Here is a 288,358-nt window from a genome sequence, read left to right on the forward strand (position 1 = left end):
CCATTACATCTCTCTGTTTTGTGGCTACCTTCTCCTGTCTGTGGTACTCAGGCCTTCTCTTAGCCCAGGTGATTTATGAAGGACCCTTAACTGGAGCTAATTGCTATGATATTTTTCCCCTCATGTTGAACACACATCCTATTAGTAGAGAAATTGGTAATTAATTTTTAATTTTTTTTTACTTTAAATGTCTGCTGTGTGTGTGTGTGTTTGTGAGAGAGAGAGAGAGAGAGAGAGAGACTGATTTTATCCTTTCTGTCCAAAGTGTATTTCCCCTGGAAGAAATACTTTTGTAACAAATGTGACTAGGAACACAGGACTGAAAATATGGAAATTGCCTGTGGCACCAGCACTCGTGCAGGGATGCAGCTGGTCTGGTGGGACAACGGCGTATGCAGTGAGCAGAGGTGAGGGAGGGGAAAGTGAGGACAGACCGAGAGGAGGCATGTGGACAGGAGGGCTCCACCATGGACGTGTGGAGAGAAAGCACTGCCGGTGAGATATGAGTGGGGAACTGGAAATCCTAGACAAAAACAAAGTAGCTGTGGTCAAGAACAAAGAAAGATGGGGAAGAAAGGAGGAGAAAGGCCTTGGTACCTGGAACCCCAAGAATGTTTGGTGGCGTCCTGCATTTCTGCAGAGAGAATTTCCGCTTAACAGACATATATCCCACCACTGCAAGGCTAAGAAAAGGACACAGGATTGAAGGCTTGGGTGGGAGGTCACTAGATGAGGCTGTAGGAGGAAACGATTCTTTTGAAATATACTTTCTATCTTGTCTTTTTCCAGTGCATGTTAGCGTGTGTTTTGTAATGCACCTGACAGGTGAGCATGGTGGCAGGCTGGCGTGTGATTTAGACCTAATGTATGTAAATGGGGGGGCATGCCCAAACACTTTTTACTGATGTGTTGCCGGATCCAAAAAGTTTTGCTTCCGTTCCCATAAAGATGGAGATCTGTTGGGAGGCCAGGAGAGAGACGATGAGGGAGAGCTGCTTCATGAGAGGATGTGGACAAAACCGTGGTTGTAAAGGATGGGTTAGTGCTGGCGCAGGAGGAGGTAGGACCCCTGGGGATGGATGGCAGAGGGCTGAGGAGGCCCAGCTATGCCCCCGCCCGACCCCCGGTGACCACTGGCAGGTTCTGAGCCTTGTCTGTGACCGAGGACAGTGTTTCTCCTCCATCTTGCCTCCTCTTTTATTTTTTTGGTCCCCGACCAGGGATCCAACCGGTGCCCCGTGCAGCAGAAGCGTGGAGTCTTAAACACTGGACCACCAGGGAGGCCCCTTGTGTCCTCCTCTTATAATGGAGGAAGGGAGGCTACCACAGAGAGGAGGGGGCACCCAGACCAATTAAATCCCTTTCTCTGGGGATGGGGCCCCAGCATCAGTAGTTTTAAACTCCCCCGGGGCCATGTGACATGCAGCCAGGGTTGAGAGCCGGTGACCCACCCCTCTGAGTGCTGGAACATTTAAAGGTCCTGCATGGGTCTGCGGTAGACCCGAATATGACTCCTAATAGGTGCTGAGTAGATGCTTGCAAAACTCAGGCGCCTGTGGCGAGGGGGCCCTTGAGAAGAAAGGACAGGGGGAGTGAGTGCAACGACACTGCAGAGGAATTGGCGGCGGGACTCCGGGACTGATGAATTTGGAGGGGCGCAGAGGAAGATGTTGAGGCTCGCTCGGGCTGCCTCGCCTGAGGATGGGGATGGGGCCGGGAGGGAGGGGCAGGCACCGCTTTGAACTTGCGTGGAGCCTCCCTAAACAGAGCTGGGGGTGGGGTAGGAGTCCAGGTGCCGGGCAGGGCTGTTTCCCACCTGCGCGTGCTCAGCGCCGTGGGGGGACCAGGCTCAAGGAAGCGCTCCTGGGAACGCGGTGGAAGTACCCGCCCTGAAAGGCGGGGAGTGGACGGCGCCTTGACCGCCCAGCGATGGCGCAGCGCCCCCCCACCCGCCCCATCGGGTGCACCTGCTGCCGCAGGGGCCACGGCGGGTCCGGAGACTCGGCCACCCTCCGTGCTCGGGGCGGGCGAGGCCAGGTGCGAGCCCCGCGCGGGTCGTGTCCAGAAGTCCCCACGAATTAGTTGGAGTTTATGTTCCTTCTAACTTTTATTATGAAAATTGTTAATCAGGAAAACAGAAAAAATAATTCCAGGAGCACCCACGTGCACACCTCCTAGTTCAAGTGTTTTTCATTTTGCCGTAATTGCTCCCCCCTCCCCTTTCTCTCCTCCCTCCCCGCCCCCCATCCCCTACACAGTGTTTGGTTTGCTGAACCATTTCAAAGTTATAGTCATCATGACTCTTCACCTCTGTATTTTACAATGTAAGGATGACGCCTATGACCACATACCATTATCACACTTAACCCAATTATTAATGATTCCTAATGATTCACATTTCCCCAATTATCCTCAAAATGCCTTCATGGCTAGGATTTTCAAACCAGTTTCCAGTTATTTGATTGTTCTGTCTCATAAGTTTATTTTAATCCAAAACATCCCTCCCCTCCTTCCCCCAACACACACGCACACACACACACACACACACACACACACGCGCACACACACACACTTTTTAAAAGTAACTTGGACTTTGGAGAGTTCAGGCCTGTAGCCTTGTGAATTTGTCTGGTCGCTTCCCCATAGTGTCATTTGGTTTGTTCCTCTATCCCTCGTGTTTCCTGATAGCTGAAAGTTACTTCTAAAGGCTTGTGGAGATTCAGGTTAAACATCTTTGGCCAGAGAACTTTCCAGGGTATGCTGGATACTTCACATTGCATCATCTTATACTGTGCTGTTGTCACACTCTGGAGGAGGTTTTTAACGATCCAGCTTCCTGGACTCCTCCCCTGATAGTCTGATTCAGCAGGGCTGGCTTTGGAGCCCAGCTGTCTGTATTTTTCAAAACCACTGCAAGTGATCTGAGTCCCGTAGTGCCATGGCCGCACCCACGAAGAGCAGCCAGCTGGTGAAATCATGCTCTTGGTCCTCCAGAAGGCGTGGTGTGAGGGAGTGTGGGTGGGATGGTCGAGGCAGGTGAAGTCCTCAGGGCCCCAGCCCTCACCAGGGCAGGTGGTCCTTGCTGTCTGGGTGTGAGGCAGGGTGGGTGGGCACGCCGGCCCCGGTCAGGGAGGAGCACGGGCTACCTGGGGCAGTGCCCAGGCTCAGCTGGGAGCTCATGCAACACCAGGGGTGCCCCAGGCACCACAGGGCCTGACCTACCATGAATATTTGTTGAGTTGAAGACATAGGGCTTTCAGAGGAGCCCTAGGGAGCCACTGTGAGAGTGAACTCCCAGCCAAGCAGCTCTGATTTCCAGGTTCCCTCCTGGGCTTCTTCCTAAGATTCAGATAAAGGATCTCCAGACAGTGGAAGCAGAGGCTGTGTGATAAGGCCCAGAGGACCAGTGCGGCCGTCACCTGCCCTCAGCTTGTCCTGGTGGCAGCCTGTGGGATTTGGGGGAGGTGAGGAGGTTGGGGTAGTCAGGTGGAGCCGCTCAGTGTGGCGGAAGGAGGAGGTGTGCTGGGCCTGTTGGTGAACAAGCACTCTGCCCGCCCAACCTACAAAAACGAAAGAAATGGTTCCTCCTCTCAAAAAACTGTTTTAGTGGAAAAACACAGCGTCAGTGGACGATTCAATGGAAAGTGTCTGAGTTTCCCTCTGAGGTATATATAAGAACTGGGAAATACCCAGAGGGAACAGTTTAAACTGGACACATTAAGAGGGGCTTTTAAAATTGGATCTTGATGGATGAATAGGAGCCCAAAGTAATAAATAAGAGGGCTGATGGGCTTCCCTGGTGGCGCAGTGGTTGAGAATCTGCCTGCTAATGCAGGGGACACGGGTTTGAGCCCTGGTCTGGGATGATCCCACATGCCGCAGAGCAACTAGTCCCGTGTGCCACAACTACTGAGCCCACGCGCCACATCTACTGAAGCCCACGTGCTCTAGAGCCTGTGCTCGGCAACAAGAGAAGCCCGCGCACTGCAACAAAGAGTAGCCCCCTCTTGCCGCAACTAGAGAAAGCCCGCACGCAGCAACGAGGACCCAACGCAGCCAAAAATAATAAATAAATAAAAATAAATAAATTTATCAAAAACAAAAAGAAAGAAGAAGGAACTGCGTGGTGGAAGGGAAGCAGAGTTGTGGCTGGGGGCATCTCAGGCCTGGACTGTGCTCCCTGCACTGTCTCAAGCCTGGAGGTACCCTGGGCAAGTCTGGGCTTCAGCTGGAACTGGACCAGATAGCGGCCAAGGTCCCACCAACCTGGACACTGTGCGGCCTGGTACTGTGATAGAGTAACTAAGGCCTGTGGCCGCTCACAGAAGGCTTTATAAAGCCTCTCTAGGGCATCTCATGTCCCTCCCCCGCCCCGCCTCCTCCATCTAGCAAGAGACGGCAGGGGAACCTTCTCAGGCGGACACTCTCATTCCCCAGGCTTTTATCAAGCATCTACCTTTGTACCCAGTGAGCACCCCAGAGACCTGGTCCCACCGTGGTTTCTAGAACGCTCAGCGCCTCTCAAGTTGCTAAGGCTGGACTCGTTTGAAGAGAAGCCATTTGGCAGAAGTATCCTGAACCCCAAGCCAGTCATTTAACGTCTTCAGGCCCCAGCTGCCTCCGCTGTGAAACAGCATAACCACCTGTGCGGGTCTGGGGGCAGAGACTGGGCCGCAGCTTCCAGCTCTGAAGGGTCAGGACTCAACAAGTGTGACGTGTTTTGTTTTGTTTTAATTATTTTATTTATTTATTTTTGGCTGTGTTGGGTCTTCGTTGCTGCGTGCAGGCTTTCTCTTGTTGCGGCGAGCGGGGGCTACTCTTCGTTGTGGTGCGCAGGCTTCTCATTGTGGTGGCTTCTCTTGTTGTGGAGCACGGGCTCTAGGCGCGCGGGCTCAGTCGTTGTGGCGCACGGGCTTAGGTGCTCCACGGCATGTGGGATCTTCCCGGACCAGGACTTGAACCCGTGTCCCCTGCATGGGCAGGCGGATTCTTTTTTTTTTTTTTTTTTTTGCGGTACGCGGGCCTCTCACTGTTGTGGCCTCTCCCATTGCGGAGCACAGGCTCCAGACGCGCAGGCCCAGCGGCCATAGCTCACAGGCCCAGCTACTCCGCAGCATGTGGGCTCTTCCTGGACCGGGGCACGAACCCGTGTCCCCCGCATCGGCAGGCGGACTCTCAGCCACTGCGCCCCCAGGGAAGCCCGTGACATGGTTTAAAGGGCTCGCCTGTGAGTTCCAAAGTGCTCGAGGAAGCCGGTGCACTTGGGAGTGCGTCCCTCTGTGTCACCTGGAAACATTGTCCGCCAGGGGTCTTGGTGCCCCTCGGGAGACCCTTTGGGGGTCTGAGGAGTGAGGCCCTGGGCCCCCTTTCGCTTCTCTCTGGACACCCACCTGGGCTCAGGCCTAGTCTTCCCAGGCTAATACCTGCCTGAAGGAAGAGGCCGAGAGCTCGTGTGTCCTCTCCGTGCGAGGAGGACACAGCCCTGAGGACCCAAGCTGGAGCTGCTGACTGGCCAGAGAGGCAGGAGCCCCTCCCCCTTCTCCAAGGCCTCTGTCCCCCTGCTTCCTCTCAGTTCTCACCCTCTCTTCCTCCTCCCCAGGTCTGACCATCCCGCCCTGTGCCACCCCCCTCCCCCTGCAATTTGCCTGAAGGGGTCGATCCCTCTCTCTTACCTCCTCCCCTTCTCCACTCTGATCAACTCCACTTTCCTATGAAATTGAGAAGGCAAAAAAAAACCCTAACGCTCACAACACAACAAAAAACAGGTTTCAACATTTTACAGGTTTCAACATTTTTCAGGCCGCCTTGTCACATCTTATCAGATCAGCCAGGAGCCTCAGGCCAGGCACTCTGGGAGCCGCTTTGGAGAACAGAAGCTGTAACATTCCAGCCGAGGCCCTGCCCCACCCTCTGCACCCCTCTCTTCCCTCCCCCCTCCCCATCTTCTCCCCAAAGAAACGTCCCACAGGGCCCGCCCCTCCCTTTTACTGGGAACTCTGCAAGACCTTGGCTTTGAGTGTCCCCCCACTCGCTTCTCTCCCTTCCACGGCTGTGGCCCCTCTGAGCTCTCAGGTGGTCTGAGGTGCCCACTTGGTCCTGAAAGGTGGCTTCTAGAAGTTGGGCAGCAGAGGGGAGTTGTCATAGCCACTCACAGAGTGCACAAGTGGCCACTTGGCCAGTAGGGCCCTGAGTTGTGCTGGAGAGTTTAGGGCACCGTGGCCAGTCCTCAGGGGCTGCTGCCAATGGGAGGGAATGGCTTTTCACTTTGGTTCCATTTGGGGGGGGGGGGATGCGTGGGTTTTGTCACCCATGGCGATGCGGACTGCTGGCCTGGAATACCCCCTTTCCCCCACATTCACACCAGTACAGATCCAGGAAGTGCTGACCGAAGTCCAAAGGGCCAGATTTCAGCCAAAACAACCTGAGGGAGCGACCCAGATCCTGGGTCCCAGGGCGAGCGGGACGAGCTCCCCGGGGTGGAGTGGGGGGCAGGCTGGGAGGTCCCACTGTGAGCACGGAGAGGTACCTCCACCCCACCCCGCAGGAGGACAGGGCTGTGAACTGAAGGCTTAGGATGCATCACCCAGGGAGGAGGGTGGGGACAAAAGTGGAAGAGGGAAGGAGCAGAGGAGAGGAAGGAAGGAAGGGCGTGGTGACTCGCTCTGTCCAAGTCTATTGGCTGCACGTCTCCTGCTCAGGAATACCTGCAAGAAAACAGACCCGGGTGCTTGGTGCCCGTGTTGGCAGAGCCCAGCCCGACCAGCCTGCCTCCTGCCGGGTTTTGAAAAGCCCTCTCCACCTCTTGGCCTGAAGTTCTAGCCCCCCTGGTGTGAGGGCCCTGTCTCCACCCTTGTGCCTCCTCCCTCCCTCCCTTGGCACATGGCATCCACCGCCGCCACCATGAGGCTCCCCGATTGTCTCACCCTTTTTCTGGGTGCCCCCTGGGGGAGACAAGGCCTCGAGTACTATTCAACTGTTAGCTCCGGGACGGATTCCCAGATCTGAACTTCTAGCCTTGCTCTTTCCCTTGGGCTCCAGCTCTGCACCCCCGGTGCTGTCTGGACCTCGGTGCCTGCAGGCCTCACCAGCCCCACAAACTTCCTCTTTTTTCCCCAGACTGCTTTGCCTCTTACGTCCCCTTTCTCGGTTGACGGCATCTCCATCTTTCTGGTCATCCTGGCTCAAAATCTTGGTCATCCTTTCCTCCTTCCTGTTGTTTCCATGTGACCCATCCTTACTCACTGCTTCTGTTTTTTTTTTTTTTTTTAATTTATTTAATTTATTTTTATGGCTGTGTCGGGTCTTAGTTGGGGTGCACGGGCTCTGTAGTGTGTGGCCTGCGAGCTCAGCAGGTGTGGTATGCAGGTCTTAGTTGCCCCGCAGCATGTGGGATCTTAGGTTGGGATCGAACCCACGTCTCTTGCATTGGAAGGCGGATTCTTAACCACTGCACCACCAGGGAAGTCCCTTCCTCTCTGCTTCTAAGGCCACTGTCCTGAGACCCAGAGCCACAGGCCCTGCTAAACTAAATGGGAGGTGCTCGGGCCCCAGGCCAAAGAGGTCACCCCTGACCCCTGAAACCTGTTCCCCTGGGGGACTGTAATACGCAGACAGGCCTGAGACTCTCCTTAGCATAGAGTGTCACCCCGGCCACCTCACCCCCACTCCTCTCCCAGTCTTGGGTCTCTTAGTGCCCACCCGCTGGCCCCATTCTGCAGTTAGACGTTGTCTAGTAGGTTAATATTCCAAAGCCCAGCTCAGGAATCTTCAATGACTGCTCATGTCGCCAGAGTAAAACTTGGCACTCGGGGCCCCCTTCCCCTCCTCTGCTCCTTTGTAAGGTCCCTGGACTCCAGATGGGGTGGGCCCACCGCCGTTCTCTCCCACCTCTTGCCTGGGGGCTCTTCCCGGGCACCCCAGCTCCCCCTGGGGGAGCCCCAGCCATCCTTCGCCAGCTCAGTGCCTGCCAGCGTGCTTCATGGTCACCACTGCCTGGGACTCGCTCGCCCCTCTTCCGGGATGCCCCCACTCTTACCATGTGCTTTCTGGCATGAGGGTTACTCGGGTGCTAAGCTACAGGTGGCTGGGGACCCTTTGTCACTCATGGCACCCAGACCTAGTAGGTGCTGGACAAACGCTTGTTGGTCTGTAACTGACAGATGCCTCCTGGTCTGGGTGCCCCATGGGTGTGGCTCAGTTCATCTCCATGTTTCCAGTGCTTGGCACTCGGCCCCATTCAGTGGTCACTTAAATGTGTGTTGAGTGAATAGGTGGGGAATGAATTTGTTTACCAAGGGAAGGCTTTAACCTACTCTGCTAAGGGCAGGCACCTCTATGCACTCCACATGTTTACTGCTCTTGGGGTCAGGTTCTTGCAGTTGCTTCTTCAGTGACTCCTCTCTGGACCTTGGGTCCCAGCTCAGTGTGTGGATGCTTTCTACCCTCACCCTTCCCTTCCTGTGTATAAACAAGGGTGGCCCTGTAGCTCTTCTTGGGACACATGAGAACCAGAGGACCCATCCATGCCTACTGAGTGAATGGACCAGCTGCTGACGGGAAAGGTCCAGGGAGATGTTGATGAAAGGCACCTGCTGGGGTATCTAGGCCCGCTCTGAGGACTACGGGACCACGTGAGCCCTTTGGACTCAGAAGCAACTCCCTCCCCTTGGCTCGTACTGAGATGGGTTCAGGGTTGGGTTGGGTTGGGAGGGTGTAGAGCTGTGCTTAGCACCCGTGGGGCCCACATGTGCTCCAGGGAGGATAAGCGGATGGGTAGAAAAAAGTGGGAGCTTGTGACCCTTGACCTAAGGCCCTCCTCTTGCTTTGTCACAAGCTCCCTGCCAAAGCACCGGGGTGAGTGGCCCTTGCCATTGTGTTTAAGCTCTTTGGAAGTTCTAGGAGTTGGGTGCATCAGGGCCCACTAGGCCCTGCCCTCCCCTACCGCACTGGGTACATGTGCCCCTGAACTTGTCAGGCTCCCCTCATGATGTCCACCAGCCCTGAGTGGCCTCTTGAGCTAAGTAGAAAGGTAGTAACCTTGAGTTCCAAGGCCAATGCTGGATCTTTACTTTCTGCCCATTTTCAAGATCTTCTTTCCCGTTCTGGAAGTTTCCATCTTGCCCCAGGCCAGGGTTGGGCCCCTCTGGACCCAGGAACAGGAAGGCCATCTGTCCAGTACTGTCCAGGAGCCAGCTGGTAGAGCACCAAGCACTGGGCTATTGTTTCCAGAAACACGGTGGTCACTCTGGAGGAAAGAGACAAAGGACCACAAAGGAGGTGGTTCTGATTCCTCCCTTTTTCCATCTCCTTCCCTTCCTCCTGAACTCATGGCAGTCAGCTTAGGAGGCACCGGTTCTTTGGGTCAGCATCTTCAGGTGGCCTGTCTGGGGCTAGCAGAGATGGTCAGTCCTCGCCGTTGGAAAAGGTGAGGCCGAGAGGACCATGACTCCAAGAAAGGCATGACCAGGGGAGGCTTGGCCACGGAGCTCACGCTGAGACTGGAGAGCAGAGGTGGGGACCCCGGAGCCTTTCCCTGGGCTGCACCCTTGGATCCACCTTCCACAGCCCCGCCCATATGTGACTGTGTGACCTGGGAAAATAACAAACTCTCTCTGGGTCTCAGTCTTCCCATCCAGGGGAGGAAGGGATTAGATAAGACCAGTGGTTCTCAGACTGCATCCTGCAGAGGGGCCACAGGTGAGAGCAAGGGGGAAGGTCAAGGGATAGGTCTCTGGGCCCCTGCCCTTCTTTTTTTTTTTTTCCTTCAATTTAACCATTTTTAAGTGTACAAATCAGTGGCATCAAGTAGGTTTGCAATGTTGTCCAACCATCACCACTGTTTCCAGAACTTTTCATCGTCCCAAACAGAAACTCATACTCATTAAGCTGTGACTTCCCCTCCCAGCCCCCAGCTACCGCTAACCTACTCTTGGTCACTGTGCATTTGCCTGTTCTTGGTACCTCATGTAAGTGGAATCATACTATATCTGTCCTTCTGTGTCTGGCTTGTTTCACTTGGTATAATGTTGTCAGGGTTCATCCATGTTGTAGCCTGTATCAGAGCATCATCCTTTTTTGTGGCTGAATAATATTCCACTGTGTGGATTTACCATGTTTTGTTATCCATTCATCTGCGGATGGACACTCAGGTTGTTTCCACCTTTTGGCTGTTGCGAATAGTGCTGCCATGAACGCTGGTGTACAAGTATCGCTTGGATCCCTGCTTTCAATTCTCCAGGATCTATACCCAGGAGTGGAATTGCTGGGTCATATGATGATTCTATCTTTAGCTTTTTGACGAAGAGTCCCTCTTTTTATCTGTTTTATGTACCAGGGAGGGTGGGGGGAGGATGTATATTAGGAAAAAATGGCTAACAAATAAGAAACACCCTAAACTAGATGACTCCTGAGGCCCCTCCAATCTCTCAAATACTATAATGTTGGAAGAGTCGAAGGTCAAAAATGTAGGAAAGTGTGAGTGCAGGGGAGGGCACCTGGCTGGGTGTAGGGCTCCAACCCACGTGGCTCGTTAAGGGGAGCAGGGCGGGGACAGCACGTGGTCCCTGCCGGCAGGTCATTGCTGGGTGGACGGCAGAGTCTGTGGGTCCACCGCGCCACGGTCACTGAACAGGCTGCGCCGCGCGGGACCCTTGTAGGCCTCTCACTATATGCTGTGTGCCTAGGCTGGCTCAGCACTGAGGTGGCCTGTGCTCACCATGCAGGCCCACCTTCAGCTTCTGGAGGCCGAAGGCGCTGAGCGGGGCGTTGAATGGCTTGATGGGGCTGGGAGGCTGATTAGACCGTGCATGGCATTTAAGCCTGGCCTGTTTGGAGAGGGGGTTTCATCCTCAGAGGTCAACATCGAGGCCTCTGGAGCAGCCTGTCGCTGGCTGGCACCTGCCACCCATCCGCCTGGCTGCCTGTGTCTGTCCTCGGCCCAGCTGGGCAGTGGGTGGTTGGGCGGAGGATGAACTGTCCTTAGGGGAGGGTGGCAGGGCCCTTGGGCTGGGCAGGGCCAGGAGCTGGGTATAAATAGGCCTGGCGGTGCCCTCCCCCCTCCCCCTCACCAGCTGCCAGTGCCAGGCAGGTCCCCACCTCCCTTGGGAGCCCAGCCACTCTCTCGGGTCCTAAACGTAGGAACTTCCTCAGCGGAACTGAGGAATCTTGTCCTGTATGTAGGTGGAACCTCCGGATGCCTGGAAGCCTGGGGAGTTTGGCTGCAAGACTGGGGGTGGATCAGACTGGCCTTTGGGGAAGGAGTCGTTCTTTTATTCCTCCCCTGGAGAATCAGCGAGTACCTGGCATGGGCCTGGCCCTTTGGTCGGCCAAGTGTGCTTGTGTGGGTGCTTGTGTGTATGCGTGTGTGTGTCTGTGTGTCTGGTATGGTGAGAGGTGTTGGTGGGGGATGGGAGGAGATGCAACACAACCTCTATCCTCAGGGAACTCACACTAGCACAGCCAGATGGAATTGGAAACAAGTCAGTTCAGCCCTTTGAGATAAGGTCTGAGTGAAGTAGAGGAGAAACAGAGGGAGGAGAGGTTACTTCTGTCTGGGGGCCCACGAAATCCTTCAGAATGGAGGCGGCCCAGGAACTGGAGGTTGAAGGATGGGTAAGATGTTTGCCGGGGACTTGGGCAGTGGAGAGGCGGATGGCGGGCGCTAGTCAGCCAGCAGGCCACTCCCACTTGGGTGCGAAGAACTGAGGGGCATGAGGCTCACCGTGTGGCCTCCTCCAGGGGAACATGCACTTCGCTGGTGGGGACAAAAGGAGCTGTGAGTCAAGTTAACGCATCTGTGGTGGTGGAATCTCAGACATGCGCATGTGTGGGTAGGAGGCTCACCGGTCGGGTGGCAGGGCGTATTTGGGGGAGGGCAGCTCTCCTGCAGAAATCCATCCCACGGCCACAGCCCCATTGGCCCCAGCACCAGCCCTCAGAGCTAAACCCCCATCCCTAGAGGCCCTTGCTCATCACCGGCAGGACGTCCAGATCTGAGCTGAAACCCTTGAACGGAGCATCCTGGAAAGGTCCCTATGCCCTTGCCCTTTGGGTTAACTTTAACACTCGGCCAGATCACAGATGTCCTTTCAGCCACGCTGGTTAGGACTGAGCTTCCGGGAAAGGGGCCAGCCTTGCATCCGTCCCAGTGATGGATGGGAAGGGGCTCTGAAAATTCCGATGTGTTCTGTCAAGTCAGGGATGGGAGGGCTGAGAAATGAGGTTGATGACGTAGCAGGGGACAAAGTGCTGGGGACAGCCCCTAAACACATGGTAACCACCATGACCACCACGACTTGAGGGCTTCCTATGTGCCAGGGGCTTTCTATCCTTTATCCCTCCCATTATGTCTATTTAACAGGTGAAGAAACTGAGGCACGAGGGGTTAAGTAAACTGCTTGAGATCAGCAGCTCGGAAACAGCAGAGCTGGATTTGAATGCAGGCAGCCTGGTTCCAGGTGCACGATGGACCTGGACAGCAGGAAGGAGACAGGGTTTGGTGGGAGGAGGGAAAAGAACTCATCGTCTCTGAGGCTGGGAGTTATTCTTGGAGGATATCATCCCTGGAGTCAGACAAATCTATGGTTGCCCAACTTCTCTGCCTCAGTTTCCTCATCTGTAAAACCGAGATGACAGTACCCACGTCATAGAGCTCTTGTTGAGGATTAAGCGACATGATATCTGTGAAGCGCCTGGCATACACGTGCTAAATAAGTGGTTGTCGTGATGATCACTAGTGTTGAATGCGACTACAGAGGAAAGGAAATCTGCTTGGTCAGAGGAGAGAGTGCAACTGTCCAGGAGGAAGGATTCACAGTCAAGGGCTTGGTGCCCCGGAGGGGAGCGCAGGGGACCGTGGCATCTCCCTACTGGGAGATGTTTGGGGGATGGCTCTGGCCTTTGCAGCCAACCAAGCCCTGCCGGCCAGTGTGTAGGGCTTGGGCATTTTGCTGGGCTGGGTAGGCCCACCTGGGACCCACTGGGGTGGGGATGCTGGTGAAATGAGGGAGCAGGGAGCCACTTGGAGGGCTGGGATCAGGGGCAGCCTCACGGAGTGGAAATGAAGAGCCAGCCGGGGCTTCCCCCCAGCCCAGGCCCCCCCCCCCCCCCCCCGCAGCGGCACCAGCCGCACCTGGCTCCATGCATCTGGCTGTGTGGCCTTGAGCAAGCTGCTTCTCTCTGTGGGCCTCTGCTTTCTGATCTGTATAATGGGCTTTGTGCTCTCTAAAGGCATCTCTTGTAGGTTCTTATTCTGATCCAGCTTAAGGTGCCCAGGCCTGCAGAAGTGCCAACGGGTGTAGGGCAAAGGCCACTAGAGGGCAGGGAAGGAGGAGAGGGACAGAGGATGTGGAAGGAGTAAAGGAAGGAGCCCTGGGGCCCTGGTGTGGTTGGTAAGCAGACCAGTAAATGGGGGACGACATGGGACAGAGCCCCCTGGTGCCAGAGGTGATTGTGACACAGGCCTGACCAGGTTGGAGTTTGCAGTGGGTCCAGGAGGCCAGGTTGAAGGAGCGCGTGGGCTCCTCAAGGTCAGTCCATCCCTCTAGAGACAGGCATGGATGGAGCTGCCTTTTGGGGGGAGACCGGGGAGGGCTCTGGCCGAAGAGGAGGGACACGGAGGCTGGGCAGTTGGTGCCAGGTCTCCCCATGATGCTCTGGGACACTCAGGGACCAGGCCGGGTATGAGGAGGTGGCAGAGAATCGCCAAATTCCTTTAGAGGGGTCCTCAAGGCCCACACTCAGAACCAAACCCAGGTGAGGCCATGGGGCTACCTGGCAGCGACCTCCATCCGGCCCCAGCTCCCCTCTCCAGCTGTCTGCATATAGGGCTTTGGGGCCTAAACGTCAGAGGAGGGAGTGGGAAAGGCATGGCCTTCTTCCCTTCCTCCCATGATGGCCCAATGCTGAGTCATCTGCACTGAACCCTGGCTCGGTTTCTCTATCCGGTGGTTGCAGTGCCCCTGGGGCAGCTGCAGGGCAGGCCTGGATGTGCTGGTTAAGAGCACGTGGAGAGGCAGCCTGAGCTGGGGCGGGAGGCTCACCTCTGCTGCTGCACAGTCCTGCAGACTTGGGCAGTTTACTAAGCTCCCTGGCCTCAGTTTCCTTGTCTATGAAATGGGATGTTGACGATGATAATGAAGTTCCTACTTCACAGACTTGCTGTGAGGTTTCCATAAGGTAAGACATGAGCACTCAGAACCGGTCCAGCACATAATAAATGCTAGGTGTTTGATTGTCATTATTATCACAGTAACCAGTTTATAACTATAAACAGGGCAGGGGCAGGAGAGGGCAACCTGCAAAGCCCTGTCAGATGCTGTGTGTGTCTTGGTGCGCATCAGGGGGCTCTGGGCTGACCTGCTCTACCACTCAGGTCCAGTCTTAAGGCCCAGGGTGCAGACGGGCCAGGCCTGCAGTCACTCCCACCCCTCAGGACCCAGGCAGGCACCGCAGAAGGCAGGGTGGTCCGTGGTTAGCCCCACCTAGACTGACAGACTACTGACTGAAAAATGAGGGACATTAGAGTGACGTGATTTGATCAAGGTCACTTGCATTGGATGGGGAGAGTACAATCTGAGGTCTTCTCCCTCCTGACCCTGAGCTAGACTTTCATGAAACAAAGCCAAGCTCCAATCTCTGGTCAGAAAAGAGATGGTGCTCCAGAAACTTCTAGGGAGCTGCAAAGATGGTCACAGAGGCCCTGGCGGACAAAGACCTGGGGAGAGACACTGGGAGGCTCTGGGCTGGGCAGGCATCGTCCCAGGGAAGAGGCTGAGAGGCATGGCCACAGGTGGTATGTGTGTGTATGTGTATGTATGAGTGCAAGCTTGCACATGTGCAAGCTCCCTGCTAGGACTGAGGCTTCTCTACTTCCTGCTTTCTCTGAGATGTGATGGGGATCAAGCCAGCTCCTGCCATCTTCATCTCCGTAGATTTTGCTTCCTTCTGATGGATCATTGAAAGTCTCCATGTGGCCCTAGAAACTGAAACTCCCAACCTGACCTCTCCCCATCAGGGAAACTGGCCCAGAGCCTGGGAGGGACTTGACCTGGGCCTCTAATACCATCTTTCCATCCAGGGTTCTTTTCATAGTATTGCATTGCTCCCAGGTGCCCCTGCAAACTGGAAATGCCCATGGCAGAGGGCCGACTCCCTGGATCAGAGCTCTGCTCTTCAAGGGACAGTATACACGCCAGGTCGAAGGTAGTGCGTTCAGATGCCAGGTTTCTCAGGGCCATGGCTTCAGGCTCACAGGCCCTCCATGGCTCCACCTACCCTGAGTACTCACGGAGAAGAAACGATGCCTACAGTGGGCCGCGTGCTTTGTGCCTGCAGTGCCACTGCCTTCCGTCTGCCTGCAGGTCCCTGGCCCTGGGCCAGCAGTACACATCCCTGGGCTCACAGCCCCTGCTCTGCGGCTCCATCCCAGGCCTGGTCCCCAAGCAACTGCGCTTCTGCCGCAATTACATCGAAATCATGCCCAGCGTGGCCGAGGGCGTGAAGCTGGGCATCCAGGAGTGCCAGCACCAGTTCCGGGGCCGCCGCTGGAACTGCACCACCATCGACGACAGCCTGGCCATCTTCGGGCCCGTCCTCGACAAAGGTACCGTCTCTGGGTGGGTAGGAGGTGTGTGGGGAGGTGGGGGGAGGGCATCAGGGCACAGTCACTCTTCCACATCAGGGCGTCTCAGCTCTGAGCCCAGGGTCACCAGGGGAGGGCGATAAAGCTGGTCACGACCGGCGGCCTCCACAGAAATTGGGCCAGGTCCCTCTCTGGCCTGACCCAGGCTGTTGTCGGTGGTTGCCACACCTTCCCAGGTGCTGCTGGGGTCTGGGCAGCCTTGAGATCCCATCCCGAGATCCTAGGGTAGGCTAGGAGGCTGCAGCCTTCCTTTCCTCCTGGCCGGCACAGAGGGTGGCCCCAGGCTTTGATGTGGACTTTCCTGACGTTTTCCCAATGCTGTGTTAAGTGCTATGTAAATCTAGTTTTGGGGTGGGGTGAGAGCATTGTCCCCCTTAGGTCCCTCCCATGTAGAAAATTCTGGAGTCGAGGAAGCTGCCTCGTGCTGGTGGCACTGCATTGCCCCCAGGTGCTTCCGTGGGAAGCTTCAGCTGGTCCCCATGCCCCTGATAGCTGGATATGCCCACGGATTGTGGTGGGGCTAGAGGGTGTGCTGGCTTTTGGGTAACTTGCATCTTGCAACCTGTGAGTCGCATTGGCTGTGTCGCAAATGAATGGGATTCACATTACTCGACTTTGAACATGAAGGCACTGGGAGAGAGGCATGAGAGGCACAACTGCTCCCAAGAAGGGGATTTTGGGGCTGGTGAGTTCTGGGCTGAAGTTGGGCTACTATTTGAGCAATCGCAGTGTCTAGGAATGTAATGACCCAGCTGGCCTCCCGGGAGCTACCATTCCTTTTCCTCAGCAACTTGAACCCTCCTCCGACCACCACCAGGGCTTTGACACCCAAACAGGTGAACCGGGCCCTCCCTCCTTTTAGAAGAGTTGCATTTACAGACAGAAAGGAAAGGGATCTGAGAACCAGCTGGACCTGGGGAAGGGTTGGGGGGGAGTGGCAGGGAATGAGTGGGGCGAAGCCGAACCCCCATTTTAGAGTGGAGTCCCCCTTTACTGTGTCTCAGGTGCACCTCGTAAGTCCGACCTACAGGCTATTGTCATGGGACAGAAGGGCAATTAGCGAATCAATGGATGATGATTCCGCTTACGCTTCTATTACCAAAGCTAATTATTCCTTGTTTACATAAAAGGTTTGGCCTCCAATTGGGGCCAAGTGGCGGTGGTTTGCAGGTTTGCATTTCAAACCTGATCTTGCCGGCGTGTCAGTCTCCTCGCCTTCCGGTGCCCCACCTCGGGCCAGGTAGTGCTTAATCAAACAGCCTGGCGTCTAGACGCGCTCCCCAAAGCAAGACTCACCTTCTGATTGCTCTTCCCCGCGCGGGACGTTAGCCTGTGAAAACCGGGTCTCTGAGCTTATTATCCCTTCACGTCTGTGTTTAACGTTTTAAATCACCGTTGTAGGTTCTAGGACTTGCCTACATCTCGAAATTGCAAGAGGGCAGTTTTGTGTGGGGGGAGGGAGGGAAGGTGTCAGAGACACTGGGAATCTGAGGGAAGCTCTGCGGTCTCCGGGAGGAAGGCCCCCGCATGCACGCGCGCCCCAGCGCCCAGAGCCCGGCGGGAACGGGTTCGAACGCAGCTCTAGGCTCCACGCTCGGGCCCCGCTTCTGGCGAGTCCCGCACCCCTGCCGTGTGGGCCGCCAGGGTAGACCTCTGCCCACGGCTTTGAGACCCAGGGTGGCAGGGAGGCGGTCTGCTCCGGGGCGCGCATCTTCCGCGGACGCCGGGGACCGACTCCCCGGGGATGGCCCGCCCGGAGCGGAGGCCGGGGCGGGGCTGCACCCGGGCGCGGGGGGCGCAGGGGTCAGCGGCCGGAAGGCGAGGCTGCGACGGCGGGGTGCGGGCGGCGGGGGATCGCGGTCCCCGGGCGGGGCGGGCGGCCCGGAGGGGCTTAGGCGGCTTGAAAAGGGGCCCGAGAGCCGCCCCCCACCGCGCGGCCCATCCCCGCGCCCGCTGCGGCCGCCGAGCCATTCACACGCCCTCTGGCCATTCGGCGCGGCGCGGGGGCGGGGGGCGCCGCTTCAATGGGGATTTCGCGGGCCGGCGCCGGGGCCGGGGGCGCGGGCCGGCCGCGGGAGCCGCCCGTTGCTACGCGGTGGCGGCCGGCCCGGCGGCCCGGGCCCGGCGGCCGCATTATGCGGGTAATGCGGTGTGACACCGCGCGAACAAAGGCGGATTGAGCGGCCCAGCGGGCCCCGCCGGACGGGGACCAGCACAGCAGGGCTGTCAGCGCCGCTCCCAGGCTAATCCCCGCCCCGCCCCCGCCGCCCCCGCGTCCCCGGGGCTGGGAACCGAGCGCGGCCCGGGGCCCGGGCGCCGCCGCCGCCGCGAGAGGCCGCGGGCCGGCCGGAAGCGCGGCGCTCGCCCTCGGCGCCCCCGGCCCCCGGGTCGCTGAGGGGTGGGCAGCCGGGGTCGGAGCCGGGGCGCAGCGCCTCAGGCCTCGGCCGCGCCGTGTCGCAGTCGGCGCTGGCTGCGCGGGTCCACTGCCCAGGCGGGGACCGCTCCCACTCCCCGCCGGCCTGCTCGGGAAGGGGGAGGCACCCTCCTCTGCAGGTGGCCCACGAGGGCCCCGGGGCCTCTGAAGAGATGGCAGTGGCCACGAGGGGTTACCAGGCTCCCTCGTACGCCGAGCTGCCCTCAGCGCTCAGGACCAGAGCCACAGCCCAGGAAAGGAGGCATCCAGGCCAGCAGCCCGGCGTTTTGCAACCTGCCTGGCCTTGGGCAGGTCACCTCCCTGCTCTGGGTTCCTCACCAGTAAGGAGAGAGATGGTTGGACTGCAGGTCTTTCAGGCCTTTGCCTCCCTAGTTGTCAATGTCTGTATCTGCTAAATGGGCCTGTAATAAGACTTTCTGCCTCCCAGGGGTGAGAGGATTAAATGGGGTAAAGCACACGAAGGGCAGAATCTGGTGCAAACCCAGCACTCAAAGGTAGTTATCATTATAATGATGTCGGCGGGGTTGGGGAGGCACCCTGAGAATCTCTTCTTTCTCTTTGCTGTACCCTGGGACAGAAGCAGGGAAGTGCCCTGTGTCCCTCCATCCTCCCGGGAGGGGCTTGGCCTTCTCAGTCCAAAACCTTGGCTTTGTCTGGGTGGAGGACAGGAGAATGGAAGGGGGAAGCTGACATGCTGACCACTGCACTCCTGGTCAGGAACTCTGGTGGCAGAGGGAAGTTGTACCCACCTGCCAGAGTTGCCTTTCCACCCCTGTTTCTAACAGGCTCCACTCTGCCAGCTGTTAAAGCCCTGGGTTAATCAGTTAGCAGCTCTGGGCCTCAGTTTGTTCATCTGTAAACTGGGGATACCCACTAGGGGCTAGGCCAACCAAAGAGGAAAAGGCACTTCTTCTCCCTTGGGGCTGCAGAGCCCCCTTTCGCAGCTGGGGAGGTCAGGGCAGGGCAACCGCGTCCCAGGGCCCGGCCTGAGCAGCGCCTCCCAATGCCTTCCCCACAGCCACCCGCGAATCGGCCTTCGTGCACGCCATCGCCTCAGCCGGCGTGGCCTTCGCCGTCACACGCTCCTGTGCCGAGGGCACCTCCACCATCTGTGGCTGCGACTCGCATCATAAAGGGCCGCCTGGAGAAGGCTGGAAGTGGGGAGGCTGCAGCGAGGACGCCGACTTCGGGGTGCTTGTGTCCCGGGAGTTCGCGGACGCACGTGAGAACAGGCCGGACGCGCGCTCGGCCATGAACAAGCACAACAACGAGGCTGGCCGCACGGTGAGCCCTGGCCGCCCTCACCCCAGCCCTGCCCAAGACCCCTTTTCCGGACCTGTCCCTGCCCCTCCCTGTGGCCCTTGTGCATTCCTGGCTCCCTGCTCTCCTCTTTCCCCCTCCTTTCTCCTCGGACTGCTCCGGGTCCCCACCCCCACCCCACCCTGGGGATGCGGCAGCCCGCGAGCGCAGGTACCAGCCAGCCCATCCGGTGCACTTCAGCTGCCTGTGTAGGGCTGTGAGACCCATGGACCTGGCTTTGAATTCAGCCTCCATCCTTTCTTATGGTTGCTTGACCTAGGGCTAGTCACTTAAGCTCCCAGCCAGTTTCCCTATCTGTTACATGGGAATAACAATTCTTATTTTCTAGGGCTTTGAGAAGTGGATGTGATTTCTGCCAGTGCTTGGGGTGTGAAGGGGAGGGAAACAAGGTCATCATCCTTCAGGTCTGAGCCTCAGTCCCCAGTCAGTTCTCACCCTGGCATGGTGTAGGAATAGAGAAGGCTTCAGCGATGGGGGTGGGTGGGTCAGAGTGGGAGGGCCTGGGTGTGCTCCCAGGTGGGGTCAGTCTGGGGACCAGCTGCTACTCGTCCTCTTTCTAGACCATCCTGGACCACATGCACCTCAAGTGCAAGTGCCACGGGCTGTCGGGCAGCTGTGAGGTGAAGACCTGCTGGTGGGCCCAGCCCGACTTCCGCGCCATCGGGGACTTCCTCAAGGACAAGTACGACAGCGCCTCGGAGATGGTGGTGGAGAAGCACCGGGAGTCCCGTGGCTGGGTGGAGACCCTCCGCGCCAAGTACGCGCTCTTCAAGCCGCCCACCGAGAGGGACCTGGTCTACTACGAGAACTCCCCCAACTTTTGCGAGCCCAACCCCGAGACGGGCTCCTTCGGCACCAGGGACCGGACTTGCAATGTCACCTCCCACGGCATCGATGGCTGCGACCTGCTCTGCTGCGGCCGTGGCCACAACACAAGGACGGAGAAGCGGAAGGAGAAATGCCACTGCATCTTCCACTGGTGCTGCTACGTGAGCTGCCAGGAGTGTATCCGCATCTACGATGTGCACACCTGCAAGTAGGGAGCCAGGTAGGGTGGCCTGGTGGGGAGGCTGGGGTGCCTTGATGCAGGGCACTGGGTTTGGCTGTCTCCTCTTCTTGGCAACCCTGTTCTGTTTCTGGGCGGTCCAGGACACGTTTCCAAAGCCAAGGTAGGAAGCCAGGATTTCCCAAGCTTCAGTGGGAACGGTCCTTGGGCAGTGTCTTGGTGGATTACACAAAGCACAGATAATAACCAAGTGTGTACACACGAGGCTGCAATTGATTAAATTTGTGTACAAGTTAGTAAGTAAATTAGGAGCCAGGTCAATTTTTCGCACAGCCACTAGTTATCATTATTTAACATCTGTGGAGCCAGAGGAGGGACTGTGGGGTTGGAGGCTGGGACGCCCGACTTCTGGTCTTGACTGTGCTTCTAACTTCCTGTTCTTTCACTTCTTTGGGCCTCAGGTTTCTTACTGTAAAGTGAGGGGGTTAAAATACTTGAAATAGCAGGCCAAAAAGTCTCTTGTGCCCCTGAGGCAGAGTCGTTTTGCATCCACCTTGAACTTAGAGGGCAGGTTTTTGTGCAAGCGTTAACTCCTACCATCCTCAAGGAGGTGGGCGGGAGGAAGCGGTGTATAAGCCCATATCCCGGCAGATCTGAAGCTTGGGTGGAGCGGGGCACACTCTCACCGTGTTTATGGACGGTGATGGGGAGGAGGAAGGAGTCAAGCTCAGAGTGATGGTGGTGAGTAATCAAGGGATCAAAGGCTGGTGGATTAGGCTCCCACGCTCCCCAGAGGTGGCCTGCGCGGGAGACACTCTTGCCCGGCCCTCGGGTCCATAGGTCCCCAGGACAGGTCAAGATTGGCGTGTGGTGGTCCTAGTCTTGGAGGGTCTCTAAGGCCCAAGGGAGGGTTTCTCCCCTTTCTCTGCCCTGAGAAGGGGCCTGATCTACAGGGGTCCGAGCCCTGGTCCAGCTTCCACCACTAGCCCACCTTGTGACCCAAACAAGACCATCTCCTCATCTGTCATCCTCCCCAGAGGTGCCGTGAGGAACAAAGTGAAGGACACTGGAGACGGTGCTTGAACTGTTGTGAAGGACTCCCCTGCCTGGGTCATCGCTGCCTGGGGCTGTGTCAGCGAGGGCACCCCACTGGGCGATGCGGTCCCACACAGGGCGGGACTGGGGGAGGGGTCGGACTTCTGTGCTGCATGGAGGGACCTCACGTGCTGGGGAGAGCTCTGCTGGAGGGGTGGCTCAGCCAGTCTGGGAAGCCCCTCTGTGTAGCTCAGGTTCCGTCCTGGCAGGGGCAGAGTCTGGGAAGACAGCAGGAGGTACCACTTTCCTTGGTGTCTGAATAAAAGCAGTGTGGGGAGTGGAAAGAGGACAGAGGCGGTTCTACCTCCACCACTTCCCAGCTGGAAGCCCAGTTTCCTCATCTGTACAGCAGTGGTGATGATGTGGGCCTAGCAGAATTTTCCTGCGGTTCAAGCAAGCCAGCAGATGTGAATGCTCGTCTGAATAGGGTGCTAACAGAAAGTGATAAATGCCATGAGAGCCAGGACATGAGGGCAGTCATCGTGCAAGGAAACGGTGTCATCACTTGGGCAGTTTCATCTACTGCTTTTCAAAACGGTGGAAGAGAAGTCAGTGGATAAGAGAGAACGCCCAGGCTCCCTGTGGCTTGTCAGGTGGAAGGAATGTTTGAAACCTGCGGTGCTTCCTTCCTCTGATGTCCACTCTGGCCAGAGGCAACAGTGTCCCCGCTGTCAAGCAGGACACGGCTCTGGCCATTCTGAGAGGAGGCTGGGGGGAAATCGGAATTTCGGAACACTAGCCCTGGAGGGGGCACAGAGGGCCGTTTGTCTAGCCTGCCCATTGCACAGATAAGGACACTGAGCCCAGGGCTCTGCCTCCAGAAAGGCCCCATATGTGGGTCCTGCAGAGGCCGCAGCGGCAGCAGCCCAGGCCCCGGCAGTGGCTCTACGGGGCTCCAGGGTGTCACAGCTCTGTTCCAGCACCTCCCCTCCCCTCCCCTCCCCTCCGTGAGCAGCCGAGAGAAGCCATCTGCCAGGTGGGAAGGAGATGCTGGGTTTGCCCTCAGTGTCCGTAAAAATCCCCCGCCTGCGATCTGATACTGATCGTAAGAAGAGGCAACCCTCTCCATCAGCCTTCTGTTCCCTGTTTCTGAGACAGAATGGCATTGCCCCCAGTCTTATGGAAAGTACTACGTGGATGTGGTTTCAACATGCCACACCCAGGTAGAGGGTGGCCCCCCGGGCCCTCATATATGGACACTCTGGAGTCCTTGCTCTGGGACAAGTGGAGAATCATCCCCCAGTGTGGTGCCTTTCTGACAAACACTCAGTTTGGTGAGTGATTTGGGGCAAGTTGTTTTGCCTCCGAGCCCCAGTTCCCTCACCTGTGGACTAGAGGTCATCCATACAGACAGCCCTGGCACAGGGTCCAAGGAAGCAGCAAAAGATTCCAAGGCTGAGTGGAGCTGACCTCCAAGGGCGACTTTCCCCCAGGCCTGCTGCTGGTCTGGAGCCACAGGCTGAGACCAGTTACCTTTCCTGTCCTTTCATCCACACCGACACTCTGCAGGCAAGATGAGAACTTTGGAGACAGGCTGGCAGGGACTTCAGGGAACAGAGCCTGCAGCCTTCCTCTTGGCTGCACTGTCTCCAGTGCAGGTGGGAGAGAGAAGGGCGCCCCAGAGCAGGATGTGTACCCTCCACACTCTCGGGGAGGAGCCCCAGTCAAGATGCTTTATGCCGCAGGAAGGCCAGAGTCCTGGGCCTTCCTTGTGGGGAAACCTCTTTCCATTGCTTGTAGATTTTGTCCGGTGTCTCAGGCTAACCACTGATTTCCTACCTTACGAGTTCCAGGTTTATTCCTTGTTATTCAGATTCTGTGAGCACAGTAAGCTGGAAAGGGCTCTGCGTGAGAGTCAGGTGGCCTGGCTGACCCCAAGTCCTGGGTCTGTCACTATCTTGCAGCGAGACTTTGGACGTGTCCTTTTAATCTTGCTGAGTCTGTTTCTCTCCATGTAAAAGTCTACTGGCCAAGGAGTTGGGGTTGATTGGGAACACCCGTCAGAGCCCTTTGGGCTTAAATCCTTTGTGACATGTAAATACAAATACAAATGAAGAAAACGTACACATCGGTGCTCCTATGAGAAGGAATTATTCATAATGTAATAGATTATCTTCTGTTTGGACAGCTTGATACAGAAACACAGTGTACAGGAGTTTATGAAGCTGGGAATTGGGCCCTAGATCTGCAAGGTTTCTTCCAGTCTCTATGCAAGACAGGTTCCTATGTCAGTCTCGCTACCTGCTACTGGGCTTCCTGTTGCCCAAGCCCCAGCTAGAGGGTGGAGAGGTAGGATGTGGATCCCAGCGTGTAGACGCTGAAGCTCTACTGCTCTGTAGCTCCCATGCCCTTCCTCAGTGGTAGACCCCAGGTAGCGGAGGGAGCATGGAACAGCCACTGGAGTCTCCTGTTACCTCCAAGTTCAAGAGAAATGCTGAGACACCTGATCAGCAGCCTCTGAGCTTTGCACCCTGTGGGTGGTCTCTCTGGGAAAATAATCATGTTCCTAATTCTTCCTCTTTACTTTCCAAAGGGCACTGGGAACGGGTGAAGCGTGTGGCTGGGCAGATTCACCGAAGTCCTCTGGGAAGCGGGACCCAGAGCCGGGCTCAGCCCTCAGCATCAGACAGCAAGGAATCCGGACTGTTGCCAGATGCACGTGTGGTAAATTACCTGGATCCAACCCGCCCGCTGCCTGGGAGGCCTCCCTCCCTTCTCTCTCATCTTAAGTTTCTCTCCCTACTCTGGATGGTGTGTGGTTTTTAAAGAAGGGGCTTTCTTTTTAGTTCTCTAGGGTCTGATAGGAACAGACCCGAGGCTTATCTTTGCACATATTAAAGAAAATAAAAATGGAAAAAAAAAACCCCACAGAAAACCACTTCTACTCCAACAGAACAGGCTGGGCTCATGTGAGCGCTCTGCCTGGTGGTAAAGACATCAACGTGGGCAAGATTCTGTTTCCCAGCTGCTTCTTCTGGTGACATTCCAAGATGCCTGCAAGGTGAGAGTTAGGAAGTAGGACAAAGCCCTGCAGTCTCCTTTTCTCTGTCTACTCCCATTCAAATCTGATAGACTTTCACATTCTGATAAAAGCCATAGGTTTAGCTGGGATCAAGTGGTAGGGAGGCCCAAGGCAATCGTTAGAGTCAGGTTTTGAGTTTGAAGAACCGGGAGTTCCAGGCGGCCTGGTAAAGCTGTTTGAAGAGCAGCGGTATGTTCTTCTCAGTCCCATTTTCTCTGTAACCCTGTTCTGCACGAGAGGCTCTTGGGAACTGCAGTCAGATCTCAAAAATCTTTTTCTACCATTCTGCAGTTTCCACCATTAACGCAGTACTTTTTTTTTTTTTTTTTTCTGTAGTGAACGTTGTAAATAGGTTATGTGTGTGGGGCAAGCCTCCTCTAGCTCCAATGGCTTCCTGAAGAAAGTGGTATCTTTAAAGGGGCCATTCTGTCCCTCCCAGCCCTGCTCACCTGCAGATTCTCCATAAAAACAAACTCCAGGTTGAGCAGTTGGACTGTAGGTCACCTTAGTATAAATTAGACAAAGGGTCAGAGGGAGAGTAGCAATATATTCCTGAAGTTCCAATGTTGTGGCTAGTAGATGGGGAGGATACCGATGATTCCTTCGTTTCCTCTCCTATAAGGACACGTCGTCCTGCATCCTTGTCTTTCGTTGGCCTGCGTGAGGAAACAGAAATGCAGAGTTCCTTCACACAGGTCTTCCGGCCTCACCTGTATGCTGACAGCATCAATCCGTGCAGACACCAAGGATCAGCATTAGGTGTTCAAAGTGGGGCAAGCCGTCACTTGCTCCCTTGGGTAAAGCATCTCACAGCTGAGTCCTCCTTGATCCACACGGGTCCTCTGGAGTGTCCTAGAGGAAGCGAGCACAGTGGAGGCAAACGGGTCTGATGGTACGAGTCAGTGCAACAGCTCTGCCTTAAGAGTCAGAAAGAAGAGATGCAGCAGGGGCACAGTACAGAACACAGTGATTTCTTCCTCTTCCCCCTTCTCTCTTTGCCTAACACTGACCTAAGGTACCGGGTCAAGCCATCTTCCTATGTGCTCAGGCAGGTTCGCCAAGACGACTGGCTAGAAGCCATGCCTGCACTCTTGAATCTGCTGGCAGTGAGCCCTGCTAAAAAGATACACATCCCATCCCCTCTAGAGAGTCTGAAATGCCCCTCCCCATCTCAGACTGAAGTTTTAAATCATGTCAACCAGATAATGCTTGCTTTATGTGAGAATTCTTTCAGCAGAATGGATACAAATTTTCAAAACAGTCTTTTCATATCTATGTATTCTGTATTAAAAGTGATAAAGTCATGTTTCTGGGGCGTATTCAAGTAGCTGACAAGTAATTATTTAATAATAGTACATTGAGTGCATTGTAATTATTCTCGCCATAGTCAGGTAATAGTATCCAACAGAAATTTCCTACCAACCTGCTGTATCCAAAGTTTTGTAAAAAGTTGTAGAAGTTGTTGATCTTTTTGATTTTATATTCAAAAAGTCTCTTTTTATAAATATTATTTATTATACAATGTATATACCTTTGAGTTAACTAAGATTATATATTATATAAATATATATATATTTGGAGAAAATATATTTCATCATGCAGTTTTTTTCTGTTAAGTCATTAAAGAGAAGGTAAACAAACTTAAAACGGATACATTGTACAGTGTGTGGAGTTTCCAGATTAATGCTTAGGAGGTCAAGAATATGAGATTCTGAATGTGGTTGCCTCCACTTTCACTCTGAAATTAGTGGCCCAAATTAAGGTAATTTCCTTTGTTTTCTAAGCAAGATCATCTGAGACGTCATGGACAGTAAGTCTGATCTACTAAAGGACTTTCTTACAGGCTTACTTTGTTCTAAATCAGCTTCTAACAAAGAAAGAATTTCCAGTTTTAGAAGTCAGCAATTGGGGCAGTAATTCACCTCATACACCCCAGCACTTCCAATGCACAAATTAATGTCACAAACACTGAGATACGGCTCGAGGCCCACAGACCATGGGGTTGGCCACCGACTTAATCCCTTTCTAACCCATGTTTTCAACTCCATTTATTGGGAAAATAGGATTTGCTTTACTGAAAATGAAACTTGAGTGGACATGGCTCTCCCCTGCTAGTTCCACTTGAGAGCTAAGCTTCGGAAAGGGTAGGTTGGCGGGAAAGAAGAAATGGTGTGCCCTGGGCTCTGGAACAGGTGTCGTTTGAAGGTTTAGATCTGTTTGGGCAGAACAGACCCACTAGTGGGCATGCTCTTGGGAAGGCCATTCTCTCCGTGGACTGAGGCTCCTAGAGGACTCACCTGAAGCTAATAGGTAACGCCTTTTCATCAATGAGATGCTGTAGCTCAGTCTTATGACCACAGGCAATCCTTTGGTCTTCAGACCTACCCATAAAATGTCACCTTCGGTTTACTTGGCACAGCAAAAATGTTTTCTCTTCCTTTTTCTTTCTCCTGATTTACCTTTAGTAGGAGTAAGTAAATTCATCTCACGTCACAGAAAAAACAACAGAAAAATAGAGGGGTCTGCCTTGTGCGGTGGAGATGGGCTGCCTGTGCTCTAACCTTAGATTAGGGATGGCTACTAGAAGTTCATGAACTTGCTTTTGCCCGTGACATGTCTTTATTTAGTACCTGAAAAGCTCAAATCACAAAAATGGTGGTTTCGGCTGTGCAATGAATCGGACGTGGAAAGGATACAGATCTCCCCGTCTCATGGAGCTGCTCATCTTTGTATTTCACTTTTACATGAAGCTAATACTCATCTACCCCAGTATTTTGGGCACTTTTTTTTTACCCTATAAAATCGCCAAATATTTAAATGGCCCCTGGTCACACTCACCAAGGCCATTGGTAATCCTTTCTATGATTAATTATATTCTATGATTTAAGAGAATACAGTTTATAGCAGTGCTTGAACATTTAGTTTCTCCATAAGCATGAATACTATTAAACATCTAAAAACAAGAGGAAGATCCGCCCCCCCAAAAAAAATCCAAAAGAAAGAAAAGAATATAATGGGAATCATTGTTATCTTTCAAAGCAGTATTATTTTATGAAGAAAGAAGGGAAGGGAAGTGTGTGAGAGAGTTCAAGGATGAGGGGATGAGGAACAAATAAAGGCAGAAGGAAGAAGCAAGGCTAGGGGAACGATGATGGTGAGATTATTCTAGGTGCGTCAGATGGTGGTGTCCAACGAGCCAACGGTGTATCCACACCGGCCCTGGGGATGTGGAAGTGTGCTAATGTGCGTGGCTCACCTACACGCACACACAAGTGAACTTATTTCAGCAAAATTATGGCTGCTATAGTGTCATCATTTCTCCTAGCTCAACAGAGGACTTTCTAGGAGGCAAAAAATGATCTTACCATTAATCTTATACTCCCCAAATGGAGTGACAGGGTCAGCTGTGTGGAGAAAATTTCAGCTGGGAAAATTTCAAACCTGAATCCCCCTTGCAAACTGTCTCCGCTCCTTGGGATTCTTGCCAATCGCAGGCGCCATCTTCTGCGTCTTAATGTCACGGTGTCCACACAGTACACGCCCTCTGTGGGCCCAGCTCCAAGACCCAGTCTCGGCACTGCTTGCCAGCTGAAGAGAAACTTTGGATCATTTTGCAATAACTTCTGAAATCTACATGCTTTTTCGAACTCTCGTACACACCTTTCCCAGTCACTTCTTTGAAGAGGCTTATGGATCAAGTTGCCAGGCAAGGAAGATGAAATCTTGCTTTTTCCTTCTGTGTTTGGGCTGGGTCGGTTGTTTATAGCTGACTCAGTGCTTCAGCAAGTCTGTTTACCAGGATTTGATTATTATACACACTTAAATCTGCTTCAAGACTTGTTGCTGAAACTTAGGGAGGCTGTTCACTGTAGTTTTTAGGATATGAAAAAGCCTTAAAGTAAAACAAATTTCAGGTTTGACCTTCATTATCCAGGTTTTCTGTGTTACATTAAAAAAAAAAAAGGTGTTTCAGGGAAGTTGTACAACTTTAGAAAGGATAAAAGAACCTCCTTTTCTGAGGTTTTAATTGCATCTTCTGATAAAAAGTAGCCTGCTAACAGTTCATCCACAGAAGAAGAAATCGAAGGCAGCAGGTAGTGGAGTCTCCTTTGCTTCATCACCAGGCCGTGCTGCAATCTCGAGCGCTCTCTGCCCAGCATCGGCTTTGAAGAGTTCCGGGATGGCTTTAAGACGTTCTCAAGGCTACGCAGGGACCAGGTGACCTCAGGGTCCTCCTCCCAGGAGGGTGTGGACAGCTCCTGGGGAGCTGACCCTGCTGTTGGAGGAGCCCTGAGGTTGACCTCTCCCCACAAGCCTTGCCGATTTTCTGGGTGGCTTTTACTCCTAACCCGAGCCACCTCTAAGGATCAGGGTTTAGGCTGAAAGATCTGATAGCTCAGAAACATGCAAATGGATGAAGGATACCAAAACGAACCATGTGAAGAAATCTCACTGAGAGTGTTTGAGTCCCTTGGCTTGTACGTATCATAGGAAGGAGTAATTCTACTTGAGAAACAATTTTCCCTTCCGGTTTATTACTAACCCGCTTATGGCTTTGGTACACTTCAGTTTTCTAGTAAAGGGAAATAAGTAAAAGAGGTATAAAGATTCTTATTGTGCACTAACTTTATAAAATATGCTATCAATCTGTATTTCCTTTATTTATTTATTTTTACATCTTTATTGGAGTATAACTGCTTTACAATGGTGTGTTAGTTTCTGCTTTATAACAAAGTGAATCAGTTATACATATACATATGTCCCCATATCTCTTCCCTCTTGCGTCTCCCTCCCTCCCACCCTCCCTATCCCACCCCTCTAGGTGGTCACAAAGCACGGAGCTGATCTCCCTGTGCTATGCGGCTGTTTCCCACTAGCTATCTATTTTACATTTGGTAGTGTATATATGGCCATGCCACTCTCTCACGTCGTCCCAGCTTGCCCTTCCCCCTCCCCATATCCTCAAGTCCATTCTCTAGTAGGTCTCTGTATTTCCTTTAAATTAACTATATTTTCTGAATGATTAAAATCAGAGATTTTAAAATAAAAATCATCTATCTCCTTACACTAGTTAAAACAAGGAGGGGCTTTTCTGATCCCTTTCTTCATACACTCATATCAGTTATGTATATTGTTTTGTACAAAATATTTGGTCTACAGAATGTTTTCAAGTATATGTACTCTTTATTGCATTCCTTCATTTGCATTAAACAATATTTATATTTTTTCAATATAGTTTTGGACAAAACACAAAGACATTAACCTTATTTAACAAGACACATAAGTTAATACAATGTGTGCTGCTTTCATGGGAAGAGAAAAAAGAGGCAAGATCTAAAACAGATAAGGGAATCCAGGATATTGGCCACCAGCAATCACAGAATTTCACAATACAATCCACCTAAAAAAAACACAACAAAACAGCCACAAAATAAGCTAGGGATGAAAACCCAAAAGAAAGTAGTTGTGACATACAAGTCTACCGAAAATATACAGAGAGCAAGACCTAGAGATAATTTACCTTCTACCATGGGGACAGATGACATAGCTACACCCAAGTACCTGATGCGTGACAAGCCTTACAGGTGGTGTTAGGTACCTTCAGGTGGCTCCTGATTGCTTGTCCTAGAAGTTTAAGCAGCAACGGAGAGAGAGTGGCATGTTCCACAAGTCTCCTCACCAAACATGACGACCTGATCAAATGTCTTCAAACTCGGCTTACACCACCGTCCTCCTTCTCTTTGGAAGAAGTGCATAGTGGGGAAAGGAAACGTCTTCAGTGTATTGGAATGGATGTTAAAAGACTGAGGGGAGAGGACTAGAAAGTGGTTTATTTTTTCTGGAAAATAGTGTTTTATTTATGCTAGGTAGTACAGATAATTTAAAGGAAGGATACATTCTAAGTAAGTCATTAAGCTAAGGAAAAAGGAAAAGTGGTGATACTAGATAAGCCTTTAATATTAAACTAAGGGGTTGACCCATTCAGAGTTGGACACTAATGAGTGCTGAGAGGGTTTTAAGTTACTTTCATGACGCCTTTCTGTTTAGGGGTGTGTGCTTTTTCCATACACATCTCTCACAAGCTGTTAACAACATCTACCAAATGGTAATGATTAGCATATCTCTTGCCACAGAGCAAATTACTTATATTAAGGGGGTGTCACAGCCAACATGGTAATAATCTGACTTTCTGTTAAGAAAGATCTCCTGACTGCAACTTGGAAACATCTCTGAAAATGACCGAGAACAGCATCTTAGAAATTCAAAGCCCTGTTTCTTTAGGCAAAGATAACCAGGCTTCCGGGAGAACCTTTAACCGTATATCCAATTACCTTTAGTGTTAGCACAAGGAAGTTACAAAATAATCCCTTTGAACCCATACCTCTATTCACTGCTCCTGGTTTACATGTAGAAAGTCTTCCTTCTACTCCGTGAACTGCTGTGTTGCAACATCGTTGCGTTTATTGAGAGTTTTTGGCTGACGGTGGTGGTAGGGAGCTTAGAATGTGTAGTGTTCACAAGCACAGTATGTTTCCCACGTTTAAAGACTGAGCAAGAAGGAATCGGCTTGCACGGAAAGGTGAGCACAGCATATTCTAAAGCAAATCTATACCTTCCACGAAACTGGGTATCTCAATAGCACAAGGAAGCGAGTTTCACTGCACTAATCATGCAGAGCGAGCACGTGTTGAAGGTAGGGAACATTTCACTTTGTCCAGCATCTTGAGTAAGTCGAGTGAAGATCCCAGGCCACCTTCACCTTGGTCCCTTTCCTTGGTCACTTTGTATCTGAAAATAGTTCATTTTCAAAGTCGAGGGGGCTACTGAAAAAGACATATCCAAAACACAAAAAACAGATGACGGTCTGCAAAAAGCCGTTCATCACAAAACCACACTAAAAGCTTCTTAGTGGCTTTTCTACATTTTTCACTATGTATTTGCTATTAGATGAGCATTTCACAAAAGAAAGTGGTTATGCTCCATGCAATTTAAAAGCAGGTTCCAATAAATATGTACCACTGAGCTTTTTCCTGCCTTGTGACAAGGAAGTTTTGCAAAGCAGGACAGGGAGAGCAAACCAAAAGTACAACCCATTTCCTTGCTTGGTCTCCTAGACCTACAACACAGCCAAGAATTCTAATAAATGGAAACAAACTTGTCCAAGAGAGGTTGAGAATTCAAATTCACATGCACTGTACAGCAACTCTTAGAATAGGCACATGGGTTTAAAAGAGTGGGAAGTCTGGCTGGCGGTCTTAAGTGTCGCATGTACTTACGCTCCTTCTTCTCTCAAGAGGGCCAAGAATTTTCTCACACGGTATTCAGGATCCATCTAAACACATCAGAAGAAATAAAGACAACGGGTTAGTGGTGCCTTCTAATAACGATGCACTTACTTCATGCCAAGAAAATGATCGGGTTTATACTTCCTTAGCGCTTTGCTGAGTCACAGAAATGTGTTACCTCCTCCTTGACCAGTATTCTGATACACAGCAAAGCAGACTGTGTCACTCAAGGGAAGTGAATGGGATTTCCCAGCATAGAGAATCGCCATGCACGAGGTTGCGAATGACCCAGCTGGTCATCCACAGGCACCTCAGTTGAGCGCTCCCTTAGCTAGCACCGGGTGAGGAGGCAGCACTGAGAGGCACCAAGTGTGAGACCGGGGCTGCCCATTCATGGGGGTGCACACGGCATCCAATCCACAGGGTTCATCGAAGGCATCAAAGTAAGACCAAAACTGAAGAAACCAATTGGTGTTGATTAAGCAACTAGAAAATAGCTTATTAACTCTATATAATGGACACTTGAGCTTTTCTTAGCCTTGGTCTCTCTTGCATAGTTTCTTCTTTGCAATTAATGAAAAAAATTGTGCTGAAACTAAAAAAAAAAAGAACAGTGGGGCTGATTCCTCTGACATGCTCTCTGGATAATCCGGGTCTCTTGTGACTGAGAACCACATTGTGAGTCTAAAAAAAAGATGGGGGAGTTAGTTCTGGCTCAGGTTGTAGGTTCAGGTGGTTATTATTAATTATCCCTACTCATTTTCACTTCATATTCATATTTCTACTAATTTGTTTAATTATATTCTCATTGGTCCACCAGAGATGTGAAGTAATCTAAAAAATGATCATTAGGAACATCTTTAATGGGGCTCCCCTGGTGGCGCAGTGGTTAAGAATCCGCCTGGCCAATGCAGGGGACATGGGTTCGAGCCCTGGTCCGGGAAGATCCCGCATGCTGCGGAGCAACGAAGCCCGTGCGCCACAAATACTGAGCCTGTGCTCTAGAGCCCACGTGCCACAACTACCGAGCCCGCGTGCCACAACCACTGAAGCCTGCGCGCCTAGAGCCTGTGCTCCACAACAAGAGAAGCCACCGCAATGAAAAGCCCGCGCACTGCAACGAAGAGTAGCCCCCACTCGCCACAACTAGAGAAAACCCTGCGTGCAGCAACGAAAACCCAATGCAGCCAAAAATAAACAAATTTATAAAAATTTAATTCCTTAGGATTAATTTTTATTGTAAGAAACACAATAAATTTTTATTGTAAGAAACACACCTAACTTTTAAAAAATGTTCCAGGGCAAGGAGTCTGTTTCCCAAGAGGGAACTCCCTGCCCTCCAGGAATAGCTTTCAAATGCTCAGTGCAGCTGTGGGTAAATGTGCAATTGGACTCCCCCCTCCAACCACTATTTTTTCTTTTTTTAAGATTTCTTCTCTTCTATCCCAGAAAAACATCTGAACAGAAGTTTCAAATGTATCAAAGTTAAGAGGTCAGACTACAAAGGACTAAGAAAAAGTGTGAATATTTAACAAGAGAAACATTTTTCCTCTTTGGGAATAGAATTACATATGAGTCAATTGTCAAGTTCTTTAAAAAAAAATGGAACTGGCTGGAGTTCCGCTGTAGTCAGTACTTGCAGGTCTTTGCCCATTAAATATATTTAATATGTGTGAGCAAGGACTTACTGACTTGCCTGTAGCTATGGAATTAAAAGTCAAGAGAAAGGGAGGAAAAAAGTAATCTAGATAAATGACTTTATTCCCTCAGGTGACATCCAGTCAGAGCAGATCCTCAGCACTGTGCAAGTTTTAACAGAATTGTGTATAGTGAACAGAGAGGTAACATGACTTACATTCTGCTAAACTACATGCCTCTTCACTTAGGCTCGGTCTCTCTAAGGCAGATCTGAAGAGAATTCACTCAGCTGCACCAAATCCATTTGATGTGAAGGGGTTCAAACTCAGAGGCCTATGAAGTGTCAGTCGCTGAAGATTAGGCCTGAGTGCCCCACTCTCACTTTCCACCCCACATACAGAGGAAGCATTAACTTGATCACTGACCGGTGGGCATCAAAGGAAGAGGAAGGGGTAGGGATTGGGGAGAAAAACCCACATAGTTTCTTCTATGCAATTATTGAAAAAAAATTGTGCTGAAACTTAAAAATTGAAGAGTAGAGCTGACTATCTGACAAATTTATCTTTTCCAAGGAAAGAGCCAATGTATATGCACCTTTACCAAGAATAATCCTAAGCAAAGTGGTTTGTCTGTAACTTTAATTTACTGCTCAAAATGAAAAATAAATAAATTGGCTTTAAAAGAGTCCAGCTGAAAGTTCAGTAAATTAAACTTTAGGTTTCTGAAAGCTACAATTTTATTTTAAAATAAGTTTACCGGACTTCCCTGGTGGCGCAGTGGTTAAGAATCCACCTGCCAATGCAGGGGACACGGGTTCGAGCCCTGGTCCAGGAAGATCCCACATGCCATGGAGCAACTAAGCCCGTGTGCCACAAATACTGAGCCTGTGCTCTAGAGCCCACAAGCCACAACTACTGAGCCCGTGTGCCACAGCTCCTGAAGCCCATGTGCCTAGAGCCCGTGTTCCACAGCAAGAGAAGCCACCGCAATGAGAAGCCCACGCACCACAACAAAGAGTAGCCCCTGCTCGCCACAACTAGAGAAAGCCTGCGCACAGCAATGAAGACCCAATGCAGCCAAAATTAAATAAAAATAAAATAAATAAATTTATATAAAAAAAAGAAATTCACCAGCAAAGATTAAAAAGCATTTGCTTCGTGATTCCAATTTGTTATTGGTCCAAGAGCCTATTTCAGAAGTAAGTGAAACTTAAATTTCACCTCATCCACCCACAGCTCGCACTGCTGGAAGAGCAGGACTGAGCATAATACATGACTCTCAGAATGCAGCCAGCCTGTCCACCTAAGACCTGGGAGAGATTCATTCAACGGAAGTTTACTGAGTGCCCAACTATGTGTCCAGTTCTGTTCCAGGGGCTGTGGATTTAGTAGGGAGTGAGAGCCAAGGTCCCTGAACTCACAAAGCTTGGAAGTGATTTATTATCTAACTAGTATGTCAGATAAGGACAAAAAGACACAGGATGTGCACACGGAGGGGTGGAGTTACAAAAAGAAGAAAGGGAAGTTGCCCGTAGACGTGAGAAAGTCCCAAAGAGGTTTCATCTGTTTTTGCCCAGGCAGTAGCCAGGGGCTTAGTTTTCTATGTGATCCTGGAAGCTTCAACCCTACAGTAGTTTGCATAAAATTTCTAGGAGCCCTGCCAGGGGAGAATATACACAGCTTAAGTCTAATCTGTACACTCAATTACCTTGTCCCTTGAAACTGTCTCCCAGGCCCCTTTTGGTGTCTGTGCGTCGCTTCCTGACCTCTGATGGACAACGCCATCCCACCCCCCGACCCCTGTAGATAACTGGCTGTGACCCTGCATAACTCATGGACAAACCGGTGGGACACTCAGGACCCTCACCTCTAAAATGAGGGGGCAGCAGAACAATTGTTCTTTTAAGTCCTTTCTAGTTCGAAGATCTAGTGACTCCCTAAATTAAAACTTAAAGTAACTCTATATTCTTTTCTTCTATTTTTGAATTTTAAGAAGTAGGAAAGAAAAGTACCAATAAGTTATTGTTTGATCTCAGAAGCAGGCTACTAACACCAACCTGATTCTGGAAATAATATAAAAGAATTATAATTTAAAACCTCAGCGAGAGGGAATGATAAAAACTCTTGGGATATATCGTGAAGCTTCTATGTCTGAACCATACGGAGAAGCAAGCATCTTACCTGTAGGGACATCTCGATCAACATTAGTAACTTCTTGATTCCTATCCACACCTTCTTCCCTTTGACTTGCTGTGCAATTGTGGTGCGTTCTTTATCCCTGAAGTTGCCCAACAGCTACAAAAACAACAAAAAAAAACGAAAGCACTTCTGTAAGTGCATCAACAACATTAGTTAATTCCCACATTTACCCTTAAAAGAACAGTGATAAGAACTACCTAACTGGTTCAAGCTGACAGAATTCTCTCATATTTTAAAATCTAACCTGACTTGCCTGAGATCCATTAGCTGCAATCATGAAAATGAAAACTGGTATCCTAAGCTCTGTTTTCTTACGGACCTTGATTATAATTTAGAGATATATTTGCTGGGGGAAAAATAGCTCCAATCCATAATAAATATCAGTTAAAATTTTTAACATTCCTTTCTAGGAATAATCTGTTATGTGTCAAAGCAGACTAAATTTAATTCTCTTACTCAACCCCAGCACAAAAACTGCTCAAACAGGTAAGCTGGAAACATTTATCATATAGATAGTTTCCATTTTGTTGGGAATATGCCCCAATTGTATGGGTCTTGAGGATTTTAAGAAGCCTTCCCGGGCTTCCCTGGTGGCGCAGTGGTTGAGAGTCCGCCTGCCGGTGCAGGGGACACGGGTTCGTGCCCCAGTCCGGGAGGATCCCACATGCCGCGGAGCGGCTGGGCCCGTGAGCCATGGCTGCTGAGCCTGCGCATCTGGAGCCTGTGCTCCGCGACGGGAAAGGCCACAACAGTGAGAGGCCCGCGTACCGCAAAAAAAAAAAAAAAAAAACAAAAAGAAGCCTTCCTGACTCACTGCTGAACAAGTCACTAGATAATATTTTCTAACACCTCATCAAGTCATTTGTGCACATTGATATTAATCAAAAGTTTAATAAAGGATATATATTTTTTAAAATTAAAGACTATGTTATCCTCAAAAAAATATTTCCACATTATGAACTTGTTAATAAAGGGGTTGCTTTTACTTCTATAGCTTTTTTCAAGTTTCTAAGGCTTTAACCATTGCTCCAATTTATTAAATGCAAGTAAATGGGCTGAAAGCAACTATGAATAACTGAATTTTCTATTTCTTGATTACTCTCCTCCCTCGCCCCATTCCAAGTTTCTGGTCCATGTAATCTATATGCATTAGTGATGCTGGGCACAAAGTAATTCACTCCTGGCAGTTTGTATGCTGCTTCCACCAAGGAATGAGGAATTACTTCACTCTCACTTATATTTATCTCTTCTTCCTCTAATTCCTGAAAATGACTGCAGGTGTATCCCAGGTTCCGTGTTCTAGGTTAACACAGAAACTAAACACCAGGTGCGATGTCTGGGGCACCCTTAGCATTAATCCAGCCTCAATTCCTTTCTTTGAACGGTGTGCACTCCACTGGCTCATTCTCACCTCCAAAGCCTCTAGCAGCTGCTCTCCTGTGGCAATGCTGGGCACATGGATGGTGGTGCTAAAGGCGTTAAGCATTTCCATCTCCTGAAGGACATCTTTGCGGCTCGTGGTCCCAATGATAAGAAGCTTGCGGCCCTGATCATAGGGAGAAAATGTGTTAAAACACATGCGAAACGACTGATTAGGAAACTAGAGTAAGCCTGAACAATATCCATTTATTTAATCGCAGAAATGCAAATGATTAGGCAAAAGAGAAGGAAAAAAATTCAGAATTGTCCTCTTGAAAACCCTTCTTTTTGGGGCCGTGCTGCGCGGCATGTGGGATCTTAGTTCCTGCCTGCAGTGGAAGCGCAGAGTCTTAACCACTAGACCGCCAAGGAAGTCCCTTGAAAATCTTAAAAAAATGTATCAACAACATGATTCAGAAAGAGCAACACTTTCTTCAGCATGTGGTTCAGAAAGAGGCAACTGTTCTTTCTCCTTATCCATATCAATAACATCATCGATCAGTAAATCAGGAAGATACACAAACCAAACAGCAAGATACCTGAGTATATGTTTGTAATTCATTTTTCACAGCCAACATAGTATCAATATATGTATGGTTGGGAAAAAAATGAAATGAATGAATGGAAACCCCATGCCACCCACTTAGCAAGGCTTTATTACGGTTTTTAGGAGAGGTAGGATAATAATAATAGCTTACATTTATGCAGCAGTTAACTGTGAAAGGCATGGTGCTAAGTGCTTTACATAATTGTCTCACTTAATATCTTTAATTTCTTTTTAATTTTTAACCCCAAAATATACAAGGCATGTTAAAACTATAGCAGGCCTAGGCCACCATTCCTGATTCCCTCTCTCCAGAAGCAACCATTTTCTACTCTCTTAGTTTTTCTTCTTGTATTTACTTCCTTATCTTTAAATAACAATGGTACACTATTATTTTGATTTTTCTTTTCAGCTCTAAATATTATTTCCTGAATTCCTATTATGGAAGAGGGAGAGTTAATATTAATTTTGCACAGCCCCCCACCCCAATATGTCCTTTTTCTCATCCTTCCAATTATTTCACAGTCTTTAGTTAAATCTATATTCAGTATTTATTATGATTATATAAATATGATTTACAGCTAAGCCATGTAGTGTACTATTAAATTTCCTTTCTTGGGCAACATTTTGTTTTTATTAGAGTTAATAACTGCCATTCCCCCCCCCAACCCCTTTGCTTAGTTTATCAAATACTTACCACAAGTTCATCCCAAACAAATACAGACACGGATATCATACCAATATGTTCACACATGTTAGGGAATTTTAAAGTTTTGGCTGTTTTTTCTCAAAGACATTCCCCTCCTGGAGTCCTCTGTTCTCAAAGTTCAATCTGAACTGACTGTTCTCTAGGCCTGCTGCACAGCTGTAGCCCTAGAACTTTCTTCTCTCCTCTGTTAGATCCCCTGTCTCCTCACCTTCCTTTGTTTTTTCATTTATTCTCTCTTTCCATGGTACATATAATTCAAAAGCTTCCTGAGAAAGGGTGTATGGGAGGTAAAAATTTTAAGACCTGGAAATGCCTTTATTCCACCCTTAATACTGTACACTTTATACTTGATAGTTTGGCTAGGTATAGAGAACAAGGTTAGAAACAATTTTCCCCACAGAATTTTCAAGGCATTGTTCTATTGTCTTTTAATTTTCAGTATTGCTGACTAGAAGACTGATGCCATTCTGATTTTCTGACTCATTGTTTCTAACTTTTAAAAATAAATACAATTTTAAAAGAATCTTTTCTTTATCCGTATGTTCTATAAGTTATGAACCTTGAGATAAGTCACTCTTTCTTGTTTACTGAATGTTTCTTTTTTTAAAAAATTACATCCTGTTATATTTCATGGATACTACCTTATTTTAGATCTCTGTGAATACTACACATTTTAAAAAATGTTTTCTTCTTTTCTCTGCTTTGTCTCCTGTGAGTTCCTTTTTCTTTTCTTTCCTTTTTTTTTTTTTTCTTATTTGTTCATTGGTGGTTTTCTTCAAGTGTCTGGTGATTGTTGGATTACTATTCATACTTAAGAGTTAAACTAGTGACTGGAAGCTCTGAGAGCTTCATGATAGGATGATAAGACTTGGCTGATTACTGGGCGTCTCTCAAAGGTCAGGATGTGTACATTTTCCCCGGAGAATCTTCCAGTCTCCTTCCTGAGGGTTATGGAGACTAGTTCCCAACATACTGCATGGGAGTCGATGGGGGAAGGAGTCTGGGTGCCTCACCACTCAATATGGAGACTTCCATTTACTCCTATTTGCAGTATGGCACCTCTTTAGATCAATCTCTCATTCAGTGTCCATTATAATCCTAAGAATTAAGTATGAGCATTATCTCTATTTTACTGATGAAGCTACTGAGTCTTATAGATTTAATAATTTGTTCACGGTCTAATAACTAATAAATGATGGAGCCAGGAATGGAAACCAGATCCAGAATCCAAAATTGTATACTGCCTTTTTTCACGAAGAAAAACACGTTTTAAAAATGTTTACTCAGAAAATGGAAGAGGAATGGATTTTAAACTATGTCACTAGATTTACGATACACACTCATTCCACAGATAAGCCTTTAATACAATTAAACCTTTCACAGATCTTAGAAGCCAGGGCATTAAAATAAATGAGAAAATTTAAAAATTATGTGAAAATTAAATTAAATGTAGGAAAAGATTTTAAGAAATTGAAGATCAGATGCCAAAACAATTTCAATTGGGGTTTTGTAAATATTAAACCACTATTGCTAATAAGGTGTGCTAGCCTTCCTCAGTCTTACTGATTGCTTTTGTCCATCTGTTGTGCCAAGAATGGATGATGCACCAACATAAACAAAGGCCTACCAAAGAAACAAGGTTGAGGCTTTCTGGTATAATTAGTAATTGGCATACCAAATGCCTGTGCAAAGACTGTGAGAGAGAAGTATACCTCTGAAGTATACACTTAAAGGGTAATCATTGTTATTATTCAAGAAACCCACTAGCTAAAAATCAAACACATTGTCAACAGACCTTTACCAAGCTCCTGGATGAATATGGAACAGACCTTGTATATACAGAGAGACAGATACAAAACAGATCATTATAATACAATACGGAAAGGTAGAGGTATTGCACATAGAATGTCATGGTAGAGGGAAGAAACGTGTGGCAGAGAAACATCTTCTTTTTCTCTGGAGGAGACAATATCTGAACTGAGTCTTAAGGAGTGAGTGGGGTGATTAGGAGACGAAGGGGAAGGACATCCAAGCCAGAAGGAGCAGAAACAGATAAATCCAAAGGCAAAAAAACAAAAACTGGAGTGCTGGGGTAATTACGAACACATAAAGACATATAAGCTTCTACTATGGAACAGAAAAGTGGTGCATTTACACTCGAACTATTTTTCAACTATTTTAAAATTCTGTTTGTAAACTTAGGAACATATCCTTGAAGGCTCATAGATGCCAAAAGCCACATAGGCTGGTATATCTTCATTACAATTAAAGATAACTGTTACTTTGCTTTTTTCCTTAGGTTTTTAATGTTCCAGAGTCCATAATTCAAACCCCCTCATCTTGCCCCTCTCTTACAGAGGACAACACTGGCCCTAGAAGAATGGCTTCTTACCCATTCCCAAAGGTTGGAATTGCCATTTTCCTAGTGAAACTTTGTCTTATGTTACCAGTGACTATGCTCTCCAGAGTGTTAAGACTGGGAAATGTAGAGCAACTTATAATGGAGATGTTAACTTATGTTCTGCTTTTCTTCTTGTTTAACAAGACTGCAAACACTGCAGAGAGGTCATGACCCAGGGAAGTTCAGGCCTTGACTTGTTGGCATCATCTTTAAGAAAACACTGAAAACATTACCAAATAATTAAATTGTGCTGGGTCATTCTGTATATTAATTAGTGGTAATACTCGTGAGGACGCTTTACCATGAAAAACCAGCTCTGAATATATTATCATAAATCACACTGGAGAACATTTTGGAGAAAAAGTTGCCAGCAGCATGAAATGAGAAGGCCAGCTTTAAAAATAAAAGTAGAGCTTAACCCAGAAAGAGAAATCCAACTACTAGTGGCTACTAGTCTGAGTCTATAACGCCAAAACATGCCCCTTGATGGAAAGAAAAAAAGCTGAGCGACAACTTACTTGGAAAAAATTGTTCCCAGCATACTCTTCACTGAGATTTTCTAGTCCTGATGCAATAAAGAAAAGGCCTAAATAAAACGACTATCTGCCAATCGGATTATGATAAACATTGTTCCAAGGTTAAATAAGTATTAGTTAACTAATTCTTAGTACCATAAGAAGCAACTCAGGTGAAAACATTACCATGAAAAAGGCAGGGCTCAGTCAGGTGTTGATCCTTCAGAAAAACCACTTCTTTACATGATGAAGAATGAGCCAAGTACTAAGCAGTATCTAAGCCTTTTGCCACACAAAGGACTAACCAGATAATCCACACCCTTTCATAGGTCCTGCCCATTGATTGGCCCCAATAAACTGATTTGCAACAAAAGTTCATGTGGAAGAAAGCTTTTTTTTCCCTCCCTTAAATAAAAATGCCACCAATATAATACTGCAGTGAAATGGAAGGGCTGATTTTAACCTGCTAACAAAAGTAAAGTCAGTTATGCAGTAAAGAAAGGCCAATTATTTCCATATCATTCAATGCTGAGCAAGGGCAATACACCCTTGCTAAGAAGAATGAACTGTGAACAACTGGAAACCCTGAAATGGATTAAGAAGTGAGTGTGCCGGGGGCCTTAAACTTTATTTTCTCGTTGTTAGAATTTGAGGCTTTTGTAAACAAAAGTGAAATTTTTCAGAATTCAGAATTTATAAGCCAAGTTAAAGATAAAATAGGTTAGTTGATCAGACCATTAACATGAATTGACTTTGTTCAGGTATTTATGGAATTATGAGATTCAGTTTGTGCCTCTAAAGTGAGAACAATCTGGCTGGGGAGACCAAGTAAATATTCAGGGACCACTGCCAAGTAACACACCAGCAAACACCAATGAATAATGGCTGAGGGGACACAGCTTATGGGCACAGCTTCACTGGCATGGGGTCATCCGGGAAGATTCCTACAGTATCATAGAGACACTGATGAAGAGGAGGCCCTGGAGGAGAAGGGACAGGCCTTCCATGCTCCTAATTCCCATGTGGGTGGTGGAGGCAGCTGAGCCAGAGCCCTCAGGGCTGAAAACGAAGTCTTTTTAGAGAGATGGGGAGTAGGCAGCGGACAAAATGAAGACTCAGAATGCCAAACTAGAAAGGAGATTTAGTATAAAAAGCAACAGGAAACTAAAGAAGGTGCTGGAGGAGGAAGAACTGTGATGACGAGAAAGATGATCCCAGCAGCTTCATGCCGGGCAGTCCAGCAGCCTGTGAGGGGGCTGCTGTGGGAAAGACGGCTCTGAGAAAGGGTCTCAGAGTGAGCGCGCCTGGGAAGGGTCGGCGCCTCATCATCAGTGATGCACACACGTGCCTTCCATTTCAACGCAAGCCCAGGGTGGGCAGAAAGCAAGGGAGGAGAGGCAAGTCCCCTGATGGACAGGTGGCTTGGTACCATACAAAAAGTACAGGCTCCACCATTCATAGCTGAGTGATTTGGGCTAGATTACTGAACTTCTCAGCACCTGCTTCATCCTTAACCATAAAAACGGGATTAAAAATCCTACCTACTTGTCAGAGTAGAGCATGAGGTGAGAATGTGTGGGAGAGGGAGGCCTTTGCCATCACTGTCAGAGGAGGCAGGAGTGAAAGGAAGTGAGTGCTTGAACGATGGTCTTGAGAGGAACCTGAAAAACTGTCCTCTGCCTGGGATGTCAGGAATCTATGACATCGGGCTGGGTGGGCGAGCAGTGGGGCACCTGAGAATTCCTCTCTTCCCAACAATGCACAGCACTGGCCGCAAACGATGCCAAGAGAGTGCATTCTCCCAGAAGGCCAAGATTCACTCTGTGTTAGGGGGAGATGAGCGCGCCGATCTTCAGCTTAACGACAGTTAGTCAAGGCCCAGACGAGGCCTGAAGCTAAAGATCAAACGCCCCTCAGAAGCAGCCGTGACAGCAGGTTGAGGGTGAGGGGCCTCGGTGAGAGGCAGGGACTCTGAGGAAGAAATCAGCTCAGGGCAGAGGATGTGAAGCTTTTCTGGTAAGAGGTGCTTCAGTTTGTCACACTAGCTTCATTCTTGAAATGGGAGTAATGTCTGATATTTTAACTTAGTTTGTTATTATTCAGTGCAGATTAAATAAAAAATTCTATCCACCATAGAGCTTATACAACTTTACCACTGCATTTATTTGCAAGTCTGAATCTTGTTTCTAGCTTGTCAGCTCCCTGGGGGCGGGGCCATGTTTTATTCATCACTGTGCTTGCAGGTCTTTAGCACAGCATGCCTGGCACACAGAAGATACTCTGATGTTCCCTCTACCTAGAATGCTCTTCCCTTATACATCCACATGGTTCTCTGCCTCAAAGTCAGGGCTCTGCTCCGGTGTCACCTTTCCCACAAGGCCCACCCCCCCCCCACCCCCGCTTCATCTCCCTTTATCCTGCTCTTTCTCCCCACAGTAGGATCACCTCTTAACATACTATATACTTTACTCATTTACTGTCTTTACTTATGTATTCTATTTATTGCTGGTCTTCCCTCATAAGGACAGGACTTGTGCCTGTTTGGTTTCACTGATGGATCCAGGGCTAGCATAGTGCCTTGAACATAGTGACAGGTTGATACATTTGTGTTGAATGAATGAATGGTGATCTCAGTGTAGGTTTCAAGGGCTGCAGATCACTCCTTCCTTGTTACACGTCTCTTCTGGCCCTGAATAATGCACACTATACCAAATGTTCAACAGGAAAATAACTACCATTTCAGAGTCTATACATCTGAGCCCCAAGATAACAAGTCAACAAGTTTTAAAGAAAACAATCCAGAATGATCAGCATGTATGCTTCATTTACAACATAACTAGATGCAAAGGATGTCATACCGCTTTCTTTTAGCTAATCAATTGATCGTCAATAGTTAAGCTATTCATAACTATTCATAATACAGACTTCTCTGACAGAGAAAAGATAAGACTCATTAGAAGCCATTAATTTAAGCTAGCGAGATAACTATCATTAAGCATCTCCTACAACTCTTGGTTTCCCCAAATCAAGGGAAAAATTTGACTACTATTAAAAACAACCAGAAGTCTGGACAGCGAAAGGAGAGGAATGGGGCCTCTTTGCATATCCTGCATGCATTTGATTTCTCACGCTCAAACGTCTGTAACTTCTTTTTTTGGTAGTTAAATGTTTAAGTTGAATACCAAAGGAAGGATGTTTCAAATAAATCATGTTACAACTAGGCAGACAACTACATTGAAACTCTCCATTAGATTTTACCCTGAAGCAAATTCTTGGCCTACTGTCTTTGTAACCATCCTCCTGGTGCTGTAGGCAGGACAGAGGACAATAAAGAGGGGGAATTCATAATACATATTGAATATGAAATGAGGAACTTCACCCCAAATAATTTTTTAAAATTACTATAGGCAAGAGCAGACCACTCTGAGATATTAAAGAATATTCTAGTACCAGTTTGTGAAAAAGACATGGAATCATCAGATTTTATACTCGGAGCAGCTCTGAAAGCTTGCCTAGTTCTCTCCTCCTCCCTCTCCTCTCCTGGCTATTTTGTAGGTGAGAAACGGGGGTAAGATTTTACATCCAGGGAGGGAGCTGAAACCAGAGTTCAGGCCTCACCGATATTCCCACTATGCTTTGCTGTCCACTCTTTTTTTTTTTTTTTTGCAGTACGCGGGCCTCTCACTGTTGTGGCCTCTCCCATTGCGGAGCACAGGCTCTGGACGCGCAGGCCCAGCGGCCATGGCTCACAGGCCTAGCCGCTCCGCGGCATGTGGGATCCTCCCGGACCAGGGCACGAACCCGTGTCCCCTGCATCAGCAGGCGGACTCTCAACCACTGAGCCACCAGGGAAGCCCTGCTGTCCATTCTTATTTGTGTAATTTTTAACTTATATCAGCAATGGCTGATCTCTTAATTATGAGTTAGATATATCACCTAGAAATTACGACCTCTGAGCTCTTAGGAGAAAAGGTTAAATAAATTAAGAAAATAAAGACGTACTGATGTACGGTATTCTTAGTGCCCAGTTTTGTAGGTGCTCTCTCATTAGAAACGTAACTAAGATGATCACTGACTCATCAGCAAATCCAAACTCTTCCACCTGGCACCCACAGTACACTTTCCCTCCCTCCCTCCGCTTTTAGCTGAGATGCCCAAAAATGACCCCTGTGCTCTGATCAGTTCAATTCTCTTCTTCTTTCTCATTTAACTTCTACCTCTGTGATTTTTATCCATAGCATTCCTCTTTATTAAAATGCTTTCCAGAGTTTTCTACCAGTTCGCAATTATCCCTTATGTTCAAGATATTTCAGAACTTGTCTTCTCTCCACATTCTGCCCTCCTTTAACCCTACACAACCCAGTTTGCTCCTTCAGGCTCCACCCTCTCTGAGCATGGATTCAATGTGCCCAGTAAAAACACCTCATTTATCTGGAGGCCAATTTACTGAACAATTTCAACTATCTAGAACATAGCCAAGAACCAAGATACATGCAAAATTCTCTAACTTCTAGAACTGAAAAAACAATAAATTGAGGTTCAAGTGACTACTCACAGGTAGTACCAACTTATCCACTGGGCACAGCGGGCACAGGGGCAAGGGCCCAAAAAAATATTCTAATTTCTTCTAAAATCAGAAGAAAAATAAAAGAACTTTCAGGTTGAGGAAAATGTTTTAAATTCCAACAGTTGGAAAATAAAAGTTTAACATTTTCTTTATGAAGAAAGGGATCCACGGAATTCACGACATGGCCCTGCTGGCAGGAAGCTCCTCCGCCTCTCATCAGAGTCTAGTTGCTCTCACTTTACAGACAACTCAAGGGTCCTGGAGGTTGCCTTTCTTAGCTCACAGCTAAGAAGCAGCAAATTAGACGAGGGGGAATTGTCAGAGGCAGGCAGACTGACACAACTGACTTGAATTCCTCAAGTAAAAGCTGATAGCAAAACCATTAAAAACAAGAAAAAGTACAACAAACTCAAAAAAACAGGGCACACTAGGTCTACTTAATGACTCCCAGGGCAGAGTCCTCTACATTCCAATAGTTCTTGCATAATCGCCATGTGATTATGGTTTGTAATGAAGATCCTTATTCATTGACGTAGTGTTTATAATACTTCGCTTCAGACACCAAAGATGTATGTAGCATTTCTTTCCTTTTAAAAAAGGCTAAAGTATAACAGCAATTAATATTTAAAGAGGTTCAGCTTCAGTCATTTCGGAAAAATGAAGCCTTTGATTTCTTACTAATTCCTATTCTTCCCTCCAGTGAAACTGAAGATGCCATATGAAGCCTAAGATAAGTAACTGTACACAAAACGTATCCTTAAATTCCCAAGTATCAGTTCGTATGTAAATAATAAAAATGTGCTAGTTCTGGCGCAGGCATATCCTTCACCATCTCTGCCCACTGCTGCAGAGCTGGAATTCCTCAGCACAGCATAATGGTCCTGATCAATCTCCCTTTTACTCATCTTTCAAGACCAGGATCAAGAACTACTGTTTGTGAAATACTTGCAGATTTTCTCGGGTAAAATGGACCATACTTTCCTCCATAGTCCACTGGAACCCACATAAGTTATAAAACTTAACTATTTACATCATCATGTTTACACATCTTTCTCCCTCACTGGATTGTGTCAGGGACACTAGTTGGCCTGCATACAAAGAAGAAAATAAATACCCCTCCTAGGTGGATGAATTAGAAAAAAGCAGTCATCTAGGTATATGTAGCCACCCTTGTCCCCATCTCCTAAAGCCCCAGCACCTTATATGAGTAAAAAGGCACCCCTTTTCCTCTTCCTCAGGCTAGGGTTGCCAGATAAAGCCCTGAGTATAGGTATGTCCCAAACAATGCATGGGATATACTTACACTAAAAGATTATTTGGTGACTTTCTGAAATTCAGATTTAACTTGGCATCCTATATCCTCATCTACTAAATGTGGCAACCCTACTCAGCTGGGCAGTTACAGCCCACGTCAGGGTACACGGCTCACAGGGCGACTGGAGTGTGGGCTGGATGTTAACCCCCACTTGCCAGTTGACCTTGTGCACAGCTTGTGCCCAAACTGCGCAACTGAATAGGTGGTCCTGGATTATGAGCTCTTTGAGGGCAGGTAGCATGTCTTACTCATCTTTGTTATTTCTATAGTACAGAACAAAAGTTTATGAAATGTACATCCTAATAAAAGCATATAGAAAGAAATATTTCAAACTTGCATTTCAAAAGAAATATTTTTGGATAGAAAGAAACTTCTTATCTCCTTTCCATGAAGCTTAGTAGAACTGTCACCATCTATCCTGGTCAACCTTGGTCACATTGGCATTCAACCATCGTTAAGTTCAGCCTGGAAGCACAGCACTGAGCTGTGTCCAAGGACAACCGTGAGAGTCAGGAGGCACTTACATACACACTTTTACTTGCAGGACCACAGAGTATCTTACAGACCAGACCTTAAATTAAATCAGCCTTAAAGAAAAAACAAGGCTAACAAAATATATTGCATACAGACAAGCTTAGATACAAAGGTAGATTCATTTAACGGTTATTGTTAGTCAAGCAGCAACTTAGTTGCAAAGGACTGGAATTTTGAGAGTTATACTGCTGAGTTAAAAATAAAAATGCCTGGGCTTCCTTGGTGGCACAGTGGTTGAGAGTCCGCCTGCCGATGCAGGGAACACGGGTTTGTTCCCCCATCTGGGAGGATCCCACATGCTAGGCCCGTGAGCCATGGCCGCTGAGCCTGCGCGTCCGGAGCCTGTGCTCTGCAACGGGAGAGGCCACAAAAGTGAGAGGCCCGCGTACCACACACAAAAAAATAATAAAAAATAAAAACGACTGTATACACATTAAGTTTTTATTTTTCCTGATTATAAAGTAACAAATGCTTATTGTAGAAAATGTATAAAATGTAAGAAATTATAAAGCAGAAAAACCCACCTACGATCTACCATCTAAGAGCAGTTGTTTTTAAGATGGAGAAATAATAGAACTTCCGTTAACTTTTGTTTTTCTCTTCATTCTTTTCAAAAATTCCTTTTTTGTACATTTTAAAATGAACATCAGCTAATAGAATAATAAATGCATTAAAATATTGGGAGGATGAGCTCAAACTTTATTTTCAAAATTTTGAGGCAATCACAGAAAACAATTTTGGCGTATTTCCTCCAGTCCTTTTTTCTTCATAACTGAAATCACACTTGGAGAATAACTGAGGATTAAGTGGAAGGTGATTTGATCCTTAGGCAGGCAGTTTCTGACATGGGCCCACTTTATATAGATCACTAGCAGGGCGGCCACCAAGCTTTTCATCTCCCTGCTCTGGCTGGTATTTCTCCCTGTCCTCCCTTCCCATTATTACTCCTTACTTGGGGAACTGGCACCCTTCTTCTACCTGCTCCAGGGCTGGCCCCAGCAGTGTCTGTAGGAGCCCGATGGCTGGCAGCTAGAGGGAAAGGAAGCTGTCATTCCTGCTGACATTTCTAGGGCTGGCTTCTTCCGTAGCAGCCACCTGGAGCCTAGCTCCTTTGATATGGGTTGGTTACTTTGTTGGTTTTACATATTTTTTGTGTGAGGAAAGACAGAGTCAGAATTTTCTTTAAAGTGAATAATAAACTAACAATTGAGTTGTGATCTGCAGTTTACAAAGAACTATAATCAACATTTATCTTATTTAATTCTCACGATCTAAATATTAGTTAAATATTACTACTGTTCCCATTTTACTATGAGAAAATTGAGGCTCAGAAATTAAGTGACTGAATTCAAGTTCACGTCTTCTAATTCTAACTCCTGAGCTCTTATTTACGTTGCCAATGCCATTCTACATGTAGACTCACCATCTTCAAGATATCCATTCAACAAATATCATCATCTATGTAGCCTAAATAGGTCTGCAAAGAGAGAGAGAGGGGAAGAGAAGAAGAGAGGAAGAGAGGGAGGAAGGAAGGGAGGAAGGAAGGAAGAGGAGAAAGGGAAGGGAGGGAGGGGGGAGGGAGGGAGGAAGGAAGGGGGGGAGGAAGGAAGGGGGGGAGGAAGGAAGGAAGGAAGGAAGGGGAGGAAGAGAGAAAGAGAAAGAAAGAAGGGAAGGGAGGGTCTAGGCAGATTGTCTGGAGCTTTCCTTGTGAAAAGCACTCTTGACATTTGCCATTCCCCAATGTGAGAGGTAAGCAGGATTGTCAAGATGAAAACGTGGTTACAGACCAAGCTGTGACGTGAAAAGATCAAGGCCTTGTTCCATCTACATTCCAACAACTATCAGGAATACTGACAGATTGTTTTGGACCCTCTGTAAGGTTCCTCTTATTGGTTCTTCTCACCCAATAGTTGTTATGTCATATAGTATAAACCCTTACGGATCTTCAAAGATCTGTGTATTTGTTTTGGGGAAAGGTAGGTAGAAGAGAAGCTGTGAAATGCTATCCTGTTCCACCTTGGATTAGAAAAAGAGGTGAACTTTAGTCACAAGCAACAGGTAGCTACAGGGAAAAAGGAAGGAGGGCCAGTCCCTGGAGGCTAAGGACAAGTGTAATGGGTAGTGTACTTGGGATCCCACAATGGCCACAAGCCCTGGCTCTCTCTCTACTCCTCACGCTGTTGAACTCTGAAATTCCTGTTTCTACTTCATTCTCCCTTTTATAATAGGGATCTCCAATCCCCAGACCAGAGTATTTGTCTTAGGACTCAGGAAGCTTCTAAATTTCAGTGAATGGGCGATGGGGAAGCAGGGTGCCTTTACTTCTTTTTCCAGTATTGCAAATGAGAGAAGTTGAACCTGGGCATTCCAACTTGAAACACTGAACTCACTTTCCATGGAAATTTGCTATATACAGTTACATTCTTTAGTTTTCCTATCTTAAATGCTAAAGAGGTTCTGTGGACTATCTAAAGGCACCTCTTTTCTTAAAACAACAGCTGGGAAATACATTTCTAGTTCTATACAACAGCCTTAATAAAATACTAAACCCCTAAGAACTTTGAAACATTAAGAAAACAGGAAGAAACAGAATCTTAGATGTCAACCCCTAGGCTCCAAGCAATGGGAACATTCAAATCACGCAAGAGAAACATTCATCCTTTTTTAAGGATAGGACTTTATAAACTGATTCTTTACAAATGACATTCTCTGTGGAAACAGCATACTCTTACTTCTCAGTAACTCTATGCTTTTCACAATCAGGCATTAATACCTTATATCTGTGCAGCCCGCAGGTTTACATAGAACTTACATTATGTGAGTTGGCCGTCACTGTGGTAGGTAAGGAGGAATTATCTTCATTTTACAGATGAAGAAATAGACACAAAGGTATTAAGGGACTAGTTCAAGACTAAAATGCCAGGGCTGTGCTAAGACTCAAACTCAGGTTTTCTGACTCCAAGTCCAATACAATGAGTAAGTTGTGCAGAGAGGATACTCATAACTAGATTCATGGCCCCATGGAACATTATGATGGTATAACCAACACTTTTCTAATGCTGATGTCAAGTCACAGTAATATATTTAAGGCAGTGAGAGGATATTTTGTCTCAGCACCATTAGCATTTTTCTATGATTAAAATTTAGATATTTAATTTTGAGCTACCTGAAAATGGTGTATGTGTGTATATATATTTATCTTATAATTTTTTGCATTAATTAATACATATTTTAGATGTGCTCTACTGAAAAAAACAAAAAGCCCTATTTTGAAAACATGGTTTTATTTAGCAGATATCTGCAGCAATGTTTCATGAAAGGACTCACCAAATTTCTTTCACTGTTTTTTCTTTTTTTTTTTTTAACATCTTTATTGGAGTATAATTGCTTTAAAATGGTATGCTAGTTTCTGCTTTATAACAAAGTGAATCAGTTATACATATATATATGTTCCCATATCTCTTCCCTCTTGCGTCTCCCTCCCTCCTACCCTCCCTATCCCACCCCTCTAGGTGGTCACAAACCACTGAGCTGATCTCCCTGTGCTGTGCGGCTGCTTCCCACTAGCTATCTATTTTACATTTGGTAGTGTATATATGTCCATGCCACTCTTTCACTTTGTCACAGCTTACCCTTCCCCCTCCCCATATCCTCAAGTCCATTCTCTAGTAGGTCTGTGTCTTTATTCCTGTCTTACCCTTAAGTGTCCATCAACAGATGAATGGATAAAGAAGATGTGGCACATATATACAATGGAATATTACTCAGCAATAAAAAGAAACGAAATTGAGTTATTTGTAGTGAGGTGGATGGACCTAGAGTCTGTCCTACAGAGTGAGGTAAGTCAGGAAGAGAAAAACAAATACCATATGCTAACACATATATATGGAATCTAAGAAAAAAAAAAAGGTCTTTCACTGTTTTTTGATGAACTTGAAATTGTTCTCTCTCCCTCTCTCTCTCTCTCTCTCTCTCTCTCTCTCTATATATATATATATATATATTCAATTTACATAGAACTTTCTGAGATAACCTAGTAAGTAAAGTACACTTTTAGAGAATTTTTTAAACTATAGTAGCCATCTAACGTCACTGACTTAATAAATGAGAAAACTGGGCTACTAAACAGTCAGTCATCACACAGATTTTTTATAAAGAAGTCCGATGCAGAAGTCACCACATCAGTGATTACAATTAATGTGTCTGGCAAAATTACTAAACCTCTCTCTTAAAGTGGTTATATATCTTCTTGAGTCATACTGTAGTCATTAGCCAGAGTTAATTTTGAACAGATAGACAGAGAGATATTCATGTTTAGGCCTGTGTGATTTGGAATCTCTTCCATTATTTGGTTATTTTGCTAAAGCAACCCAAAGACTGAACAGTTGCTTAATATCACCAAGACTCCTAATAACATATCCGAAGTAAGATTGCACTGAGATGTCATATAAGGATTACAGAAAAAGCAATCTTGTAGAGAGACTGGTGATCTTAAATTAAACCCATGGAGAAACAAATATGTCTGCCTGAGTTCCCATCAGGAATTTACTAACAGTCTTATTGTTAGTTATACCCTTCCCAGCTCTAAGCCCTACTTCTTTCTTATCAGGTAATATTCCTAAGTGCCAGAGCAGTAAGGAAGTAATTTTTTTCAACAACTTTATTTTTCAGCTAAAATTCTAACAACTGTCAGGTCCAAGTTCTACTTCAGTAATATTGCTATTAATTTAGAGTGATCTTCTTTTGTAAAAGTTTACAGTTTCCAAAGAATTTTCCAGCTGGCATGCTGCGAATGAATTATAAGTGTTCTAAGATACCAATTCTCGTCAGCCCTCCTTGGGAAGGCTGGGTGGCACTTGGCGTGGCTGCATCTCTGGCCAGCTGTGAATGGCCTCATCCACTTACCCAAGTACATCATCAGATGTTATCATTTTCTACATGCCATGATATGAAAAAGGCTGGGAAGCACTGAAGTGAAAAAGGAGTGGTTCTCCATTAGTTACAAGGTTATTCTGGTACATATGGATGAAGTCTTCCAAACTGATTTGCAAAAGTGTCAGGTAAACATTAAAGCAGTCAGGTTAATGGGCTTAACTACTCTCACACTTGTTGAGGAAACTGGAAGTCATGTCATTTTACAGCTGAGGAGTTCCTTTTCAGGCACTTTGTCTCCCAAAAAGAAAAAAAAAGAAGGTGCCAGAAGAGACCTATGAGGAAAATCATAAAGCCGCTGGTGCTGCAGTTTCCAGGAAGATTTACCTGGCCTCACTGCATTACTACTGCCTCTTCCTTGACACGAAGACTAAGGCTTTCATCCTCCTGATCCTGAAAGGCACATTCCCTTCGACTTCCATAAATCTGCAAAGCTTGAAAAGAGCCCCAGTGTCATCAAGCAAAAGAGCCGGCTTTAGGAATCTCACTGGAAGGAGGGGTGTCTTCAAGCCTCTCACTGCTAAGCCGGACATTTCCTAACACTGGACAAATTGTACGTCCAGCTCAGGGAGGGTGAACTGCAGTGGTCTTTTACCCTCCAAGCCAATTGTTAGCTTTTCACAAGAATCAGCAGGGAAGCACATGTGAAACCTCTGTGGTGATGGTGAGCACCCCCATGCCTTGTGTGACTCTGCATGTAGATGAAGCAGGCTGGGAGCTTTCTTAGCTACTGCTGCTGAGTTCTCAGAGCAGCCCTTTTCTGCGGCGTGGCTCCCTGCTGGGACAGCCCTTTTCAATTTTTCTATCCCCCCTCGATCTCTTCTCCTGCAGAACACAGGGAAACTTGATTGAAATAAAGACTTAGGGAACATGTTTTATTTTCTCCTGTTCAATCCATTTTAGAAAAGCTTTTAATTGGTTTTAAAAAGATGCTAAACAAAATGTGATGATGTTTTTCAGTCTTCATGAACTACAGATACCACTTTTTATACTTTCAAAGGGCTAATAAATCAATCATGAAATTAACTCTCCAGCTAAATTTAAAGCAAATCCACTGAATACTGGGTTCATTAAAAATCTATGCATTAACTTGGAAAAATTTAAAATTCAAAGAAAATTATCCTAGTAACTGAAATCTGACTTGAATTTTTAGTCCTACACTGAAAATCCAAGACCAAAGCAATCACAAAGGGAAAAAAGGAAGGCTTGTGAACCAGTTTTAATAAGCCAATTTACAATGAGGGAGGGGAGATGGGGGAGGGGAAGAAGTAGAAAAAAAGAATATCTTGATACATAACAACATAGTACCCCTGAAGGGATTCTTTTATTTGAGCATGTGCACACATGCACATACAATTTTTCTATGTGAAAGCTGAATTACAACAAATGCAAAACTAAGGATTCTGTGACTGATATGATTACTGTATTGTATGCATGTACAGTTTCTCTTTTGAAAGAAAAATGCCTACAACTTTTCTGTTTTCTTGACAGTGATAAAATAATAGCTACCAGTCTATGCATCTCTACAACATTCAGATTCATATACATTTAATATTTAATTGAAAACATCTGAAAAACCTACATGATAATGGTTTGGTAAAGTGAATGCTTCTACTTTAGAATGACAAATAGTCTTGACCCTGGATCAGCCTGAAAAATTTTCCCTTATTGTCCTGAGAGAATACAAACTAATTTAAAAAAGCAAGGTGGTACAGAGAAAGCATATTTTTATTTTGTTAAATATATGCCAACTAGAAATATTTTAAATGTTACCTTCTTCTGCCACTGATTCACTTATACAGCAGGTCATCTAGCAGTCCAGGTCAGAGTCACCAAATTCTGATTAAGGACAGGCTGGTATTCTCTTAAAAGAGAATCCCCACCATTTCCAATCACTAAGGCAACTAGATCTATCTTCTACTTCTTACATGCTCCTATATCCTTCCTTTCCAATCCTTAGAGAAATTCATTCCACAGCCCTTTTTTAAGGATTCAACTCCTGTTTCTAAGATTTTTTCCAATCTGGGCCATGTATGCTGTATGCTCACTCCTTACCTCTAGCTCTGCATGGAATCCTCCTTTCACCATTTAAGCTTCTGACACTATCTATCTATGTATCTATCTATCTATGTATCTATCTATTGTAACCATTTTATCAAGATGTAACTCATATAACACACGGTTCACTGACTTAAAGTGTACAATTCAATGGTTTTTAGTAGATTGCACGGATATGTGCAACCATCACTGGAATCAATTTTAGAACGTATTCATCATCCCCCAAAGAAACCCCGCACCCATTATCAGTCACCTCTCATTCTCCCTATCCACCCCTCCAGTCCTAGGCAACCACTGATCTGTTTTCTATCTCTATAGATTTGCCAGTTCTGGACATTTCATATAAATGGATTCATACAATATGTAGTTGTTTGTGACTGGCTTCTTTTGTTTAGCATGTTTTCAAGGTTCATCCATGTTATAGCATGTATTAGTACTTCATTTCTTTTAAATGCCAAATAATACTCCATTGTATGTATATACCATAGTTTATTTTACTTGATGAACATTTGGGTTGTTTCCACTTTTTGGCTATTATGAATAATGTTGCTATGAATATTCATGTACAAGCTTTTGTGTGGATATATATTTTCATTTCTTTGGGGTATATACCTAGAAATAGAATTGCTGGGTCATATGGTAACACTATCTTTAACTTTTTGAGTGCTAGACTGTTTTTCAAAGGCTGCACAATTTACCTATTCCCACCAACAGTGTATAAGGATTCTAATTTCTCCATATGCATATCAATACTTGTTATTATCTGACTTTTTGATTATGGTAATCCTAGCTGATATAAAGTGATATCTCACTGTGGCTTTGATTTGCATTTCCCTGATGGCTAATGATGTTGAGTATCTTTTTGTGTTATTGGCCATTTGAACTTTACTTATTTTTGAATGTTTTCACTTTAGTCATATCTTGCCAAATATAAACTACAGCAATACTAAATACTCAATCCCACCAAAATGAGGGGACACTCAAAAAATATTTAAAAGTTTATATATATATGTGTGTGTGTGTGTGTGTGTGTGTGTGTGTGTATATATATATATATATATTTGAATAAGTTATTCATGAAGCATATCTGTATAAACCTCAGTGCCAGATGCTGTAAGATTTAAAAGCATAAGATAATGTTCCTTTCCTCAAGGGTGTTAACAATTATTTTTATAAAACAAAAAGTTATTCCTAAGTCTTTATTCAAGATTTTGCAAATCATTTGTCAATATGTTCTATTTATTTCTATTAGTATCTATTTTGGATTACAAATAATTCTCAGGGGATGTCTCTGTTTAAATCCATGTGTATAGTATTTAACAATGTAAAGGGATAAGCAGTTTAAAAAGTACCATTGAAAAATTATTCTTTCTTCTCTCAAATGGCTTGTAGCATAAATTATTTTTAGCTAAAAACCTGAATATTATAAGAAGTAAATTTTAATACCTGGGAAAAGTCTCCTAATCTTATAATTTTTTAAATGCTGATTTCATAAAAAGGATTTTTTTTGTGTGTGATATATATATTTTAAAAATTTATTTATTGGGGTTATTTTTATTCTAGAAACTTTAGATATATCTATATACATTAAAAATTTTTTAACATCTTTATTGGAATGTAATTGCTTTACAATGGTGTGTTAGTTTCTGCTTTATAACTATATACATATTTTTTGAAGGAATCAGAAAAGAAAAAAATTCTCACTTCTCTAATTTCAGCTTCAATATAAGCTAAAACTCCAACTCCTGGGAATAACAGTTTACAGAAAAATGATTTGAAAAAATCCTTTCACCGTGCAAATATGTAGTAAATTTTCAAGGTTGTTGTATGTTTCTTTTCACTAGTTTAGGGAAATAAAAAAAAACCCTAGAAAGTCAAGACAAGTCCTTTACCTTTAGGCCTAACACATACACACATATAATTTTAACTGTTAAATTAAATATTAGATTCACCAGCTTAACACTAAATATTTTCCATACAGCTTAGTTTATATCTCTAACTTCAAATATGAGATTCCCATACAGACATTAAGATGTTTTTTTAAGTTAGTGCTTCACCCCTTTGTATCTGCCTTTGATTGGCATTTCTTCAAGGTTACAACATGCAGAATCAACCAAGAGAATTCATGTCTTATGTCATAGCCAAACATGCTCTGGCAGCCTCTACATAATTAACATATTTAACCAACCCTCATAGGTTAGTTTAAATGTGTTAACCTATCAAAATCACCAGTCTCCAACAGCCACATGAGTAAAAACTACAACCACATGAACCAAGGTTCTGGCTATAAACTCACTCTTCAAAACTGCCACATTACACAAGAAAAATAACTCAAGCTCATCCTTAAAAACTAAAAACAAAACAAAACTCCCTACAGAATGTAAATTACCCCAAATACAAATTCTTAGGAAAACTTATGAAACGAAAAACAAAACAAATGGGAACATGTGTTTAATCCCTTCTACATTACTATCATGTATTAATATCTCTCATGGGAAACGGAGGGAAGTAGGGATGTGTAATATGGTGGTGAAGTTATAAAGCAACACAGAATACTAACTGAAACTGGGATTTTGAGATCTTCAGAAAAAGAACAGAAAATTTCTCTGATTAAGAGAAGTGATTAAGAAAATCATTTACCTTAAGGCAGAAGGCCAGACCAGACAACCTTTCAAAATCTCTTCAACAAGAAAATTTTATATGTTTATGATAATCTGCTTATTTAGAGAGTGCACCGTTGTATAATTTACTGGAGAAACTCTGTGAAAATGTTCCTTATATTATTTTTACCTGAGGAGGCGCCTTTTTCAGTAACACAAGAAGAGCCTGTAATACCAGATTAGAAAATCGAGGGCCAATAGGGACATAATCTGGAAGAGAAACATTGCTATGTTTAGGGATTCGATATACATATGCACATATTCCAAACATTCTGATTTTTCTGCATAAAGAGTCCTGGGGGGTGGTGGTGGGATGAACTGGGAGATTGGGATTGACATATATACACCAATATGTATAAAATTGATAATCAATAAGAACCTGCTGTATAAAAATAAGATAAAATAAAATTCCAAAAAAAAGAGTAAACACAGTCCTAAATAACAGTCATGCAACTAACGATAACAAGACAAAATATCTACAGTAACTTAAATGCTTAAAATAGTACGTAAGAACTCTTATCTGTAAATTTTTAAAAAGCATCTAAATATCCATTTTGAGTTCATGTAGACATCTCTGTCTGATATTCAGAGACAGTTTTTTTTTTTTAAAAGAGGAAAAAAAAATCCCCAGGAGTATTTACTAAACATTTCCAAGAAGTTACTGCAAGCCATGGTAATACAGTGAGTACACAGGCAACAAAACATGATACTAGAAAATGGGTAGAGGAGGAAATGGCAAGTAATAAGAATGTAAGTAAGGTACTTCAATACAACTGAAATGATGGTAAAGCCACTGAGATTGGTCCACAGATGGTGAAGAACAGTGAACTTCTCAAATAACTTTCTACCTGTTAAAACTTCTACCCATCCTTCAAGATTTGACACTAATGCCACCCGCTTTGCTTTCTCTGCATGTTGCACATGCACCCTTGCCCTGTGCTTAGAGCTGCCTTCAGGCATCAGCCCTCTGAAGTCAAAAGTGATCCTCCCCTTTCTGAATATCCAGAACACATGGCACATTCTACTTTGTATTAATTTTTGCCAATGTATGTCATAATGACAGCATCTTACTACTTATTTTTCTGAAACCCTAATAATTCTAGCACAGTGGTAAGGGCTCAGCAAATGCTTACTGAATAAATGAACAAATAAGTACGGATAATAACTATTCATACAAGTGAAAATATACTCAGAGGGCACACATTCCTGACATAGTACTGTTGCTATGACCACACATCTCAATTGTGTTTAGATAAAGGACTTTACACAGAGCTATGAGTATGTGCCTAAAAGCTTTTAAAGAAATAATCCCAGAAACTGAGCTGAAGTGTATCAAAAATAGCAGACCCAAAACCCAGGTCACTAGATAAAACTATTGATTTAAGAAGACCTCATAGATATACCTGCTTTGCTTTGTAATAAACATTGCCTTAGGAAACAGGAAAATAAAGAAGTAATAGAGGATGTAACACAAGTCTGAAAATCATGGGAAAAACGTAGTAAGAACAGTTAACGTGAAATCATTACTACACCATTATGGACCCCTTAATGAAGAAGGGGTTAGTTAACCAGGTGTTGGCAGTATTTTCAGATATTTATTAAGTTACCAGGTAGGTTCAATTTCAATCAAGTTTATTATAGCATCCTGAGCCATTGTTACAATGAATTTATTCCAGATTTATCTATTTTTTTGCAATGAAATAAAATGTAAGAGTAATAACACTGTTCTGGCATTTATTTGTAGAATACCTCTTATGAGCTGAGTACAGGGACTGTTTTATTCATCTTTGTATTCTGTAGGAGTGCACTTAAACGTAGGAGATGTTTAATAGGTATTTTAAAAAATTACTGTAGAGCACTTTTAACTTTCAGAATGTTTTCAACTTTCACAATATTATCTCATTTTTGTCTTTACAATTACTCTGTGGGATGAGTAAGGAAGAGAATACAGTCTCTTTTTTATGTGAGCAGAAACTGATGTACAAAGAGATTACAACTTCTGCCCCAAGTGTTACAGCTAACCTGTAGATTTCACTCTAGCCCTAAACCCTTCTTTCCTTAGTTCTGTCAAACTTCACAAATGGAATCCCTAAGCTACAGGCAGCTCAGAAATAGTATACAGCAAATATATCCATCAACGAAAATTACTAATCATTTATTATGGGCAGGGAACTCTGTGGAAGATACAAAATAATATGAGACATGGGCCCTTATAGGAAAGTAGTTTATAATGCAGCTACGGTCATAAGGCATATTTAACATGAATACCATTGTTGACTTCAGATATAAGCGATAGTGTTATATTTCCTTATTAGACAAAGAAAGGTATTTCTATTGCCCTATAGATTATAAACACCTGTATTTTCTCTTGTAATTTGTGAGACATTAGCTGTAATGCGGCAAGGATAGTACGATGGCAAAAGTCATGACTCACCAAGCAGTCTCTCAATGTCATCCACAACCACACAACTGAGCTGGGATTTATATGCATCATCAAAGATCTAGAAGAAAGCAAAACCATTTATTATCTCACTGCCCTCCATAATTATGACAATTTCCAAGAAGATAAAATTTAGCTAATTCCTGACCAATGCTCAAACAAAACACAGTAAAACACCCAATATTTCTGACTACACAAAACTAGAATTTAATAGAGCTTCAGAACTTGAAGAGTTCTTACAATTTTAAAAAATTAATTAATTTATTTATTTTTGGCTGTGTTGGGTCTTCGTTGCTGTGTGTGGGCTTTCTCTAGTTGTGGTGAGCAGGGGCTACTCTTCGTTGAGGTGTGTGGGCTTCTCATTGCGATGACTTTTGTTGCTGTGGAGCACGGGCTCTAGGCACGCAGGCTTCAGTAGTTGTGGCTCGGGGGCTCTAGAGTGCGGTCTCAGTAGTTGTGGCGCACGGGCTTAGTTGCTCTGCGGCATGTGGGATCTTCCCGGATCAGGGATAGAACCTGGGTCCCCTGCACTGGCAGGCGGATTCTTAACCACTGCCCCATCAGGGAAGCCCAAGAGTTCTTACAATTTAAAAGGGAGGAAACTGAGGCCCAAAGCAGTTAAATGACTTGCCCAAGATGTCACAGCTGGATCATGGCTGAGCAAGGGCAGGGTAATGCTGCTTTCAGCTCTAAGAGCTGGATGTGTCACATTGGGGCATGCTGAGGAACAGCTGGAATTAATCAACTGACAAATCCATCAAGTTTATCATAATGGTCTCTCCTATCTATGTCAGAAGCATGACTTCAGTGTTATGACTCAAGAGCTAGATGGAGCCACAGGGATGTGCAGGGTAGAACTGAATATCATTTTATTATCTATAAGAACTGTGGCTTGTCAAACAGGAATAACACAGAAAGCAGAGAATTCTGTCAACTCAAATCAGACCACAGCAACCAAAGTGTTTACAAAAGAATTAAAGCTGGTATAAAGGATCAGATAGATGCATGTTAGAACTAGACAAAAGATAACAGGACATTATCTTAAGATAACCAAAGAAATGCAAATTAAGCAAACAGTGAAGGAAGCTGTTATATGCTGGCAAGGATGTAGCAATTTCAAGCCAGACAGAAGAATTAATTTATGTATAAATTTAATGTAAGTGCTCAAGGCCTTGAGACCAGCCTTTTTGTAAATGTTGGGCATTCCTATTCCAGTGACCATAACTGGGGCTCAGTGATCCCACTGGTGTCATCTGTAAGAATTAATTCCTGTATCCCAGCCTAATCTGATTGATAAGTAACCTCAGTGCACCAAGATGGTAACCACGCCTCTCCCAAATTTGTTTGTAGTAGCACAATATTCCTTACTGGGTATCTTTTAACTATAGAAGATTAAGAATTAGGTATAGAAATAAAGTAAATTAAACCTAAAATATTAATCTTTTTCATATTAAGTTTAAAGACAATCTGTGAATAGTTGGTCTTTAAACTTCTGTAACAATTAACTTACCATGTTAGATTAACAGATTAGCCTTGCTAGTTCAATTTAAAATATGCAGTTGAATAATTAATTTTGATAAACTTTTATGTTGGAAGGTAAAATATAACTTTAATAGCCCTCCAAATGGTAATGGTAATCTGAGATTCACCATAGTTATATTATTAGTTTTAATTTATTACTAAGTAAATGTACTTATAGATTTACTTTGAAATTTAGAATGTTTTGTTTGTTAAACAACTGAAGTACGTCAAAGAGAAAATAAAATATTTTAAATGTGTAAATATTGTTTAAAATATTTAAAGAAATTTGTTATAAAAGTCTCTTTTTGAACTACCTTTTACTAGACTTACAAATAGAATAAAAGAAGTGGACTTAATTTATTTTTATTTATTATGTATTTATTTATTTTAATTATTTGTTTTTATTTTTGGCTGTATTGGGTCTGCGTTGCTGGGCGTGGGCTTTCTCTAGTTGCAGCGAGCAGGGGGGCTACTCTTCATTGTGTTGCGCGGGTTTCTCATTGTTGTGGCTTCTCTTGTTGCACAGCACGGGCTCTAGGCTCGTGGGCTTCAGTAGTTGTGGCGCACAGGCTCTAGAGTGCAGGCTCAGTAGTTGTGGAGCACGGGCTTAGTTGCTCCCCGGCATGTGGGATCTTCCTGGGCCAGGGATCGAACCCGTGTCCCCTGCATTGACAGGCGGATTCTTAACCACTGCACCACCAGGGAAGCCCCAGGGGTGGACCTTTTTAAAGTTTAAGTTTTCTTTTGTGTTGAAATACTGGATTTTAAATTATATAATTTTAATATGTTGAATTTTAATTTTTTAGACCTCAAATTAGCTACACATGGTCTTTTCTATGCTCAAAAGTCGCCCTCAGAGATGCAAAAACAACAAAAACAAAAGCAAAATAATAACTCATGTTGACAATCTAGATGGTAAGTTCCTCCCCAACATACTGTGTATATATATATATATATTTTCTTTTTTTTCTATATTATTTAAGGTAGGAATTGTCTTCCTCAGTATTATGTTTTCAGGATCTGATGCCTCACTGGTGCCTAATAAATGTTTGCTGTATGCATGCATGAAAGAATGCCTCTGTTGCTTTCCTTTGCACCATCCCCCATACCCCTCAGTCACCCTCCCACATTGTATCAAAATCTCACCTAGCCTTTCGTCCTTAGCTACCTGTCTCCTCACTGGACTGTGAGGTGGAAAAAGAACTTTATTCATGTTATCCTCAGTACCCAGCATAGAAGAGTATTTAATAATAATATTTGCTCAGTGGATTCAATGGTTGAAACAACACAAGTTCTAATTCCATCTTGCCGTAAGTCACTTGTTTCTCTTCTCCTTTGGTATAGCATTTTGTATATTGTGTATATATTAACGGATTCATTGTATTCTTCCCTATATTACACTAGATTTTAAGCCCTGTGAAGGCAAGTACTATTGTATTTATCTCTGTATCCACATCACTTCATATAATGCCTTATCAGAAAGTAATCAATAAATATTTACTGAAGGAATAAATTTAAATTTATGCATTAAATTCAAGTAGAAATACCAAGTAAGTAGTTGGAGATGTAAGATTGAAGTCAGGGTATGGACATCACCCTCAGGGCAATGACTGCTGAAACCATGAGAGAGGCATGTGATCTTCAAGGAGAAATGGTAGAACTAGAAGAATAAAGAGCTAAGGACTGAATCTTGGAGTGTTGTTCTATGCATTCATTCAACAAATATTTTTGAATTCCTATTATGTGTCAAGCACTAATGAAGGCAATGGAAAGAGTAATGAGTAAGGTCACATGTAACTATAATAAAGCATGGCATCACGATGTTAGAGGAAATACAAGATGATGTGCTGGTATACAGCACGGGAGCGGTGGTAGTCCTTGGGGATACCCTACACATCCTGGTTCTCTCTCTGGCACATGGTAGGATTGTACTTCCTTACCCCCTCTTAAGTTAGGGATGATTATGGGGTTTGCTTTGGGTAGTAAAATGTGAGTACAGAGTATATCACTTTCTGAAAGGAGCTTTAAGAGCCACTGCTTGATTCATCACACATCCTTTATCCTGCCTTGGCTATCATGGAATCGCATATGAGATGGAGTCTCTATTACCTATTAGCTTGAATCTCTGAGAAACTATGGCAGAGCTTCCCCTCTGAGTCATGACGGACATGTAATGTGGGCAAGAAATAAACTTTGTTGTGTTAAGCCCCTGAGATTTTCAGCGTTGTTCATTATCGCAGCATAACTTAGCCTATTGTTACTGATAAGAGCTTATGGAGTCAACGATGGTCTCCTAAATTTAGCAGGTGACATTTAAGCTGAGACCTGAAGGATGAACAGTGCAGTAAAAAACAGGAAAGAAAGTGTTCTAAGCAGAGTGTACTGATTATTACGAGGCACAGAGATGAGAAAATTTAGGAGCACTGCAGGAACTAACATACAGTCAATAAGAATTAAAATGAAGAGGTGTCAGCGTTGGTGCTGTGTGTATGGGGAGTGGTGGGTGAGAGATGAAGCAGAAGAGAAATGGAAGAGACAATGGAAAAGTTTAGAAGCAGTTCCACTGTGGTTCTTTGCTCTTTTTTGAAAACTGGACCATATAGCAGCCAATGTGGTATCCTGCGAACTCCGGTGATTTTAAGAAGTCACTGAAAAAAATGCTTGGCTCTTTAAAACATTTGTTCAGAATTCTACTAAGGGCTCTGATGCAAGCATATCATTCTGTCTGACAGGCTGTAATATCGTGGATTAAAGCCACAGGGGCCCAAGACATCATGGACTGGCTACTTGCATTAGTTTTACACTTTCCCTGAATCAGCCCTTCTCCCTTCTTAAAGCTTACAGGGCTACAGGAACCTTATTCAGGACTCTGCTGGGGTCTAAACTGATGATAAATTTATATGCAGTCTCACTAACTTATCTCAGATACTGTGATTCACAAAGCATTACAAATCACTTCACAGCTGACCACATGGGTTACCTATAACATTTTAGAAGAAAAATACCTAGAGCAGTCTTTAATTTAGTTTTTTTTACAGACAGCTCTTAATGTACTAATTACTACCACGGGGATAGGAGTACTCACAGCAAACTCTCTTAACAACATACTAACCATGACAAACGCTATGCAATTCCAGTTGTAATCTGACCAGTTTCAGTTAACTCTGCTTTAATTTAAATACACACACACACCTTTCACTTCTTACACACACATTCTTTTCCTTATGTAGTCACGAGTGTAATATAAGGTCATCACTCTTTCCCTGAATCCATGTTTCTGCCTAGTCTCCTCAGCCTCTTCCATTCTTGGCTTCCTGGCCCAATGCTAAATAAGGAGATACTCAGATTCCACTGGCAAATATATGCGTTTAGCTGCCAGACTAAAATCTAAGTGAGATATTTACATACTGAGCTGGGAAGTTCTACCATAACTTTAGGTAGATAAACCCAAAAAGGAGGAGAGGTACAAGAAGGAAAGATGAAAGAAAAGTAAAATTGTACAAACTGCCGCAGCTCGAATTGAAGAACTGAAGTGCCAAACTTGCCGTCAGTAACAGCACACAGCAAATACACAGTGCCTGCTCCAGACCAAACGCCCAAACAACATTTAGCCAGGCGGGCTGAAGCTGGGGCTACTAGTGGTATCTTACAGACTCTTTAAAAAATTAACTTAAATTTTGATCCTTTCATTTAGTAAGATGAAAGTATGATGCTCAAGTCTTTTCTTGCTGAAGAGGTTATCAGAAGGGGATCATAGAAGTTATCATGCAAAGCAGGACACTTGAAAGGTGGGAGTTGTTAATAATCATGCTGGAACAACAGGTAAAAACCATGATTGCACACAGCACATTGGAGTGTACGGCCATCCTAGTTCTATCAGGGAGTTTCCTGTAGAGCAGGTAAAATTAGCAGAATAGACGTATTCTTAGAGTCAGATGAGAAGTCTGAAAGAGAAGGCTAAAGAAACAGAATGGAAGAACGGAAGAAAGGAAAAGTGTGGAAAAGAGTGTCAATAGTCAACAGGGAAAAAATGAGAGGTCTATTCTAGAAGATGAAGAACGTCTCTAGAAAACAGAGTTCCATAGTCTATCTCTAGCTGTGGACATAATGAGGTTGTCATCGTTAAACTCTCTGGTGCCTCCACTGTTGGGTGCAAAGGCAGGTGTAGTGGGTCATGAGAGACAACGTGGAATGTGTGGGGCCTGGGACTGCAGCAAAGGCATGCTGGAGGCCCTGTGAGAGGAGGTGTGGGGCTCCTGCTGCCAAGGGTTTAGGGGCAGGTCTGTTATGGTCCTGAAGGACACAGCAAGCTCTCAAGGCACAGAGCCCACTCCTGGAATCTTCAGACAAGCTGGGAGCCACCTGTGTGCAGGGGAGGGGCAGCAGCTGCAGACGCTGGAGTCTACACGAATACAAATGGGAACACGCCAGCATTAGCTCCATGTTAATCCCAGCCTTTCAGAATCACAAACCACAGCAAAGCGTGTACTAAGTAGATTCTGTCCTCCTTTTTCTATAACCTCTTTAGCGCTCTGAGGTAAGTGAAGCCAAATTTTCAGGTTCTTTGGGGGCTGTAAGAGCTCATCTCAGTTCTGAAGTGGCTAGCATGAAGTACCTAGTTAGTAGAAATCTGATGACAGTAGGAATTTGATGACTTAGAAAATCCCTAATGTAGTAAATCTGTCAGCAATTAGTTGAAAGAATACTCTAATCATATTTGGTAGCACATAAAAACGTAAATGAGCAAATTCAAATTGGTGCTATCAGTAATAATCTCTAGTTTCTAAAAATAACTTGGGAGCAGACCAAGCAAACATTAGTTGTCTTCTAATGAAACTGCCTCAGGAAGTGGACCTAAACTTTTGGCAAAGCACTCAAGCTTCCTGGAATGACCTTAAAATCCCTTATTTGTTCTCCCTGCTTTTCAGGAAAAATTCTTAAATTTTCACAAGACATGAGCGACAGAGTGGGGTATTTTTAATAATATAAAAAGTCACAAGATCTGAAAGTTAAATTCCACTATAGAGCTACATACACCATCTTCCTTTGTGTGCCAAACAGATACAAACGTCAAAAGACAGAGTGTATTAAACAAAAACAACAAGTGCTCGTCCCCCAGCAGTACAGGGACCTGTAGTCACTTCCGGGGTGTCCACTTCTCTCAGTTAATGCATGCACAATCTTCAACAAATCAGCTACATGATATATTAGGATGTTAACCAAAAACATCCAAATTCTGTTGCTTAGTAACTGCTGTCAAAAGATCCAATTTCCAGCTCTGCTCTTTGTATGGACTAAACCATGAAAAGAGGAGGATTAGGCACCATGATTCTGTTCTGTGCAGACTACAATTTGCAGTGGGATTTACAGGAGGATATTCAAAGAAGATTATTTCTTTCTTGCAAAGCTAGTGGAAAGGAAAATTTCTTCCATTAATTTTCAGTCCTTTTAAAAACAAGACTATATTATGCTATTAATGGGTATAGTTTTATAAATCACTAATTTTCTACTTAATTTTGTTCAAACAATGTAGTCACATCGGATTGTTCTATTTCACCTCTGTACTGATTGTATACTCGGAAAGCACCAACATTAGGTAATTAGTTAAAATCAAATTCTACTGCTTTGTTCTTTTGTTCATTTAATGCCATTAATAGAACTAGTAAAATAGGGTTTTTTTTTAAGTATAGATGCAAAAATGGATAAAGGAATGAAAATTTTTAAACAGAATAAAGTTGGGGAAACAAAAATAAAATGGGGGAGAAGAGAAAGATCTGTGAACACTTCAAATATCTTAATGGAACACATAGTATCCCCCCCAGAATGTAAGGATAATACTTCATACAGACTTTGCTAGTATTGAGGAGTTTATCTATGGAGAAAGGATTTATTAAGCAGATTAAGTATAAGGTGAATTTTAAATTAATTGAGAATAAACTACTTTCATATATTTTAGCACCATCTGTATGTGAATAAGAATACCTTAGTTGCAATTAAATCTTAGATACTCATTAAAGCAAGCCTAATGGCCCTCTCTACTAACAAAAACTCATCTCTTGGTTTAAGTAATAAAATGGTATATAAAGATATTCTATGACTTAAGTGTTCAGACCACCTCTCTCTAAGAAAAATTAATGTGTTATAATATTTCTGAGTTTCACAAACTATTGCCATTGCAAAACATTTTGAAAAATCTTTAAAACTGAGGATCTAGTCATTAAAATGTAGGTGAATAAATGATTTTAATGCCAATCTTTTACCTATCAAATTTGCAAAAAATATATATATATTTTTAACATCTTTATTGGAGTATAATTGTTTTACAATGTTATGTTAGTTTCTGCAAAAAATATTTTAACAACATCAAGTTCGGGCAAGAGCCCAAGGAAACTGACATTCTTATATGATGGGGCCGCAAGTGTAAATTAGCACAACTTTCTTAAGAGGTGGGCTTTATAAACATTAGTATTTTTACATAAGTTTTAATAGCAATACTTATAAAAATTTGAAAACCATTAATATTTTTACCTTAGCAATCTCAATTCTGAGAATTTATCTTAAAGAAATGTATGTGCAATAATAATAAGTAAAAACAACCACTATACTTTACTGAGCACATATTATATCCCAAGGCACTATGTGATACCGTACATAAATCACCATCTCATTTAATTCTCATAACAACCCAATGAGGCAGCTATTAATATTATCTTCATTTGGTAGATGAGAAAACAGAGGCTTATATGTTAAGTGACTATAAGAGCTGGTAAGAGCAGTGGAGCTGGGATTCAAATTCAGGTCTATTTGAAACCTAAGTCCAAATTCTCAGCCAGTAAATCAGGATGCTACTCTCAGAAAAATGTAATAAGAAAATGGGGGCAGTGATTGGGAGTTCTACAGAATATTGTTTATAATTGTGAAAAAACCTGGAAACAACATAAATGTTCAACAAAAAAGCAATGTTTAAATGGATATTATACAGCTATTAATTTAACATAATATTGAGATACATTTAATGACAATGAAAAAATTTCATATTAAGTGAAAGAACCAGGTTTAAAACAGTATGTCCAATGTGATCCCCAATATATGTGTGTGTGTATGTGTATCTGAGTAGAGAAGAAAATAGAAGGACAAATATGGGCTTTATTTTCTTCTGTATCCTTTTCTGCATTTTCTAAATTATTTTTGAAATTGGGAAAAGCTACATTTTGGGGGTGGGAGGGAAGCACTTAAAAGGAAAGAAATGTCTTCTCCCTAATGATAAAGAATTATAAATTATTTGTGCTTTGAAAAAAAAAATCTTTCCATCTTCACACTAAAAAAAAAGAAGGGAAGAGAACAATGGTGGGAGGGAGACTAGAACTACTAAAGAATGGCATTAATATTTCATTTTCAAAAGCAAACTGGAAGGCTTAGCACCTTTAGATGGGTTTGAGCCCTCAGGCTTTTGTCAATCTATCATTAGGCAACAATGTGAAAACTATTTGCAGGGAAAGATTTTGCAGTATTTCTAATATATTTCTAAGACACCTATGCTTCATTCTTTTCTCTGTTCTGTTCTTTAGTCACAAGGAATAATATTTTTCCCCAAGGAAAACCCAAAAAGTCTTAATATGAATTTATTATACTGTTGAAGCAGAAATGATTTTTGTAACTTTAAGGGTACAAGGATGATCCAGACAGTGAATCATGAATCCAAACCATTTCAAGTAAGCTTGTATAGACACTTATTTTTATACACCTTAGCCTTCTACTCATCTGAAACCCTACCTTGAAAGGCTTCAACAATTTAAAGATTAAATCATAAGTTATTAAGCCATTAATTTAACCATTTAAGCCTCTAAAATCAGCACATATTACCTTCCCCCCCTCAAGTCAATTTGCAAGAGATTGAAATAATAAAAATGATAATATCTCACACTTGCAAAGCAGCTTTGATGTGCAGGAGCCTAAAATACTTCAAAAAAAAACTTTATAGAAAAAACCAGGACCATCCACCCACATCTCAGAGTACATGTGAGGTAGAAGCTGGCAGCTGGTAGAAAGCAGTGGAGTAATTTACCATATGCACAGAAGACGACTACTTTGAACAAGTATAAGGAATAGATGGAGTTAGGAAAATAGAATCAGCTGTTCAATTAAATGCTAAGTTCAATGGCCACCAATTCCAAAGGCTATTTAAATTTTCAACAAAAGCGGTTTAAAGGTTCCCTTTAAAGGGAAAAAGACCAAAAAATAAAGAAAAGCAACCCCTACCTACATTAGGGAGGTTACCGGTCCTAGTGATTCTGTCCAGATTTTCCTGGGAAGGATAGATACTACAGGTCTCACTTCAGACACAGAATAAACAGACTATGATATTTAAGTTCTTGTATCTACAACATTTCCCTTGCTTTCACACTCAACTTCAAAGACCTTATGCAGAATATTTACCTTGACGTTTTGGTGTGGAATCCTGTTCCAAGCTCCGCCTCCTCTATCCATTTCAAGCAATCTACACAAATGATTTTCTGCTACCTGCACAAACATGAGACTAACTTCTCAAACTTATATTTTTTGGGAGTCTGCTTTTGAAAGAATGTATTTTCCTCTTCAATCTCTTCCCTAAAGAAAAACTAAGGTAATTCTATCCTACATCTTTATAAAGTGAGGGCCTAAGAACAAGGTAAAAGAACATCTGAGCTGTCTTTACTAGGCAGCAAGCCCATTCTCAAGATTCTTTCCCCTCATTCTGATTTTCTCACATCTCTTTAACTTACAGTAAGTTCTTATTTATAAAAGATCAAGCATGAAAAAAAGGATTTAAGTAAAATAAATACTTCAACTAAATATATAAAAAATAATCTTTCTTCACTGTCTGGGAGTACGCAAAATCAGAATATCAATGGAAATTAAGTGAGGTGAAACAGGCATTAAGAGTGTTCAGCATTGATTTTTGTTGTTTTTCTTTTCTGTTTTTAATGAGCAACCACCTACTATCCTAAATGCCTTACATGGTACCTGCTTGAATGTAAGAGCGATGAACCAGACGATCTTAGAGTTCTTTCAGTGCTAGGATTCTATGTTGTTCTAACTTTCACCAGTGGTTCAAAGCAGCTGTATTAAGAAGGTGACAAATGGCACTTGGAGAAAGGCAAAAAGACAAGGACCGCACTAAGTCTGCCAAGCAGACTGATTACTATCTAATATACCACCATCTTTCTGTAGAGGTTTTGAGAATATCTTTCCAATGATACACCTCTGTTCTTTCCCAAACTATACAGTCAATTTAATTGACCCTAGTCTGACTTTATACATTGATGAAAGAACTTAAAAATTCCTAAATGAATTTGCTCCACTCTACTCAAACAATCTTAACTGTGATCTTTCAATCAAGTCAATACAAACTTAAGAAATGAAAATTAATCATAATACACACTAAACAAAGCATAATTTGGAAGATAAGGATACTCTAATAAAAATGCATTACGAAGTTAAATACTATGTCTAAAACAGTTGCTGTTTCCCACCAAATTCTGCTGATAATTTAATTCTACTTGAGAAGAACATAACTGCCATGGCATATATATATACACACACAAGGACAGATATATATGTACATGTGTACGTACACACGCACACGCGCGTGCACACACATCTAAGAGATAGGAAATTAAAATGAAAGTAAAAATCCTGATACCTTCTTCATGGCCTGACACTTGGCTGTCTCAGAAAAGCCAATCATCTTATCAGGAGAACAGATCTTGATGAAGGGGAAGTTGGATTCCTCTGCGATCTTTGCAGCCAAAGCAGTCTTCCCACTGTGAGGAGGACCTGCATAACAATACGAGCAAGTCAGGGGAAAAAAGCCAACCTAAGCAAAGAGGAATAAAACAAGTTTAAACTTTTATCCACAATGTACTGAGGCCTCAACTAGTTGCTCATTAACATTTCCTGACACAATTTCACGGCAGACATGTTTTCTCTTATTTATTAGCAACTAAATTTAATGAACTGATTAGCACTTCTCAAAAGTATACTGAAATATATTCCTTCTTTCTTTCTCACATAACCTTAATCTTTCAAACTTCTGGCTAAATATACAAAATGCAAGCGTTTTGCTTCTTTAAAAAGAAAGAGAATGCATTCGAATGCATATCAGTACCTATGTTACTAGTTCTATCAAATCATTTGTCTGACAAAAAAATACAATCTTCTTAGGAGGTGATATTAGGGGCAGAGAAAAGTGCCTTATTAGAAGCAAACGTGACTTAAAGAGCTAGGAAACTAAAGACTCAGGTCTTCTCATGAAAGCAACCAAAGCTACTTACTTATATTTAGACATCTCCTCCTTCCATTCTGTGTAATAAAAGATGTGCCCCTCTTCCAACCATAAATTGACCAATCATTCTTTCCCATCTTCTCAGGAACCTGACATTATTATTATTTTTTTTAATTTTATTTTTTATACAGCAGGTTCTTATTAGTTATCCATTTTATACATATTAGTGTATACATGTCAATCCCAAGCTCCCAATTTATCACACACACACACACACACACACACACACCACTTTCCCCCTTGGTGTCCATACATTTGTTCTCTACATCTGTGAGGAACCTGACATTATTGACTGTACCCTCTCCCCTATATGTTCCACCCCTCCCTCTTCCCTGGAGCCTTACCAACGGCATTTAAACATGCTCTAGTCTACTGACAGTTTAATAAACAAAACAAAAAAAACCTCTTTCTTGACTTCACTACTCTCAACACTACTCTGCCTTCTCCCTTCGAAATGGAACCTCCCTAAATAATCATTTACACCAGCTGCCTTCACTCTTCACCTTCCATCCATCCTCAAACAAACGCTATGGCTTCCATTGCCATTACATGGGACAGGCTCCCATCAGGGTCACCAATGACCTCCACGTCGCCAAATCCAACACTTTATCTGTTGGCCTCTCAGGAATATTTGATACAACTGATAACTCTCCTCTTTATTTATTTTTCTTTTTTTCATAATCAATTTTTATTGGAGTATAGCTGCTTTACAATGTTGTGTTAGTTTCTACTGTACAGCAAAGTGAATCAGCTATACCTCTCTTCCTTCCTTAAATACTTTTCTTGGTTTCTGTGACAGCACATTCTCTTTTTCCCCCCTCTTACCTCTCTGGTTATTTTTGCTCAATCTCCTTTGTCAACTCTTCCTGCTCTACTTAGTCCTTAAATGTTGACACACCTCAGAGATTAGTCCTAGGCCCCACATTTCTTCTCAACCTACCCTTTCTGTAAGTGACTTCATCCACACCCATGGATTCAACAACAGTCTACATACTGACAACTCATGAATGTATACTGCCAGCGAGACCTCTCTTCTAAGCACTAGACCCACATATCCAGTGGGCTACTCAACATTTCCCATTCAATTATCCTACAGGAACCATGAACTTAATGTGTCCAAAACTGAACTCATGATCTTTCTTTCTGAAATGTACTTCTCCACTAGCGTTCCCAGTCTTAGTAAACAATAGCATTTACCAGCCGTGAATACCAGAAACCTGGGGATCATGTTTGATCTCTCCCCATTTTCAATCTACTTACTATTTCTAAGCTTCAGCTTCCTTATCTACAAAATAGGGATAACAGCAGCATCTGCCCCCACAGGATTGAAGTGGGGTTTAAATGAGAAAGTATATGTAAAGTGCTAGTAGACTGACTGGCAAATAGTTAAGAGTTCAAAGAATGTTAGCTTAATTATGCTTAATAATTAATTAATCATTATTATAATTATCATAAAGTCTCTTTTATTCTCCCTCCTAAATATTTCTCAAAAGGGTCTACATAACTCCATCTCTCCTACCACTACAGTACTTCAAACCATAATCAGCTCTCATTAAAACTAATGCAACTGCTTCTCACCATTGGTCTTTCCTGTGTATTTTCGCCACTCTAATCCTTTCTCTATCACAAAGCAGTCACGACGTTTTGAAAATATAAATCTGATCATGTCACTTCACTGCTTAAAATCCTACAAATGGCTCCCCACTGCCCCCTGGACAGAGTCTAAATCCTTAACATGGTCTACAAGGCTTTGCACGAACTGGCTCCTGTCTAATTCTTCAGTCTCATGTCTTAGCCAATCTCCCTTTCTGGTTCAGTCTCCTTCCAGCCCAGGGCTTTTTCACACGCTGGTCCCTCTGTTTAGAACATCTTCCGCAGTTACTATGCACGCCCAGCTTCTCCTCGTCCTTTAGGTCTTGGCTGAATGTGTTTCTCTCAGGGAGCCCCCACCCCTAGCCCTTTGGAAGGGGCTGGATTCCCCTGTCATGTGGACTCACTGAACTTTTCTGTTGTTCTACTAATTATAACTATAAAAAATAATTGGTAGAATGTCCTTCCTTTTTTGTCTACTTGGTAAAATCCTAACTGATCCTGCAAAACCTAAATTGAACACTTTCTTTGACCACCCCTGGGCAAAATGACTTGCATTCACATACCCTTACACATACATGGTAGTTAGGTATTTGTTTACATGGTTTTTTTCATGACCAGACTCAACTCTGTGAATGTCTTTGTGTCTCCAGCAACCAGTTCAATGCCTAAGACACAGTAAATACTCAGTGAATATTTTTTTAATTGAATTGAATATTATGTGGTATCATAGAGTCTATTAAGTAACATAGAAATTTAGATACAATCTTATAAGAAAACTAGTTGCTATCATTCATTAGTAACATTCTAACCCAAGAAGATTTAAATTCGTGCACAATATCGGAACACAGAATGGATTGCTATTTTCAAATCATGAACAGGTTTAGAACTGAAAATAATTCATTTTTCTGGAATGTGCTAAATGGCTTTGTAAAAGTGCTTCTTTTTCTTTTTTCAGCTTTTGATGCTATCACATCATTTTTTCTCACCTTCCAGAAGGACGCTAACCAATGGTGTGCGGTCACTGTTTTTAGTCTGTTGGACCAGCAGCTCCCCATCTTCTAGAACTCGAGTAACTGGATCACCCCATTTGATGATACCATTCATAATGTAACTTGCATAATCCTCTTGGTTTGTGCCAAATGCCTATGAAGGAAAAGGACAGTTTAAAGCATTTTCAGCATCAGTATTAAAAATTAAATATTTAAAGGTATAAAGGATGAGTAATAATTCCTACATGCTAGGGCTATAGCAATATCCCATATTAATATAAAAAGCCTGAAAAGAAAAAAAAAAACTTTTATAATTTCTCATTTAACTTTTTACCCAATTGGAGCAAAAACTGCTTCACGTGACTTAACAGAATAAAAAATATATTTAGGCTCAGATTCTGTGAGGGCTCAAGCCCTCGCAATCCCTGAGAAAGGGTATGTTCCAACGTGCTTGTTTCTATAAGGAGTACATGGGTTGTGGCCTTCTGTCAAGAGCAAAGAGAAAGAGAGAATATGGATTTAGAAATTAGAAACAGTTGGCTCAGCACACAAAGATACTATCCTAACACTGACTGTAGGTGTCAGATATTAAAATGGAAATATGAAATGGTAATGAGGAGATCTTGTCCACATACGCTTGGTGGTAGGGGGTATAAGTCGAATCGCACCAAAAGGTAAGTGTGTGTGTAAATGTAAGATTTAGAACGAGCTAGAAATGAGCAGAGGTAATGAAGATTGAAGGGTTAGGGAAAGGAAAGAAAAGCAATTGCTATATATAATCATTTCATTTGTACTATATATGGGGGCATAAATCACAACCCTTTTCATTTTCAACTTCTAATCTCAAATTGTAACGCTCATCAAACCAGCTACCAAAAGTAGTTAAAAACTTTAGTACTTATTTACTTAATTGAATAGCACTTCCACAAGGTTAACAGGAGAAAAAATGAGTAGGAAAATATAACCCAATGTAATATAAAGCTCATATAGCTTGACAATTTCTAATTTAAAAAAATTATCACAATCCTAAAGTCAAATTTTCACTCCCCAATGTATGGAATAACTTTAACAGTTCTTTAGAACTTGCACCTAACAGAAAGTCATCTTTTGTAATACTGTTTATAAACAGTATACAGTGGTCTCATCACTCTATTACTTTGCCACCAAATCATTTTTCAGACCACTCTTTGGTCCTTGCATACACTAGTGCTTTGATTCCTGAGTACAGAGTAAAGTTCTTATTCCTGGTCTGAATATGGTAAATGCAGTGGCTGTGTAAAAAGTTATAAAGGAAGAGCCTAATAAATACTGGTTGGAAGGCTGTTGTAGGAAATATGTAGATTGGCTGGCTTTTGTCTAACAGAGCTGAGATACGTGAACCAGAAAACAGTGACCCTCCCAAGCTATATAATATGTATGAGTCATCCTTACTTATCCTGTCATTTCAGTTTTTGTTTTATCCCCCAGACCCCTGGAATAAATAAAAGTTACTGCTTACTTAACTAAGTTATCTTAGTTGCCCCTTTCCTTGTAGCCAAATTACCTGCCTTGAAAAAATTTTAAGATAGATCAGTTAGGCTGGGCTCTAATATTTTTGGTAACTATTACAAATAATAACAGCAAAAGATTAAACCATTTCCACTGCTGAGTAACTTTTGAAAAGTCAGTTAAAAGTCAGAATAGTCATAAAAAAGCAGACAGTGGGCTTCCCTGGTGGCATAGTGGTTAAGAATCCGCCTGCCAATGCAGGGGACACAGGTTTGAGCCCTGGTCTGGGAAGATCCCACATGCCACAGAGCAACTAAGCCTGTGCGCCACAACTACTGAGCCTGCGCTCTAGAGCCTGTGCGCCGCAACTACTGAAGCCAGTGAGCCACAACTACTGAGCCCGCGAGCCACAACTACTGAGCCCGTGAGCCACAACTACTGAAGCCCACGTGCCTAGAGCCCATGCTCTGCAACAAGAGAAGTCACCACAATGAAAAGCCCGCACACCACAACGAAGAGAGTAGCCCCCGCTCGCTACAACTAGAGAAAGCCCACACGCAGCAACAAAGACCCAACGCAGCCAAAAATAAATAAATTAATTAATTAATTAATTTTTTAAAAAAGCAGATGGGCTAAAACAAGTTGATTTTTGTCTTTAAAGGAGATACTTGCAACAAATAATTATTATCAAGGATATATAAAGAACTTATACAGATCAAATAAAAATAAACAATACAACAGAAAAATAGGCAAAACACGTGAATGGCATCTCACAGAAGATACTCATATGGCCAATAAACATATGGAGAAATACTTCACAGGTAATCAGTGAAATGAAAATCAAGACCAAAATGTGATCCCATTTTACATCCAACTGAATGGCAAAAAGTAAGTCTGACAATACCAAGTGTTGTATAGGATGCAGAGAATAGGATCTCTTTTACATTATTGGGGAAGTGTTTATTGCTTCAACCACTGAAAAAAACAGCTTTAAAGTCTTAGTTTGAATTGTACATTCATATACCCAGCAACCCAGCAATTTAATTCCTAAACATATATCTAGGAGAAACTCATTCAAGAATGCTTTAGCAGCAGTTGTTTGTAATAACAAAAAACTGGTAATGTTCCAACTGCCCATTGACAGGAAAACAGACAAATTGTGTTAGTCACACAATGGAAGGCTATCCAGCAATGAAAATAAATGAGGCATAGCACAATCATATAGATGACTTGATAATAAAATACATAATAAAATAGCAAGTCTCAAAAAATCAATACATACCATATTTTATTTTACACGCTGTAGACTAATGACAGTATGTCATGAATTAAAGATTAAGGTTAATCCAATTCTGTGCACCCAAGGTCCATTGAAGAAAGAAAAACAACATACACACCTTTTTAAGGTTCTACAATTTGTTTTTGTATTAATATAGGACTCCAAGTAATGGTTACTCAAACATGAGTGGTTGTTTTATAGAAAAATGGGTTAATGACCTTATAATGTATTCTAAAACTCCAACTATGACTACTGAGTTTTGAGTATATTTTAAGAAAATTGACACCTTTTTAAAAAAGGGCACTGAAAATGGTTAAAAGTTTTAGAAACTATAGCAGTTAGAGGAACTGGAGGTATTGAGCAAGAAAAAGGGATGCCTTGGAGGAGGGTGGGGAAAGGGAGAGTGAAAGGAGATGAGAATTACTTTTAAACATAATAACTAACATATGAAGGATGGATGAATTAGGATGAATTTAGGTTTCCGTAGCTTCAGATTATATAAGAACTAATGAGAAAACTATTTCTAGTTCAAAACAATTTAAGAACTAATAATTAGAAAGTCTCAAAATTGAATGGTCTGCCTTACAAGATGGTGAGCTCCCTATCATGAGAAATATTTCAGTAAGTCTTGGTTAATTACCCAGCCATCAGAGTTACTGAACAGATGTTTCTTATATTGGACAGTTCCAGTACTGAGATTTTATGATTTTTTAAAAACTACACGTGATATAACCTTCCAAAATATTGAGTAAAATGGCACTTATTTTTCCCCTGAATTATTATTATTATTTTTGGCTTATACATCACTCAGTATTCATACTCACTGGTTTGATATCATTCTCCAAAGAAGCAAGGAAGTCTCCTCTTGTCACCTGCAGGCTCTCTGCTTTCTCCATGTCCACTTCCACTTTAGTACTGGCCTGATTAGAAATGAAAACAAAACGTTAAGGACTTCCAAGATTTAAGAATATTTTCAGCCTAAGAATATAACACCTGAGGATATAAAAGGCATATTTCCACAGACAAAAAAAATCTCTCTCAAATTCACAAACATACATACACACACACACACCTACATATACATATATTATGCCTTTTGCCTGAACAACTCCACTTCTAGGTGTTTATCCCATGAATATACTCACAAATGTGCACAAAGTTATATGTACCAGGATATCTACTAGAGTAATTTGTAATAGCCGAAGACTGGAAGCAAATTAAATGTCCATGAAGAGGGTACCAGTCAAGTAAATTATCACATATCTTTACCAAAGGACACTGGATAGAGTTTTTTTTTGTTTTTATTTTTCAAAATGAGGCACGAGGAGGAGAAACTATATAGAGAGGGTCTCTAGAAAGTGGTTTTCATCCTCAGCTGCCTATCAGAATAACGCCTAGAGTCTTTAAAGATATACACACACACACCCCTACATACTTATACAGATGCCCAGCCCCACCCTGCAGGATTTTGATTTAAAAGGTCCAGCAGAGGGTCCATGCATTTACATTTTTATAAAGTGCACAGGTGGTTCTGATGCTCAACCAGGTTTGTGAACCATTATCCTAGGAGACCAAGGACCTACAACTTTGATTTTTACTCATACTCTCTGCTTGAGAATCTATGTGCCAGCTCCAAATATTCTGCTTATTGCACCTGAAGCTACCACTTAGAACAGACATCTGGAGAAGCATCAAGGCCTTTATCAGCACTTGGAGCTGCCTGGACCTGATGAGTGATTGAGATACCAACACACTTTTTTTTTGTTTGTTTGTTTTTTGCGGTACGTGGGCCTCTCACTGCTGTGGCCTCTCCCGTTGCGGAGCACAGGCTCCGGATGCGGAGGCTCAGTGGCCATGGCTCACTGGCCCAGCCGCTCCGCGGCATGTGGGATCTTCCTGGACCGGGGCACGAACCCGTGTCCCCTGCATTGGCAGGCGGACTCTCAACCACTGCGCCACCAGGGAAGCCCCCAACACACTTTTTAACGTGACTGGGCTCACTCCCAATAGCACAAGGCAAGTGAGTCTAATTTTTAAAATGGTACTATGGGCTTTAAAAAAACATATCTTCAAAAAAATCTGACTACAAAACCAAAGCATGTTAAGCAGTATCAACCTTCCAAAGGTTATTATAAAATATGAGTCATGTTCCTTTAGGAATGGACTGCTGAGACAAATAAAATGACAAACATTCTGTAAAACTCAGCCTTATGGGACAAAAAGAACTCTGTCAGAAAACTAGATCAAGATGGCAAACAGAACACTTTTATTTGTCTCCCTTCCTGCCCCAAATCCCATGAAATGACAGAAAGTGAGAGAGAATGGTTAAAAAGCATGGAACATGTATCTGGAAGTTTTAACACTGATCTAAGAGGAGTCTCAGAAGGAAAGAAGAGAAAGAATGATAGAGAAAAAAACAATAAAAGACAGAAGAAAAAAAAAATTTCTCCGGCTGAAGAGAGGTGTATCTTTGCAATTTAAAGGTTTCAATGAGTGATCAGGGTAAATGAAAAGAAACCCACATCTGTCTAGACACAGTGTTGTAAACTATCAGAACACCGAAGGTGAAGAGAAATTTCTAGAACCTTTTTGAGAGACAAAAACAGGTCACCTGTAAAAGGAACCAGAATAAACACTAGAAACTAGAAGACAATGCAACCATGTCTTCAAAAATCCATCTGGCTATCTATCTATCCTAGAAAATGATTCTCGTATGTACACAGGGAGGCACAGGCAAGCATCTTCATAACAGTGTTATGAAATACTATTATGATTTCCTTTTAGAGTGAAACTGAATTCAAATGACAGAAACATATAGCAATATGAAGGGAAAATCTTGTCTATCTTTCAGCATTTGCTGAAAAAATATGACAGATTTCAGGACTGCAGCTGGTATGAACCTTGCATTTTTACTACTAAGAAAGGACTCACCCAATGGATTAAAGTGAATTAAGATGGCTGGGGGACAGTTATTTTAGAACAATTTGTTTTTAGACACTCCAGGAATTTCAGAAGTCACATAATTGTAAGTAATCAATACTACAATGATAAACCTTTCATACCTATTCATTAAAATAAGTTTAAGGACTTCTCTTGGCCAACTTTTACTATTTTACTATTTTACTATTTTGTCAAAATCTCAAAATGTTATTTAAAAAAATCTACAATTCTGAATTTTTATTCATTCAGAAAACCTTTTCTTATTTGTCTGAATTAGTGTGATTTTTTCTGCATTTTATTTATAACAGCTAATCAATATGGAAGAGGCAACATCTTTCAGCTTATACCTGCAGAAACTAATAAACTTGTATTTCAACACTAGCAAATATCCAGTGGTCACACTTAAATTTCATAACCTTTTAAATCTGACCTTTCAAAGTTCTTATCATTCCTCTTAAATTAAGGGTAGAATGACCTTAATCATTCAAAATTCTACAGAAAATAAAAAAGAATTTTATTGAAATTCTGAAAACATAAATCAGCTGATTCAGTTGTAAAGTGTGTGTGTGTGTTTGTGTGTGTGTGTGTGTGTCCTCAATTTATTTCCTTACAACAGATTAGAGCAGAAGAAATTTGTGTTATCTTCTCTACCTGAAGCAGAAATTCCTTTCAAGCTAAAAACAACCAAATGTCACATGAATTTTAGTTGACCACAAACATGGATTCAAGCACAAATGACATGCACATCAGGTGTTCATGACTGGATTTTCCACTTGCTTCAAAAAACCTGAAAGAACAGTTTAACAGGGAAGACTTGTTTAGTTTATTTCACCTGACTTTGTTTAAACCTAATTCTTTTGAAAAGGAAGCAAAATAACACTAATAATGGCTTTCTTCTTGGCCATGCCAGTAGACTTGCGGGATCTCAGTTCCCCGAACAGGGATTGAACCCAGGTCCTGGCAGTGAGAGCACCGAATCCTAACCACTGGACTGCCAGGGAATTCCCAATAATGGCTTTTTATAATACAAACAAAGAACATCATAATAAACAGATGAATGTTGTGTATAAGTTCTACACCAACTGAGGCGCTTCCACAAACAGTATTTGATTTCATTTTTACAAAAACTTGATGAAATAGGTAGTTATTTCCCCTTGACAAATCAGAAACAAAAAAAGTGGGAAGAACTGTAACACATAACCACACCTTCTGACTACAAAACTTGTGATTTTTCCACCGTTTCTCATTGCCTCGTGTGTAAATAAATCCAATACATGCTTAAAGAAAGCACGTTTCTTGACAATGGCTTAGAGACACTTTGGGATAAGATTATTGTGATAAAAATGACAAATGACTAAATAGGATAAAAAATCCAGTGGCTAATGCATATGAAAAATCTGATACCTAATAAACTAGCTATTGTGGATTATAGTATCAGGAAGCACTGATGTGGTCTGAGGTGAAAGATCGGTATGGTGGGAGCAATTTTCACATCATTTATACAATTTTTCTTGAAGTCACCATCACTTTTTCTAAGACATTTCTTACGACAAGGAGAAAGAATGGATGAATGAAATGAATGGGTCCATTCTATAAAGGACCCAATACTATATTTCCACACTATCCAGTCCTTTGGCATTCTCAATTTTTTTTTGTTTTGTTTTAATGCAGTAGTACTAGTATCCTCCTCCCCACTGGGCCTCCGGTATTTTAAAGAGGTTTACCATCTTGTCTAAAGTGGCCTCTTCCATTATGGCATTCTTGAGCTAGAACAAAGTCAGTTCCATTATGTAGGGGTATTATGGCTTATAGATAGAGTTTGATACAGAATACATATTTACTAATTTAAAAAATATTTACTAAACAGCTACCATATTCTCAGTATTAAGACCTATATGAAATACTGTGGGAGATTCAGAAATGAATAAGATGTGGACTTAAAGTCTACAACAGGGGTTGACAAACTTTTTCTGTAAAGGGCCAGATAGTAAATATTTTAGGCTTTGTGGGCCATGCAGTCTCTTTTGCAAATACTCAACTCTGCCATTGTAGCATGAAAGCAGCCACAGACAATACATAAATGAACAAGGGTGGCTGTGTTCCAAAAAAACTTTATTTATAAAAACTGGTGGTTGGCTGGATACGGCCCATGGGCCACAATTTACCGACCCTTGGTTTAAAACCATTGCCAGGGTATACCCGAATAAAACATACTCAACCTGACTGTTCAGGCTTTTACTATTTCCTGTGTGAATTGTTATACAAGTTCCCCTCTCTTGTCTTATGTCACCAACTTCACTCCCCTAAATACTCCACTCGACAAAGCTGCCAGAGTGAGCTTATGTTTTAACACTATGTCACTGCTATTCTTAAAACTCTTCAATGGCTTAGCACTACTCACAGAAAAGAAGTCCATACTTCTTAGCACAGTATAAAAGGCTCTTTGTGCTCCATCCCCTGCTTTAGCCTCCTGACTTATCCCCCACGTCTCTTTCTACCTCCCCTTCCCTACCTTTTATGCTGCAGCAGTACTGAATTACTGTAACACACCATGCTGTTTGTGTGTCTCTGTTCCTTTGCATATTTGTTCTTTCTACCTAAAATGCCTGACTCCATCAGGAAACATATCCACCCAGAAATTCCTCTGTGAAGGCTCCTCTCACCCGACAAGCTGACCACACCTGACACCTTTTCACTTCCTTACCCCGTATGTACTTTCTATTACTGCATGTGGCGGATTAGACTGTGAGCTGCTCAAGGGTAGGCAATTGGAGCATTAACCGCTAGTACAGTGTCTGGCACACACTAGGCTAGATAAATCCACTGATCGAAAGTCAACAGAAGGTATTGTAAATGATGCGCTACTATTTCTTTTTTTTTTTTGGCCACACTGTGTGGCTTGCGGGATCTTAGTTTTCCCCACCAGGGATTGAACCTGGGCCACTGCCGTGAAACCACCAAGTCCTAACTACTGGACCGCGAGGGAATTTCCGATACACTACTAGTTCAAGAAGGAACAGAACATACCATTCTTGAAAGGGAGAATGAGAAAAAGTTTGAAGAAAGTGGTGGTATATGAGCCAGGTATTGAAAAGATAAGTAAACATAGAGGGTAAACGTTCTCAGTGAAGAAAAAAAAAAAAGAGGTAACAGCAGAGAAGTAGAAAAATACATTAATATCTGATGACTGGTAAATATTCAATATTTTAGTTTGGCTAAAGTGTATGGAGGGTTTCCCTGGTGGCGCAGTGGTTGAGAGTCCGCCTGCCAATGCAGGGGACACAGGTTTGAGCCCTGGTCTGGGAAGATCCCACATGCTGCGGAGCGGCTAAGCCCATGAGCCACAACTACTGAAGCCCATGAGCCTAGAGCCCGTGCTCCGCAACAAGAGAGGCCACCATAATGAGAAGCCTGGGCACCAAAACAGAGAGTCCCCGCTCGCTGCAACTAGAGAAAGACCGTGTGCAGCAATGAAGACTCAACGCAGCCAAATATAAAATAAATAAATAAATAAATTTATAAAGTGTATGGAGAATAACTGGGAACACATCAGGAAAGGCCAATTTAGGGTCAGATCTAAGAGGACCTTAAAGACCAGACTAAGACTTCTGTACTTTGTTCTGCAGATCATGGTGAGTCACTGAAAGTTTCTGAAGAATAGAATGGTGTGAAACAGGAAGGTTAATCAAACAGAAGACAGGTGGTGGCAATGAGAACTGAAAGATACTGCCAAGATAGAACTGACAAAATTTGGCAAATAACTTGATATAGGACACAACAGAGTGGTAGAAATCTTGGAGTTTTAAGCTTGGGAAATTGGGATAAACAGGGAAGTAGGAGCAGGAAGGAAAGTAGTAAGAAAAAACAACAACAAAAAAGTGAATTTGGTTTTGGAATATTAAATTTGAGACCTGATAACATATCCAGGTAGAGGTATTTGGTATAAATCTGAAAGTGAGAGAAAGATACTTTCAAGAGATGAGACATAAATTTGGGAGTCATCTAACTACAGGTGATAAGTAAAACCTGAAGAGAAGCGATGGTAAAGGATCAAATGCACTTTATCAAATTTTATTTACCAAAATGAAAGTATCCTTTGTATTTCTACCAAAGTATCAATAACATTATTGTATTAATTTGCAAACATATCCATTTCCCTGACTCTCTACTCCTTGTGGGAAAAGGTCGTGCTTTATTATCTTTGTGTCTCCTGCTTAATACCTTGAAAATAGCAGGTATTCAATACATTTACTTAATGAAGCAGCCCCCGTAATTCTAGCATGTAGAAAATCCAACTTCCTATGTCATGATACAAGTCAACACAGCACAAATTTTTAAAAAATTCTTCAAAATCTTCATCTTCACATGTCTGTATCAAATGGTGGCAACCTAAGGTAAATGGGTCAGTGGTTACCATGGGGCAGATGCTACCATCATCTTTTTTCCAACTACTCGGAAGATTTAGCAGTTGACAATTAATCCCTATACCTTTTACCATGTCTATTCTCCATCAAAAGTCAGTATTACCCTAGTCCTTAGTATGCTTAAAAGGAAAGAGAAAGAATACTGGCATGGTATTTACAGGGCTGCAGACTCCTAATATATGGTAGTTGATTTCACTGACCTTTATGTGTCTGTTCATAGCAGTGGACTGCGCTGCTCGCACCAGACCCTCGAGCTCAGCACCGCTGAAGTTCTTGGTCTCTACGGCCAGTTCTTTTATGTCTACATCAGCAGAGAGCAACTGATGCCCTCTCATCCTTGCTGTGTGGATGTGAAGGATCTGGAGTCGGCCTTTCTCATCTGGTAAGCCTGATAAAATTGAAAATAAAATAGACATTATTATAATCTTAATGTTTTTCTTATAGGTACTCAAGCGTGTAAATACCTGCTTCTGATATACAACTTTTCTAACAAATATTAAGTTATATGACTTTGCTCCTGCTAATGAACTCTAATTACACTCCCCTCCCCCAATCAGTGACAGATCTATTTACCTATCTCCATTTTAACTTCCAGTCTTCCAGGTCGAAGGAGAGCCTCATCTATGAGATCTGGTCTGTTGGTCATTCCTGAGCACAGTTGTTAAAACAACAAACAAATTATCAGAATTCAAAAATAAGATAAAATGCCCCTTCAGTATGTGTAAGAATAGCATTTTCCCTGACAAGCTAAGAGGACATTTTATAAAAGTCAAATAGAAAAGCAATCATTTTCAAAAATATCATTTGTTCTCGACCTAATGAAAATACCTGGGGACTTTGCTTTAGTATTTCACTACTGTACAGGCCAGTGGAATATAAATGTAATGAAATCTTCACATATTTAAAAAGAAAATTTTAGGTTCAGAGAAGGTAAGTAAACTATCAAAGTGAGAGAGGGGCAATGTGAACATGATCTGTCTGACCCCAACATCCCTTTTTTGTAGGCCAATGGTTTTCAACCTTCATAAACGGCAGAATTATTGTTTTGTTTTGTTTTCAAAGTCATCTTAAGAAGAACTTCAGTACATAAAGCAGTTAAAAAGATAAGTTATAATAGGGATGCATGATCTGAAGCTCAAACCCTGGCCGCACAGACCCTGAAGTAGCTCTGAGGACTCCTGGAGGCCTACAGGACCCAGTTTGAAAACCACTGCATTACATCGTGCAGCCTTTTTCACCTGTTAACTATAAGTTTAAAGCCATGAGTTGGGACTTCCCTGGTGGTCCAGTGGTTAAGAATCCGCCTTCCAATGCAGGGGACGTGGGTTCGATCCCTGGTCGGGGAACTAAGATCCCACATGCCACAACTAGAGAGAAGCCCATGTGCTGCAACGAAGAGCCCGCGTGCCGCAACGAAAGATCCCACATGCCACAACTAAGACCCGACGCAGCCAAAAATAATAAAAAATAAATTTAAAAAAAAAGTGAGGAGTTTTATTAAAAGAAAAAAAAAAGCCATGAGTCACTAAAACCCATTTTTCATTTGTCCTATTAAGGCTAGACATTAAAATAGTGAAATTCTTCAATATCACTTGATTCTAATTTGGAAACACTGGCAAAATAGTATAATTACAAGCTACACAAATCTGAATTCAGAACCTAAGTATCTAATGTTTTTGAAATCATAGTACCTTTTTTTTTTAAACCAAGCAAACATACCAATGACTAAGATGTTGTTTAGTTGCTCTACCCCATCAATTTTGGACAGCAACTGGTTGACGACAGTGTCATGAACTCCTGTGCTACCAGCCATGCTCCCTCTCTGTTTGCAGATGGCATCAATTTCATCAAAGATGATGATGTGCAAACCACTGTTAGCACCAAGCTAGTGAAAGAAATAACATTAAAGATCATAATTTGAATATATTATTAAACAAACTAATCAAAAGAGCAAAACAAAGCTTTTGCGCTTTTTGACTAATAAATGTAGCCAGTATAATCATGATTGCTGCCCTCTCAAAGGTGTTGGAACTGCAGTCTCAGAATTCTGCAAAGTGAAAAGGCATTCCAGAACCTCATATTTAATAGACATAAAACGAAAACACACATTATATACTGATGAAAATGAATAGTCCATCATAACTAACTATTCATTCACACACATTTCTTATCTCATTCTTTGAAAGAAGAACTGTCAAGCATTTCTTAGGTCAATGAACGGCAGCTCCCTCCCATTTTCCCTGAGTTTTGGTGAGAGGATAGCCCCCAAAGCAGTAAGTTTAATATTTGTCACACTATATAGCTGAAGAGTAACTCCACACAGAGGTAGACTGGGAATTGGGCAAATGGGAGAAGATACTGAACTTGATTCATATTCAGTTATATCGTATGAAAACAGATTGCTTCTTCTGAACAGTAAAGTGAGAACAGAGACAAAGTTTATAAAAAGAACATGGTCAAGCAGATGCTGTTTCTTCTACATAGTGATTTCTGTTTTACTTTGTCAGATATAGAGTTATCATTAAAAGAAATCAGTTTATATATTTTGAACTTTTAATAGATGCAAATACTTTTAAATGCCAATAGTTCACTAGGTTAAGTTAACATGGACCTTCTAGCAATTTATATTTAAGTAATTAAGCCTCTTGTTAGGAACCAAAGGGGGAAGTGCATTGCAGAGATTTTTTTTTTTTTTTTTAACAAAAACCATTAGGGATTAGCAAAACAAAACAGGTGAAAATGAACATAACCTAAATATGACAACATACGGATGGTATAAATGATGGGCATAATGAGATTCAAGATCAGATATGGTTGGTATTCACTAAAACTCTGGCAAGGATATCATTTTTTTTTTAAATAGACTTAAAAATTTTACTATGAAAGTATTAGATGTTAACTGAGCAAAAGTTATAAAACAAATAGAAATAAGTTAAAAATAAACTATATTATGTTGCTTAAAGATAAATGCTGTTAATGCAGATTTATTTGTTTTAATTTTATTTTAATTAAAAATTGGAAACTCACTGCATCTTGCATTCTCTTGAACATTAACTGTTTTTTAAAAACAATTTAAAATTGTTATTTTGGGTTCTAATTGCAAAATACATGATCACTATAGAAAACTTGGAAAAAATACCAAAAGATGTAAAGAAATCTCAATCATCCAAAATTCAACTAGCTAGAAATAACTGATATTATTAATTTGGTACTACATAAAAAGTTTGTATCTCTTTTTTCCAGCCCAGATATTATCTTAAGCCCTTTCCCATGTCTATAAATACAGCTATACATTATGAGTTTTAATGGCTCCATAATATTTCATCATATGACTGGTTTCACAATTTAATTCCCCTACTCCACATTAATTCTTTACTGTCACATATTTAACAATTTCTAAGTTTTTAGTATCAAGAAGTTGTTGCAATGAACATTTTTTTTTTTTAAAGAAGATATTGGGGGTAGGAGTTTATTAATTTATTTATTTTTGCTGTGTTGGGTCTCGGTTTCTGTGCGAGGGCTTTCTCTAGTTTTGGCAAGTGGGGGCCACTCTTCATCGCGGTGCACGGGCCTCTCATTACCACGGCCTCTCTTGCCGCGGAGCACAGGCTCCAGACACGCAGGCTCAGTAGTTGTGGCTCACGGGCCTAGTTGCTCCGCGGCATGTGGGATCCTCCCAGACCAGGGCTCGAACTCGTGTCCCCTGCGTTAGCAGGCAGATTCTCAACGACTGCGCCACCAGGGAAGCCCACAATGAACATTTTTATACTTAAATCTTTGACAATATGTATGATTACTTCATGAAGGCAAATTGTTATGTTAAAAGGTGTTTTGAGTATTTTAATGCTCTTGAAATAGGCTTTCAAATATTTTTCTAGAAAGGTTTTTATCATTTTGTAACAATCCTACCACCGTATATGACAGTGACTATCTTGGTATATCCTCGAAAGTAATGAATACTAGAAATTTTTTAAAGTAGTTATCAACTTGATGTATGAATAATGGTATTTTTCAATCATTTTAAATTGGCATTTGTCTAATTATTGACGAGGCTAGCACTTTTTAAAATCATTTTTTTTACCACTGATAATTTTTCTCTTATTTCTTCATGTCCTCTGTACATTTTTCTGTTGGGATTTAATAATTTTTATTGATTTATAAAAATTATTTATATATTAAGGGTATTATTATATTTGTTATAAACATTTTATCCCAGTTTGCTATTTGTCTTTTAATTTTATTTATGGTATATTTTTGATAAATGGAAGGGTTTTAAAAAATGTATTTTTACTATTTAAACAGCCAACATTATCAATTTTTATTTTTATGATGTTTTCCATTACTTTTATCCTTAAAATCCTCTCCCATTACAGACACTGGTAGTCACCTACATTTTCTTCTCTTGTAAATTTTTACTTTACATATAATTCTTTAGTCTATCTGGAATTTTATTTTTGTATATGGTACAAGTGAAGTAAGAATACAAGTAATTCTTCAAAGAGTTAACTAACTGATCCAATATTGTTGACTAAATAAACTTTTCTTCATTGACTGAGATGCCATTTCTATCAGGCTTTATATTTTCATATGTGCTAGACTATTTCCAGCCTATACTATGGACCATAGCAGTGGTTTGGGCAAGCTCTTACCCTCCACACGTTCTTCTTCTTTTTTATAACTGTCTTGGCTACTTTCAACCATGTTTACTTCCTGACGATTATTAGAATCATTCTACTAGAGCAAAAACAACTTTCTCCAATGAAAAACAAACAAAAAAAGTAAAAAGTAAACAAAAAAGCCAAGCTTTGATTTGAATTAGATTCAAACTCTAAATCAGTTTAGGAAGTACTAATATCTTTATAGCACATTCAGTTCTTAAGAATATGTCTCCAATTATTCAAGTCTTTTACATCTCCCAATAAAGTTTTGTACTTTTTGTCATACTAATTCATTCATAACATTCCTAACTATTTATGTTTTTTGGTTGCAGTTGTGCATGGGATTTTTACATTATATTTCAAAAACAGTATATATGAAGAAATACTAATTTTTGTATATTTATTTTATATCTGGCTACTTAACTTTCTTCTAACATCTAAGTTTTTTTAGTTGATTCTTTTGAATTTTCTAAGTAGACAATCATATTACCTGCAAATACAACTTTGTGTCCTCCTAAATCACAGGTACACTTGTTTTGGGGTGTGAGAAATTATTCCTGAACAAAGACATGCAGAAGGAGAAAGAGAGGGCCTAACAGATAAGAATTTAGAAGCATGCAGGGCCACTTGAGCAAACGGCTAAGAGGCAATCCAGGCCCTATAAAAGGGATAATAAAATTTACCTAACGTGAGAAACAAAAGTTATAGTACTATCACAACAGGGAGCAGGCCTTTCTATTGAACTCTCTCTCTCTCTCTCTCCCTCTCACACACACACACATACACACACACACACACACACACTTGCAAAAGCAGAATGCTCTTTATGTAAGATGATTTTAATCCTGACTTTAGGATGGAAACGGAGAAATACGTAGTTGGAAGGTCAGTGAGAAACAATGGTATGTAAATGAGGTAAACAGAATCTGTAAGAGAGTTTTGGTGATGGGAGTAGTGATGACTAAAAAGCCAAGTCGTAGGTTTGGTTACTGCCTGCAAGTAGAAGGGGAAGTAACAGCAAAGGTAAGAAATTATCTTGTAGTTATGATAAGAAAGCTGTAGAAGGGAAAAGATGGAAGGGAAAAATTTTTTTTTAAGTTGCTACCATAAGAAGATTAAAGAGTTAACAGGACATCTAATTAGAAATGTCCTCCAGAGAATAAGATATAAACTGAACAAAACAGGTGAGAAAGATAGATCTGAGAGTCATCTACAAATGGTAAAGAAGAGTATAGTAGCAAACTAGATTCTGTAAGAAGATGAATCATATAATTAAGCTGGAGGCATATAAAAGCAAGACAGATTCTGGGCTACAACACCAGAAGATGACTCCAATAAAGGCAACCCAAAGGAAAAAGGATCAAGCAAACATGACAAAGATAAAAGATGGAATGTTACATCAGAAGTAGGAAGAAAAACAGTTCTAAAAATGACCTGAAGGAAATTGGATTGGATCTAAAACACATCTGAATATATATTAAAAAAAATAAAAAACAGATAAAACACTGTATGATCAAGCAATTCCACTCCTTGGTTTATAGCAGCTCTACTCATAACTGCCCCAAACTAGAACCAACCCAAATGCACTCTAGTGGGTGAGTGAATAAACAAACTATGGTACATCCATAAGATGGAATACTACTCAACAGTAAAAAGGGATGTTTGATACATGCGACAACTTGGATGAATCTCAAAGGCAATATGATGAGTGAAAGAAGCCAGTCTGAAAAAGAAGAAACTGGTCATAGTTACATACTATGATCCCATTTATATGACACTGGAAAAGACAAAAGTATAGGGATGGAAAACAGATCAGTAGTTACCAGGAGTTATTAGCAAAGGGACAGCATGAGGGAATTTTGGGGGGTGATGTAAATGTTCTGCATGTAGATTTTGGTGGTGGTTACATGAAACTATACACATGTTAAAATCTATAAAATGGTACACCAGAAAAGTTAGTTCTACTTCATAATAATAAACAAAAAATAGATACAGTATCTTATAATACTTACATTTTATTATTCACTATTTGGAGTACTGTTCATTCTTTAATGCATTCTTATGCAAGATGATACTCATGTGTTCATTAAGGTTCCAAAATTTAACTAAGTTTCATTATACTTTTTCCTGAACATAACTTACAAATTGTTCTCTTTCCACAATTGTTTTAAAACTAAATTAAAACCTGAAAAAATTAACTTTATTTCTCAATTACTGTCATAATTATTGAACAGATGTCTGATAAGTGATAGCTTGTTGCTTAAAAAAATTTCAACACCAAAAACTATTCACCTTTCCATCTGTAGAGAAGACAGAGAATGAAGAATTGGAACTACAACCTTAGCTTTGCCAAACACTTCTATATAGTAGAGCATTAATACTTGCTGTCTTCAAAGAAAAACTAGGACACTCCTGTTTGTGACTAAGAAGCTGTGAGATTCTACATTATTTTTAGAAAACATTTTTATTCAAAGTTGTCTGTCAATACAGCATAAAACAAAAAGCTGTTATAATGTATGAATTTTGCTATCAATGTGCCTTACGTTACCACTGGAATCATGACTTCCTTCTCAGTCGAACCTCAAAAATCATCTATGTGGAAGGGAAGCCAGAGACAATAAGGATACTGTGCTTGATTTAATGATCACAGGAGCAATCTTCCCTAACCATAATTCAGTACAATTCTGACCTTTTCAGAACCTTGCTAATCTTACGACTTGTCATCAGGTCCCTTCCGCCAACCTACTGAGTATGATAACATCAATTTCTACAGGTGTGTTACTTAAATAAAGGCAAGTTCTTACTGCAATAAATTAAGAATCAGGTAAGGAAGATGTCAAGATTAATGTTCACAGATTAATATAGCTGAATTATCAATAAACCCTTTACCAAAGAGTTTAAAGTTCCACAATGCAATTCTCTTCAACTCACTGACTTCTAGCTCTGTTCTTACCATTTGCAAAGTCTTCCCCCATAGAAACAGAGCTGATGCTGTTGAGCCCCTGGCAACAGCCTTGGAAAATGGCTGTTCTATATTTAGCTAGTTTGACCTATATGCAAGTGTTCATCTTTGTCAGCCTGGACTGTCCAGAATCACAGAGGTGATGCTTTTCTTTATTATGTAACACATATATACTCTCCATGGGGTCATTAACCGAATATACCAAGCCTTTCTGGATGTAAGGATTGAGAAAAGTATATCAGAAAAAGCTGCCTATGATTAATATCTACCTAGAAATTCTTTGCCAACTCAGTTTTATTATTAATAGTGTCATACTTAAACTGTCTGCAAGTTTAAAAACAGCACCAAAGATACCTATGCAGCCATGTGCAAACTATCACAACAAATTTTATAAAATGCTTCTCACCTGCACCTAATAATTTAATCCTCAGTATACCATTAGGATCCACTTGAAAAACAATTTCAGTTTTTAATTTTCACTGTTAAGCAGTTTTAACTATTTATAAAGATTGATATCTCATGACTACGTTTTTTCTAGAAGTATTCCACAGGAACAAAATGGAAAATATATTTTTTTAAAAACAGAAAAAAAACCTCACTCTATCTTGCAATTACTGTATGGGTCCACTGGATCTTTTCATAAATCTAAGATATATTATACTATTTCAAAATTCTAGAAATTATGTCATCATTACTAATGTGGGAAGATCCCACATGCTGTGGAGCAAATAAGCCCATGCGCCACAACTACTCAGCCTGCACTCTAGAGCCCGCAAGCCGCAACCACTGAAGCCCATGAGCCTATAGCCCGGGCTTCACAACAAGAGAAGCCACTGCAATGAGAAGCCCACGCACTGCAAGGAAAAGTAGCCCGTGCTCGCCACAACTAGAGAAAGCCCACATGCAGTAACGAAGACCCAATGCAGCCATAAATAAATAAAGTTAAAATGATACTTTAAAAAAATTAGATTGGGGCTTCCCTGGTGGCACAGTGGTTGAGAGTCCGCCTGCAGATGCAGGGGACGCGGGTTCGTGCCCCAGTCCGGGAGGATCCCACATGCCGCGGAGCGGCTGGGCCCGTGGGCCATGGCCGCTGGGCCTGCACGTCTGGAGCCTGTTCTCCGCAACGGGAGAGGCCACAGTGGTGAGAGGCCCGCGTACCGCAAAAAAAAAAAAAAAAAAAAAAAAAAAAATTAGATTGGCCATTCTAAAAGGTGTATACAAATCTAAAAATAAAAATATTTTGCAATTATGGAGTGCCTGGTGTCCATCCCGTCTTCAACAAAATTATAAGCCAAAGATTTTTTTAAAAACTCTTCAAGTATTGTCTTGACGACGCAAGTAGAAGAACAAGAAGTAATGATAAGCTATAATCTATGAGAGATGTATTTGAAATGTAGAATCAGTGTACAACTTCACGCATGACAACTGATGAACAATTAGTTACATACAGAGGCTCCTGCGCATTTTGGGTATATATCTATCGATCAATCAGTAGATATCTTCAAACCCAGGAAAATATGGAATAAAAATTTGGTTTGCTATATTTAAGCTCTATTAAATATTTTAATAGTCTCTGCTTCCCTTTATTTTTGTTTGTAAGTGATCTGTAATCAACTTAAAAACAATTTTTAAAAAGAAGTTCTTTCAACCCAGATAGTAAATGGTAATGACTATTTTTCTTGGTATTCTGAGAGGTAAAAAGATATCTGAAACAAAAAATATTGTAGTATTAGGAACGAATTGTAAAACTGAATTGGTTCTGGGACTGTCTGAAGAGTTGAGATCAGTTATTAGACTTGCAATAATATACCAGGATGCAATGGAGCTGAGATGGCTAGAGATCTGAATATGAACAAGAACTTAATGGGATATAGGGAAGCAGGGGAGAAAACCACCTTGTGTAAAACTGAAATGATTAAGCACCCAACAAGTAGATTTGAAGCAGCAGAAGGGTTGTTATAAAGGCAATGTTTAAAATTTATTTTTACCATCAACAAAAATAAAAAGTAGGAAATGACAGGATAAATTAGATTTAATAAAGCTTACTAGATTAAAAAATATATATTATGTTTCTGGGTGTTATGCATATTGATCCATGTAAGTCTGTTATTTATTTTAATGTCTAAGATGATATTCCATTTCCTACTGAGAAGAATCAAGATGTTTCTAGCTTTCCCCCCATTGCATATAGTGCGGCAATCAACATTCTGGTACATGTCATTTGGTGCACAAGTGCAAGAGTATTTCTCTAGGGTAGAACTTGAACTAGAACTTGAAGTAGGGTTGAAGTAGAACTCATGGGTCATGAGGTTTGTGCATCTTCATTTTTGTAAGATGTCAAATTAATCTGCACAATATTACTATTTTTCTAATTTATACTATGACTAGTAATGTATATGAAGCCCTGTTTCTCCATAACCTCATCAACTTCTGGCATTATTGGTCTTTGTAAATTTTATCAGGTTGTTTATAAGGTGATTTCTCTTTTATTATGCATTTTCCTGAGCATTGTTTCATCTGCTTATCGTCAGTTGGGTTCTTCCTCTGAGAAATTGCCTATTCATATCCTTTGCCAGTTTTTTAAAAAAATTGTGGTGTTTGTCTTTTTCTTACTTATTATACAGGAGTTATTACAGAGAATTTATTATAGAGGAATACCAATTTTTTGTGGATTATATGGGTTGCAAATATCTCTTCTAGTTTGAGACATTTGTATCCAGTGTAATTTGTCAGAGAGAATTTTCTTTATATTAATGTAGCCAAATAAACTTTTTTTTCTTTTATGGATTTAATTTCTATATCTTATTAAGAAATTCTTCCCTAGCCTCAATTCTTAATGCCTTTCCCTAGTTTTCTTCTAAAAATTTTCTCTTAAGTTTTAGTTTTGTTTTTTGCAAATCTATTTTGTAATTCTGTATGAAGTGAGACAGGGACTGCATTTTATCTTTTTCCAAACAGAGAGCCAATGATCTCAGTCCCATCTTGGAACAGTATATCATTTCCCCTCTGATTTGTATTGCCACTTTTCACGTAACAAGTTCTTCCTGTGTTCCTCTATTTCCATGGTCTGTTTTTTCACGAATATATAAAATTGTTTCAATTACTATAGGTTTCCAGTAAGTCTTGCTATCTGAATAAGTAACTTTTCATTATTCTCCAAAATTTTCATGACTCTTCAAGCATCCAAAAAAAAAAAAAGTCAAATTCCAAAAAAGTCCTGTTAGACTTGACTGGAAAAGCACTGAACTTACAGATTAATATGGGCAGAACTGTCATTTTTATGATAATGTCAGGATTCCCATGTGAAAATGTTCTATCTTACCATTTATTAGCTCTTGAAAAAAGATTTTCAAAAATGTTTATAATTTTCTCCTTTAACGTTCCTGTTAGATTTAATCCTAGTTATCTTATCATTCTGAATGCTATTCTAAGTGAAATCTTTTTAAAAGTTACGTTTTCGGTATCTTCACATTTTCTTCGAGTCTTGTTATTCCTTTCTTGCCTTCTAAAGTATTTGAGTTTTCTTTATTCCTTCCCCCACTCCTCCCTCATGCCTTGGAAAAGCTTGAGAACTATAAACAATTTTCACATAAACATTTACTGAAGTTTTATGTTAATTAATATGTCTAACTTCTTCCCAAATAATACAAGGATCTTACATGGATTCAACCCACTTCCCACATGTTTTGTTCCATATTTTAGTTCTATCCTTAAAAAGATATATTGATCATCATTATTATTTTGTACAGTGAATCCTTCTTAAATTTAACCTCTTTTAAACGTTTTTATTGTGGAATATGACATACATAGAGGGAAAGTTCCACAAATGTGAATGTATGTCTGAAGGAACTGTCACAAAATGAACATCCATGTAACCATAACAAGACGCAGAAGAGTGCCAGCATCCTGGCAGTGCCTCCTCACCACCCTTCCCCAACATCCCTCCCCTCCATGCCCCAAAGGCAACCACAATCTGATTTTTAAGGTAATTATTTCTCACTTTCCTTTATAGTTTTACCAACTTAGAAGCATGCATCATTAAACACTGTACTTTAGTTGAGCTGTATCTAAATGGAATCATATAGTATATATGATCCTTTCTTGTGTTTTCTTTTGCTCAACATTTATTTGTTAGATTCACAACTGTGTACAGCCAGTCTATTTTTATTACAATACAGTACTTTATTGTATATTTACATGACAATGTAAATTCTAAGTTGACAGCTATTCTCTTAAAAAATGACATTCAACTGATTTCTGATTTTTGTCATTTCTGTTGAGAAGACAGCTGCCAGCTAATTGCTGTTTATTGGAAGGTAATCCTTTTTTTTCCTCTAGCTGCTTTTAAGATTTCTCTCTCTCTCCTTTTTTTATTTTCAGCCATTTAACAATGATTATAAGTGTAGAATTCTTCAGTATTTCTTTTGCTTGAGGTTTATATCACTGCTAGAATCCATGGACTGATGTTCTTCACCCATTTTAGAAAGTTCTAAACCCTTTTCTCTTCAAATACTGCTTTTGCCCCATCGTCTTTCTCCTGACTTTCTGGAAATTTAAATTGTGCACTAGACTTTCTTGTGGTATTTATCTCTCTTCATTCCTTTCATCCTTTGTCTGTAGTTATTTTTGTCTAACATCTTTTAGTTCACTAATTCTCTCTTTAGATGTGTCTAATCTGTTGTTTAAACTTGAGTTAATTTACTGAATTTCTCATTCCCAGAATTTCCATTTGATTTTTTTTTAACAGTTTCTAGTGCTCTGCCAAAATTTTCAATCTTGTTTCTCTTTGAATGTAATAAGTATACTTATTTTAAAAGTCTGTATCTGAGAATTCCAGTATCTTGAGGCCCAATTTCTATCATCTTTTGTTTCTCTTTCTTCATGTTGTTTATGTCTTTGTGTATCTGATTGCTTTTGATTATAAGCCAGGCACTGCATTTGCAAACTATAGAAATAGTTTATGGCCTTGCATGATACTACCTTCCACCAGGAAGGATCTACAATTCTGCCAAATGTCTGGGGGCACTAGTGGTTTAGGAACCCTCAGCCTAATTTTAGAGAATGACATGACTCAAAGCTGATCTGTAGCCTCTGTAACAGCATGTCTGCTTCTGGTTAACGCTTGCTCCTATGGTGTAGCCCTTCAGAGTCCCAACTCAAAATGAGGCATGTTCATCAGACGTCCCCTCTTTGTGGGCCATAGGCTCTAATCTCTGTCCCCCTTATACCCACTAGCCCGTCAAGAGGGCTGCATAGCTGTTTAGCAGCTCCCTCCAGAAATGGCTAATTTCTCCAGAGGAACAGTGACCCCCATAAACTGGGACCTTTTTTTCTGGGCCTCCATTCTCCCCCTAGATCTTGTAAGCTCTCTGATACCTCCAAGCACATTAAAAAAAAAAAAAAATTAAACATTTTGTTGAGCTTTTCCAGTAGTCTTCAGCGGCAGGCATGATTCAGATTACCTAATCTGCCACAACTAGAAGTAGAAGTTCCAGATTTTATCTACATTTTTACCAATTTCATTGCTCACCATTGTTTCTCGCATCCACTGCTTTCCTTCTGGGTTCAATTTTCTTCATTCTCAAATATATCCTGCTTCACATTCTTCCAACAAGCTTCTGTGACTAGTTAATTCTATTAGACTTTGTCTGAAAAAATATCTTCATTTCATCCTATTCCTGAATGAGAATTAAGCTGGGTATAAAATTTTAAGTTGACAGTTATTTTTACTTAGCTCTGTGAAGATATTCTTCCACTCTTTTCTGGTCTCTCTTGCTGTTGTTAAAAAGTTTACTGTCAACATAATGGATATTCCTTTGGATGTCATCATCATTTCTTTTTTGTTGATACTAAGACATTTCTCTTTTTTTCTTTGGCATTCTCCAGTTTTACTACAATGCATCTAGACATAAATTTCTACTTATCCCATTTGGGCTCATGGTGCTACATGAATCTAAGTATTTATGTTTATTAATTCTAGAACATTCTCAGCCATTCTATCTTTGAATATTGCCTCTACACTATTCTTTCTATTTGGACTTCTCATTTTAACTCTGTTATCTCAATTTCTCTTTCATATTTTCCATCTCTCTATCTCTCTGTGCTACATTCTGGGTGATTTCTTTAGATCTATTCTACTGTTCATCACTTCTCTCCTCAGCTGAAACTACTGCTTATGTTTAACCTAGTTGCTGAGTTTAAAATTCTGATGATGACATTTTCCATTTATTGGAGCTATTTTAGCTTCCCCTGTGAGAATCTCTTGTGGCCTGGCTTTGTTGGAGTATCCCTTGGGGTGTGCTTATATCTAACAACCCTATGTGTTAACATTGGCCCAGGATTCATTTTAAAATTAATTTCTCAATTTTGGGGCCCCAGACTACATAGTGGGGTGTTTGTGTGTGTGTGTGTGTGTGTTTTCAAATCCTAAACATGAGTTAAAGATCCATGGGTTAGAATTCCCATGGCAGATTCCTCATCTCCCACTCTAGAACCCAGGCAAATAGTTAAAAGGTTTTGTTATTTCTCTGTGCTGGTAGGGAAATATTTTCTAGTCATGCTTTTCATTGATGACAGAGCTGCTTTGAAGGTTCCAGTTCCTAGGCCACACCTTAAGTAAGTTCAAGGACTCATTTTATGTCCCCTATTGGATGATAAAACCCAAATGCACACATTACCAGAACCAAAAGCTGCAGCTCATTATCTTTACTACTCTAGTTTTCAGTTTTCTTTTGATTTCTGAAGACTTCCTTTTCTTTCCTGAGAGCTCAATTGTGCATTTGAAATTATTTTAGCTGGATTATATTTTATCCAGCTTTTGAAGATTTTTGAAGAAGGAAGATTTTCAGGTTACCTAGTCTACTGTATTGCCAGAACCAGAAATCCCACAATACTGTTTTTAAACTTTCCTTTAATGAAACAAATATATTAATACTAGTATATTAGTCAAAGTTTTCCAGAGAAACAGAATCAATAGATCTATAGATCTAGTCTATCTATTCTATTGGTACCTGAAAAAAAAAAAGAATATATATATATAAAATCTATCTACCCATCTATCTATCTAGAGATTAAATGTAAGGAGCTGGCTAACATAATTATGTAGGCTGACAAGTCCCAAGTTCTGCAGCTGGCAAACTGGAGACACAGAGAGCTGATGGTGTAGTTCCAGTCCAAAGGCCTACAAGCTTGACAGCCAGGAAGAGGTGTTTCAGTTTGAGTCTGAAGGCAGGAAAAAACTGATATTCCAGGTCAGGCAGTAGGAAATTCCCTCTTACTCAAGGGAAGGTAAGCCTTTTTGTTCTATTCAGGCCTTCAACGGATTGGATGGCATATTAGGGACAGTCTACAGATTCAAATGGTAAACACAACCCACCCAGAATAATGTTTAACCGATGTCCGGGCACCCTGAGGCCCAGGCAAATTAGCACAAAATTAACCATCACAATTAGTAAACTCTGGCTTGATTTTTAGTTAATTTTATTTTTTTCTAAGACCCCAATCAAGTTCTCCTTTGAGACCTAACAACTTATACCTGTCACTACAGCTGAGTTAAGTCAGTGGTAAGTAAACTAGCTTTCTGCACATGAACCTTACACATACTTAATTCTACAAGTCTCTTTATGGATTTAATTTCTCTCTTTTAGGATAAATGAGTTCAAGTCTCTGGAAGTAATGTGGAATAAAAGTGTCACTTAAATACATATTCATGATCTGTTTTGCAAAACCTTTGGCTCATATAATCATCTATCTTTGTATTATGAACATGTGGATATTGACATCTGCTCACAACATGTAAATCTCCCATAATCCCAGTTCAGTGACATAACTCGGTTCAAAATAAATTTTATCTGCAATTTCTTCAAACTATAAATCACAGCAACAAGTCTTCCACCATAACTCTGGGTTTCAATCATCATATAAGTGATAACAAACTTTCACTAAATTGTACTTATGTTAACATTACCCTCCTTTGCTCCTCTTCAGCATCAGCAAAGAGTTTACGAATGTTAGCCTCTGATTCTCCCACATATTTGTTGAGGATTTCCGGCCCATTGACCACTTTAGGCTCTCTTGCATTCAACATCTTGCCAATCTGTCGAGCCAAGAGAGTCTTACCACAACCTGGAGGCCCATATAACAGGATGCCTTTAACATGTTTGCAACCTAAAAAGGAAAAGAAAACAGTCTTACATCAACTAACTAAAATCCAAGTAAGACATCAAAGTTTTCTTTCTTCTTCACATGAATGTCAGGAAGAATACAGCAATAGCATTAACATATATTAATACCTAGGTGCTATGAACAGAACAAGAATGAACTGAAGATCTTTTTAAAATAGAAAATCCACAAACAATTCCTACACCAATACCAAAAGTTGAGGGGGAAAGCTGCCAATTAAAGGTCTTTGGAAAAGTATATTTGAATTATCATTGAGAACGAATACTTTTAACTCTGAAAATGTCTCTTTGACCTAAATACCTAATTAGGAAATATTACTTCTTTTTCATTATCCTTTACTTTAAAGCCAGGGGGAAAAAAGATCTGTTTTTAGGCAAGTTTAACCCAACACAGATCTATTATGATACGACAGGCTACGGAAACTGTATCTTAGTCAAAGAAATTACAGGTCTACCTGTCAATACAAGCACTTGAAGAAAGGGCAGACATGTCTGAGTTGGGTGGGTATAGAGCAATCCATAGGATCCAGATGGATGTTACAGACTTTGTGGATGAAGTCGAATGCCCTATTTCACGTGACTATGCCAAGTGAGAAACGTGTTTTCTCAGAGCCACCAGGATGAAAATGAAACTGAAGCTTTACGAGAATAGTATTCAATTCTTTTCTAGGCAACCATTGCTAAATGCCTTAAAGGTATCATTAACGATAGCAAAATAGCAAGACTAATGATTTAGACTCCCTGGGATTTCTTTAGCCCACTCTACACAAGCATTTACTCCATTTCTTAAGATTAAGATGAAATTTGGTTTCTGTTTACTCACTCTAGGAATTCTCACCTATTTAAGTTTCACACTTAAGATGCATGACTCTTTACTTATGCGTTTTTTTCTTTATACTACACCAAAAAAGCACTCTGTGAAATAATGAATTCTTAGATTTCAAGCGTTACACTCAAAACTACAGGTGAACAAGAAAATTTCTGGAAATGGGATACAGTGTATTTTTATGGAAAATGTCCTCATTTGGAACAAAAGCCTTAAAAAATTATATCTTTAAGAAAAATTACGACAATACATCAAATGACTCAATAAAGGAAACCACAAGATTCAACCAACTCTACTAGAAAGTTTAGATTCTGAGGAGGAAGATATTTTGGGTTGCCAGTACAGCCATTGCTTCTATCTTTGTTTCAAAAAAAGACTCCCTTTTAAATCCTTAAAAGTAGTGAGATCTGTGCTTCTGGTTAGACTTGTAGAGACAGGGGGAACTTAGTGGAAACCCTTAAAGGCTTAGATTCTTAACCCTTCTCATCACAGAGTAAATTCCTGTCCTAAGAACTGTGGCCCAGGGACTTCCCTGGTGGCTCAGTGGTTAAGAATCCGCCTGCCAGTGCAGGGGACACGGGTTCGATCCCTGGGCCAGGAAGATCCCACGTGCTGTGGAGCAACTACGCCCGTGTGCCACAACTACTGAGCTCGTGCTCTAGAGCCCGTGAGCCACAACTACTGAGCCTGTGTGCCACAACTATTGAAGTCCACGTGCCTAGAGCCCGTGCTCTGCAACAAGAGAAGCCACCGCAATGGGAAGCCCGGGCACCACAATGAAGAGTAGCCCGCACTCACTGCAACTAGAGAAGGCCCGAGTGCAGCAACAAAGACCCAATGCAGCCAAAAATAAATAAATTAAATTAAAAAAAAGAACTGTGGCCCATAAAATGTCTTTGCCCTTGTCCCACCCTTGGGGCATGAGGGGTAAGGAGATAAGGGGATAAGCCTTGAGCTTCTCCTAGAGGCCAACACCACCAGGCACTGTCAGCATCCAAGCCACTGGGACACATCTGATGAGGACTTTGGAACCTGGCTCCTAGCCTTCCTCTCCAAACCAACTGCTACTATCTTGATTTGAAACTATTTGTATAAACCATTAAAGAGGCAGGTGGTGGTGGAGGGAGTGAAACAGGCACAAGGAGGGGAGAGCCAGGAAGGATAAAATGAAGACTTGCTAAGTACCTACAAAGTACCAGCCCTTAGCCACATCTCTCCAGTCTCAACCTTCTCCAAGTTTATCAGCTTCCTTCTAACCACACTTCCTTCCATATTAAGCCATGCTTTCTTTCAAAGACTCTCACCTCCTCAGCATTCTTATACTTCTGTTATACCTACCCTATGAACCCTGAACACAATATGGCTTTACTGCACCTAAACATTGGCCAGAGCATGACCAGAGAAAATTACACCACTGTGCTGACTGATATCCTAACAGTCTCATGCTATCTGATTTCAGTTCTACTCTCACTGCTTTCTCAATATTGCATGCCACCCCTTACCTGTTTCTGTTCATCTCCCATATCTCCTTAGTTATTATCCAGACTTCACTGTTCTCTTCTCAAGCACTACCCATGCCATTAATTCTTAGAGATGATCTAGTTTCCTACTTTTCATATTAAAAAAAAAAAAAAAAAAGACTATCAGGTATGAACTCCCTTCAGCTCCCTGCTTCTTTTTTTCTCTTTTTGGCCCCCCTCTTTTTTTAAACACTGCAAATTTATTATTTCACAGTTCTTTAAGTCAGCAGTTTGGGTGGGTTTGGGTGGCTCTGCTCCATTTTTCATAAGACTGAAATCAAGGTGTGGGCCAATGGGGCTCTGGGAAGAATCCACTTCCAAGTTTACGTGGGTTGTTGACAGAATCTATTTTCTTGTGACTGTAAGACTGAGATCCCTCTTTCTTTGCTGGCTGTCAGCTAGGGGTCAGGTTGATCTTTTCTCCTAGAGGCTGCTTACTTTCCTTTTGACACTTTCCATGTGTTCCCCCTCCAGCAAGTGACTGAGTTTCTCTTATGCTTCAGTTCTCTTCAGCTTCTCTTTCTGACACATCTCTCTGCCTCTTCTGCCTTAAACTACCTTATGTGATTATGTTGGGCCCACCCAGATATTTCAGGTTAATCTCCCTATCTTTTGATGAGGTTATTAGTAATCTTAATTACATCTCCAACCCCCCTTCACATCCCTGCTTCTTTATCTACAAATTTATCTGCAGGCATCTCTTTTCTCAACCTCAGCATCAGTTCTCAAAGAAGGAGCTTCCTTCCTCTTCTCCAAAGTTTAAATTGCAAATATTTGTTTATATACTTTCTTTTCTCTTAAGACTATAAACTATTCAAGGGCAGGTACTGTCTCATCAATCCTCAATTGCAGACACCCAGCCTAATGCCTAGTACATAATATGTACTCAATAAATGGCTGAATAAGTAAATTATTGATTCTTTTCCTAAAAAACTCAGAGAAAATGGGGGGATAGAAGATGGTTTTTAAAAATTATTTGAAGCTCTTAAATTATGAACAGTATGTACTTTCATGGCTGAACTAATTTAAATACCTAAAAAACACCTTTGCAATGACTGCGACTTACAAATTTAGCAAGACAAACTACATAATACATAAATACTAGATTTTTAACTCTGTAACTCTGTTTTTGTATGTGGGAAATGCTCAATTTAATGTGTTTTGAATTAAATTGACTCAGATGTCATAAAATAAATAACCCACAAAATATTACCATGAAGCTTGAAAGATAAAATGCATATCCGTGGAACTTATATATAATACAGATCTGTGAAATTACAGAATCTATTCAATATAACATCAATAAGAATGTCATAGAAACTCTAGTCTGCATGAGAACCATAATTCCTTTACGCTGTCAAGAAAGCACATCAAAAATATACAATGGGGCTTCCCTGGTGGCGCAGTGGTTGAGAGTCCGCCTGCCGATGCAGGGGACACGGGTTCGTGCCCTGGTCCGGGAAGATCCCACATGCTGCGGAGCGGCTGGACCCGTGAGCCATGGCCGCTGAGCCTGCGTGTCTGAAGCCTGTGCTCCGCAACCGGAGAGGCCACAACAGTGAGAGGCCCGCGTACCGCAAAAAAAAAAAAAAAAAAAAAAATATATATATATACAATGACGTGAAGATTTTCAAAATCCACTTCCACAAAGGAAGCAGTTACTTGAATAAGCAGTGGAAATGGGACTTTGTTATTCGTATTATTATCATAGCCTTTCTGACTTATTAAATAAGCATTGGTCTCTAATTTAAATGAGTCATAAAAACTCTGCATAAGTAATTCCATTCTACAAAAGTGTATTAAGCTCCTGTTTGGACTAGGCACGAAACTAGGTGTTTGGGATACAAACATGAAAAAGGCAGTCCCTACCTGCAGGGCATTTCTGATTTAGTAGGAAAGACAAATAAAAATAGGTTATCTACAATATAATATGACATTATCAGAGATGTGCATGAAATGTTTTTTGGAACCTAGCCAAGAGAGACTGATTCTGCTAGAGTGATGGCAGAAAATTAGGGATGGACACAGGGGAAGAGGTAACATACAGTCTGGGTCTTGAAGGCCAGTTCGAGGTTCATGGTTGGGCAAGTGAAGGGAAATGGCACCCTAAAGAGAGAGATTAGCATTAGATTAGACATGGCAGTATGGACCTAGAAGCTGTCCTCTCAGAACAACCAGTTATCACCTTCTGTGGCTGGGAGCCTTGGAGGTGAGTGCCTGAGTAAGGGGGATGACAAGTTCCCAACTAAGGAAGGCCTTGACACCAAGCCCGGGAGTTTTTGTTTTGTAAAAACCCAGTGTTTTTTAATCAGGGAGGATACATAATGAGATGTGTGTTTAAAAACTAACCGGCGGTGGAGTAGACGAAGGACTAGAGAACAAAGATCAGAGGGTGGGAGTCTAGTTGGAGGTATGTTCTTAACCTTTTTCTGGGGACACTGCCTCACTGGCTGGCTCTGGATTTTTGCCAATTAAGTTTTCCTTTTCCTATCCCTCCAAGTCCCTCCAAGCACATGAACAACTGGGTCCAGAGGCCTCAGAAGGCTGCCTCCCTACTGATACCCCAGCTTTCCCCTGAGCTTCTCCAGGACATTAAGGCCTAGCTCTGATGCTGGGGAGCCTCTGATCTCTGGCTGCTGGACTGTCTGACTGCGAGCTGTACTGTTCCTTTTTTTTTTTCCCTTTATGTCTTACATGCCCCCTCACTACTCAGAGATCAGTTCCCTGGGTTAGGGAACTACATAGCAAAGGGCAGGCACAGAAGAATGAGAAATCAGTGGAACTGACTTGTTTAAAATGTCATATTCTCTCATTCTATCTCTCATTTTCTTTCCCATGGAATAGTCTAATGGACCTGCCCAGAAAAAATGCCCATGTACAAAAATTTGCATGCAATTTTGAGAAGATTTTTTGATCCTCTGGGGTCCAATCATGAAATTCAAATTAAAATCCCTGAATGTACTACTGAAATAATCCAGACAAGAGACCAGGAATGGAAAGAGGTAATAATCTTAAGAAATAGTAGTAGGAAAAGAATGGAAGAGAGGAGAGATATTCATCAGAACTTAGAGACCAAATGAAAATAAGAAAAAGAGGAAGAGTCAAGGATGACCTTAAGGCATCTAGCCTGGGGGCACATGGGAAAAATGATAGTAATCTCAGAAAACAACCAAGAGGTTAGCAAGAGGAAATCATAACTTTGTTTTTGGCTATAAGGCATTTGAGATTCAGGCAGTAATGTCCATTAAGAAAGACTTGTTGAAAGCTCAGAGAAGATATCAAAACTACTGGTTCGATATTTTTGAATGTCCGCTCTGGGCACATGAAAAGCCTCAAAAAGCTTTAAGCAAAGGAATGTGACAATAGGGACAAATGCTCCAGAGACAAAGGATGAGGCCTGGAAAGAGAACATCAGATTTAAAAATCAGAAAGTTCATGCTGATCTGGGTCAGATCATTTTGGGTTGTGGTAGGAGAAGGAAGCTAAGTAGCATAAGCAAGAACAGACAGAGATCACACTTTCAGGAACTCTGGCAACAAAGAGTAGGGATTTAAGGAGACAACTGCAAGGAAACTTCTTCTGAGACTAGTTAAGTAAAGAGAAGAAGAAGAAGAAGTAAGAAGAAGTAAGCTGTTGGGTTCTGTTTACTATGTGAAGTAGGGGGCTTAGGTCATCTACAAAATGCAGGATGAGGAGATGATATTGGGAAACATGGTAAAGGTTTGGAAAGAACGTGGGGAATTGGGAAAATGTGTGGGGAAATGTGCTTGAGCAGACAGATGCCATTGGGTAAGTGAGCTCAGCATACGAAATTCAGGTTACTGAGGGACTCTCCTCTTTGCTGTAATTATATAAGCAACTTACAGTTAGGTAAGGTAGGTTCTTACTCAATTATATAAATATAAATTTTATCAAAGCTGGCATAAGAATATTGACTTTTTTGGTTTTAAACATCTCTTTTTTTCAAAACTGAATCTTAAGGTTTAGCAACACAAGGTAAAGTATTAATTTAATTTGAAGTTTATTATCTAATTTTAGCTAGAGTCTATTATCTAATTTTTGCTCAAGTCTATTATCTAATTTTCCATCCAAAAAAATCCAAAACTATCACATGGCCTGTTTTCAACATTCTCCCTCCATTCTCCACCAAGTTTGAGGCTTTAGTCTTCATTTCTAAGTCATTCGCACCTTTTCTCCTTCCTCCATAACTCATATAAGTAATAACTAATGTGGGCTAATAGTATAATCACATATAGTGCCAAAGCAGTTCTTCTCTTCATTTCCTGAGTTCAGTTATTTAACTGCTCCTGTTAATCATCTTCCTAAAAATAACTAATTTTTATTTGGATGAGGCAAAACATAACAACTCTTGGTTACAGTAACATAAAGGAAGGTGGTAGTGAAAAGTGTAATTCAAAATGGCCAAAAATGGCTTTATATATTTGGTTTTGGAATTTTAAGTTGCTAATTATATTTGAATATAGGAGTAAATGAAGTTCTGGGATATCATGTTCTTTGATTCATTCAACAAATGCTACATTTGGAGGTGGGAAGATGAAGCAGTTCTCTTCTGATTATTTCTATTTTCTCAGTGAAATAAAGATTCCAGGTCATCAGCTGCTGGTGAGGATGGAAGGATGGAAGAGGTGGTGTTGGATGTTTGAGAAGAATGGAGAGGAACCAGTCATCTCAGAGAGTAGGTGAGGAAACTGATGAGACTAAGGAAATACATCCCTTCTCGGCCTTTTGGCTAAGTTCAAGTGTAGATTAAGTAAATACAGAAGGAATGCAAGGAAATACTGACTCCAAGAAATACTGAGGGCTCGCTTGAGATTTGGTTCTTAAATTTAAAGTGAGGTCTAATACCATGGTTTTGTGTTTTTCTTAAGCCATATTTAAGTCTGGGTACTGATACAGAGTAAGCAGGTAGCTGAGAAACACCTGACATATACAAGATGAGGAGCAAGGCTGTTAAGGGTGTATGTGAGGAGGGTGAAGGTGATAGACCATGGAATCTAAGCTGGGTAAAGACGACAAAAAGGCTGGGAAGTGACAGAGTAAATTAACTGGAAGGTCCCCATGTCAAACTTGCTGGAGTTGGGGTAAGGGCTATGCTAGAAGAAAGCAAGGAAAAAACGGGAGGTGGCTAGAGAGCAAGATGCTTAAAACTGAGATCCCCGAAGTAGTGGTTATTAGTGATGGTGCAGTCTTGGGTATGACCAAAGAGTGAGCAGCTGAGATGGAGTGAAAGAAAAGTTAAATGGAAATGAGAACTCCAAAGAACTGTGAAGACAGACTGTTGAACAAATCACCAACAAGGATACTGAAGTCGCCAATGACACACAGATAAATAAAGCAAACAATGAAGATTACAGTTAGAGCAACAAGTAAGCCAGACAACTTCTTTGTCTGGCTCCCCTGTTCATTCGTCTCTAGCAGGGCTACTCTTGTTCTCTTCCATTTTGTTCTCCATATGTTAGGGACAATGAAAAGTATTAATATCTATTAATATATCATTATGTAATAGCTATTAATAACAGTACAAATAATGTAAAACACCAAAGAAATAAACATAGCAAATGGTAACGCCATTGTTTACTAAGGATTTAAGTGAACATGACACTGGAACCTCACTATAAGACTACATTCTGTAAATAATTTAGTATAAGGCTTGTTTGTATCTCATTCTAGAGCCCTTGTCATAAAGTATTTTTAATGATTTCCTAAAATATGAACCGCAAAGCTGCATTTCAATTATATTTCACAACAGATATTTGTCAAATGGATGAAAGTATGACTTGTGGTCAGGTGCCAGATAGGTGAGGACTGATTGGATTAAGTGCATTAGGAAATAAATCAAGTGAAAAAAATCTCTAGAGAACATTAAAAATTACTAACTAAGAGTCCCATTTTTCTGACCAGTGATTCTCAGACTTAGATTTCCAAAACTAGCTAAACAACTTCTTTTTTAAAAAATATCTGGAGATTAGTGTTGTCATTGGGTTGCTTAGTTTTTAATTTGCAAGGTAAAGATTTCTTAAACAAAAATATCAAACCTGGCATCTTCTATCAGCACCACTTCATATAAGAAAATATACTGTAATATCAAAAGGTAGGGTGGACATAATCTCAGAATAAAGGACAGTTTTTTGTATTAAATAAATTCAAAAGTGGGGGCTCTGGAGTCAGCTTGCCTGGATTCAAGTCCTGGTTCTTCCACTTACTAACTGGAAATAATAGCAACTACCTCAGAAGATTATTATGAAGGTTAAGTATAATGCACATAAGGCACTTAGAATACTTCCTGGCACATAGGAAGATCTCGTAAATATTGGCTTAATAAATATTAACTTATTTTTTATCACCTTGCTATAGAGGAGTGATGAAATGGAACCAGACTCCCAACTGTTAATGTGAGAATTAGATCATTGTTAGGTGACCGTAAAGCTTGAAAATAAGTGACAATCTTGCTTGTGAAATTCTTTCTGAGACTATTGTGACCATCTGGCCCCTTAGGCACTTTATCTAAAACACGAGTGTCACTTGGACACTGCAAATTATAGTACCCATTCCTTTGATGAATCTCAAACTCCAAATTAACACTGTAGTAAATGAGTTGTAACACAGCAGTTTCACAAAGATTTTACTAGTGTTCAGTAGAGCAGGATTCTCTGTAGCTCTAGTCTCTCTTCCAGGTGGATTACTATCAGAGTCAATCCTGCCTGCTTCTCTTATGCCTTAGGCAGAATTCAATTCACACCTATTTCTCAAGCCTTCCAACTTCATTTAGGGTCAAGATGTAGCTCCATCCATAAAAACCAAGCTACCACAACTATCAGTTCCATGTGTACACATCCTTCTATCATCTTTCTCCCCAACCTGTTCTATTGCAATAAATATTTCTTTTCCAAAGTTCCCCTTATCCTCCCAATTGCACCCACTCTCATAGCCCTTAACTACCAGATATTAGAAAGCTGCCTCTCCTCTTTCTTACGGGGGCACACACCTCACTCTGCTAGCACCCACCTGGGATGATTTGGTTCTATTGAGAGGAACTGGGGCTATTTCTGGGTTCTTCACCCAAAAGGTCATTTGCAATGCTAGATTACCACTGCCCATCCTTTGCCTCTTAGTTTGAGGTAGATTAGTATGATATGCACTTCTCACCTTAATTCTAACTACCACTCTCTGCCAGTTGAATTAGCAATTCTCCAACAATGTAAAAATTTGCAGCCCCAGGTATTGATATTCACTGATACTGATATTCAGTGATTATAATCATACAAATTTTGGTGGAGAGAACTTTAGGAGGCCTTAAGTGTGTGCTATGAATAGCTTGAAATGATTTTTGACCTAAAAGTCTAAATATAATAAGAACTTATCCATTATAATAAGGCTTATGTAGCCCCTCTGATGAAAATACATGAAAATATGTATGAGATGTAATATACTAATTGTAATCTCTTTTCTTAAAATAGCTCAATGAAAAATACATAGCCTATTTCTGCAGTAAAATGAATAAATAGTAATGTTTATAATCTTTCAAATATTATCCATAAAAGTGACAAATTTGTATTTGCTAATCTCTTCAATTTTAAAAAGCAGTGAATTTTCTTTGCTTTCCTGAGATTATATCAAAGGCAAGCTGCACTGAGGAAAAATTGTCAGTCAACTTTTAGGTATCCAAAAGAGGAAAACATTACAGCAAACACTAACTTTACACAAGAGTAAGCAGAATAATAATAAATTAGGAGGAATGTCTGTCAAATTAGCATCAGGATAAAGAGTGTTTAATTTATTTTGTGGGAACATGATCTATAAAGAGAGAGAAGTGTGAAGTGGGTTTTGTGATGTTTAAAGGGGAATCCCAAGTAGCTTCCAGTTCAAATGCAGACAGATTTGCCAAGTTTGCCAAAATAGGGAGGCTATCAACAGACTAGCAGCAAGTCAGGACATATTCACAAGTCTTGCAAGCCTCTCTCTGCAGTTGTACAAACCAGATTTGAATGCTTATTTTTAAATCATGCATGCACTTGCAGAAAACACAATCACAAATTAACATCAATATTTAATCTTTTAAAGTTTGCATAATTCTAACTTCTCCTAGAATTATGAGTATTTTCTTAGTTCTATTCAACTTCTCATTTTAGTAGTACAATATGATTATTTACACTAAGAAACAGTTTTCCAACCATGCAATGAGGACCTGGAGAATAGCTTCCATCAACTCATAATATAGGAGGGCTTTTTGTTTGTTTGTTTCAAAGATCGTCAGTCAGCCTCTAAAACGAGTTATCTATATTTGCTTAGCTGGGCACTTAGCAAATCTTTAAGAAAAGGAGATACTTAAGACTAAAAACACAACTTCTGACCCCATTTGAGCAGTCAGGTCTTTGATCGTCTAATCTCTGGGTATCATTTTGTCCAGCAGAGACCTGCTGTTGCCCCATCAACTTTAAAATGCCAAGAGCACCTTGAGTTCCGTTATGATAAAGTGGAAAAGGCCTGTGCCCTAAGCACCAAGCATCTATGCAGGATGCCTACCACCCAACTAGTCTATATCCAAATTAGTCACCTGAGATTCACTATAGATCCTCTCATTAGATAGCCTAGAACTAAAGATGGGGTATGTGTAGTAACTCTCCAAACTAATCTTTGCTGACACCCCCATCCGTTTTTTACTCCCTCAGAGGGTGTGGCCTGGTATTTCACAAATTCTTGATGACAAAGATCATGCTTCTACTATAGCAGGTCCTGCCTTGCTGCCATCTGGCAGCATGTACTCTATTAGTTTCAGAATTTTACAGCTTTTCCTTTCCTCTTTTTTTCCCTCTGTCTCTTAGCTTTAAACCCATTTTACTTGCAGTCCCCAATGGAGCCTCTTAAAATGCAGATTTTCAAGCACTACTCCTAGAAATTTGAATTCATTAAGTCTGGAGTGGAGCTGGGGAAGCTATTTAACAAGCACCTTCCAGGTGACTGTAATGCAGGCCAGAGGACACTTTGAGAAACATCATTCATAGTTATAACTGACACTACATTAAGCTGCCTTCTAAGAGTTCTTAGGTTTTTATTTTATTTAGTGTATATGTTCTATAGCATTAATTAAATCATAAACTAATAAGGATATTTTTTTATTCCTCGACAAGTTGTAGCTGTTGAAGAGCAAAGAGCTATTCTAACAAGATAAAAGTTACCAAGAATAAATGTAAGGGACTTCCTTGGCAGTCCAGTGGTTAAGACTCCATGCTTCCACTGCAGGGGGCACAGGTTCAAACCCTGGTCTGGGAACTAAGATCCCACATGTCACGAGGCGTGGCCAAAAAATTAAAAATTAAAATAAATAAATAAATGCGGGACTTCCCTGGTGGCGCAGTGGTTAAGAATCTGCCTGCCAATGCAGGGGACATGGGTTCGATCCCTGGTCCAGGAAGATCCCACATGCTGCGGAGCAACTAAGCCCGTGCACCACAACTACTGAGCCTGTGCTCTAGAGCCCGTGAGCCACAACTACTGAGACCACGTGCCACAACTACTGAAGCCTGTGTACCTAGAGCCCGTGCTCCGCAACAAGAGAAGTCACTGCAATGAGAAGTCCGCGCACTGTAACAAAGAGTAGCCCCCACTCGCCACAACTAGAGAAAGCCTGCGCACAGCAACGAAGACCCAACGCAGCCAAAAATAAATAATTTTTAAAAAGAATAAATGTAAGATTTCTACACTTGAGTACAATTGGGGGAGATATGGTTTTGTGAGAGATGACTTGGGGGTTTTACTCAACAATAAAGTCGGTATGAGTCAAGATAGAATGTGGATGTCAAAAATGTTAATGCAATTTCATCCTGCATTGAAAGGAGATTGATGTTTTGAACAAAGGATGGATAGTTCTGGTCTACGGCATGCCACGGACTACACTTGCAGTACTCGAAGTACTCCACTGATTTCTGAGTTTCACAACTTAAAGCAAACATAAACAGATGTTAAAGTTCAGAGAAATGAGAATAGAATGGTAGAGGAATAAAAATTAAGTTATAAAAGAGTTTACTAGAAGAACCAATCAAGCTGGGAGTTTTAGCTTAGGGAAAACATGAATCTGAGGAGAGTTTAGTTCTGGACAGAATAGCTTTCTTCACATACCTAAAGGGCTTTCACAGGGAAGCAGGATTATCCTTGTTCTGTATAGTCTTGGGGAAGAACTAGGGTTTGCAGAGAAGCTACAAGGACATGTATTTCATCTTAAGTTAAGGAAGACTCAAATCAACAGCTGTCCAAAAAATGGAACGCAGTGTTCAGAAAGAATGAGTTTCCTGTTATTGAAGGAATTCAAGCTTAGCCTAAAGAACTTGGCAGAAGTTATTCAGCAGAAATGGAGAGAAAATGTAAACAAAAGACAAGTATGTGAATTAAATGACTTTTAAGATCCCTTGCAATGCTGAGATTCTATAATTCCTTTGATATTCTGATAGAAACAGCTAGTTTTGCAAAGATAGGAATATTTAAAATAAATATTCCAGGATGGGAACAAAGGAGACCGAAGGCTAGTAAGACAATAAAGAAGCTATTGCTGTAATTCAAGTGTAATTTACTGAAGCTATGAAAAAGATAAGAGGAATGATCCAAAAAACAAAGCAGAAACAAAATTAGGAGCTGTCAATAATGGATTTGAAAAAAATGCATGCACACATGAATAGAGCCAACTGATCTTTGACAAATAATCAAAGGCAATACAATGGGGCAAAAATAGTCTTTTCAAGAAAGTGGTGCTAGAACAATTGGACATCAACATGCAAAAAAAAAAAAATTGATACAGACTTTATACCCTTCACAAAAATTAATGCAAAATCGCTCAAAGACCTAAATGTAAAACACAAAACTAAATGTAAAATGCAAAAACTACGAAAGTATAAAACTTCTAGAAGATAAAGCATGACCTTGGGTCTAGATGACCTTGGGTATGGCAGTTACTTTTTTTTTTTTTTTTTTTTTTTTGTGGTACGCAGGCCTCTTACTGCTGTGGCCTCTAGTTGCGGAGCACAGGCTCCGGAGGCGCAGGCTCAGCGGCCATGGCTCACGGGCCCAGCCGCTCCGCGGCATGTGGGATCCTCCCAGACCGGGACACAAACCCGTGTCCCCTGCATCGGCAGGCGGACTCTCAACCACTGCGCCACCAGGGAAGCCCCTGGCAGTTCCTTTTTAGATACAACACCAAAGGCAAAATCCATGAAAGAAAGAATTGATAAGCTGGACTTCATTAAAATAAAAAACTTCTGCTCTATTAAGAACAATGTCAAGAGAATGAGAACACAAGCCACAGAATGGGAGAAAATATTTACAAAAGACACAACTGATAAAGCATTATTATCCAAAATACACAAAGAATGGGACTTCCCTGGTGGCACAGTGGTTAAGAATCCGGCTGCCAATGCAGGGGACATGGGTTCGATCCCTAGTCCGGGAAGATCCCACATGCTGCAAAGCAACTCAGCCCATGCGCCACAACTACTGAGCCGCACTCTAGAGCCCGTGAGTCACAACTACTGAAGCCCACATGTCTAGAGCCCATGCTCCTCAATAAGAGAAGCTACCACAATGAGAAGCCCACGCACAGCAACGAAGAGTAGCCCCCACTCACTGCAACTAGAGAAAGCCCGTGCACAGCAACGAAGACCCAACGCAGCCAAAATAAAATGAATTTAACAAAAACAAACAAAAGAACCCAAAATACACAAAGAACTCTTAAAACTCAACAATAAGAAAACAACCCAATTAAAAAGTGGGCCAAAGACCTTACAGACACTTTACCAAATAAGATAAAACAGATGGCAAATAAGCATATGAAAAGATGCTCTACATAATATGTCATCAGAGAAATGCAAATTAAAACAACAGTGAGATATCACTATACCTATTTGAGTGGCCAAAACCCAGAAGACTGACAACACTAAGTGCTGGTAAGGCTATGGAGCACTGGGATTCTCATTCATTGTTGGTGGGAATGCAAAGTAGTACCGGCACTTTGGAAGACAGTTTGGCAGCTTCTTACGATCCTAAACATATTCTTTCCATTTGATCCAGCAATCGCTCTCCTTGGTGTTTACCCAAAGGCGTTGAAAACACATCTAAACTAAAACGTGCACACAGATGTTTACAGGAGCTTTATTCATAACTGCAAAACTTGGAAGCAACCACAATGTCCTTCAGTAGGAGAACGAATAAATAAACTGTGGAACATCCAGACAATGGAATATTATTCAGGACCAAAAAGGAATGAGGTATCAAGCGACAAAAAGACATGAAGAAACCTTAACTGCAAATTACTAATCCAAAAGGGCTACTATATGACATTCTGGGAAAGACAAAACTATGGACACAGTAAAAAGATCAGTGGTTGCCAGGGATGGGTGGGCGTGGCACAGAGTATGTTTAGGGCAGTGAAAATACTCTGTATGATACTATAATGATGGATACACATCATTATATATTTGTTCAGACTCAGAGAATGTACAACACCAAGAGTAAACTGTAAGGTAAACTGTGGACCTGTGTGTGATTATGACATGTCAAAGTAGGTTCATCAGTTGTAACAAAGGTACCACTTTGGTGGAGGATGGTGATAATGGGGGAGGCTGTGCATGTGTGGGAACAGGAAATCTCTGTCCTTTCCCCTCTATTTTCCTGTGAGCCTAAAACTGCTCTAAAAAAAAAAAGTCAATTAAAACATGCATACAAAGCAAAAATGATATGACTGATAAGGGATTAATATCCAACATAAACAAACAGTTCATACAACTCAACATCAAAAAAAAAAGACAAGCCGACTGAAAAATGGGCAGAAGAACTGAATAGACATTTTTCCAAAGAGGAAATGCAGATGGCCAACAAGCACATGAAAAGATGCTCAACATAGCTAATCATCAGGGAAATGCAAATCAGAACCACAAAGAGGTATCACCTCACACCTGTCAGAACGGCTATCATCAAAAAGAACACAAATAACATGTTGGTGAGGATGTGAAGAAAAGGGAACCCTTGTACACTGTTGGTGGCAATGTAAATTGGTGCAGCTACTGTGGAAAACAGTATGGTGGTTTCTCAAAAAACTAAAAATAGAACTACCATATGACCCAGCAACTCCACTCCTGGGTATATATCCAAAAAAAACGAAAACACTAATTTAAAAAGATAAATGCACCCCAACATTCCTAGCAGCATTATTTACAACTGCCAAGATATGGAAGGAACCTAAGTGTCCATCAACAGATGAATGGATAAAGAAGATGTTGTGTGTGTGTGTGTGTGTGTGTGTGTGTGTGTGTGTGTGTATGCACACACATACATACACAATGGAATACTACTCAGCCATAAAAAACAACGAAGTTTTGCCATTTGCAGCAACATGGATGGATTTGCAGGGCATCATGCTAAGTGAAATCAGTCAGACTGAGAAAGGCAAATACTGTATGATATCACTTATATGTGGAATCTAAAAAATACAACTAGTGAATATAACAAAAAAGAAGCAGACTCACAGATATAGAGAACAAACTAGTGGTTACCAGTGGAGAGGGAGGGGAGGAGTAATACAGGGGCAGAGGAGTGGGAGGTACAAACTATTGGGTATAAGATAGGCTCAAAGATGTATTATACGACATGGGGAATACAGCCAATATTTTGTAATAACTGTAAACAGAAAATAACCTTTAAAACTGTAGTAAAAATGTGTAGAAAAATAAAAATAATAAAAAGTTAAAAAAAAAAAGCATGCAAAGCAAAGGAAAAAGGGGAGAAAACATGACTCCAAGGACCTAGAAAATAAAGGTAACTGGGAAGACAGAACTATTTGTGGGATGGGGAAAAAAATGTTTAATAAATGTAACAAAGTTGTGAACATTTCAAGAATTCACTTCAGTAAGAATTCTAATGGGAGATGGTGAAAGCATCTGGAGATACAGTCATACATTACATACATCTAAAAATCACCACTAAATGCTTGGATAACCTTTTATAAGCCTCCGGAAAATAGTGAAGCTTATTCTAGAGAATGGGTAGTGTGGCTTCACATCCAAGTTGTGAAATCTAGAAAGGAAACCTAATAGTAAATCAACTCATTTAAAATGCTGAATCAAGAAGCCTAAAGAGCACCAGACTGGGAGTAAGGCAACCTGCATCCTAGCCCCTACTGTGACTCTAGCTTCAATAAATTGTTTACCCTCCTGGGGCCCCAAAATCCTCATCTATGAAATAAGAATGACATAAGCTTTTAAATAAGCTTTTCTCAAACTGGCGTTCCTTGAAACATTAATAGTTATATCTTTATGTCCGTATGTTTGTTAAGTAAGTTTAAGTAAATTTGGAAAATGTCAGACTAGGTAATTTCTATGGTCTGCTGCTCTAACATGGTGTAATTCTGATCCAAATATATAGTTACCTTAATGAATTTAAATCTAATGTATATACAGATATACTATTTGCTTTTGATTATCTCATAGAGAGGAGTATCAACGAATGTAAAATGGGTGACAATCCTTTTGAGAAAATTTCATACCTCGACAGTGGCGATTGAGAGCAGAAAGCAAAGAGTCTAATAACAAGAGGGACAAAAACTGAGAAAGGACTGGATAATTAACGTAATAAATGTAAATAATGCTTTTCATTCTGTTTGTCTATCCTTCTAAATGATCTTTTCCTTCAAATTCTTAGACAAGGTGCTAAGAACAGAATTACCCAACTACAGGTTCAACCCATTTGATTTTTTAAAAATTCATTTTTAGGCAAAATGGAGAAAAGGATTCAATATTTTGACTGTGGCAATAAACTATCATCTTTATGTTACACACAGTGTCTCACCTGGAGCCATTACTACATATAAGACAAATATGAATTTTGAATGGCTGAGTTCTATATCATTTAGTATGACATACGGTCAGCCTTCTGTAGCCAGATAAAGAAAGATCAGACTACAGAGAATTTTTAACACAATAAAGTGGGTCTTCCTATCTCCCTTTTTCTAAGCTTTCACAGCTACAGTTGGTTGCCTAAATGAAGGGTTATGTTCTGGGCAGTTTTTTGCTAACATTATTGTTAATTCTTTCTTCCACTTCCCTTCCTACAACAACCTATTCTCTATAGTGTCTATCAAGATGGTTGTTGTTTTTCTAAGTCAGTATACCACATACAAGAAGAAACTGATGAGATTTATAGAAGGAAGTGATAGAGCATTTATCAGCTCTCCTCTGATGGAATGTGATAAAAAGTAAATATAAATCAGCCAAAGTATGAGTTCACAAACAAAGAAAACATATTTCTAGGTGTTCCCTTGACTACCTTATCAACAAACACTGTTCAAAATAGGTAATTACAAAATAGCATATGAGGATAATCTAAGGCGTAAACTATTTTGAACAGCAACAAAAGTTTAAGATAAGGATTTGATTAAAGGGAATAGATTAAATATTTTTGTCTTTCATAAAATTACTTTTTGGCAATATAATCATACCAACCACCATCTACATAGTACCTTGCTCACTGTGAACACTATGTTAGAAAATTTATACACATTAATGCTATACTGACGATAAACATACAAAGTAAATAATTTTGCAGGTGAGGGTACCAAGACTCAGAGAGTCTAGGGCCCAGGGCCCTTAAATATTAAGAGGCCCAGGACCATACAAGTGACAAGTGGTAATGGTAGACTCAAAGCGAGCCTTGTTTTGGCATACCCAAGAGCCTTCTTACTGCTGAGGAAGAGATGCTAATTTACCAGTACAGGGCTTATCTGGATACAATTTTGCTAATACTATTTATCTTAAAAAAAAAAAAGTTATCTACCTGTTCTTTCTTGGAAAAAAGCTCATGACACACTATTAAGTAGAGAAAAAAGTTACAGAAAAATGACTAGTATGATCCTATCTAAACAGAAAAATAACCTATACATGAGTACAGACAATCAAAAATACATATGTGTATAAATGCCTAAGCAAAATACTTTCCCCTTCTTATTTCTGTAGTCTAGTTCCATCTGGGGCCAATAAAAGAGGTCTTTCCTAGATTAAGAAGGAATCTCAGGGGATCAATGTAGATTTAGTAACTTTTTAAAGACATGGCTCAAGTCTTTACTCCTTGAGTAAAGTGCATCAGCAGTGCATCTGCTGCTTCCTCATATTGCCTACTTCGTTAATTTGGTTCACAATGTGCCTTATACTTTACACAACACTGCTCTGCGGGACTTCCCTGGTGGTCCAGTGGTAAAGAATCCACCTTACAATGCAGGGGATGCGGGTTCGATCCCTGGTCGGGTAACTAAGATCCCACGTGCCGCAGGGCAACTAAGCCCACGCAACACAATTACTGAGCTCATGGTCCTCAACTAGGGAGCCCGCGTGCAGCAAATTACAGAGCCCGTGCGCTCTGGAGCCTGCACAACACAACTAGAGAGAGAAAACCCACACGCCACAACTAGAGAGAAGCCCGCGCGCCGCAGTGAACGATCCTATATGCCTCAACGAAGATCCCATGTGCCGCAACTAAGACCCATCGCAGCCAAAATAAATAAATAATAAATAAATCTTAAAAAAAAATACTGCTCTGGGATGTGCAAATATAGTGTTAGTCCCAAATACACTGTAAGCATCTTGAGGGCAGGACTTGGGTCTAACCAACTAAAGTGTTCCACAACTGAGATTAATCAAGTTCTCGGCGTTTATTCTTTTCCTGAAAATTTATACTATGAGCCAGGCACCAGCACAGGAGCAGAACATACACTAGTAACCAAATAAACAAGGTCTCTTCCTTACTGAATTTATATTATGCTTGTGGGGGGTAGGGGCATGCAGGGGGCTGGAATATATGTAATAAGCAGTTATGCTACAAGGTAATAATGCATAAAAGAACACATGGAATTACTGGAACACCTAGGAGGACACTAAAGTAAAAGCATTCTGAAAAAAGTGAGATCAAAGCTGAGGCCTAAAGGATAAACAGAAGTTGGATAAAAAGATGGTGAAAAAGTACCCTCGGATATAGAGGTAAGAAACAGTAGCATGGCAAATTAGACGAACTGAAAATAGCACAGGTTGGCTGGAACCCAGAGCATGGGAGAGGGGGCAGAGGCTGAAAGAAAGGGTGGGAAAGTCTGGCAGGGGGCAGACCACATAGGGCTTGTAAGCCATGGATGGAGTTAAGGAGAGCTACTAAAGAGTTTTAACCAGTGGAGTGACAGGATCAGACTTGCCTTTTTATAAAAATCGCTCCAGTTACAGTGTGGAGAATGGATTAGTGTGGAGAAGGGCAAGGCTGAAGGCTTAAGGAGCAATTCAGGCAAGAGATAATGGTGGCCTGAAGGAAGGCAGTGGCGGGGGAGATGGAGAGAACTGGACAGATTTGAGATTCTGAGAAGACTGCAGCACTGACAGGAAATGGGAGGTGAGGGAAAGAGACGAGTTAAAGAGGGTGCCCAGATTCTCAGCTAGAGCATCGCCTGAGCTAGAAAACAGAAGTATGTTTAGGGAGGATGGAGGGGGCAGTTGAATGAGTTTGACTGTGAATTTACTGTATGATCATGAGATAGCTAAGAGGTTATGCTGCTAAGAGCTCTAAGTTAAGACTGTGATGGAATATGCATATTTGAGAGTTAATGGCATAAAGACACTAATTTAACCTGTGGAAATGGATGTGATCAATTTGGGGGAGAACAATTACAGAGTGAGGAAAAGAGTAGCTCTAAGACAGACTCCTGAGGAACTCCACTGTAAAGGACACAAAAGAGACTGAGAAGGGACACCCAGAGAGGTAAAAGGAAGATCAGAAATCCTTGGAGGGAGAAAAATCAAGTAATAAGATTATTTCAAGAAAGAGTGTTCCACAGTGTGTTTCTTAAATGTGTGTAGACTGACTGAAGCTCTCCTTCAGTAAAAGTAAATATCAGCAATTCTTCCTTCTATCCTCAATTCAGCTTCCAGCTTCTTTTTGTGGTGATGAAAATATGTGCAATGATTATTCTCCACTCCCCCCAAATGAGGTCCTCCTGATTTTCTTATTTCTAACATTTCCTCACTGAGACATGAGTCTCACCTCCAATTTTGTCACCACAGTAAATAATGACCAAACTCTGCCAATTTCATCTTTGTAATTGTTTTCACATCTTTTCTTCCCTTTCCATTCCCACTGTCACCGCCCTAATCCAGGTTCTAAGTACCATACAACTGGACAATTATGGTCTACTGGTCTCCCACTTCCTCTCTAGAGCAATGCTTTTCACATAGAATAACCATATTAATTATTTAAAATATTAACTTTAATTGCTTTATGCCACTGCTGAAAATTCCCCAATGATTTCCCATTATAATTGTTCACAAATTTCATTCATTTAGCAAATATTTATGTAGGGTAGTACTTCTCAAACTACCTATGCTAAGGTCCTGTTGTTTTTCTTTTTCTTTGAAGTTTTCAATCCATTGCAGACCAATATTGTAAAATGCAATAAAAAACGTTGTGGTAATGTTAAATTCCTAAAAAAAGTTTCTAAATTCTTGTTTTCAATTTTGGTATTTATCTTATCGTGGACTGGTAACAACAGTTCATGGTCCAGCAGTGATCTGTAGACCATATTCCAAACAGCCCCAGTGTTGATAATACATGGATAAAAAGACATTACAGTTCTGCCTTCAATGCATGCACTCAATGCAGGGCAATTCTGCAATTCAGGGGAGACATTTTTGACTGTCACACAGGAGGAAGGAGGGAACTACTGGCATTGAGTGAATAGAGCCCAGAGATGCTGCTAAACATCCTATAATGAACAGGATATACCCCCTCCAACAAAGAATTATCCAGCCTAAAATGTCAAAAATGTCAAGGTTGAGAAACTCTGCTTTACAAGTGTAATGCAAATGAATAATTAGAAGACATTAAGAACAGAGCTATACACCCGAGAACTTGCAGTGTGTTTCACTGGCATAGTTTCACCCATTGTTGGAGCCCGTTGGGCTGGCCAGCCTCCCGCCTCTCCACCAGTGTGTCACGCATTCCTTCCGCATCTACCTACTTGAAAGCATCCCTCCGTGATGAGGATGGGGTGGTGGTCCACAGAGTCCAGTGCCAAGAGGGAAAACCGTGTGGCTGACAGGGTCTTGGTGCTCTGGCCGGGTGTCAGGCCTGAGCCTCTGAGGTGGGAGAGCCGAGTTCAGGACACTGGACCACCAGAGACCTCCCAGCCCCATGTAATATCAATCAGCGAGAGCTCTCCCAGAGATCTCCATTTCAACTCTAAGACCCAGCTCCACTCAACGACCAGCAAGCTCCAGTGCTGGACACCCCATGCCAAACCATTAGGAGGACAGGAACACAACCCCACCCATTAGCAGAGAGGCTGCCTAAAATCATAATAAGTTCACAGACACCCCAAAATACATCACCAGACGCAGTCCTGCCCACCAGAAAGACAAGATCCAGCCTCATCTACCAGAACACAGGCATCAGTCCCCTCCACCAGGAAGCCTACACAACCCACTGAACCAACCTTACCCACTGGGGGCAGACATCAAATACAACAGGAACTACGAACCTGCAGCCTGTGAAAAGGAGACCCCAAACACAGTACGTTAAGCAAAATGAGAAGACAGAGAAATACACAGCAGATAAAGGAGCAACGTAAAAACCCACTACACCAAACAAATGAAGAGGAAATAGGCAGTCTACCTGAAAAAGAATTCAGGGTAATGATAGTAAAGATGATCCAAAATCTTGGAAACAATGGAGAAAATACAAGAAACGTTTAACAAGGACCTAGAAGAACTAAAGAGCAAACCATGATGAACAACACAATAAATGAAATTATAAGTTCTCTAGAAAGAATCAATAGCAGAATAACTGAGGCAGAAGAACAGATAAGTGACCTGGAAGATAAAATAGTGGAAATAACTACCACAGAGCAGAATAAAGATAAAAGAATGATAAGAATTGAGGACAGTCTCAGAGACCTCTGGGACAACATTAAACTCACCAACATTCGAGTTATAGGGGTCCCAGAAGAAAAAGAGAAAAAGAAAGGGACTGAGAAAAAATTTGAAGAGATTATAGTTGAAAACTTCCCTAACACAGGAAAGGAAATAGTCAATCAAGTCCAGGAAGCACAGAAAGTTCCATACAGGATAAATCCAAGGAGAAACACGCCAACACATATTAATCAAACTATCAAAAATTAAATACAAAGAAAAAATATTAAAAGCAGCAAGGGAAAAGCAACAATGACATACAAGGGAATCCCCATAAGGTTAACAGCTAATCTTTCAGCAGAAACTCTGCAAGCCAGAAGGGAGTGGCAGGACATATTTAAAGTGATGAAAGGGACAAACCTACAACCAAGATTACTCTACCCAGCAAGGATCTCATTCAGATTCAATGGAGAAACTAAAACCTTTACAGACAAGCAAAAGCTAAGAGAATCCAGCACCACCAAACCAGCTTTACAACAAATGCTAAAGGAACTTCTCTAGACAGGAAACAGAAGAGAAAGAAAAGACCTACAATAACAAATGCAAAACAATTAAGAAAATGGTAATAGGAACATACATATCAATAGTTACCTTAAATGTAAATGGATTAAATGCTCCAACCAAAAGACAGAGACTGGCTGAATGGATACAAAAACAAGACCCTTATATATGCTGTCTACAAAAGACCCACGTCAGACCTATGGACACACGCAGACTGAAAGTGAGGGGACAGAAAAAGATATTCCATGAAAATGGAAATCAAAAGAAAGCTGGAGTAGCAATATTCATATAAGATAAAATAGACTTTAAAATAAAGAATGTTACAAGAGACAAGGAAGGACACTAAATAATGATCAAGGGATCAATCCAAGAAGAAGATATAACAATTGTAAATATTTATGCACCCAAAATAGGAACACCTCAATACATAAGGCAACTGCTAACAGCTAAAAAAGAGGAAATCGACAGTAACACAATAACAGTGGGGGACTTTAACATCTCACTTATACCAATGGACAGATCATCCAGACAGAAAATGAATAAGGAAACACAAGCTTTAAATGACACAACAGAGCAGATAGATTTAATTGATATTTATAGCACATTCCACCCAAAAGTGGCGGAATACACTTTCTTATCAAGTGCACATGGAACATTCTCCAGGACAGATCACATCTTGGGTCACAAATCAAGCCTCGGTAAATTTAAGAAAACTGAAATCATATCAGGCATCTCAACACTATAAGATTAGAAATCAATTACAGGGTAAAAGAATGAAAAAAACACAAACACATGGAGGCTAAACAATACGTTACTAAACAACCAAGAGATCACTGAAGAAATCAAAGAGGAAATCAAAAAATACCTAAAGACAAATTACAACGAAAATACGACAATCTAAAACCTATGGTATGCACTAAAAGCAGTTCTAAGAGGGAAGTTTATAGCAATACAAGCCTACCTCAAGAAACAAGAAAAATCTCAAATAAACAATCTAACCTTACACCTAAAGGAACTAGGGAAAGAAGAACAAACAAAACCCAAAGTTAGCAGAACGAAAGAAATCATAAAGATCAGAGCAGAAAGAAATGAAATAGAAACAAAGAAAATGATAGCAAAGATCAATAAAACTAAAAGCTGGTTCTTTGAGAAGATAAACAAAATTGATAGGGCTTCCCTGGTGGCACAGTGGTTGAGAGTCCGCCTGCCGATGCAGGGGACGCGGGTTCGTGCCCTTGTCCGGGAAGATCCCACATACCGCGGAGCAGCTGGGCTCCTGAGCCATGGCCACTGAGCCTGCGCTTCCGGAGCCTGTGCTCCGCAACGGGAGAGGCCACAACAGTGAGAGGCCCGCGTACCACAAAAAAAAAAAAAAAAAAAAAAAATTGATAAACCATTAGCCAGACTCATCAAGAAAAAGAGGGAGGACTCAAATCAATAAAATTAGAAATGAAAAAGGAGAAGTTAGAACGGACACTACAGAAATACAAAGCATCATAAGAGAATACAACAAGCAATTCTATGCCAATAAAATGAACAACCTGGAAGAATGGACAAGTTCTTAGAAAGGTATAACCTTCCAAGACTGAACCAGGAAGAAACAAAAAATATGAATAGACCAATTACAAGTAATGAAGTTGAAACTGTGATTAAAAATCCTCCAACAAACAAAAGTCCAGGACCAGATGGCTTCATAGGTGAATTCTATCAAACATTTAGAGAAGACCTAACACCCATCCTTCTCAAACTCTTCCAAAAAATTGCAGAGGAAGGAACACTCCCAAACTCATTCTATAAGACCACCATCACCCTGATACCAAAACCAGACAAATATACTACAAAAAAAGAAAATTACAGGCCAATATCACTGATGAATATAAAATCCTCAACAAAATACTAGCAAACAGAATCCAACAACACATTAAAAGGATCATGCACCATGATCAAGTGGGATTTATCCCAGGGATGCAAGGAATCTTCAATATACAAAAACCAATCAATGTGATACACCATATTAGCAAATTCAAGGATAAAACCCATATGATCATCTCAATAGATGCAGAAAAAGCTTTTGACAAAATTCAACACCCATTTATGATAAAAACTCTCCAGAAAGTGGGCACAGAGGGAACCTACCTCAACATAATAAAGGCCATATACGACAAACCCACAGCAAACTTCGTTCTCAATGGTGAAAAACTGAATGCATTTCCTCTAAGATCAGGAACAGGACAAGGATGTCCACTATTGCCACTATTACTCAACATAGTTTAGGAAGTCCTAGTGACGGCAATCAGAGAAGAAAAAGAAATAAAAGGAATACAAGTTGGAAAAGAAGAAGTAAAACTGTCACTGTGTGCACATGACATGATACTATACATAGAGAATCCTAAAGATGCCACCAGAAAACTACTAGAGCTAATCAATGAATTTGGTAAAGTTACAGGATACAAAATTAATGCACAGAAATCTCTTGCATTCCCATACACTAACAACAAAAGGTCAGAAAGAGAAATTAAGGAAACAATCCCAGTCACCACTGCAACAAAAAGAATAAAATACCTATGACACAAACAGATGGAGAGATATACCATGTTCTTGAATTGGAAGAATCAATATTGTGAAAATGACTATACTACCCAAAGCAATCTACAGATTCAATGCAATTGCTATAAAATTACCAGTGGCATTTTTTACAGAACTAAAACAGAAAATCTTAAAATTTGTATGGAGACACAAAAGACCCCGAACAGCCAAAGCAGTCTTGAGGGAAAAAAACGGAGCTGGAGGAATCAGACTCCCTGACTTCAGACTATACTACAAAGCTCCAGTAATCAAGACAATATGGTACTGGCACAAAAACAGAAATATAGATCAATGGAACAGGATAGAAAGCCCAGAGATAAACCCACGCACCTATGGTCAACTAATCTATGACAAAGGAGGCAAGGATATACAATGGAGAAAAGACAGTCTCTTCAATAAGCGGTGCTGGGAAAACTGGACAGCTACATGTAAAAGAATGAAATTAGAACACTCCCTAACACCATACACAAAAATAAACTCAAAATGGGTTAGACACCTAAATGTAAGACCGGACACTGTAAAACTCTTAGAGGAAAACATAGGAAGAATGCTCTTTGACATAAATCACAGCAAGATCTTTTTTGATCCACCTCCTAGAGTAATGGAAATAAAAACAAAAATTAACAAATGGGACCAAATGAAACTTAAAAGCTTTTGCACAGCAAAGGAAACTACAAACAAGACGAAAAGACAACACTCAGAATGGGAGAAAATATTTGCAAATGAATCAACGGACAAAGGATTAATCTCCAAAATATATAAACAGCTCATGCAGCTCAACATTAAAAAAACAAACAACCCAATCCAAAAATGGGCAGAAGACCTAAATAGACATTTCTCCAAAGAAGACATACAGATGGCCAAGAAGCACATGAAAAGCTGCTCAACGTCACTAAATATTAGAGAAATTCAAATCAAAACTACAATGAGGTATCACCTCACACCAGTTAGAATGGGCATCATCAGAAAATCTACAAACAAATGCTGGAGAGGGTGTGGAGAAAAGGGAACCCTCTTGCACTGCTGGTGGGAATGTAAATTGATACAGCCACTGTGGAGAGTAGTATGGAGGTTCCTTAAAAAATGAAAAATAGAATTACCATATGACCTAGCAATCCCACTACTGGGCATATACCCAGAGAAAACCATAATTCAAAAAGACACATGCACCCCAATCTTCCTTACAGCACTATTTACAATAGCCAGGTCTAAATGCCCACTGACAGATGAATGGATAAAGAAGAAGTGGTACATATATACAATGGACTATTACTCAGCCATAAAAAGGAACGAAATTGGGTCATGTGTAGAGACGTGGATGGATCTAGAGACTGTCATACAGGGTAAAGTAAGTCAGAAAGAGAAAAACACATATTGTATATTAACGTGTATATCTGTAACCTAGAAAAATGGTCCAGGTGAACTGGTTTGCAGGGCAGAAATAGAGACACAGATGTTGAGAAGAAACATACGGACACCAAGGGGGAAAGCGGGGGCTGGGGTGGTGGTGGTGGGATGAATTGGGAGATTGGGATTGACATGTATACAGTAATGTGTATAAAATAGACAACTAATAAGAACCTGCTGTATAAAAAATAAATTTTTTTTAAAAAAAGGAATCCTAATTGAGACAGTTTGTCCACTCAAATTTTAAAACCCAAACAGAGAGAGATCTTTATGCTTTCAGTCAATACCCTCACTGCCTTGAGAGAAATCTGAGATTTTATAAAATACCTCTACTCTTAAAAAGAAAAAAGGGAAGAAGGAGGGGTTGGGGGGAAGGGGGAGAAGCAGGAGGGGGAAAAAGAAGAGGAGGAGAAGGAGATGAAAAGGAGGACGACAAAGAGGAAGGAGGAGAGGTAGTTTAACTCTTTAGCAGAGGAAGAGAGGCCAGAGAAGTTTAAACAGTTGTCTGATATCTAAATGCAAAGGTCAGATTTCTGTAGTTATTAACTATCTCTATATATACTCAATATGTAGAATTCTACCAGATCACTAAAGTACTGGATAATTTCTGAGTTTGAAGGCTGTCATTTATAAGTGCATATAGGAAATGGTAGGGGGTGAGGCCAGACCTATAGAGCTTCAGTGTTTTAATAATTCCTCCCTTCCTTTTCACCCCCAAACCTATTTTGTCTAAGTTCTCACAACCTTTACATACATGGAAAGCTTTGTAAATTTCCTTGAGAATTAATTCAGGAAGAAAGGCAAACATGGAACATATGTACTCATCATAGGATATTCTCTGACATAAAATTCAAGGCTTTATTGACTACTTGATTCTTAGATCTCTTCAATATCTGGAGAGGCAGTTCAGAATATAGACCCTGGAACCAGACATCCTGATTTCCAAACCCAGTTCTGCCAATTACTAGTTGTACAAACTTAGTGAGTCATTTCCTTTACCTCTTTTTCTCCTGGTTCCTAGACCAGGAGAACCAAGTTCTAGTCCTAGTTCTGCCTGTGACTTGCTTAGTGACCTTGGGGCACAGTTTCTGCATCTGTACAGAGAAGGAGTCAGGGGACTGTAGTAGATCAGTTCTCAACCAAGGGTGATTTTGCCCCCAGGGGATGTTTGACAATGTCTGGAGATACTTCTGGTTGTCACCACTAGGGGTGAGATGGGGAGTGTTACTTGGCATATAGTGGGTAGAGGCCAGTGATGCTGCTAAACATCCTACAATGCAAAGGACAGCCAGCACCCCATGACAATTATCCGGCTCAAAATGTCAGTGGTGTCACAGTTGCAAAACCCTTGGCTCCAGCTCCCTCAAAGACCACCACAGAGGTCCCCAAGAAGTGGGGCTGAGAAAGCCCATTTTAACGGTTTTATGTTATGGGCTTTCATGAGAAAAGAACAATGTAAGAGTTAACAGCATGGGACTTTCCTGGTGGTCCAGTGGCTAAGACTCTGGGCTCCCAACGGAGGGGGCCCAGGTTTGACCCCTGGTCAGGGAACTAGATCCCACATGCCGCATCTAAAGATCCCTCATGCCGAAATGCAGATCCCACATGCCGCAACTAAGACCCGGCACAGCCAAATAAATAAATAGAAAAAAAAAAAGAGTTAACGGCATGGACTCTGAGGCCAGACTGCCTGAGTTCAAATGTGACTCCACCACTTACTAACTATATGTCTTGGACCAATTACTCAACCTTTCTGACACTCAGTTTCCTTCTCCATAAAATGGGGACAATATAGTATCTACCTCATAAGGTTGTTGTGAGGATTAAGTAAGTTAATATATGTAAAGCATTTAGAAGGGTGCTGGCCCTATATAGGTATTAGCTAACATCATCATCACCACCTAAATATGGGGATAAAATGGAAAAAAACACCAACCATTTCACTTTAGGAGTCACATGAGTTAGGTTCCTCAGTGGAAAGGTTTTGAAGGCTGAACAAATTCAAGCACAGTTCCTCACACTGTCAGAAACTCTGCTCTCCCTCCTTCCCATCTCCCACTCTTTCCTCTCTAATGCTTTCGCGGCTGCTTAAGCACTCAGATGCAAATGTTCTCACGGTTTGGAGGCAATACAAACTACTTGTACCCATTCTATAATGCAAAAAGTAATTGGAGGAGGTAGTTTGTTACACACCAAGAAATTGTTTTTATCTTTTAGTAGAAAAGGACAGGCACGTCTGCCTATGCTCTGTAAGGAGCTGCAATTAAAGCCCTCGGGATCCAGGCCTCACCCTCTTCTCCACTGAAACCTCATGAAAGGAGTGGGTCATATCCGTCCCCCTGCTCCTTTGCTGTGCTGTCAGGGGAGCCGCCACAAGACAGAAACAGCCTGTGATAGTACCTTTTTGTTTGTTTTTTAATTACACAAGTAGAAATATAATATCCCAGTTAAACATTCAGAGAAGGGGTACACAGAGTGAAAGAACAAAAATCTCCCTCTATGTCCATCCTAAATTCCCTTTCACAGAAGTAAACAATTTTTTCAATTTAATGAGTCCATATGGACTTCTGTAATGCATCTGCTTCAGATTTTTTAAATTACTAAAACATACCTGTACATTTAGAGCTATACCATTTTAAGATTCGCCTCCCTCTATTTCATAATGAGGATGGGAGGATGCAGCATAGTTTATTTAATCATTTCCTTACTGGTGGACATTTAGGTAAAAACTTAGACTTCAACTTCATAGTGACCCGATTATTGATTTATAAGTAACTCAACTGTAGTTGCCAGCAAATCTAATCCATTGGTGATTCTACAGAGAGCTCTGCCTCCCCAAAAGAAAGAAATCACTCTAAAAGTCTGTTTATAAATAAAAAATGCCAACTGAATTTACATATAATTTGACTCTGAGATATAAGCACAACTACATTATTTCTATTCAAATGTAAGTAAATTTAACCTGAAAAATTAAAACCAATGGAAAAATTAATTCAAGGTTAAATTTTTCAGCTTATTAAAAGGCACCCATAGTATTTTTAGGTTGTCTGCTTTATTTCTATATCCTGCTCTAGAGATTCTGGAAATCACATGATCATAAGGCCATTTTCTTCTTCTAATTAAAAAAAAAAAAAAGATAAATTCCCCAACCTGAGTTAGAATTAGTAAATTATTACATTCTTCATATTCAAGTATCATCTATAAGTACTCTGTGGAAAAGCAGAAAGGGTAAGTTTTGCATCTCTGACTAGTGAGCAATTGCTTTCTTTTCCTTTCTTAATAAATTACAGGCAGACTTGAACAGATGTCAGGTTGGCATTCAAAACCTAAAATATAGCTGAAAAGCAAGTTATGACTAATACAAGGAAAAAAGATGAATGTCAGGAAGCTTCATTTTTTTTTTTTTTTTTTTTTCAAATTTCAGATAAGCTCTTTAGCCTTAGGGTTCCTTTTACAGAGCCCTGGAGTTCGGTAAGATGTCTTAACCACCATGTAAATTGCAATCTCTCCTCATGAGTTGGGGGTGTGAAAATGCATTTTAAGAGTGTCAGTGTTTATGTTAATCTTAGCAAGAACTCCCTCTCTCCCAAATATGGCATGTACAAAACCGTAGTGCCCTTTCTTCCACTGTATTTTATTTGCACTGTTCTTAGCATGTGAAAGATGTCTGCATGTGACTGAAAGGCTCCTTATCTTCTCCGCAGCTCTACTCACAGAGTAACTGCAGTTTCACTTGTGATATCAGAAATGAGTTGCTTTCCTCTAGAATTTCAAAAGAAACCTTAAAAATACAGATTGAAAATGGGCTTAAAGAGGGAGGCACAAAAAGGGGGACCAAAAAGAACAGTGTCAGTTTCAAAGAAAGGGCATACAAAACTCTAACCAGTGGCTTTCCTCCCCACTGGTCAGCCTGCAATATCTACAAGGTACAGGTCCACCCAAAGACAGGACAAGGCTTGAGGCCTTTAAGTCTCTACACTCTTTTCCTTTCAGCTCTAATACAGATAACTTCTGCCAAAGCCCCTTTCCTTGGATACATGTGAACCTAGTCCTAAAATTATATTACAATTCTTTAATTAACAATTATTTCACTGTTCTTTGAAAAAAAATTGTTACTGTTGTTTTGCTCTGACATTTATAGTTTAGAGGTAACTTGCCAGGGATGCCAAAAAATGAAGTTTCTCTGTGGAAACTATCTTTTCCAACAAAAGAGCTACAATGAGAACTGAGGTAATCAATTATTTATCCAGAGCACTATGCACAAAACTGCACACAAGGGAATAAGCGTGGTCAACGTCTGAAGAGGAGTACATGCATATGCCATCGACACCTGGGTGCACCCAAGGACTGCTGAGTTTATTCACCCATACTTCCAGATGCTGGTTTTTGATGCCCACATTTCTATCCTGGGACCCAAAAGGTACTTCTATATTATCCCACAAAGGATTTAAGGTCTTTCCTAACTTAACGGCTATCATTGTAGGCATTAGAGGATATTCTAACTAAATTGCTGAGGGTATCTGCTAAGTGCAAGGTTTAGGTCTAGTTTTCCTTGCTAATGCTTTCATGTGCTTTCAAGGAAGAGCCGCCCCATGTGGGTTTGGGTGAGTCCAACTGCTCCAGACAAAGAAAAAGTTAGTTACACTGATTAAATACTTACACTGATTAAAACAAGAACAACAAAAGTCTAAACTGATATCCCCCCAAAGTAATCCCTTTTCATACTTCTGCATATGACCTTTCTTCCATTCTCTATAGGGTGGCTGTATGTGACTTCTTCTTTTCCCTTTTAAGGCCTTCCTTGACTTTAATTCTATAAAAATGTTACAACAAAAACAGGAAGTACTTGAATGCATTTCAAGAGAGAAACTAACATTTTGGAAACTCTAGGACACTTATTTCATGGGTATTACCTCATCTGATCCCTATATTTTCTGCATAAATGTGTGCCTCTGGTTAGTCCTTTAGTCTCTCTGTATCTCACTGGCAACATTCTGTATTACCTAAGGTATATTTGCAGTTTTCAAAAGCAACATGAAGTTTTTCAAGCAAAAGGAAAGAACTATATTACTTACAATTCTCAGTCTCATAAACACAATGACAGAAGATAATTCTAAATTTATCACTTTGTGAACTTGAAACTTTGATATATAGGCAAAAAGATTCATTTAGTTAAGATTCCTGTTTACAAAGTAGACATAACTCTAGACTCCATGGTAAAAACAATGATTTGGTCTCAAGCCAAAAGTAAAAATGTTCTCTGCTTAAACAAAATAAAATAGTCCCATAACCTATGTTAATTATTCTTTTCTAATCCCTATTTTTTTTCCATTTGAATTGATTTAACCAATCATATCCAGTGTCCAGTGAGATCTCACAACCATATAGGTTGACGATTTAGTTAACAGAGAGAATGAGGAAAAAAATTAGCCAATTTTGTTTCCACCCGGCAGGGTAAAAGAATACAGGATATATATAAAAAAGGACACATGTAATGTCATTTTATTTATTTATTTATTTTTAATTAATTAATTTATTTTTGGCTGTGTTGGGTCTTCGCTGCTGCGCGCAGGCTTTCTCTATTTGCAGCAAGTGGGGGCTACTCTTCGTTGCGGTGCGCGGGCTTCTCACTGCGGTGGCTTCTCTTGCTGCAGAGCACGGGCTCTAGGTGTACGGGATTCAGTAGTTGCGGCGCACGGGCTTAGTTGCTCCGTGGCATGTGGGATCTTCCCGGACCAGGGATCGAACCCGTGTCCCCTGCATTGGCAGGCGGATTCTTAACCACTGCGCCACCAGGGAAGTCCCTGTAATGTCATTTTAAATTAAATGTAGCAATCTGTTCTTTTATATACCTTCATCAAAGCCCAATGAGAACTTTAAAATCACACTGCACTTAGAAGGCAATGAAATATTCTATTATGTAATTCCCCCAAAATTCAAACGAAAAAAGAACATTCTATTGGAAAATAAGGAATGATACGTGCACAGCAAGAGAATTATTTTTCAGCCATTTTACCATAAAATAAAGTAGCATAAGGACACTGAGAATCTTAATTCAGAATAAAGAAAAAAATGTCTTTCAGTTCAGCTCAAAAGCCAATGTACCTTTAGACTTAATGTCTTTTAAATCAAATTGATAACACAAGCTTCTGGATAGCAAAATGCCATAAAGCAAAAAAAATTTACTACATTAAAACAAGAACTCATTTATGCCTAACTAAGTCAGTATAAAAGTATTAGAAAAGTAAATCCATAAAAAAAGGTTCTGGGGATTTCCCTGGTGGTGCAGTGGTTGGGAGTCTGTCTGCCAGTGCAGGGGACACGGGTTCGAGCCCTGGCCTGGGAAGATCCCACATGCCGCAGAGCAGCTGAGCCCATGTGCCACAACTACTGAGCCTGCGCTCTAGAGCCCGTGAGCCACAACTACGGAGCCCACGTGCCACAACTACTGAAGCCCGTGCAGCTGGAGTCTGTGCTCCACAATAAGAGAAGCCAATGCAACAAGTAGCCCACGCACTGCAACTAGAGAAAGCCCAAGCACAGCAACGAAGACCCAATGCAGCTATAAATAAATAAATAAATAAAATATAGTAATTCTTTGTTTGCCTAAAATAAGTTAATGGTTAATGTTCCAATTAAATAAAAGATTTATTTAAAAAAAAGGTTCTGGGTAGTAGTACTCACCAACAAAACTGAAATTCAAGGTCCTTGGTCAAAAAGCACATTAACAACAACAAAAAGCATACTATATAATTCAACTAATTTCAATATGGATTGCAAAAACAGATTAAAGTCACTCAGAAATCCCAAATCTGTTTTTTTTTTTTTTTTTGCGGTACGTGGGCCTCTCACTGTTGTGGCCTCTCCCATCGCGGAGCACAGGCTCCGGACGCACAGGCTCAGTGGCCATGGCTCACGGGCCCGGCCACTCCGCGGCATGTGGGATCTTCCCAGACCGGGGCACGAACCCGTGTCCCCTGCATCGGCAGGCGGACTTTCAACCATGCGCCACCAGGGAAGCCCCCAAACCTGTTTTGATTTAATTTCAAACTCTTCAACAGCTGGCAGAGTCACAAATTGACTGAAATGAGTTTACTCCTTTACGTGTTATCTCCTCAACCTCAGACAGAGGCCCTAATGAGCAGGGTTTGGATAATGCACAAACAGGAACCTAGTATCTGAATAACTGAATCCTCAAAAGTTTCTAAACCGTGAGAAAATACTTATACTATAATTAAAAGATATAACTTATAGAGGCAGTAATTTTTCTACTTGTTGGCTGAAGAGTATACATGCTCAAAGAAACAATCATTAGACTATTTCTATATGGGGCTCAGGCTTGAAAACTAGTAAAAATATTCCACAAGAATAACTTAGAACATTTGGAATTACCCTTTAATCTCTGCTTATACCCCAAGTATACTTAAACAATATTTCCATGTCTTTATTTAAAAGTTTTATGGATTTATTGTGCCTCAAAATACACATTACCAAGATAGTGAACTACCATACTTTTAACTATTTTCCAAATTAAAATTCTGTTTTTTATGGACTTGGCCTTTGTATCTTTCAGATAAAAAAGTATGCTATTGCCATTTCAAGGTGTATAAAACTCAGGTGATGAGGGTCTCTGTCATTTTCGCTTAATCCAAATCCAAACTCGACCTTTAGCCAGTGAACAGGTGTGTGCTGTGCCTGTAATTTATCAGAGTGAGCAACCAGGCAGAAAAGCTACCAACAATAGGAGGTTGATAGAACCAAGCACTTAGTGCCTGGAAAGCAGTTCTTATCCCCACCATGATGAATGTACTTTTATCTCCCAGTAGCAATTTAAAGATAAAGAATGATGGAGGTGAAGGGAGTAATACATTTGTATTCCTTCAGTTTTTTTGGATACTGTTTTTAATACTAATAGTCTTCCAGAAGCTGTTATGTTATAAATTCCTTTCTCAGATATTCTGTTGCTCACATTCCAATCCAACCTATGATATGGATATGAAAACAGTCATGACAGCATTTCCACCAGGGCAAATAAAGCCATTTCACACACACAGATAAATTAAATAAACCTTCAAGAAAAAAGTGATAAATGACTAGTGCATTTCTTTGTATGCAACATGGAAATTCCAATGTCTATCCTGCATCTGTCCTTTTGCACAAATTTAAAACATGTCAAGTATCCATTTACTAGGTATGAAGATGCACCAACTGGGTAATAAAACAGTACAATAAGAAGAAACAACAGCTAATATTAGAACAATGCCCATAGTCTAATCGGTAATGACTATTCAGCAGGGTAAATCTGACCTCTAGTGAATCTTTACAGTCAGATGAAATCTCTAAATATGACCTATTAAAAGATTCATAAATATATAAATAAAATGAAATTTATAAATATGTCCTATAGAAAAACATACTTGAATACATAAAATCAAGCAACCACAAATATTTCTATGATTTCCCCATAAAATTAAAATGTAATTTAAAAAATCCTAATACTTCAAAGTTTTTTTTTTTTAACTTTTTTTTTTAAGTTAAAAATACTTTGTCGGGTCTGAAAAATAATTTCAAAACATTACTGAAAAGAGACTATCACATCCATTTTTTAAAAAAACAATACAAGATTTTATCAAAATTTCCTTTTTAAACTCACCCATCTGCTCCACAATCTCTGGAGGAAATACCCGGGAAGCAAACGCTCGTCGAAAAATATCTGAGAATTCCTTGTCCAGGCCTCCTATTCCCATTTTTTCAAAGTTCCAGTCAGGATTGATAATAGACTGGCGATTTTCCTTGGTTTTAGCTTTGCCTATGTCAAACAAAGATAATCAAATGTGAGACAAGAACTTCATCACTAAATGTAAAAAGATAGAACTCCCTGGGTATCCTCAGTGAATAAAGAAAAGCTACCCTTATACAAAGATGAACAACATGCTCTTAGCTGATTTCTAAGAAGGATGAGTTTTGCTATATTCACTACTTTGTCTGGTCCCCATTTAGGGTCAGTAAAACACTTTCAAAATGACTAGCTAAACTCATGCTGTAGTCAATCCGTGGAGTCTGGTCTTATTAACCTCTAATCCTAACCAAGTTAACTAACTTGGTTGATTAGAAGAAATCAACCATGTGCATGTCTGATGAAGAAAACACTAGTTGCCAGAAATGCAAATGAAATCTAGCAGTCCCTCAAGGCTCCTAGAGCAAGATTTTAAGATACATATATTTATCTAGACTAAGTATATAATTGGGAATATAACCCCTCAGTCTGAAAAGATGCACTAAGTTTGATGCCTTATTTTTGCTTTTTCTTCATTTGCACACAAAAGTCTAAAATCATCCTAAAGTCTTTCATGATTTCAAAATTCATGTTTTCAAATTCTTTCGCAAATGAAAATTATCTAACTTAAATGTCATAGTGCCCCCTAAAGTAACTCAAGAGAACCACATTAACTATCTCAAACACAAAGAATAAAAGTGCCTTAGTACATTCCACTATAAACAAAAGAAAGAAATATTATAGTTTTTTTTAAATTAGGGGATAAAAGGTCACATTAGAAAAAGTTTACCCTAGATGCTATTTGTATGGTTAGTTTTGTGGACTTAAACATTTCCTTTATGAAGCTATCAAAAATATTTTTCTTACACTCTACTGCCCTCTTGTGGTCAAATTTCCTGCATGTTAAATCACTACACAATTTTACTTTCCAATGGAAAAAAAATTATCAATTACACCTTTGCATGAATTACTTAGAAATATCCACATTGTACGAAAGTCATGCGACTCTCTTGGGATAATATACCTTAACGAAATGTGTACAGAATATGATATACAAAGAAATCACTCCAGAAATGTATTGGATCAATAATAGGAGATTATGATATATCCTACATCCATGAAACAATATGTATAGTCATTAAAAATTATATTGTAGAAGTGTATTTATTAAGATGCTTGAAATATGTTAAGCAAAAAAGAACAAATTATAAAACAGTATGAAAATATAATCAACTTTAAAAATTTTAGAGTGTGTTATTTTTGAGTATCCACATTTCATGAGCTAAATATTTTATTTTATAATTAAGAAAAAACAGTAAGGGAGGAATGATAATTTATGGATCAAGAGAAAGGCCACATATTCGAAGTTAAATGACTTTGGATATAATGGTGTGCAACCATTGAAAATCATCTACCTTGTACTGGGTTAGACATCACATAGTTAAGTCAACCAAAAATAAGAATTACTACATAATTAACAGCATCATTATTCTGGTGAGTTACTATTTTTAGAGATCTTCATTATTTTAATATAATAAAAGTAGGGCTAACGTACAAGAGTAGGACTGAACTATGAATCTGTTGGAAAGATGCTCTTTACCTGTACATTCATCATTTAACTCAATCAGTAACGGATGTGATGCTAGTACTACATTTAACACACAACCAGCTGAGGGACATCCTACAAAATAAGTGACCAGCTCTCAAGGTCGTGAAAGACAATGAAAGACTGAGGAACTGTCAGAGACTGGAGAAGACTATGGAAACTAACCCACTAAACGCAATGTGGAATCCCGAGTTAGATCCTGGAACAGAAAAAGAACATAATGAAAAAACTGGTGAAATCCAAATAAAGTCTGTAGTTTGGTTAGTAGCAATGGAACCACGTTAATTTAGTTTTGGTAGCTGTACTATGGTTATTTAAGATCTAACATCAGGGGCTTCCCTGGTGGCACAGTGGTTGAGAATCCGCCTGCCAATGTAGGGGACACGGGTTCGATCCCTGGTCCGGGAAGATCCCACATGCCCCAGAGCAACTAAGCCTGTGTGCCACAACTACTGAGCCTGCACTCTAGAGTCCGTGAGCCACAACTACTGAGCCCACGTGCTGCAGCTACTGAAGCCCATCCGCCTAGAGCTCACGTTCCACAACGAGAGAAGCCACCACAATGAGAAGCCCGCTCACTGCAACGAAGAGTAGCCCCCGCTCGCCGCAACTAGAGAAAGCCTGCGCGCAGCAACGAAGACCCAATGCAGCCAAAATAAAATAAAATAAAATAAAATAAAATAAAAAGATCTAACATCAGAGGAAGCTGGTGAAGGGTATACAGGAACTTTCTGAACTATTTTTTATGGAACCTCTGTAAGCCTGAACTTACCTCAATATTAAAAGTTTAAAAATTAATTTTATCTGTATCTTTTCCCTTATTTTTAATGTAGTTACTAGGAAATTAAAAATGACATACATGGCTCACATTATATTTCTATTGGACAACACTGACCTAGTGAAGGTTTTAAATTCTTTTCTACATCATCACATTTGACAGATATGACACTCCATGATTTTGTGATAAGCCTTCTCAAGGGAGGTGTCCCTATTCTCCTTCCCTGCTTAAAAATCACTGTAGTTGAGTCACATAACAGAGATAGTCCCACTTTACTCAGAATCTTCTAAAAACTGTAAATCTTACCAATAAGATTGAGTGATGAATTTTCTGCTTTTTCAAATGCAACTTGACTGTTTCCAACAACCAGTCCTACTTCAATCTGTATAGAAAGACAGTAATTAGTAGTTAGTCTAATAGCAGACTTCTGGACTTCTCAAAGCAAGGCAGAAAACAAAGGGGAAATGAGGTCTCTCTGAGCAAAGTAAATCTTCCAAACTATCAGCTAAGTTACATTTATTTCTGTCATAACTACCTTCTATTATTCCTATTTTATTTCAACACATATATTTTTGATAACACCTGTCTTATTATTTATTTACAATAAATATCACTTGCATTCAACCAGAATTACAAGTATATATACAAATTTCAAATTACTATTAGATCTGCAAATAAGTATATTTTACACTATATTTTAATAAATATGCTGGCTAGAAAAGCAATTTTTTCCCCTACTATCTTAAAAGAAAGAGCGCATAATATAAAAGAAATCACTGAGGGAGAGAATGGCTAGGAAAATTATATTAACTTGCATAATGCACATCATAAAGATTATTAAAAATAAAACATACCTTTTGTCTTTTACCTGTCGCAGGCTCTCCCTTCAGGATGCTAGGATCCATGGCTTCAATGTCTTTTACCAGTAAGCCAAAAAGCTTTTCATTGAAGCTAAACACAAGCTATGTAGAAAAGAAGGGGAGAAAAATCACTTCACGATTCAATGGCTTGATTCTCACATCATCATCAATGTTTTCCAAATGCAGGCAAGCAGCTTTCTCTTGTATATCACCACGAGCAAACTACCCACATAACCAATGAGAGGTAACCACTCGTTACCATAACCAACTAACATTTATTGAGTATCTGCTGTGTGCCAAACAAACATTACAGGAGGTTGTGTAACTAATACTCACAAAGTCTCTTGCAAACAGAAAGTATTCCTCAGTTTTACTAGGAAGGAAGATGAGATCCAGAGAGGGGCTAAACAATGGGACCTAGAGTCACAGTAAACGACAGTGCCAGGATGTAAGCCTGGGTGTGTGACTCTAAAATAATGCTTTTCTACAACCAATACAAAGTGCCTGCCATTCGAGTGCAGAGACAGCTTCTGAATGGTCGTTCATTCACCAAATATTTATTGAGTACCTTCTACAAGCTAGGCCCTCTTCTAGGTACCGGCATATAACAAAAATATAATAAACAAAGCTGACTGTCAATCCTGCCACTACTAATTACTACGAATGAGAATAAATACTAAGAAAAATGATTTGAAGTAAGATGTTTGCTTCTTCTCTGTATTATGGAGGATTTTGTTTCATGGGTTTATAGACATCTGCATGTTACTGGGTTTTAAATTATTACAAATACCAAAGCATTTTCTATTAAAATACAAAAGCTAAAGGAGAAGGTAAAAACAATGAAGTTTAGTCAGGCAATTTGAGCACAACTATCAGTCAGAAAGTGTAGGAATCCAGAAGGACTACGGAAAAGCCCCCAAAACAATGGACGGGTAAGTCAACAAATTATCAGCTAATCTCTGCCATCCTGGGGAGCCTCCTCAATCCATCTAATCCAAAGTAGCAGCCCAGTGGCTCTCCAGTGCATCATCCCATTTTACTGACAGCAAAGTACTAAACAGTACGTGGCATTTCTTATTTTCTGTCTTTCCCAACTAGAAAGTAAGCTCTATGAGGGTAGGAATTCTGTTTATTTTGTTCACTGCAGATCCACCGGGATACTAAAATAGTATGTATTGAACACATACTGGGTGTTCAATAAGCATTTAATTAATTAATTGATCAACTGACGAATAGGTTCTTGTCTCAGCTACAACCCTGGCTGAGAAGGTCATGGACCTTCGCTGGACCTAAATAAAATTCCTCATTTGCAAAATGAGGTTAGACAAGATAACCTCTGAGATTCATTCCAATTCTAGTACTTTTAAAAACCATAATAAATGCTCTACATCCTTTTCCTGTCTACCAGTAATTGAGTTTACACTTGTAAAAGTTTGATATTATGATGTATGGTGTATGTATGTATGTACTCTCAAATCATTAGAGTCTCATTTCTCCAGCTAATGACACTCCATTCACTCCCACAGGTCTTTCCTTCTACCACTTCTCTCATTCCCCATCTTACAGACCTTCCCACGTGAGAGACGCAGAGACAGTCTACATAACTCGTTACAGATCAGAATTCTATAAGCTGGGATTCTCAAACTTTTTGGTCTCAGGATCCTTTTATATATAAGCCTAAACATTTTTGAGGACCCCCAAAATTTTGTTTATATGGATTATATCTCTTGATAGTCACTGTATTAGAAATTAGAACAAGAAACTTATTTTTCAAAAAACAATTAAGTACATTATGTGTTAATAACATATTTTTGTTAAAAAAAATCCCTCCATTTTCCAAAATAAAAAATATAAATGGGAAGAGTGGCACTGTGACATTTTCGAGAATCTCTTTAATTTCTTGCTTAATGGAAGACTGATGGACACTCATGTCTGCTTCAGCAGTCAGTGTGCTATGCTATACCCATCACACAGTCTACAACACTCCACTGTAGACTTGTGAGAGAATAAGAGGAAAAGGGCACATAATGTCTTGATATTATTATGAAAATAGTTTTGACTTCGCAAACCCCTTGAAAGGGCCTCAGGGACCCCCACAGGTCTCTGGACCACAGTTTGAGAACAGCTGCTACTAAGCTATGGGAGGAGGAAGGAATTAGGAATGATTAAGAAAAGTCATAGAAAACGAGACAAATGTAATGGTGAGGTCAAAAGAGCAATGATTATTTATGTGTACAAAGAGCAATTTATGAACTCATACATTTTTTAACTAAAATTTTAAAAGAACAGAATTTCTTCCTAGGAGGTTAAACAATATGATATTAACTGAAGTCCAAAAAAAGGGAGCAATGTAAATATCATTTTCAAGAAAAGAAAATCTGGGTTTCAAAAGTTCCATGAAAAAAACTAAGTATATATATATATACACATATACATACACACACACACAATTTTCTTAAGATTCTCAAAGAAGTTCATAACCAAAAAAGTTAAGAATTACTTTTCTACAGAAATATATCAGTAAAAGAGAAAGACATCCAGAGACAAATGTCCCACAATAAGAAGAAATTTGAGACATGTGTGTCTATAGTATTTCCAAATTTACAGAAGGAAAAGCTGCTGTAATTATATATGACACTAACCTAAAAGCTACTTTAGAATTTTTCTGAACAGACTGCTAGAGGTTCAGCAAACATATTTCCCTCACTTTTTATCATTCATCTTAGATATAGCTGTTCACATGCAAAGCTCCTCTCAGTTTTTAAAAAACAGAATTAATTTTCCACAACTGCAGAGATTAGAATTTCTAGAAATGAAAGAAAATTTAAAACTACCTGTTGTCCCACTGAGAATGCCTGGTTGTTGAACTGCTGAATAAATTCTGCGGCCATCTTGTCAGTATCATAAGGGTTAGAGTCGATACTTTTTTTCTGCAGGAAATCAATTTCGATGGTCATTGTGCCAATACATTGTTTGGCTTTGTCAAATGTATATAAGAACACTAGAGAAAAAAAGAAGCATTTTTTAAATCACAGAGACACCAAATACTTGCTGTGCTTCAAGTAACTAAAAGTTTCATATAAATGAATTATAACAGAACTTGACCAAAAGGGGATTTTACATGGCCTTCACTGGAGAGACACATAAGCACAGATTTTTTTAAAATAAGAATAACCACTAGAGATGTTCTTCCCTCTGACTTAATTAGAACATACTGAACAGCACTGTCCTATACTTCTACCCCTCACCTGACTCTTCTAGGGAAATCACAGCCCTCCCTACACAGCCTCTGCATCTTCCTCCTTCTCATTAAACAAAGGACAAAATGACAGTGGGAAGTCCCAGTGGAGTTGGCATAACATACTGTTTCCAAACAAGATTTTTGTTTGACACAAGGAAGAGCTAAGGTGAGAGGTGTGTGAGCTCTTTTGCCCTAACAAATTAGAATGTAGGACACACACACACACAAAAACCTTGAGAAAAAAAAAATGTTTACTAGAGGGATTTCCTCCAGAGCAACAGAGTGTAACATTTCTTTTTTTAATACTACAGAAATATTTACTGAGCACCTATGATATGCAGGGAACTACAGTAAGTTCTACATGTATAACAGGACAAAGGCCAGGTTTTTAGCTCTTCTTTGTATTAACAGCACCCAACAGTGCCTGTAGGATGCTTAATATATTCATGAACTGTTTAAATGAAACAACAGCAGCAAAATACCTATCGTCTCCATGCTAATAACAAAGGAGGCAAGACAAAGGGACTTTGGAGTCTGTGTGCTTCAACAAAGTCTGTTAGTAACTAGAAGACTCTTCTGTGCCTTGATTTGTCGGTAAAATAAGACTGCCTAGATAAATCTTTATGGTCCTTTCATACTCAATTTCTGTTCTAAACTTATCTCTTACAGTCTAGCCACTTGAAGAATGTAAAAGGATTTTCTGTAAATCCTCTGAATGAAATTGCTTGAGTAATCATATTTTTATATTTTGGTTTGCCATAATAAAGGAGACACACATATTTTAAAGACAAACATTTCAAAAGCAAAATAACAAAGAAAGCCAGGGTGAGGGTTGGGAAATTCACCGAAGATTGAAGAATAAGTTCAAATCTCAGCTGAAAGTTTCAGAATACTCTCTGACCTCCACTTCTGGGTGTTTTGTTCTTTAACATTTCCTAGAAAGTACAGGTTACATTCTGAGTACCTTTCATAAGCAAGAGAGCTTAGTTATTTCCCAAATAATGAAGATATTTATGGGATGAAATAATGTGAAAAGGAATAAGTTGATTCAGCAATTCCATTTCTGGGTGTCTATCCCAGAAAGACTCTTGAACATTTGTCTAAAAAGAGATTTATAGGGCTTCCCTGGTGGCGCAGTGGTTAAGAGTCCGCCTGCCAATGCAGGGGACATGGGTTCGTGCCCCGGTCCAGGAGGATCCCACATGCCGCGGAGCGGCTGGGCCCATGAGCCACGGCCGCTGAGCCTGCGCGTCCGGAGCCTGTGCTCCGCAACGGGAGAGGCCACAACAGTGAGAGGCCCGCGTACCGCAAAAAAAAAAAAAAAGAGATTTATAGGGAGGTTCACTGCAGCATTATTTCTAATAGTCAAACACTTAAAAAATGCTGATCAGTAGGGAAATGATTAATAAAATGTGGCATATTCATAATGTGGAATAATGTATAGCAATTAAAATTAAAACTTGATGTATATTTAATAAACACAGATGGTCCATTAAAACATAATATTGAGTGAAAAAAGTACACTTCAGAAAGATGTGCACAATATAATACCATTTTGTGCATTAAAGACTCCAAAACAATTCCATAATGTCATAATGCATATATATGTATGCATATATATACATATATGCATTTATACACGTGTATATATACATGTGTACATCATCCTTATATCAAGAACTTTGAATAAGTGTATTAAAATATCATCATCACTGACTATAGTTTTCAAATGCATTTTAATTTAAGGTCAATGTTCCTCAACAGAAAAGACCAAACTGTTATAATTTCAAATGCTAGAACAGTACCATGGACAGTTTCATAGGCAGCACCATGGCCAGCACCATCATCAGCCCCAAAGGGACAGATGCCCTGAAGGTTTCAACCAGAAGCAAAGGGCCAGAAGGTTGAGAATGTTTTCTTATTTTATGATTAATAGCATTTTAATGTCAGACTAATAAAAAATATTTTTATAAACAAAAGAATTATAGCCAATGCTTTGAATAAACAGACATTACAAAGACAGGTAATGGGCAAAAAACATGTGCTAATTGAACATCAGTCTGCAGTACTTAAAATATGGCACTTCCAGATGGAAAGAAGACAATGATTCTTCTAAGAAGATTTAGTCTGAGGACTAAAATCATTGACTTGACTAAAAAAAATGTCTCCTTGCAGACAGAACTCCTGTTCAGAATCTTTGAATTAGCACTTCCCTTCATACCAACTTCCTACCCTTTCTTTGCCTACATCTCTACTTACACTGAACCAGCTTTCTATCTTTATGCTACATCATGACATCACTCAGGGCCCCAAATCCTTCCTTGCCTCATGCTTACTCCACCTTAGTCCCACCTGAACACTTAGTTTTATAATTTTGCCCATTAGGTCTGTTTGAGTTGCCTTTTAAAGAACTGACTTTACAATCAAGATAAGCATTTCTGGTAGCAGGAGAATGCTTTAAACACAATTCAGGCCACAAAACACATTTCTCATTTCATCTTGAATTTTCACTTCTTCACAACAGAATTTATCTGCATTAAAAGTTAAATTTACGCACACTCCACTCTATATTTAGAAAAGTTTAAGGAAATTAGAAACCTAAGCTACTTACACACCCATTTTCTCATTAGATTTAACAAGTGTTCATTTTTATTTCTGCCACTGTCCACAAATAGGGAACCCTGGCTTCAGGAACTGACCTACTTCCCTTTGGCACCAAACTCCTCCACTGTCTCAGCTTCACACTATGCTTCAGGTGAGGCAGTGATAGTTAAGGGAATTACTTATGTCAGTGTTTCCAAAAATGTGGCTGGTAAGAGCTACTTAAGGGTGATTGTTAAAAACACAGATTCATGGGGCTTCCCTGGTGGCGCAGTGGTTGAGAGTCTGCCCGCCGATGCAGGGGACGCGGGTTCGTGCCCCGGTCCAGGAAGATCCCACATGCCGTGGAGCGGCTGGGCCCGTGAGCCATGGCTGCTGAGCCTGCGCGTCCAAAGCCTGTGCTCCGCAACGGGAGAGGCCACAACAGTGAGAGGCCCACGTACCGCAAAAAAAAAAAAAACACAGATTCATGAATCAGACTTCCCAAGGGAGGGGCCTGGGAATCTTTTTCTTTTTTAAAAAACAAATTCCCTAGGTGTTTCTCTGAGGTAAGTTTAGAAAGCACTAATTATGCAACTACCAGCTACCTATATCTAAAGTAATTTCCTTTATTTTCACCCCAAGTCAAAAAATTTTCTCTCTCATCCTACTTCTGCAAAGAAAAGGCCAAATAAAGATATTCCCAATATTTAAGTTCCCTCTAACTCAGAAAAAAAAAAAGTATAAGTTGCCATGTTCCTAAATGAGGAACAAGATATTCTCTCCTTCCACTTTACCAACTTCTCTTCTCAGGCATCTCGACTACAGACAAACCTCGTAATGTGTTCCAAGCAACTGCTTTCAGTATTTGTTTTCTTTCAACCAGTTTAAAGTTAATATATCTTTGAATATCTTCAAAAGCATTGGATCTAGAGGATCTGAATGTGAATCTGAACATTCCCACACATCTTCCTAAAACCCCGTGGAAACAAAAAGGTGAACAAATAATGCTACATACGTCCATACCTTCAGCATTACTTGGAGACAGAGAATACCATGAAACTCAAATTACTTGAAAGTAGAGAAATATGTAACAAAATTAGACAGAGCTCCCATTGAGGAAATAAAGGAGAAGGGAGAGCACTACATAGAGAAAATATAGAGAAAATCACCCCTCGAAAGAGAAAGTCCAACACCAAAAGCCAAAACACTACACACAGGTTTGGGACTTGGTAGTCCATGACTCCAGGTACAGGGAAAGGACCTGAAAGTAAGTAGTACTGGAAGTGGCAGCATCAAAGAACCACTGGAAAGAATCAGATAAATAGAGAAGGGATGGTGTCCTTTGAGATGTGGCAATGAAGGGAAGAAGGCAGTAAGAGAGGAAAATTAAGGATCATGCAGAAACCAAAGAGAAATAAGCTATGCCAACCAACCTCTCTACCTCCCCCTCCACCTCACCATTATTCCTTATTAAAGAAACTGCACTTCTCTGCACTAACAGAAAAGAATGCTCTTGCACTAGTAATTTTGTCTACAAATCATGTGAAACAGAAAAAAATAACTCCACAAAGTTACTGTAAAGAAAATATAATAACAAAATATTGTAGCATTTCAGCTCATGAAGCATCTTCCCTAAAAAGATCAACTATGAAATAGAAAATGTATGTAACATTTTAAACTAAATTAAGTATCCTCAAATAAGTATTCAGACATATAACAAAACACCTAAAATCAGAAGTTTAAAAACTAAGACCAGAAATAGACAAATAAAAGAAATGCAATGACAGCTTATCAAACACAGGAAAGAAATTGAGGAAAAAGACAAACTACTCAGAAGTGAATAATAAATTACAAAGTGCCCATGGGAGAACAGATTCAAATTAATATTTAATAAGAGGCAGTGAATAAAGACAGGAAAATAACCAAGGTAGTAAAAATAAGGCAAAGAAAGAATTTGCAAAGAATAGAGAGAAAGTAGTTGAAATGGAAGACAGGCTGATAAGGCCTAAAATACATTTATAATTGGAGCTCCTGAGAAGAAAATCAAAACAACTGGGCCAGAACTAATACTTAAAACCATAATCTAAGAAAATTCTCTGGAAATAGAGAAAATTTAAATCTACATATTGAAACAAAGCATTGTATACCTGGGTTGTTGATCCTAAATGACCAATTCCAAGAAATATCCTAATTAAGGATATTAGAATTTAAAGACAGAAAAACCCTCAGCGTTCCCAGGCAGAAAAATCAAATTCCTTATAAAGATAAGAAATTTAGACTGGCATCAGCCTTCTCAAGAGTTTCATACAAAGCAAAGCAATGCGATGCACTATTTTCAAGAAATTCAAGGGAAGAAAACAAGCCAAGAATTTTATATCCAGCCAAGCTGTCCTTAAGATATCAAAGGTATAAAAAAAATCAGTTTGAATATTCAAGAACTTAGTAAACACTGTACACATATATACTTCCTGGAGGGATCTACTCAATTTATCCAACTAAGTAGAAACTGGCAAAAGGACTGATCATGATCATTTAAGAGATTTAATTGCAGAGTTAAGGCTAAAACAAGTGTGGGGTCGTACGTGGAAGAATAGCATGAAAATACCATGCTCTTATAGACAGAAATCAACTAGCATGGTCGCTATAATTAGTGATACTGTACTGCATACTTGAATGTTGCTAAAAGAGTAGATCTTACAAGTTCTCAACACAAGAAAAAAAAGCTGTAACTATGTAAGGTGACAGATGTTAACTAGACTTATTGTGGTAAGCATTTCACAATGTATACAAAATATCAAATCATTAGGTTGTATACCTGAACTAATATAATATGTCGATTATATTTCAATTTTTAAAAATTTGCTTCTTCCAGTAGAAAAAAAAAGAGAAGACTTAAAACTTGAAAAAAAAGAAAACAATTAACAAAATGGGAGGAGAAAGGGGAAGGCAGAATATTACAGTTAACTGTTGTATAGGTAATAGATGAGAGTCAAAGGATATCATTTAGAACGGACAGGACAGTTTTTTGAAAAGGTTAAGTAAGGAAAAAAAGAGGAAGTACTAAGGGCACTACGAGAGGTATAAGTGCAGATGTAATCACTAAAACAAAAATGTAAACATTCTTAAATACCAAAATAAATTTTAAAAAATAGCAAAGAGGTTGGTTCAAGATGGCGGAGTAGAAGAACATGCTCTCACTCCCTCTTCCGAGAACACCAGAATCACAACTAACTGCTGAAAAATCATTGACAGGAAGACAGTGGAACTCACCAAAATAGATACCCCACATGCAAAGACAAAGAAGAAGTCACAATGAGACAGTAGGAGGGGTGCTATCACAATAAAATCAAATCCCATAACTGCTGGGTGGGTGACTCAAAAACTGAAGAACACTTATACCACAGAAGTCCAGCCACTGAAGTGATGGTTCTGAGCCACACAACAGGCTTCACAACCTGGGGGTTTGGCAACAGGAGGAGGAATTCCTAGAGAATCAGACTTTGAAGGCTAGTGGGATTTGACTGCAGGACTTCGGCAGGACTAGGGGAAACAGACACTCCACTCTTAGAGGGCACAAACTAGTGTGCACCTCGGGACCCAGGGGAAGGAGCAGTGACCTCATAGGAGAAAGAACCAGACCTCCCTGCTAGTGTTGGAGGGTCTCCTGCAGAGGCAGGGGGCAGCTGTGGCTCACCATGAGGACAAGGACACTGGAAGCAGAAGTTCTGGGAAGTACTCCTTGGCGTGAGCCCTCCCAGAGTCTGCCATTAGCCCCACCAAAGAGCCCGGGTAGGTTCCAGTCTTGGGTCGCCTCAGGCCAAACAACCAACAGGGAGGGAACCCAGCCCCAACCATCAGCAGACAAGCGGATTAAGGTTTTACTGAGCTCTGCCCACCAGAGCAACACCCAGCTCTACTCACCACCAGTCCCTCCCATCAGGAAACTTCCACAAGCCTCTTAGATAGCCTCATCCACCAGAGGGCAGAGAGCAGAAGCAAGAACTACAATCTTGCAGGCGGTGGAACAAAAACCACATTCACAGAAAGATAGACAAGATTAAAAGGCAGAGGGCTATGGACCAGATGAAGGAACAAGATAAAACCCCAGAAAAAGAATTCAGAATAATGATAGTGAAGATGATCCAGAACCTCGGAAAAAGAATGGAGGCAAAGATTGAGAAGATACAAGAAATGTTTAACAAAGACCTAGAAGAATTACAGAACAAACAAACAAAGATGAACAATACAATAACTGAAATGAAAACTACACTAGAAGGAATCAATAGCAGAATAACTGAGGCAGAAGAATGGATAAGTGACCTGGAAGATAGAATGGTGGAATCCATTGCTGCGGAACAGAATAAAGAAAAAAGAATGAAAAGAAATAAAGACAGCCTAAGAGACCTCTGGGACAACATTAAACGCAACAACATTCACATTATAGGGGTCCCAGAAGGAGAAGAGAGAGAGAAAGGACCAGAGAAAATATTTGAAGAGATTATAGTCGAAAACTTCCCTAACATGGGAAAGGAAATAGCCACCCAAGTCCAGGAAGCACAGAAGAGTCCCAGGCAGGAAAAACCCAAAGAGAAACACGCCAAGACACATAGTAATCAAATTGACAAAAATTAAAGACAAAGAAAAATTATTGAAAGCAACAAGGGAAAAACAACAAATAACATACAAGAGAATTCCCATAAAGTTAACAGCAGATTTCTCAGCAGAAACTCTACAAGCCAGAAGGGAGTGGCATGATATATTTAAAGTGATGAAAGGGAAGAACCTACAACCAAGATTATTCTACCTGGCAAGGATCTCATTCAGCTTTGACAGAGAAATCAAAAGCTTTACAGACAAGCAAATGCTAAGAGAATTCAGCACCACCAAACCAACTCTACAACAAATGCTAAAGGAACTTCTCTAAGTGGGAAACACAAGAGAAGAAAAGGACCTACAAAAACAAACCCGTAACAAATAAAAAAAATGTTAATAGGAACATACATATTGATAATTACCTTAAACGTGAATGGATTAAATGCTCCAACCAAAAGACACAGGCTCGCTGGATGGATACAAAAACAAGACCCATATATATGCTGTCTACAAGAGATCCACTTCAGACCTAGGGACACATACAGACTGAAAGTGAGGGGATGGAAAAAGATATTCCATGCAAATGGAAATCAAAAGAAAGCTGGCGTAGCAATATTCATATCAGATAAAATAGACTTTAAAATAGAGAATGTTACAAGAGACAAGGAAGGACACTACGTAATGATCAAGGGATCAATCCAAGAAGAAGATATAACGATCATAAATATATATGCACCCAACATAGGAGAACCTCAATACATAAGGCAACTGCTGACAGATCTAAAAGAGGAAATCGACATTAACACAATAACAGTGGGGGACTTTAAAACCTCACTTACACCAATGGACAGATCATCGAAACAGAAAATTAATAAGGAAACACAAGCTTTAAATGACACAATAGACCAGATAGATTTACTTAATATTTATAGGACATTCCATCCAAAAACAGTAGATTATACTTTCTTCTCAAGTGCGCATGGAACATTCTCCAGGATAGATCACAACTTTGGTCACAAATCAAGCCTCAGTAAATTTAAGAAAACTGAAATCATATCAAGCATCTTTTCTGACCACAATGCTATGAGATTAGAAATCAATTACAGGGAATAAAACGTAAAAAACACAAACACATGGTGGCTAAACAATATGTTACTAAATAACCAAGAGAACACTGAAGAAATCAAAAAATACCTAGAGACAAATGACAATGAAAACACGATGATCCAAAACCTATGGAATGCAGCAAAAGCAGTTCTAAGGGAAGTTTATAGCTATACAAGCCTACCTCAAGAAACAAGAAAAATCTCAAATAAACAATCTAACCTTACACGTAAAGGAACTATAGAAAGAACAAACAAAACCAAAAGTTAGCAGAATGAAAGAAATCACAAAGATCAGAGCAGAAATAAATGAAATAGAAACAAAGAAAACAATAGCAAAGATCAATAAAACTAAAAGCTGGTTCTTTAAGATAAACAAAACTGATAAACCATTTGCCAGACTCATCAAGAAAAAGAGGGAGAGGACTCAATTCAATAAAATTAGAAATGAAAATGGAGAAGTTACAACAGACACCGCAGAAATACAAAGCATCCTAAGAGATTACTACAAGCAACTTTATGCCAATAAAATGGACAGCCTGGAAGAAATGGACAAATTCTTAGAAAGGTATAACCTTCCAAGACTGAACCAGGAAAAAATAGAAAATATGAACAGACCAATCACAAGTAATGAAATTGAAACTGTGATTAAAAATCTTCCAACAAACAAAAATCCAGGACCAGATGGCTTCACAAGTGAATTCTATCAAACATGTAGAGAATAGCTAACACCAATCCTTCTCAAACTCTTCCAAAACATTGCAGAGGAAGGAAAACTCCCAAACTCATTCTACGAGGCCACCATCACCTTTATACCAAAACCAGACAAAGATACTACAAAAAAAGAAAATTACAGACCAATATCACTGATGAATATAGATGCTAAAATTCTCAAAATACTAGCAAACAGCATCCAACAACACATTAAAAGCATCATACACCATGATCAAGTGGATTTATCCCAGGGATGCAAGGAATCTTCAATATACACAAACCAATCAATGCGATACGCCATATTAACAAATTCAAGGATAAAAACCATATCTCAATAGATGCAGAAAAAGCTTTTGACAAAATTCAACACCCATTTATAATAAAAACTCTCCAGAAAGTGGGCATAGAGGGAACCTACCTCAACATCATAAAGGCCATATACAACAAACCCGCAGCAAACATCATTCTCAATGGTGAAAAACTGAAGGCATTTCCTCTAAGATCAGGAACAAGACAAGGATGTCCACTATCACCACTATTATTCAACATAGTTTTGGAAGTCTTAGACACAGCAATCAGAGAAGAAAAATAAATAAAAGGAATACAAATTGGATAAGAGTAAAACGGTCACTGTGTGCAGATGACATGATACTATACATAGAGAATCCTAAAGATGCCACCAGAGAACTACTAGAGCTAATCAATGAATTTGGTAAGGTTGCAGGATACAAAATTAATGCACAGAAATCTCTTGCATTCCTATACACTAATGATGAAAAATCTGAAAGAGAAATTAAGGAAACAGTTCCATTTACCAATGCAATAAAAAGAATAAAATACCTAGGAATAAACCTACCTAAGGAGACAAAAGACTTGTAATGCAGAAAATTATAAGACACTGATGAAAGAAACTGAAGGTGATATCAACAGATGGAGAGATATACCATGTTCTTGGATTGGAAGAATCAATACTGTGAAAATGACCATACTACCCAAAGCAATCTACAGATTCAATGCAATCCCTATCAAATTACCAGTGGCATCTTTTACAGAACTAGAATAAAAAATCTTAAAATTTGTATGGAGACACAGAAGACCCCGAACAGCCAAAACAGTCTTGAGGGAAAAAAATGGAGCTGGAGGAATCAGACTCCCTGACTTCAGACTATACTACAAAGCTACAGTAATCAAGACAATATGGTACTGGCACAAAAACAGAAATATAGATCAATGGAACAGGACAGAAAGCCCAGAGATAAACCCACGCACCTATGGTCAACTAATCTATGACAAAGGAGGAAAGGATATACAATGGAGAAAAGACAGTCTCTTCAATAAGTGGTGCTGGGAAAACTGGACAGCTACATGTAAAAGAATGAAATTAGAACACTCCCTAACACCATACACAAAAATAAACTCAAAATGGATTAGACACATAAATGTAAGACCGGACACTATAAAACTCTCAGAGGAAAACATAGGAAGAACGCTCTTTGACATAAATCACAGCAAGATCTTTTTTGATCCACCTCCTAGAGTAATGGAAATAAAAACAAAAATAAACAAATGGGACCTAATGAAACTTAAAAGCTTTTGCACAGCAAAGGAAACCATAAACAAGACGAAAAGACAACCCTCAGAATCGGAGAAAATATTTGCAAATGAATCATCAGACAAAGGATTAATCTCCAAAATATATAAACAGCTCATGCAGCTCAATATTAAAAAAACAAACAACCCAATCCAAAAATGGGCAGAAGACCTAAATAGACATTTCTCCAAAGAAGACATACAGATGGCCAAGAAGCACATCACTAAGTATTAGAGAAATGCAAATCAAAACTACAATGAGGTATCACCTCACACCAGTTAGAATGGGCATCATCAGAAAATCTACAAACAACAAATGCTGGAGAGGGTATGGAGAAAAAGGAACCCTCTTACACTGTTGGTGGGAATGTGAGTTGATACAGCCACTATGGAGAACAGTATGGAGGTTCCTTAAAAAACTAAAAATAGAATTACCATATGACCCAGCAATCCCACTACTGGGCATATACCCAGAGAAAACCATAATTCAAAAAGACACATGCACCTCAATTTTCCTTACAGCACTATTTACAATAGCCAGGTCATGGAAGCAACCTAAATGCCCACTGACAGACGAATGGATAAAGAAAATATGGTACATATATACAATGGAATATTACTCAGCCATAAAAAGGAAAGGAATTGGGTCATTTATAGAGATGTGGATGCATCTGGAGACTGTCATACAGAGTTAAGTAAGTCAGAAAGAGCAAAACAAATATCGTATATTAACGCATATATGTGGAACCTAGAAAATGGTACAGATGAACCAGTTTGCAGAGCAGAAACTGAGACACAGATGTAGAGAACAAACGTATGGACACCAAGAGGGGAAGCGGCAGGGGGTGAGGGTTGTGGTGTGATGAATTGGGCGATTGGGATTGACATGTATACACTGATGTGTATAAAATGGATGACTAATAAGAAAAAATTAAAAGTAAACATAAAAAAAATAGCAAAGAGGACTCACCACATAAATACAACTAAAGCATAAAATGAAGGAATTGAGGGCTTCCCTGGTGGCGCAGTGGTTGAGAGTCCGCCTGCCGATGTGGGGGACGCAGGTTCGTGCCCCGGTCAGGGAGGATCCCACATGCCACAGAGCTAGGCCTGTGAGCCATGGCCACTGGGCCTGCGAGTCTGGAGCCTGTGCTCCGCAGCAGGAGAGGCCACAGCAGTGAGAGGCCCGCGTACCGCAAAAAAAATAAAAAATAAAAAATGAAGGAATAGAGAACAAAGCAGTCATATCAATAACTGAGAATGGGCTTAACAAACCTATTAAAAGAAAAAGATCTTCAAATTAGTTCATAAAGCAAAATCCAACTCTACGTTGTATACAACAGACACATCTGAAACAGTGATTCAAAACGGCTAAAAGTTAAGAGATGGGGAAAGGTATTTTGAGCAAATTAAAAACAATAAAAAAGCAGGGATTATGATCCTAATATCAAAATATAATTCAAAACACATTAAACAAGATTAAAAAGGATACTTTATAATGCAAAAAGGCATAATTCACAATAAAAATATAACAGTTATGAATATCTACATACCAAATAACACAGAAAGTACTGTGTAAAGTAGAAATGACAGGAGATGCAAGGAAAAGTAGAAAAACACTAATAATAGTAGATTTTAACACACCATTCTCAGTGCAAGACAGGTCAAGTGACCAAAAATAAGTAAGAATATAGAAGATCTAAACAGCAAGATCAATAAAGTAGAGCTTATGGATACACAGCAAACAGTACACGCTGATAACAGAGAATATATCTCCTCAGTGCACATGAACCATCTTCTTTCCATGTGCGTGTGTGTGTGTGTGATGAGAACACTTAAATCTACCCTATTAGCAAATTTTAACTATCCAACACAGTATTGTTAACTACTGTCATCACGCTGTAACTAGATCTCCAGAACTAATTTATCTTGCAAAACTGAAACGTTGTACCCTGCGACCAACAACTCCCCGTTATACAAATGTATTCTTCAAAAATGTCACCATCGGGCTTCCCTGGTGGCACAGTGGTTGAAAGTCTGCCTGCCGATGCAGGGGACACGGGTTCATGCCCCGGTCCGGGAAGATCCCACATGCCGTGGAGCGGCTGGGCCCGTGAGCCATGGCCGCTGAGCCTGCACGTCCGGAGCCTGTGCTCCGCAACGGGAGAGGGCCACAACAGTGAGAGGCCCGCGTACCGCAAAAAAAAAAAAAAAAAAGTCACCATCGTGAAAGGAAAGAAAACTGAACATTAGAGAAATGATGACTAAATGCAATACACGATCCTGAACTGGATCCCACACTGAAGGGGAAAAATACTATAAAGGAGATAATTGGGACAATTAACAAAATTGGAATATGAACTATAGATTAAAGTTTCAAAGTTTCCTGAATTTGATCACTATTACGAGCACATCTTTTTTCTTAAGAAACACACACTAAAGTATTAGAGGTAAAGAGGAATGATTTCTGCAACGTAACCTCAAATGTTCAGGAAAAAAATGGGTGTGTGCAGGGGTGTGTGTGTGTGTGTGTGTGTGTGTGTGTGTGTGTGTGTGTGTGTGTGTGTGTGTGTGTAGAGAGAGAGAGAGAGAGAGAGAGAGAGAGAGTAAGGACAGAGAGAAAAAATGATTTTAAAAAATGACAATTAGTGAATCTGGGTAAAAGTAGTACATAAGAATTCTCTGTATTATTTTTGTAACATTTCCATAAATATGATTTTTTTTTAGGTCTTAAAAGCTGGCAGAAAAAAAAGCTGACTTAATCACACTTGCATTTTCTTTTCTCCCCCTACTGAACCCATTAAGTTGACATGAAATTACCTGACAAAAAGACTCATACTCCATTTTCCAACTTTGCCACAATGCCTAACTAACAATCCCAGTTTTTACTTATTAGCTCCTTAGTTTATAAACCACAAGTGGTTTAGTCTTTTTTTCCCCCTGAAGTCATAAGTTGCCTTCCATGCCCTTCCCTAATGAACTATGATGACTTTATAACACATTTCATTTTAAAAAGTGCATTGTTTTCTTAAGTATTGTCACCCTTTCTTCTCCTTACCCTAAATCATATTTATCTTTCCAAACAAAGACATTAGGAAACATATCTCAGTATACAGTAAAATGGAATCACCATGTAATACCAATTATTCCTCTTCAACATAACTTTGACTTTTAAAAAAATTTTCCATAGCCATAATTTCACCAAGTCCTATTCAGCTTAATTCTAGGCAAGTCAAATAACCTCCCAGCTATTTTCCTTCACTCCTGAATTCTCCTCACTCCTCACTAGACTCCACAATGATACTAGAATTCTTTTCTAAAGGTAGGATTTTGTTGGGCTCGTTCAGAAATTCTCAGGAGCTCTAAGTGTCTTTGTGTAAAATCCAAAAATCTCAGTATGTACTTCTAGGCCCTCCACTAACTTCACACTCTACTCTAATCACTTAATACAATCCATTCAGGCAAATCATTTCAGTCAGACAAACATACTTATGAGCACTGCCTATGATTTGCTTGCTTCCAACTCAATGCCTTTTATTTATGTTATGTCTCATCTTAAGAGTCTTTCTTCCTTGTCTCTATCATGTCATGCTTTTCCCCTACTTCATAATCATGCTCAAAATTCCAGTGCCTAGAAAGATTTCTCTGGCTAATTTTCCAATCAATTCATCCACTCCTGCTCCATCTTAGCACTTTTACAAAGAGCTCCTAAAGGTAATATTTGTGCACAAATTTACCTTGTACATCTTCTGTGAGGTATGAACATGTGGATATTCCTTTCCCTACTAGACTGTAATTTCCAGATAGAATAACAAGTAGATAAAGAGGTAGGTTCCATAACTATTTACTTTCCATTCTCATAGACCTAACTGTAATATGGATGAAAGTGTAATGGCCTGAGAAGTAACAGAAAATTGTACAGATATCTATAACTATGAGAAAATCATAAAGAAAATCTACCTCAGGTAGCTAAAAAATATACCTACCTTCTATTTCTTGCCCAATAGAAAGTCCAGCCCATTTACGCTGTAAGATAAGAGAGACAAAAAGACACTTAACACAAAATCAATCAAAATTAGAGAAATGAGGAAAAGAGGATTTCTTTGCATTTCATTAACACGTTCCCAGACCAAAACATGGCTGTTAAGTGTTGAATTGTATCCCACAAAACAATATGTTGAAGTCTTAGCTCCCGACACCTGTGAATGTGACCATATTTGGAAATAGGGTCTTTGCAGATGATTATCAAGGTAAGATGAGGTCATACCGAATTAAGGTAGACCCTAACCCAATATGGCTTCCTTATAAGAAAAGGACACAGCATACGGGGAGAAAGTCATGTGACAATGAAGGCAGAGACTGAAGTGATATATCTACCAGTCAATGAACATCAAGGACTGTCCGCAACACCAGAAGCTAAGCACGGAACAGATTTTTCCCTAGTGCCTTCAGAGAGAGCCTGGCCCTGCTGACACCCTGACTTCACACTTCCAGCCTTCAGAACTGTGAGAGAATACATTTCTGTTGTTTTAAGCCACCCAGTTTGTGGTACTTTGTTACAGCCACCCTAGGAAACATATGCTATAGTTTATTTATGCCTGAACATCTATCCTCAAAACATATAAAGCTTGCCTTTTTACAGTAAAGCTGGCACCACTGAATAGGATGCTCCTTTGCACAATATAATGCTCCTGAAAGACTTCATAGTATCAGATATTCCAGCGTTCTAAATGTACTGTGGATAGTTATACTGTTTGATACAGTAGCACAAAAAGAAAGACGTTCAATTCATGAAAACTAAATTAAAACTTATCAGATAATCTATACTGAAACCCAAGCAGGGATTCAAATCATTAGATGGTCATGACTATTCTTTGTGTACTAGCCAAGAGTGTCAGGCATTTGGCTTTAGCTTCTCTCCAGTACTGACTGGCAAGAATGTATGGAAGCAGGACAGATTGTGTTCAGGCAGGAATTCAAGACTGGCTTGGTATAGATTCAAAATTAGCAGTTACTGACAAAACTCCAAAGAACAGTGAGAAAAATAATTTTTGACTGGAAATCAAAAGTTTGTCTACTCATCTGAACTTTGTGGATTTTGTGGTGGGTAGTTAAGAAGATGCTGCGTTTTGAATATGTGCAACAAGTGCTCTACCTTCCAGCTTTCTTACCACCTCTCCACCCTTCACCTCTCTCTTCTGTAGTACCCTATCCCACTTCTGGCCAACTGGAAATTTAGTAGCATACTGGTTAAGCCCAGACTTTGGGTCACAAAGCAGCCATAATTAGGTTCTACACCCAGAGACAGCCTCAAGGACGATAATAACAGTATCTATCATTTGGGGTTGTTAAGAGAATTAAACGAGTGAACACAGGCAAAAGCACTTAGAATAGCACTTGGCCTAGAGTAAATGTTGGGAAAATTTTTTTAAAGCAGAGACAAGGAAAAATAGTTAGAAACCCCATTTCTGGCCAGCAGAATCTCAAATGCAGCTCTGTAAAAGCTGGTTAACTCTAGAATATTCCAAACCTTTGATCTATAAGAAGCAAATGCGAAAGGTAGTCCTGATATTGGAGAGGCACCTGAACAGAGAAAAAGGGAACAGTGAGTGAACACTTCCCATAATTTTTGAGGGATTCAAGAGATCTTTAATAGTTCCCTAACAAGTGTTTGATCTCCTTCCCTAAACCTCCAGGTGTGGGAGGGCAGAAATCAATGCTTATTAGCATACTACAAGGAGGTAAAGGTTGCATTTGCATCGTTTAGGACTGGGGACCAGCAGCATGAGTAAGGTGACAAGGGAGGAAAGGATACAGACTCCTACTGGCGATGCTCCTACATTATATATTATGTGCCTGCAATAGTGCTAGGCAATTTCCCCTCCATAGAATCCACCAACGGTTATAAATGTAATCATAATCCTTTCACTTATTACAGAAGCCCAGCAAGTTAGGTTGTAATTTGAGATAACAGCTACTCATATCATATTCTTTAGCCTAACATCATTGCATTTTAAAATCACTATTAGATGTCAATTTTAGAAGTAAATGCTATTTTTATATATTTTATACATTTTCTGTTACCCCGTGAGCTAACATTAAAATAACTTGACACTTTGATAGTTGATATCACTGCAGAATTCTTTTAAATTAGGGGGAAAAAGTCAAGGCAATAAAAGGTAGACACAGTAAAAATTGGCAATTAAGAATATATCTTTTAATTCCTTACATAATACCTAGATGGTTTTCCTCAATATGAATCAATACAGTTACAGTGTGACACAGCTTGCTTTAAAATGAATTGATTCTTCTACGACTTTCAAGAATAGAAGAGAATAAATTCCTGAGTTACCTGAGGTAAGCTGAATGCAATGCTCCCTGGAACCACAGATGGGTGGGTCCTCAGTGTAAACGTGTACCTGTGGTTGGGGGAGGTCCTAACCATCACGTGCCTAAAGGACAGAAACACAGTCAATACTCCACATCAAAGGAAATAAAGAACATCCAAATGTGCTCATTTCCAACAAACGATGTTTGATGAGTACTGGGTGGAAACATGGCATTATATGAGTCCTGAAGAAACAGGACCACAAATTTCATTTCCAAAAATTGTCAGCAATTCAAAACGTTTTCCAGGAATAAGGACCACCTCAGGCCAAACAGACATCAAGCAGAATCAGGACCAAGTTCAAGAGAGTACCTACCATCCAAAACCTCAACGTCATTGCATTTCCAGTTTACATAAAACTGAAGACAGTAATTTACTTGATATTAAGTAAAAATTAGATGAATTTCCTCTCCTGAGACTTATTTCACATTCTAACTAGACTAAAGGAAGGAGAACCAAAGATAGAATAAAGCCAGGATATAGCAGTCAAAAAAAAAGTTAGTTTTTAGGGCTATTCATTAAATCTCTTTGCAGATTCCCACAACAGGTTGAAATAGTAACAGCCTGTAATATTAAAAAGGTGGTAAAAATGAAAAATTTTCACAAAATGTATCAGCTTCCATACAGATATCAATATTTACTATTTCAAAGCATTTTGTGCTAATTCACCCTGCTCAGAAGTTACCTGTAAACAGATGAACTATAGTTATCTCATGGTCATCTCCTATACCAAGAAACTACCAAGGACTGTGTGTGAGATAGAAGCTTCAAACTCTGCTACAATAGCACTATCTTTTTAAAAGTTATCTTTTAGAATGCTATAATTTTTAAAATATTAATGGTTAATGTTTCTAATGTTTCTAAAATATTAATGGTTAATGTTTCTATTCTATATGGTTAATATTTCATATCGTTTTGTCAGTAGGACACAAGTTCCTTGTAACTACTATACTTTACGTAACCCCCTCATGTGTACAGTGAACATCTAACACGTAAAAGTATTCCATAAGCATATTCTCACACTGATTGTCTGTAGTGCAGTTTATATGTAGAAAGTTCTATGTTCAACTTAGAATCACAGAATTTTTAGGACTGGAAACAATGTTAATACAATTACGTAGTATAGTCCTTTACTCTGAAGCGGAAAACCACAGATGATTAGCAGTTCTAACCCTGTGAAACTCATGTATTTCTCAGATAGCTTTAGAAACAGAAAAAGGCTCAGTTAAAATCCCACTTCCTTCCTCATTTCCCTAGTCTGCCTTCTGGAACAGTCCCTTCATGTCCTTATCTCCACCAACCTTAGAAGCACATGGACGGCAATGAACTTGGTAGCAGGGTACTTAGAAGTTCTGCCAATGGTGATGTGAATCAGTTAAAAATAAATGACAGTGAAAAATGCTTGTAAAGATTCTACAACTGTTGTGCATCTTCCAATTTTCATGTCTCTTGGATTATCATAGTAATAATGATCAAAACAGCTAATATTTATTGAGGACTTATTAATGTGGTAGACTCTGTTCTAAGTGCTTTATTTGTGTAACTCAATATTCACAAACACCCTGAGGAAGATAGTACCACCGTCCCCATTTTACAGATTAGGACACTGAGGCACAGTCAGGGTATATAACTTACCCATGGTCACCCAGTATATAATTGGCAGAACCATGATCCAAACTCAGACAATCTGACCCAAAGCCAAAAACCTAATGACTACGCTATATATGATTCATATATCCAGTATGTTTAGTTCTGCTAAGAAAACCAATGGAAAAATAAAGTCATATATAAAAAACTATGTATCATTTAGAAAACATTTATCAAAATTTGATACAGTAAATACATGACTCTTTCTCCTCTCCCATTTTCCAATTCAGCAAGAGGAATTAAAAAAGTATACTCAAACGTTTCCCAAAATAAATTAATTAATTAAATACGGACTCTCTAGAAGTTTCTAAAATACCATTTAGCAGGTTAGAAGAAAACAAAGTCAGATACTCACTGGCCAGACTGGAAATCCTTTTCATTCACAACTGCACAGTTAGTTAAAGATAATTCATCTGTAGGACATCTTGCAGCTTGCATACTCTGTAAGAATCAATGATTAGGAAAATAAAATTAAGTCACCTTTTATTTTCTTAAAGAATATTTTATGCTTCCTTGTCCTCTATTCCCCATCACCTGTAGTAAACGCTTACTGTTTTTGACCCCTAACTCTGTGGTAACAATAAACCCTGCCTTTCGGAAACTGCTCCCTCCCCATTCCACGTGCTTCTGTGGGCCTGCCAATCACAGCACACGTGCAATCACACAGAGTACTATCCCATCCACGGGACTTTATATAGACAGGCGCTAGAAGACAGGCACTCTCCCTCGCATCACCACCACACGAAGGAAGCCTTTCTGCTCTAAAAGAAGAAAACTATCGCAGAGAAAGCAAAGGTGACAGAGACACAGACAGACACCTTGAGACTCAGACCTGACAACGAAGTTAAAACCCTTGAGACCAGTTCTGAAAGTTGGTTGAGTCAATAAACTCTTTTTTGCTCAAGCTTATTTGAGTTGGTTTTCCATTTCTTCCAAAAAAAAAAAAAACAAGATTTTGACATAAAAATGCAATGATGTAAATTCAATACATTTGAAAAAGTATCTCCTCATAAGAGATCTCAAGTGGCTATGAACCATTTCTTCTATAGACTAAGAAAAGCTATCTTCCAAATACCTCCCAACAAAAATAATTACAGGTATATTTAAAATAAAATAGCAATTAACAGTCCTTTTGATCAACATTGATCAACAGCTACTAGTAAAACATTCCTTCATATAATGTATGTAACCAATAATCCTTCCACCATCCTCTAGGGTTTCCTAGTTATTGAAATATGACACTCATAGTCTGTTTATGACTAACGTACTCACTCTTCAAACCTCAAGCCAAAGCTGATTCTTCTTAAATTTGTCTCCCAAATACAAATTTATAGAGGAAAATAAATTACTCTTTGTCTTGCTTTTGTTTTTAATAAAAGGCTAGTTTCAATACAGCTACCCCAGTTGTTCAGAGCAGTGGTCTCTAAAGTGGGGTATGTGCACCTGAAGGGTTTGCTGGATAATCCTTTGGGGTATAAGAAGAAAATATCAGTTCTTCTATTTATATTTATTTATACCCATTTTTATTAAAGATGAACCCCATGCTAAGTGTATATTCTGCCTTAAGATATAACCTAATGACACTAATAATATAACCTAATGACACTAATAAAGTCTTCATAATCTGCCAGGCCTTTAAAAATTCAGTATTTACAGCAAGAGATAAACTTCTCTAATTTTTCCACCTATGTTTAAAGTCACATCCTATTGAATCTAGCAATTCACAGCATTGTATTAAAGTTAAATAACTGTTGAAACTGCTAAGGTTTCCTGAGAGAAAAGACAAGAAGCTATGACCCACAGTAAAAATGACTAAAATGATACATGGAAAATAAAATGGTGACAAACTAGTATTCTTCTATTGGTAAAGATAGCCAAAATCTCTTAGAAAACTCTAAAGAGCTGAAGATATCAGGACATGTTATAGAGTGTAGGAGGTCTGCTATATAGTAGAATCAAAATATAGTTATTTCTTTCATCTTAGAAGATTTGCTAGGTAATTGCAAAACACACCAAGAACTACAATTTTGCGAGTCACTAAAGGAAAGATGTAGTGAAAAAGACACAGTCTAAACTATAAATGAAACAATACGCGTTATGGGAAAACTGTAACCACTGATGGAATGGCTGTTTTGACTGGAATAAAAAGAATAATTCCAGAATAAAGTTACAAAGACAACACATTAAGTGAAAGTTGTTCACTGTTTCATTCACAGGTAAACTGTTGCTGCATACAAGTCAGAGCCAAAAGTGTGCACATGTCCTTCATGATGTCACTGAGGTCAACTTTATCAAAACAAGACCTTTACAATATAGAATCTTTCCTACACTCTGTAAAAGGCCAGGAAGCAGTGTAAAATCTTTTTTTTTTTTTTTTTTTTTGGTAAACCATATAGGGATTCACTGGTTACCAAAAGGTAAAGTGCTACCAATAAGATATTAAAAAAAGAAAGAAAAAGAAAAGAAAAATTCACCTTGCTCCTACAAGATAAAAATGAACAAAAACAAAAAGTAAAAAATACCTTGTGCTAACGAATAGAGCACATTTCAAAAATGGTTACTTAGAAACATTTCCATTGCTAAGCGATTCTGCTATTGAAAACAATGTATATTACCTAAAAACAAGCAAGAAATAAAAACTCTCATATCTGCATGCTTTAAAAAGTTAGAAGCAAACTTTTCTAATCTTTAAAAAAATCATCTAAATGATTTTTCAATGATTTTTGAACCCATTTATTAGTACTATAAAAGTACAATACATTCTGATTAGTCTGCAAGAAAAATAGATGGAAATTTACCAACCACATTTCACACATTTCAATAAAACATTTCCATAAATGGTACACAATCTGGGGGAATTTCAAAAGTACAGCTAAATTTCCCCCATTCTTATCTATGCTTTGATGGCCATTAAAATCAAGTAACAAAAAACCCCTAAATTTAGGGCTTCCCTGGTGGCACAGTGGTTAGGAATACGCCTGCCAATGCAGGGGACATGGGTTTGAGCCCTGGTCTGAGAAGATCCCACACGCCACAGAGCAATTAAGCCCATGCGCCACCATTACTGAGCCTGTGCTCTAGAGTCCGCGAGCCACAACTACTGAGCCTGCGTGGCACAACTATTGAAGGCCGCGCACCTAGAGCCCGTGCTCCGCAACAAGAGAAGACACCGCAATGAGAAGCCTGCACACTGCAATGAAGAGTAGCCCCCACTCGACACAACTAGAGAAAGCCTGCGCACAGCAACGAAGACCCAACACAGCCAAAAATAAATAAATAAATTTATTTTTTAAAAAAACCTGAATTTAGAAATAGACCTCTGAATAGCTGTATTACAAAATATTAAACCTAGATTTTAAAGAATAGTAAAGCATCACTTTGCTTTCTGAATTATTAATAAATAAAATTAAGAGAATTTTCTACAGTTCATCTTTAGCTCATCCTTCTTTTTTGTGTATGTTTTACTATGTATATAAACTATTAGTGTATCACTTAAAAATAAATAGGTATATATACTGGGGATATAGGATCAAAACGTATTTTGTGTATGAGATCTATGAAATCACTAATTTAGAACATGACACAAATAAGGTCATAAGTTTGCTTTCCGAATGAGATAGTATTTTTGCCCATGGTCACCATTTGACCGGCCACCTGACCAAACTGTGCAGAACTTTGTTTCCCTCTTACCCTGGGGTCTCTCTCACATACAAGCTTCTTTCTTTTTTTTTTTTTTTCAATATTTTAACCCCGAGGCCCTGCAAAATCCAGAACTGCTTTCTATGACATTCAAGTTCTTTTTTTTTTATCCTATAAATTTATTTATTTTTGGCTGCACTGGGTCTTCGATACTACGCTCAGCCTTTCTCTAATTGTAGCGAGTGGGGGCTACTCTTCGTTGTGGTGCGCGGGCTTCTCGTTGCGGTGGCTTCTCTTGTTGCAGGGCACAGGCTCTAGGTGTGTGGGCTTCAGTAGTTGTGGCTCGCAGGCTCTAGAGCGCAGGCTCAGTAGTTGTGGCACACGGGCTTAGTTGCTCCACAGCATGTGGGATCTTCCTGGACCAGGGCTCGAACCTGTGTCCCCTGCATTGGCAGGCGGATTCTTAACCACTGCACCACCAGGGAAGTCCCACTTCTTTCTCTTATATTCCTCTCTTCCCTAACTCTGAGCCCCTTGTCCAGCCAACTCCTACTTATTCTACAATTTCTCAGCTCAGACATTACATTTTCTAGAAGACCTTCCTAGATATCTTCTCCTCCTATAAGATAAAGGTCAAATGGAAGAACTTAACTGTATTTTTATTATCTGTTTACACTGCGTAAAAGACATAAGGTTCTCAAGGACTGAGACTACATCTTGCTCGGATCTATGGTTCCCAGGGCTAAGACAGGGCATGGCACACAGTCAGTGCTCATTAAACATTTGTTGAATAAATGAACTTACAGATCAATACAATCTATCCCAACTTCAGAATAAACAATTCAAAGAACATGGACACAAAGGACATTTCAAGGTTACTTAGGAAGTGATATAATTTAAATAAAATTATCTAATAGTTCAAAATTACACAGAATTGATATAGCCAAAGTTATGTAAAAATTTACAAAATGCTAAGTTAACCTTTTCATTTGTAAACTTGTTTACTTGTCAAAGAGTTGGTGTCCTTTAAATAAGAGTGAAAAAATCTGTAAAAGTCATCTGGCTGGCCAACTAAAACAGATGCTGTGAGCAAACGGCCTCCCTACTGGAGTCTAGAAGCATCTGTGTTTTTATGGTAAGCCAAGCACGGTATCTCATTTTCTCATCAAAATATGAGACCCTATAAATAGTAGCTGTTTACTTATCACAATAATGCCAAGGGAACATTCCACAATTTTTCTAACACTGACCTTGCCTCTAGGAAACAATGATAAAAGCCCAGCCACGACGGCCACATAGCTATTATGAAATGAAAATACGAAACTGACAGGCAAATTTATATAAGTTTAGTTATCTGAGGTACTAGAATATTTAACTGTCTGAAGGCTATAAAATGTTTTCATTAACAACTTGAAATGTAAAAAATTATTAACTCATTGCTACGCAAAAGAATGAAAATCTCAACAAATTTTTAATGAAAACTTCAGCAGAAGTAATTATATCATTACTTTGAACCCTCTTGCACTGTTGGTGGGAATGTAAATTGATACAGCCATTATGCAGGTTCCTTAAAACACTAAAAATAGAACTACCATATGACCCAGCAATCCCACTACTGGGCATATACCCAGAGAAAACCATAATTCAAAAGACACATGCACCCCAATGTTCATTACAGCACTATTTCCAATAGCCAGGACATGGAAGCAACCTAAATGTCCATCAACAGAGGAATGGATAAAGAAGATGTGGTCCATATATACAATGGAATATTACTCAACCATAAAAAGGAATGAGGGCTTCCCTGGTGGCGCAGTGGTTGAGAGTCCGCCTGCCAATGCAGGGGACATGATTCATGCCCCAGTCCGGGAAGATCCCACGTGCTGCGGAGCGGCTAAGCCTGTGAGCCATGGCCGCTGGGCCTGCGCATCCGGAGCCTGTGCTCCGCAGCAGGAGAGGCCACAACAGTGAGAGGCCCGCGTACCGCAAAAAAAAAAAAAAAAAAAAAAGGAATGAAATTGGGTCATCTGCAGAGACGTGGATGGACCTAAAGAGTATCATACAGAGTGAAGTAAGTCACAAAGAGAAAAAAAAAATATCGTATTAACACATATATGTGGAATCTAGAAAAATGGTAGAGATGATTTTTTTTTTAAATAAATTTATTTATTTTTGGCTGCTTTGGTTCTTCGTTGCTGTGTGCGGCCGTCTCTAGCTGCAGCGAGCAGGGGTTATTCTCCGTTGCGGTGCATGGGCTTCTCACTGCAGTGGCTTCTCTTGTTGCGGAGCACGGGCTTTAGGTGCACAAGCTTCAGTAGTTGTGGCACGTGGGCTCCGTAGTTGTGGTGCACGGGCTTAGTTACTCCGCGGCATATGGGCTCTTCCCAGACCAGGGCTTGAACCAATGTCCCCTGCACTGGCAAGCGGACTCTTTAACCACTGCACCACCAGGGAAGCCCGATATAGATGATCTTATTTGCAAAGTAGAAACAGAGACACAGACATAGAGAACAAACGTATGGATACCAAGGGGGAAAGGGGGTTGGGTGGGATGAATTGGAAGATTAGGACTGACATATATACACTATTGATACTATGTATAAAATAGATTACTAATGAGAAACTACTGTTTAGCACAGGGAACTCTATTCAATGCTCTTTGGTGACCTAAATGGGAAGGAAATCCAAAAAAGAGGGGATATATGTGTACATATAGCTGATTCACTTTGCTGTACAGCAGAAACTAAAACATTGTAAAGCAACTATACTCCAGTGTAAATTTTAAAAATACTCCTTTCTTTTCCAATTACATATCTGCATGAGACAACAGATTGAATGCAGATGCAGATGTGTGAGAATTACAGCTGTCTTCTAAGTCAGAGATTTGCAAAAATGTAAAACAGTGCCACTCACTATTTTTTTTTTTTTGCCTTGTAAACTATAGTTATCTTTTCATAAAGATAGGTTCTTTTTAAACATCTTTATTCGAGTATACTTGCTTTAAAATGGTGTGTCAGCCTCTGCTTAAAGATAGGTTCTTTATGATAACCTGTAATGGGCTTTAATGTTATTTTTAAATGACTCCATCAATAAATATTAAAAAAATTTTTAAATATATAATCCTTATGCCAAAGGAAAAAAAAAGTTATATCATTACTTACGTGAGAGCCTTTAAAGTGCAGAAAGAGAACTGGCTTCTTCCCATCAAAAAGAAAAAAATTGGGCGGGGGGGAGCAGGTAATCAGGACTCCTCTGGGCATCACTGCATAGTTTTCAAATTTAAATAACATACTTTCAATCCAAAGGTCCACTTTAAAAATTGGATTTTTAAAATATATGCTTTATTGTTTACCAAAGAACTCAGTAGGGCAAAATAAATAGAAAAACCCAAAGCGTGTAGTACCTGATTATAAGACCTCATTACAGATAACTGCAACACTCATGAATCCATTGGTCTTCTCTGTGGTGCTTCAGGCCTAGGTTACATCTGTCTAGAGACACAAATTCCCCCACAGGAAAGGGAAGTAGGACAGAATATACGAACTTGCCCCAGAGCCAGCTCAGCTAACAAGTCTCACTCAATTTTGTGCTTCCTGAAAAATAACATTTTATAACTGCACTATTCAATAAAGTAACCACTAGACACATATGGTTATTAAAATTAAAACTAATTAAAATTTTAAAATTCAGGTGCACTAGTCACATTTCAAGTGCCACATGTGGCTATTAACTGTCACTGAAGAAAGTTTCATTAGATGGTGCTAGTCTAGAGCAGTGTGAGAAAGGCCATCAGTAATCCGTGTCTTCAGGCCTATGGAACCACTCTGCTATAAACTCCTGAAATAATAATTTCTATTAAAATTGTGAAGTCCTGTGGGACTAGAAGTGATGGACAGAAATAAGCTAAATTTGTGTGTCCTATAGTAATCTTGCAAAGAGCATGGAGGGATACCCTTCACATTATCCATCTCAAATCAGTAACTATTCACATAGGTGACATCCCTTAGGGCCTTAAAATTCCTTTCCAAACTTATATTGAAAAAGAAAAAAAAACCTGAGCTCCCATTTTGGTTTTTTGAGGGAAAAAAAAAACACAAAGGAAAATATAAAAGGCTGACAGCACTAAATAGTGGCAAAGATGTAATGCAGTTTCTTATAAGGTTAATGTGACCCAGCAGATCTACCCCTAGGTTTTAAGCAAAGAGAAATGAAAACATACAGCCACACAACGACTAGTACACAAACGGTCACAGCAACTTTATTCATAATAGTCAAAAGCTGAAATAACACGAAGATCTACCAACAGTTGAATGGATAAACAAATTGTGGCACAGCCATACAATGGAACACTACCCAGCAATTAAAAAGAAACTACCTACTGATATATGCAACAACATGAGTAAACCTCAAAAACATAATGCCAAGTAAAGCCAGATGCTTATATAATATAGGATGAACTCTTTTGCATCACCTTGTAATTACATGAAATCATAGAAGAAGCAAAATTAATCTAGAGTAACAACCACACACACACACACAATCAGTGATTGCCTGGGGCCGGGGTGAAATGAACAGCAGAAAAGCATGAAGTAATTTTTTGAGATAACAGAAATGTTCTATATCTTGATTGTATTTTATTGTATATAGGTTATACCTCAATAAAGTTGAGAAGTGATGGTCTGATTTTTTAATGGCTGGGCAATCACCAATAATTCCCATGTAAAGACAGTATAAATGTTCAAACTAGAAAACATAGTTTAGGTACAAGGTACATACACACATGCAACAAAGACCTAGACCTTGGTACATCTGTACTCAGGTAGGCCTACTGGAAAAGAAAGCCAACTAGGTCTGCAGAACAGATTCAGTTCTCTCCCCAACCAGTCCTCATCCAAGCTGTAGGAATAAACAGAACTAGGAGGATGGCCAGATCTACCTCTAAAGGCCAGTCTAAGGTTGCTGACCATATTGGCCTGCTAGTCCTGGGCACAGGATGTGAAAAGAGGAAGTATAAAACCTACAACTCCTGGCATGAATGTCCCATACTAACCATCAGATTGGCAATTCTTCCTCCTGAGAAAAGTAAGATTGTTTGTTTTCCCTGTAATAATTCTTCCACTAAGACGCAAGGGAATTTGATCTAAAGTTCTACTCTCCCTATGGGCAGGAATGGAAACAGGAGGACATAGGAATAAATGCACAACCACCCAAACATACACAAGAGAATTAAATGAAGTATTCTTATTCACTTGATATAGAGTAAATAATAAATCTCAGCTATTATTATGACCATCATAGAGATATTCAGTAAAGAATTATTTGTAATAGAAAAAAAAATCACAGTCTAAAGCTAAATAAATGCCGTGAATAGGCGCATGGTTAAAAGTATCACAACTATGCAGCCATTTAAAAGGTCAAGGTACCTCTGTATGTACTGACAAGGGAAATGTTCACAATATAGAATTAAGTTTTAAAAAAGAAATAAAATAGCATGTAGAGTAAGTTTTTAATAAAAAAGATACACACTAAATTAGTTACCACTGAGGTGAAACAAGAAGGTATAAATGAAACACCTTCGCTTTTCACAATTCTGAATGGTTGGAACTGTTTTTTACAATAAACTGTTTTTTACAATAAATAACCCTTATCTTAGGAAAATAAGTTTAAATATAGAGAACTTTTATGTACAAAGTTGTCCTCTACAGGATTACTTTAACGGTGATGAATTAGAAGCAAACTAAAAGTCCTATTTCAAAGTGATGGTCAATGAAAACTAAAACATATTCACTTAATTAAATATCATATCCTCATAATATTCAAATCACAGGATAGTATATGTATACATGTATATATATACATATATATATATAAATTTTACTTTATAGTTTTATTTTTTTAAGTATAGCAAAGAAATTAAATAAAAACACACCAGGGCTTCCCTGGTGGCGCAGTGGTTGAGAGTCCGCCTGCCGATCCAGGGGACGCCAGTTCGTGCCCCGGTCCGGGAGGATCCCACATGCCGCGGAGTGGCTAGGGCCGTGAGCCTGTGCTCCGAAACGGGAGAGGCCACAACAGTGAGAGGCCAGCGTACCGCAAAAATAAATAAATAAATTAAAAATAAAAACACACCAAAATGTAAAACACAATTGTGATTGGACAATGGGACTATGAGTGATTTATTTTCTTCCTTTCTGCATTTTCCAAGTTAAAAAATATAGATAGCTGCTATTTTACTACCCAAATTAAAATTTTTGTATTAAAGTTAATTGATGGTATATTTCATTTCAGACCTCTGTTTCTGCATAGACAGTGATGACCTCACACATTAGGAAAATAACTGGAAGGACATGCTTAATAAAAGGACACTGTCATTATTCATGAAATATAAGACATGGTCTCATAATTTGCTTATGTGTGTTTTTTCTTCATAATTAAACCATGTAGGTTAAATCTAATTCTCTTTGACTACAGTGTGGCAAAGATTTTTGTATATAAATTAGGAAAACATACTTTTTAATAAACTCTGTAAGAAATTACAAGATATGGTCTGAAACACAGAATCTTTTGATAGATATACAAAGAGTTAAAATTTTATTTATACTGGGCAGATTAACCAATGACTGAGCATCAAAATGAACACCAAGTCATAAGCCAGTTAACTAAATCCTTGGCTCTGTGAATAAATAATTTCCTCTCCAAGACTGCATTAACTTGGGAACATTCATTAATGCCTCAAAATACATTACTTTAAAATTTGGAGAAGTACTTGGTACAATAGTTAGCACATAATAGACACTCAATAAATATTTGTGGAATTAAAAAATTGGTAGGGCTTCCCTGGTGGCGCATTGGTTGAGAGTCCGCCTGCCGATGCAGGGGACACAGGTTCGTGCCCCGGTCTGGGAAGATCCCACATGCCGTGGAGCGGCTGGGCCCGTGAGCCATGGCCGCTGAGCCCGCGCATCCGGAGCCTGTGCTCCGCAACGGGAGAGGCCACAACAGTGAGAGGCCTGCGTACCGCAAAAAAAAAAAAAAAAAAAAAAAAAGAATATCCAAGTAAATGTAGAGATATATGATGTCATTCTATGCAATGACTTAATACTGTAAGGATATCATCAACTCCAAATTAACCTATAAACTTAATGTAATTATAAGAAAATCCAATGGGACTTCAGCAAATTCAATCTAAACTGTAACTGGCAAAGTTTTATAAATGTAATAGACAAAATGAGAAGGGAACAAAATTTTTTTTTAATTTGTGAAAGTAGCCAAGAAAAATTTCACAAAGAATGAGACTGGCCCTACTAGACATCAAAACATGCCGTACACAGTAATTAAAACAATTTAGTGGAATTCCCTGGTAGTCCAGTGGTTAGGCTCCACGCTTTCACTGCCGAGGGCCGGGGTTCAATCCCTGGTTGGGGAACTAAGATCCCGTGGCCAAAAAAAAAACTAAAAATAAAATAAAAATAAATAAAATAAAACAATGTATTGTAGTATTAGTACAGAAACAGTTCAATGGAGTAGAACAAACAATCCAGAAATAGAACCAGGTGAGAACTTGATATGTAAGATTTAGAATCAGTAGAGGAAAGCTGAACTATTCAATAAATGGCACTGAGGCGAATGATTATCCACTTGGTGGCTGGACTGGAGGAGAGTCAATAATAACAGCTAATGTGTTTTGAGAGCTTATTACACGCCAGGCGCTGTTTTAAAAGCTTTACACACCTGCAAACACCCGGCCCTCGCTCTAGCTAACATTTTTGTTTTCTCATAGGAAAATTACTTCTCTCTAAATGATTTTTAAAATATGACTCATTCTGAATTTTGTATACTTAGAAGATAAAAAAATCTAATTTTAAAGTGAATAAACTAAAGATTGTGTGTTTTAATCCTATAGCTACCTCTAATTTGATTCAAGCTCGTACTGTAGCTCCATTTGGTCACATTCAAGGATCACAGCATTCTATTCTTAACCTTACAGAAGCATCTTAAGGCACATATCTCAAATGTATAAGGAGGTAGAATCCCTCATCTGTAGGTTTGATGGCAACCCGCCTATGCAGCCTTTGGTCTTTCGCCTCTTGGGTCACTGACAGTAAGCCTCTCTCATTCCAGAGGCAGGTCCACACCCCTCATAGTGACTTAAAAAGCAAAAGTTCCTTAATTCTCTTACCTCAAATTATCAACCTTTCTCTCTTCACTTTACAACCAAATTTCTCAAGTCTCCTTCCTTGCCTCCCATCTTCTCATCCTCTGGCAATCTTCTTTGAAATCCTCTCCAGCAACTACTTTACTGCAATGGCTCTTCCAAGTCACCAATGCCTTTCTAATTGAGAAATTCAGTGGTATCTCCCTCTCCTCAGTATTCATTTTAATTTGTTTCTCTGGCTGTCCTAACGTCATCATTAACCTTTCAATTCATTCAAATTCACAATTTCAAGGTCATTCTCCCCTTCACCATCCAATACACTCACGCACGTGCACACACATACATAAATTGGGGCCAAGACCTATTAATTCTACTTCTGCACTGTAACTTCCATTTGATTCCTCCCTTCCATCCTCACAACTGTTGATCTATTTCAGCCAACATCACCTCTCTCCTAAAAAAACTGCAATAACCTGATTGGTTTCCCTGACTCTAATTTCTCTTCTCCAATTCAATCTTCTGTCTGCCACCAGACATGACCTAAAACTAAAAATGTGATTCCTAAATAATAAAGCCCATGTATTGATACTTCATATTCCTAACTCCATACCTTTGTTTTATACTACCCCTTTTGCCTGAATTTCCTATTCCAAACCCCTTCCACCTATGGAATCTTACCCATCTTACAAAGCCAAGTCTATACAACTCTTTGTTTGGTTCCTAGTAAGACTGGGTATCTCCCATATCTCTATTATTTGTGCTTCTCCAACAGCCTTATCACTACTTATCACCAGCTGCCTTAAACTACTTAGTTGAGTACCACTATTCTAAGCTCTGGCATGCCTGTGCCACCCAGTATATGCAACGTTAGTTGAAGTGTTTATTAGCATTTTTTGAGATACACTTCTGCTATGGTTTGATGTTTGTCTTCCCAAAATCCATACGTTGACAACCTAATGCCCAAGGCGATGGTATTAGAAGGTGAGGCCTTTGGGAGGTGAGTAGGTCAAGAACCCCCATGAATGGAATTAGTACCTTTATAAAAGAGGGCCCAGAGAACTAGCTTGTCCCTTCCAGCAGGTGAGGATACAATGAGAAGTCTGTGACCCAGAAGAGGGCCCTCACTCAACCATGCTGGCACCCTGATCTTGGACTTCCAGTCTCTAAAACTGTGAGAAATAAATTTCTGTTGTTTATAAGCTACCCAGTCTCTGGTATTTTGTTACAGCAGCCCAAACAGACTAAGACAAGTTCATATAACATAAAATTCATCACTTTAAAGTGTACACTTCGGTGATTTTTAGTATATTCACTACATTGTGCAATTATCACCACTATCTAATTCCAGAACATTTCTAGCACTCCAGAAAGAAACCCTGTACCTATTAGCTATTTAATCCCCATTCTCCCCTGCCTCATCCCTTGGCAACCACTAATCTACATTCTCTTTCTATGGATTTGCCTATTCTGAACATTTCATATAAATAGAATCATACAATCTGTCATCTTTGTGATTGCTTCTTTCAATTAGCATAATATTTTCAAGATCATCTATGTTGTAGCAAGTGACAGCACTCCATTCCTTTTTGTGATCATATTCCACTGTATGGATAACCCACATTTGTTTTATCTATTCATTAGCTGATGGACATTGGGTTATTTCCACGTTTTGGCTATTATGAATAATGCTGCTATGAACATTCATGTACAAGTTTATGTATGAACATATATTTTCAACTCACTTGGTTATATAGCTAGGAGAATTGCTGGATCATTCTATGTTTAACTTTTTGAAGAACTGCCGAACTGTTTCCCACAATGGCTGCTCCATTTTACATTTCCACCAACAGTGTATGAGGGTCCCAAATTCTCTACACTGTCACCAACACTTTTTTTTTTTTAACTATAGCCATCCTAGTGGGTGTGAGGTAGTATCCCATTGTGGGATTTGATTTATATTTCTCTAATGACTATGATGCTGAACATCTTTTCATGTGCTTATTAGTCATTTTCACATCTTTTTTGGAGAAATATCTATTCAAATCCTCTGCCCATTTTAAAATAGAGTTTCTTTTTATTGTTGAGTTATAACGGTTCTTTATACATTCTGGATACTAGACCATTATCAGACATATGATTTATAAATATTTTCTCCCATTCTGTGGGTTGTCTCTTCACTTTCTTGATGCATGATAATTTTAAATTTTGATGAAATCTAATTTATCTATTTTTCCCTTTGGTGCTTGTGCTTTTTGTGTCGTATCTTTTTTTAAAAAATCACTGTTTAATGCAAGGTCATGCAGATTTTCACCTTTGTTTCCTTCTAAGAATTTTATAGATTTAGATCTTTGACCCATTCTGAGTTCATGTTTGTATGTGGTGTGAGGTAAGGGTCCAGGTTCATTCTTTTGCATGTAGATATCCAGTTGTCTCAGCATCACTTGTTAAAAAGACTATTCTTTCCCCACTGAATGGTCTTGGCCCTCTGTTGAAAATCAATTAACCATAAATGTATGGTTTTCTTCTGGACTCTCAATTCTATTCCACTGGTTTACATGACTATGTGACTATCCTTAGGCCAGTGCCATATCATCTTGATTACTGTACTTTATAATAAGTTTTGAAATCAGGAAGTGTGTCCTCCAACTTTACTCTTCTTTTTCTTTTTCAAATTGTTGTGGCTAAAATGGCTTTGCAACTCCATATGAATTTTAGGATCAGCTTGTCCACTTCTGGGAACAAAGCAGTTGGAATTTTGAAAGAGGCTGCACTGAATTTATAGATCAATTTTGGGAGTATTCCGATCCATGAACAGATTTTCATCTACGTTTCCTTCTAAGAAGATGTCTTTCCATGTATTTAGATCTTTAATTTCTTTCAATGTGTTTTATAGTTTTCAGTGTACAAATCTTACAATTCTTTGGTTAAACTTAGTCATAGGTATTTTGTTCTTTTTGATGCTATTGTAAATGGAACTGTTTTCTTAATTTTATTTTCAAATTGTTCATTGCTAGTGTATAGAAATGCAACTGATTTTTGTACATTGATCTTGTATCCTGCAACTTTATGGGATTCATTTTTTAGCTCTACGTTTTTTTCTTGTAAATTCTTTCATCTGTATATAGATATAATTTTCTTTCTTTCTAATTTGAATGCCTTTTTTACTCTTTTACTTAACTGCCCTATCTAGAACCTCCAAAATAGTGTTGAATAGAAGTGTAAGACAGCAGACATCCTTATCTTGTTCCTGATCTTAAAGGGGAAAGCTTTCAGTGTTCACCAGTAAGTATGATGTTAGCTGAGGGTTTCTGTGTTAGTTGAAATATATTTGTTGAACTGAATTTTGAGAGTGCCAACTCATAAGGTTGCTCTGAGAGTCTAACAAGAAAGGATCTGTGAAGGTGTTTTCAAAACTGTAAAATACCATTCATTCAATTTAAGATATTCTTATTTAGTAACTTAGTGTTCTTACTCTGAAAAGTTTACTCCAAATGTTCTTAAAGAAATCAAAACAATATTTGTGAAGCTTTTTTTTTTTTTTATTCCCAACATCCTGATGAAAGTTTGGCACCTACGTTCTTTTGAAGGGTGAAGAAGGAGAGAAGAATTTTTGCAGAAGGAATCAGAACAAGGATCCCAGGCCTTAGAGCCTCTCCCCAGTCCCAACCCCTAAGTCCCACAGCTCTGGGCTCTTCCCTTAGCGAGACACAGGGCATTCAGGAAAGTAGAAAGTTAGAGATGCAAGACAGGCAAGAAGCAAGAGGCAGCATGGTACAGAAGGTGGAACACAGGTTTCAGTAGAAAAAGTTAGCTGTGATTTCAGTTGTTCAGAAAAAAAAAAGAAAGAAAAAAAGTGAGATACCCGAAAATATTAGAAAGTCTACTAAATTTCACATCTTCAAAGCTGCAAAATCTATTGATTTACATCCATATTAATCTAAATTGCTGATGTTAATCTGAGTCACTATAATTAAACATGCTAATAATTCATGATGCAAGTGCCTGTAATACTGAGAGGTTTCTCTGTTTAATAAACTCAGCTTGATAGTATAAGAATAATATAATGGTATTATTTATATTTTTTGGTTATTTAGAAATAATTATTTATAAATAATTGAGTAAAAGATTGGCTGTCGGAAGGCAAAAAGGAATTACTACCCTACGTTTGTTCAATGGAACAAATATTTAATGAATACCTATAATGTTCCAGGCACTGTGCTCTGTGCAGGAGATGTTCAATTAACAATGAAGTAGTGGCTACTTTTTATATTTTTTGAATACTGAATAAAAATAAAATATTTATTAAAAACGTAAGATATAAAATACCAAGAAACAATCACCATGTTCCTACCACCTAGTTTAAGGAAAAAAACATTACCACTTCTTTAAATCAACTTTTTATTAAAGAAAACACAGATACAGAAAAGTACACACATTGTGTTTGGCTCAAAGAATTTCTGCAAAGTGAACACACCCAGAGTAACCAACACCCAGTTAAAGAAAGAGAACATTACCAACATCCCATACTGCCCCCTCCTTACCACTAGCTCTTCACCCCCAACCACAGATAACTGCTATCTTGTTTCTACCACCAGAGATAGAAATCAGAGTTTAGCCTGTTGAAAACTTTATATAAATGGAATCATATAGCTTGTATTATTTTGTGTGTGACTTCTACCCATCAATATTATGATTGTTAACACTCATCCATTTTGTTGCATGTAGCAATAGTTCATTTTCCTTGCTTTTTACAATATATAATTATATGAATATACCACCATTATTTATCCATGAGTTGTTTCCAGTTTTTAATTATGAATACTGTCACTAATAACATTACATGTCTTTTGAATAATATATGTATGCATTTCAATTGGATAGCTATACTCCCACCCCCACCCCCACATACACCCACTCCAGAAGAACTGCTGGATCACAAGCGTACATGCAAACGCTCAACCTTAGGGAATTTTGCCTAAGGTATACAAAGTGATGTTTTGATATAAGTATACCTTGTGTAATGATTACCACAACAAGCTAATAAACATATCCATCACCTCACAAAGTTACTTCTGTGTGTGCGTGTATGGTAAGAACACTTAAGATCTACTGTCTTAGCACACTTCTTTGGCGGTCCAGTGGTTAAGACTCCGCGCTTCCAACACAGGCAGCGCAGGTTCGATCCCTTGTCAGGAACTAAGACCCCACAAGCCACCCAGCACGGCCAAAAAAAAAGAAAGAAAAAGAAAGATCTGCTGTCTTAGCAAATTTCAAGAATACAACATCTTTTAATTAACTGTAATTACCATGCTATCTAGCATTGCAAATATTTTCCATGGAAAGGTCTGTCAAGGTACCTAATTCTCCATACTGCACGAAATAACTTACGCTTTCTTAAACGTCTGAAAATTGGATACAGGTGAAGAAGGTATTAAAGGAAAGGTAAGACAATAACGCTGAAATCTAGAAATAACAAGGTTGAGTATACATTTGGAAGGAAATCTGGAGAAAAAAATCTCGAACAATTTGTTAAAGTAAATTGGAGAGCTCAAAATCCTAAGTCAATGGTCCTCAACTTTAGCATACACCATCTTCAGAACTGTTAAGGGATTGCAAGGGCCCCACCTCCAGTATTTCTAATTTAATCAACCTCTGTGGGGTAAGAGAATCTGCACTTTTAACAAGTTCTCAGGTGATGCTGATTAGCTGGTCTGCAGATTCCACTTTGGGAATCATTGCACTAAGAGAAATAAACTTCATAAAAACAGAAATAATGGCAGGTTCATTTCCTTCTATAATAGAAGAGAAGAAAATACGGAAAAGAGACTTCAATAATGCTCTTGGTCCATTTCATCCTTTAACTTGGTAAAACTTTATAGTTAAGTTTATTTTGATGCTTTATAAGTAGTAAATTGATTGGAAGTCTATATAAACAAAAAAGTTATCAGACTCAATATTTGCAGATCGAGAAAAGGACTGTATCGGAGGCCAGCAGCTATTTAAAGTTAGATCTATGCTATATTAATGACTTGGATAACAGAATAAACAACAGTATTCAATAGTTGGCAGAGAACATAACATTAAAATCCAACTACAGACACTGTCCAAAATGATAATTTACTAAGGTATACAGAAATAAACATTCCCCCATTCAACAATCATTTACTAAATAACACTTTCATGCCAGGCTTTGTTCTAAACAGTGGGATCTAAGTCTGCTATCATCTCAAAAAATTTTGTCAATATTATTCTCTAGGAGAAAAGTAACTAGGATAACTAAATCGTTTTAATCTCCGCACTCAGATTTTTTTTGGAAGACCCAGAATTAGTGATAAGTTTTATTTTCATTGCTTGTCAAACCAAGTAAGAAAATGTTTGCTCATATGCCCATAACACTAAAAACACTTTACACTTTTAAAAAATCCACCAGCGATGGGAATTCCCTGGCGCTCCAGTGGTTAGGACTCTGCGCTTTCACTGCCGAGGACCCGGGTTCAATCCCTCATGGGGGAACTAAGATCCCATAAGCCACTTGGTCAAAAATAAATTAATAACAAATTAAAAAATAATAATCCATCAGTGAAATCCTAAAATTCTCTTTAATATTTAGTGATTTTATAAAGAAGTGAATGTTGGGTTTCAAAAATGACAACTTATTTCTTACTTTAATAATTTTCCTATTTTCTCCATTACCAAAGATCTACATAGCTAGTGCAAAATACATCAGAATTTTAGCACTTCATTCCGAATTTAGCAAAGGACCAAAACACCCTGCATTACTCATAAACAGCTAATGCTAATTCATCTGATTGCAAATCTATAGGGCACAAAGTTGCAATAAATTATTAGCACTTTTTGCTTAATGGCAAAAAAAAAACAGGAAAGAAAGGAGGGAGGGAAGAAAATCAGCTTATCAGCTTCCTAGAGTAATTCAGCTAAATTTTATTGAAATGATCTTTGTATCTGCCCGTATAAAATACTATAAAGAAAAATGTAAATCAATGGCAAAAGATAAATATAAAATTTTTTTTAAAGGAGGGATTAAGTTGCTCATAAACTTCATATGGAAAGGGCAAGAAATGCCAAATGAAGAAAAATGAGGGGGACTAACACTACCAGATAGCAAGAATAATTTTAAAGCTATGGTAATTAAAACAGTGGTATTGGTGCACATATAGACAAACAGAATAATGAAACAGAATAGAGTCTAGACTTACAGTGGATATAAAACAGAGGTAGCATTACAAATCAGTGGGAAAAAGGATGGAGTCAATACATGACATTGGGACAACTGGTTATACATATGGAAAAGATAAAATTAGCTTCCTAATTCACACCAAACACAAAAATAAATTCCAGATGAATCAAACACCAAAACCTTTTAAAAGAAAATCTTTCTAATTTCAAAGTGGGAAACGATCTGTTTTAAAACATACAAGTACACTACTTATAGAGGTTTAAAAAAATGGGTAGTTATAACTAAAATAAAATTTAAATCTAAAACACTGCAAACATGAAAAGATCACCACTGAACAGCCCAAAAGAAAAAAAATGGGCAAAGGATATGCAAACGTAATTCACAGAAGAGGAAACTCCGAAGACCAATATGAAGAATGCTCAATCTCACTAGTAATCAGGAAAAAAATGCAAATTTAAACAATATTATTTTACCCCTATCATATTGTAAAAATTAAAACGTCTGCAATATTAAGTGCTGGAGAGGACATGAGTATCAGGTACTCATATACTGCTGGTAAGACTGCAAACTGTTATAACTAGGTAAAGATAAAGGTCACTGATCACCCAGCAATTCTATGTAGCTATTCTACATAGGGTACATGTCCACATCTCTAGACCTATACCTTAAAGAAACTGTTACACTCATATGTAAGGAGACATATACAAGAATGTGTGCACCAGGAGAAATAAAATTGAAAACCACCTAAATTGTCCTCTGATAAGAAAACAGATAATTGTGGTATATTTACAAAATAGAATACTACACAATAAACAGAATTAACTAGCTCTATGTAATTTCAACATGACTAAATCTCAATCACAATTTTAAATGAAAAAATGCACGCTGTAGAAGGAAATATACATTATGACACCACTATATACATTTTTAAAACACAAAAAGCAATATATTAGTTATGGGCACAAACATACGTAGATGTGAACAGAAAGGATTTATACCAACTTTAGGGTAGTGGTTACTTCTGGAAAAGGTCAGTGGAATCAAGAAGGGATACAAAGGGGATTCAATTGAATCTATAAGGTTTTATTTCTAAAAGTTAAAAGATATAGAGCAAATTTCACAGTATGTAAACTTCCCTGGTGGTGCAGTGGTTAAGAATCCGCCTGCCAATGCAGGGGACATGGATTCAATCCCTGGTCCGGGAAGATCCCACATACCGCGGAGCAACTAAGCCCAGGCGCCACAACTACTGAGCCTGCACTCTAGAGCCCGCGAGCCACAACTACTGAGCCCTCGTGCCACAACTATGGAAGCCCATGCGCCTAAAGCCTGTGCTCTGCAACAAGAGAAGCCACCGCAATGAGAAGCACGTGCACCGCAACGAAGAGTAGCCCCTGCTGGCCGCAACTAGAAAAAGCCCGCGCACAGCAACGAAGACCCAACTAGCCAAAACTAAATAAATAAAATAAATTTTTTATAAAAAGAAGGGATACAAAGGGGATTCAACTGGATCTATAAGGTTTTATTTCTAAAAGATACAAAGCAAATACCACAATATGTAGACACAATCTGGATGATGGGCACATAGATATATGTATGTTATACTATTTTCTGTACTTTTCATCATGCTTGAAATCTCTTAAGGCGCATATGAATTATTCTTGTTTAAAGTGCATAGAGCTAGAAATAGTTATAGTCACACAAGGAATATTTAGTTTGCATCATAAAAAAAATAAGTTGAAAATGAGTTTAAATCACTAGGAAATTGAAGGCAGTGTAAGGTAGGTCTCAGAGCCCATTCAAGGGCATTAATACTGAAGTAGGATAAAGGACCTCATTAAGAGATTTTTACCTATACACATACCCAGAGTATGGACCCTTAAGAACAGCCTTATAGCAAGTGACTAGTGTATTGCCAATGTAGCTGTTTCCAAGGATTCACTGCTCTAACAATTCAAGAATTTTCAATAGTAAAATAATATACTTTCACCTTACACCTTTGCACCCTTACTTAAATACCTGAAAAAAGAATACATCCATCTTAAGCATAAATTCCTCTGGGTTTCAGAAAGGAGCTAGTTGATAGTGCTTAAAGAGTTCAATTTTATTTTCTAAAATGTATTGCATTTGAACATACTTTATAAAATCTCCACTAGAGTGATACACAAAAGCAATAACTACTGCATACAAGATTGCAGAGAGCTGATATGTTCCGGACAGTAAAACTCTTTTTTAGGAAATGGGACTACAAAACATTTTATATTATTTGTTTTGACTTGTGGTACTGCCCATGAGCTGTCCCCAATCTAGGACTTGTGTTCCAATCTGAAGGCTGGTTATTTGGTAAAGATGTCATTCACCCATAAAAATGTTATAAATGGTTAGGTTTCTGGACTAGGTTACAAAAACTTTTTCAATATACTGATATTAAATATACTAGCCTGACCTAGACAAACAGCCAGATTAGGTAAAACTTACCTCTAACATCCTTCTAAACCCCTTTCAACAGCTAAGAGAGTTCCCTCTCTTAGATTCCTATTTAACATCATCTTACTCCTATTTCTTAAAACAAATTACCTCCACTAGATGTAAGAATTTATGAAGAAAACAATCCCTTGGTTTTATTTTCATTAATGTATGTGTATTTTTAGAAAGGGACTGCTAAATTTCCAGTAAGTGAGATTTCTGGCAATTTTAAAAGAGAGAGTACAAAAAAGTTCAGGCACTGTGGAAAGCCTATCTTCTTCTCTTTCCTTTTTCTTCAGGAGTGGGGTGACAGTGGTAGTCTAAGGGGTCTGGAAAGCAACACCAAACAGAGAAGCTTTACTAAGGAGCTTCTCCCTGCCTAGAGTCAGCTCTCCTCAGCTATTAAGGCTACATTTCAGATTCTTTCCTCTGCTTCTGATTCCCTGATTCCAGAGCAATTGCAGCACGAGAGTTCTGAAAGACGGTGTGGAGGCCTAGGGCAGTGGCAGCCATCTGTACGTGGAGGTCTTTTATAAATAAGAGTCTATAGTCAATGTAAGTAATAAGAATTATAACTTTAGAATCTGATTTATTACTAGCAAAAATTTAAAACAGCTGAGAAAAACCTATTACCTAATTGAATCTTTTGAAAGGCCAAAAGGAACCAGATACGTTTAAATTAATTGATCGTGTTATAAAATGTATCCAACTTGTCATTCCATATTTTTCTCATATAATAAATACACTAAAACAATAATGACAAAAATTATTTTCTTTTAGGTTCTTTAGTTTTGAGATTAGGGGCTTCAAAGTATTTTAGGGATTAACCAATTTCTGATGACCTAGATGCTATATTGAATAACATCACACAGTTTATTCTTCAGTTTCCCAGATGGACTAAATATGATGCTTTCTTTTTTGGTCAGGAAAAGCAAAGGCCAAGATACACAGGTTACTAATGCTATCATCAGCAACACTGATACAAATCTTCAATAACAGAGTGAACATAAATACCGTTTACAAGCTGATGTCAGAATGCCAAAATTAACTAAACCAATCAAAAGCAGTAAAAACTCAAAATAACTTTTCTCCCATAAAAAGAGAATTACAACAAGGCTGACTGTATTTGTTAAACATGGATAGGTAGTTGTTAGACAATTATGGCTATAGGAAGAAAAGATAAGACCACTCAAGATGGGCCAAAGGTGCTTAAATTTTCCGAAAGATAGAAGGTAGTTTTTCAAAATTAAACTTTGACAGCAGGCAAGTTCTAGGTAAAGTAAATCTACTCTTCTTTATACCCTTGCAACTAAGTTGATGAACTGACCTGAATTCAAATGCTAATCCTGCTTCTTGCTGGCTGTGAACCTGGCAAGTTACTAAGTCCCTCTCTCTGAGTAAAACAAAGTTAATACTACCTATCTTGCAGGGTGGTTTTGTCATGATTAAATGAGATACATTTGTAGCTAAGCAATGGTACCCAAAGCACTAACCCTAGGCCCCAGGCAGGTGCAAAGCACTGATGATAGTAAGTAAAAAACTAACATGGTCTCTGCTTTCATGGAAAGCAAAGTCTAGTGGTAGAGGCAATCACACTAATAAATTTTAAATGACAGACATAAATATCTAAGGAAAGGAATTCAGTTCTTCAAGAGCATATTAACAAAGGATCCTGACTTAGTGGGGGATCATCAGAACAGGCCTCCCTTGAGGAGCTGAGTGATCTATGAGTAAGAGGTAAATGGTTGGGAGCAGAACATCACAAAGAAAGGAAACACACATGCAAAGACCCTGTGGTAAGAGGTTCAAGGAACTGAAAGGCTTATATAACCTGAGCATAGAGAGTAAGGCAGTGAGTAGAGATGCAGGAGCAGAACCACAAAGGGCCTTCAAGGCCCAGTTAAGGATTTAGTCTTCTCCCAAAAGTAATGACTGTTACTGAGGGAGGGGTTTAAGTAGCAATGGGCACGGGAGGGAATAATCAATGTGGTGAATGGCATAAGGAGGCCACTCGGGAGCTTCCCGAAGTAGTCCAGGCCAGAAATGATAGTAGTTTGGGAAAAGGGGGTGGAAATGAAGTTGTAGAGAGGTTGACAGATTGGAGAGATTTTTAGGATGTTAAAATGACAGAACCCATGTGACTAGTCCAGTGGGTGTTTTGGATACAGTTTAAAGCAGTAATGCCCAACCCAGATTCTTTGGCCCTAATAATTAATAATACCCTTTTCTGAGGGGGGAAACAGAACTCAGTGATGAATTTTCCTTGAGGGCAGAGGATATGGTAAGAGACATAAGTATAAAGAATGACCCACTCGCCCCCTCCTCAGGTTTCCAGCTTATATAAGTGGAATGCATTGTGATGCCATTCACTGAAATAAGAAACCCTGTAAAAATACTAATTAGGTGGGCTAAGACCATGGGTTTGAATTTGAACAAGTTGAGTTTGAGGTGCCTTGATTTTAAATAGTCAGTTTGACATACTGATCTGAAACTTAAATGATAGGTCTGCACTGCGAGTAAGATACTGAGAATCGTTGGCATCTAGATAGTAGTTGAAGCTGGGCTTAGAAGAGATTGCCTGGGGAGAAAACAGAGTGAGGAGACAGCCTTGAGGAACATCTGCACTGAATAACAGAGTAGAGGAGGGTGAGTCTGCAAAAGAGCAGTCTGACTAAAAACAGGAGGGAGGCTGAAGCCAAGGGAAGAACATTTTCCATGAAGGAGGCAACGGTCAACAATGTCCAACGCTGTTGAGGCATCAAGTAAGACAAGGAATGAAAAATGTCAGTTAAGTTTAGGGGCACGTTTCAGTGGGATGATAGGGCCAGAAATCAGGCTGCAGTGGGTTGAGGCGTGGGTAGGTGGCAAGCAAATGGGAGACAAATAAATGGAGACAAGATTTCTAGCTGTAAAGTGGGAAGAGAAAAGGTGACAGCTGTGGGAGTGGAGGGAGGGTTTACGATGGGAGAACCCTGAGTTTGTTAAGAGGGAGCAGGTGAATATAGAGGAATGGGGCTCCTTAGAAGCGGGGGAAAGAGAATCTGAAGCACATTTGGAGCAGCTGTAGATAAAAGGAGAGGCTGCGGGGAAAAGAAGAGAAACAGGCCTAATTATATGACCTTTAAGGTCTCTTCTCACTCTAGAATCTCCCGACTTAACAATTTCCTTTAGGGAGAACATTTGCGTGTATGCATAATCTATGCAAATTTATTCAAATATTCCAGTAGAAATAAATCAGTCAAGCACATCCTTATCCCCTAATGACGCAGTTAACGTCCCCAGGTTTATGACCAGTGTAATCTCTAGGCAGGATCCATCCCTCAGAGAGGTTTTTGCTCAACGCACACTGCAGTACACGCCAGAACAGGCCTTATCTCCCCTCGCCAAACCCATACTACCCCGCGATCTCAGAGGCTAAAGGAGGAAGTAAAATTTAAAACCCTGAAACTACAACATATCCTGCTGCATTCGAAACGGCTGTCATTCATAAAAGGAAAACGCGACACTCCAAATCCATCCCCACTCCAAGCTCAAGGCATTTCTGCCTGAGCCGGCAGTGACACGTCCCCCAGATGGCCGGGGTTCAACACTAAAAGTCATTTGCACCCCCTCTTCCTTTCTCAAGACCTTTTATTGTGAAGAACCAGAAATGGGTTCCTTCTGGTCCCTGTCATAGCCCTCGCCCCAATGCAGCAGACGGATCCCCCGCAGTTTTTCCAGAGGCGGCACCTAATAAGCCCTCGCAAGAGGGTGCGGAGAAACCCCTAGAGCCCTCAGACCGGCCTGGGACGGCCACGAGCCTGCCGCTAGCTTGAGAAGAGAGGGGGACAAGCCCCAAGGGATGTAAAGGGAGGATTAAGGGAGACCTAGGAGACCCGGGTAGCGAGGTGGTCTCCTCCCTCGAGCTTCTAACGGGGACGGAGTTTCTGAGGAGGGCTAATCCCCTGCCACCGCTCCCTCTTCCCAGCTTCTCTGGCCTGCCACCCCCCTTCACCGCCCCGTTTGCTCAGGCTCATTCCCCTCCCCTGGGGCTGTCTGGACCTCCAGTTACCCGTGAGCCAGGCACCCCCGCCTCGAACCGCGGCTCCTCGAACTGTACTCACCCGGCCCGCCATCTTCGCGGACACGTCCGGCTCCGCCGCTGCAGCCCGGCGCTCTGAAGAGCCCGCCCCCGCCGCGCGCGCACTCGCTGCCCGCTCTCGCGCAGGCGCGCAGCCGTCTAGACGCCGCGCACGCGCCCCGCCGCCCCCGCCCTGCAGTGCACGCGCGGGCTCGACGGCAGCCCGGGGCGGGCGGGGCGGTGGCGCCATTTTGAACGCGAGCTTCCGGGGCGGAGGGGCTTCTGGGTCTTTCACGTGTCTGCTGCAGACTTTGTCCAGAGCTCGTTTTGCGAATCTCATCACAACTGGCCGTTTGCGCCGGACTTTATAGGAAGTATAGGACGTTGATGCTTTTAATCACTGAGCCCCTGCTTATCTCTGCCCTTTAATGGCCTTTTAACTTTATGCTTCCAGACCCACTTAAGTGTGAAAATGTACGTAAGAGCACCCAGCGCGGTTACTGGCCTTCGCCCCTGGAAAGATCAGTAATGTGTAGTTGGTTCTGAATTCAAATTCTGCGTGAATTCAGGCTTTTGTTTGTAGGCGGATGTGTTTCCTAGCTCCTGAAAGTGATGAGCCTTGGCATTTACATTTAGCTTATGTGTAGCCTGGAGAACTCAGGTTAAGATTTTCTTCAGGGGCTTCCCTGGTGGCGTAGTGGTTGCGAGTCCGCCTGCCGATGCGGGGGATACGGGTTCGTGCCCCGGTCCGGGAGAATCCCACATGCTGCGGAGCGGGTAGGCCCGTGAGCCATGGCCGCTGGGCCTGCGCGTCCAGAGCCGGAGCCTGTGCTCCGCAGCGGGAGGGGCCGCAGCGGTGAGAGGCCCGTGTACCAAAAAAAAAAAAAGATTTTCCTCAAATGTGTAAGTGAATTGTGACTGTATATCTTTATATATTAGTTTATTATTAAATATATTTATTAATAAAGGTAATTTGTGTCTAACAACTTTTGTCAATTCCCAGTGTTCATTTTAGACAATATATACACGGTGGAATTTGAATAAACTGTGCCCTAAATTCGGCCTTTTTTTTTTTGACCTTGATGTTTCCTTTCTACCATACCATTTCCTCAGAATAGATAATAATAACAGCTCTCTACAAGAGGAGAGGTTCTCCCAAATAGGGTTTCTGATGATCTTATTGCTTCTACTATCTTATATTTCTCTTTATATTTACACAAGACAATAATAAAAATTGATCAGATGTGTTACCTTTTCAACAGTTAATTAGAAAAAAATAGTTTTTTCCAATATGAGGAAAGGAAAGAAAGAATTAGAAGAGCTGGGCAGGCTTTAGCGATTTAAAATGGAAAACTAATAACAATAAGTGACCTGAAGATGGGCAGGGGGACAGAAGAAAAAGGTCAGGTAAGTTTCGTAAACTCTCACACTGTACCTGAGAACCAGAGTGTGCTCTTGGACAAATCAGATGTTAACTAAATCATCGATGGATCAGAGAGTTTATCAGGAAGGACAGGGAACTAGTTGAACTCTGATCTATTAACTTGGAAAAGCTATAAAAATAATTTAAATAGATTGGGGAGTTGGAAGATTCTCATCCTTCTCCTTTCTCTGCCACTAACTCCCCACCTCCCTTCACCTCTCTGAGCCCCAGTTTCCTTACTTGGAAAGTGAGAGGTGTAATTTGATGAGCTTAACAGGTTGTCTTACATTTTTTGATACTTTGAATCTATAAATCAAGAGATTTTGCCCAAATAATTACCAGATCCAGAAGATGACATTGGCTCTCAGTACAATGATCTGACGTTATTTTCAAGGCCAGAGAATAAGCAAACGTATTTACCACTGCTTTGTTGTCTTGTTTTGCTAGGTAAACTAGATTGCAGGTGAAAATGTCTTCAATCTCTACACCGAGGAGGAGTGTTTATCACGTAGGAAAGACAGGTTTGCTGGATGCTGGAGAGGTTCCACTGTGTCAGCTTACAAGCATATCTCTGCACGATAAGGGACTCTTTGTATCCTCTCACAAGTGGTATAAATTCATTAGAATCATGTGCACAGCCCTCTGCAGGGTCTACCAAAGAAATCATAAGAAGACATGAGCTGCTGCACTTGAGGTGCTTAGCATCCAGCTGGAGGGGAGACATTACCCCAGGTTGTCACATGCCTGTGCGTCCCATCTGTGCCTTGCTCTAATATTCAAGGTTGTCTTAGAAAGAGAGTGGAACTGATTCTGCATCCCCTTCTGGCAATCCTTGCAGTTATGGTTGATAGATAACAAATATTTTTGCTGCCCCAAATTCATTCCCCTTTTTTTCTGGTCACAGCTACCCTGGTTCATGCAGCCTTGAAAGCATTGTCAGTCAATGCACCCTGCCGTCCCCTGGCCTAGGAGGGAGCACAGAACCCAGGCTCGGTCAGTCAGATGCTCTCTCCCAAGCAACTACAATCTGGACCATCCTGAGGAAGAAAGACAGAAAATAGCAAGAGCTGATTTACCCCAATGGTGATATTCTGAAAGGCCATCCACTAATTATCTAGACCTGGAATTTACCTGATTTCTGTCTTTGGCAAAATCTGGTTGTCTCTCTTTGTCTTGATTTCTGTGACTTAATCAGTCTTTCCTTTCCTCAAAAAACAAAAAGCAAAACTAAACGAAACTCCTTCAGTTTGTCATTGATCCCTGAAATCCTTAATATACTTTCCTCTCACGGTGATGAGAAAATAGGTAAGACAGCCTTACAATGATTTAAATTTAACCTAAAGTGCAAATGTCTAAGGTCATTTTCTAAGGTCTGGAGGGATTTTTCGGGGTAGAGGAGGTTGGTGAGGTGAGACTAGGGATAGACTAAGAGAGGAAAAGGGGACTAGGTACCTGAAAGGTGAGGAGAGAAGATGACGACATGATGAAATGGAGATAACAGTGCCCAGGATAAAGAACAGTGAGGCACGTGGGGAGAGGGGTAAGGGTTTGACCAAGGTCAGCTCTTGCTGATTACAGCTACTATGTGACCCATTGTGATGGTTAATTTTATGTGTTAACTTGGCTGGGCCCCGGTGCCCAGATACTTGGTCAAATGTTATTCTGGATGTTTCCATGCGGGTATTTTGGGATGAGATTTACATTTAAATCAATGGACTTTGAGGAAAGCAGATTGCTCTCCATGAGGCCTCATCTAATCCACTGAAGGCCTGAATTGAACAAAAGGCTCATCTCCCCAGAGCAAGAGAGAATTCTCCAGCAGACTGCCTTTGGACTTGGACTGTAGCTCTTTCCTGAATCTCCAGCTTGCCAGCGTCCCCCATCAGATTTTTGGACTTGCCAAGCCTCCACAATCACATGAGTCAATTTCTTAAAATAAATCTCTCTATATATACACATCCTGTTGGTTCTGTTTCTCTGGAGAACCTGACTAATACACTATGTTTCCTGTCAGTGACAAGGAAGTGATTCCAGACTTTTATGTAGTGAAACTTGGTATCACCTGTTGCTCCCTGTTATGTATCGGGCATCTATAGGTGGAGGCCCAATTCGAAGTCTTGGAAACCCCATGGATATAATTCTATTGATATGTTCAAATTACGTCCAGTTAAACATCACTTAACAAGTGCTCCATTAGAATGGGGCTGAGTAACTTTGGGACATTCTGGTTGTAACAGTGATGCTTAACTAGGGGGAAGTAGATTTCTTCTGTGTTTTGAGGAGTGAGAGCAATAGTAAGCTACATAAAAGTGAACTGATTCACTGTTACCCAGTTTATTTAACAAAGCAATGTGATGTTTTGCTGATTTCCACAGTAGTCAAAGGAAAACTAACTTTAGTCTGTGGAAGCCTAGGGTTAAACAAATGGCACTGGGGATAGAAAGGAGTTTTAATCACTTCAAAGTGTAGGTTTCAAAGATCTTCCAACAGGACTGCATGCAGGAGTTTCGGGGAACAGCGCTGTGCATTGAATTCACCACTGCATTGTGACTGTCAGAGGGTATCCTCCAGGGGGTGTGTGTGTGTGTGTGACAAGGACCTGCACTGACCCCTTGCAGAAGATATCCCTGTGAAGCAGACAAAGGTGGTCTTAATAAATCCTTTGATACCCTCCTCCTCTTTCCCAAGTTCTTTCAGCAATAATAACCTAATATATTACTCTTTCCAGGAGTGTATGCAATTGAAGAGAACATTGCTGGGGAGCAATAAAAAAACAAATCTCTAAGGGCAAAATTTCAGAGACTGGGACATCTCTATGTAGACAGCGATCCTTATTCTTGCCCTTCCAATCATAACCCACAGGCCAGCCACCCATGTCCTCAGCCCAGGCTTTCAGAGAGCCCTGTTGAAAACTTGATATTATGGCCCCATCATAGCCAGTTTTAGGAAGATGCAGCTGCCATCTGTTTGTTTTCTGTCAGAGAAAACTAGTTCCCAAAAGGATGGATAAGGCTAGAGAACAGAGCATAATGGAGAAAGAATATAGAGTTCTTTTAAAAGAAGGAAGACCAGCTGATGCAATGCAGCCTTTTAGCTGCAGTCAGGTATTTTATTGTTGGGTTATTTATTTATTTATTTTGATGAGTATGTCTTTTCTCTTTGGAGGATCAAGGACAAACACCTATACTCACAAAAATCAATTCATTCTGGAAAGTCTCAGTGGGCAGAAGAGATGATAGAATCCTACGTGGAAAGGAATGAATGTTGCTATGGAAACCAGCTGATCCTTTAGTGCAAGCCCCAATGCACTTGCCAGGCTGCATAACCCTGCATAATAAACATCGTGGGTCCAGAGAGCTGCCTGCATCTCTTTGAAAAAGAATCATTCAGATACTGGTCTGATGAGCTTTTATGCATCGTGAGAGAAGGAAGTCACAGTCTCCTGGGAGTGGCTGAGTTGCCTAGAACTTCAAGACACCAGAGGCCCACAAACCACATTGCGGGTGACTGTATTTTCTCCAGAGGACTCCTGAGAAAAAGTGAAGGGTGTCTTAAGGTTTCTCCTAAGGGCAAATTTACTGGAGAGGTTTGTTTCTAGGGCAAGGAGTATGTACAGCAGGACTTTCCAAGGGAGGGAAAATACATCTCTCCAGCAGGAGCATGACCAGAATAGAAGGATAAGTTTAGTGATACTTGAGGGGAGGTGGTCCCGGTATACTGTGTTGCATTTAAACTCTCTAAACTTAAATATATTCATGTGAGAACTGGATGAGGTAATTATCATACAGTACCTAATACATTAAGCACCTGACCCAGCAATTATAAGGCAAATACTAACTACCACTACCAAGAGTGCTAAAACTAATACTAATAACACTATTAACCAATTTTAAAGTCGAACTCAGAGGCAGGGAGCTATCTCCAAATAATATGCTTCTCAGGATGAAATTATCTCTCTGCTTCTCCCAAGAGCACTTTGTACTTTCCGTGCTGCACAAATAACATTATATTGATGAGAAGTGTTTTCTATTAAGAAAAAAAAAACCCACTCAATCAATAACACCATAAGCAATTTGTATTTATAGAGTTGCCAGAGTTTGAGCTTGTTAAATTTCCCGAGTACCAATCATGATTTCTATTATTCTATTACACTTCCTTCATAATTATCAAAATTTTGTATTTTTTAAAAAATAAGTTGTTTTGCCTTATAAAGTTAGTACAACATTTTCTCACAATCACTTAAAAAAAAAAATCACAACCTCAACTCCTGAATACAATCACTAGTAAGTTAGGTCTCTTTTCCTTCTAGCCTCCTCCCATGCATGCCCCATGGATATTCTTTTTTTTTTTTTTTTGGCCAAACCAGTAGCATGCGAGATCTCAGTTCCCTAACGAGGGATTGAACCCGGGTCCCTGGCAGTGAAAGCATGAATCCTAACCACTAGACCACCAGGGAACTACCCCCATGCATGTTCTTATTAAAAAAATAAGCTCTTCCTCAGCTAACAACGTGGTTATGTCCCTATAAACCATCATAAGTTGAAAATATCGTTATGTGGAAAATGCATTTAACACACCTTACCTACCTAGGCTGAGCCTAGCCTATTTTAAATATACTCAGAACACTTACATTAGCCTACATTTGGGCAAAATCATCTGACACGAAGCCTATTTTGAAATAAGGTGTTGAATATCTCATGTAATTTATTGGATACTGTACTGGAAGTGGAAAACAGAATGATTGTAAGGGTACAGAATGATTTTAAGTATATCAGTTGTTTACCATTGTGAACGTGTGCATGACCCACTGACCCTGTGGGAGCTGTGTGGCTTCGTGTTAGATGATTTTGCCCAAATGTATGGCATATCACTGGCCCAGAAAAAGATCAAAATCCAAAATTTGAACTATGGTTTCTACTGAATGTGTACTGCTTCCCCACCATTGTAAAGTCGAAAAATCATAAGTCAAAACTGTAAGTTGGGGGACTTCCCTGCTGGTGCAGTGGTTAAGAATCCGCCTGCCAATGCAGGGGACACGGGTTTGATCCCTGGTCCGGGAAGATCTCACATGCTGCGGAACAACTAAGTCCGTGCACCACAACTGCAGAGCCTGCACTCTAGAGCCCGCGAGCCACAACTACTGAAGCCCGCGAGCCTAGAGCCCGTGCTCCGGAACAAGAGAAACCACCGCAATAAGAAGCTCGCACACCATAACGAAGAGTAGCCCCTGCTCGCAGCAACTGGAGAAAGCCCGCGCACAGCAACAAAGACCCAACACAGCCATAAATAAATAAATAAATAAATGGACCCTATTTTTTTTTTAAAATTGTAAGTTGGGGACCATCTGTTTATATATATGAAATATATATGTATATATGAAACATATATATGTGTATGTATGTACCTACATAGTTGTAATCCTTTAGCAATTGAGTGCCATATGGACTGGGACTTTGTTTTATTCACAGGCTTGATGCAGCTCATGTGAAAATAATGCATATTCTCAGGCTGTGAAGGTTGGAGGCAAAAAGCTCTATTGTTATCAGCCTAAACATTGCTTCTGTAGGCACAAACAATGGTAGGTTAAAAAAAAAAATCTTATCTTTGCTGTTTCACCTTTTTTTCAGGTTATGATGACTCCATTCGAGCAAACAAACTTCATAGTTGCTGGCAAAACTTCTTTACATCTTTTCTTGCAAGTCATCAGGACATAAATAGATCATTCATAGTACAGGAAATAAAAATACTAGTAAACATTTGGGGAAAAATAAACCAAGTAATCAAAGAATTGAAAATTAAACCAACATAAGATACTCTTTTTTTTTTTTGGTTATCAAGTTAGTAAACAAAACAAAAACACTAAAAACCCTCTTTTTAAAAAGAGCTTACCTAATGATGAAGTAAGTAAATTTGGCTTTCACTTGGTTGATGGGAATGGAAATTTTTATAATATACTCAGAAAATAGTTTGGCACGTAATATGTATCAAGAACCTTAACAATTTTAATGTTTTGACTGAGTGATTGAACTTTTGGAATTCTTTTTTTTTTAATTAGCAAGGAATGCAGGAAGGGAAAAAAATGTTAGCTGCAGTATAATTCATAAGAGAAAAAAAATTTTTAATCTAAATATTGAACTATGATGAAATACAAATTTGTACTCTAAAGCAAGTCAAGGAAAATTTAAACTTAAAGTATTTCCTCAGGAATTCCCTGGTGGTCCAGCGGTTAGGACTCCGAGCTTTCACTGCGAGGGCCCAGGTTTGATCCCTGGTTGGGGAACTGAGATCCCACAACCTGCGTGGCGCGGCCAAAAAAAATTTTCTTTTTCTCTGCCCTTGGGCCTCCTCTCTCCCCTCTACTAGGGATTGTGTATCTGCGTTACACATTCACCAAACCTCCTTATCAGCAGAAATACCTGCTCAACCATAAATAGCAACATTCTCCTAGCATCACCAAGACAACTCCCCTCTCTGCTTAATTTTATAAGGGGCCACTGTGACCTATGACCCACTACTCGCTTTGTCCATGTAGATCTGGATTCTGTAAACTGTCAATAATATGTCATTTAGGGACTTCCCTGGTGGCGCAGTGGTTAAGAATCCACCTGCCAATGCAGGGGACACGGGTTCGATCCCTGGTCCGGGAAGATCCCAAATGCCTCGGAGCAACTAAGCCCTGGCGCCACAGCTACTGAGCTTGCGCTCTAGAGGTCGCAAGCCACAACTACTGAGCCCTCGTGCTGCAACTACTGAAGCCTGTGTGCCTAGAGCCCACGTTCAGCAGCAAGAGAAGCCACCGCAATGAGAAGCCCGGGCACCGCAACAAAGAGTAGCCCCCAATCCCTGCAACTAGAGAAAGGCTGCACGCAGCAACAAAGACCTAATGCAGCCAAAAATAAATAAATAAATAAATTTATTTTAAAAACCTATAAAAAGTAATACGTCATTTAATGTACAGCCCCCTCTGTCTCAAAAAATTTATATAACTGTGCTTTGAACTTTAACGGGCAGAACAGTTCTTGGAGCTTTCTGAGGGGCTGTTCCTGGGTTATGCTCCTTAATTTGGCTTTAATAAAATTGTCCATGTCTTTCTTAGATCAACCGATTAATTTTTTTCTTTGACAACTACATGAAAATGATTAAATAAATCAGAATATCCATATGATGGAATATCACACAGCTATCAAAAACGTTTGTAAGAAAAATGTTAAACAATCTGGAAAATGCTCAAATTAAAATATTAAGTGAAAAAGACAAAATTGTACATATTCATAATCTGAACTATGTAAAAATTTCATGGAAAAATGACTGGAAAGGAATAAACCAAAATGGTAGCAGTGATTGCCTCTGGATGATAGGATGATGGGCAATTTTTTTCCTCCTCCTCCTCTTTTTCCTCTCTCTCTCTGGTGGGAAGTGTCTTTTTTTTCATTATATTTTTTAAAATGACTTTTTTTATAGTTAGGAAAAAATATTATAATTTGAAAGGAGTCATGTAGAAAAACCTCTCATATGTACTTATATTTACCCTCATATATACAGTCATTGTGATCAGGAAAGCATTTGATTAAAAAGATTAAGGTATCAGACAGACCTAGGCTTAAAACTCTGCCCGGTTACTTAATTTTCCCCTTTGTAAAATGGGAATAATAGTAGATTCCAACTAACGGGGCTTTGTGGTCACGCAGGTTAAGTCCTTAACATATTTCCTGGCACATACCACGTTCAATAGATGTTAGTTTCTCTGTTTATGTACCATTAGGAACAGTTATGTACCATTTACGGGCGTTTGTAAACTTTTTAGTGAACCAAGTTGGCATTAGGGGGCTGAGTTATTGAGGGTATTTCTCAGGAATTGAGGACTGTGGTTCTGTGCTCCTGAACGCAGGTGCAGGTGGCTAGTATTTTCCCCAACTGTTGAAAACCTGTTCAAAAGCAGGGCGGCTGTCTAGCTTCAGACTGAACAGGAAACCTTCCTTATGCCTAATTTCGGTGTCTTGTCTGGATGTTTCCCACACAAAACAACGCCCCAAACTAGTTTCTACTTTTAGCTCAACCGCAGCAAATTTCCTTAAATAGCACTACGAGCTTGGCCCCGCCCACATGCCCCTACCCAGTTGGTCCGAATGGGGTTAGTTCAATCCTTTGAATTTTTCCGAGTTGATTGGCGGAGCAAACCGGAAATCTTTTTACTTTTTTGATTGGTCGTGCACAGCCTAGGGGCGGGGCATGTGGGCGTGTCTCGCCAGGACCCGGTGAGCTGTCATTGGAAGATTAAGCCGGCATTTCCAGAGCTTCGTGCCGTCGCCTAGGTCGCGAGGGGCGGGTGTCCTCCCTCCCCGGCTCCTATTGTCCTTTGCATTGGCAAGATTTGTTGTCATTCACGGAACCTCGCGCTCACTGGTACAAAAGCTCCAAGAGGCGACGGGTGATTGGTTGGTTACTGTTCCCGCCCCAAGCCTGTCGCCATTTCGCAGAGAGGATCAGAAATCCTTTAAAGGCCGCGGTATTGGTACCCGTGGTCAGTTTGGGGACCGGTGAGTCGCGGAGTGGGGAGAGCGGGTTGCGGCACTCAAGGCCTGGCTGGATTTCCGCACCGTCAGAGGTCGGGAAGCTAGAGAGCAGCGGGTGGCTTGCAGAAAAGGATCTTGTCCCTTCTCCGCCCTCGTGTAGGCCAGGGGCTGCGGGGATCGAGAGAGGCTTGGCTCGTCCGTCGCTGGGCCCTCTGCTCTCCCCGGGGCCCGGAGGTCGAGAGGAAGCGGCCTGGCGGCTGGGCAGAAAGGACACTCGGACGCCTTCCCCGGGGACCCAGCGCGCGTGCCTGTCCGCTGCGCACGCCCACTTGGCCACCCGCTCTGGTTCGTGTCCTGGAGATCTCCACGCAGTTCTCCCTGATGGACAGCTGGTGCTTGTGGTAGGGGAGGTGAGCGTGCCAAAGAGGCGCCAGGGTCGCCGGCGTCTTCCAGAGGGTCTCTAGCAGCGCAGCGGGCTCTGGCCGCCTCTGGCAGATGAGTAGGAAAAAGAGGGAAAGAGAAGCAGGAGGGAAAACCTTGGAGGTGTGCTGTAGTTGGGAGGAGGAATCAAGTATTTGCTTCATAGGACATCTAAGTGGCAAGTACCTTCCCTCCCCCAGAATGTTCCTCACTGTTTTTTTCTAATCTGTGAGATTTATCTTTTTTCGGAAACGAAGATAAGGAATCTTTAGTTTTGTCGCCCAACAAGATTTTGAGTGCCATAGTGCATTGGACTTCTATATACTTTATGTATGGCCCTTCTATGAATGATTAAAACATTCATCATTATTCTTTGGTTGTAGCAGTTCCCCTGTACCTAATTTATGTACAGGATAAATGCTCTGCTCTTTTTCCCAGGTCGTAGAATAAAATGGTATGTGCTTAGACATCATCCATGAAGTTAAGCTACTGTAGGACACAGTTGAATTTCAGAGGTGGGTCTCTGGAACTTGGTGACCTCCCCTCTGAGGTCCCTAGGGTCCCAATGAATAGGAGATGGGCTGTCCTTATTCTGTCTTAACCCTGCTCTGCCCAGGAATAAAGTTTTCCTATGGTTAGCAGTTTAAAGGGAAACGAGGATTTTTTACTTCTCTTTGAAGGATCTTTGTAGACTTCCAGGAGCAAGGTTAGAGTTGTAGACAGTACAACTGGGAAGGGGCACAAGGAGATCTGGGTCGCTGGTAATCATCTTTTTTTGATTTGGTTCATGACATTTCACTGAACTGTACGTTATCATTTATGTTTATATGTGCGTGAATTGTTTCCAAAAAAGCTAAAAATAATTAAGAGTAAGGTGATGGTCGACACTGGATGCTATGGTGTCTCCTCTACTCTTTGCCTAGTTAATTTCTCTGTTAGCAGTGCAGTTTCCCAGTGCTGTATTTCCTCACCTCTGAAGTTTTTTAGGTTCTTTTCTGGGTCTTGATACTGTCTGCTAGCCAAAGGCAGCTACTGAATTTCTAAAAGGTGCTGATATTTAACCGGCCTGAAAGACTTTGCTTCACATCGGGTAAAATAAACTGGTTCTCTGCGTCCCGAGTTCTCCTTTCAGAAGTGTTAGTTGTGTCTGTTGTGACATTGCTTTCATACTTAAGATGACTAAAGCCTGCCACCATTGAGACTGTGCTTCACGTATCCCACTTGGATGCTGCAGTGGAAAAGAGAATTTTTTGGCAAGGCATCAAAAGGCTTAGTTGAGTTTCCCTGTGAAAACAAGATACTCTACTCCTTACTGGCCAAACTATACTTAAAATTGTTCAGTATTTACTAGGAGCCACCTCTAATGGAGACTTGTATTTCATGTATATATCTTGTATTTATGTTTCTATATCTCTGCAAAGAACAATTACTTGATTTGCCTTTCTTTTCCTTCAGGTCACAGAATTCAGTTACAATGGGGAACGTTTTTGAAAAACTGTTTAAAAGTCTATTTGGGAAAAAAGAGATGCGGATTCTTATGGTGGGTTTGGATGCCGCTGGAAAAACCACCATCTTGTATAAATTGAAGCTGGGAGAGATTGTGACTACCATCCCTACGATAGGTATGTTAACGACCTATGACAAGACCAGTTTACACTTTAGTATGTTATACTTTTACATACTTCTTGCATTATTGAATTTTTGGGGGGAAAATCTTGTCTGCCCCAAGAGCGGTTTTGAGGCCAAAACCAGGTAATATACAATTTCCTAATTGCTCCCTGGCATCTCTGGCACATTGCTAGGTTTACAGGGGAGTCATACGAACACATTTAGGTGGAACAAGTTTAACCCTATCTGCTTGGCCAAAAAAAAAAAAAAAGATAATGATTATTAAAATCCATCTTTCTTCCAGCTGGCTTTTCTAAGTGGAAGCATCTCTCCATACCAAGTATGTTCCTAGTGTTTAAAGATGTAGTATGATTTTTTTTGAGCTGGTGGTCAAGTGAAGAATCTGATTTGTTCAAATGCTGGAGGACTATCTGGCGGTGTAGTTATTCCTGCGAATCAGCACTGTGTTTTGTCAGCTATTTAAGACTTTTGCAAAGGCAGGGGGTTTTTTTGTTGTTTTTTTACAAATTTATTTATTTTATTTTATTTTTTTTTGGCTGCATTGGGTCTTCGTTGCTGTGTGAGGGCTTTCTCTAGTTATAGTGAGCGGGGGCTACTCTTCATTGTGGTGCACAGCCTTATCATTGCGGTGGCTTCTTTTGTTGCAGAGCACGGGCTCTAGGCGCTCAGGCTTCAGCAGTTGTGGCTTGCGGGCTCTAGAGCGCAGGCTCAGTAGTTGTGGCTCGCGGGCTCCAGAGTGCAGGCTCAGTAGTTGTGGCGCACGGGCTTAGTTGCTCTGCAGCATGTGGGATCTTCCCGGACCAGGGCTCAAACCCATGTCCCCTGAATTGGCAAGCGGACTCTTAACCGCTGCACCACCAGAGAAGCCCCTCAAAGGCAGTTTTGACAGCACTTAGTCTGTGCCTCATCAGCTGCCTCCAGATCCAAACTCCTGAGCGAGAATAGCCTCCCCAGGATGGCATGTGAATGTCAGTAGTGTTCCGAATGTTGGATTAGGCACAGGAGCCAACGATCAACTTCCAACTTGGGCAGTTAGCTGCAGAGATTGCAGCACTTAAAGGAACAGGAAACCAGATGGAGAAAGTGTTCATACCCATAATTTTAAAAATGTTATTAGTCCAAAATGAAATAGCATAATTACTTGGTTTTCTCCAATTATAAAAATAATTCATGCTTCCATAATGTCATACATACAAAAAAAATCTAAACGAGTGTTAAAAAACACTGTGACTTTGGTGAATATCTTTGTGAAGTCATATGCATGCTGTCTTCCAACTTACTCTGCGTTAAACAATGTGTTTGGATCTCTTTCTATGTCATTTCCTCTCTGTGGAATGCTTTCCTGCCTTCTTTTTTACCCCCCCTCCCCGCCTTTACGTAGCTAATGCCAGCTCATTCTCTCCCTCTCAGTTTAAGCATCATTTCTCAGGGTCGCCTTTCCTGATCCCTTGGACGGGTTTTCCCCTGTTTTAAGTTTCCATAGCAACCTGAACTTCTTAGTAACTCTGAGCACATTTGTCATTGCTTGCTCACTGTCTCTCTTCCAAAAGTGTGAATAAGAGCAAGAATCATGTCTGCGTTGTTCACCACTGTCCCCAGGCGCCTAGCAAAATGCATGACACATAATAGATGTCCAGGAAATATTTGGTGAATGAATTGGATACTGATTTTGTGGTAGATTGTTAAACTAATGGTGCCCAATGAATCATGCCACTCAGTAGCCATACCCCTGTGCAGTCCCCTTCCACAGTGGTGCTGAGCTTGGTTGGCCGTGTGACTTGCTTTGGCCAAGGGCACATCAGCAAATGTGATTCACACAAAGATTTGATAAGTGCTGTGTCTTGGGGTTTGTTCTTTCGGAACACTACCACCACCACGTGAGGAAGCTCAGTGCTCCTTGGGAATAAAAAGACCACCTGGAGAGAGAGACGTCCAGCCTAGCCCCCAAAGGACTCAATAGTTGAATGCATCTACAAGAGGAAGCCCAGGCAACCCACAGAATTGGGTAGGGGGGAAAATCATTGTTCTAAGCCACTATGTTTGGGGGCTTAATAATCAGTACAGATCCACATGAAATTTTAGTAACTAGATAGTATTCCATTATGTGGCTATATGTTTAACAAATTTCCAGTGATGGATGTTTAGGTTATGTGCAACAGTTCTATGTAAATGATTTTGAACTAAGCATCATTTAAAGATCAATCAGATGTGGCTGAGCTCACTAAAGAGACTGAGAAGGTACAGCCATGGAAACAGAAGAAGAAAAATGGGAAGCCAGGGAAGAGTTTCAAGGAGGGAGTGAGCGGTAGTGTCAGATATAAAATCAAATCACATAAAAACTGGAAAGCATTTGTCAGATTTATTGACATGGTGACCTTGCTGACCTTGGCAAAACCAGCGAGACATGGTAAAGTAGAACTAAGGTGTATTGGGTGAGAGCTGACAAAGTTGGCACAGTGAAGGTAGCTAAACGTCTTAGAGAAGTTTGACTTTAAAAGGGAAAATAGAGGGTGGTAGCGCGTGAAGGTGTGGAGTCATCTTTTTTGAAAGATGCAAAAGACTTAAACAGGTTGGAGATTTTGAAGGTTCCGGACAGCGTGGGTGAATTGGATCCAGCACATGGGGGGATGGGATTGGCATTAGCTAGTTGCCCCCTTCCATTGCTCCAAGAGGGAGGGAGAAAAGGGTGGGTGAAGATGTAGTTGGGTTTCTACAGTGTGTGGTGGGAAGTGGAAGCAGTCCCATTGATGGCTCCTGTTTGCTCTGAAGTATGCAGGAAGAGCTGCTGGGAGGGGAGGGGAGGGGAGGTGTGAGGAGGGAGGCCGGAGGGAGTGGAGAAGGTTGGAGACACCTGTCACAATGCATGGGGGAGAAAGCTGACTAACACATTCTGTTTTGTAAGCTATGGATCTTTGACCGGCAAGCTGCGTTGTAAATGAAAAGTACTGTCCGAATGTTAGCTGAAATTATTTCGAATTGTTGAACCAGGAGAAGTCTTCATTAAACACTTTCTCCACCTTCCCAATTTAGGTTTCAACGTGGAGACGGTAGAATATAAAAACATCAGCTTCACAGTCTGGGATGTTGGTGGCCAGGACAAAATCAGACCTTTGTGGCGACATTATTTCCAGAACACACAAGGTAGAGATTATCCAGTTCTAGCCTTGCAACCATTTCTGTTAAACGCACCTAAAGGTCGATGCTTGAAGCAAAACCTTGCGGCGCGCTGCTTTATTTGGACTGTCAGTCATTCCTTCTTTTCTGCTGACCCACTTACACTTACTGGGGAGGTTTCTTTTTGAGAAGTGGTCCCTGCCTTCCTTGAAAAAGTACTTGGGCGTTAATGCCTTATATAGGAATCTCCTCTTAATCCAGAACAGTTAGAAAATGGTTGTTCTAATGAATTTCATCTTTTGGTTAATTGAAGGTTGTATGTGCCTTTGATGAAGTACCAATTTTTGAAGAACTTGAATTCAGTACACTCTTTTAAACCTGTGGAGAATATTTGAAAATCATCCCTATGGAGAGAAAGAAGTGAACAGGGATGGCTGGAATCCCAAATCCCAGCATCCTCTGTGGCCACAGTGCCTCCCTACTGCGCTGTTATTCTACAAGTGCTGGAATAAGCATGAATATCCCAGATCATTACCTTATTTCCTTATCACTGGTTTCTTAAAATTTGGGGTTTTAACGTGTCCCAGTCCCCTATCAATCTATTTGAGTTTTTTTCATTGATTGTATTTTGGATAAATGATATACCTTACAGAGTATCACCTGTCAAGATATCTGTAAGCTGTTCATATGGTTTTTACACCCTGATTCCCACGTAGAATCATAACCACCTGGCATCTACATACTTATTTTAGAATTTATTTGGACTCTTTTAATTTTGAAGATTCTACTACCTATGGTGTTTTCATTGCATGTGTTTCATAGTAAAGACCCATATTTATTGATATTTTCGGATCAAATACCCGAGTCGACTGTCCCTTTATATTTTGTATCATTATTTTAGGTATTACCTTTAACACTTAACTCTATTTGTACTTATTTCCTTAGCCTATAGATTTAGAATGTCTTTCCTCAAAATAGAGCGTTTATCTTTTCTTTTTTCAGTTTTGTTAGTGGAAAATTTAAAGCAAAAAAGGAAGAGGATACTTAACAAATCCCCACGTACTCATCACCCAGCTTCAACAGTTATCAGCATTTTGCCCAGAGTGTGTTACAGCAAATGCCAGACATGATGCCTTTTATTCATACATCCTTCAGTGTTTATTTCAAACTGATAAAGACATTTTTAAAACATAATCTCCATGCATTATCACACTTCCAAAATTAACATTCTTTCTTTAGTATCTGGTACCCAGTCCTTATTCAGATTTTTCCAGTTGTATCAAATACGTCCTTTTCACATTTGATTTGTTTGCGAAGGAATCAAAGTTTACACGTTGCCTTTCATTGTTATGTCTCTTTAGTTGTCTGCTACTCTCCAACAGTTTATCCCTCCATTTTTTTCTGTCATTCCATCTGAGTCTATTAAGCTGAAATCCTTCTAAACAAAGAATCCCTTCATCAGGTATTTGCTTTCTCTGAAATATAGTTTATATGAGAAAGGCAGGAAAAATGTTTAATTCTTTCCCTTTATTGATTTTTAGAGAAACAACTCGATACCCTAGCAACCTTCCATGATGACTCTTAGATTTTTATGTCTTTGTGTTTCAATCCGTTGCAGACAATATGCTTTTTGATACTCAGAGTGTCCATTTAACCTGGATTGGCACTTGCCATATTGGTCAAACTATTGTAATTCCTCACCAGTGATAAAAGTAGAAAATGTGGGTTTGAACCACAGCTCTGCTATGAAACCTTGGGAAAGTTAGGTAATCTTTCCTGTCTCGATTTCCTCATCTATAAAATGGAGGTGAATACCTACTGTGCCGGATCATTTGGCTTGAATGAGATTAATTTTATAAAATGCTTAGTTCTGTGGTTGGAAGGTAGTGGGCACTCAGGAACCTGTATTAGTCTGGGTTCTCCAGAAAAACAGAATCAGTATGATGGATGGCTATCCATACATGTTTGCACATATGTTTTTGTGTATATATATGTGTGCTTGTATGTGATTTCTTATAAGGAATTGGCTTACATGGTTGTGGAGGCCGAGGAGTCCCGGGATCTGTAGTTGGCAGAGGCTGGAGACCCGGGAGAGCTGATGATTAAGTTCCATTCCAAAGGCAGAAGATGCATATCCCAGCTCCAAGACGACTGAATTCTTTCGTCCTCTCTTTTGTTCTAATCAGGCCTTCATTGGATTGGACTAGAGCACACTGAGGAGTGCAATCTGCTGTACTCAGTGTCCTGATTCAAATGTTCATCTCATCCAGAAACACCCTGCCACACACACCCAGAATACTGTTTGACCAAATGTCTGGGCACCCTGTGGCCCAGTCAAGTTGACACATAAAATTAACTGTCACAGAGTCCAAATTACTAGAGGTTTTTTTGTCCTCATTCTCAGGCAGGGTTCCCTTTACCCACCTTATTAAGAGTTGTCACACTCAGTCACCAAGTAGAAATGCCTGTTTGTTTTCAATCTTCTATTTATAACAAGCCTAATTTTTTTTTTTTTTTGCTGTCCCTGAAAATTGCATAATACTAAAGTGCTGCCCACATTTTTCTGTGGATGTATAGTTCCCTGGGCTTGTGGTCATAATTAACGTGGATGAGAAGGATTACTACATTTCTCTTCTCCATGACCCTTCCCTACGCCAAAGGGAAGGTGATTTTTATTACAGAAAAATTCATACTTTTTCCTTTCGTTTTTATTTTATTTATTAATTGGCCTACAATATTATGTTAGGTTCAGGTTACTACATAGTGATTCAATATTTTTGTGCATTACAAAATGATCACCATGACCCTCTAGGTCCGTCCTATTGCTGCAAATGGCAAGATTCTTTTTTATTTAGTGGCTGAGTAATATTTCTTCCTTTTACTCTTCACATATTAGAAAATCCTGTTGGCTTCTCTCCAAACTATATTCAGAATTGACCACATCTCCACCACTGCCCCTCCAGTCCCCTGGACCCCAGCAGAGCTGCCTAAATGAGCTCCTTTTCACTCCATTGACCCTTTAAGGTCTTCCTCACAAAGGAGTCAGAGTGATCCAGTTAGAATGTGAGTTATATTACATCAAAGGAGTCCTATAACAAGCCTAATTTTATTGAGTTTCAGTAACTCCTGCTGTGATGGTGGAGAACTAACTGGCTGTATTCTAGGACCTTGTGGTGGGTGGTTTAGACGCTTCATGAAATTAGCAAATGGTGACTTTTGAAGAATGGATTTGCTGTCTGGTGGGTCCAAACACTTCAGCCATTAGTAATCTTGCATGTTGCCCCTATTTTTCCTGCCAACTTCCCAACAGTCAGGCTGTCCTTTTTATTTTTTAATTTATTTTTATTTTTATTTTTGCAGTACGCGGGCCTCTCACTGTTGTGGCCTCTCCCATTGCGGAGCACAGGCTCCGGATGCGCAGGCTCAGCGGCCATGGCTTATGGGCCCAGCCGCTCCGCGGCATGTGGGATCTTCCCGGACCGGGGCATGAACCCGTGTCCCCTGCATAGGCAGGCAGGCAGGCAGGCGGACTCTGAACCACTGTGCCACTAGGGAAGCCCCAGGCTGTCCTTTTTAATTTAAATTTTCTTCTCCCCACTTCTAAAAACAAATTACAGCATACTATTCATTTGTAAATTTACCTTTTCTAGGTTTTCTTAGTTCAGAAGTGTAGTCAGTCTGATGGCTAGGTTCTTTTGTTTCTCACATAAGGATCTAAATAAAAACAGTATAAAATGGGACCTAATATTTATAAACCTTTCTTTCTATTAGAAATGGCAAAGGGATGATATGTCAGCTTCCACCCTGTCAGTTTTGCATTGGAGACTAAGGATCTCCTCAAATTTCAGGATAACCTCGTTTGCTTAGTTATGATCAGAGTCCAGAACTTACTGGCAGCCTGTCAAATCTTTGGGGGGGAGTTTTGAATGTTTTCCATTTTTTTGGTCTGATGTGATGTAACAGACATGACTTTGAGTCTCGTGTAAGCCCCAGACATTCAGAAGCTGTGGGCACTCCCGTCTGCCAGAGTGGGCTGCTCCAGACAGCTGGTCAGGCAGCTGTTGGGTGGGCCTGGGAAGCACAGAGGGAAAGGGCCGAGGGCCAGCACAGATTTTCCCTCCTAGACATGGTGGTGCGATCTCAGTGTCAGAAGGAACCCAGAGGTCCTCTCATTCCACTGCCCTTCCCGTCAGCAGAATCCCTTCTGCAGTGTCCCCACAAGTTGCCACTTAAGCTGGGCACAAGCATCTTCAGTGACAGGCACGCTCCTGAGGCAGCCCATTGCACCTGCATTTCTCTTGACTCCGTATCGCCTTGACCTCCTGTAATTTTACCCACTGATCTTCCATCTCCTTACAAGTCGAACCTCTCTTTATGTCACAGCTTCTAGATATTTGAAGACAGCTGTCAGTCCCCTCAATGAATCTTTTCTCCAGGCAAAATATTTCCAGTTATATAAATTTGTTTTTCATATGTCATGGTATCTAATTCCTTTGCCATCCTAGTCATTCTTTGTCCCTCCAGTTCACTTGTGTCTTAGAGTGTGGGGTCCAGCACCAACCACGTAACATTCCCAGGATGTTCTGACGGACGCACTGTAGCATCGGCTTTTTGTTGCCCGTATTTTAGAAACTGAGCTGCTGTCACTACTGTTGATACAGCCTAGGGTCAAGTTAGTTCTTTTGGCAGCCACTTCCCATTTTTGTCTCACAGAAGGCTTATTGTCAGCTAACCATCCAGTTGTTATTACGATTAATGTCACGTGGACTACTGCTAAGAGAGTCTTTTGCATCCTGTGTCTGGAGTGTGTGCTGGATCCCTCCTGGGCACCTCCTCTGAGATCCTATTGGCCCCGCCTCTACCTCCAGCCAATGTGGCAGTGACCAGATCTGAGCAGGTTTCAGCCACCTTTCCTGAGATACAGTGTGGTGGTCCCTTTCTCTGACCTGTCTTTTGCTTCCTGGGATTCCTCTGCTGCTGTATAGTGTGGGATGCTGGGAAGACTTCTGATACCACTACCTGGGGTTGGGCCATACGTCACAGGTTAAGGGCACAAGACTCCCTCACTTCAGACACCAGCTGGAAATTCGGGACTCCCCAGACCACCCTCACTTCTTTCCAGCTGTCTGCAAATTTGGCAGTTCCAAATATCCCCTCAGGTTCAATATTGATTAAAACAACTCACAGGACTCAGGGGAGCGCTATACTTACAATTACAGTTCTGTTATGGCAAAAGGATACAAATGAACCAGCCAAAGGAAGAGCTGCATAGGGCGAGATCTGAGAGGTACCACCCACAAAGCTTGCATCGTCCTCTTCCCATGGGGTCAGAATGCATTACCCTTCTGGCACATCGCTGTGTGACATATGCAGAGCATTGCCAACCAGGGAAGCTTATCTGAACTTGGATGTCCATAGATTTTTATTGGGTCTTCATCATGTAGGCATGATGTAGAAATGAAGTGATTAAAAATAAGCCTAACCTTTTCTCTCTCTATTCTTATTATTGTTAATCTGGTGAAGGGCTATGATGCCTCTGAAAAAGGCTAGTTGGGTGTACAGGAGGCTTCCCAACTCTAAAGATTATATATCCTTCTGTATTGATTGCTTTCGGTGAAACCACATGTGTAAGCAGGGAGACGCTGTAAGGATATAAACAGCTGCCTTCCCAGGTTCAGATTACTAACACACTTGTGCTTTCTTTCTAGGTCTGATTTTTGTGGTCGACAGTAATGACAGAGAGCGCGTCAATGAAGCCCGAGAAGAACTAACCAGAATGTTAGCCGAAGATGAGCTCAGAGATGCAGTTTTATTGGTGTTTGTGAATAAACAGGTATGTCGCTAGCTTTCCGAATCCTGGGACTGAAAGGTACTGCCAGCTGCTCACTTAAAAACAGAGATATCTAATTAGCTGCCTGCCTTCCTCTCTCCTGTCCTTAGCCTTTCTCTCCACCTCTTTGTTAACATGTCTTAGATTCATTCACTCGCTCAACAAATATCGACTGAGCATTTACTAAGATCTAGGCATTGTTTTAGGTATTGGTGATATAGATATAGCAGTAAACCAGACAGACAAAAACCTGTGTTCATGGAGTTTATGTTCTAGTGGGAGGAGAGTCAGTCAATAAACCACAGGTAATATGTCTGGGGGGAGTGTCGTGGAGGAGGGGGCAGATGCGGGGAAGGACTAGAATGCCTCTGTGATAAGGGGACATCTGATAAGATGACACCTGAAGGCCGGCAGGAAGGCAGCCAGTGCAGCTGGGACGGGATTGGGGATGGGGGGAAGCAAAGGAGGAGATGAGATTGGATCATCTGGGGCTATCCTTGGGGCAACTCGGCTTCTGTGTAAATATAACCAAAAGCAGTGAAAGAGGAGTAGGAGGAGGTTGTAGAAACATCCAGCCTCAGGCAGCTGAACTAAGCGTGGAAAAGAAGGCAGAATCCCGTGGAATGTACCAGCCTGAGATAAACCAGGGGCATGTTTTGATGTGTGTCCCCGCACTTTCTCCTCCATGCGTACATTCGTTATGTAATCGAGATCTTACTGTTTGGACAGTGTTGCATCCTGTTTTGTCCCTTTATTGAAGGCATTTTCTCTTGTCATCTAGCCCTTTGTAAACATGGTTTTAAATGGTGGGTGGATCATCATTCACTCGGCCATTAGATTCGATGTCAGTTTGAAGTTCACTAGTGAACACAACGGACTTTCATAAAAGAAAATGACATTTGTTCTTTTTAATTATAAAAGCAGAACATGCTCATGGTATAAATATGCAGACAGTTCACAATATCAAGTGAAACATTCTAGCCCCACTCTTCAGGGTAAAACATTGTTAAATGTCTTATATTCCTTTGCAGAGATAAAACTTTCTGTGCCTGTATGAGCAGTTATATGATTGTATTCATATTTAAATTCTGGAGATCATATTCTGCATTCTGGTTTTTTTTTATATAACTTTTTTTTCCCCCAAATGTATTTATTTATTTATTTATTTATGGCTGTGTTGGGTCTTCGTTTCTGTGCATGGGCTTTCTCTAGTTGTGGCAAGCGGGGCTCACTCTTCATCGTGGTGCGCAGGCCTCTCACTATCGCGGCCTCTGTTGTTGCAGAGCACAGGCACCAGATGCTCAGGCTCAGTAATTGTGGCTCACGGGCACAGTTGCTCCGCGGCATGTGGGATCTTCCCAGACCAGGGCTCGAACCCTTGTCCCCTGCATTGGCAGGCAGGTTCTCAACCACTGCGCCACCAGGGAAGCCCTCTGCATTCTGTTTTGTAACCTGCTTCTTCACTTAGCATATCTTTGATGTCCTTCCAAATCATTGCGTCTAGATCTACCTTGTTCTTTAATGCTAATTTATTCAAATTTGGTTTGAGCTTACTACGTGCTAGGTGTAGTTCTAGGCACTTGGAACACATCAGAGAACAAGATAGAGATTCCTGCCCTGGTAAAGTTTGCATTCTAGTTACGAGAGGCAGATAATAAACACACTAAGTAAGTCAATTTTATAATATAGTAACTTGTGGTGAGGGCTGTAGGTAGAGCAGAACAGTTAGGAGGGGTCACGGGGCTCAGGTCACAAAGGCCTTGCAGAGCATCCTGAGGACTCGGGCTGTTACCCCGAGAGAGACGGAGATGTCACAGGGTTTTGATAGAAGAATGACTTTCACTGACTTTCACTGACTGCTGGGTTGTGTTTAGACTTTCTGGGAGCAAGAGCAGAAGCTTGGAGACCAATTTGGAAGTAATTTCAGTAAAACCCAAGTGAGAAGTGATGGTGGTGGGATCCAGGTATAGCTGTGCAGGTGGTGAGAAGTGGCCAGATTCTGGATATATTTTGAGGGTAGAGCTGGTAGGATTTCCTCATGTGGAGTTTGTGAGAGGAGAGAGAGAGAGAGAGAAAAAAAATCAAGGATGATTTCAAGGTTTGGAGCCTGAGCCACTGGAAGGCTAGAGATAAGACTGTGGCTTAAGGGCAGATGTTGGGGGAAGAGCATAATGTTCCATTATGAGGATATAACATTTGTCAACTGACTTTTGAATATTCTCTCTCAAGGATCTTCCCAATGCTATGAACGCAGCAGAGATAACGGACAAGCTTGGTTTACATTCCCTCCGCCAGAGAAACTGGTACATTCAGGCTACTTGTGCTACCAGTGGAGATGGGCTTTACGAAGGCCTGGACTGGCTCTCCAACCAGCTCAAAACCCAGAAGTGACGGGCAGCGCTGCGTTCCCTGTGCGTCGTGGCAAAGTCAGCTGGCCTCTGCTGTGTGCGTGTGTGCGTGTGAGGAGCTGAGCGTGGGCGCGTGGCCGGGCGTGGGAGCAGCTTCCCACATGGTGCCTTATACGCCCTCTAAGGAAACCAGTCCTACATGGTACAAACAGCCAGCGTTACATTTTATATGCCACCTTCCATTTCCATAGCTTTGGTGACCAGTTTTGCAGTCGACGGAGGAGTCCCGAGGGCTCCCTGGTGCCCGATAGCCAGAGTGGTCTTCGTGGTGGGAAGAAGGGGGAGGGTGGGCCGTGGACTGACTTCCTTTGTGTGGTTCTAGTCCAGGTGTGGGCTCTCTGCATACCTGGGGGTCCTGTCAGACTTGGCATCCTTTCGTAAAAAGGAAGGAACTGTCATTCTTTCCCATCACTGCCAGAGCTAGCAGCTCACTTCTCAGTGCTTTAAGGCAAATGATCCTCAAAGACAAAAAGGCCCTTGCTTACCGCAGATGTTAAGTTGTTAAGATGTTAAGATGTTAAGATCTGAGCTTAAGTTATTTTCCAGCCCAGACACCCTGGTTTAATGTACTTCATTGGGAGGAATCAGTGATCTTTTTTCATTAGAAAAAACCCCCGTAACACTAGACCCCGTAACAGTAGAAATCATCTAGCCCTGCCCTTCCTTGCCTCGTATTTGCCAAATGGAGACCCTTTGGGGGTGGGAACCCAGTGCACGGCCAAGGCTTTTGCTCGCAGGGCCGCTTTAAGGAGGGGAGGCGCCGTTGTGTTTGTGTCCCTACATGGCTGTGTCCTGAGGCTGCTGCCGCCACGCCTCTGCGCTGAGTGTTCTCGCTCCCGGGCTGGAATCGTCACCGTGTACAGTATCTTAGCCCAACTTGCAGTTTAGGTTAGCTGTGTTCCCAGAACCACACACCTGTGAGTTCTGAGAGTTTGTGAGAGAATCAAGAGGTTCATTCGGGGAACGAGACTCCCAGCAGCCGAGTTGGTTGGTGCTAAATTTCGCTATGAAGAATGTCTCGTCCAGACCACTCTCCGTGGCACTGACTCCTTCTTCTGGTTGGCAGCAATGTCTTCCGTGGAAACGTGCTTTATGTTATCCTCAAAATTGTAACAATGGCCTGGAAATGAGCTGGATTCACTCAGTAGTCTAGAGCTCTTTTGCTCAGACACCTGTTGGCCACATTTGTACCTAAGCTGTTCCACGACTACCTTTTAAAATTCCTTTTTCAAAAAAAATCTTCATTTCAGATTACAGAGGAAGAGAATGTAAGATGAATTTTAACAAAAGTAAACCTTGTTTACTGAAAGCAATGAAGTTGCTCTTACTAGGAAGAAATTTCGTGCCATGATAAATGTGGAGTTTTTTGCCTTAAAACATTGACTTTAAAGAATGTTCCTTGCAATACTGGCAATGAGGTCCAGATTTGATTTTTAACCATGGAGTTAAGTCCTGAGAAAGATTTAGATTGTACGCCTCAAATTGGCAGGGACCGTGTCTTAGACGTTTGTGTTTATGCTTAGTACCGTGTATGTGGTACGGTGCTGTGCCTCATTAAACACTTGTTGATTGGTTGGACAGTAAAGAACTTGCTCTGGAGGAGGAGAGGACAGCCATGTGCTGGATGTCTCGAGCTACTACTTTAAAATCCCTTTCCCTCTCCATCTTAGCAGACTTGCTATTGAAAACTCCCAGGGCACTTGGTACGAAAGGCAGAGCCCGCAGAGGTGCTGTCCCAGCCCTTCTGCTTTCAGCAGTGCTCCCCATTCTTACCTTACATGACAATTTCAACTACTGTCTTTCTCTTTCTGTGAATTTGGAGCTGGTTATTTGGGGTTTATGGGGGGGGAGCACTTCAGTGTACTGGGTTTGAGCAAAGACTTGGGTCCCTGAAAGCCATGTTCACATCCCAGCTGTGTCCTCACTAGCTGCTTGGCCTCAGGCCTGTTACTCTTTGACTTCATATCTCTGAGCCTCAGTTTGCTTAACTGTTAAATGAGGATAATACCTACCTCATAGGGTTGTGAGACCTTTGTATGCCTTGCCTGGTGTTTCCCTGGGGATATCTTGATGTCTAAGGTGTGAAAAGCAGTGCTGGCCACAAACTGATCAGTATTATTTACAGGAACAGTTAAGTGGGGTGGGATGGGGGGCTATGTTTAATCTTTCCCACTCTATTCACCTAATCCTGCTGAATCCTCTGTCCTTTTCTAACCATGGGAAGTGCTAATAAGACCATTTGGGATGCTTGTTTAAAAAACCATATTGCTGTGTCCCACACTCACTGTTTTTCTTTTTTTTTAAAGTGTGATTTTTAGCATGTTCAGAGAGTTGTGCGACCACCCTACTAATTGTTCATCACCCCCAAAAGAAACCCTGGATCCATGAGCATCCAATGCCTATTCCTCCCTTCCCCACGGCCCCCGGCCACCACTAATTTACTTCCTGTTTCTGTGGATTCACCCATTCTGGGCAGGTGAGGGGTCTGGGGAGCTGGTGGGTGCTTTGGGAAGTGCTGAGGTGCTGTTGGCCTGAACACAGCTTCAGTCCTGAGGCATCAGCCTGATGACAGATGAGGCAGAGCCCCAGGGAAAAGACTGCCCCAGAGTTAGGTGACTGGAATTTATTACCTTGAGAGAGAAAGAGGTGCTTCTAATAATTATGCAGGGACGTGGGGCATAAAAGGGGATGTATGGTTGTCCTATCAGAATGACGAGAGCTCTGAATCTGGAATCAAAGGCCAAGGCTGAAATTCGAGCTCTGCTCGTTCACTAGCTGGGTTCAACTGGACTCAACCTCTGACTCCCAGTTTCCTTGCCTGGAAAGGAAGTTCCCAGGCTTACCTGGGGTGCAGCTCTGTGTGAATACTAAGAATATGGGGGTAATGGTGGGGGGTCCATGAGTCAATTCTGTATATTGTGGGTCATGTACTTTGATCTATTTAAAATGCCTTAACAGGGCTGAGAATATTTGCATGTGAGTTTCTGAAGACAGGTAGCTTTATACTCCTGTGGAGGTAGATTTCAAGTGAAAGGAAGCATGACATCTTGAAGTGACCTGAGTCCCTTGTCCACGGGTATCTGGAGGTTGTCAAGCAGTACACAGAAAATCTGACAATATGCTCTGAGGACCCTTTTTTCTTTTGAAATTTTTGATATTCTTTTCACCCTTTCTGGCAGCAACCTTACTGAGATACATTTCCATAAAGTTCCCCCATTACACTTCGCTGGTTTTATTCGATAGTATCCTCCCAGATTTGTACAACCATCACTGCAGTCAATTTTAGAACATTTTCATCACCTTGAAATGGAACCCTGTAGCCTGTAGCAGTCACTCCCCATTTCTTTCATACCTCTCGGCCGTAGGCCTTTACTAACCACTGGTCTGCGTTCTATCTAGATTTGGTGGGGACCCTTTTTTTTTTTTTTCTTTAAGCGGTACGCAGGCCTCTCACTGCTGTGGCCTCTCCCGTTGCGGAGCACAGGCTCCGGACGCGCAGGCTCAGCGGCATGTTAGATATTCCCGGACCGGGGCATGAACCCGTGTCCCCTGCATCGGCAGGCGAACTCTCAACCACTGTGCCACCAGGGAAGGCCGGTGGGGACACTTTTTAAACTTTGCTTTTTACCACCAGGTGAACTTGGAGGAGTATCACAGTTAAGAACTTTTCTCCTATTTTGATTTTCATTCTTTTACTCTAATGCACGGCATGGGAAGGCTTCTAGGAGGATGCTGTGACCAACACGCAAGCGTTGGAGGGACCCCTGAACTAGGTGACTTCCAAGGTTGTGTCCAAATCCTTAGACCAGCTACTAATTTGGTCAGTAAATAGCTTGCTGCAGCTCACTGCCACTAGGTGGTGCTGCTGCGCCACCCCACTGACACGCAGCCCTTGCCGGGGTGGGTCGCCGGGTTCCCAAGTGTGGGAGAATCCATCCTCTTGCTTGGACAGCAAGAGTGACCCAGAAAACTACAGCCAGGGATATGCCTGGAAGAGAAAGACAAAGTAGGCACTCAGAGCACCCAGGAATTGACTGCCAATAATTATAAAGGTGGCCCCGACAATTGTAATCGTGAAGCAGTGATCTCTGCTATTTACTGAGCATACTGGGTACTCTTCTAGGCACGTTGCACATATCATGTCTAATCATCACACCCAGCAAGGCACTTGTATTATATCTGCTTTGCAAAGGGGAAAACCAAGGTTCAAGGATACAAAGTGATTTGCTGGTGGCCACGTGATCATGATTCAAATGCAGGTCTGGGGCACCAGGGCCCATGTCCTTCCAGTACATACTACTGCCGTGGGCTCTGGCCTCCAGAGGTTGCCAGAGGTGGAGGGAAGGCAGCAAAAGTGCCCAGTGGAGACGTCTGGGGAGGGACACAGCAGCACGCGCAGAACTGTGTCAGCTGACACGCCAGGGGAATGAGCGGTGGATGAAGGGGAAGAGCCAGGGCACAGACATGCGCTGAGGCCAGTGGAGACCCAGACCTACCCTGGATGCTGATAATGTTCTTGGGAAGCAAAAGTGATAATCACAGTGTTCTAAAACTGGATTGTGGCGGTGGTTGTGTAACTATAAATTTACTAAGAACCATCCAATTGTTTGCTTACCGTGGGTGAATTGTATGATACATGAATATTCAGTAAAGCTGTACGAAGTTTATAATCAGGAAACCAATAGCGATGAGGGTGCCAACTCGGCAGGTCTCAGCAGTGCTGTAGGCACTTTGAGAAGAGAGGGAGAGTAGCATCTCAGAGTAGAAAGCCTGACCAATGGCTGTCCAGCATCTGCTTGAACGCTTTCAGTGTCAGGGAGCTTAGTACCTCATAAAGCAGCCCATTCTAGCTTGAGATGACTCTCTCTAATCCTTAGAAAGTTGAAATCTATCTCTTAGCCTGTTGTGCAGAATAAACCTCTTTGCGTTGCCATATACCATCTCTTTCAGCGCTTGAGGACAGTCGTTGCATTCCCCCCAAGTCATTTTTATCCTGTATAGAAGTCCCCGAGGTTTTTCATAGGACAAGATTTCCAGCCTCTCCTGTTCTCCTAGTGGCTCTCCCTGCCATACTTGCTTTGATCTGTCAGCATCCTTCCTAAAATGCGGGGCCAGTGGTGGGCCCGATATTCTGCAGATGCCAGCCCAGTACTATGGTTAACAGATTGGATCCTAGAGTTAAGGCTCTCTGGATTCAAATCCTCACTCCACTACAGGCCAGCTGTATGACCATGGTTAAAAGTACAAACTTCTCTGAGCCTCAGTGTCTCCGTCTGAATTATTGTCAGGGTGGTGCTGACTCTCATTTTCTGAGGGGTTCTGCTGTCCAACCCCTTTAGGTGGGCTTGGCCTGGCTTGGTGATGGCTAGAGTAAAGGACAGCAATCCAAAATAGCAAGCTGTCACAACTGCTAATCAGCCCAGTGGATACACACAAACCAATAGGGGAAGGGGATCTGCCATCTCTGCCTACAGGGGTTTCCTCCCAAGGAGCTTTGGTCCCTGGTAGAGGGGGTGTGGCGATGGGGAAGGAGTGGCAACCAACATCAGCTGATGGGCCCGACTCAGACGCTCAAGGAGTTGCTTCCTTACATATTTGTAACTCCCTTCTTTTTCTTTCCTCAACATTTTTATTTGAAAATTTTCAAACATACAGTTGAAAGCAGGATTTAGAAAATCTTCACCTAGATGCAACAATTGTTCACTTTGTTCCATTGGTTCTTTAGATCTCTGTTTATATACACTTCTTTTGCTGATTCATTTGAAAATAACATGCAAACACCATGACTCTTTACCCCTAAAAATTTCAGCCCAGATCTCCTAAACGTGAAGATATTCTGAACCTAAACACAAGAGAATTATCACACCTGAGAAAAGCTGTACTCATTTCGTAATATCTCATTTCCAGTTCATATTTAAATTTCCTCAATTGTCTACCAGTTGTCATTTATAGCAGGTTTTTTTTTTTCCAAACCAGAATCCAATCAGGTTTTATCCATTACATTTGTTTATTTTTTTAAAAATTTTTATTTATTTATTTATTTTTGGCTGCGCTGGGTCTTCATTGCTGCGCGCAGGCTTTCTCTAGTTGTCGCGAGCGGGGGCTATTCTTCGTTGCGGTGCGCGGGCTTCTCATTGTGGTGGCTTCTCTTGTTTCACAGACTCTAGGCACATGGGCTTCAGTAGTTGTGACGCACGGGCTTACTTGCTCGGTGGCATGTGGGATATTCCCAGACCAGGGCTCGAACCCGTGTTGCCTGCATTGGCAGGCAGATTCTTAACCACTGAGCCACCAGGGAAGTCCCTGTTTATGTTTCTTTAATCTTTTTTAAGCTGTAGCAGTCTGTCCACCTATTTCTTTTTTCTTGGCTTTTTTTTTTTTTTTTTTGGCTATGCCGTGCGACCTGCGGGATCTTAGTTCCCCAACTAGGGATCGAACCTATGCCCCCTGCAGTAGAAGCATGGAGTCCTAACCACTGGACCGCCAGGGAAGTCCCCATGGCATTGTTTTCAAGAGAGTGTCTTCTTAATCTCACCCTTTATCCACTGCACAAACCCCTCTCCCAAACAACCCCCAGGGTGGGGCTCACTGGACAATGTGTTGCTCCACAATTTAGTTATTGTTATTCCAGCCCTTTGCAATGCATTCACTTGAGTAAGAGGACACCACACTGAGACCCCTAGGCTGGGTCTACATAATTCAGCCTTAGTCAGGTCAATGGCTCCATTTGGTTGAAATCTAACTTGATTCACTGCTCACCTCCCCCTGAGGGTCCCAGGAATGTAAACACCCTAATTCTCCCACCACCACTGTTTGTCTCTTATGATGTTGCCCTCAATTCACGGACTCCACACATTATATTTCTGCTCAGTCTTACATACAAACAGACTTTTCCCTCTGCCAGGATGATTGACATCCTTTTTGATCAAAACGATGCAAGAAGTATCAAGAAATCACTCATGTAGGCACAGCACAGTACTGGCATACAGTAAGCACTCAATAAATATGAGCTGTTGTTGCTGGAGCAGTGTGCGCTGGGACCGTTCTTCCTCGAAACTCCTGTGTAGCCGAAGGTTGCCATTGTGCTTTGGCAGATACTTCATGCTAATGTAACACATTAGCTTCTGATCATTTCCAATCTCTTTGTCAGATCTCTTCCATGAACTGCCATGAAGCCACATCCCTCTTCTACATTTGTTCAGCTGCTTTCAGGAACCTCATTAATGACACTTGTCTCTTTTCATTTCTTCTAGGCCCTGGCCCATCATCCCAATCTGTTGGCTTCATTTTTTTTTTTTTTTTTGAATTTTTGAATATTATTTTATTTATTTTTTTATACAGCAGGTTCTTATTAGTTATCCATTTTATACATATTAGTATATATATGTCAATCCCAATCTCCCAATTCATCACACCACCACCACCCTGCCACTTTCCCCCCTTGGTGTCCATACGTTTGTTCTCTACATCTGTGTCTCTATTTCTGCCCTGCAAACTGGTTCATCTGTACCATTTTTCTCAGTTCCACATATATGCGTTAATATACGATATTTGTTTTTCTCTTTCTGACTTACTTCACTCTGTATGACAGTCTCTAGATCCATCCACATCTCTACACTTGACCCAATTTCGTTCCTTTTTATGGCTGAGTAATATTCCATTGTATATATGTACCACTTCTTCTTTATCCATTCATCTGTCGATGGGCATTTAGGTTGCTTCCATGACCTGTATATTGTAAATAGTGCTGCAATGAATACTGGGGTGCATGTGTCTTTTTGAATTATGGTTTTCTCTGGGTATATGCCCAGTAGTGGGATTGCTGGGTCATATGGTAATTCTATTTTTAGTTTTTTAAGGAACCTCCATACTGTTCTCCATAGTGGCTGTATCAATTTACATTCCCACCAGCAGTGCAAGAGGATTCCCTTTTCTCCACACCCTCTCCAGCATTTGTTGTTTGTACATTTTCTGATGATGCCCATTCTAACTGGTGTGAGGTGATACCTCATTGTAGTTTTGATTTGCCTTTCTCTAATAATTAGCAATGTTGAGCAGCTTTTCATGTGCTTCTTGGCCATCTGTATGTCTTCTTTGGAGAAATGTCTATTTAGGTCTTCTGCCCATTTTTTGATTGGGTTGTTTGTTTTTTTAATGTTGAGCTGCATGAGCTGTTTATATATTTTGGAGATTAATTCTTTGTCCATCGATTTGTTTGCAAATATTTTCTCCCATTCTGAGCATTGTCTTTTCGTCTTGTTTGTAGTTTTCTTTGCTGTGCAAAAGCTTTTAAGTTTCATTAGGTCCCATTTGTTTATTTTTATTTCCATTCTTCTAGGAGGTGGATCAAAAAAGATCTTGCTGTGATTTATGTCAAAGAGTGTTCTTCCTATATTTTCCTCTAAGAGTTTTACAGTGTCCGGTCTTACATTTAGGTGTCTAATCCATTTTGAGTTTATTTTTGTGTATGGTGTTAGGGAGTGTTCTAATTTCATTCTTTTACATGTAGCTGTCCAGTTTTCCCAGCACCACTTATTGAAGAGACTGTCTTTTCTCCATTGTATATCCTTGCCTCCTTTGTCATAGATTAGCTGACCATAGGTGTGTGGGTTTATCTCTGGACTTCCTATCTTGTTCCATTGATCTGTTTCTGTTTTTGTGCCAGTACCCTATTATCTTGATTACTGTAGCTTTGTAGTGTAGTCCGAAGTCAGGGAGTCTGATTCCTCCAGCTCTGTGTTTTTCCCTCAAGACTGTTTTGGCTGTTCGGGGTCTTCTGTGTCTCCATACAAATTTTAAGATTTTTTGTTCTAGTTCTGTAAAAGATGCCACTGATAATTTGATAGGGATTGCATTGAATCTGTAGATTGCTTTGGGTAGTATAGTCATTTTCACAATATTGATTCTTCCAATCCAAGAACATGGTGTATCTCTCCATCTGTTGGTATCAACTTTAATTTCTTTCATCAGTGTCTTACAGTTTTCTGCATACAGGTCTTTTGTCTCCCTAGGTAGGTTTATTCCTAGGTATTTTATTCTTTTTGTCGCAATGGTAAATGGGAGGGTTTCCTTAATTTCTCTTTCTGACCTTTTGTTGTTAGTGTATAGGAATGCAAGAGATTTCTGTGCATTAATTTTGTGTCCTGCAACTTTACCAAATTCATTGATTAGCTCTAGTAGTTTTCTGGTGGCATCTTTAGGATGCTCTATGTATAGTATCATGTCAAGTGCACACAGTGACAGTTTTACTTCTTCTTTTCCAATTTGTATTCCTTTTATTTCTTTTTCTTCTCTGATTGCCGTAGCTAGGACTTCCAAAACTATGTTGAATAATAGTGACGAGAATGGACATCCTTGTCTTGTTCCTGATCTTAGAGGAAAAGCTTTCAGTTTTTCACCATTGAGAATGATGTTTGCTGTGGGTTTGTCATATATGGCCTTTATTATGTTGAGGTAGGTTCCCTCTATGCCCACTTTCTGGAGAGTTTTTATCATAAATGGGTGTTGAATTTTGTCAAAAGCTTTTTCTGCATCTATTGAGATGATCATACGTTTTTTCTTCCATTTGTTAATATGGTGTATCACATTGATTGGTTTGTGTATATTGAAGAATCCTTGTTTCTCTGGGATAAATCCCACTTCATCATGGCGTATGATGCTTTTAATATGTTGTTGGATTCTGTTTGCTAGTATTTTGTTGAGGATTTTTGCATCTATATTCATCAGTGATACTGGTCTGTAATTTTCTTTTTTTGTAGTATATTTGTCTGGTTTTGGTATCAGGGTGATGGTGGCCTCACAGAATGAGTTTGGTAGTTTTCTTTCCTCTGCAACTTTTTGGAAGAGTTTGAGTAGGATGGGTGTTAGCTCTCCTCTAAGTGTTTGATAGAATTCATCTGTGAAGCCATCTGGTCCTGGACTTTTGTTTGTTGGAAGATTTTTATTTTATTTTATTTTATTTTTAAAATTTATTTATTTATTTAGGCTGCGTTGGGTCTTTGTTGCTCTACATGGGCTTTCTCTAGTTGTGGTCAGCGGGGGCTACTCTTCACTGGGGTGTGCGGGCTTCTTATCGCTGTGGCTCCTCTTGTTGCGGAGCGCGGGCTCCAGGCGCATGGACTTCAGTAGTTGTGGCACGTGGGCTCAGTAGTTGTGGCACGTGGGCTCAGTAGTTGTGGTGCACGGGCTTAGGTGCTCCACGGCACGTGGGATCTTCCCGGACCAGGGATAGAACCCCTGTCCCCTTCATTAGCAGGCAGATTCTTAACCACTGTGCCACCAGGGAAGTCCTGGAAGATTTTTAATCACAGTTTCAATTTTATTACTTGTGATTGGTCTGTTCATATTTTCTATTTCTTCCTGATTCAGTTTTGGAAGTTTATACTTTTCTAAGAATTTGTCCATTTCTTCCAGGTTGTCCATTTTATTGGCATAGAGTCTCTTTGTATGGTCTCTTAGGGTGCTTTGTATTTTTGCGGTGTCTGTTGTAACTTCTCCTTTTTCATTTCTAATTTTATTGATTTGAGTCCTCTCCCTCTTTTTCTTGATGAGTCTGGCTAATGGTTTATCAATTTTGTTAATCTTCTCAAAGAACCGGTTTTAGTTTTATTGATCTTTGCTATTGTTTTCTTTGTTTCTATTTCATTTATTTCTGCTCTGATCTTTATGATTTCTTTCATTCTGCTAACTTTGGGTTTTGTTCTTCTTTCTCTAGTTCCTTTAGGTGTAAGGTTAGATTGTTTATTTGAGATTTTTCTTGTTTCTTGAGGTAGGCTTGTATTGCTATAAACTTCCCTCTTAGAACTGCTTTTGGTGCATACCACAGGTTTTGGATTGTCGTATTTTCATTGTAATTTGTCTCTAGGTATTTTTTGATTTCCTCTTTGATTTCTTCAGTGATCTCTTGGTTGTTTAGTAACGTATTGTTTAGCCTCCATGTGTTTGTGTTTTTTTAATTTCCCTGTAATTGATTTCTAATCTCATAGTGTTGTGGTTAGAAAGGATGCTTGATATGATTTCAATTTTCTTAAATTTACTGAGACTTGATTTGTAACCCAAGATGTGATCTACCCTGGAGAATGTCCCATGTGTACTTGAGAAGAAAGAGTAATCTGCTGTTTTTGGAAGGCATGTCCTATAAATATCAATTAAATCTATCTGGTCTATTATGTCATTTAAAGCTTGTGTTTCATTGTTAATTTTATGTCTGGATGATCTGTCCATTGGTGTAAGTGAGGTGTTAAAGTCCCCCACTGTTATTGTGTTACTGTCGATTTCCTCTTTTATAGCTGTTAGCAGTTGCTTTATGTATTGAGGTTCTCCTATGTTGGGTGCATATATATTTATAGTCGTTATATCTTCTTCTTGGATTGATCCCTTGATCATTATGTAGTGTCCTTCCTTGTCTCTTGTAACATTCTGTATTTTAAAGTCTATTTTATCTGTTATGAGTATTGCTACTCCTGCTTTCTTTTGATTTCCATTTGCATGGAATATCTTTTTCCATCCCCTCACTTTCAGTCTGTATGTGTCCCTGGGTCTAAAGTGGGTCTCTTGTAGACAGCATATATATGGGTCTTGTTTTTGTATCCATCCAGCGAGCCTGTGTCTTTTGGTTGGAGCATTTAGTCCATTCACGTTGAAGGTAATTATCAATATGTATGTTCCTATTAACATTTTTTAAATTGTTACGGGTTTGTTTTTGTAGGTCCTTTTCTTCTCTTGTGTTTCCCACTTAGAGAAGTTCCTTTAGCATTTGTTGTAGAGCTGGTTTGGTGGTGCTGAATTCTCTTAGCGTTTGCTGTCTGTAAAGCTTTTGATTTCTCCATCGAATCTGAATGAGATCCTTGCCAGGTGGAGTAATCTTGGTTGTAGGTTCTTCCCTTTCATCACTTTAAATATATCATGCCACTCCCTTCTGGCTTGTAGAGTTTCTGCTAAGAAATCTGCTGTTAACCTTATGGGGATTCTCTTGTATGTTATTTGTTGTTTTTCCCTTGTTGCTTTCAATAATTTTTCTTTGTCTTTAATTTTTGTCAATTTGATTACTGTGTCCCGGTGTGTTTCTCCTTGGTTTTTCCTGCCTGGGACTCTGTGCTTCCTGGACTTGGGTGGCTATTTCCTTTCCCATATTAGGGAGGTTTTCGACTATAATCCCTTCAAATATTTTCTCTGGTCCTTTCTCTCTTCTCCTTCTGGGACCCCTATAATGCGAATGTTGTTGTGTTTAATGTTGTCCCAGAGGTCTCTTAGGCTATCTTTATTTCTTTTCATTCTTTTTTCTTTATTCTGTTCCGCAGCAGTGAATTCCACCATTCTGTCTTCCAGGTCACTTATCTGTTCTTCTGCCTCAGTTATTCTGCTATTGATTCTTTCTAGTGTAGTTTTCATTTCAGTTATTGTGTTGTTCATCTCTGTTTGATTGTTCTTTAATTCTTCTAGGTCTTTGTTAAACATTTCTTGCATCTTCTCGATCTTTGCCTCCATTCTTTTTCCGAGGTCCTGGATCATCTTCACTATCATTATTCTGAATTCTTTTTCTGGAAGGTTGCCTATCTGCACTTCATTTAGTTGTTTTTCTGGGGTTTTATCTTGTTCCTTCATCTGGTACATAGCCCTCTGCCTTTTCATCTTGTTTATCTTTCTGTGAATGTGATTTTTGTTCCACAGGCTGCAGAATTGTAGTTCTTGCTTCTGCTGTCTGCCCTCTGGTGGATGAGGCTATCTTAGAGGCTTGTGGAAGTTTCCTGATGGGAGGGACTGGTGGTGGGTAGAGCTGGCTGTTGCTCTGGTGGGCAGAGCTCAGTAACACTTTAATCCGCTTGTCTGCTGATGTGTGGGGCTGGGTTCCCTCCCTGTTGGTTGTTTGGCCTGAGGCAACCCAACCCTGGAGCATACCTGGCTCTTTGGTGGGGCTAATGGTGGACCCTGGGAGGGCTCACGCCAAGGAGTACTTCCCAGAACTTCTGCTGCCAGTGTCCTTGTCCTCACGGTGAGACAGAGCCACCCCCTGCCTCTGCAGGAGACCCTCCAACACTAGCAGGGAGGTCTGGTTCATTCTCCCCTGGGGTCACTGCTCCTTCCCCTGGGTCCTGATGTGCACACTACTTTGTGTGTGTCCTCCAAGAGTAGAGTCTCTGTTTCCCCGAGTCCTGTCGAAGTCCTGCAGTTAAATCCCACTAGCCTTCAAAGTCTGATTCTCTAGGAATTCCTCCTCCCGTTGCTGGACCCCCAGGTTGTGAAGCCTGATGTGGGGCTCAGCACCTTCAGTCCAGTGGGTGGACTTCTGTGGTATAAGTGTTCTCCAGTTTGTGAGTCACCCACCCAGCGGTTATGGGATTTGATTTTATTGTGATTGCGCCCCTCCTACCGTCTCATTGTGGCGTCTCCACTGTCTTTGCATGTGGGGTATCTTTTTTGGTGAGTTCCAGTGTCTTCCCGTCGATGATTGTTCAGCAGCTAGTTGTGATTCCGGTGCTCTCATGAGAGGGAGTATGTTGGCTTCATTTTGAATCTTGGATTTTGCCATTGAATGTATCAGTTCTCCCTCCAAGTTTGACTTTCTGCAAATTTGATATCATGACTCATAAGTCATCATCTCAATCACTGATAAGACATATTGAACGAGATTAGGGCATGCCATCAGAAACCTCCCTCTAGCTTGATTCATTCATGTATTTGTATAAATAAATAAATAAACAAATATTTACTGAGCACCTAGAATGTGCTCTGGATTGGGCACTCTTTGATTATTGTTTTTTTTAATTTATTTTTTGGCTGTGTTTGGTCTTCGTTGCTGTGCGTGGGCTTTCTCTAGTTGCGGCAAGCTGGAGCTACTCTTCGTTGCAGTGTGCAGGCTTCTCATTGCGGTGGCTTCTCATTGCAGAGCACGGGCTCTAGGTGCGAGGGCCTCAGTAGGTGTGGCGCGTGGGCTCAGTAGTTGCGGCGCGTGGGCTCTAGAGTGCAGGATCAGTAGTTGTGGCACACAGACTTAGTTACTCTGCGGCATGTAGGATCTTTCCGAACCAGGGCTCGAACCTGTGTCCCCTGCGTTGGCAGGCGGATTCTTAACCACTACACCACCAGGGAAGTCCCTGTTTAATTCCTCAGATGTGGATATTCAGCCACCTACAATTTGGTAGTCATACTTTAAACCTAGCCCTTATTCTTCATCTTGCCCATCAGAAATCCTGAAAAATTCTGTCAGGTGCTTTGCTAAAATTAAGTATACAATTTGTATAGCAATGTCTCCATGTACCAATCTATTAATAAGGAAATGAGGTCAATTTGACCAATTACCCTTAATAAGCCACCTTGGCCACCAGCAACACCTGCCATCTTTGATAAGGGCTCAAAACCTAGCTGACTACAGATCAACAGCAGACATACCAATCTGTAATTTCTGGAATCCATTTTCTCTGTCAAATCTGGGCATCTCCAATTTATCCCCACCCCTCTCAGCCTCCTGATTTCTCAAGATTTACCAGTAGGGGTTCTATAGCATACTGGAAAATTTTCAGATATATTTAGTTGGAATCAAGAGCTCGTGCAAAGCAGCAAGAGTGCTGCATTGTCTATCTTGGGTCCCCATTATTCCATAATCATGTTTGTTAACCTTTCCAGGTTGAATATTATTTTCTTTAACAAAGGAAGTGGAAGAAAATTAGGAGAAATAAGGCTTTAACTTTTTTCAGTGTTTTATTAACATCACATTGTCTGCCTTGGACTGTTATTCTTGCTCTGAAAAAAATTTTAGCTTTTAAAGGCTGCTTTTGTTACATTTACATTTTATTATAAACTCTCATCATTCTGAGATTCAATACTACTACTACTAATATGAATACCACTTAATATTTATTGAATACTTACTGCGTTCTAGGCACTGTGCTAAATGACTTAACACATATTCATCTCATTAGTAAACATTTCTGAAACTATCCATTCTTATAATTTGTCCTTTAGTTTTTCTCATTCGCAGCCTCTTAAAATCTGGGTTTAGCCGTGAGCTCCTGGTGCAACCACTTGCGTTTCTTTTCTTTTTCTTTTTTTTTCACTTATTTATTTTGGCCACACTGCACAGGTTGTGGGATTTTAGTTCCTCAACCAGGGATCGAACCCAGGCCCTTGGCAGTGAGAGTGCGGAGTCCTAACCACTAGACCACCAAGGAATTCCCCACTTGCATTTCTTTAAAAGCTGCGTCTCATTACCCTCTCGTGGATGGGTGGGTCCTGCCTCTGAAGCCAGAATGATCCGGGTTTGGGAGGAGTCCTGCCTTCCAAGACCTGCAGGAGGGGTGGTTCCCTGGGGCTGAAGGGATGATGCAAGGTCACGACTCAGGCTAAATGTTGTCTTTGTAAGAGAAGCGAGAAGCTAAAAATTAACCAAGGAAGGATGCAGAAGATGGAGAGGTAGGTTGAGCATCGAGACCTAGGCCCTAGGATGCAGGGAAAGGGAGTCCAAAGGTTAAAGTTTGGGAAGCTGGGCGTGGTCAGGAAGTGGAGGGACATCATTCCAGATGGGGGCTGTACCGCTGTGAGCCCATCTGTGAAAGTTCATTTTACTAGTCAGCTTGCCTGGGCTAGGGGATGCCCAGCTGGTTGGTAAAACGGTGTTTCTGGGTATGTCTGTTGAGGGTATTTCCAGAAGGGATTAGCATTTGACTCAGTAGACTGAGTGAAAAAGATTCATCCTCACCGGTGTGGGCTGGCATCATCCATTCTATTGAGGGCTAGAACAGAATAAAAACGTGGAGGAAAGGCGAATTCTTTCTCTTCTTGAGCTAAGACATCCATCTCTCCTGGCCTCGGACATCGGAATCGGAGGTCCTGGTTCTTGGCCTTGGTCTCCAGGACTTACACCAGGCTGACCCTCCTTTGGCCTTCTTTATGCCACCAGCTTTCCTGGTCCTCCAGCTTGCAGACAGCAGATCACAGCACATCTCAGCCTCCATAATTGTGTAAGTCAATTCCCATAATAAATTTCCTCTCATATATCACTCTATATCCTACTGGTTCTATTTCTTTGGAGAACCCCACTGCACCATCATTTCTTCTTTTCAACAATGAGGGTCAGAAATGAGTCCAGAGGAGTGGCTCTCGCTACTATTTCTCAACTTGCTGAGGACTGAGGCCGGCCATAAACAGGTAGAAACTTACAGGACGCTGTACTTTTAGCAGAATGAGTCTTTCTTATGACTTCCCCAGAGCCGAATTTCCTCACCACTCCTGAATCTTGACTCTGTTCCATGCTGTGATTTGCATTTAAAAAATCCTAAAGATATAGCCTCCTTGCTGTGCTGTCAACTCTTGGAGATAAGGGCTCGTTTTTGCAATCCCTTTGTTTTTGTGAAATTGCGTCCTAGGACCTGGCACTGGGTAGGTGTTTAACAAATATTTGGTGAGTTAGTGAATGAAATCAAAGTTCTCTCCTTATGCTCTTCTGGCTGGGTCGTGTAGAGAAAAGTCCCAGGGCGATATCATTTCTAGTTCTTTCTCCTTTAACGACCTTAGAAATTCTCCACAACGGATCCATTCTCAGATGTGAGGATTTCCAGGCAAGTGATTTGCACACAAAGACTGCTCAATATATGTTACTTGTTCGTCTAACTAAAGACCCCAGAAGAGGCTAACGCCCCAAAGGAGCAAATATTTCTCTTTTAGGGCTTCCATTCCAAAGCAAACATCATAGGGATGAGCAGGCAGAAGGCAACCAATAAATACTTGGTGACTAATTAGGGAGTATAAATGTGCAACAGTGGAAATTAGAAAGAAAAAGAGCTGCATTACAGATAGTCAGATGACAGAGTTATCCAGAACAGTAGAATCTACCTCTGTGAGCTCTGGGTGTAGGAGAGGAAGCGTTGGCTGGCGAGGCCGATCTTCCTTGTAATTGGCTTCCATTAGGATAATATTGCAATTAGCCTGGGATATTATAGCAGCTACCTTCTAGTCTTGGGACAAACTCCTGGGGGATTTAAGTTGGGTGGTAAAAGCAGGTTGTCCCAAGAATAAATAACTTCACTGTGAACCACTTCTGAGTCAGCCCTTCCCATGTGGCTAACGGATGCACAGCTGTCATTGTAAACTTGACTGGGTCGCTTTGTTTTGTATCAATGACACTTAAACACAAGCTCGAGAATCTGGATGGCCAATTAACAGAACATGGCTCAGGAAATTCGAAGTTTCAAATTTCAGAAAAATCAGTGAGTTTAGACAACTTGAGTATTTTCTCCTCATTAGGGCAGACAGCCTCAGCCTCCAAGTTCTGGCTGACGAGGACTTGCTGTGAAGACAGGCAACAAAGAGAGTAAAAAAGAGCGTTCTCAATTATCTTGTCAGTTATTGAGGTGTTTAAAAACTCCGCCTCACCCCCCTCAACAATCCCACTTAAACAGCTCAATTTCATGTGTTTAATCTGCTGACAGACCCAGGAGAATGGGCTGTCTGGGGATGTCTGGTCTCCCTGGCTGGGGTGCGTATGGTTTGGCAGGTTCAAGGTCCTCTCTGCCTGTGACAGAACCAAGCCACCAATTCTTGCTCTCTGACCCCTCCAACCAGCAGATTTTCACTTCATTCATCCCATCTCATCCACCACACTTCTTCTCTTTCTTCTGTGACAAGAGAGACAGCTGTAGTGCACAGAGTTTTTTGTCAAAGGGTCTGAGCTGGAATCCCTGCCTGGCTCCACTGCCAACTAGTTAGATTCTAGCCTTCTGAGACTCAGTTTCTCCATCCATAAAATGGGTACAATAATATCCTCCCGAATTACTCAGAAGGTTGCTGGAAAGGAGTGGTGACTATGTGACTGCCCTAAGCTTTAGACAGCTGCCTGGGCGCTGGTTTCTGGCCCACAATCATTACCAGACACTGACTGATGATCAGCAACCCTTAAGATCAGCCCCAGTAGCCTCCGTGTTGATGCAGGGTTCCCTGTAGATGGCACTCTGGCCCTGAGAGTGGTGCTAGTGATAAACCAGGGCAGGTGGGACCACACCCGGGAGTTTGGCAATCCGTGAGTCCAGCCTGTACATCCTGAATCTGTGCCCGCACGAAATGTCTCCCACTGCCACCTTTGTCTTCTTGTAGGGCCAGTTATCTGCTAAAACCAGCAGTCCTCTATTTCTCGTTTTCTGCCCTCTCCAGTGGATGGAGCAGTGGGTGTCCCCGGCCTCCTCTGCCCCCGCCTCTCCTACTTGGCCATGCCCTTTGACCCCTGTGAACCCCTGCAGCCCATGATGTGTCTGCAGCTCCTTCGATCCCTTTGGGGCATCTTAGCACTTAGATGACTCCCATGGGCTTCCTTCCCCTGTGACAGAGGCTGCCATCTCTGCTCTTGGAAACGTCCTTGTTCGGACTTCATTTCTCATCTGAGATGAAGCTTTGTAGTCTGAGAAGGTATCTAAGCCAGTGCTAAAAGAGAGGGCCCCAGGACCCCTTGCGTCACTAAGAAGATAAAGGCTGAAGGGCATGGCTTGGCTCCAACAGGTAGGTTAGGTTGGAATCCCAGCCCACCAGGGGATGCCCTACACCTCCCTTCCCTCCTGCACGGAGAAGAGAATGATACCTGCCCTCTAGGATGCAGCAACAAAGACTCAACGAGGTGAGTCACGCAGTGGGCTCGACAGAGTGCCGGGCACAAGGTGACATTCAGATGAGGGTGATTACTATTCAGTGAGGAGTAGAGGTGATGGCTTGGGACATCAGACCAGGGAGAATACAAGGCCCAGGTAGTGAGGGAGGACCGTGGGAGGGAAGTGATAGTGGGTTCTGGAGAGGAGGGTTTCTTGGTGGCCTTTGAAAGCCACTGTGGGAACCCACCCTCACTCAGCTGACCCCCTGGGGGCAGCCCGGCTGGCTGGGATCTGGGCACTGGGCAAAGTGAGCTGACCGTCTGGACGGCTGTTTTTGTAGAGATGGTGTCCGAGGCTTTGAGAGCCGAGCTCCTTTGACCCACAACTGGCAGTGGAGGCCAAGGCCCCCTGGAGACCACCACACTCCTGATAGGGAACGCTCAGGCCAGCAGACTGCAGGAGCCAGTGGGCGCAGGATCGGGTCTGCAGGAAGCCTGTGCAGAGGCCTGAGGGCCCGAGCTTGCGCTGAGCAAACCACGAGGGCACTGTCTCACCCTCCTGGTCAGTGATCCCCGTCCCCCAGGGGCGCCATCTCCTCTGTGTCCCATGAAGATCCTTCCCTTCCCCGGCTGCGGCGTTTCTCACACTGCGCGGTTAGAAGAGCGGGTTCTGAGGCCAGGCCCCCTGTGCATTAGCAAGTTGACCTTGAGTGAGTTACTTAGCCCTTTTGGCTTCAATTTCCTCAACTGCAAAATGGAATTGTTGTGAGGGTCTGTGGAGTTAATTTGTGTAAGGTGTTGCAGTAGGGCCTGGAGTTTAACACGTGCCCCGTATGTGTGATCTGGAACCACTGTGTGCCCGGGGTCCTCGGTGCTCTCAACACCTCACCTCGTTCTCTCCCATCTGAACATCAATCTTTCTGTCTGTCTCTCTCTCTTACTCTCCTCTTCCCTTTCCTAGCACAGTTTTCCTTCAACAAACACGTATGAAGGGCCTGCCACATGCCAGGCACTGGGGAGGGGAGGGTTTTGGGCCACAGAGATGGAATACACAGTGAGTCCTGGACAAGACTCTCCAAAGCTGTGATCTGTCCACCCTGCTGCTGTTTTTACCATTGCTACCATGGAGCCGGTCACCCCAGCCCTGAAGACTGGTGCAGCCCAGCCCCCACAGAGACAGGGCTGCCCCCGCCCTTAGGCTCCCGGGAGAGCTGGCGATTCTGCGGAGGGGCAGGGGGCAGCGGAGGTAAGCGTCTGGCTGGGAATGAATGGGGCTGATGGCTGACAGCATGGCCGTCAGATCCTGAGCTCCTCATCCAGGGACAGCGTGCCTCTGCCCTGCTAATGACAGAGCTGTCACTCACAGGACACCATGGAATCATGCAGGACCAGACACGGCTGTCTCTCCCCTGACAGGGTGACACATGTCACAGGGGCCTGGGGAGCTCCAAGGGGAGAGTTGGGATACCCTCCCCCCAGTTGGGTCACACAGAAATGTCCTTACACACCTCAGTGCCTTTGCACAGGCCGTTCGCTCTGCCAAGCCTGCCCTCCCCTACCTTGGGCCTTCTCCATCCGATGGTGACGCACGTGTCCTTCAAGACTCGCTTCCCGGGTCACCTCCTCTGGGAAGCCTTCTTCAGTGCCCCAGGATGGAGGGAATCCCTACCTTCTCCGCGCTGCTCTGGCGTCCACAGTGGTCATGGTGAGTGATGGTTATTTGTTTAGGTGTTTGTTCCCCTGCCACACACAGTGAGTCCTTGAGAATAAGGGCCAAGTCTCAGGTGTCTGTGTATCCCAGTTGGCACTCCACAAATGTGTGCTGAGGAGTGGATTGTTCTTGCTGCCACCATCCACCCTGCACAGTCTCGACGCTAAGCAGGATCCAATCCCTGCCTGATGCCTGGCCTAGAGCCACAGAACCGCTTTAGTGAGGGCTTGGGGTTTGGAAGGCCAGCTGGGTAGAAGGATCAAGAACAAGGGGATCTTTTCCTATTGAGGACCAAATTTAAGCTCTTTTTTCCTAATGAACTAGGAGAGACCCATTTGGAATTGTCTCCAAATGTACACGATGAATTTGAGCTCAGAGCTAGCTCTTATTCTCGTCTGAGGTGATCCACAAAACGTGAACTGCACCCACCAAAGGTGGAAATGAGACAGGATCTCCCAGGCAGAAACCCAGGGAGAGTCCTCCCACAGACTACAGAGGGAAAAAACAAAAAGCAGCTTTATTTCAATTTTGTAATCAAAAGCATAAAGTGTTCCGTATGTTTGATCTTAAGATGGAGAAGAGAGAAGAGAAAATGACAACAAATGAAGGAAGCAATTAAGAAAAAAATTCCTCCCGTTCTTTGTGATGGTCAGTTAAGGAAGAAAGACAAGGAGGAAGAGAGAACAGGAAGGGGAGAGGAAGGAGGGCAGTGTGCAGAAAAAATGGCGTGAAAGAAGAGAGAGGCCCTGAGAGAGAGGGTCTTTGAGAAAGCCAGAAGAGATGAACATAGAAACACGCATCCCCACAGACACACAGACACAGACTCACATACACACCCCCACAGACACAGACTCATATACACAGACACACACAAACACACACAGACACACATGCACACAAATAGACACACAGACACACACAAAGACGCACAGACACATACACACAAACACACACACGTTTGATCTCATCCAAGACTTACTTTCTAAAATTAGTTTTGTTTGTTGTTTTTACCATTGAAGGGGGCAATTCTGGATGTATTCCTCTGTTGTTTTCTGACCTCTAGAATGAAAAGTTGCTGGTGAGAAGTCTGATGCCATTCTTAGTATTGATCTCTTTGTTTTACAATCTGATATTATCCCCCCCTCTGGAAACTTAATATCTTCTTTTATCTTCATACACATCACCATGAAAGAAGTCTGGGCCTCCATTCATTCATGTGTTGGATGCTCAATGGACTTTCAAAATCTGGAAATGCAGGTCCTTCAGTCCTGGGAAATTTTTTAGTGTTATTTCTTTGATAATACATTCCCTTCCATTTTCTCTATTCTCTTTCTTTTGTTGGGCCTCTCAGGTAGATCTTCTGCTTTCCCTATTTTTTCTCTCTCTTATTTTCCATACTTTTATTTTTTTCCACTTTCAAAGATTTTCTTGCCTTTATCTTCCAAACCCTTCTATTGACTGTTTTATTTCTGCTATCATATTTTCAATATCTAAGGGTTTGCTCCTTTTTTTTTTCTGATTATTCCCTTTTATACAACAGTATTTTGAGGGTTCAATTTACATACCATAAAATTCATCCATTTTAAGTGTATGATTCAATGATTTTTAGTAAATTTACAGAAATGTGCAACATCACCACAATGCAGTTTGGATTATTCCTTCTCGTATAGTCTTTTGTTCTAGTTTCAGGGTGAAATATGTCCTTTTATCTCTCTGAAGATATTCATGACCACTTCTTTTTTTTTTTTTTTTTGCGGTACACGGGCCTCTCACTGTTGTGGCCTCTCCTGTTGCGGAGCACAGGCTCCGGACGCGCAGGCTCAGCGGCCATGGCTCACGGGGCCCAGCCGCTCCGCGGCATGTGGGATCTTCCCAGACCGGGGCACAAACCCATGTCCCCTGCATCGGCAGGCGGACTCTCAACCACTGCGCCACCAGGGAAGCCCGTGACCACTTCTTTGATGTTTTCTTTCCTCCAGGTTCCTCTCTTTGGTTGGTGATCAGCTGGTTTCAGCTCCTGTCCTTCATATTGCCGATGTTTCTCAAGTTCTTGGTTATCCTTTGCAGTCCACTAATATTTAAGAGTAAAGTATTAAGAAGCATCTGGACATTCTCTGCACGGGTGTCATTTGTCAGTTGATGAGCTTCACCATAGGAGCTCTATAGAGGCCATTTCTTTGGGGTTCCCCAAATGTCAGTAGCAGGTCTTTTTTAGGGGCCATTCAATTTCTCCAAAGAAGAATCCAGCAACTACCTCTCTGGGGTGGGGGTGGATGAGTGGGGTGGCGTCGCAGATCAGTTGCCAATATCCTCGGAGCTGTGTGGCCCTGGGGGTACAACCATTTGTAGATAGGGTTTCATTTAGTCCTCCTATTTTCCCTCTGGTGCCTGGCTCCTCTCCTGTTCCTGTGCTTTTTTTTTTTTTAAGAGGTATTTAATTTTTTAAAATTAATTAATTAATTAATTTATTTTTGGCTGTGTTGGGTCTTTGTTGCTGCGTGCAGGCTTTCTCTAGCTGCAGCGAGCGGGGGCTACTCTTCATTGAGGTGCACGGGCTTCCCACTGCGGTGGCTTCTCTTGTTGCAGAGCACGGGCTCTAGGCATGTGGGCTTCAGTAGTTGTGGCACGCGGGCTCAGTAGTTATGGTTCACGGGCTCTAGAACTCAGGCTCAGTAGTTGTGGCACACGGGCTTAGTTGCTCCGCAGCATGTGGGAATCTTCTCGGACCAGGGATCAAACCCGTGTCCCCTGAATTGGCAGGTGGATTCTTAACCACTGTGCCACCAGGGAATTCCCGATTTGGGCTTTAGACTCTCAATTTCTCCACTGAATAAACCCCCTGCTGGGGTAGGGAAAGGTGATCACCTACCTGTACCAAATGGGTGTGGGGACCTTGGGCATCTTTCTACTGATCCCCCAGTTTCCAGTTGGGCTGAACTTGTCCAGTTTCCATTTCTACAACTCATCCTTGTCTTTTGTGGTCCCCGGTCAGTACCTGCAATCCCTTTGTCTTGCCAAGATTCCACAGCTTGAACTGGCTCCATTCTCATTAGCATCCCCCCTGTGTAGGCACATGGTATTCAGATTTCTCAGCTCTGATAATTCCTCCACCTGCTTTCCATCTTCCAAAAATCTGTTGACATCTTTTGTCTTCTGCTAGTTTTTTTTCTCTTATTCTTTTCATTCCTGTGGGCTTATACCTTTTTTATACCTTGACGCACATTTTAGTGGACTTTCAGAAAGAAACAATGATAAATCCATGTGCTTGATTTGCCAGGTTTAACCTGTGGGATTAAAGATTTTTCATGCTATGTTGTGTTTTTGCAGCTATAGACATAAGAAAAAACAAGAGGAGGTCTCCTGTATTCTATACCAAATATGTTACAGAGTCTCTTCTTATCAGAGCGATCTTTCTAATCTGGGTCACTGGTTCTTAAAAAAGATGTGGGAAACTGAGGGAAATCCTGAAAAAGGAGGCTTAGATGATCAAAGGGATGGACTTTGGATCCAGGGGAATGTTTGAAGGTGTTGGTGATGTTTAACTGGGAGAGGAGGCTCAGGGATGGTTTAGTGATTCATTTGAATTCATTTTCCTTAAAGTGATTTCTGTCGTGATGCATCCCCCGCTCTCCTACTTTGTGTTCGTGTGAACTTCTAAGTTGCCATGGAAGAGGCAACCTAAACTTGAGAGAGTGGGGGCTGGGGGGAGAGACCAAGACTGTATTAATCAGGATAGGTTAGGCTACACTGCGGTAATAATTCAATGCTGGAATTTCAGTGTCTTAACACAGTAAAAGTTCATTCCTCCCTAATTTCTCCATCTTGTCCCTGCTTGGTAGCTCCCTCCAAGAGGTGGCTCAGGGACCCGGGCTACATCCATCTCACAGCTGTATCGTCTGGAATACACATTTTTCCCAAGGTTCTGCAGAAGGGGGGAAAGGACTGGAAGTTCAAGCAAGATGTTTTTAAGGGCTGAGACTGGAAGGGGTTTATATCACTTTTACCCATAACCATTGGCCAGAACTCTGTCATATGGCCCCATGTTACCTGTAAGGAAGGATGGGAAAGGAGGTCTTCCTGTGTGCTCTGGAGGAGGACGCAGTGTGGTAAGGACGTTGCATTGTCTTTGCCGTCTGTCTACTAGGTTTTCTGAGGGAGATGCCAATATTCTTAGGGGAAGGGGAAGTATGGTCTCTGTATCCACAAAGCCTGAATGGAGGAAATGATGTTCCATTAAAGTAGGAGGCAGCAGTCAGACTTAAAGAGAACTTTCTTGATTTTAAGGGAATCAGACATTAGAAAGGCAATTGGGAGGTGACATCTACCCTTGCAGATTCCTGAGAAAAGAGGTCCTGGGAGTTGATGGGTCTACCTGCTTGCGGGATGAACCAGATAATCTTTTGGAATTCCACCTAGTGCTGGGATTCTGCTTTCAAATATGCAGGCCTCAGAGTTTGTAAAGCTGGAGCACAAGGACCAGGGGTGGATCCAGGTTTTGTGAAGCCTGAAGTTTATACCACTTTGGGTGCAAGTAGAGGGCCTCAAGCATAAACTCCTCTGGCCAGGAGAGGCCCATTGTTCACTGGAACCAATCGATTCCCACACACCCGCCCCCAACAGACTTGCCCTTCCAGATTCTAGATCACCCTCATGATTTTTTCCCAGCTCTTTAACTCAGCAAAAAGTTGTTGAATGCATACCGTGTACAAGGCACTGGGCTGGGCCCTTCAGTATCTGCCTCTGTCGCAGGGCTGAGTTGGGCATCAGCCCAGGGGGTGTCGGTCCTGATCTGAGAGGCTCCTGGGTCTGTGCAGGCAGCATCAGGGCAAAGGAGGAGGGGGAGGACGGGCACAGAAAGCCAGAAGGGAGAGCAGGGCCACGTGTGACCTGAGGACAAGGGCATTCTTCTGTGGACGTCAAGGCCCTGTGCTTGGAGGAGAAATCCATGCTGCTCTCTGTCTTGCTTCTAAAAGGAAATGTTCCTGCAGAAGCCTGCTGTGGATTGGGAGGCTCGGCTGTTCCTGCGGCGCCCCCGTCAGACACATCACTCCTCTCCAGGGGCTGGAGTAGAGTGTCACCGCAAAGAGTCAGCAGTCTGCGCTCAGACGCTTGGTCTGGAGCCCAGCTGTCAGCCCTGTCCCCACTGCTGTCCCCAGCACTGTCTGGGCCTTTTTGAGCTGATCAAACTGCGGTGTCTGGGAAACTCCAGAGCAATGCTAAGTCCTGTATACAACCTCCAAGTGTTTTCTTTTCTCTTAGAATTTTTAACCAACAGAGTCACAAGCCAGCAGTGGTTTCTGAGGCCCCCTCTCTAGTCAGAAGACCAGGCCACTGATTTGCTGGACAACTTGACAGACACTTTCATCTCCCGGGGCCTCTTTTTCCTCACCTGTAAAATTGAGAAAATAACCCCTGTGAAGGGTGATTTTGGTCACGGTGGCCAATGTCACTATGGGTCTGGGGGACAGGAGGGGACATTGACATCTCATAGTTTATCCTTTGGTCCAGCCGCACAGGTGCTAGCCAGGGGTCCCAATCAGTTAGGTAGAATGGAGGTAATTGGGCAGGTAGGGTTCTTGGAAGCCCCAAATTTGCTTTATGGTTTGTGATGTTCTCACATGGTTTGCACTGGGCCGTGGCCTGGCAAGGTTGGACGGAAGGAATAAAAACAATCAACTTCCTTAAAGTGACTTGCTTGGAAGTTTTTACATGGAGACACACTGTACTGAACAGACCCGAAAATGCATTTTTAAAGCCTTCCTGATGAAGCAAATGCAAAACTACTCACGTTAGATATACCTCCATGTAAGAAGACTCTTAGGGAAAGAAGAGAGGTTTTCTCAGCCAGAGAAGGTGGGCAGAGGAAGAGGCGGGGGAGATGTCAGGGTGGCCAGAGAAGGCGTGGGGAGGCTGATTTGGGGTCTCCTCCAGGGTTCACTATGACACCGATTTCTACCCAGAAGCCTCAGAGCCCTGCCCTCTGCTGTTTACACTAGTTGCTTCCCAAACTTCTTGGGTGGACGTCTAATTTGGGGTCTAAATGACTTTGGGGCTTCATTGATGGACTTTGGGAGATGCCAAACCATTGATATATGCAAATTTCCTGTACGTGAAAAAGTTTCACGTGGCTGGGCTTCGAATTTTTTCTGCAAAGAGGGGCCTGACTTCTCTCCCGATTCTCCCACGGGTCAGGACCCAGGACAGAAACCCTCACTCTAGACCAGTGGTCTCCAACCTTTTTGGCACCAGGGACCGGTTTCGTGGAAGATAATTTTTACACGGACTGGGGAGGGGTGGGAGAATGGTTCAGGCAGTAATACGAGCCATGGGGAGCGGCAGATGAAGCTTCGCTTGCCGTCCGCTCACCTGCTGCCGCATGGCCCGGTTCCTAACAGGCTGCGGTACCAGTACTGGGGGTTGGGGACCCTTGCTCTAGACCATGCTGGGGGCCAGAGAAAGCAGGCAGCTGGGTCACTGGGAGGGTGGGAAATATAGGCCACTCCCAACTTTAGAGGGAGATGGGGTACCCAAAAGAAGATGGAAACTTGAACCTCAGAACGCATTTTCCTCTAAGAGGCCTGCCCCTGTGGCAGTGACGCTCCCTGGCAAGTAGCAAGAGCCTCCAATGTATGGACCCATTCAGAGCCCCTGACTGGGACCCAATGTGAGCCTGGGACTGTATTGGGTGTGGGGCACAAGAGGAAGATTAGACATGGTTTTTGTCTGCCCGTGTGGGACTCTCAAGTCTAGGGGCCTAGGTGCCCAGAGAAATGACAATGCGATGTGGTGAGTGCTATAAAGGAAGGTAAAGAAAGGTCAGGCCACACCGAGGGAGGAAAGGTTAGCTCAGTCTGGAAGCTGGAAGGCCACCTAGAAGTGGGAGCGCCACGGGCCTTAGGGCCAAAAAGACTGGGGTGTGAGACCAGGCTGTGTGACCTCTGAGAACCTGAGTTTCATTTTCAGTGGGATGTAATGAGAACTATTTAGAGTTGTTGGGAGAGTCAGATGAAGTCGTGGTCACGCAGCACCTCCCTGGATTGGACCTTAGAGTGGGATTTGGCTTTTGGAAAGACCTAGGAGCAGCAAGGGCAGCATGGGTAGAGGCATGGCTCAGGAGGGTACATTGCACTGACTCAGCAATGCTTCCCACTTGGAGAGACTGCTCCCTTTTGATGGTCCTGCCTGCTGTGGATTCAATGACTCAGCAATTCAAACATTTGTGCATACTGGTGATTAAGCAAGAGGACTGTTTATAAGATAGGGCTACCGGCAATCATAATAGTTGTCGGTTACAATGAATGAGAGCTTCCTACGTGCCAGGCCCCGCATGGTGTCTGTGGATTAACTCACGATCATTTGATCATGTGAAGGGAAGAGATTGGGACAACCCCCTCACCAGAGGCCTCCGGTCACCTTCGGTTCCAGTTCATTCCTGCCCCGCCCCCATTCTCACCCAAGCCTCCCCACCCCTGCCCCGCATAAGCCATGATCCTCTCCTGAAAGTCCTAGGTCAGAGCCAGGAGGGACTCTGGAGATATGCCTCATTTTATAGAGCAGGAAACTAAAGCCCTTGAAAGGAAAGGATGTGTTTTCTAGACCACAGAAAAAAGCCTCAGAGCCTAGCAGGTGCTGGATGGATCTAGGCAGGGGGCGGGGGTTAGCTTGAATTTAAAGCCCACATGATCTGGGGTGGAGGTCTTCTGGGTAAGGTCAGACCGGTGATACGCTGGGCATCCATGTGTTCCCCAGATTCACATCCGGGCCACTCCTTCCGAGCAGCCCTTGTCTTCAGTGACCCAGGCCACCTGGTTTCCCCTCAGGTCAAGCAGCTGAGGTGGGAGGCCCAGGCCTGTCCAGGGCTCCATCTCCGGCCTTGTGGATGCAGGAGACATGGTCTGGGTGCCGTGGACATGGTGAAGTGTGAGGTGATGGGAGCTGCTCACTGCAACACTGTGTGAGGGACCAAACTCTCACCCACCTTGCGTCCAGCCTCGGTTCTTTTGGGGATATACCTAGGAGTGGAATTGCTAGGTCAAATGGTAACCTTTTGAGAAACTACTAAGCTGTTTTCCACAGAGGGTGCACCATCTTACATTCTCACCAGCAAAGTACAAGGGTTCCAGTTTCTTCACATCCTGGCCAGATTTTGTGATTTTTAAAACAAGATTCTTTTTCCTCTCTTAACAGCGGCCCCTGCAGGGTCACCCCCAGCACGTTTTGTTCTCTTTAGGGCCTGATCTCAAATGGCCCCATTCTCACTCCCGAGTCTCCTCAGCCCAAGTGTCGCTGCAGTAACTCAGGAACAAGGTGCTAAGGCAGCAGTTCTCAAATTTTGCACAAGATCCCCTGGAGGGCTGTTAAAACACAGGCCGCTGGGCCACACCCCTACAGTTTCTGATTCAGTAGGTCTGGGCTGCGGCCCTGGAAAATGCATTTCTAACAAATTCCCAACTGGCGCTGACGCTACTGCCAGGGGACCGATCTGAGAACTAGGCTTCAAGGTAGTTCTTCGTACATTTTGTCCTAGGAGGTCCCTGCTTTGTCCTTTCCCTTCCTCATTTATATAACAGTAGCACCCCCATACCTCAATTATACTTTAAACTCTCCCTCCCCCAGATCTTGTGAGGCTGGGGGTGGGGAGGGGAGGGGACAGGAGGGCAGTGATTCTTCCTCTTCTCAGTTCTCAGACCCTCAGCCCAGCCGCGCTGCTCCATCTAGAAAGCGAGTGTCCCCTGGCTGCCAGCATCACAAACATTGAGGTCCCAGTGTAGCCTTGGACCAGCTTCAGTTGGCTTTCCGCTTTGGATCTATTCTTGGTGAGAGACTGGTATCTCATTTAGTGTGTTAAATGGATGTTGGGAGTTGAGTGTGATGAAGATTGCCCTGGGAATACTCCCCCGAGGCCTGGTGTGAGGGAAGAAGACCAAAAGCCTGGCCTCTCTTCTGGGGTGAAGGGCCTCTCATCTGGGCTCCCCTTCCCCCAACTCTAGCATGGAGACCTTGACCAACTGTTGGCTCCTGGATTTGGCAAACAGATTCCGGCATCTCAGCTCCAGCCTGGCTGCCCACTTTGCACGACAAATCACTTCCTTTATTTGGGCCTCTGTTTCCCCATTGGTAAAACGAAAGACTCGACTACAGCAATCGTTTTCAAAGCGTGTCCCACAGAACCCAGTGTTCTGCTGAGGGTCAAGGTATGTGTCAAATCCATCACCTCTGCTTAATTAGAGTGGCCTCACTTGCCTTTATGTCTTCGGGTTCTATATAAACATCTTGATCTCCAGTGGCCTCGGCCTGCAGCATCTTGAAGCAGGATTTCGGTTCCCTGGCCAGAGATTGAAGTCAGGCTGCAGCAGCGAGGGTGCTGAATTCTAGCCACCAGATCACCAGGGACCAGTGGCCAGTGACGATAACCTGACCTGTCGGCTTTGTAGAAATGAATTCCCACAAAGAGACAGAAAGTAGTGAAACAAGTAAAGTGTTTATTAGAAGGAAAATGGGTACGTGTGAATAGACACACAGGGGCGACTCAGAGAGAGAGTTGCGCCCTCGTGGTAGTTTGAATCACTTATATGGGGCATTTCTTCTGGGTTTCCTTTGGCCAATCATCTTGCTTTGCCTGGTTCTGAGTCCATATTTGGTTTATCTCAGGATCCTCCCCTGTGTACGTGCGCATCTCTCAGCCAAGATGGATTCTAACGAAGAAGCCTATGGGTAGGTTGACATCACTTACTATGGGGGAGGTTGACGTCCCCTCCCGTTTTGACCTCCAAGGAGCCTTTCTGCTCATGTGGAGTCGGGGAGGTTTCCTTGACTTTGAGAATGAGAAATATGTGGTCTCTTATCCGGGCAGGGCTCAGCTCCTCTCTCACTCTTGCTATTATCTTCATCTTGGAGTATCTGGGGCCCACCTATCTCCTGCCTCAATCTCATTTGGAAGACCAAATTTCTGCTGCTGAAACGTAGTTTGAAAATCACCGGCTTAGATGGTCTTGAAGATTCTCCCCATTCTGGTTTTATCTTCTATATTCTGTAGTTCTTTGGCCTCTGTATCTTTTTTCAAGTCCAACCTGTGTGTGACTCAACCTTGAGATTCTTCCTTGAGCTTCTGAAATTCGGTGCTCAGGAAGTGTGTTTCTTCCAGGACAGATGTGGGGGGCAGGCCTGGCAGGTTGGCCTCTGTTCCAGTCGACTGATCTGTTTAGGGGGGCGTCTCCAGGCCAGGTGGGAGGGACTGGGGTGGGGAAGGAGGTTAGAGTGGACACCAAGAGCCTGTCAGTGTGTGTGTGTGTGTGTGTGTGTGTGTGTGTGTGTTTTCTACTAAGAAGAAGCCATTTGCAAAGGAGTAGGAACCCATTTCACAGCCCCTGTGACAGGCCTATGTGAAACCAGCAGACTCCCAGGCCCAGGGATGGTGAGAGGGTGAGAGTGAAGGTCGAGGGGGAGCCATCCATGAGGGTGTTTTCTGGATATCAAACTGACCTCCCTCGAGTGAAATTGGTACAGGGCAGCCAGTAAGCATGATTAAAGAGCTGTCATCAGGACAGAAAAAGGCATCCATGGAATACTTCTTTGAGAGCCAGAAAGGTGGTAGGAAGATGGTAAACGTCACTGAATTGAAGGAGCTGAGGCCATTTCTCCTGGAGAAGAGTAGCAGGGGGTTGGGGCAGTCAGGGGGAGCTATCTATTACCAGGCTCAGGTACATAAGGTTGAGTATCCTTATTCCTGGGAATGTGATGCACAGTCTTCTGGAGTGACTGTGAGAGAGAGGTAGGGCTAAATCATTTTACAGACCCTGAAGCCGCAACTGAAGGCTTCTCAGGCTGGAATATATTATGCGTGGGAGCACCTCCTGTGATCCGCCATAAATTGTGGCACCATGGCCACTCTGGAGACACTGAAAATATTCAAAGGGGAGAAGGAGGAAGGGAGTTGGATGACAGGAATGTGTGTATGAAGGGAGTGCCCAGGCAAGGGAGAAACAGGCAGCTGTGGTGAGAATAACGCTCCCAGCCAGGACCCAGGTTCTAGCCCTGCCCTGGCATTCCTTAACTGCGGAAATTTGGTCAAAGGCCCTTACCATGTAGAAGAAAGGGCTTTGCAGCCAGACAGAGCTGGATTTGAATCTTAGCTCTACCAATTCTCAGCTGGATGACATCGGGCAACTTATTTGAACTCCCAAGTCTCAGTTTCATTATCTGTAAAGTGGGAAATAATAATACCTGTGGATGTCACTGTGTTTGTTGCCCATCCAAAACCTAATCTCTCCTTTTTCCTTAGATTTTGTTTAGATGGAACATGCTCTGGGAAGGAGGGTCCCTCCTGAAATTTCAGTGGATAAAGTACAATTGGTCTACTCCAAGCATGGTCATGTCATTTTCTTTTTGTTATTGATTAGTTTCAGGGTGGGCATGTGACCCAGTTTTAGGCAATGAGATATAAAGGGGAGGCTACTGGGGGACTTCTGGGGAGGATTTTTTTTCTTCACATGCCAAGAAGTCCTGCTCTCATTTTCCTGCCATGAATGAGATTGGGTGCTGATGTGATGCTTGGAGCTGTGGCAGCCATCCTGCAACCATAAAGTAATAAGCCTGAGAAAGAAAAGCTAACACAGCAAGGATGGTGGGGCAGAAAGATAGGAGGCTGGGTTGTTTTTTTTTAAACTTTTTATTTTATACTGAAGTATAGCCAGCTAACAATGTTGTGATAGTTCCAGATGCACAGCAAAGAGACTCAGCCATACATATACATGTATCCATTCTCCCCCAAACTCCCCTCTCATCCAGGCTGCCACATAACATTGAGCAGAGTTCCCTGTGCTATACAGTAGGTCCTTGTTGGTTATCCATGGAGACTTTGTTGGTGACTTTGTTGAGATGTTGCATCAACCCTGGGATCTCTCCAGACTTCTTTTCTGATCTGGTGAAGAAGCTTTATTCCATAAGACATTAGCAGACACACTGTAATCTACAGCCACAGCATTCCTTCCAGTAACACAGCGATCTCGGGTTCGTTGTGAGAATCGAATGAGATAATAATATATGGGAAAATTCCAAGCCCAGGACTTGGCTCAGAGTAGATGTTCAATGTGTGCTGGTTTCCTCCCTCTTCTATATTTTCATGTCTTAATTTTAGATTTTATTTTTCTACTCTACCAGCCTCACAGGATTGTGATAAGAAACAAATGAGATAATTGTTTTTTATTGCCACAATAATGCTGTAGTAAAAGATAACCACAAAACCTCAGCGACACACGACAATAAACATTTCTTTAGCTCGCAAGTTTGTGCCTTCGTGATGTAGGCTGGCTTCCTCATAGGGCTGGTGATTGGCTGGCTGTTGCTGAGGTGATGGGGCAGCTGGACCACGTACCTCTCTTTCTCCACAGGGCAGCCCAGGTATGTTTACAGGGAGATAGCAGAGGAGCAGGAGAGGAAGTGGAAACTTGCAGCACTTTCTCAAGCCTCTGCTTCCTTCCTGTTGGCTAACATCCCACTGGCCAAAGCAAGCAGGAGCCTATTTGAATAACAAAGGGAAGGAGGAAAAATTGGGCTAGTTTTTGTCTTTGTGTTTTTTGCAATTAGTCTACAACAATAATATATATGAAAGGACTTTGCAAGTTGTAAGGGGCTCTACAAAAGATAGTGATGATGAGGATGATGATTTAGACAATGGCCAAAAAAAAGAGGAATGTTACATGAAATGTCCAGAATAGGGAAATCAATAGAGACAAAAAATAGGTTAGTGGTTACCTAGGGCTGGGGGAGGGGGTGGGGAGTTTTGGGGGTTGATGGCTAAAGGGTGCAGGGTTTCTTCTGGGGGGTCATGAAAATGTTCTTAAAAAAATTTTTTTTTTTTGGCCGTGTGGCTTGTGGGATTTCAGTTCCCTGACCAGGGACTGAACCCAGGCCACAGCAGTGAAAGCACTGAATCCACCAGGGAACTCCCTGAAAATGTTCTAAAATTGATTGTGTTGATGGGTACACAACTTTCTAAATCCACTAAAGGCCATTGAATTATACAGTTTAAGTGGGTGCGTTGCATGGTATGTGAACTATAGCTCAATAAAGCTGTTTCAAAAAAGGAAAAGAAAGGAGGGATGGGGCTTCCCGGGTGGCGCAGTGGTTGAGAGTCCGCCTGCCGGTGCAGGGGACGCGGGTTCGTGCCCCGGTCCCGGAAGATCCCACATGCCGCGGAGCCGCTGGGCCCGTGAGCCATGGCCGCTGAGCCTGCGCGTCCGGAGCCTGTGCTCCGCAACGGGAGAGGCCACAACAGTGAGAGGCCCTGAGAGGCCCGCGTACCGCAAAAAAAAAAAAGAAAAATGAGGGATGATCCTGCATTAAGGAGAGGCGCTGTGACTCACTAGGTGGTGGCAATATCTCCCATTTCCTATAAAGCTGCCAGGGCACCACGATGGGAGACCATTGAAAAACCAACTTGTTAAGGTTTTCTCCACCTCCCTTGGAAATAATCTCTGACTTTATAATGGATTCTGTGCAGAAAATAAGATTCTGTTTGCAGCAATCCACTGCTTGGCCAACTTTAGGACAGCAAGCCCCCTAAGCCTGGAGAGGGACCCGGGGTCTCAGGCATGTGGAATGTGGAGGCTTTTTACAGGCGCCACGTGAGGTGTGGGGACATTAGCCCCAGGCCTGTGGAGGGAGGAAAAAGTCTTCTACACTCTTAGGGTCCCTGGCTGGGTCTGAAAACAAAACTGACAAAGACAGAACAACAGGAGAAAAGCATAAAAATTTATTTAACCTAAGTTTTACATGATTCCAGCACCTTCGTAAGGAAATGAAGACCCAAAGAAACGTTAAGCCTGGGTGTTTTCATGCTAGGTTTGCTGAAGAGTGGACAGTCATGTTGAAATATGATAGGTCAAAGAGTATGAACAAGTGTAGTAAACTGGGGGAGACTTAGCAAGGCCCATTCGTCCAGATTCTTCTCGGTGTCCCTCTGTCTTGGAGATAAGGATGCTCCTTTCCTCTGGGTATAGGGAGGGCACCTCTCATGGGAGGATCTTAGGACCTGATTCAGGGGAGAAAGACGGGGGAAGGTCAGAGATACTTTCCTGCTTCTGATGTTTTCTCAAACTTTCAGCTTAAAATATTTGATATGCCAAGGTGCCGTATTTTGGAGCAGAGTGTCCAGAACCCGTCACCTGCCACCCCAGCTGGAAGGAGCATTAAGGACTTCTGTTCTGTTGCGTGTTTGCAGAGGTAGGGTGTGTGGAAAGGGGACAGGCTAGAGCATGAGGACCTACAGGGAGAGATGAAAGCCATTGAGTTATGAGTTGAAGAAGGCAAGCTCAAAGGGTGACTTAACACCATCTTCAGGAAACAAGTGGGCCACGTCCAAAGGCAACTCTGCTGACTCTTTGAACTTGAGTCCTGACCCTGCAACAGGCCCTGTGCTTTGTCTGGAGATCCACAGCTGGCTGGCCTGGGCGGGAGGGGAGGCTCCAAGACTGACAGCATCCCAGCAAGTGCATGGGTACCTGGTTCAGGCTGACATGAGCTTCCCCTTTTCTCTAGAACATCTCCCTCCACCCTCTTTGGCTGCCCAGCTCCTACCTGCCCTTCAGGACTTAAGGAAGACATCTCCTTCTCCAGAAAGCCTCCCCTGATGCTCTGGGTGCCCCTTTGAGCATCCACGGCACCCTCTAGCTGAATGCTTATCAGGCTGAATTGAATTGTTTTCATGTTAGACTGTAAGCTCCCTGCCCTAATAATCCCAGAGCCCTTACATCTGGCATAATGCCTGGTCAGAGAGGGAGGAAAGGGAGGAAGGAAGGAGGGAAGAAGGTGAAAGGAGAGGGAGGGAGGGAGGAAGGAAGGGAGAAGGAGGGAGAGAGGGAAGGAAGGTCTCCACTGAACTCCGGTGAGGGGCTGATTAATCTGGCACGTGGTGCCCATTTCTGAGGCAGGCAATGACCATCTGATCAACCACTGGCATTGCCTTGGTCCCCACGGCCCCAGCACTATGGTTTGCAGACATCTTGGACCTGCTGGGATAACCCAGGGAAACTGGGAGCTGTGGCAAAGTCTGGACCCAGGGCCTATTGCACTGGTTACATTAGCACAGAATAATGACATATGTCATGGGTTGGGTTCTCCAGAAGCAGACGCTGGGACAGAGTTTACTGGGGATCAACCATAGAGGGAAGGGGAAGCAGCAGGGCCAGGCAGAGGGAGAATCGGGACTGTGAGGCCCGACAAAGTTTCAGCCAACCCGGGGTGGGGTGGGGCTCTGAAGCAAGCAGTCAGTGTGCCCTGCACCCCAAAACATGATGGCGCCCCTTCTTGCTCAGCTACCCGATGAGGGCTGCCCTGGGAGGGGCTTGACCTGGGGCAAAGCCGCTCTCTGTAACTGAAGCTGTGTGCTTACCCGGCACACCCCGCCTCCCAGCCCCCTGAAGCTGGCCAGCCACCCCTTCCTTGAAGGGGTTTCTGGGTGGCAAGTCTCCGTGTCTCCCACAGTAAGAGAGTCACTGAAGCTACAATTCATCGAGCCCTTCTGCCAAGCTGTACAATAATCATCCTTTACAGGTGAGGAAAGTGAGGCTCAGAGAGGTAAAGTAACTTGCCTGAGGTCACACAGCTAGGCCAGAAAGTGGGGGAGCTGGACAACCAGACAGGCTGATTTCAGAAAGTCCACTTTTAACCACTGATCTTAATTGCTGAGATGAAGGGGCATAGTTATACAGGGACAAAATGGATACTTTTTCACAGTGAGTTCTTAAAATAGAAGAACTCTTAAGGGTATATACGGGTGGGGTGTTGTTCACAGGAGACCCCTTCACCTGTTTACCTCACTGCATGCTTCTCACTGTCCCCAGCGGGAGTGGAAAAAACTGTTGGTGCCCTTCCCCCATCGCTATCATCAGCTGATCCCACTGAGGGAAGGGACAACCTTCCGGTACGGCCCCCTTTCAAAGCCCCATTCTGCCCACTGAGCTGGGGCTCGGGAAGCACATTCAGTGAAGAAGAAGCCTGCAGTGCAGTTCCGAAGATGTGGAGGGGCCGAGGGAAATTGCCTTGCAGTTCCGAAGATGTGGAGGGGCCGAGGGAAATTGCCTTGCTGAGAGAATTGCTCACATTTTCACACTTTTGCAGAGAGGGCGGCTCAAGGCGAGGGGGGCTGGGGGCTGGAGGGAGGCGGACCTGGGGGCCAAAGCACCTTTCTTTGTCCTGGGTCTCACTGGGGGGTTGAGGCAGTCTTGCCTGAGAACCACTGCCCCAATCCAACGGCATCATCTTATATTGCAGGAAACCAGAGCCCAGGGAGAATAAACACGTTGTCCAAGTTGACACCATCAGTCTGAGTTGGAGGACTCATCCAAGGTGGCAAAGTAGCATTAGGATCCGGTTTTTTGACTCTAGTCAGCCCTCTGTCCGTGACCCGAGGAGACTCTCAGGGCTGGAAAGAGGGCACCTGCTGTCTGTCTGTAACTGCTATGATTTAGATGGCCTGTCTATGGACTGGGTTGAAGATGTGATGTAGGGGACACCCTGAGGTGTCTCTGGAGAAGCGGAGTTTCAAGCTTACCCAGTTTGGGAGGCAGCACAGGCGGCAGTTGTAAATGCGGGCTTTAGCGGGAAACAGAACTCCACCGACTAGCTGTGTGACTTTGAGCAAGCTACTTTACTTCTCTGAGACACACTTTCTCCATTTATAGGATGGGGACAAAAATACCTTCCTTGTGAGACTGTTGTAGGACTAGAAGAGATTATGCATGTAAATGTTTAGTGTTATTCCTGGCACAGAACTAGTGCTAAACAACAGGCACTATTACAGTATTTTTATCTCCTCTTGGTATTAGATGCACTTTTGAGCCGTTCATAGCGTCATGTGGGGTATTCTTAGCAAAGCGAGAGGCAGGAACCCAATAGGAAGATAGAGGGCATTCCAGGCACGGGGAATGGTTAAGGAAAGGCCCCAAGGTGGGAGTGACTGAGCTGTGATGAGATCTGGCTCTGAGGGGCCATTCAGATACCACCAGCCCTGCCCGCCTCCAGACTTTGCCTCCCAGAACCTCTCCCCTGTCCCAGTTGCTGAGCTCTGTTCAGCTGCGGGTGGAGTTCTCGCTGCCTTCTGTTACTTTGGGGAAATGGCCTCTGTGTGAGGGCAGGCGTGCCGTTTACATTGGTAGCACCCTAGGTGCCTAGGCCCCTGCGTGGCACACAGTAGGTACAGCCAGTCTGGCTGAAAAGAAAGTGACTTCTGATAAACATCAAAGAGAGACAGAGCAGGGAGGGCCGTGGCGAGAAGGCTAGAGAGCTCGCATCCGACGCTGTGGGGAACAGGAAGCCGTGGTTGGCCAAGCTGAGACTTGTCAACAGGAGCCCCCCAGGGGTTCCTGGGGACCCGGTACTTCTCTGCCCCTAAGGCCAGCTGCCCTGGGCGGAAACGTGCCTTGGCCCCAGGCTGGGCTGGGAACGCTCCCTGCCCATCATGGTCACACCCTTCCGCGTGTGTCTGATGCAGCAGCTCCTACCCCAGAGCTTGCAATCCGTCCCCTCGCTCACTGCCAAGGCTGGGCCCAGGGTGTCTGAGCCCACAGCAGCCACCCTGCCTGATAGTGCTGGGCAGCCTGCCCACGGTCCAGGGAGGCGGGGAGGAGAAGGAGGGGACCGGCTAGGGAGAGGCAAGGGCTCCCCTGTGTCCTCACAGGCAGGTCTCAGCCGTGGGAGAGCTAGTGGGTCTGGAGGGGGAGCAGCTAAGGGTGATTTGGGGTCCACCCAAGCCAAAGCGGTTACAGCTGCATTCAGAATCCCGATGTCACTCTGTGCATCTGTAATAACAGCATAACAGTGTTGACAAAATGCTTTCCCGTGACTTTCTCATTTAGGCTTCTCAAGCCGTGTCTTAGCCTCTCTACTTGCGTTCTCGGGGCTCGGAGATGTTTTGCCAGGTGGGCCACCGGGGGAAAAGTGTTGGCTTTTCACCTGTTGCTTATGATCCCTAATCTACCCGTGCCTGACCTACCCCATCCAAATAAAGGGGCACAAGGACCCCTGCCGCGGCTCTCCCATGCTCCTCCTGGGATCAGGGTGTCATGGGGCCGGTACAGGGAGCACACTGTGATTTTCATCCAAGGCCATAGACCCAGTCTGGGGGTGCCACTCATTCTCTGAGCTCCCAGGTTTGTCCTCCCCCAGGGACCCCTCCCCAGGCTAGTGTCTGCCCCACCTCCAGCCCCCTCAGGGCAGAGAGGCTTCGGAATCCATCTGGAGACAGAGAGCATGGGGTAGATGTGCTGTTTTTAGTTCCATGGGAGAAGTCACAGCTGGGGTGGTAATTTCTCTGCGGTTTCTCCCCTCCACGGGACATCTGTTGGCACGCTTTGAGGAGACTCTCATCAGAGCCGGCAGAGCCTGTATTTGGAGCCAGCCCCACAGGTGTGCCTGAGCCTCACAGCCCCTTCCGCCTCTCTGAGGCACTTGGCTTTGCTCTGAATCAGGGGAGCCCTTTCAGGGCCTGTGGTCAGGCCTCTCTGCCCTGAATGGCACCTGCCTGTGTCTTGGTCACAATCTTGTTTCACGCTCTGAGCCAGGTGGTCTCCTCGATACAACCCCTGACCCCCGCTCAGTCACCTCTCTGACCCTGCGCCAGGCCCTGTGCTTTGTCTGGAGACCCACAGCTGGCTGCCCTGGGGGGGAGGGGAGGCTCCGAGACTGACACGGGATGCTTGGGCTCACAGGGGGCCTCAGAGCTCATAGAGGGAAACCCTCATTCCTCGTGGGGAGTGATTGCCAGGGCTGGAATCCCAGACTCGTCAAATAGAGAGACTGGGCTTCCCTGGTGGCGCAGTGGTTGAGAGTCCGCCTGCCGATGCAGGGGACACGGGTTCGTGCCCCGGTCCAGGAGGATCCCACATGCCGCGGAGCGGCTGGGCCCGTGAGCCATGGCCGCTGAGCCTGCGCGTCCGGAGCCTGTGCTCCGCAACGGCAGAGGCCACAACAGTGAGAGGCCTGTGTACCGAAAAAAAAAAAAAAAATAGAGAGACTGTGATATTTGGGGAAAAAATGATTTTAGGTTTTGTAATGAAAAATGTTACTATATTTACCTGATGACAGGACATGCCTCCTACACAGCGAGACACTTGGTAGGAAGAATGGTAATTTAAAATAGGCAGCTTCCAGGTGCATATACTTAATAATACCCTGCTCCCCACCCCTGAGCCATATCCGGGGCTACCAAGCTGGTCTTTGTTCTTGCCCTGGGCACCAAGGTTGCCAGTTACGGTTCCGGTGGTTGAGGGTGCACCAGAGAGCAGGTGTTGCTTGAGCTGAGTCCTGAAGGGGGCCAGACCTGGCCAGGGAATGCGGGATTGGGGGTGGGGGATTCCGGGTGGGGGATGGAGGTGCGAAGGCTCACACCGTATTCAGAAGATAAACATGGTTTGGCTGGGCAAAGGCTTAAAGGAGAGAGGGCAAGAGATGGTCCTCCAACGGTAGATGGGGCCAAATCCCGAGGGCCTTGAATGCCACGCTAAGGAGGTCACAGCGTCCCACCTTCAGACCTTTGCTCATCCTGAACTATGAGTCCCCCAGGAGGAGGGCCGGGAGTGGGGTGAGATGGGCAAGGTACCCAGGGAGCAAGCTTTCAGGAGGCTGTCATTCTCAGCGTCATGAGAGGGCAGGGCTGGCCCCTGAGAGTAAGTGATTCCTTGTTTTGCCCTCTCACTGCCCACTGGCCTCACCCTAAACCTGACCCGCTCAGGAGACAGGTCCCATTCTGTAAACCTTTGTATCCCACGGACCTAAAACAGTGCCCGACCATAGTAGGTCAATAAGTGCTCACTGAATGGATGAATGAACTTTTTTTTTTCTCTGTCTGGATTGTGTTTGCCTTCCTCATGGCCAAAGTGTCATTTCTTTCATGGCTTACTTCTTCCCTGCAGCCCCTCCAGAGAGCCCTTCCCTGAGTCCTCAGCTCTTACGTTGAATACACGTCTCGCCTCCCAGCCAGATGGTGGTGTTCTGCCTTGGACAAAGGTGTAGACACGTAGGTGCTCATGCTAGGGGCATCATCAACCTCTAAACCTTTCCTGGGCAGGCTCAGTAGTTCTAGAATATCCTGGCCCCTTGGATGGGAGGGACCAGCTGCAGCTGCTGCTGAGACTTGAGGTCTCCCTTCTTCCCCTCTCCTTCTCTACTCTTCCTAGGGCCAGACTCAGAGAAGGTTCTGGAGGCAGTGGCTCCAAACTGCCCCTCCACAGTGTCACCCTCTTATCCAGCCTGCTTCCTTTGTTCAGCCCCCTTGGACCACTCCCAGCTGGCTGCTACTCATGCAATTATGAAGGTGCCAGAGGTCTTCTGATATACCCCCCCCCCCCCCCCCCCGCCTTTCTGACTGATGGCACTCCTCGCCAGGCTAAGAAAGGACGTTCTTGGGCTGTTGAACGTTCCTGGACTATTGAATCTGGGGGATGATTAATGATGCTACTTGGGAAAGGTTGAGGCGTCGCCCTTCTGTCCAGTGGAGGGTCTGTTTCAATCAGGGAGTTACTCTTGCTGCCCAGAGGAGCCGATCATCAGTCCCCTCCCACGATTACTGACTGCTGAAGGGAGGACAGGCGTGCGGCATCGAGTGGGCACCAGGAAGGGGGCCACCGCTTTGGCATCCTTCAGGAGCTGGCATCCTGTAGATTTTATCTGAGAAGGCACCAACCTCTCAGGAACGTTGTTCCTAGAGGATCTGTTGCACAGGTGAACCTTGAGCAGCTGCAGACAGAGGACGAGACCATCTGCAAATAGCAACAAAGGGCTGGAGACAATGCCAAACCCCAAATTTCCTGTATGGTGAAAACAGCTTGGGGGTCCCAGAGGAGTTCCAAGGTCTGCAAAACAAAGAACAAATTCTGCTTCAATCAAGGAAAGAACTGGAGTGTCCTCTGCCAATCCTGACCATAATAGGTACCTACAAGCTGCTCTGGTTGTTCATCATGCTTGAGCTGGGAGGCAGTGCAGAGTCCTGGTGACGAGCTCTGCCAGTTTTCTAGCTGTGCACCCTCAGGCAGGTTGCTTAACCTTGCTGGAACATAGTTTCCGCGTCTGTAAAATGGAGACAATAATTGTACCTACCACAGAAAGTTGTGATGATGAAATAAGCCCTTCGAAGAGGGCCTGGCCCATCGCAGATGCTGTGTGCAGATATCAGTCTGTGGTTTGTCTCTTCATTTTCATAATAGTATCTATTATGAAAATAATAATAGAAATAATAATAATAATTGAATGGTAGAAGTTTTAAAAAAATTTATATAGCTCAACTCATCACTTTTTTCTATTATGCTTGGTCTTTTTTTTGTGCCTTGGATGCAGAATTTGAACCCAGATCTGTGGGCATCAACGTCCTCCTTCCTATTACATTTAGTGTAGTGTTTCCTCAAAATCTATCCTCAGACCAGTGCTATGCTGGTACCACCAGAATCACCCAGGGAGTGTGTTAAAACTAAAGAGTCCTGGGTCCTCACCCCAGGGAATCTGCCTCGTTGGACCAGGGTAGACTTGGGAATCTGTATATTTAACAACTCCCCAAGTGACTAGGTGAGTGGCCATGTGTGGAATGGACTTTACTCAGGGCCCCAGGCATCCCTGAGTATTCCCATTTGGCTACTTCTTGACTTCTAGCTGGCTTCTGCAAAGCACTGCTGACAGTGGTGCTTCTTGGTCTGTTTCTTACTGTATCCCCGCTTCTTTCTTCCTCCTCAGTTCCTTGGCGCTGTATCCAACAATCAGCAGATGATCAAAGCATGCTTTTGAACTAACCAACCTACTCTCCACCAGTAGTGGGGAAAGGCAACCCCACTCCATGACTGGCACTAAGTGGGACCAAGTAGAAATTGTGTAATTACTGACCTTGGTATGAAGTGCTCCCATGCAGCCCCGTCCGGAGCTGTGGATGGCCGCTTAAGCCAGTTTCCTCAACCTCTAGCCCAGTCAGAGGGTCTCCCACCTGGAGAGACTGTTATGTTAAAGTAGCTCCAAGATCGGCTCACTGGAGCGGAGCAGGACACTTCTGCAAGTGAACAGCTGTGCCAGCCTCCGAGTAAAAGAAAACTCTATGCATTTGCAGCAGGGAGTGGGGAAGTGGAGTGTGTTCTGGTTTAAGAGTGAAACAAGCACGTAGAGGTTTTAGCAATTTTTCTCTGACGTGTCAGATTGTGACCTGCTTTCCCCAAGCACACTGGGTAGTGGATAAGGGAACTAGGATCTGTTGAGCCCCTTCTATGAGCCAGGGATTCATATTTTTAATTCTTCCAATAACCCATAAGGTTGATAGTATTATTCGTATTTTACAGATGAGGAAACTGAGGCTCAGAGAGGCTATAGAACAGCCAGGAAGTGCTGGCACCAGGAGTTAGAGTATAGCTGACAGGACTTCCCTGGTGGCGCAGTGGTTAAGAATCCGCCTGCCAATGCAGCGGACACGGGTTCGAGCCCTGGTCCGGGAAGATCCCACATGCCGCGGAGCAACTAAGCCCGTGCACCACAACTACTGAACCTGTGCTCTAGAGCCTGCGAGCCACAACTATTGAGCCCACGTGCTTCAACTACGGAAGCCCACGCTCCTAGAGCCCGTGCTCCGCAACAAGAGAAGCCACCGCAATAAGAAGCCTGCGCACCGCAACGAAGAGTAGCCCCCGCTTGCCACAACTAGAGAAAGCCTGCGCGCAGCAACAGAGACCCAACACAGACAAAAATAAATAAATAAAATAAATAAATTTATTTAAAAAAAGAATGTAGCTGAAGCTAAGCTACTGTAAAAAGAGACCTCAACATACCGTGGCTTAAACAATGTTGGTTGATATTCTTTCTTCCTCATATAACAGCCCAAGGTTAGTAAGAAAGCTCTTCTCCAGGCAGTCACTCAGGGACCCAGGATCCCACCACCTGTGGTTTCTACAACTGGAGTGGCAAATGTTTTTCCGTAAAGAGATAGGTAATGAACATTTGGGGCTATGCAAGGCATATGGAGTCTGTCCTTACTACTCAACTCTGTTGTATCATGAAAGCAGCCACAGACAATATGTGGATGAGTGGGTGTGGCTGTGTTTCAATAAAACTTTATTTATAACAAACAGGCCACAGGGTGGATTTGGCCCAAGAGGCTTAGTTTGCTGACCCCTGCCCTAGAATAGCGGTTCTCAAAATGTAGTCCCAGGGACCCAGCAGCATCAGCAGCATCTGGAAACTTGTTAGAAATGCACCTTCTTAAGCCACTCCTGAGACCTACAGAATTAGAAACTCTAGGGGTGGGGCCCAGCAGTCTGTATTTTAAAAAGCCCTATGGATGATTTTTTTTTTTTTTTTTTTTTTTTGGTGGTACGCGGGCTTCTCACTGTTGTGGCCTCTCCTGTTGCGGAGCACAGGCTCCGGACGCGCAGGCTCAGCGGCCATGGCTCACGGGCCCAGCCGCTCAGCGGCATGTGGGATCTTCCAGGACCGGGGCACGAATCCGGGTCCCCTGCATCGGCAGGCGGACTCTCAACCACTGCGCCACCAGGGAAGCCCACCTCGGGATGATTTTTATACATGTTGAAGTTTAAGAACCACTGTTCCAGAGCCCTGGCTGCACGAGAGCATCACCTGGGGAGCTTTCAAAGTTCTCAATGCCCAGGCACATCCCAGAGTAATTACATTAGACCCTATGGAGTAGGACCCAGGCATCAGCATTTTTAAAGCTCCCCAGCTGAGGCTAAGGTGCAGGCAGCATGGAGAAGCACTGCCTTAGAGCACTGTCACCATCTGCATGGTCACTGGCTTGCCACCTGGCCTACTGCCACACCTGCCTCTCCAAGGATGATGTCCTTTGCTCCCTGAGATCTGGGTTTTGATCTCTTCCTTCATCTTACCTCCCAAGCCCCCAGCACCCTGGCCCTTTCCTGGGGACTCTACATGGGGCTTCATGATATGAGAGGACCTTGGTTCAAGTTTGTCAAAGTAACCCATCTCTGGCAGGAGGTGGGCAGGAGGAGGGGACGACTTCATGGGGTGTGAGTAGTGGAATGGAAAGCAACCAGAAGAGGAGGGAGGTGACAGCAGGAGGAAGACTTGGATGTGGAAACACCTAGCACAGTGGCCTGTCGCTGGGGCTCAGTCAAGTCCAGTTTTCTTCCCCATCCATGCTCTAGGGTGACCGAGAGCAGTTTCCATGTATCCCGGAGCCTTCCTTTATACGGAGAGCACGTACGTGGCGCTTACTGTGTGCCTGTACTCTGAGTGCTTCACATAACTGAACTCATATCCTCACAGCAACCATCTGGAATAGGAACTATCATTACTCCCATCTTATAGTTAGTGAGACTGAGGCTTTAAGAGGTTAGGTACAATAAAGATGTTTAAAAAAAAAAAGAGGTTAGGTGACCTGCACAAGATTACACAGGTAGTAAGTAGCAGAGCTGGGATTCAACCCAGGAAGTCTGGCTTCAGAGCTGAGCTATTGGCCACTATGCTCTGTTACCTCTCTTCGTAACAGTCACAATGATATTATTATTCCCATTTCACAGAGGAAGAAACTGAGACCATGAAACTGGCCCAAGGTCACAGAGCCTGGAGGTGGTAGAGGTAGGATTTGAACCCAGGTCTCTCTGCCACCAAAGTCCTTGGATTTGCCAGTTTGCCCCACAGGCTGGTTTGGGTTCCCTCCCATCTTCCCTCCATCTGTCCACCCAGAATATTCTGGGTTTGCATGTGTGTGGCTGACTCACGGGGGAGAGGAGGGTGCATCCTCTGGAGTGAAAAGGCAGATTTCTTTTCTGTTCAGTGCCTTCTTGGGTTGGTGCTGGGAGAGCTGCCAAACCCAGCTGACAGATTTCCCCTGCCAGAGCTGCGGAGTGGGTGGGCAGCCCCCAGGGACCCCAGGAGGCCCTGTGACACCAACTCCTCAGATGAGTCGCAGCACTCAAGAGAAAGACGGGCATGCCTGCTTCACCTGCCTTAACTACAGTCTCTTTCCCTGAGGGAGTTTACTGGTTCCAGTTGCCAAAATCTCTCCACACTTCCTCTCTGCTCTGGTCCAGAGCTGAAAGGAACCCCAGGAAACCATTTGTTCCAGGCTTGCCTTTAGGCAATTGACATAATCCTGGTTATTCCCATTTTACAGATTCAGTAACTGAAGTTAGCTGTGGCTCCTCATTGGATTGTCCTCTTTCCATCAGCCCTATAATTTCCCAAACATCCCTGATGGTAAGAGTCACCTGGGGTACTTTGTCAACTCTCTAGATCACTGGTCTTCTGCTCTGAAAATTCTGATGCAGTAGGTTAGAGCTGGGGCACACGTGATTCTCATCATCAGGGATGATGGGAAATACTGACTAGAGGGACCCCTACTGGGTGCAAGGATTGTCCCGCATTTCAGGTGCAGCCCTGACTGGCTGCCTCAGCTATGCCCCAAATAGTAGTAATTTGCCCCTTGAAACATGGATGAGCAACATTTCACCCCCAGTCTGACTCAGGAAATCAGGAAGGGGCTGGAAGGATGGTGTGGGTGGAGCCTTCACCCACTCTGGCCAGTTCTGCTGTGTCCTCCAGGGGATGTTTGCTGAGGGCTATTAGAGACCTTCCAAATGTCCTCAGATTTTGGATATCTTATCCCCACTTCAACCAAGTCCTCCAGATGCTGAGGGGCTCCTACTGGCTGGAGGGTCCCTAGCTCATTTGTTTGTGGTCTGTGTAGGGAAAGCCAAGATGTGGTGGTTTTAAGATATGTATGCAAATTCTTTGATACTCCATCCTGTAGGTGTGGAGTTTGATTCCCTTCCCCTTGAGTGTGGGTGGACTTAGTGACTTCTCTCTAATGTGTAGAAGAAAGTGGAAACAGCAGCATGTAACTTCTGGGACTAGTCATCAAAGGTGCCATGGTGGCCTTCTCTTTCTTGGGGAGAAAGCTGACTGCCATGTGGTGAGAACACTCAAGCCACCCAATGGAGAGATGGTCAGAAACTCTCACCTGGTGAGAAACAGGGGCCTCCTGCCACAGCAAGTAAGAACGGAGGCCTTTGGCCAATAGCCACGTGAATAAGCCATTTGGAGCAGAACCACCAGCCCTGGTCAAACCTTCAGATGACAGCAGCCCAGACCAATGTTTTGTCTGCAGCCTCATCAGAGACCCTGAGCCAGAACCCCCCAGCCAAGCTGCTTCTGAACTCTGATTCACAGAAGCTATGAGATAAGAAATATTTGTTGTGAAATAATAGGAAAAAATATATCTTGGTCTTTGTCTCTGGTTCCTGACACAGAGCTTCTAAATCCCTTGGACATTCCCGGATGATAGGAAAGTCTTTTGTTCTAATGAGGCAACTCTTGGTGGGCTCCTGGAAACCTTCAGGATGGTGGCTGGTCACCGGAAAAACCAAGGCACGATTAGATGTTTGGAACTTGCAGCCCCATCTCCCCATCCTTCAGGAAGGGGAGAGGGGCTGGAGATTGACCTGGTGATCGATCATGTCTACATGAAGAAGACTCCATAAAAATCCCCCAAATCTGGGGTTCGGAGAGCTTTCCAGTTGGTGAACAAATCCACGTGCTGGGAGAGTGATACACCCGAACTCCATGGGGACAGAAGCTCCTGCACTCTGAACACTTCCAGACCTTGCCCTGTATATCTCTTCATCTGGCTGTGTATCTGTACCCTTACCATATCCTTTACTATGCAATAAACCAGTGAATGCAAGTAAGTGTTTCCTTGAGTTCTGTGACCCATTCTAGCGAATTATTGAAGATGGGGACCAAGAAGGAGATCCTAGGAGCCCTGATTTATGACCAGTTTGTCAGAAGTACAGGAGACAACTTGGGGTTTGCAATCGGTCTCTGGAGGTGTGTGTGTGGGATGGGTCAGTCTTGTGGGACTGAGGCCTTTATCTGTGGGATCTGATGGTCTTTCCAGGTAGATCCTGTCAGAATTGAGTGAAATTGTAGGACACCAGCTGGTGTCAGACACTTGCTTGATGTGTGTTTTTCCTGTACAGTTGTTTTAAGTTTGGGGTAATTTTTTTTTTTTCCGCCATGGGACGCGGCTTGCAGGGTCCTAGTTCCCCGACCTGGGATCGAATCCATGCCCCCTGCAGTGGAAGCTTGGAGTCCTAACCACTGGACCCCCAGGGAATTCCCTTGGGTAATTTTTTTTCATACAACAATAGATAACTAATACACAAAGCAAAAGCAGAAAGACCCTCTACAAGCTGAGAGGGTAGTGAGAGAACTGAGGCAGGTGTGATACCGAAAGACCTGCCACCGCTTGGTGGACAGGGAACCAGCATTTGCAGGGCTGGAGATCAGCGCTTTTAGGTGCGCCCTTTCCTTTGCTGTTAGGGCTCTTATCCTGCCTGCTGTGCACGTGAGGCTCAGAGAGGTCAAATCACTTAACCAAGGCTGCTCAGCTGGTCGGTGGAGGCGCCAGGACTTGAGAGCAGTCTGTCTGCCCTTGGCCGTGCTTTTTCATCCTCCACGCTGCTTCCGTGATCTTGGTGACCTTGGGCAAGTCTTTCTGAGAGCTTTGCACAGAATTTGAGCAGGCGGCTTACACATCCATGAGAAGATTGAAGCTACCGCTCCCTGGCCCTCAATGCTCTGATACAAGGTGCGTGCACAAGGCTCACACAGCCTTCGCTCTGTAGGGTGCCCCGGAGTAGGGTGGCCCTGTGTGCTAGAGATCTAGTGACCCAAGGATGAGTTTCAGCAGCTTGGCTTTGGGGGCCCCGTGCAAACTCGCAGCAGCCCTCGAGAGCACCCTCTACCCCACCCTTGCCTCCCCCTGCTGGACACACAGACACCCGCACCCAGGCATCATCCCCTGCCCTTGGCCTAGCTTCTCTGGTCACCTTTATCCACACAGAGGCCAACAGCGGGCACTTGTTCAAGAAACATGTGCTTGGGGTGATGAACCTTGAGGCCATCCTGTCACCTGGACCCTCAGGTGTGAGGCTCTCACCACTTACGGGGACACGACGCGGGAAGCATTGGCCGAGGGGCAAACCCAGCCTTCAGGGGTGGGTTCTCTCCTGGAGAGTCAGGTCAGGAGCACAGGGATCTGGGGCAGTCTCGGGAAGTAGGTTGCTTAGCAGTTGCCGGAAGTTTCCGTCCATCTCCCGGGGCCTTGGCCATCACCCTTGGCATCTGACTTCTTTCTTCCACACCTCTTTCTGCAGGCCAGGACAGATGCCACTCCAGGACCCCTCCCCACAGCTCCATGCAGGCCTTCGATGGGCCACTCCTCAGCCATGTCTCTCTGATCCACAGCTTGCATCCTGGCCGCGACCCCCGCTCCCACCTCAGCGCCCCCCTGCCCGCCCCAGCGCACATTCTCACCCCCTCGGCTGACAGCCCCCATTAGCTCCACGCTCACAAGTAGTGGAGCTCCCCCAGGGAGCTTCCTGCAGCCCCACCCCACCTTGCCCCCCACCCTCTTCCTGAAGAGCCCCCACGGGCCCCTACGTCTACTCTTCCAAGCCCTCCGCTCTTCCCCAGTCCACGTACTGCGTCGTCCTCTTCACCAGCCTCTCTCCAAGTGGGTTGAGTCCGGGGTCGCTCCCAGGGCTGAAACCCCTTCTGTAGACAGACCCACTCCCCTGCACCCACTCCCACACTAGGAGTAGAAGAAAGGCAGATGGATAGGGGTGTCTGCACAGCTTGTGGGGGGGTGACGTGTGGAGACAGGCAGGTAGGGCAGGCCCCAGGATGGACAGATGGACAAGGCATCCAGCTTTCACCTCTCCCCGAATGGCCACAGGAGGAATGAGGCTGCCGCCCCATGCCTCTCGCAAGATGCTGAGAGTGTGAATGAGAACAGCTTGTGAGGGGCTCTGACGGGCAGGGCCTGGTGAGGAGACCTTTTGTAACCTTCCGGACCTGGCGTTGAACCAGCGGACAGGTCACATGACCCAAGTTGCTCTGTCCCTTTAGCCTTCCCAGCTCACGTCCCAAATGCCCCTTCTCTCTGCAAGGACTCTTCAGTCTGGGGAGGGGACATGGATTTGTCTGGGGAGGGAGTGGTGGTTCTGGGATGCATGGTGTATGTGAAACCTTATGCGTATGTGCGCACGTACGTTTTTTTTCCCCAGAGTGTCTGCAGCTTCTCGAAGGGCGTCTGTGACCCATGAAAGGGCCCACCTTGGTACCAGGCTATCCAGACTGGGCTCCCATGTATGTTTAGTCCCAGCAAATCTGGTTTCCAAGTTTAAGGGCTGTCAGCATTCACCCTGAAGAAGCGCTCACCTCTTCACGTTGAAACCCTAACACTTAACCTGCTTTGGGAGATTTGAGATCAGACCTGCCCGGCAGGTGCATCCTCTATCCTTCTCACCCTCCCAGGCACACAGGTTTCCCTGCATTTCAAAGTGGACCAGCCTCGCGTTCCAGCCACACCCCAGGCTACAGGAAGTGTTCCCAGCAACAGGGAAGTCATCTGCCCCCTGCAGACATCCTGCATCTCAGCAGCCCCTTCTCAAAGGCTTTTTTAGAAATCTAATGGCCATGGGTTCTGCGTTGTGTAGGAGTTTTTGTATGTTTCCGGGACCTGAATTCAGCTCCCTAAAATGAAGTACAAAGAGGATTGCTCTTTGGCTAATGGCCTTGATCACGGCAGAAATGACTTTTGTCTTGATCTTTTCTAAATTCTTCCTCGATTCTGCTTTGATATGAGGTCTGAAAGTTGACCACAGCGCGCTCATGAAAGCCAAGTACAGCAAAGAGGGAGCTTTCCTCAAGGACTGCGCTGTCCCAGTAGAACTTTACCTTATTTTTTTTACATGTAACAAATTCCTGAAAGCGTCTATGAATATCAAATGTATCAAAGTTGGATGATGCCCTTATTCTATACAAGAGGCAATGCGGTCTAGTGGTTCAGAACATGGACAGCCGCCCTGGTTGCATGGGCATAAATCAGCCACTTCTTGGTGTTTGGCCGAGAGCTCTCTGTGCCTCAGTTTTCTGAAACTGAGAATGATTATAGTGACTACCTTGAAGGATTCTTGTGCAAACTAAGTGACTGAATACGCTTAAAGCCTTAGAACAGAATCTTATTGCACTCTGTGCGTTAATGATTGTTGTTGTATGTTTCAAGGTGTATTCTTTACTCAGAGAGCTGAAAAGAATGATCGACTCCCTAATTATATCTTGCCTCTAAGACACAACTAATGACAATTTATTTCTAAGAGTTTTTTGGAGGGCTGCTGCCATGCGGCTTACAGGATCTTAGTTCCCCAACCAGGGAAGGAACCCGGGCCCTGGCAGTGAAAGTGCTGAGACCTCACCCCTGGACCAAAGTCAGGGAATTCCCAAGACTTTGTTTTCTTTCCCTCACGTGTGAATCCAATCAATAGGCTCAGGACCAATGAACACTCATTGAACCTAAAGATTTGATGCTTTCAGCATCCTGATGATTTTCATCTTAGTTTCAAAATTATATTAAGTTTGTGAAAACTTTTGTTTTTTATTACTAATACTTGCACTTTTAATTTCCTGGTTTTGCTCATTTTTTGCATCAATAAACACAACAACATATTCAAACAATTGCACCAACATGTCATATGGCACAGGTCAAATGGGATGCGGATGCTTTAAGAATGGGATTGTTGGCTGGTGGTTTGTGTCACCTTATAACAGCTCAACATGTTTGCCAATATACGTGCAAAACCAAATCTGGCGAAGGAAAATAAATTTAGGGATGTTAAAGTCCAATGTAATATGATGATGGCAATGGCTCGAGAGGCAAAGACCACTGAGGCTGGCACATGTTTCTGGGTTCAGGTCATGATCTGTTTGTTGAAAGCACAATTTGTTACCATGAACTTGGAGACAGGTAGCCTTCCCTTTAATAGAAGACCCATTCCAAGAGAGCTGGCTATAAAGCAACCATTTATAAAATGTCAGATTTTTTTAAAAATTCACTTTAAAATTAAGATGGTCTTCAAAGGAAAATGGACTACTTTGAAAAGTTTTGGTGATGGGCCAGGTCTATGTCATGCTGGATTGCGGGGAGAGAGATTTGAGAGTGCTTTTCATAATTGCTGTTCCTTCCTGTAGCAGAAGCTTCAAAGGAGGTGATTCTTAAGGGGACTTGTGGTGAGTTCTGCTGTGCACCCTGCTTAAGAAGTTACAGGGGACAGCACATACTCAAGGCTGCTTCCTCACTGTGGCCTGGACCCCTCCCTTCTTTTGTTCCCCTGGAGAGTGTCTTGCATCATAGCTGATAACTCTCACTAACATCTCTAATTCTTTTATCCCTCATTTATTTGACTTCTCCTGTGATTGTGGTTAGTTAGGTCGAGTTGGAGTTCTTCATTCTCCTCACAATTAGGGTTTATGTGATCTTGGTATTCTCCTTACTTTGTTGGCTAGATTCTAGAAGCTGGAGAAGACACATGTGATGTTGAGCGGCATGAGTGGCAATGAAACATCAAGAGAGTCCTGATGGAGACTTTCACATAATAATGGGATGGCTTTGTATATAGAAGCAACCACTGGGCCCAGAGACGGAGTACCATCACCAGAGAGCACTTCATAAGGACAAAACACAGAATTCCTTCCTTCCCCTCTTGTGGTAATGCCCCCTACTTTTTTTTTTTTATAAATTTATTTATTTGTTTATTTATTTATGGCTGTGTTGAGTCTTCGTTTCTGTGCGAGGGCTTTCTCTAGTTGCGGCGAGCGGGGGCCACTCTTCATCACGGTGTACGGGCCTCTCACTGTCGCGGCCTCTCCTGTTGCGGAGCACAGGCTCCAGACGCGCAGGCTCAGCAGTTGTGGCTCACGGGCTTAGTTGCTCCGTGGCATGTGGGATCTTCCCAGACCAGGGCTCGAACCCGTGTCCCCTGCATTGGCAGGCAGATTCCCAACCACTGCGCCACCAGGGAAGCCCGCCCCCTACTTTTAAATTCTGGGATGTGAGTTGTTTTAGTGACGGGGGCTTGCTAAATTGACAAGGGATGGCAGCTGTCATAATGTCAAGTGGTGTTTGGATCATATGAACATTTGTGAATTTTTTTTCTATTTCCATCCCCTATGCCTGTCATGCCAGTAGGCATGTGAGGTCAATCATACCTTCTCAGCTTCTACAGGTCAGCCTGGCTACCACTGTCCCTACATAATTCTGGGGACTCCAAGGAGGTTCCAGAGACCAAGGAAAGTCCAGTATTATGGTCCTGGCCAGACTGGGATTTCACCCTTGACCTTCTTCTCATCCTTATGCTTCTCCAGACCATAAAGATTTCTCCTACTCGGAACACCTCAGCTGTATCCTTGCCAACCTCGTTAGTCCCAAGGCCTCAAGTCCTTAGATTAGGTGGTTCCAGGAACTCCTGCCTACCTCCTCTCCCCCGGACCCCTGGGCATTTGTCATAGCTGACAGAGCCAGACGCCATGTCATATTCCTTCCACCAGTGGGAATGGGCAATTAACATGTGCAGTACTGCCCGTTGAAAGCACCTGCCCTCGAGAGTTCTAGAAAATAAACTCTTGCCCAGCTTTATCGATCCTGGAATCTCACATTTTAGTAAAGTTCATTGACTTCAAAGAAGGTGTGAAAAATTGTTCAGGCCCACTCGGAAATCCATTATAAGTTGTTCTGGCATTTACAAAATTTTATTATTTTCCCGACTATGAGAGTAATACATGCTCATTGCAAAGAATTAAGAAAATACAGAAAGGTGCTCATGGAAAGAAGCAAAAGCTCCCAGAATCTTCTCTCTCAAAAATAATCATTATTAGCATTTAACGTGCCGCCCTTTTTTCTTTTCCTGTGCACAACTATTTATAAGATTAGGTGGTACGTTATATACAATTCTGCATCTTGCTCTTTTCATTTTATACTACCAGAGCTTTTCCCTATGTCATTATCTAGTTTTCAGAAATGCCATTTTAATGACTACATGATATTTCATTGTCTGGTTGTATCAGAATTTACGTAGCCAGTTCTCTATTTGCGGGCGTCTAGGCGGTTTCCTATTTTTCGTGATTATAAATGGTGCTGTGGCAAATATTCTCGTCCAGGAAATCTTTATTTGGGTTTCTCATAATGGCCTTAGAAGAAATTCTCCGAAAGGAAATTATGGAGTCCCAGCTCTGCTGTTTGGTACCTCTCTCTTTACAAATGCCCTGGGGAAGTGAGTGACTCCTGTCACCCCCTGAATTGGTGGCCTTTGCTGTTGCCTCTGAGGCCTAGACAGGAGGACCTTTTATTCATGTCGGAGAGAGATGCAAAGGGGGCCCCTGCAGCCTCCCCAGGCTACTTACCTGAACCCACTCCATGCAAAGCAGAGTTCCCCCTGCAGGAACCATTTCATAATTAACTTAGAGGCTAAAGCATATTTAATTAGCCATGAAAACCCTCCCAGCCATCTGCCTCTGTTTTTATTTTGAGGAAAATGGCAGATCTTTTTTTCCTTTGCACTCTCTTTTTGGGGATGGAGCTCATTTCCAGCATCTTGGTTCTTTTTTTTAACGTCTTTATTGGAGTATAATTGCTTTACAATGGTGTGTTAGTTTCTGCTTTATCTGAATCAGCTATACATATACATGTATCCCCATATCTCCTCCCTCCCACCCTCCCTATCCCACCCCCTAGGTGGACACAAAACACGGAGCTTATCTCCCTCTGCTATGCGGCTGCTTCCCACTAGCTCTCTAGTTTACATTTGGGAGTGTATATATGTCCATGCCACTCTCTCACTTCGTCCCAGCTTACCCTTCCCCCTCCCCATATCCTCAAGTCCATTCTCTACATCTGCGTCTTTATTCCTGTCCTGCCCCTATGTTCTTCAGAACCTTTTTTTTTTTTTTTTTTAGATTCCATATATATGTGTTAGCATACGGTGTTTGTTTTTCTCTTTCTGACTTACTACACCCTGTATGACAGACTCTAGGTCCATCCACCTCGCTACAAATAACTCGATTTCGTTTCTTTTTATGGCTGAGTAATATTCTATTGTATATACGTAGCATCTTGGTTCCTGTATGGAGCAGAGCCCCTGCTCTGCTGTGGTGCACCAGAGTGGCAGAGCTAGGGGCTTAGCCTGAAGTGGCAGTCAGGGTCAGAGGTCACGCAGGCCTCTGCGTGCAGGAAGGCACTTTAAAGGAAAAGACCAACACCCTCATTTCTCAGGTGAGGAAACGGAGGCCAGGAGAGGCTCAGGGTGAGTCCGAGGACACTGGGTCTGAGGCCCTACTTCTTTGCTCCTTTGTTGTGCCCTCCAGGGAAGGGGTATGGCTTTGCTTTCAGCTGCACTCCAAGGCCAGAGGATTTAAATGGAATCCTAAGGGCTATAATGGCCCACAGTGTCGGAGCACTTTAAAATGTGCAAGTTGCATTCCCAGATCGCATCTTGCTGGACACTTACCCCAGCCCCAGAGCACTCAAGGGAGACTCAGGAGGTCACGTGACTTGCCTGTAGCCACACAGCTTGTGAGTGAGTCTGGAGACTGAGATGGAAACATTAAGTGCTTTGATCTGAATTGCTAATATGTCAAAATGCCTTTCATTTCCATGGTATTCCTTAGAAGGCCCTGACCAGGAGCTCACGGAGGAAGGGTCCAATGGAACATTAGTCCAGTTACTTCTCGTGACATCACCTCCTCCAGGAAGCCTTCCTGGAGTCACCCCCCTACCCAACTGAGTTGGGAGAGAGGACTGATTCTCTGCCCCTTTGTCACCTCACATGTACCTCAGTATTACAGCTTAAAGCTCTCAACTTCCTATTGTCCCCAGTTCTAGCAAAGAGCCTGGCTTACACTAATACATCAATAAATGAAATTGAATTCAATGAGACTGAAAGTGGACATAGGAGTGATTGCTTCAGTAGTTTCCCCTCCTCCTTCCCCTTCACTTTGGCAGGGGGTCATCTGTGATCCTTCTGGGGGGTGAGCATCATGTATGCATGGGGATGGTCCCTGAGGGCTGCCATATGGACCCACTCATGCTGCCAGGCTGGCCGTGTGCCCCAGATCCTGGAACTGTCAGCAGAGATGGGGATCTAGTCCACAGACTCCAGCCAGGTAGGGGGTACTGGGGACATCCACCACCAGGTAGACTTGTGCTTTTTGGGCAAATCATTTCCATCCTCTGAGACTCGTTTTCTCCTTTATCAGGCGAGGCAATTAGCCTGGACCCTTTCATCCCCGATGTTCCATGTCCTGTGACTCTATTTATCATGACCCCTGGGAGAGTCCAGGAGTGACAGGATGAGGGCCAGGACAGAAAGATGGAGAAGTCAATTCCAGCAAGAGGTCGAACGGAGCGCTGGACCCGATAACCTAGCAAAAAAGGCATCCTGCATATCAAAGTTCTGAGCCAAAGAGGAAAGTGCAAACCTTCGAAGAGTTCCTGGATCTAGTTCAATGTTCCTGCCAGGCTGAAAATCTCTCTCCTTTTTTTTTTTTCCTGTGGTACGCGGGCCCCTCACTGCTGTGGCCTCTCCGGTTGCGGAGCACAGGCTCCGGACGCGCAGGCCCAGCGGCCATGGCTCACAGGCCCAGCCGCTCCGTGGCACGTGGGATCCTCCCGGACCGGGGCACGAGCCCGCGTCCCCTGCATCGGCAGGCGGACTCTCAACCACTGCGCCACCAGGGAAGCCCCTCTCTCCTTTTAAGATGTAAAAGATTTGCTCCCTGAGACTATCTTCAATCATATTCTATCCCTCTCCAGCCACTACAGGCAACACTGAAGAAGGGGGAGTCTGTGGTGATGAATTAGGAATCCGTAGATATTCCTCCAGAGCTGCCTGTTAAACTCAAAGCACGTTTTGGCTCCGATAAAATCAGATCAACCAAGAAAATCCCTCAGTGGCAGCGCACTGGGGCACCCCCAACCCAGAGCCTCACTGCTGTCTCCCCAGCGTTACGCGCCTCGGTGCCTCCACACCCCCTGGGCCTGGGCCAGCTCGTCGCTGAAATACAGCGAAAGGACAGTGGAGAACTTATATTTTTTTCCTCTCAAGGGATGACCCACAGAATAGAAAAATAAATCAATGGAGGAAGATGAAAGTAAAATGCAGCTTCCTTCAGGGAACATTAGGGTGAGAGAAATAGAAAACGTTTCCATCAATTGCTTTTAAAAATCAAGAATGGGGAGCATGTAACTCTAGTCGGTAAATACAACCAGTAATAGAAATACACTTCAGTTATCTACTGTGGTCAGTTATTGAGAGAGGCTAAAGACAGAGGAGGAGAAAGAGGTTCAAGGAATGGGGAAGGGGGAGAGAAGCAGACTCAGAAACAGGTGACTAGAAATAAGAAAAATATTGAAACCCAGAGAGAGGCAGAGAGAGAGAATGCGAGCAACAGATTCAAAGAAACAAAAATGCAGACAAAAAAAGAGAAGCGTGTACACACAATGCACACGCACAGGCACTCAATGTGAAGAGAGACAGAGGTGGAGAAGCCAAAGCAAGAGAGAGAGACACCTAAAGAGAGGTATGAGAGGAGATGGCAAAATGAGCTCATCAAGGAGAACATCTATTTAAAATAAACAGGGCCATCTACAGTTGGTTATTTTTTTTTTTTTAAAGAGACAAACATTACCAGAATTACTTCTTTTTTTTCAGAATTCCTTTGTAATGTGTTTTCATTCCTATCTAACTTTGAGAAGCACGTACACTCTTTCAAACCCATTTTCCTCACGTGCCACAGCAGGAAACCCCTCGTTCATTGTTCTGGGAAGGAAGACATCAACCTCAGATGGTAGCCTTTTAAGATGATGCCACTGCTATGTTTTCACAGCGGCAGACCCAGGGAGTCTCACCTTTCACTGCAGCTCAACGGCCACATTCAGCTCAATCCTGTACACCCGTTGAAGTAAACCTTGTTTGCTCAGAGATCACTAATTCGGAATCGGGGATGATTCCAGCAGGGCCAGAGCTGCCCGTGCCACTCTGTCAGAGTTTGCTGATCAAATGAGTGAGGGAATAAGATGGCAGCAGATGTGCTGGGTGGCGAGCACCAGGCACTCTGGCCACATTGTGCTCAGCAACAGCTTCCCAAACCTGCCAGCCACTCTGACACCTCGCAGCCAGGAACACCCTCTCCTTCCTCCCTGCCTCTGCCTGGTAAAATCTTCCTATCCATCGCTCATCAGTCAGTTCATATGTACTGAGCATCTCCTCTGCGAATCCGTCTCCAACACCCCTATACTCCCTGGGAGTTAATCGTTCCTTCCTCTGGGTTCTCATTAATAACATCGGTCGTTGCTATGCTGCAGGTTTGGCAAACTCTGTTAGAGCAGACTTTCTCAACCTCGGAACTGTTATTTGGGGCTGGGGGCTGCTTTGCTGTAGGGCTGTCCTGTGCGTTGTAAGATGTTTAACAGCATCCCTCGCCTCTACCCACTAGATGTCAGTAGCCCGACCACGCCAGCTGTCACAACTGAAAATGTCTCCAGTCACTGCCAGATGTCCCCAGGAGGCAAAATTGCACCCAAAGATGCAGTATTAGAATGAGCTGTTTGGTGTGTCAGCCCTCAGAGAGGGTGCATCCTCTGGACCCGCAGTGCTAGAATGGTGCCTGGCGTGGAGAAATCACCTGGATCCCATGGAGGAAGGATCCAGACCCTTGGACTGGGACCCTGGGCAGGCAGACGTTGAACTGGCCAGCTGTGCACATTGGTCATGCTAATCATCGCAATAGGAGCGTATTGGCACTTGAGGTCTGTAACCAAATCCACAGGTCTCTACTGAATGCTAACCTACTATGAGCTGTGGGGGACACATACAAGGAAAATAAAAGCTTCTACATTTAAGGCACATGCAATGATCTAGTTCATCAGAAAAAGCCTGTAGCCACGGGATGCTGAGGTAGGAATATCAGGCAGCTTAGAATGAGGTTCTGAAGCAGTGCGGGTTCCTCTATAAGGGGTTAAGGACTTAGACCAGAGTGGTCTGCTACTCCTGTGGAGGGCGTAGGACACTATGTAGAACTCGACCTGGGCCTTTAAAGATGGGTAGGACTTGGATGAGGGCAGTGGAGTTGGGATAAGTGTGGCGTTGCCTCAGCAGGAAGCATCCACCCCGTGGGGCAGACCTAGCCAGCCTGGCCCAAAAGTTGGTTCTTGATTCAGGGAGGTCAAGTGTCTCCAAGTATGTCCGGAACAGCTTTCATTGGGGTCACCTGGGATACTGGTCACAAATGCAGATTCCTGGTCTGCCAGGCTCAGTGAATCAGTTTCGCTGGGGTGGGCCCAGGACTCTGAATTTTTCACACACACACCCCCAGATGATTCTGATGCTTGGTTGAGTTTGAGACCTACTTCCTTGAGGGGAGGGCCATTGAACAGGCTTAGTAATAACCTTGGTCTTCCATTGTGTGCAGCCTATAGGGTTTACACAGTCTAACAGAGCATATGAGTAAACAGGAAGTAGAGCCAGGCTACCAGGGTTCAAATCCTGGTTCTGTCATTTCTAGCTGTGCAATCTTGGGCAGTTCAATTGAAACTTCTGTGCCTCAATCTTCTCTTCTATAAACTGGAATCAACAATGTCGCTGCCTCGTAAGGTCTTTGTGATTACATACATGTGTATTTGCTTGGCATGGTACCTGGCAGTTAGTAAATGCTCGCGTGGTAACTATTAGTCATCGTCATCATTATTTTAGCATTTGATGCTTGCTAAAGGTTTCAGAGGTTAAAGAGGGCTGAAGCCAGCTTTCTTTAAACTATGGTCTGTCGGGAATTCCCTGGAGGTCCAGTGGTCAGGACTCTGTGTTCTCACTGCCGAGGGTCTGGGTTCAATCCTTGGTCGGGGAGCTAAGATCCCACAAGCCTCTCGGTGCAGCCAGCAACAACAACAAAGTATGGTCTGTTACCCACAGCTCTCCTCTTCTCCCCTACCTTGCTCCTAGTTACTCCCAGATCTGAAGTTACACGGGCCCCTCCCTCCTCCGGTAGAAAGCTGAGCTCTGAGGCTTTCTGATGAGGTGAGAGGCAGCCTTGGGACACAAAAGAGTGTCCTGGTGGGGTCAGGTCCCTCCCAGTTTGCAGTGTGAGAGGACTGTGAGGCAGTGAGAGGCACTTCTTGCCTCCCCGGCTCTGGGGTGGATGGACATATTGGAGGCCCAGAACCTCCTCTTGTCATTGCCAGATGGCAGTGTCACTCCTTAGCAACTCTCACCCTGGGGGGTCCCAAGTCAGAGCAGAAAAGAAGGGAGGGCAGCAAACTGCTCCATTGTATGAAGAGCCATGGCCCCAGCCTTCCTATTTGTCCTAACATGACACGGTGTCTAAGACCTGCACAATGTCCTCCTCTGAGCCTCACAAGAACCCTGAGAGGTGGGTGGGGAGGTCTTGCCCACCCCATTTAAAAAATAATGGCTTTGTTGGGCTAAAATTCACAGACTATACGATTCACCATTTTGAAGTGTACAATCCAATGGTTTATATTCTATTCCCAGAGTTGTGCAGCTGTCACTACTGTATAATTTTAGAACATTCCATCACCCACCAAAAAAGCACATTTTCCTCACTCTTAGCCCCCAACCTTCCCCCAGCTCTTGGCAACCACTTATCTACTCTCTGTCTCTATGGATTTGCGTACTCTGGACATTTCATGTAAAGAGATTCATACAATATGTGATCTTTTGTGTCTGGCTTCTTTCACTTAGCATAATGTTTTCAAGGCTCGTCCATGTTGTAGCATGTAGGGAATTCCCTGGCGGTCCAGCGGTTAGGATTCCATACTTCCGCTGCAGGGGGCATGGGTTTGATCCCTGGTGGGGGAACTAAGATCCCACAAGCCTCGCGGTGCAGCCAAAAAAAAAAAAAAAACCCAAACATATTGTAGTATGTATTAGTACTTCATTCCTTTTTCTGGCTAAATAATATTCCATTATATGGGTATACCACATTTTGTTTATTTATCAGTTGATGGACATTTGAATTGTTTCCATGTTTTTGGCTATTATGAATAACACTGCTAATAAGCATTTGTGTACAAGTTTTTGTGTGATCATATGTTTTTATTTCTTTGGGTAGAGCCCTGGGAATACAACTGCTGGGTCATATGGTAACTCTGTGTTTAAACTTTTGAGCGATGGCCAGATGGTTTTCCAAAGTGGCTGCACCATTTCCCATTCAATGTGTATAGGGTTCCAGTTTCTCCATATTCTCACCAACATGTGTTATTACCTGTCTTTTTGATTATAGCCATCCTAGTGGGTGTAAATAGGCATCTCAGTGTAGACTGATCCCACTTTATAGATAAAGAAATCAAGGCTCAAAGAGGTGACGCAACTTGTCCAAGTACACTCAGACAGACAGAGGTGAAGCCAAAATTCAAACCAGACATGTCTCACTTCCAAATCCACATGTTTTTCTATTACATCAGGCAGCCCTCCAACTGGACAACTTTGTCTGGGCCTGGCCCAGTCCCTAAGTCCAAGTGGTTCTTGGGATTCACACCTGTCACGGGACAGGGACACTCTGGCCACGAGCTGGTCGTTGTCTGCTCTCCTGGCCAGGCTACCAGCCAATGCTCATTGAACCCCTACTATGGGCCCAGCTCCAGAGATGTAAGTAGAATAAGAAAGGCATAATCCCTGCTTTCAAAACGGACGAATTCCTCAAGATGCTACGTCAAATAAAAGATGGATTTTTTAGCTTCTAGATTTACAATGTGCCAGCAAAGGGCAAAAAGGTGGCCTGGACAACAGGCAGGAAAAGAAGAATGGAGAGACCCCTGGCAGGAGGCGTGGAGGATGATGGTCTGAGCCAGCTTAAGGAAGATTCGGTGCCAAGGCTGGGGGCATGGCCAGAAAGGAGACGGCCAAGTTAGAGAGGTAGGTTGGACTGCTTTCCAGGATGGGGTTTCGCATGTAACTGAGGAGTGATTAAGAGGGAGAAATAAAGAAGAGGGTTGGAAGACGGAGGGGAGAAAGAGTGAGGGCTGGTCAGTGTAACAATATCACATACATACCTTCCATTTACTGGGCACTCCAGGGCTAGGTACTCTGTTGAGTGCTTTGCATATCCTACTAGGTAAATGTGAATATTCTTATTTTACAGATGAGGAAACCTAGGCTCAGAGAGGTTAAGTGCTCCAGCTAAGGCCACACAGCTGGTAAAAATCGTCTGACTTCAAACCCCGTTCTCTTAACCACTGAAACATCTACTGAGTGAATAACTGAGGGATCTGATGGGGGACATGCTGCCAGGGGTACTGGAAATGGCGACCTCGTTCAGCCTCCTTTCTAGAGGGCTGGTAGTTTTGGAAATAGAGGGGTTTCCCTCTATTTAGAGCTGTGGAGCTGAGGGGTTTTCCTGTGATGGTTTCAGCCTGTTTGGGCTTTCACACTTCAGTTTATAGCCTCAGCCACGGAGGTTTGCTTACTTATTTATTCTTTTTACAGGAAAAAAGCCAATGAATTTTCAATAAATTGGGCTTGAGTATTTGACCAGTGACTCAGAAAGGTTTCCAAGTCTTAGGGTGGTTGAGGGGGATAGAACATTCATCCCCATCTATCCCGAAGGAGGTGGTGCTGCGGAGAGTGGGAGGGCCTGGGGGTTCCGTCCGGGGCCGGCACAAGAGGGCTGAAGATCAATCCCACAGGCTCTCTCTGCAGGATCTCCAAGCTCTCTGGGCATCGTGTCTCTCAGGGGACAACAGCTGGTGAAGGCGCTGCTAGTGGATAAAACATCTAGCTGCACGGGGATGGAGTAGCCCAGGGGCAGCACAATTTTCCTGTAAAGGGCCAGATAACTTTAAGCTTTGCAGGATGTCTGTGGTCTCTGTTACATGTTCCTGTCCTCTTCCTTCCCCTGCCCCTGCCCCCTTTTCTTCTTCTCCTTCTCCTTTTCCCATAACCATTTAAAAATATAAAAACCATTCTTAGCTCATGGGCTTTACAAAAACAGACTGTGGGCCAGATTTGCCTGCAGGCTAGTTTGCCAGCCCCTGGTTGAGATGTATCTCAGAAACTCGCTTGGATGCATTACTTAACTTCTTGGGGTTTCATATAATATATTTATTGAACACCTACTGTGTGCATACCAGAGAATGTTCACATTCATTGTAATGGAAAAAACATGACAATAAATCAAGAAGCTTAGTTCTAGTGGCTGTAGGGATGAGGTAGGAGGAACAGCAGTGGACCTGGAGAGAGCAGACCTGGGTACCTGACCTGCTTCAGTTCCCCTGGAGCCTGCAGAACCACATCTGTAAGATATGTTAAAAGTAATGTATTCTTTGAAGGATTAAAGAAGCTCGGGAGGAAAATAACTTTGAAAAGCACTATATAATAGGAGCTATATTTAGACAGTTGGAGATACACAAACCTATGCATAGTTGATTGACAGTATAAAGACTGTGTAAATCTATGATATCAGAGATGTCACAGGTTAGGAGAGAAAAGAGATTGACTGAGATGCTGTCATATGGGACTTACTATTTTGGGTACTTTCACCTGTGTTAGCTTGTGTGTAATTTAGGCAGTATATCAATTAGGATTGGGTTTGGCTGCTTCCTATAAGAAGCTGAAAATAATAGTGGCCTAAACAGGATAGAAGTATGTCTCTCTCTCTTTTAAAATGCATAGGTAGGCAGTCCAGAACTTGTAGTATAGCCCCATAGTGTCAAGAACCCATACTTCTCCTTTTGCTCCATCATCCTTGCATGTAGCTCCCGTTCCCCAAGGTCATCTCATGGTCCAAAATGGCTGCTAAGCTCCCTACCTTACATCTGCATTCCAGGCATGTTAAAGGATACAGGAATAAAGAAGAACAGGGCTAAAGGACACACACCGGCAGACTTTTAAGGAAGTTTCTTAGAAGCTGGCTCTAAATACTGCTGTTTATATCTAATTGGCTATACCTAGCAGCAAAGGAGGCTATGAAAATCAGTCTTTATCCTGAGTGGCCATGTGCCCAGTTAAAACTAAGAGGTTTTGTTTTTAAATAAGAAGACAGCGGATACTGGCATAGGCAACTAGCTATGGCTACTGTAAGTAGCAAATTCAAAGAAAGGACAGGTATCTAGGTGGCCAGATCAGCGAGGGCTTCATCAGGGGAGCAAGACTGAGCCTGGCCTTGAAGAAACTGATTGTATTTTAAGTGGTAGACATGAGTGGAATGGGCATTCCAGGCAGGGGAAAGAATATAAGCAAAGGGAAATGCACTCTGTGTGGGGGAAGATAGTGGGATATTAGTCTAACCTGGAGCACTCCTCTAGAGGAGGTTTGAGAATTAGTGCTGGAAAAGATAATATAAATAAACAGTAACCAGCGATCCTACCACCCTGGGTGAGGTATGGTCCTTGACCACTCTGTGACTCCCCAGAAGCTCCTCCCCTCGTCACTCACATAGCCTCCTCCTGCCAGGGCCGCCTCCCCGCCCCAGGAGATGGTCCTTGGGGCCTCTGGGGTGCGCCGTCTCAACACAGGTCCTGTCCATCCACCTCCCCCTGCATCCACCTGGTCCTCGGAGAAACTTGGTATCTTTGCCCCACTAAACTCAGCAGGTGGGGATTGTTCCCTGCTCAGTGGTCTCTCTTAATTGACACAGTCTGCTCCAGTAAGTCTCTTGACTTTAGACTTTTTCAGGGGCGAGCTGGGCCCTAGTCTCTATATTTTCTCAGCTCTGGCGGGGAGGGGAGGTCACAGGTCAAGTTTTTCCAAGATATCTTTGATTCCAGGTCCACAGTCGTGTCTGGCCAATGGAGTGCCCTCACTTGGCTTGGGGAGATGGAGACAGGTGGGTCCGTGGTTACCCCAGCTCTCATCATTAGCTGAGGAGTCTAAAAAAACCCACCTCCCTCCCATCACCTCCATCTCTAGCCTTCTCTTCCACATGGGCCGAAATGTATAAGGGGCAAGCGTTGTAGAACCAGCATGGGGCCAGTCTTAACGAGTCCTACCCGGGTGGCTAGGCATCTCCCTTCAGAACGTGTGGGCACTTCACACCTGAAGTCCTCAGCCTTGGGGCCTCAGGCGAGATTCCAAGACAGCAGAGCAAGCCCTCACTGAACATCTTGATTACATTTATTGAGCGCTAACCATGTGTCAGGCACCGTTAGCTCATTACCTATGATGTTATTACAGGTGAAGAAACTGACAGTAGAAGCGAGTGAGGACTGGAATATCCTGGAAAAAAGTCTTGAGAAACAAGGCCAAGAAAGAGAGGTGGGGCCCGACCGCAGAGGCTCAGAAGCTCAGACTTTCTCCTTGGAGCACTTTGGATTTTGAGCAGGTTGTGATGGGGTCTCAGTTGTACTTTTGAAAATTTGGTCTCAAAGCAAAGCGTGGGATGGATTGGAAAGAGAGGGCAGATGTCTTCCCATTAGAATGTGAATACTGGGCCGGGCTGGGGTTTGGGGAGGAGAAAAAGGAGGAGGAGGAAGGAAGGGGAAGGGGAAGAGAGGAAGGAGAGAGGAGAGGGGACCGGGGGGTCAGGAGGCAGAGGAAGGAGAGGCAGGAGGAGGAAGGAGAGAGGATTTGGGTGTTCTGTTTCTTTCTTCATTTGCTCAACAGGAAGCATACAATTCCTGAGCGCCCACCACATGTGAGAGGGGCTCAGATAAGCAATGCAAGGATCATCCGTGGTCCTGGCAGGAGCTCACAAAGTGGAAGTGGACAAACGCAAGGCCCTTGGGGGCTTACATAGAGCCTTCACAAATATAACCTCACTCGATCCCTGCACCTGTACTGTGCAGTAAGCGGGATGTGTATTCTCATACCCATTTCATAGATGAGAAAGCTGAGGCACAAGCAGGTTAACTGGCTCACAGTTGCACAGCTGGGTGGGGGCAGAGCTGGGGCTCAAATTTAATGCTCTTTCTGTTACATCAGGCACATCTGGGTACAGGAAATGTACCCAGAGCTCTGGGGGATTGGAATTGGGTGGAATTGGGCAGAATGATTAAGGGCTAGGTTCTAGAGTCAGATTGCCTGGCTCCAAAGCCTGACTCCATCTCGAACTAGCTGTGTGAACCCTGGGCAAGTTTCTTAACCTCTCTGTGCTTTAGCTCCTTCACCTGCAAAATGGGAAGAATGGTGTCTACCTCGTAGGGCTTCTTGAGCGTCACTCGTGATAGCACACACAAAGTGCTCAGCACAGGCCTGGCCCAGAGTAAGCACTCTTATGTGATTCCACCATTATAGAATCACTATAAAATATAATTCTTTTGAGGTGAGTGACACAGGGAAGACAGTCCAGGCAGAAACAACGAGCCAACTCAGGGGGATGTGGCAGAGACCCAGGCCACTGTTAGGACATGTTTTCTATGCCCAGACCCCCTATAATACCCTGTATCCAACCTTTGCTTCCTCTCTTGCATCCTTCTCCCATCCTTCTCTTCCTATCCCTTTCTTTGTCCCATCGATTTTTCCCTTTCTTCCCTGCTGCTGCTTGCTCAGTTCTGCTGGGAGCCCTGAGGGCTAAAGACCTTGCTGACACCTCACCCGCTCCATGTGACTGTGGGCCAGGAGCCAGCCTTCCCAATTGCTTTGACATCTACTGAGGGGCACTCTCCAGAAACATCAGCCGTTCACCAGGTCTGCTAAAGGACATGGCCGAAGCATCTGGTTTTCCTGAGGAGAGAGCCTTCTGCAGGCAAACGTCTCCCTTCCTTATGCTATTTCTCCTGATCCTCAGCCTATATGATCTCCTTTTTATTAAAAGGAGGAAATGAGAGAGAGGGAGAGGGAAAGGGGAGGGAGAGGTGGAGAGAGAGAGAGAAATATTCTTACCGTCTGCTCTGTGGTTTCACAGAAGGTAATCAGGAAAGAGAGGAGGGTAGGACCGGGCTTTGTGGTTATCACAGCTATTAGCAGGAGCTCATCTGTTCATCAGCCTGTAAAAAGTTCCCAGCGTTGGCCAAGGTAATTACCAGCCTAGGTGGCTGGCCAGGTTGGGGCATGGGGGAGGTGAGACTGTCATTTCCAGTTCACCAGCCTCCATTTGCTTCTTGGTCAAGGGGTTCAAATGAAAAGGTTAATTAAGAATCAGAGGATTTGTTCTTCAGGTTAAGTCACATATACACAGCACAAAGGTCATATCCATACATGATAACTGCTTTTAAAAACCAGTCCAATTCCACATGCACGTATTGACATATGCACCTCCTCTCCCACCTCCACCTGCCAACCACATCTCCATCTTCTCTGGACCAGGTGTCTGCTAGGCTTTTATCATTACAGAGGCTGAGCAGCAGGTGCGGCATGGGTGCTGCTTTTTTGGTGCTCACTTGGGAAATGCGGCTCATACCCCAATGGCAGCCCACAAATACCTGGGCTCCTTTCACGCTAGCCGCTCACCTGCTGTGTGTCCCTGGGCAAATCACCTCCTTTGTCTCAGGGCAGGTGGGAGTAGATCAGCAGTTCCTAATCATGATGGCCTCTGTGTGTGGGGGGGTAAGGTTGTAACAGAACGTCTTGGACAACTCTTTATGCCTCCTCCTGGGATTCTGATATGTGCCCTCCACCCAGTGTGGTCCAAACCGTTGGTCCAAGTTGTCGGTCCATGTAGTGGATGATGTGAGGTGTCACCCTGATCTCTTCTTCAGGACCGAGGTCTTCATTCCTCTAGCTGTTGGGAGTGCTGGCAGATGCCTGTCAGCTGAGTCCCTCTCCAGGACTTGCCCTCAGCCAAAACAGCCATCTCACTCAAGGTCATGCCACCTTCCTGCTTCCTGGGGGCAGCCGGCATCCAACTCTGAATGTGGGGATGTAAATACCCATCGCTTTTGCCTCAGCACAGGACAACTCAGAAGTGTCATCCCAGCTCCAGAGCTCCCTGTAGAACTGGCTGAGAATTTTGTTGACGCTTCAGCCCAGTTCAACTCCTCTCTCTGCCCAGTCCCACTTTGTTCGCTCTCCTCCCCAGCCCTCACTCCCAGGTGTTGCTGCCAAAAGTACTTTCAATAAGTTTCCTATGTGTAAATTTATTGAAATTTACAAATCTCCATTTCAGAGTCTGTTTCCCAGGTAACCTATTATAAGACAATACAAAAAAATTGAGAATCACCAGATTCGATGCTCACCAGGGCCACCCATTCATCCATTCAGCAAATAAATGCTTGGCCCCTAGGCTAACTCTAGCCCTAGAAGTCTTCCTGAACGAGGAAGTATTCCCAGTGGGCCTTGAAGGGCAGGCAGAATGTGAAAGGAGGAGGAGAGGCAATAAATTTAATGGAATTGGTGTGTGTGTTGTGCTGGTTGTATTTGTTTTATCTCAGCCTGTGGAGCATCCACCACAGTGGAGATGCAGTAAGCACACGGATTTTTGAAATGATCATGGATTACCAAATTTACTAATTCCAGCTTTAGAATGGTAGTATCTGACCTCTACTGGGTGCTGGATTATTGCCTACTGAAAATTCTATCTTTCTTCTGCCATGTGATGTGTCACATTGGCACCCCTTCTTTTTTTTGTTTGTTTTTTTGCGGTACGCGGGCCTCTCACTGTTGTGGCCTCTCCCGTTGCGGAGCACAGGCTCCGGATGCGCAGGCTCAGCGGCCATAGCTCATGGGCCCAGCCACTCCGCGGCATGGGGATCTTCCCGGACTGGGGCACGAACCCGCGTCCCCTGCATCGGCAGGCGGACTCTCAACCACTGCGCCACCAGGGAAGCCTGGCACCCCCTCTTTAAAGTGGTGACCCATCTCCACCCCACAGCTAATATCAAAAAGCCAGAGGAAACTCCCAGCCCCATAGTATTATTTGCAACCTTTGTCTTGAACCTGCCAGCACTTTCCACTTCGAATCTTCTCTGAATTGTCCCTGCAGGCCTCAGCTGCTGGCCCCTTGTCTTGTCCCCTGCCCAGGGCTTTGCCGACTTTAATGACTGAGGTTGCCTTCCCAATCAGGCTTTGACTCTCTCCTTATCTGCATCCCAAATGTGTTCTTCATCCCGCCCGTCTCCTGCCAAGCCAAGGGCCTCCCCAGCTCAGGCCAGCCCAGGCTCTATCCCAGCGTCACCCCAGGTGGCCAGGTGTTCTGCTGGCCTATAACCCCGTGACTACAGACCATGTTGGGCACTACTGAGATGGGTATCTGCAGCTCTTGGGGGTGCTTGGGGACTGTGGCTCTGGCTGGGACACAAAATTCAGGTGGTCTTCTCATTCTAAGCACAGCAAGAAATGTAGTGAAATCCCTTCCTTTCCAGGGCCCTTCTCCGTTTTCTTCTCCCACCTGGCATGGTGTGGCTTCTGGCTCCCGGTGCAGCCCCCCAGGAGAAAGGCGTGTGTGAGGGGAGCTGAGCCCTCAAGGAGGCAGCTGGAGGCTTTGTCTTGAAAGAAATCAAACAGCCTGGGAAAAGGAGGAAGAGAGGAGAGGTTCTGTCCATGGTGCTGAACAACAATCAGAAATAATTAGCCGCTGAGCTTCTATTCACGGATCGGCACTCAGCTGTGCACTATGAAGAACCCAAGGGACACAGGGAACCCAGTTCCTGCCATAAACAGTCTTTTAATCAAGCTGGAGACAATAAAACACGCATGTGAGAACACACAGGATTAATCCTAAACAGTCCATATAATGATGGGTCTCAGAAAACTGCACAGGGGGAAGGGCTCTGGCCATCTTGTTAAAGGGATCCCTGAGACAAGCCCTGTTTTAGGAACTATGCCCTTTAAGGGGGGGGGGAGCCCCACTTTATAATGAAATGTTCTTTCTTTAGTCACCATATCATTCCCTAGAGTATTTAAAGCCTAAAGGTCTTGGATATAAAATCAGTTGATCTAACTGCAGCAGTGCAGTTTAAATTTAAGTGTTAATGCTACGTTTGAAATGTAAACATATGATTGGTTTCTTAGTTATGTCTTTAAAAAGGATTGGTAGGCAGGGACTTCCCTGGTGGCGCAGTGGTTAAGAATCCGCCTGCCGGGCTTCCCTGGTGGCGCAGTGGTTGGGACTCCACTTGCCGATGCAGGGAACGTGGGTTCGTGCCCCGGTCCGGGAGGATCCCACGTGCTGTGGAGCGGCTGGGCCCGTGGGCCATGGTCGCTGAGCCTGCACGTCCGGAGCTTGTGCTCCGCAACTGCAGAGGCCACAGCAGTGAGAGGCCCGCGTACCGAAAAAAAAAAAAAAAAGAATCCGCCTGCCAATGCAGGGGACACGGGTTCGAGCCCTAGTCTGGGAAGATCCCACATGCCACAGAGCAACTAAGCCCGTGTGCCACAACTACTGAGCCTGTGCTCTAGAGCCCACGAGCCACAACTACTGAGCCCACGTGCCACAACCATTGAAGCCCGCGAGGCTGTAGCCCGGGGTCCGCAACAAGAGAAGCCACTGCAATGAGAAGCCCGCTCGCCGCAACTAGAGAAAGCCCACGCGCAGCAACGAAGACCCAATGCAGCCAAATATAAATAAATAAATAAATTTATATAAAAATACAAAAAGGATCGGTGGGCAATTTTTGTCTGGGTGCCCAGCCCCAGACTGCATGGCCATGGTCTCAAGCCCTGCTTGTCATAGTCACGCCCAGCTGTCCCTCTCAGCAGGAGGCTCCAGAAGGTCACTGCTGAGAGAGTGCTGTCCCTCCTCAGTCCCTCCTCTGCCCGCAGCATTCTCAGGACCTGGGCCCATGGCGACAGTGCCCGTCCCCCTTCTCCACCCTCAGCATGTGCCCTCCCTTGCCTTGAACGGAGAGAGGCTGCAACTTGGGACTCCCTCTTTAGCTAGGGACCTCCCTGCCTTCCCCACTCATTTGCAGGAGGGATAGGAGGAGGCAACTTGCCCATGTCTTCATCCAGACTGTATCTTTGTGAAGGTCTACTACTCACAGAGGAAAGGAATTGCTTTAGCTCTATCACTGGAATTGGAAAAGTTGGTATTTCGTCAGACCAAAACACTGATCCCTGACTAACTTGCTGAATGAGGGGCAGGTCGCACGTCTATTGGTCTCAGTTTCTCCTTTAAACTAGAGGAATTGACTGGATGGTTGAGCAGTGTTCCTGCTGGTTCATCCTTGTAGTCTGTGAATCAGAAAATGTTGGCTGGGTCGTTACCCCCCTTGGACATGTATGGAACCCGTTCATCGAGCTCACTCCCTGAAGTCTTAACTTCCTGACAGCTAACACTCGGGAAAGTTTCCATCCACGGGCATACTCTTTATTCTCATATGGGACTGTTGCTTTCAATTTTATTTGGTTTCTTACCAGTGGAGCTGGGTTAGATAACACGGACCCTAAAGGAACCCTACACCCGTCTCTTTCCTGAAACCTTAACCAGAGCCAGGCTCACTAGCAAGACCCTTTTTAATTTCTATTAACTCTCAAGAGAAAAGGCAGTGGGTATGACCAGCCCCAAAGCCTCATCACCTTGGAAGGAGAAAATAGAGAAGAAAGAATAGATCTTCACCCCTCCAGACAAAGGTTTCACTCTCAAGGCTTCAGGAAGGGACTAAGTAATGCCAAGAGGAGGCTTGTGCAGGTGGGAATGTGGGATAAGACATAAACCCTGATTCAGTGTGTGACAAGGATTCCCCAAGAAGGTTTCTTCATAGAAGCTTTCAGAAGAGGCACTGAATCAGGATTTGCAGAGAGATGGGGGTCCTCATACATTGTAAAGACAGAAGCAATCATTGGCAAGTTGAATGTGTTTGGGGAGCAGGACAGCTGAGTGGGCTCCAGAGGGCTGCAGCAGTGCAGTTTAAATTTAAGTGCTAATGCTACGTTTGAAATGTAAACATATGATTGGTTTCTTAGTTATGTCTTTTTTTTTTTTTTAACATCTTTATTGGGGTATAATTGCTTTACAATGTCTTAGTTATGTCTTTAAAAAGGATTGAAGAGAGTGTGAGATGTGTCCGGTGATGTGCAGGACTGTGGGGTGGGCAGACGACCAGGGCCTTGCATGCTGGAATCTAGAGTTGCTCCAATAAGAACGAGAGAGATGTTGGTCCTGATGCCATGTCTCTGTGGGTTGGGTTTTTGTCCTGGGACTCCCAAATTTGGGGAGACTTTAGGGCTCAGACATAAGTTGGTGTGAGTGTGTGAATATGTGTGGAGGAGATCATGGAGATGGAATTCATTTGAGTCATTTTGGTTTGATCCAAATTAGTTTTAATTTGGTCCAGAGTATTAGTTCAATGTTTATTAGTAATTAGCTCCAACTCAGCCCAGGCCCCAGGGACTGGCTGTCAGGCTGTGTAATTGCTTCCCTGCCAGGAAAAAAGAGAATGGGGCTTCAATGTTTGGTAAATACTGGGTTGGGGAAGAGAAATGGAATATTTTTCTCTTCAGTCCATCAGTTTCATTATTCTCAACTGCTGTCCCAGTGGATTCTGCGTCCCCTAGACATCCCTGAAAATTCTGCCACATTTGGTATGGCTAGCGACAGGAGAAGAAATGCTGGGAGGGGAACCTGGGAGAGAGTCTAAGCCCTTCTCAGAGGAAAGTCAGCCATATCTGGATGGGCAGCGGGACTGCACCAGTCATGTAAATCCAGCCATCTCTGACTTACCGCCTCCGGCCCCAGTTTCTACCCTACTTTTCCCTACTTTTCCCCTACTTTCTGCCTTTAGCAGAAATCCATGAGCCTTCCCTTTCGGGGGCTCCAGAGACTTCATTTCCAGGTCTCCCTCTTGCTCCCTGCCCAGCAGCATCAACACTGGAGCCAATGCTGAATCTCCCCACTCCCTGCCCCCTCCAGCCCCATATGCACCAGGGGCCAGTCTTGGGAACTGCAGGAAGGGTAGGGAAAGCATGCAGGGTCTGTTGACATGAGTGAGTCACTCTGAGTGGGAGTAGATGACGAAGAGAATATGACTCAGGGAAGGGAATACAGTGTGGGTGAAGGCAAGGGGTTTGCACATTCTTACCTGCTCAAGGAAATATGGAAACTCAGGGGTGTTGGAGTGGGGGTACCCACTGATGGCTTGACATTCTCAGGTCTCTCTTGAGGTCACTCATGTATATGGCATTGTCTTCCTGATCTTGTCCCATCTGCATTCTTTGGTGCTTCCCTGTGTATTTTGTCTTCATCTCTTTAGTCCTTCTTAGTCAGTGAGGTTGGTGAACAGAAGTTTCAGGGAATCTGTAGCCAATGACCCCCAAGCTACTGAACTGGGTGCACATCCATCAGAAGAAGATGGAGCTAGTGGCCAGTGTCCTGGCCTGAGTTTTGGAGCAGAGTCTGCCATGGAAAAAGACTCTTAAGGGTGTGTCTTAGTCACTGGACATAGCAATAGCCTGTCTGGGCCTCTCTTTTTGGAAAATAGGGCTAGGAATATTATCTTGGCTGCTATAAGATGTTGCCTTCCTTCTGTGGCCAGCACCTTGAAAGGAGCAGCAGGACAAAATAAACTGAAGAGGCCAAACTATACAAGGAAAAAGAGCAGGGGTTATTGCCACAAGCCACGCAGGACTGGCAATCACCTGCCTCAGGGCCTTTGCACATGCCATTCCCTTCAAATGGAAGGCTCCCCTCCCACCCCCAATATATCTGGGTGTCCAATTCCCTTACCTCTTTTAAATATTTGTTCATATTTCACCTTCTCAGTAAGGCTTCACTGATCACACTATTTTAAAATGTCACCCCACACCCAGCATTTTCTATCCTCCTTTTCTACTTTATTTTTCCCCCATTATTACTTATCACCATCTAACATGCTGTATCTTAGACTTATTTCTTATGTTTATTGGATACCTCCTTCCACTAGAATGCAGGGTTCACAAGGGTAGGGATTTTTGTCGGTTTTAGTCATGGCAGTATCTCCTGTATCTAGAAAAGCACCTGGCATGAAGAAAGTGCTCCATAAATCTTAGTTGAATTAGTGAATTAACAAAGACAATTCTGAGCGCTCTTAGGACAAGTTATATGCCCAGCAGTGAGTTACCCACTGTAGGAGATGAAGTGGACAAGGTCTCAGAATGGGATTTGGGAGAGCTGGGCTTGAGCCCCAGCCCTGTTCCCCACCAGCAGTAAAGAGAAGATAAGGCAGCTCCCCGCATCCTCCCAAGTAGCTGTGAAACTCAGGCCCTGCGATGGAAGTAAGAGCATGTCGTAAATTATAAAGGGCTGCCTCTCACGGCCCCTCTCATTCTGGCGCTACCATTTTGTCTGGGGCTTAGTGATGGTGTCGTCAGGTGAGGATGGTGTAATTAGAGATTTCTTGGGGGAAGTGAGTCTTGAGCTGGGCTCTAAGTGTACAGGGAACAACAGTGGCAAAGGCCAAGGGGAACAGCCATTTGGGGTGGGAGAGCAGCAGGGCCTCTATGGAGATCGTTTCTTTTAAAGTCTTTTTTTTAAAAAAATATTTATTTATTATTTTATTTATTTATTTTGGCTGTGCTGGGTCTTCGTTGTGGCATCTGAACTTCTTAGTTGAGGCATGCGGACTCTTAGTTGCGGCATGCGGACTCTTAGTTGTGGCATGCCGACTCTTAGTTGTGGCATGCATGTAGGATCTAGTTCCCCGACCAGGGATCAAGCCCGGACCCCCTGCACTGGGAGCGCGGAGTCTTACCCACTGGACCACTGATGCTAATTCAAGATGCAGGGGACTAGGGTAGCTTCTGCTGGGGCCACAACTTCTAAGGCTGGTTGCCCTGGCTGAGCTGTGTTCTACTTAAGGCATGCTTGTTACCAGGAGCTGTAACTCACTGACTGCCTGGGTGTGTTGCTGCTTGGCAAAGAAAACAGGCAACCTCAGGGCAGCAGAGATGGGCCTCAGAGGCTGAGCTGGAAGGTCTGAGACTCCAGCCCTTCTCCTGGGGCCCAGCAGACTATTCACTTTGCACAGAGCTATTTTAACTGCCCCTGCCTTCTCCCTACGTTACAGCTTTTTGGTTGCAGTCCCCATTCCTGACCATAGTTTCTGTGTGTCTCAGTGATGTTCTCAAGAGAGCGCATTTCTGGTGCCCTTGAATCAGACTACGGATGAAGCAGTCACTCGTCCACCACTCATCCAAGCCCCTGTGGCCTGGAGGGGGGCGAAGGCACATGGCACATGGCTGGCGGGCGTATGGCTTCCCCTTTCATGTCAGGGGGCGGGGAGAATTGATTTAGAAAGGCAGTCGGGCAGAGAAGGCCAAGTGGCTGGGGCTGAGTACAAGTCCTCAATACCACTTTGCAGGCAGGGCTCCCAGGGTAGATCCTGGGAAAAGGAAACAGGGCCCTTCCCAGAGTGACCCTGCCTGAACTTTAAGCTTTACCTTCATTGTCGGTTTACTCACTCACGAACCCTCAATGTCTACCTCTGCCCTGCCCACTTCTGCCCATGCCGTCTCCCCGCCGGGCTCTTCTCCACTGATTGAAATCCACCCGTCCTTCAAAGCTCAGTTCTGCCCCATCTCCTGCCAGAATACTTCCTTAGTCTCTCCGTCCCCTTGATCCCACCCCTCCTCTCCTTCTCTCTTACGGCTCTTCAAGAATGATGAAGCAGAAGAGGAATTGGATAGGAATTTGGGTCCTAACTTGCTGTGTGATTTTGTCCAAACATTTTACCTTGTCTGGGTTTCTTCACTCAACTGGGGAGGTTGAACCAGATGAATGACTTTCAGTCTATCTTTTTCCACCCACGAGTGCACGTGCTTGCCTCTCCCTCTGGCTACTCCAGGACTACTCCAGGGGCTGTAGTAACACAAACCCTTATCCCCCTCTCCAAAAAGCTCATCAGAACGATGACCAAAAATGGCATTGCAGGGATACCCTCGCCTCTGTCCTAACTTACATCACAACGTTCAAAGCTTTTGCACCTGATATTTAGGAATGATTTACTGAGCACCTGGGTCACTGTCTTGAGAAACTCCAGGCTTCCCAGGTCTCTCCACTCAGGGGCTAAGATGCTCTGATTCTGGCTTTCTGGGTGTGCCCAAGCACTGGTCTACTCAGGGAGAAGCAAAGCTGGGCCAGAGCCTGGTGTCCAGTGTGCATGCCCTTCACTGCCAGGGACCCCATTGCCAACCCATTTCCCCCATTGCCACCTCCCCCTGCCTGAACCCCAGACTATGGCCAATGGCAGGGAAAGTGGGTCAAATGCCCAGATTCCTCCTCTGGGCTCGAGCAGATCCAGCTCAACGTGCTCCCCAGCCCTGCTCCCTGGGGCTCTGAGCTGCCTTTTTCCATATCTCCACGTCCCTTTCTCTGGTCTCCAGTGAATACTGCCATACAGGGAGACTGATTTACCACGCCTTGCAAAAGTTGAGAGATGCTAATAGACCCCCTGCGGATGACAGGATGGGGCAAAGGCTGGCATGGAGAAGGCAGACTGCACAGAGTCTCCCACCCTGGCACTGAGCACTGCGGGCTGCGCTGGCTCTCACACTTCAGAGACACCCTCATCAAGGTCATTCCTACCTCTGGGTGAACAAGCCAGGCTCAAGGGCACTGCTGGCTTGCGCTGCGGGGGCCTCTAGGCAGCACAGAGGGCCTCCCTGGCGAACCCAGGTTGGAAATTTTTCCTGCTCTAGGCACAGTCCAGCACTGATTTCAGAGCCTGCATGTGGTGCTTGCAGGTGCAGGGTGCCCTGCTCTGATGGAACTTAAAGCCCCAGGAAGGAGGAAGAAAAGTACACTTACTAGGACCTGGGGGGTAATGGTGACTCCTTCAGGCATCATCTCATTCGTTCCTCACTTCCCTACAGCCCTGAGCTGCAGGCAGCACTATTCTATATATTTACAGGGACATTGCCTACAACCCAGAGACACCAAGCAGCTGGCCCAGGGTAACACAGCTGGCCAGAGGCAGTGCAGGAATTCTGCCAGTCCCATTGCCCAAACCAGGGTGAGAAAAGCCAGGAACTGGAACCCCGTTTAGGGTGGACAGAACGGGGCATGTTTCTTCCTTCCCTTGCCCTGGGTGGGGGTGAAGAGCCTCTTCCTGCACCAGCTCCCACTTGCCTCTCTTGAGACCCCAGCCAGGGCAATATCTTTTCTGTTCAAGAAGGAAGAGAATCCTCATCTTCTGAAGGCAGAAATCAATAATTTACGAACTACGGCTCCAGCCAGAGCAGAGAACAATTTCTTTTAAATGCTTCTTAAAACACAATATTAACAAGTCTTCTAATGGGTGAAAATATTTGAATTAGGGGAAATGAATGTTTTACGAGTTGGCTGGGGAGCAATCCCCGGAGATGGGCAGGAGGCAGGAGACAGTCTTGGATCGGGACTGGCTGAGCTATCCTGGGGCTCCAAGCCTGAAGCCACAACTCAAAGGGCAGAGCAGGTTCAGAATCAGGTGCAGCAAAGGGCCCCAAATGGCCTCCATCCCCGACATTTGTTAGGTGATGGCCACGGGTGTCCAGGTCTAAAACTACTGCAGATTTTAAATTCTGGCTTCTTGGGACCTGCTCCCCTAGAATGGTCCTCCAGACCTTCCCGCCCAGGTGGCTGTAGGCAGAGTCACGCTTTATGGAATACTGTGTTACGTTCAACATATATCACTCTCCCGGCGTCACTGTGCAGCCGAGGATACTGCCCTGCCCTGCTGACTGTGGCTTTGCCGATAGATTGTAGCTCATCCAAGCAGAGGTCTTAAATGTGCTTGCTTGGATGGCTTGGCCTCTTGGGCTCCAGCCCTGCACCCTGAGAAGAGCATGCCTCGTGCAGCCACTGCTCCTTCAACCTGGGTCCTGGGACGAGAGACAGGTGGGGCAAAGCTGAATCCCACCACAGCCGGCCTGCAGACTCGTGAGCTCATTGTAATAAGACACTGAGATCTGGGGGGTGGTTTGTCGCAGAATCAGCATCATCACAGAAAAGTGAATACACCTTCCCAGCCCCTCTGCCTCCACCCCCTTGTTGAAGCAGTATCTCCTTGCCCCTTTGTCCAGGCCCCCCATTGTCAGATGCATTCCCCTGGAAGAGTACCCACTTTCCTGCCAGACATGCTCCTACCGAAGAGGGCAAAGCAAGTTCCCCCAACTTTTTCCATTATGAAAGCCCTTTTACATCATCAACCCATGTCTCAGACCCCCAAGGTTCAGCAGTTTTATTCTGGTCACCATCGACTGGGACCAGATTGGGGGGAGGGACACAGTGTTAAAAAAGCAACTCTGAATTTGTTACCCTTTAAAACTGAGTTGTTTTTCTCCAATGTAGCAGCAGGTTACAGACATTTGAAAATCACAAACAGGAAAGCCGTAGTAGTTATTCTGTCGTCGTTGGATACACTACAGATCTGTGGATTCTTTGCAATCTGAGACTCCGAGGTACCGGGAAAAAACGTGAATTTTACTGTAACATAGACCACTCACCAGCAAGCCCCTTAAACACTCTGGTTTTCAGTTTTCTCTTCTGTAAAATGGTGAGAAGCACACCCGTGCTGTAGGGTTTTCCTAAATATTACGTTTGTGAAAACATTAGTGGCAAAGCACTTGGCGGACATGGGAGGCACTTGGCTAATCTTCTTTCTGTTCCGTCTTTGCTGCTTATTTAGCCCTGTGACCTCGGGCCAGATTCAGAGCCAGCTGTGGGCCTCAGTTTTCTCATCTGCAGAATGGGGAGCACATACTTATCTCCAAGTATTATTGGGAGGATGATCCAGAGTTCTGAATGTAAACGAACCTGGTGCACAGTAGGCACTAAACTCGTTTTCCTCTTTCTTTCTTCTTTGCCATCCCCACATATCTTTTTTCATGACTGTGTGCAAGTCACACCTTCTCCAAACAGCTTTCCCAAGACCCCCACTCTGCCCCGGAGCCTCCTTTAGGACAAAGCTCTTCTCCAGGAATGCATTCATCACAAGCTAAAGACCCAATAGCTGATGTCAGTAACAGAGAAGTCCTAATCACAAATTGATTTAAGACCCTGTTTACACCCCTTAACCATGATCCTGTGTTCCTTTGACCTGCAGTCCTGAACCTTAATTAAAGCAATTAAGCGCTGGGCAGTGAGTGACAGTCTGGATTTCTCAGCCCTCTGCCAATTTCACACTTGCCTCCGCTACCCGAGGCCAGACTGGGTCAGCCCAGCTACACCTGGTGTTCATAACGTGGCCAGGCTCTCACCTAAGTGACTTGATCACTCTTCAAAAGGGAACTGGAAATAGAATCTCACCAGGCAGGGACAAAACAAGGCAAGAGGAGTGTTTTGCTGAAGCAGGGACCACGCGACTTTTTTTTTTTTTTTTTTTTAGCACAGACCTCCTATTTTCACATCAGTAACTGGGCCACAGTGACCTACATCAGCCTCCTAGGGGCTAAGATATGTTCTCCTCTCCCACATGTCCTCACTAATATCCTCTTACCCCGAACTTTGCTCTCTGTTCTGAGGACAGAGGCAGGATATTAATATTACTAATAGTTAGGATTGGCTCCGCATTCATTTGTGCCAGGCATGGCACTGAAATGTAGTTCAAAGTGTCGTGGCTAAGAGCTCCATTTCTGGGCTTGAGTCCCAACTCTGCTGTGTGACCTTGGACAAATTACTTAACCTCTCTGAGTCTCGGTTTTCTCATAAATCAAATGAGGCAGTAATAGCACTGGCATTTAGGGCTGTTGTGGGGGCAAAAGGAAGTAATGCTTATAAAGTGCTCGGTGCAGTGACTGGCACATCA

The 288,358-nt window shown here is 42.7% G+C and overlaps 3 protein-coding genes across 20 annotated transcripts in view; 2 read left to right on the forward strand and 1 right to left on the reverse strand.

Moving 5' to 3' along the window:
• The window catches only part of WNT3 (Wnt family member 3), a 48,221-nt gene extending 24,060 nt beyond the window's left edge, over nt 1–24,161 (forward strand). For both annotated transcript variants that reach the window (XM_067715937.1, XM_067715938.1), the window contains 4 exons: nt 15,360–15,601; nt 19,093–19,358; nt 19,955–20,442; nt 24,029–24,161. In XM_067715937.1, the coding sequence (XP_067572038.1) occupies nt 15,360–15,601; nt 19,093–19,358; nt 19,955–20,434 (988 nt within the window). In that variant the 3' untranslated portion in view covers nt 20,435–20,442; nt 24,029–24,161. The remainder of the gene's footprint in view (nt 1–15,359; nt 15,602–19,092; nt 19,359–19,954; nt 20,443–24,028) is intronic.
• Nucleotides 24,162–29,681: 5,520 nt separating this feature from the next.
• NSF (N-ethylmaleimide sensitive factor, vesicle fusing ATPase) lies at nt 29,682–186,480 on the reverse strand. Of its 4 annotated transcripts, none has more exons than XM_067715933.1 (21): nt 186,369–186,480; nt 161,163–161,248; nt 159,125–159,224; nt 156,759–156,798; nt 141,783–141,949; nt 138,943–139,050; nt 138,395–138,470; nt 135,582–135,737; nt 99,881–100,080; nt 86,011–86,176; nt 84,865–84,939; nt 84,492–84,679; nt 77,752–77,847; nt 74,158–74,314; nt 70,937–71,070; nt 59,728–59,794; nt 57,424–57,503; nt 37,051–37,185; nt 35,622–35,735; nt 31,795–31,850; nt 29,682–31,306 (listed from the first exon to the last, which is right to left on the reverse strand). In XM_067715933.1, exons 1-21 carry the CDS (start codon nt 186,378–186,380, stop codon nt 31,186–31,188), a joined length of 2,334 nt encoding a protein of 777 aa, XP_067572034.1. In that variant the 5' UTR covers nt 186,381–186,480; the 3' UTR covers nt 29,682–31,185. The 4 variants fall into 4 exon arrangements, with proteins under 4 accessions (XP_067572034.1, XP_067572035.1, XP_067572037.1 ...); XM_067715934.1 differs by having other exon boundaries at nt 29,682–31,341; XM_067715936.1 differs by having other exon boundaries at nt 31,791–31,850.
• A 9,673-nt stretch (nt 186,481–196,153) lies between these two features.
• LOC137211697 (ADP-ribosylation factor 2) overlaps nt 196,154–288,358 on the forward strand; it is a 103,714-nt gene continuing 11,509 nt past the window's right edge. For 3 of the 14 annotated variants that reach the window (XR_010937179.1, XR_010937181.1, XR_010937180.1), the window contains exons 1-5: nt 196,248–196,671; nt 198,137–198,303; nt 201,341–201,451; nt 207,133–207,257; nt 273,960–275,411. Coding sequence is in view for 10 of the 14 variants with exons in the window: in XM_067714250.1 (XP_067570351.1) it covers nt 198,156–198,303; nt 201,341–201,451; nt 207,133–207,257; nt 209,484–209,645 (546 nt within the window). In the remaining 4 variants the exon portion in view is untranslated. Of the gene's footprint in view, nt 196,672–197,119; nt 197,197–198,136; nt 198,304–201,340; nt 201,452–207,132; nt 207,258–209,483; nt 211,279–252,251; nt 256,625–261,288; nt 261,433–273,959; nt 275,412–288,358 lie in introns of those variants that run through there. The other 11 variants (XR_010937182.1, XM_067714252.1, XM_067714251.1 and 8 more) reach the window with 11 other exon arrangements.

Source organism: Pseudorca crassidens, chromosome 19 (assembly GCF_039906515.1).
Source record: "Pseudorca crassidens isolate mPseCra1 chromosome 19, mPseCra1.hap1, whole genome shotgun sequence".
Taxonomy (NCBI): Eukaryota; Metazoa; Chordata; class Mammalia; order Artiodactyla; family Delphinidae; genus Pseudorca; species Pseudorca crassidens.

Coding starts and splice junctions, on each gene's coding strand:
- NSF (XM_067715933.1), bottom strand. Junction 138,471..138,942: donor CGACAGGTAAAAGACAAAAG/GTATGTTTTATT, acceptor CTTTCTATACAG/ATTGAAGTAGGACTGGTTGT. Junction 135,738..138,394: donor TTCATCACTCAATCTTATTG/GTAAGATTTACA, acceptor TGTTTGACATAG/GCAAAGCTAAAACCAAGGAA.